The 288,358-nt window shown below is 35.4% G+C and overlaps 1 protein-coding gene and 1 pseudogene across 2 annotated transcripts; both read left to right on the top strand.

The window, feature by feature from the left end:
- The first annotated feature begins 50,086 nt into the window (after window positions 1-50,086).
- On the top strand, window positions 50,087-282,482 carry LOC149221043 (uncharacterized). Of its 2 annotated transcripts, none has more exons than XM_089382898.1 (3): window positions 50,087-50,800; window positions 281,177-281,248; window positions 282,177-282,482. In XM_089382898.1, the coding sequence occupies exons 1-3, from the start codon at window positions 50,114-50,116 to the stop codon at window positions 282,273-282,275; spliced, it is 858 nt and encodes a 285-aa protein (XP_089239024.1). In that variant the 5' UTR covers window positions 50,087-50,113; the 3' UTR covers window positions 282,276-282,482. The 2 variants fall into 2 exon arrangements, with proteins under 2 accessions (XP_089239024.1, XP_089239023.1); XM_089382897.1 differs by lacking the exon at window positions 50,087-50,800 and adding an exon at window positions 280,318-281,072 and having other exon boundaries at window positions 282,177-282,474.
- Window positions 177,011-179,946, top strand: LOC149221044 (vacuolar-sorting receptor 6-like; annotated as a pseudogene).
- Window positions 282,483-288,358: the final 5,876 nt, after the last annotated feature.

The raw sequence follows: 288,358 nt of genomic DNA, 5'->3' as shown, positions 1-288,358 counted from the left end.
GTTCGATGTGGGACACGCTTTTGATGAGGTGGAGAATGTGACGTGTCTCCAACTATTTAAGTTCCCATCGAGACCATTCGACCCGCATAAAGTGGCCCAGGAATTTACAACCAATCTCAAGACAAGGGTATTCTTTGGGAAGAAAGATCTGTTTGATGATCTCTTCCTGAACAAAGGCTCGCTTAAAGAAGTATTGCAAGAAGCTCAGTCAAGATTGTCTCCAGAATACTTTCAGAAATTCACGTTGTTCAGAGAAAGGAGACTGGCTAGTATTCCACTGGAAGGACTGCGGGTAGCTACTAGCGAAACGACTCCGAGCATCAGTCTCAGCGGGAACTCCAGCGCTTCCAGATCTAAGTCCAACGCTGCTAAAGAAATATCTGAACATCCTGAAGAATCTGTGCACAACAAAGAACAAAACGAAGAGACAATTAAAGACACAGCTCAATCAAGCACAATGGCCCAGCCGCAAGTTATCACTTCGCCACCAAGAGAGGTCCCCCCTCCTGTCGTCATAACGCCTCCTGTCACAGTAGAGTTGGATAAAGAATGGGACACCTTCAATGAGTTGATTAACCTTGAATGTCAAACCCCAAAGACACCTGTGAACGATGCCCAGGTGGTGCAAGAGGTCATCTCAGCTATAGTCAGTAGTGCCACAGAAACAGAGCATCTTCCTATCGCTCCATCCTCAGAACTTCTACTCAGCGTAGAAGAAATTCCTCCACTGGACGTATTCTACAGCCCCCAGCACAAAGCAGTTGTAAGGAGGCAAAGAAAGAAGAGAAAACTTGAGAATGTACTATCTCAAGATGCTGAACATCTAGATGTCTTGTGGAAAGACCCGAATAGTAATCCAACCGAGAATCTTACGAAATTGTCCCAGATTGCAGGAGCGTATGCTTCTGCGACCATCGACAAGGCCTCTGAAGTCCAGCAACTTCTGAAAGAGCATGAAAACCAGATACAACTGCTACAACAACAGTTGCAGCAAGCTAATGCGAACACTGAAGCCTCCAGGCAGCTTGAAAAACTACAAGAAGACTTTCGCCAGATGCAGGTGAGCTATCAAAGAAATCTCGAAGAAAAAGAAAGGCAGCTGCAAACGGTGCAAGAAATACATAAAGATGAACCAAAGCTGTCAGAGTTCATTTCAGAGTCCATCAGCTTGAACGACCAACTGTCACAACAACAGGAAGATATGGTGCGTAGAATAGCGCAGTGGAAGCATTTTTGTGAATTAAGCGACAAAATCACCAACCAGGTGGTGGAATTGCGGAACGACTATGACCAGGCCAACAAAAGAGTAACAGAATACCTAACTTGGCAAAATGACGAGGAAGGGAAAAGAGCAGGAGCACCCAAGATTAATGAAAATCATAAGGAGCTGCTCTTTAACAAATGGGACGAACAAATTACACAGGCGGAGCAAGCGGCAGAGGCAGCAGCGACACAAGCGAGTATCCTTATTGACAGTGTAAATGAAAATTTACATAGGGCTAATTTGATTTCAGAGAGCACCCCGGGGTACCTACCGAGCACATCGCAACTGGAGGCAGAATGGAGACAGAGAAAGCAGGCAAACGGCAAAACAATCCAAGCATTGGCTAAACTAAATTGGGAAAGTTACTGGACTTTCTTAGTTAAGCCACACAGCCAATGCATGACGGTTAGATGCATCATGAACGCGGCCGAGAAGGTAGCGCCGACTCTTATGGATGCTGTTTTCGCGGCTCAGCTAAGCACAGAAATCAGCCAACCTGCTCTTCTCAAGCCTATGCTTGACAGCTGCAATTTCAGAGACCAGATTCAGAAGTAATTCCATTTAGAATGTTGTTTTTTCCTTTTTGACTAAATTAGAAAAAGGGCGGTCATTTGAGAACCGTATCCTCAATTTTGTAAACATACTATTATTAAGATTAGGTAGTAGTATTTCAACCCTTCTCATTGCATTGGAGAGGGGTCCAGAAATTTGTCAAGAACTTTTCCTCAGAACATGCACTTCTGCACCTCAGAGGAGGGTTTGATGAATGGAAGGATCGGATTTATATATATTTGCATTTTAATGTCTGCTACTGATGTTGCATTTCTGTACTCTTAGTAGGCGTTTTAAGTAAATAGAAGTAGATCATTATTGCTTGAAGTTATGAGTAGAAATGAATCATAAATGGTACTTTTATCTCTTGACGAGTTTCTGTTGGTTTGCTTAAAGTGATATACAACTGATATTATTTGCATGTTATGATATAGATTTATGGTTACCATTTGGCACTTTTGTACGGTGGAATCATCCGTCTATGTCTGATATATAAATGATTTATCATGTGATATGCAGTCCACAACCGTCCTGTTTAACTTCTTATGCAGAATGGTTTATCTCAAATGGTTTATATTCTTATAGTAGCTGAATAATCTTCATTACCAGTTATTATATGAAATCTTTTTAGATCACATGATGGAAAGGATATATCCCGGGTTAGCGTAGGTTATATATGTTATTTTTATTCTGATTTTAGCAGCTTGTAGTTAAATAATGAGTTAGATTAAAATTAGTTCTCCAAAAGCTTTCTAGAAACAGCATAAATTAAAACTCACACACACGCACACCCCTTACATCGGGAAACTGGTCCCGTTATCCCCAGTCGGACCCGCTACTCCAAACGGGCAAGGAGCCGCCAACCAGGTTCCGGACCGGGTGGGTATCCCCCTTGTTGTCGACCCGATTTCGGGGCCCTCAACATATCTGGCGCTAAAAGGAGGGCCTGAGCACATTGTCTGATTGGAATGTTTTTTAATCATAAATCTTGAAACAGGATGACTACTCACAAAATTCCTATTTGGAGTTGCATCCATGTTCCTGCCTCTTCCAACACTCCACCAGATGTGGTAAGGCTATTGTCTCAGGTAAAATTCAATGGTAAGAATAATTCTTCTGCATTTCATCACGCCCTGCAATTCATTCAAAGAGTTTTGAGTTCTGATATTCAAAAAATTGACGAAGGCGTTTTGTGCAGGATTTTTACTCTTACATTTACAACGGAAGCTAGAAGATGGTGCAGAACCCTCCCAGTTGCATCAGTTCACAGCTGGGACCAATTCGTTAGGATTTTCATCTTGGAATTTGATTGCTATGAATACGACCAGGTATACGATGAAATCGACTATCTGCGAAATGAAGACGAACCCGTAAGGGATTTCAATATGTGATTCCATCTTAAATCTCTACAATATGACCTCGAGAATGAGCTCACAGATGAAGAATCTTCAGATTATGATGAGTATTTCCTACCCCCTGCACCTGATCAAACAGAATTCAGCTTAGGAGTATTGCATGCTCTGACACCAGAAAACAAAGGCGAAAGTACCGAAAGCGAGGATACCTTAGCACCAGAAGATGACTTCGATATCGAGTCAGACAATATCATTTCAAACCAACAAATGATGATGCCAAGGTTAGATCTACCTACTGTTTCTCCCTCGAAAAGTATCGGCACAAAAAGGTATGATCCGAAACCCGATGCTTATAATGAATCTGATGAACGAGATCTAGTTGATTCTATTAGATGCGTTGTTCCAGATTTGCATTTTTCTCTTTACCCCAATGTTTTTTGTGATGACAATAATTCCCCTCATAATATTAAGCATATTTCAACGGAAACATTGGGTCTTCAAAATAAAGAGACCACTTTAACATGGCCTTTGACCCATATTAAACAAGAGCTACCTCACCTCCCTCGTCTGAAAACATATAATGAAAAAGAGGAACCCAGGGGACACAGTAAGGTCTTCTGTGATAGTTGCTTTGCCGATCATGATGATGATGAGTTGTCACAAGTAACTCAGCTAGGGTCAGATGATAAAGAACATCTTAGATCAGGAATTATACCACCTGACCCTCACTACAAAGCAGAAGCTCATTTGAATAATTTTACTATCCAAGACGATACTCCAATCTATGATTCATATCAAGAGGAAGTTTTCATCCCTATTCACAATCATAACTCAGTTCCTGATTCACAAAACTTGGCCAGTTCTTGTGAAAAGCAGAAAATCACAAACAATTCCCAGTTGTGCGATACCACAATCTATGTAGATACCCAATCTTTTCTTTCTCACTCACTTTCATGTTACATAAAATCCAATCTCTCTTTGAATTTTCAAATTTTTGATAGATTAGATTTCAGCGATTTACATATAAGAACTTTCATTTCAAACGAAATCGCTAAAAACTCAATGACACCAAGCAATGGGTTACAAGCCATCGAGACCAAAAAACCCATTTCACAATTTGACTTGTTATCCATCCTATTGAAAGATCACCAAATCACAAAAGAAATCCATCCCGATTTTTATGATCCAATAGGTACTCAGTTAGAAAATATTTCTCATGAGAAAATAAAATCAGACAGATTTCTAATCGAGTTTATAAGTTCTTATTCCCTAGCCAACAAATTCAATCCAAGAGAGATTCAATTCTTTTTACCGATGCTTGGAAAATCCATATGGCTAGGGGTAATAATGAATCATTGGTTCCATTGGAAATATCATTTTACCTAGTTATTTTCTGTATATAATTAGAATAGGAGTAGGAGTAGTTTAGCTAGGTTAGTAGTTTTGCTTTCAATAATTGATGGGCAAAGTAGTTATATTCTCTACATAACCCTAGAGAATGTTCGCCTCTCTCAAATAAAGTTTGTTCTGACTAAACAATATTTGACATTTACTAATGAAGCCTCGTCTCTGTTAAAGATTTTGAAACTTCGGCTCCTATTAACAGCAAGTCTTTTGAGAATTTGATCTTTATTATCAATAGAACTTTAACCCAGAAATGATGATAATTTCAGCTCCAAAAAACTAAAAAAGCTATCTCAGTATGGGAATCGTTTTAGGTCAGCACAATGAGAGGTATCAATATTAAAATAAAGATTCTCTGTGGAAGCAACCACTATCAAAAGCAGCCCTATCATTGTCGTCCAGAACTTTCTTAAGGAAAGAGAATTTGATTTCCTCCCTGCTGAAGAAAAACGCGACATTCAGAAGAACGACCTAAAAAGTTGCTATATCTCAAAGAGTAAGAGGTCTCATCACGAGCCGACTTATCATGATCACAGATATTATAACTTGCTGACTTTGCCAAAACTGTCTATCAAAACAGGGCAATGACTCAAAATTGTTGCAATCAAGAGACAAGGGGTCTCATCACGAGCCAGCTTGTTCAGCACAAGTGTAAATCAAGTGAATGACAATGTCATAATTTGGTCACCAAGCCAAGACATTGTTCTTTAGAGAATAAAAAAGGAAAAAGCATCAAGAAGGGGATTTTTCTGAAATAGTTGCAAATAATCTTAAGCAGGATAAAGGATCATTCATGGATAATAGGTAACCCTGTCGAGGCTATGGACGCCTGCTGGCAGCAGTGGCTCTACCTGCGACAAAGGAGCATTCTTAAAAAAGGGTTGATACACAGAGATCACTTTATTTTTATATTTTGACAAGACCAAGTAATGACTGACCTGAATTTGAGGACAATCTGAGAATGCAAATAATCGAAATACAATGGGGCTGAAACAAAACGTCATTGATGCTTTGAAGTATCATTTGTTTTTTATCTTTCGATAATAAGGTTCAAAATTTCTAAGAATTTTTTTTTTTTAGGAAGTCAGAAGAAGTCAATAGAAAAAAAACAGAGATAACTGGTTCTCCCAAGTGAATCGCCAATTGTTGTGGCCAGCAACAACCCCCCCCTCTTTTTCTAGTATCAGCCACGATACTAGAAATAAATGGGGACCCTTAGTTAAATTTTTGAAAAAAAACAAAGATTTCATACGAACATACAATTAGAAAAAGGTTTCTTGAATGACTTAAGCCTAAACCTATGTTCATGAAAACAAATCTTTAAGGTGACATCACAAAAATGAATGAAAATCACCTTCATTTCCCTTCTAAGAACCAATGTGCGCGCCGCCCCAGTATTAATCGCAACATCGCATCGCAACATGTTTTGCCCATAAAGAAAAGCTCACAAACTCACCAATTTGCGATATTGCGATCGCGCGATCGCATGTCGCGTAAGTAAGGTAGGTGAAGATCAACAAGCAATGAGTTGTTGCGATCTGCGATATGGCGATCTGCGATATTGCGATCAATACCGTTTGCGATCGCGCGACATGCAAGGGTATGTTGGCAGGTCATTAAAGCACCTTAGTACGAATCCCTCGGGCACACCACCCAAAGAAAAGCCACTTACTATGACCTGACTTGGAATTATGCGCTTTTAATGATAGAAATAAATCAGTTGTCAGTTATTAAGTGGAATCAAGACGCGTGCCTTAATGCGGATTTGTTTCACGTAAGGTGGCGTATCTGATTTATCCCTTGCATTTAAAACTCTCCCATCACCTTTCTGATCAATCTTTCCATTTTACTCATAACCTGCAGGAGCAAAGTGTGAAGGAAAAATCAGATAGAAACGCTAAGCGAAATGGGGAAGAAGAACAAAGCTCAAAGCTCAGAAGCAAGGGAGAAGACCAAAGAGATGGCGCCCCTGTACACAGATACTGCATGCAATAAAGATGCAGGTATCTCAACATGGGAAGGCATGTATAGGCTGTTAGAAGAAGAAAACCCTAGAATAGTCAAGGTAACTGCTGCTGTCGCGGGTGCATCACATCCTTCAGAGGCATCCCTGGAAGACCTGGCATGTTCGTTCCTCCATAGAATAGCGGCAAGGCCAAAGATTCTACCGTATACAGACATGATCAAATGGATTCTAGATGATGCAGAGTTACATAATAGACAATTCAAAGTCCGGGGATATGGGCTCGTGGGATCGTTTGCTGCCTCAGACCTGAAGCTCATGTATCATCTTCTCGAACCACAAGCGACCTATAATGCGGAGTTCGTCAGGAAGTTCGTAGTAGAGAATCCGGACCTATCAGACACCACTAAGGAATGGTCAAGAAGAGATGAGCCGTTGAAAAAGGATAAAAATGGTATGTATAGCACTGGTTCCCTTACCTCTCCATATTGTTTTGCTGTTGCCATGCTCTGTAGGCTATTCGGTAAGCCTGATATCAATAAGTTTTCAACTGAATGGCTACCGTTAATTGATTCCGCGACTAGTTCTGAAATAGTGGATTGGGCCAAAATCCTTTCTGACACTCTATACACAGCGATTCTCCACTACCGTTCTAAGAGATCCTTCTCCCAAAGAACCTATCCTCCCTTTTATATGTCTGCCTATATAATGGACTCTGTCTGTCTTGTGTCAAAATTCCCTGCCTTGGGTTGGAAATGGACTACCCAAGACCCATTGCCCATTCATGTCTATCATAAAATCTTGTGGGATTCCCAGTTCCCCCCTCATTTTTACCAGATCTGCCATGGGCTCATATTGCCCATCCATAGAATGATATATAATAAGGACCCCCCAAGGTGCTCTCCCGAAGCCCAGGTCGATATCCTCCCCGTCGCAAGATGGTTTGGGGAAGAATGGTTTACCTATATTCGAGTCTTTGGAAGCAATGCACCTCCAAATGTCTTACCTTTGTATGTTCCTGATAAATTGTTGGCCCGAGAAATAGCTTATCAAACCTGTTCTGAAGGCGGCCTAACCAAGGAACTAAAGGACAAAAAGAAGGCTATTTGGCCTTCATTCCCTGTCACTTGTGGGGCCTTCTCTTTGTTCGATGTGGGACACGCTTTTGATGAGGTGGAGAATGTGACATGTCTCCAACTATTTAAGTTCCCATCGAGACCATTCGACCCGCATAAAGTGGCCCAGGAATTTACAACCAATCTCAAGACAAGGGTATTCTTTGGGAAGAAAGATCTGTTTGATGATCTCTTCCTGAACAAAGGCTCGCTTAAAGAAGTATTGCAAGAATCTCAGTCAAGATTGTCTCCAGAATACTTTCAGAAATTCACGTTGTTCAGAGAAAGGAGACTGGCTAGTATTCCACTGGAGGGACTGCGGGTAGCTACTAGCGAAATGACTCCGAGCATCAGTCTCAGCGGCAACTCCAGCGCTTCCAGATCTAAGTCTAGCGCTGCTAAAGAAATATCTGAACATCCTGAAGAATCTGTGCACAAAAAAGAACAAAACGAAGAGACAATTAAAGACACAGCTCAATCAAGCACAATGGCCCAGCCGCAAGTTATCACTTCGCCACCAAGAGAGGTCCCCCCTCCTGTCGTCATAACGCCTCCTGTCACAGTAGAGTTGGATAAAGAATGGGACACCTTCAATGAGTTGATTAACCTTGAAGGTCAAACCCCAAAGACACCTGTGAACGATGCCCAGGTGGTGCAAGAGGTCGTCTCAGCTATAGTCAGTAGTGCCGCAGAAACGGAGCATCTTCCTATCGCTCCATCCTCAGAACTTCTACTCAGCGTAGAAGAAATTCCTCCACTGGACGTATTCTACAGCCCCCAGCACAAAGCAGTTGTAAGGAGGCAAAGAAAGAAGAGAAAACTTGAGAATGTACTATCTCAAGATGCTGAACATCTAGATGTCTTGTGGAAAGACCCGAATAGTAATCCAACCGAGAATCTTACGAAATTGTCCCAGATTGCAGGAGCGTATGCTTCTGCGACCATCGACAAGGCCTCTGAAGTCAAGCAACTTCTGAAAGAGCATGAAAACTAGATACAACTGCTACAACAACAGTTGCAGCAAGCTAATGCGAACACTGAAGCCTCCAGGCAGCTTGAAAAACTACAAGAAGACTTTCGCCAGATGCAGGTGAGCTATCAAAGAAATCTCGAAGAAAAAGAAAGGCAGCTGCAAACGGTGAAAGAAATACATAAAGATGAACCAAAGCTGTCAGAGTTCATTTCGGAGTCCATTAGCTTGAACGACCAACTGTCACAGCAACAGGAAGATATGGTGCGTAGAATAGCGCAGTGGAAGCATTTTTGTGAATTAAGCGACAAAATCACCAACCAGGTGGTGGAATTGCGGAACGACTATGACCAGGCCAACAAAAGAGTAACAGAATACCTAACTTGGCAAAATGACGAGGAAGGGAAAAGAGCAGGAGCACCCAAGATTAATGAAAATCATAAGGAGCTGCTCTTTAACAAATGGAACGAACAAATTACACAGGCGAAGCAAGCGGCAGAGGCAGCAGCGTCACAAGCGAGTATCCTTATTGACAGTGTAAATGAAAATTTACATAGGGCCAATTTGATTTCAGAGAGCACCCCGGGGTACCTACCGAGCACATCACAACTTGAGGCAGAATGGAGACAGAGAAAGCAGGCAAACGGAAAAACAATCCAATCATTGGCTAAACTAAATTGGGAAAGTTACTGGACTTTCTTAGTTAAGCCACACAGCCAATGCATGACGGTTAGATGCATCATGAACGCGGCCGAGAAGGTAGCGCCAACTCTTATGGATGCTGTTTTCGCGGCTCAGCTAAGCACATAAATCAGCCAACCTGCTCTTCTCAAGCCTATGCTTGACAGCTGCAATTTCAGAGACCAGATTCAGAAGTAATTCCATTTAGAATGTTGTTTTTTCCTTTTTGACTAAATTAGCAAAAGGGTGGTCATTTGAGAACCGTATCCTCAATTTTGTAAACATACTATTATTAAGATTAGGTAGTAGTATTTCAACCCTTCTCATTGCATTGGAGAGGGGTCCAGAAATTTTTCAAGAACTTTTCCTCAGAACATGCACTTCTGCACCTCAGAGGAGGGTTTGATGAATGGAAGGATCGGATTTATATATATTTGCATTTTAATGTCTGCTACTGATGTTGCATTTCTGTACTCTTAGTAGGCGTTTTAAGTAAATAGAAGTAGATCATTATTGCTTGAAGTTATGAGTAGAAATGAATCATAAATGGTACTTTTATCTCTTGACGAGTTTCTGCTGGTTTGCTTAAAGTGATATACAGCTGATATTATTTGCATGTTATGATATAGATTTATGGTTACCATTTGGCACTTTTGTACGGTGGAATCATCCGTCTATGTCTGATATATAAATGATTTATCATGTGATATGCAGTCCACAACCGTCTTGTTTAACTTCTTATGCAGAATGGTTTATCTCAAATGGTTTATATTCCTATAGTAGCTGAATAATCTTCATTACCAGTTATTATATGAAATCTTTCTAGATCACATGATGGAAAGGATATATCCCGGGTTAGCGTAGGTCATATATGTTATTTTTATTCTGATTTTAGCAGCTTGTTGTTAAATAATGAGTTAGATTAAAATTAGTTCTCCAAAAGCTTTCTAGAAATAGCATAAATTAAAACTCACACACACGCACACCCCTTACATCGGGAAACTGGTCCCGTTATCCCCAGTCGGACCCGCTACTCCAACCGGGCAAGGAGCCGCCAACCAGGTTCCGGACCGGGTGGGTATCCCCCTTGTTGTCGACCCAATTTCGGGGCCCACAACAACTGGTCAGACACTTGAGCCTTTAGTCCAATTCCCATACACATTCGTTAGATTCTTGCTTAATTTCCTTCATCTTTGTACAACACTGCGACTGTGATTTCGGCTTTCTAAATTCTGAATTTAAAGTTGTCTTTGTCTCAGCCATCATAACAGTGGGATTCGTTGTGTTATACTTTATGTACCAGGACAATGCTTTATCCTGCAGTGTTGTGATAAGTTGGGCCTTTTTCAAATCATCATCGTTAACCTGTTGTGCTTTCCACACAACTTTTGCGACAAACTAGAATTGTTCAGGGTCTTCTAATCCCATACCCCTGAACACAAGCATTTTCACTGTATTGGCCAAATTAAATTGCAGAGGTGGAGGTGGAGGTGTGGGTGTATGCGATGGAGGTGGAGGTGAAGATAGAGTGTATGGATGGGGAATCCTAGACATACCCTGATTTCCTGACTACGATGCTCCTACAGGTGAAATAGGGTTACTCCTTTCTTCATCACTGTCTAAATCACCTAATAGAGGGCTGTAACCTGTTTCAGATCCGTATATTTTCTCACTTCGTGTAGTCCCAAGCTGGCTTCTATTAAACATAAATTTTCTCACATACACCTTTTTCGCACAATAGAATTTTAATACAGAGCTTTAAATAATTCAAACACTTACCTCGCAAACCTTTGAAGAATATTCTCTCAGCTTCACTATATGATACTGACGTGTTAATTACAATCTCTATGATGAATCCTCCAAGAATGCTATTGATCCAGAAGTCTACAGGTCTTGTGATCTCAATATCAATCTATTTGAGCTTCTTTACTAATTATTGGATCCAAAGCAGATTCTTATCATGTTTCTAGTGAGGCTGACTATCAAATAATTTTGCAAGCCACTGATACAATTCGTCAGGGAAAGAACATAAAAAAAAATCGTGTTGCTCTGTGTAAAGGTACCTCTGTAACCAAGCTTTTGTAGATAAGCGCAAATGACTTTTTTCCTGTACTTCAAACTCGTGCTCCTTTCGCTCAACCCAATTTTGAACTTCCTTCTTAATCGAATGCCACATCCACATCCCTCAAACAGATCCCGGTCCCTACAATGGAACCATTTGTTGGCTTCGAGGGCTTAGACCCAGGTTCAAAGTTAGGTTGCGCTAACCAACAAAACCATATATTACGCGCCCTTTCGGCAACAACCTGCATAGGGCAGATCGTAGTCTCACCCGAGGTAATATGGGGGGGTGCTAGAACCAGGTTTCTGCACCTAGAGGGGTATGAGTGTGGTTGTAGGGTTTCTCCTGATCTAGGGCTCAATCTGACCTTCACGAACCAGTAACTTGTATAAACACAGTCGTAAACAGTTTCCTTACTTAACAAATCTATAAGTTTCACTTAACTACTTCAACATGCCTTATTCAATGTAAGAAACACATTCAGGTCTTCACGATGCAATTACATATAAGATAAGCTATAGCGAAACATAAATATACATAAATACATAAACTGTAAAGTAGATAGAAGAACACAAATATGCTTCAAAACTCTCTTTTATTACTTCAATTCTTCAATAATACAGTCTTTTGACCCTGTGCACTTCGCTGTAGGGGCCTGTGCACACAGTTGTAGACTTACCAAGGTCTCCACACACACAGTAGCATGAGCCTTCCCCTTCACTCAAATGCAGAATATTACAAACTCTAAATACAAGTATCCTTCATAACATTCTCTTCTATTGCATTAGACAAGCTAAAACATTCCTTTATGTATGTTTTCCTAGTACAATACCATGGTCCGCAAACCATGGCTGGAGCTCAAAACAATAAAAAAACTAAGGGCTTTTGACCTTCCTAAACCCCTTGACTCCTAATGATCTGTGTGTTGTGCGCTCTGCTCCTTAAAATGTGAAGGCTTTTAAAAAACTTAGTCAAAATCAGACCTAGGGGACCTCATCCCAACAAGTAGTAGTAGTGTTAATTTTCTTAGGGCTAGAAGCTTTTTTTGTAGATAATTTCATTTTAAAACATTTTCACACTGCATACACCCCATATCATCATAAGAAATTATGTACAGAGAACATTAGTAATAATTGTGAATCAGAACAATTATAGGTTTGTCATGATATCTCTGTCATAGGTACGTCATGATATCTCTATCATAGGGCTCAACATATCTGCTTCATATCTTTGTCATAATATTTTCTCATATCATGGATAAGAAGGCCCAAAGAGGTTGTTTTCATACCCAAAACGTGAGGCTCATTAGGGCGTTATTACACCACAAGAGTGAGGCCCATGATCCAAGAGGATCTCGAGACACCAAGGGGATGGATAAAGGCTCGAAATTCAAAATGGCAGAAAGGATCAGTTGATGGCATCAGTTGAAAGGGCTCGTCTTCCCGATCACGATGGCGCGAATAGTTTGTCAATCTGAGCTCGTATGCAAAATATAGAGCCCCTCAAAGATTGGTATGGCAAAGGAAAAATGGGGACCACAGTTCGCCACATGGCATCCTAGTGAGCACGTGGGACCCACATGGCAGCTTGACACTTGGCATTCCTCCAGTGGCCTTCTAGACCTGCACAAGGAAAAAATCATTTTGGGTTATTAAATAACTAAAAGACAAAAACTTGTTTTATAGTTATTAAAATAACTATATATAAAAATCAAACTCAAAATATATAAAACCATATAATAATATGGTTACACATATATCTAACAAAAATCCAACGTAAAACAAAAACCAACGTGGCAAGGTCAACGTATGAAAAGGTTATGGTTACATATATGGTTATAGTTATATGGTGGGGGAAGTATGGTTACAAAAACCATAACGTATAAACCCAAAAACGTGGAGCCGTTGCATAACGTATAAGTTGGGGCATGAACGTTGACCCGTGATACGGTGGGGCTTGGGTAAGGCGGCCACGTATGTGGTCCCGCCACCCAAAGCCACCACGCGGTACTATAAAAACATCGAACTGCCACCAGATTTAATGCATATCGGTTGGGAAGGGATGGGTGTGGTCCCGTGAGGTACGGGCCCGCCCTCCAACAACAGTAAAAAAATAATATATGTTATATGTTGGGTAAAGTTTAGTTGGGTTGGTAAATGATTTGTAAAATATGGGTTTGATAAAAATAACCCATAACAATATTATGAATTAATCCGCCCTAAAATTTATATAAACTCATTATTTACTATTTTGCGAAGGAGGAGATCAGCGGCACGAATTTCGAAACAAGGTGGTGGAACTTTGAGTGTTCAGAAACACTGGTGGAACCTTTCCTAAGCAGAATTTTTGCAGGAGGGTGATTTTGGTCCAGTCTCAGAATTGGACAAGTTTTATATGGATTTTGCACTTCTCGGTGACGGGAATCCATTGGCAGTGTCAGTTTTTGCAGCAGAGCTCTCCAATTTTCAGGCACTTTTCAGCATGGAGGTATAATGCTCCATTTTGTAAATTGATGAATGTAACTTTTTGATGCCATTTTTTTAATGAATGAAGGCCTCCCCATTGATCGAGCAGGGCCCGAAGACGTAGTCCAAGAGGGACGAACTCCGTTATCAAGCTTCTTGTCTTCTTGTCATGCTTATGTGTTTCTTCTTCTTCTTCTCACATGTGCACATTTAAGTTTCTCTTTGGTTAAGCTACAAATTGTTTATGTAATTCTTTTCATGCATCTATAAACAAAAGATAACCTGGACCAGCCCATTATGGTTTTGTTACACCACAATACAGAGGTAGAATTTCACATACCCATAGGATGGAATGATCATTATATCATTTCCAATTAATTATAGGTCCTAGTGTGCATTTATGTGAGGTACACAAACCCTACCTTTTACCCTATGAAATCCATGCAATTTGGATTATTCTTGAACAACATAAATATATATGTGGAAAATTAAAAATATTTAGTTATATTAATGTTACTTATAAGTAATACTCTCTAAGTTGAATCATTCAATTTGGCCTTGAAATGAAGGTTGTGCGTGAATTTTTGTGAAGCACGCCAAAATTACCTTTCTTCACTAAAATTCATGCCCAGGATTCATTTCTTGGCCAATTTGATTGATTCAAATTGCAGATTGTTTATTTTACTATTTTACACACTTTTACATTGTTATATATTTACTAACAAGTAGAGTAGTAATAATGTTGATTTTCTTAGCGTTGGAAGTCTCTGTTGTAGATAATTGCATTTTAAAACATTTTCAATATTTTCACATTGCATTCACACCATATCATTATAAGCAATTATGTACAAAGAACATTAGAAATAACGATGCAATGGAATGGTCATAGGTCTGTCATGATATCTCTATCATAGGGTTGTCATGATATCTTTGTCATAGTGCTCAGTGTATCTCCTTCATATCTTTGTCATATCTCATATCACAGATAAGAAGGCCCAAAGAAATCGTTGTCATACCCAAGAACTGAGGCCATTAGGGAATTGTTACACCACAATAATGAGGCCCATTAGGGAATTTTTACCCCACAAAACTGAGGTAAAATTTCATAGACCTATAGGATGGAATGATCATTATATCATTGTCGATTAATTACAGGTCCTGGTGTGCATTTATTTGAGCCACACAAAATATGCCATTCACCCTATGAAATCCATGCAATATGGAGTATTATTGAACAACATAAATATATATGTGAAACATTAAAAATATTTAATTGTATTAATGTTACTTATGAGTAAAGAAATACTCTCCAAGGTGAATCATTCAATTTGACTTTGAAATGAAGGTTGGTTGTGCATTTTTGTGAAGCAGGCCAAAATTGTCTTACTACACTAAACTGCATGCTCAGGCTTCATTTCTTGGCTAATTGGTTTGATTCAAATTGTAGATTTTTTATTTTACTAGTTTACACACTTTTACATTGTTATACCCTTACTAACTAGTAGAGTAGTAACAATGTTAATTTTCTTAGCGCTAGACATCTCTGTTGTAGATAATTGCATTTTAAAACACTTTCAACATTTTCACATTGCATTCACCCCATATCATCATAAGCAATCATGTACAAAGAACATTAGAAATAACAATGCAATGGAATGGTCATAGGTCTGTCATGATATCTCTGTCATACGTCTTTCAAGATATCTCTATCATAGGGCTCAACATACCTCCTTCATATCTCTATCATAATATTTTCTCATATCACAGATAAGAAGGCCCAAAGAAGCCACTACCATATTCAAGAACTGAGGCCCATTAGGACATTGTTACACCACAAGACTGAGGCCCATTAGAGCAATGTTACACCACAATAATGAGGTACAATTGCATATACCCATATGATGGAATTAACATTATATCACTTCCAATTAATTACAGGTCCTAATGCACATTTATTTGAGGCACAAAAACCCTGCCTTTTACGCTATGAAATCCACGAAATTTGGAGTATTCTTGAACAGTAAAAATATATATGTGAAAAATTAAAAATATTTAATTGTATTAATGTTACCTATAAGTAAATAAATACTCTCCAAGTTGCATCATTCAATTTGACCTTGAAATGAAGGTTGGTCGTGCATTTTTGTGAAGTAAGCCAAAATTGCGTTGCTTCACTAAAATGCACACCTAGGCTTCATTTCTTGACCAATCTGATTGATTCAAATTGTAGATTATTCATTTTATTATTTCACACTTTTACATTGTTATATCTTTACTAACCAGTAGAGTAGTAATAGTTTTAATTTTCTTAGGGCTAGAAGTCTCTGTTGTAAATAATTTCATTTTAAAACATTTTCGCATTTCCTTCACCCAATATCATCATAAGAAATTATGTAGAGAGAACAATAGAAATAACAATGCAGTGAAACAGTCATAGGTTTGTCATGATATCTCTGTCATAGTTTTATCATGAAATTTATGTCATAGGGCTCAGAATATCTCCTTCATATCTCTATCATAATATTTTCTCATATCATAGATAAGAAGGCCCAAATAAGTTGATGTCAAACCCAAGAACTAAGGCCCATCAGGGAATTGTTACACCACAATACTAAGGCCCATTAGAGTGTTTTTTTTTTTGGAAAATATTCACATATTATGATGGAAACATAGATAGAGTACATGAAAAAAATCTTGGGGGCTCTTCACCCATCACCCATCAAGGTTATTTTCCCTTAGAGAGAGAAAGCAGAGAACCTTTCCAAAATTTGCAAATCAAGTCTTTTGCAATGCATCAATAGAATAGTGTTTTAGCTAAACATTACAAAATTCAGAACCCTTGTTCTAATATGGGACTGAGCCACCGATAGACAGACCTTGAAGAGAAGACAAAACATCAAAAAAAAAATTGTTGTGTTGTTACACCACAACACAAAATGTGGCTCGTCCTTGAGCCACTCATTCCTTCAACTATCCCCATGGATTCAGAACATTTTCCTTACTAAGGTTGTCTTCTTTCTCCTGGTACAACATGCACAAGGGTAAATAAGGGACCTAGTTTCCTTAGAGCTCTTCAAACATACTAGGAGTGGTTAGCCAAATCCCCCCTCCCCACAGTTGTGCTCTCAGAAAGAGAAATATGACCACCACTTTTGCTCCAAGTTTGGGTCCCATGCCAATCTATAACCATTGCTATCTTATCCATACTATACCTACTCCTTCATTTGGAGGGTAGTGGCAAATATTTGGTCTTCCTTCCTTCTTCAAGATGCTCTGAGGGTTACTAAAGTGGGGTCTCTCAAAGTTTTTCAACCAGTCATCTCGTTTCCTCAAAGTGATTATAGCTCCTTCTACCCACCAGAATAGGAATTCAACCTGATTTCAAGTAACATTTAGGGGTAAGGTCCCCCTGTCCTACCATTAAGAAGGTGTCCATAATCCCATCCTATTGCTACAACTCCCAGAGTAGGAACTTTACCGACACCATTTTGCCATATGGACTCGCAAATCCTTCCTTCAAGGGGCATTGGGATAAACTTACTAGTGAAACTGTAGCATGATATGTGAACCATCTCTATGAGAAGAGGGGACCCTCCCTAGTCCTATCCACCCATCACAATTTAACCACTTCCCATGGATGAATTCTCCTTTTTTGTATCTATCACTTCTGACTCTTTTGGCGTTGCTTCTTCTTCCAAAATTGTGTCACCTTACCATGGCCACTCCCTGAGGACCTTTCTCTCATCATTTCCTCCATCTCCTTCAATACTCATTTAGCTCCCTCTATGATCTCCCTCATACTCATTCATTTTGGCGCCACTCTTGCACTCCTTCTCCTGGTTCCAACTTTAAATGCTCTTGTCTCATTTAATCTTCTATTACTCAAAGACTTCCTTTCACAAATTATTTTGTTCCTAAATCTTCCCTTGCGTAATATTTTATAGCATTTAACACTTCCCACTCCTTCATCATCGTTGCTTGTGACCTTGACTCCACCATTATGGTTTTATGATTTAAATCACTCTGAGTCTACACAAACTTGGTTTACAACCTTCCTTCGGATCAACTCAATACAATGATTCACGTGTCCTACCTATCTCACCCCAGCCAGGCTCAACTTATTTTATCTTTTTACCTCGGTATTAGCCTCATTAGTCTTCACCGCCTCAAAATTCCATGGTTTAATTTGACAACTCACATGCTCTCTTTTGCAATAAAAATTTGATTCAGCAATCCACCCAGCCACTTTCTTTCACTTCAATGAAGATTATGATGCAAGGAATGAATACTTTTGTGTAGCTCCCATCATGTGGTCTTGACCTTCACCTATGTTTATGAGCCTTCATGTATTAAAGTACATCGTCACTGGTGCACCTAGTCCAAAAGTGTTAAAATTAGCAACTAGGGACAAACTCCATGTGGGTCATATTATTTATGGTAGCTGATATTTTTATTGGATCCCTCTCATTGAGAGGTGTAGGATTTATCTAAAGATCATCCGATTCCGATAAGTATTTATGAAGTTATGAATTTATTTATGTTATGGACAAATTGTTAAGTCGATCAGCAACTTATGTAGGCTCAAAAGCCCAACAGTCATGTCTATTCAACCTCTATGTTTTAGTATAAATAGAAGAGGACTTCAAGTCACTTCTTCACACACTTGGATCTCTTCCTCTCTCTACTTGTCTTTGGGTTTTAGTAGGAGGAGAGATCCTAAGGAAAAGCCGAAAAATCCAGAAAAGCCGGAATTGTCAAAAAAGCCAGAAAAGCCAGAAAAGCCGGAATTGTTGGAAAAGCAGGAAAAGCTGGAAAAGCTAGAAAAGCCGAAAAAGCCGAAACTACTAGAAAAGCTGGAAAAGCTGGAACTTCTAGAAAAGCTGGAATTGCCGGAAAAGCCAGAAAAGCCGAAACTGCCGGAAAAGTTGGAACTATCGGAAAAGCCAGAACTGCCGGAACTACCGGAAAAACCAGAATTGCCGGAAAAGCCGGAACTGCCGGAAAAGCCGAAAATGCTGGAAAAGACGGAAATATCGGAAAATCCAGAAAAGCCGAAAAATCTGGAAAAGCCAGAAAAGCCAGAAAAGCCGAAAATGTTGGAACTATAGGAACTGTCGGAAAAGCCGGAACTGCCGGAAAAGTCGGAACTACCGGGAACTGCCGAAACAATAGGAGCATCTGTCTCCGAAGGAAGGTAGCATGATGTACGAGATCATGGGCAGCATAATAAGCAGCATGATGATATGAGCAAGGGCAACATAATGATGCATGATGATATGAGTATGGGCAGCATGATGTATGAGATCATGGGCAGCATAATAAGCAGCATGATGATATGAGCATGGGCAGCATAATGATGCATGATGATATGAGCATGGGCAGCATAATGATGAATGAGATCATGAGCATGGGTAGCTTGATGATGAATAAGACCATGGAAGATGCAGCATGAAGATGAGAGTAGCTCAGTCATCAAGGTTCAACACATGTGACAGTACAATAAGGTGTCACACAGTAATGTGCAGCAAATAGACGAGATGCATCACTATGATAGGTGAACGAGTCAGCTTAGAGAATCAGTTGAAGCAATATGTCTTCAACTGATCTCATGCCGATATCAAAAGTCAAAGTGATTGACTTCTATTGTAAATGTACTATCTCTCTCACTTTCTCTACTGAACTTTGAAGAACATAAAAGAAGAATTGATCAAGGGTTTCCCCACATTGTGGGGTTTGTCCTTGGCTAGCGCCACATCTTGTGTCCTCTTGTCTTGGCTTGTCTTCTACGATTTATATTTACGTTCTATCTGTAGTTTACTTTATGCTGATGTGATTGCTAATGTGGAAAAGAAATTGAAATAAATTGCTCTAGCATAGAACATACCTAAAATGAACATGGTATCAGAGCTAAGGTGAAGACAATTCCCAAGCAAGAGTGAAAGAGCAATCACCAAAGACAATAGGGACAAGACAAAAGGATCAATGAGTTCCACATCTCTCTTCTAAGTTCGCTAAGGGTGAAGTGGAAGTAGAGAATATTATGAGAATGGCACAGTGGAAGATCACTTCATTGGGAAGTTCAGATCTAAGGGTGGAAGGAAAGGCAAATGCCTTGGTTGCAATAAGTTCGTCCATCATGCAAAGAGCAAAGACACATCTCTTGATGAAGATAACAATCATTCCAGGGACATCTTCAATGATCAGAGGAATGATAAGTAATGCAGGTCATCAAGGAAATGGTTGACTCTTCAAAGAAAGCAAGGAACCCCATAATCTCTTTTATGTACCTGATCGCAAGAAGAACCTGGTGTCCATCTCGGAAATGGAAGTTTAAGGTTTCAGGGTGGCACTCATCGATGGAAAGGTACATGTTTGAAAATAGATTTTTCAAAGATGTTTTAGAGTTTAGGGTTGTATCAAGTCCACTGGGGACCATGTCCATTGACTCAACATCGGAGGTCTGTGAGTCAAATGGTGACCGGGATGCCTAAATTCAAAAAAGAGCATGAAGGTACATGTCTGAGATGTACCGAAGGAAAATCTTACAAGGGGACCATTCCCCTCATGTAGCAGGTCCACAGGTTTGGAACAACCCGTGGAGTTTGAGATTCATGAACGGGAATCTCATGTATACAGGTGGAAGAAAGCCCTCTATGGCTTGAAGCAAAACACCCCGGGCGTAGTATGAGAGGATTGATAACTGTTTGATGAAGATGAGATTCACTAGGAGTGAAACCGATCCAAACCATTAGAAGAAGGTTATGGATGATAGACCTCTCATAATGGAACCTCATAAGGATGACCTATTTCTGACAGGTGCAAACCCTCTCATTTGCAGAAGTAAGAGGGAGTTGGATTCCGAATGTGGAATGATAAACTACAAGCCTGTGACTACCTCAAGGATATTAACTTTCAGAAGTTATATGGTAGTGATGTCGGAATAGATTTGGGAAATGCCTCTAAGTTTTATAAACTCAATCATGTTGATGTTCTTGGTGAACTCTCGACATATGTTTTGCAGTTAGCATGGTGAGCTCATATTTGGTTGAGCCTCACTGGATTGGTGCCAAGAATCCTCTAAGATATCTTCGAGGCACAATCTCTCATGGATTGAGATACACTGTCGGAAATATGAAAACTGCATGATTATTCGAATGCTGACTGGGCAGGCAGTGTGGAGGATCACTAGAGAAATTCCCAGTGCTAGTTCTCTTTGGATTCTACTTCGATATCATGGATGAGAAGGAAGCAGAAATCGGTTGTTATAAGTACTGCTAAGACCGGATACATAACTACGAGTATGACCTCGTATGAATTTTCCTGGTTGTGGAAACTCTTCAGTGTGTACACATGATGAATACCACTGCGATTCTCTGTGACAACCAGAGGTCGGATTCAATTATTGAGGAATCTCGTATTCAATGATTGCTCCAGTGGATAGACATCAGATACTGCCTTATCTGGGATATGGTAAGTTGATGAGCAAGGAGGCTCCATCGCACTGAGATGATGTACAAGTTGCTACAATTTATCAGAGCCCCGGGGAAAGATAAAATTTGTGATTTTCTCGAACAACTTGGAGTCATCGAGAGACCCTTGTAAAAGGGTCTTGCATGTTGCATACATTGAGCTTTGGGAGCTCTAGGGGCTTGCGGTTCTTACTGGAGTAACATACAACCAGAAGGTGACTCATTGTCCCCTGGTGGTGTGCACTGGGACAGGATGATTCGCTCTCCCGTGGAAAAGATGATTCACTCTCCTGTGGACAAGATGATTTGCTCTCTTGTGGGACAAGATGATTCGCTCTCTTGTGGGACAAGATGATTTGCTCTCTTATGGACTGAATGATTCGCTCTCCTGTGGACAAGATGATTCGCTCTCTTGTGGGACAAGATGATTTGCTCTCTTCTGGGACAAGATGATTCGCTCTCCTATGGAGAGGATGTTTCTCTCTCCTGTGAACAAGATGATTCGCTCTCTTGTGGGACAAGATGATTCACTCTCCTGTGTGACAGGATGATTAGTTCTCCTGTGAGGTCTCGATGATGTGTTCTCCATGATGATTGTGTAGCAGGATGATTAGTTCTCCTGTGAGATCTGGATGATGTGTTCTCCATGACGATTGTGTAGGAGGATGATTAGTTCTCCTGTGAGGTCTGGATGATGTGTTCTCCATGACATTTGTTTAGCAGGATGATTAGTTCTCTTGTGAGGACAGGATTGATTAGTTCTCCTGTCGAGGCATCCTACCCATGCAATGTGGGACTCATGGGAAGCACCTCTCATCTAATCAATGAGCAGGGAAATGAGGATAGGGACCATAGTAGTACTGATGGACGCATCGTTGTATCTACCGTACTCCCTATGCTAGGATGGCCTTCATTGATCTGGGATCAATGATACTGGTCTGGAACCAATGGTAGGAGTTGTACCCACTATGACACTGACTTTGGGTCGGTTAAGACTGGTCTAGGACCAGTGGTACATACTCTGAGACTGACTTCGAGTCAGTAGAGTACTGGTCTGGGACCAGTGGTAGGAGTTGTACCCACTATCACGCTGACTTCGAGTTGGTTGAGATTGGTCTGGCACCAGTGGTACATACTCTGGGACTGACTTTGGCTCAGTGGAGGACTGGTTTGGGACCAGTAGTAGGAGTGGTACGTACTATGACGCTAACTTCAAGTCGGTTGAGACTAGTCTGGGACTAGTGGTACACACTCTGAGACTGATGATATTGTTCTGGGACTAGTAGTAGGAGTGGTACCCACTATGACACTGACTTTGGGTTAGTTGAGACTGGTCTGGGACTAGTGGTACGCACTCTGAGACTAACTTCCGGTGAGTGGAGAATGGCATGACACATTCTTGATCAATTCTTCTTTTTCATGGTTCAGCAGAGCTAAGTTGAGCAAAGCAGAGCCAGCAGTGCTGAGCAGAGCTAAGTTCAGCAGAGCAGAGCCAGTAGAGCTAAGTAGAGCAGAGTAGAGCCAACAGAGCTGAGCAGAGCCAGTAGAGCAGAGCAGAGCAGAGCAGAGCCAGCAGAGCTGAGCAGAGCTAGCAGAGCTAAGTAGAGCAGTGCAGGGCACTGATGGTAGAGATAGTACAGTTGGACATATGGATCAGTGGATGGAGTTCTCCCTAGTTGAGAGGGAGTGTTAAAATTGGCAACTAGGGCCAAACTCCATGTGGGTCATATTATTTATGGTAGCTAATATTTTTATTGGATCCCTCTCATTGAGAGGTGTAGGGTTGATCTAAAGATCATCCAATTCTGATAAGTATTTATGAAGTTATGAATTTACTTATGTTATGGACAAATTGTTAAGTCGGCCAGCAACTTATGTAGGCTCAGAAGCCCAACAGTCATGTCTATTCAACCTCTATGTTTTAGTATAAATAGAAGAGGACTTCAAGTCATTTCTACACACACTTGGATCTCTTCCTCTCTCTACTTGTCTTTGGGTATTAATAGGAGGACATATCCTAAGGAAAAGTTGGAAAAGCCAGAAAAGTCGGAACTGTCGGAAAAGCTGGAAAAGCCGAAACTACCAGAAAAGCCAGAAAAGCTGGAAAAGCTGGAACTGCCGAAAAAGCCGAAAAAGCAGGAAAAACCGAAACTGGCAGAAAATCCAAAACTGCCGGAAAAGTCGGAAAAGCCGGAACTGCCGGAAAAACTGAAACTGCCGGAAAAGCTAGAACTGTCGAAACCGCCAGAAAAGTTGAAACTGCTGGAAAAGCCGGAACTGCCGGAAAAGTCGGAAACGCCGAAAAAGTTGGAAATATCGAAAAAGCCAGAAAAGCTGAAAAATCTGGAAAAGCTGGAAAAACTAGAAAAGCCAGAAATGCCGGAACTGTCGGAACTGCCGGAAAAGCCAGAACTGTTGGAAAAGCCAGAACTACCGGGAACTGCCAAAATAGTCGGAGCATTTGCCTCAGAAGGAAGGCAGCATGATGTATGAGATCATGGGCAGCATAATAAGAAGCATGATGATATGAGCATGCACAGCATAATGATGCATGATGATATGAGTATGGGTAGCATGATGTATGAGATCATGGGCAGCATAATAAGCAACATGATGATATGAGCATGGGAAGCATAATGATGAATGAGATCATGAGCATGGGTAGCTTGATGATGAATAAGACCATGGAAGATGCAACATGATGAGCAGCATGAAGATGAGAGCAGCTCAGTCATCAAGGTTTAACACATGTGATAGTACAACAAGGTGTCACACGGTAATGTGCAGCAAATAGACAAGATGCAACACTATGATAGGTGAACGAGTCACCTTAGAGAATCAGTTGAAGCAATATGTCTTCAACTGATCTCATGCCGATATCAAAAGTCGAAGTGATTGACTTCTATTATAAATGTACTATCTCTCTCACTTTCTTTGCTGAACTTTGAAGAACATAAAAGAAGAATTGATCAAGGGTTTCCCCACATTGTGGGGTTTGTCCCTAGCTAGCGCCACATCTTGTGTCCTATTGTCTTGGCTTGTCTTCTGCGATTTATATTTATGTTCTATCTGCAGTTTACTTTATGCTGATGTGATTGCTAATGTGGAAAAGAAATTGAAATAAAGTGCTCTAGCATAGAACATACCTAAAATTAACAAAAAGATTGTGACTCTTGTCCTTAATTTTGTTGAAGATTTTTCATTCAAATACTTAAGTATATTCTTGGCCTTGAGTGCTTATTTTTTCACTAATTTCTTACATAGTTCAATGCTCATTTCTTATCCTGTCATAATCATTTTTTGTGCAATTATATGAATATATTCCCATATAGAACAAACTTCTTGAAAATTTTCATCCCGAACATTTTACCTAGCCTCAATTAAAGAAATAATACCTTTCAACTTGGTTTGCAACTCTTCAATTTCATCTTGAGTTTCCTTATACTTATTGGTAAGTTTATTTTTATTTTCAGTTGTTATGTTCAGTTTCCTCTCCTTTACATTCAACTGCTCCCTTACTATGACCAAATCATCTTGGGTTTTCTTTAGTTCAACTTCTGAAATTTTGAACTCTGCCATGGCCTTTGTCAATTTATCTGAGGGGTCATGTAATTTAGTTGAAACCATAATGGTGCAAACATGATTTTTTATTGATTGTTGTAGAATTTGCACTTGTTCCTGCAAAATAACAACCTCTTTATCTCTATCAAGTAATTCTCCTATTAATAGCTCTTTTTCTTTTCTAACTTGAGCCAACTCAGTTGTTTGAGCATGCTTAGTCCCAAGCATTTTTAACTTCTTCCTTAATGATAACACCTTAGATTTTGTGTTCTACAACAAGGTCTTGATGTTGTGTTTCCATACTAATTCTCATTTTATAACTCCTTTCTTTAATTTTTTTATAATTCTTCTGCAAATTTTCAAATGAAAGAGACTCTCCTATTGTGAATGTTTCCAAATCAGTGGAGATAGAATAGAAAGTAGTGTGCCCTGGATTTCCCAACTGCATTTGAAAACCAGGCTCATTTGAAGGTCCTTCTGTTAGTTTGATTTGTATGTCTTCTTCATCTTATGTTTGAATTTTAGTCCTCTTCTATGACTGGAAATCCTTCGTCTCAACATCTATTTTTTTTGGGAGCATTCCTTTTCAAAATATTCTCTTTTACCATAGGGGTTTCAATAACCATTATTTGTTGCACCCTGCCAGATGATCGAGTTTCTTGATTTTCCATTTTCTCAATTTTTGGTCTACTTTCGTGAATATAAGGTACAAAACTAATTTCCGCCCTTTTATTAGAAATTATAAAATGAGGATCATATTTCCACTTTTCTCCTTTCTCAAAGCCAAACTCCATCATCACTTCCATCTGTGTAAGGGCTTGTCTGTTGTTAACAATAAATGGCCCTACAGTCCTCTCTAGCTTGAAAATATACCCTTTTCATGTAGGAACATAATGTACTTGTTCAACACTGAGACTTTGCCTTATAAATTCAAGAGAAAATATCCTCATAGGAAAAAATATTGGCCTTGAAAAGAAGGTTGGGCATGGATTTTTGTGAAGTAGACCAAAATTACCTTGCTTCACTAAAATGCATGCCCAAGCTTCATTTATTGGCCAATCTGATTGATTCAAATTGTAGATTGTTTATTTTATTATTTTACACACTTTTTCATTATTATATCTTTATTTTGAACTTAAATATTTATACTTCAGATTTCATACAACATTCTAAGTTTTACTTCGACTTGCCTCATTTGGAAGTTGTTTATAAGTGGGAAACATAGTTATGTAGGATATTTGTTAGACATGATGCAATATTATACCCTAAGGCTAGGAATTATCAAATCATTTCCCATTTCAAATTTCGTTACCAAGAGTGTAATTGGTTTCGCCTGGGAGTGCATATTTGTTTTGACTGTAATCATTGCCAGATATGATAAATTGTTATTCCGATAGACTTGGATTTCAATGTATAGCATTTCCTTTATGAAAATGACTATGATATGTTGCATAAAATGGTTTTATATTTAGGTTGGAATGATCATTATCACACAGTCAATTAAGGATAGGTTCTGGTGTGCATTTATTTTAGGCACACAAACCTTGACTTTAACCTTATGAAATCGATCTAATTTGGCATACTCTTGCACAATAGAAATTTCTATGTGAAAAAATAATTTTAATTATGAGTAAAAAAAGTACTCTCAAAGTTGATTCATTCAATTTGGCATTGAAACGAAGGTTGGGCATGCACTTTTTTCAAATAGGACAAAATTACCTTGCTTCACTAAAATCCACACCCATATTTCATTTATTGGCCAATCTGATTGATTCAAATTTTAGAGTGTTTATTTAATTATTTTACACACTTTTGAATTATTATATGTTTCCTTTGACCCTTAAATAATTTTTCTTTAGATTTCATACAACATTCCAACTTTTGCTTCAAATCGCATTATGTGAAATTTGTGCATATATTTTTCTTTACCTTACTATTGGGCAGAAAAAGATTCCTTTTAATTTAGAGCAATAGTTCCAACCCTTCACATTAATTGTCAATCCGGATAGGTTTTTTTATTGCAAGGCTATTATGCAAAATATATGCAAGGGAAAATGATGACTAGTTCTAATGAATCTCAAACTCAATCATTATAATCACACTCTCAGCAATTCAACACTTTAGATTTTACACTCTCAAACCTTGTTCACACTCTCAAGAAATAAACACACAATGCATAATAAAACCACATTGTCACTCTGATTCATAAAAGAAGAGAACTCCTGGAAACCATTATCACAACAAATGTTGAAACCCACATTCAAATGAAATGAGCATACCATCAAACTGTATCAGGAATTAAATAACTATCACACTAACAAAGGGATCGGTCCAAGACCTATGTTGTTAAACAATATAGAGGTTAGGATTCTACAATCATTAAAGCATCAACAAGACTAATAATAATAGTAGAAGCAATCACACATAAATTATAAGTGATGGGAAATAAATAAAACAACTACAGTACCATCCTAATCAGTGATCCATACTAAGAAGGAGGGTCCTTCCTTCCTAATAGGGGTTATTACCCTACACATCACACAAGCCACTCAATAAAAAGGTATGGTGTCATTCCACAATTTACTAATGTTTATTAGAATTTTTGCACGTTTTGCATCATTGGAATGACATCTTATTTGTAACTTAATTGAAATTTATTATGGTATATATGTGCACTTTGATATGATGTAATATGATTATGATTTTGTTTCATATGTTGTAATATTAGAAATATAATAGAAATATTAAATATTGCATGAAATAAATAATAATTTTCCATTTTGAATGTTTTTTTTTTTTTTGCAGAACACGGGTCTTCTAGAAGATCCAGTTGAATTTGAAATCGATCCAAATTATGTTGGGTTGGGTTCAGACATTTGAGACAATGACCGAGAGGTAGATGGAGGGGAGACTGAAGATGATGAAGATGATGACAGTGATGATTATCATGATATTGATGATCATGATAGACATAATGATGATGATGAGAAAAATTTTGGTAGTAGCCAGTGACATTGATCATATAGACTCCATAATGGATCATTGTTGATAAATCATTATGATGTCCCTTTTCATTTTTATTATCATATGTATCAATTTCACCTGCAGTACCATATTGAGTTGTATTATTTTTACATGTATCATTTTGACTTATATCATTTGCACAAGTATTATATGGGCATGCATTATGTGTAGCCGGTCACGGACCAATGACTTTTTTTATTAATAATATAAAAATATAGGTTATAGTTAAAAAAAAACTTGTTATTTTATTCCAATGTTATGGTGTGGCATGTAACTATAAGAAACCTAAAAGACCTATGCTCTGGAAATCTCTATGAAGTGAATCTGGGCCTACATTATATGTAGCTAGTCATGACCAACAATTTTTTTATTAATAATATACAAATACCAACTATAGTTAAAAACAATAATGTTAGTTTGTATGGTTTTCCATTTCCCTAAAAATTCATTATAAGTGGTATGCTATAAAATATTTCAAATTCAGTATGACTTACTCTATAATCATATAAGTTATTTAAGGGGTATGATATACTTAAGTAATTTAATTGAAATAAAAAAACATTAAATTAGTAAACGGAAGCTACAAAGTAAGCATCATGAGTTGTTAAAATGGAAGCAGAATGTGGCTCTAAAATGGAAGTAAAGTTTGACATGAAATTGGAAGCTATACTTGGAGTTATTATTGGCTCTAAATAGGAAGTTAAATTGGTTTCTTAACAGGAAGTAAAATTGGAGACTAATTCAAAAGCAAATCCCAAGATTAAAAGGAAGAAAATCCTGGACCTAAAAAGGAATCAAACCTAGGCGGTAAACAGGAAGAAAACCTTCTAACTAAAAGGAAGTAAACCATAAGGCTAACAAGGAAGCAATTTTGGAAGCAAAATAGGAAGCAACAATGGAAGCCAAACTAAAAGCTCACCAAAAGCAATATTGGAAGAAAAACATGGCATTAACTTAGAAGCAAAAAAAGAAGCAATTTAGGTAGCAAACCAAGAAGTAATAATGGAATCAATACTAGAAACCAAACTTGGCATTACCTAAGAAGAAAAAACAAGAGAAATTCAGGTAGTGAAAAAAGAAGTAACTATGGAAGAAAAACTTGGCGTTACCTGAGAAACAAAAACATAAGAAATTCAGGTAGCCAACAAAGAAGTAATAATGGAAGAAAAATTAGAAACCAAACCTGGCGTTTCCTAAGAAGAAAATAAAGAAGGCATTTAGGTAGAAAACCAATATGTAATAATGGAAGCAATATTAGAAGCAACAAAAGACACTATAATGGAAGCCATATTAGAAGCTAAAGAAGATGACATAATGGAAGCAAAGCTAGATGCAATAAGAAGCGCCATATTGGAAGTGAAACTTGATGTTATGATGGACGCATAACTTTTTGTTAAGTAGGAAGCCAAAAAAGAAGTTATTTTTGATGCAATACCAGATGAAAAATAGGAAGAACAACTAGTAGCCAACTTGGAGGTACAAATGGACACAATAATGGAAGTAAGAATGGAAGAAACTATTTCTGGCACTATTCTCGTCGTTATTCCCAGTGCTATACCAGACGTTATTCCTGGGTCAAATCAAGGCTCCCATGTGAATGTGCCATTTTCCATCAGATTTTGCAATATCACTTGAAGCCAATTTGTCTACTCATAAACACTAGATTCCAATGCTATTTGTGGTGTGAATGGCCTATTTTGTTGTAGTGTAAATATCCTCCATGGTTGGCATATATAAATAGCTCCATGAGGAATTCCAGAACATGGGTTTATTCCTAGGGAATTTTACAATGATTTGTGTTAGCTAAATCATACCTAGGTCAACTACATTAGGCTTCAACACATGACCTATAGTTGAAAGAGCTCACATTAGGCATAATCGGTGACCAAATTCGGACATTGTTTGTAGACAAACTAAGACGAATCCTGGAAATATGCCAAATGGGTTTTTCTCGTAACATCCTCAATAAGGTCAATTACAAGCATTTTCTCATAAACATTTGTGTATTTGGTGCAACATGTGATTATTTCAAGAACATATTTCTTGTTGTGGTTGTTGACAGACTACATCCCAAATAGAGAAACCAATTATCAACTGAAATAGCTCCATCCAATTCTAAGATGATTCTATGGTATCGTAATCCAATTTAATCTTATCTTTCCTGAACAATGTGGATTAGTTATTTTATGCATTTGGATTATAATTTCACTTTCTTTATAAGCAAGTGTGAGTTCATGGTTTGTAATTGAATGTGTTTCCTTTGCACATGAAATTACATCAAATTAATTACAAAAAATCAATATTATTCTTATCACGTGTGCAAGTTAACTTTAGATGCTAGTGTGATTTACTTTTCCTACAAGAGTGATTTACTTTCTTGCAATTTACTTTGCTGCAACATAGATTAAACAATGTGCTTTACATTCCTACAAATATGGATTGGATTGAAGGTGTGGTTTATATTAATTGGAAACTTGTAAAATAATAATTGTGTATTCAACTATGACAATCATTTACTTACTACAACTTCAAGACACATACATGATTATACTAGCATATATGATTCACAACAGTTCGCAAGTTATCCTATGAACCCTAGGTTGACAATTAAATGAACATTCTTTTAGTTGTATTTCCAAGGAAATGAAAAGGTAATTAAAATCCATTGTTACCGTCCATGATACCAATGTATATATGTATGTATGTATGCATTGGTGAATGTAATGGAAGTAAAATGAAACCAATTGTTGGATTTATATGAGGAGAGAGTGATGCCCTTTAAGGATCATCACCAAATTTTCAAAAGTATGAGAGAAAAGTGGGTCATTTTCTATGAAACATGCATGAATATATGGGAGGAAGAAAAAGAAGAGAATATGAAATTTTTTAGTTGGATAAGCATGTCAATAGGTTGGAAATATAGAAAATACAACTTAGCCTACTAGTAGAATTTGTCATTAGTTGCAAGGACGCTTATACATGTTACAACATGTTTTTTATAGAGAAATTCACAATGTTACATAGAAAATCCATCATGACTAGTAAGCCATTTGAAATCACAAGCCCAACCACATTTCTGGAGGCTTACTATGCTTGTAGTAATGAGGAGAAGAACCTCTTATGTGAGCTCTATCAACATAGTGTCTTGTTATTTCATGATTCTATTTGGAACCCCAATCGCTTTGTGGGGGATGTAAAGTTGAGAGCATTTATGTCTTACATTAATAACCATGTCGATTGGGTAGCAACCCATATAATTACACAAGATAGTTATTCTAGTAATTTTTAGGTTAGGGGGAAATAGTGCATACCTTTACAGGTCATTAACATTCATAAGCATTGGGCTTCCTCTACCTAACATACAGATTTTAAAGCTAAGAATAGACAGGTAACCATAGCACATCATAGGGCACATTTTTAGAGAATCATTGTCTTTCTATATTAATAGTGGAATACAAGATTCAAGGACAACACAAGTACTACTCAATGTAGGATTTTGGTATTAGTTGCAACTCTGCATAAGTGTCACACTTCCTCGTAGGTGTTGCAAATCTCTGTACTTAGGCAAGGTTAAATGGTTGAAACTCCAAGATGTGACCACGGTTGTTACAATTCTCCATTGTTTCTCCAAGTCTTTAAAGTTGTTGCAACTATCCACTATTGTTGCAACTCCTCAATTTTGTTGGAACCCCTTATTGTTGTTGCAACTCTTCACGGTTATGTAACTCCTCATTATTGTTGCCTCATTGTTGTTGCAACCCCTCATTGTTGATGCAACTCTTCACTGTTATGCAACTCCTCATTGTTGTTGCAACTCTAGGGTGCATTTTTCACTATTGTGACTCGTGTTATTCTTAACATCATTTTTGTAACTTGTGCTACCCCTATCATGTGATTGTTGCAACTCTTTGTTTTTCTTGTTGTTGCAGCCTTCGTAATAGTGTTACAAATCTGTGTCTATTATGCTAATGTAATATTAATCTATTGAAAATGTTTTTTATAGATAAATTCACAATGTTACATAGAAAATCCATCATGACTAGTGAGACATTTGAAATCACAAGCCCAACCACATTTTTGGAGGCTTATTATGCTTGTAGCAATGAGGAGAAGAACCTATTATGTGAGCTCTATCAACATAGTGTCTTGTTATTTCACGATTCTATTTGGAACCCCAATCACTTTGTGGTGGATGTAAGGTTGAGAGCATTTATGTGTTACATTAATAACCATGTTAATTGGGTAGCAACCCATATAATTACACAACATAGTTATTCTAGCAATTTTTAGGTTAGCGGGAAATAGCGGATACCTTTACAGGTCATTAACATTCGTAAGAATTGGGCTTGCTCTACCTAACATTCATATTTTAAAGCTAAGAATAGACTAGTAACCATCACACATCGTAGGGCACATTTTTAGAGAATTGTTTTCTTTCTGTATTAATAGCGGCATACAAGATTCAAGGACAACACAAGTACTACTCAACATAGGATTTTGATATTAGTTGCAACTCTGCATAAGTGTCGCATTTCCTCGTAGGTGTTGCAAATCTCTCTACTTAGGCAAGGTTCAATGGTTGAAAGTCCAATATGTAACCACGGTTGTTGGAATTATGCATTGTTTCTCCAAGTCTTTAAAGTTGTTGCAACTATCCACTATTGTTGCAACTCCTCAATGGTGTTGTAACCCCTCATTGTTGTTGCAACTCTTCACTGTTATGCAACTCCTCATTGTTGTTGCCTCACTGTTGTTGCAACCCCTCATTGTTGATGCAACTCTTCATTGTTATACAACTCCTCATTGTTGATGCAACTCTTCACTGTTATGCAACTCCTCATTGTTGTTGCAACTTCTAGGGTGCATTTTTCACTATTATGACTCATTCTATTCTTAACATAGTTTTTGCAACTTGTGCTACCCCTATGGTGTGATTGTTGCAACTCTCTGTTTTTCTCGTTGTTGCGGCCTTGGTAATAGTGTTACAAATCTGTTTCTATTATGCTAATGCGATATTCAACTATTGAACTATTAATTTTGGACCAATCAGATGGGTTAAAAAACATTTTATAATGTAGGAAAATGATAAGAACAAGTGGATGGCCAAGAAAATGATCTAATTCATCCACCACCTATCACACAACTAAATTGAGTTAGCATATGTATGTTTTTACCATTTTCTAAAGAAATAAATGTAATAAGATGAACAACCTAGTTTTAATGGATGTCCATCCACATGTTTGGTTTATTTTAGATTGAATATATTTAGTATAAAAACCCCTATTATCCTTGATTTGTAGAGAACCTGTAAGCTTGAAACTAGCAGCTTGTAATCAGAACTAAGGATTTTGTTTCTACAATTCAATTTATCTAGTTTGAGTAATGGTGTGTTGAGAAATCACATTTTATTTATTTTCTAACCATTCCCTCTTCTTAGGAGGTATGGCCCATCCTTAGTTAGGTACAATCTATATCCATAATGTGGTTGTAGTTCTAATTTCTATTCAATATTAATTTTTTTGTGTACTATATTTTTCATATTGTTGCAAATCTAAATTGTTAATTGTTGCAGCTTTGATAAATTACTATTCTTTTCAACTTTGATAGATTACATTGTTGTAACTCTAAACTATAGGTGTGCTACTACAACTTATCTTGAAGGAATTGTAGCATCGCATGATTTAGTGTTTTTTCTGCAGCTCCCATAGTTGTCAATTTGTTGTAGTGTTAACATTACTATATTTCTAGAATCTTAATAGTTCTATTTTGTTGTTGTAATTTTTTATTTATTGTTAACATTATTTTGATTCCATAATATTAACATTTTGGATTAGTTATTTTATGATGGATTACAATTTCAATTTCTTTATAAGATTTGTGAGTTAATGCACTAGTAGAAAATGAGCAATTAGTGACTAGATGACTAAGAAAGTTAGTCACCACAGCTTCTCCAACTGAAATACTACCAAAAATGAGAAATCTTAAGTGACTGAACTAAAAACGACTAACATAAATCACTAATTTAGTCACGGGTTAAAATATGTGACTAGATAATAAGCAATACAACTAAAAATGACTAACATGAATGACTAATTTAGTCTAACAATAAAAATACAACTACGTAACAAGTACTACAATAATATGAATCAGTTTTTTTATGTTAGTCATCTTAATTGTGTCAAGCAATCTAAACTTACAAGTGAGAGGGGATTGAAAGGTTGTTAAAGATTGGTTGAAAGGTTATCCTTCCTTAAACATTTCTTCATCCTCACATGGTGTATAGGTGAACCAACTTTGCATTATTTATCTCTAATAATTTTTAATTTAAAAAATACATTTTTTAATAAAAAATTTATTTTATGTATTTTTAAAAAATCTATTCATTGAATCTAATTGGATCTAGTTCCAATTTGAAATTAATTTGAAGGGGAATTTTAATTTTTAAGACTATAATATCAAATAAAAACTACTTTAATTTCATATTAACCGACCTAGATCTATCTTAACCGCGGATCTATCAAGTGCAAAGAGGGGTCCAATCTCTCAAGGTGTAAACTTTTTTTTCTAGTGCAAAACTTGAGGAAATGTTTGCACCTCGACAGATTGGATCTCTCTGGGCACTTGATAGTTATAGGGTTAATATGGATTTAGGTTGGTTATATAATAATATAATATCTATATTTGGATTTGTGTCTCTTTGTTATTCCCTCTTTCTATCGCACCCCCCAAACATACACATGCTCTATCTCCCTCTCTTCCCATTCTCTCCCTCTCTATTCCCTCCTGCTCTCCTCTCTCCCTCACTCTCTCTCCATGACTCCCTTTTCATGCCCTCTCTCTCTCCACCTTTCTCCCTTTGTGTTTTTCTTGTTCCCTCCCTCTCCTACCCCCTCCAATTCCATCTCTCTCTCCTCATATCTATCTTCCTTCCTCTCTATCCCTTATCTCCCACATCCCTCTATCTCTCCCCCCAAATCACTCTCTCTCTCTCTCTCTCTCTCTCTCTCTTCCTTCCAAATCTATCACTATCTCCCTCCCTCCATGTCCTTCTCCATGTCTATGTCTCCATCTCTCTCCCTTCCCATTCTCTCCCTATCTATATCCTCTCCTCTTCTTTCTCTTCCCTCCTCTCCTCTCTCCCTCACTCTCTCTCCATCTCTCCCTTCTCACTCCTCACTCTCTCCACCTCTATCTCTCTATCTCTTTTTTCTTTCCTCTCTCTCTCCACAACTCCAACTTCATTTCTCTCTCTCTCTCTCCTCTCTCTTCTTTCCTCTCACTCCCTCTCTCCCACCTCCCTCTCTCTCCCCCATCACTCTCTCTTTCTCTCTCTCTTTGTCCTCCAACTTTTTCACTATCTCCCTCCCTCTCTCCACCCCCTCCCCAACTCTCTCTTAAATTTGATCACATTGTATTGTGTTTAAGAAATTATCTAAATTAAAAAAACTTCATTGGTTGTAAAATATTAAACCTATATTTTGGATCAATCATGTCAAAGAAAATAAAATAATAAAAAACTTTAAAAAGTCATGCACCATATTTAATCTATTATAATTAGTCAATTTGCCCCTAGCTAAGATGGATCTATGCGGGTATATATATATATATATATATATATATATATATATATATATATATATATATAGAACCGACATAGATCCATCTTCGCTTAATTTTATTAAAGCCTTAATTTAATTTCTATAGGAATATTTTTAGTAGTGGTGAGGATAGAGTGTTTAGATATATCTCAAATTGTATCATTTTCCCTTTTAGATTCAATTAAAAAAATGTTGTAAAATTAAATTAAGATGAAATATTTTTACTATGAAATAAATTATGGTTTTTTTGCATGTGGTATTAATAAGCCATGGTATTGGCCCATGGTATTGTAACAAAGCCTATTTACAAATTAATATCCATGGTAAAGTGAGGGTGAATATCGATGGTTAACAATCTTGTCATATTGTTATAAAATATTTTGATTGTGAAATAATTTATGTTTTTTGGGCATGTGGTATTGATAATCCATGGTATTGACCCATGGTATTGTAACAAATGCTATTTTTTCCAAGTTACTAATATATACCATAGTGTGGGGATGAAATAATTTATGTTTTTGGGCATGTGGTATTGATAATCCATGGTATTGATCCATCGTATTGTAACAAATGCTATTTTTTACAAGTTAATTCTAACGTAATGTGGGGGTGAGTATCCATGGTTAAGAATCTTGTCATATTGTTATAAAATATTTTGGTTGTGAAATAAGTTATGGTTTTTGGAGTTATAGTATTCATAAGTCATGGTATTGGCACATAGTATTGTAACAAAGCCTATTCACAAGTTAATAACAAAATCAAAATATAACAAATTGAATTTTTTTATTTTTATTAATTTAGATTTTTATTATTAATTGAGGTCATATTTAAATGTTTACACTCATCCCAATATCATTTTTAACTACTTCTTCTTCTTTTAACTTAGCATCTTACACAAAAATAACAAATTCTTATTAAAAATAAATCATTTAACCCAATTTCAATTTATATATTTTATTTTATATTATAAATATTTCTTTTATTTTTTCCATTATAAATATTTCTTTTCCTTTTCATTTCCAGTTTAGCGTTGGGTTCAAATAAAATATTCACAGATTACAACATCACATTGTAGCACTACATTTTTCTCTGCCTTATCTATATCTCGGCATGGAGATTTTGGTAATTTTTACATGGGTATGAATTTGGATTCTCGAGAGTTCTTCCTTTTTACTAAAGATGAATTTTGTTCTTATGGGTAAACAATTTCGAGTGTTTATATGATCAAAGAAAATTTTTTATCTAGAGTTGAGGGTTTAATGATTATGATAATGCAGATCTTAAAGATTTTGGTAATTTTTACATGGGTATGAATTTGGACTTTGGAGAGTTCTTCCTTTCTACTAAAGATGATTTTTGTTCTTATGGATAAACAATTTCCAGGGTTTATATGATCAAAGCATAATTTTTATCTAGAGTTGAGGTTTAATGATTATGATTTTGGTATTTTTTACATGGGTATGAATTATATGATCAAAGCATAATTTTTATCTAGAGTTGAGGTTTAATGATTATGATTTTGGTATTTTTTACATGGGTATGAATTTGGACTCTGGAGAGTTCTTCCTTTTTACTAAAGATGATTTTTTTTCTTATGGGTAAACAATTTCGAGGGTTTATATGATCAAAACATAAATTTTATCTAGAGTTGATGGTTTAATGATTACGATAATGCAGATCTTGATTGCAGCAAATAATTCATGAAAAGACAATGCACAAGTAAGCATTTTGTATGTCCTTATTGAGATTTTGGTAAGTTTTACATGGGTATGAATTTGGACTATGGAGAGTTCTTCCTTTTACTAAAGATGAATTTTGTTCTTATGGGTAAACAATTTTGAGGGTTTATATGATCAAAGCATAAATTTTATCTAGAGTTGAAGGTTTAATGATTATGATAATGCATATCTTGATTGTGTCCAACAATTCATCAAAAGACAATGTACAAGTAAGCATTTTGCATGTCCTTATTGTACAAAGGGTTTAATGATTATGATAATGTAGATCTTTATTGAGGCCAAAAATTCATCAAAGGACAATGGAAAAGTAATCATTTTTCATCTCCTTATTATACAGATCAGTTCGCTCCTCCCTAACTTTTCTAGGGTCAGAATGCATGAAATTTTATTTTCTCTTTTCACCTTTTTTAGTGTTTGATTGTTTGTGTAATGGAATCTACCATGCCCAAATTCAAAGGGATTAAGTGATGCAAGAAATTTTTCTGGTACGATGCAAATGCTAGACCTTCCAAAAACTTTGTTACATGAAATTAAAATTTCTTATAATCATGAACGTAAAATATTTTATGTTTCATCCTTAGATTCGGATCTCAATGCCTACAATTTTAAACCATGTTACTATATTTTAAGTAGAATATACTTAGATCCATTAAACCTTACAACTCTCCAAAGATTAGGTTAATTTCAGCTAAAAAGAATGAACCTGAATGGCTTTTGCAATTTAGATTCAATGCTTACAGACAATGATTAAAAATGGAAGAACCCAAATGGTATGATAACTTTTACCCACCCATCAATTTCCAAGACCTTTCCTATTATTATGAACCTAAACAGAGAGAGTAGAAGAAGAAGAGGAGCCTGGATGAGGTGGACCCTGACCTGCTTCATACTTTTCAAAATTTGGGCATGCCCTTGACTAGAAGAAGAGATTGACCAATGTTGTTGTAGATGTTGTTTTTGACAGTGTTTTCATTGCTACCATGCATAGGTAGACTCTATAGGCAATTGATGTTATCTTTTGTTCGTTATAAGAGGTAATTCGAGAGTACCTTTATGTAGTTAGGAAGTAGCTTGGCAGGGTTGTTCCTCCTACTGATAACTATTATGCTGCATTGTATTTTTTTTTTTGTGATAGTTCCTTCTATTAAATCCCCAAGCACACTTTGTCACCCATGGAAATATCCACTTATTTCAGGATGAATGAGATGGAGACCAAGTAGTTTGAGAGGACTCTTATTGTTGTAGATGAGAGGAGTTTTGTGAGGTGAGAGGAGTTCTGTGACATATATTGAAGGATGCACTGCACCATTTTATGACACCAATTATCTCCATGCCACAGTAGTGGATCTTTATTGTACCGAGGTAGAAATCATAAAGTATTCCACTGTAAATAATTGGTATGTCGGGGACGAGGAATGAAGATGTGGGATTTATAATTTTATTACGAAAAGAGGTTTGTGTGATGAAGACAAATCCTACAGGTAAATTGTATCATTATATTTCTACGAAATCTCATAATGTGTTCAATACACAAATATGTATGTACTCTTGAATTTATCTATGTTGTAATAAGATCGAGAATAAAGTTGTCATTGCAAATAATTGGGATCTACCATGTAAGTTTACCTTACTACATGGAATTCTTGATTTGTTAGATCAAACCTAGTTATGGTTGAATTTATTTTTGTTGTAATCAGTTTAAGAATAAAGTTGTCATTTTAATCATTGAAATATAACATGTAAAATTTAATGAGTACATGAAATTGTTTATTTTTTAGAGTGCAACTTATTAGCATTATGAAGAGTCCTCTTTCATGACAATATTTATGAATGCTCTATTCTTTCTCAAAGAATTACATATTACATAAAGGTTGAAAATAAATGAGATGGAACTGAATGGATTCTGTTCTAAAATGTGTGGAGGGAGTATAAAATCATTTTCAGTTGTGTTCAAATATTTTGGAGCACCCACTAAAGTGCTTCAATTTCCTCCTAGTTAATTCCATTTCTACTGTCCCAATGCTTCTAGAAGTCCTCCAAAGTGATCTCTTAACTATATTGGAGGGAAATTGATTACTTGATTGGAACCCACGGATTACAATTTGATTAGGAGTAAGGGATGAGAAAGCTTCATATTATTCAATATATTCTGCAAGTTAAAAGCATATCGAATGATTGCCTTTTTGTTTAATTGATACGACAATAACTCAACAATTTGTTAGAATTTTGAGACCTTTTTCAATGATTTTTTTTTTTTTGAAAGTTATGCTATCGAATAAAGAAATTAAAGAAAAGGTGAAAATGATGCAATGAAAGGATTTTCAGTTTTAGTGCCTAAGAATGCCTTGCTAATGTGAAGGGCTTGGTATTTTCTTGACTCAAGATTAGTCGCATTTGACTTCCTAGCATTTCTTTTAATTTCATTTTTGTTGTGTTTATATTGCTATCCTTGAAGTTGGTGATCTACTGTGTGTGTAATAGGAAGTATTAAATACTAAATACTCTTAAAGGTGATATTGATGGATAAAAGACTTTAAATGACCCTACTTGACACTTTAGTATTACATGATCATGCAAATAAATTATTAATCAATATTAAAGGGAAGATGATTAACGTGTAATGTTTCTTGGCTTGTCATATAATTACTACATTTTGGCCCCCAATAATATATTTGAGGCTACGTTTCAGTTGTTACTTGTGGAGCTTCCCTTTGGCTAAAAAAAACATCAAGGATAAATGTCCACTGCATTAGCATTGGACATCATCAAAGAGGAATTCACCAAAATCAGTAGAGGACATGGGAGAAATTGGTACAATGAGTGGATAATGCTAGAGAAACACCGAGGCACCATAATTTTTTGTGTATTTAGATTCACTAGAAATTAACTAGTCACAAAATGTACCTTTTTTTTCCGACTATTTTCATGTATACATAAATACTAAAAACGAAATTTCAGACTAATTATTAAAACTAATAATTATCTGATAGTCATAATTTATAATTAAATAGTATAATATGATTAATATTATTGGACAAAACTATAGGGTCTGATTGTGAGGGGAATTGTGACAATATATGTACACTTCTCATTGTATTAGACAATCATCTCTGAGAGTGTGATATCCATCCAACGAAATGTACTCCCAGAGGCCATTGTGGGATTTTTTTTTTTTTTTTTTTTTTTTTTTTTTTTTTTTTTTTTTTTCAGTGGAAAAGTCGTGATATATTTTCTTAGGCCTTAGCGTTCTACTTCCCTAAGGTTTTGACACTACTCATAGCTAGCACCTTCATTCAACCAAGTGAGGTACTCATCTTGGAAATTTGAACCATTTTGTCTCCACAATCCAATATGATGTTGGATCAATCTCATGATCCTAGAAACATAGGTCATAATAGCGAGGAACTTTTACTGTGGGAAAAGGAATATCCAAATTTAAGGAACATGACTCTTTTAGAACAAGCAATAAGGATATTTTTTACACTAATCTTATTTTTTTTTCATTTGTTTTCACAAGTTATCTATTGCATGATATTTTTAACATGTAACTTAGTTGGTATGATTGTGCCTAAGGTTTTGTTGAAGGTTGAATACTAAGTTCCTAAGGTGTTATTTTCTATGGTGACATTTTATTTGTTTTGTTTATATAGGTCATCTAGCCGCATAGTGGCCACTATCGAATGTTGAGGTATATGTTGTATAAATCTTTTATATTCTACTTTATTTTATATTCAAGTATTCATCGTCTTTCATGTATTATACTTTGCATTGTATCTTCTTTCATTTTCAGGAGAGGAACTCAATATTGATGGTAAGAAGCAGCAATTGAAGAAAGAGGAGAACAATAACATTGGAGCGACAAATGCAAAATGAGAGAGAGAAGAGAATCTGTCTAGTGATACCCTTAGAGCCAATATCTTTCATAAGAAACACTCATAGAGACTGATGGTCAAGCCTTCAGAGTTGGTGAATTCACTTGCAATGCTTCGGCAACGCAGTGATAATGTTTTGAAATGATAAAACAATATTTCATGTGTAAATTGTAATCCAATCGATATTAAGTTGGAAATTGATATTGTAATACTTGATATGTTATATAATAAAATTTATATGGTTGAAATTATTTTTATTTGCGCTTGATATTATTTAGTCTCGTAATTAACATATGTAACTTTGTGTTATCATATTAGATAAACATGCACATTGTATGAACAGGAAGTTGATGGTTGCCTCCCTTTCCTTGATATTCTTATTTCTAAGAATAGTGATGGTTCCCTCTCCCACCAAGTTTTTCGAAAGAAAACGCATACGAAGCAGTATCTTCATGCCAATTCCCACCATTTCCCAGCTCAGAAGATGGGTGTTCTCAATACCCTTGCTACTCGGGCCCTAAGGATCTCGGATAAAAAGAGTTTTGAGAAGGAAAAATCCCATCTCCTTGATGTCTTCGTTGAGAATGGTTATAGTAGATACATGGGTCAGAAGGCTTTCCTAAAAGCTGCCAAGAATTCTCTTGTTAAAAGGGAACCGAAGGAGCGGATTCCAGGTGTCCATCTTCCGTTTGTTCAAGGGACCACTGATAAGATTGCAAGGATTCTCAAGATGCATAGTTTCCCTGTAACCTTTAGGCCCCTTAACACCATTCGTATGTCCCTCAGATCAGCAAAGGATGCTATCGACCCTAAATATATGAAAGGGGTATAATTATCTCTTGTTCCTGTGGGACCCCCTATATTGGTGAGACGGGTCGCTTCATCAATCAAAGGATCAGTGAACACGTAGTTGACCTCAAGCATAGGAGATCAAATTCTTCTGCTTTAGCTGAGCATGCGGAGAAAACCAATCATCATGTTTGTATTGAGGAGGCTAGTGTCATTGCTAGAGTTTCGCAGTTCTATCATCGGAAATTCAGAGAAGCTCTTGAGATTGAAAAGAGACCGAGCAATCTCAATAGAGAGGATGGCTGGAAAATTAGTAGGTGTTGGGTCCCAGCTCTCTCTTCCTAGTTGCTTTCTTCCTGATGTTTTAATTTTTTAGAATATATTCCATTATTATTATTATTTATTTGTTTTTATTTTTTTTTGAAATATTATTTTATTCTTTTATATATATATATATATATATATATATATATATATATATATATATATATATATATATATTTATATTTATATTTTAAGTATCTTCCATTTAATTTTTTATTTTTTTTAAATATTTTCCATTTTAATTAATTATTATTATTATTATTATTTTTTAATTCTTATATTTTTATTCTTATTTTTATTTTTTGTTCTTGTTTTTAAATATCTTCCATTTTAATTAATTATTATTATTATTATTATTTATTTTATCTATATATATATATATATATATATATATATATGAATGAATTAATTAATTAATTAATTTATATATATTTTTATTTATATTTATTTTTTTTTATTTTTTTTCAACTAACTTAACCTCTTTTTTAAAATTTATATACATATTTTTTTTTTTTTGTAAGCTCAGGTAGTACTCATTCTATTACTGAAAATTTTTCAAAAAGATACATCGATCCAACCATAGATGCCCGCCCTCAAGGGGAAACCGGGTCAAAAACCATCTGTAATTTTTCAGTCCAGCCCAGAAGTAATAGGCTCTCCGTCTAACCAAAGTAGCTAACACAGCATAGCATATATACATATTTTTAATTAGTTAGTTATTCCTTTATATATTTTTAGTTATACAATCAATTCTATTATTTACAATTTCCATTTATCTATAAAATAGTCATTATTTTTAACTATTTATTAACTCATGAACCAATTTAATTAAAATTATATATTTAGGTAAAGGCAAGGTCCCTTATTTTAACTTCTGGTTTGTTTGACCCAGGTCCCTAGTCAAATTTATTTAGTTACCCTTGTTAGCCGTTGGAGGCTCTGCTCATACTATTTAACAGGAAAAGATGGATCTGATTTTTCAACTTGTCCTGACGATGAACCACACTCATTGGTTCGAAACACGTCGACAAATGATTTATCTTGTGATTTTCGCCGAAAAAATTCTCTTAAACTTGATATGGATCACAAAAGCCTCAATTCAACAATTTTTTTTTAAATTTAGTCACAAAATCATGCTAATTAATTTATGCTGATTAATAATAAACACATAAAATCAATCTAAAACTACTAAATTAGTAGTTTACATTAATTCATGATGAACGCGAATAAAATGAATATACAATTGAATTAGTCCTTTATAATGATTATGAATGAAATTAAATGAAATGAATAGAAACTACTAAATTGGTCATTTATATAATGAATATGAAAATACCAAAAAAATATAAATGACCACTGCAAATAATAAATTTTTGATTAAAATGATCACTAAATTTTGCATATATACGACTATTAGTAGCTAATTTACAGTGTCTTATAACACAACTAAAATTGATTCATATTTCTTTGGTCATTAATTGGTTTTAAATGATGACTAAAATTTGCATATATATTATTATTAGTAGCTAATTTATAGTATCTTATAACACGACCAACATTTTGGTTATATTTATTTGGTCATTAATTGGTTTTCTTGAGGATCCATATAGTAATATATTTTGTTGTATATTTTGTCATTAATTGCGACAATTAATGACTAAACCAATGAAAAATTTATGACCAAATTTATGACTAAATATACTACTAGATGGTAAAATTGAGGAAACCAATTAATGACTAAGCTAAAAATTACTAAAAGTTGGTCGCGTTATAAGATACTGTAAATTAGCTACTATTGGTCACGAACTGAAAAATGGTCGTTTATATGCAAATTTTAGTTGTTTTTTTAGTAATTAATTGGTCATTTTGTACTAGTGATGGTTTGTAATTGAATGCATTTATGTTGCACATGAAATTACATATTGATTCCAAAAATAAAGATTATTCTCATCACTTGTGCAAGTCGCCTTTAGATGCTAGTGTGATTTACTTTTCCTACAAGAGTGATTTACTTTCTTGCAACATAGATGAGACAGTGTGATTTACATTCCTACAAGTGTGGATTGGATTGAAGGTGTGGCTTAGATTACTTGGTGAATTGTAAGAGCATCAGTATATATTGAACTATGATAATCATTTACTTACTACAACTTCAAGAAACATACATGATTGTACTAGCATATATAATGAACAATGATTCGCAAGTTCCCCTATGAACCCTGGGTTCACAATTAAATGAACGATCTTTTGGTTTTCTCTCCAAACAATCGAAATGTAATTAAAAGCCATTTTTACTGTCCATGATAGCAATGTATGTATGTATTTATGTATGTATGCATGCATGCATTGTTATCATGGAAGGACTAGTGTATTCCAGGTTTATACATTTGTGGATAGTATGGAGAAATACATTCAATAGAAAGGTTCATAACTCATTGAGGATGGCCGTCATGTCCTAGAGCTTAGGAAACTTTGGGGAGAGGAAAAACATTCTAAAACTAAACTCAAATTTCACTCAAGTAAAAGGGAAAAAGGGAAAGTGTTCTAACTTGCTTGTATCACATTCTTAACATGTGTAAATTCACCTGCAGGTCCAATTTCATCCTTGCATGAGAAGGGGAAAGGATAAGAGCCAAAACTTGAGAAGATGCTACATTGGGAAAGAATATATAAGGAGTTTCTTGCCTTACATAAGGGGTTGTATGACTCTTGAAAAAATGTTATGGGAATGTCTCATTGTTATGTGAGAAAGTGTGATTTGAAATTTTATACTCGGTGGAGCATATTATTAGTTATTATAATCTAGTTTTTGTGGAATAAGGGGTAGGAGTGTAGTTGACCAACTATGATTACTTATGCTCATATTATTCCTATCTCCTTGTACCATTCTTTTTGGCCCATTACAAGATGGCATTTTCAAGTGTGGTTCAATCACTAGGGGTTGGGTGTAATAGTAAGAGCCCTACACACTATAACCTCATGGGGTTGGGAGTGATACAAGTTGAGGATCCTATTCACCACACTAAAACTAATTAGCTAATAATCTAATATGTAATATTTCTTGGAAATTGTGTAGGTTGTATTTTTAGGGTGCCACTACTAAGTATGTTACATGACCAACCAAGAGTATGCATCCAATGCTTGAATGGTAGCAAGATCCCTACACCCATAACAAATTAGTATGGGAATAAGCTATTTATAGATATTTATTATATTCCCTTACCTCCCTTACCTCATTAAGCTAAGATCCCTACACAAGGAGTAACAATTGTGAAGGTATCTGCATGGGTTGCAAGGAAATCGACCCTTAGTGTGATCCATGGGGGCTTCACTCAATGATCCTTTGACATATTACATGAGTTCGTGGCATACTAAACAATACCCTTAATTTGAAAACATATTAGAAAATACATCTAAAAATCAATTTATTTAACCCTGTACCAATATGAATCCAATACTCCTTCCCAATTTAAAAAACCATTACTTTCACTAGATATTGTAGGTACCTATTTTTTCATTAACATTTTTTCTACCCCTTAAATTTTTTCAATAATTTTGAGCTTCGTTTTTTATACCTTTAAATATGAAAACCATTTACCCCCTATTATATGCTCAATATATTATGTCATTTTTTCATCATTATATATCCCCCAATATGAATGCACGTGGTATAGTATTGCTTCCCCAGTGAATCCCTTGTGGTGTGATCACTCAACCCCTAACATCCCCCAACCATCGGTAGAAGATTGGTTAGTGGGAATTGGAGCACCATTTTATTAGCTCTTGGAATCTAATTAGCTTAGAGTTACAAGTATTTTTCTTGTATGATTTATTTATGCATTGATGATTATCTTGATTTCATGGTATAATTGTGTATGATTTATGGATTCATGGAATGCTCTCTTATATTGTATTCTTGGTGGATTTATAATATACTATGATGGTTTTATATTTGGTTACATTGTTGTGTGCAATTATAAAAATAAAAAAATGGTTAAGATGGTACCCTAATGAGTTTTCATATATCCATGAAGATGAAGAACCAATAATATCATTGAATCCTTACCAATTTCATAATATGAAAGAAAAAATGATAGTACCACTACCTACCAGCATATAAAAGGTGTTTTCAGGCCATTGAGACCCCCCTCTTTTTTGTAGTTTTAGCTAAATGGATGCAACATATTCCAACAATTGTATCTATAATAGGATAGTCTTACTTTCATATGACCTAACTACTAATTTAAAGGCCTCCACGGGATCATTAACACCTCTATTATTAAAACCCTCTTGGATAAAGGCCACCCTAGTAGTTTTCTTGATGTCAAGCATTTCATCAAACACATTGTATTCAATAATTTCAATAAGCACTAAGTTTTCATCCTTGTAAAAAGTGAAGAGCACTAGGTGTGTATCCTTGTCACAAAGAAGAGATCATATTTGGGTTGTGGACAAGAAGGAATGACCATATTAATCCTCCTCGCTAACTCCTAGGCCTCAATAATATTTGATGTATTCCATTCACTAATTTAGTTCTTACTCCACAAATGGAAAACAGAAATTGGAAGAGGAGAGGGGGAAACCCAATAAAATATATCCCACTTCAGATCTTGCTAATTCATCATTATTTTGTTATAAAAAAAGATAAAATACCTAATAAAGCACTCTAACATACTCAACTTCAAACACCATATGTCCCCTATGCACCCATGAAAGCATCCGATGTAGATAGAAAATCAAATCTCTCAGGGTTCATGTAATGACATGTAAACATAATTACATTACATTACACCAATGAAATGTCAAAATCAGAAAATTTATAATTTTTATCAATCCAAAAACCTTTTATAATATATCCTTGTCCAAATAGATCGTATCAATAATTCTTCCATGAATTTGATTTTAAATTCCTTACAATTCACATTAATAGCTTAAATGGATATAATGATAAGTGTGAGTAATGTGTTGCTATCATAGTTCATCATTCTCAAAACCTTTAAACAATAAAATTGCTTTAGTTATTCATAAATAAAGCACAAATACAAATAAAAAATTGGGATTATATGAATAATAGAATTTTATTTTTTTTTATATTGATTTATTTTATTAATTAATTTTTTAGATTGGAATTAAATTTTGTTAACGTATGATACAATTCTTTAATAGATGTATTTTATTAATCAAAATTCTTTTTTTTTTAATGTATGAAATAGTTCTTTAATAAAAACATTATATTATCAAACTACTCATAATCAATAGAACTTGATTCTTTTTCAGTAGATATACAAAAGTTAATTAATCATTAAAATTTGTATAAAACTATAATTATATAAAATATAGAGACTTCAAACAGAAGTAAATTTTATAATTAAAAATTAAAAAATAAAGTTAGTTTTTTTTATTCATATATAAAATTCAAAATTTATAAAAAAATAAAACTATATATTTTATATTTTATTTTCTTTCTTTTACTAATAATATTTTATAATACCCCTTTTAAATACTTTTCTAAAAATACTTATTATTAAATTAAATAATTCTAAATTTTATATATTTTAAAAATATTTTTGTAATATTAATATTCTTTAATATGGATAAATAATTAATTAAAAGATATCTTTATTACAAAAAAAAATTCAAGTAGATCATAATACTATAAGATAAACTAACAAAAATCATCAACCTGTTTAAAATCTTTATCATTAATCAAACATTTTTTTAATTTAACTAAAACACCAAATAAAATATTCAGGTGTCCATATCTTCTTAATCTCATTGATTAGCATTTAAAATAAAATAAAAAAATTAATCATAAAAAGCAATCTCCAGTACATCATAATAATGTAAGATAAACTGACAAAAATCATCAATCTCTTTAAAATCTCTCTCACTAATAAAACATTTTTTTAATTTAACTAAAACACCATAAATATTCAAGATGTCTATATCTTCTTAACCTTATTCATTAGCATTTAAAATAAAGAAAATATTAAGTGTGATACTTATTCTGATAAGATAAACAACACAAAAAAACAGAATAAACTTTCTAATACATTTTTTATTAAAAATACATTTTTAACTAAAAAATAATATATCAAATACTATTCTCATTTATTATTATTTATTATTATTCATATATATAGAATAGATAATTTATGAAATGCTCATCTCATATATATATATATATATAACTATTCGAGATGATTAAAAAGAAGAAATAAAATATTTTGTGCCTAATTTTAATTCTTACAAATAAAATAATTGAAAAATAAAAATAAAAAAAAATCTTTGTAATATGAAATGTTAATAATTTAATAATATTAACCGTATATATAAATTAAAAAAAAATATCATTTTTAACGTACTTTTAATTCAATTAGAATATTAAAAAAAATATTTATAAAATCTCTCTTTTCAACTTTTTTTTATTAATATCTTAAAAACATAATATATTATAATATTCATGTTAATAAAATTAGCACTTAAAATGGCAGAATATATGGTACCTACCACACATAGATTGCGTGCTCGACAGGCTTTCGTGTATCCCCGAAGCACCGGAAGCACCTTAGGGTGTGGCGTGGAGATTCGGCAGTAGGAATATCGAACAATCAAATGGAAAGAACCAGCTTCGAAACTTAATTCAGAAGTAACAATGGATAAATTCCTATCAGGATTGTCCGCTTGAGATGTCTCTCTGCCCACTTTAATTGTTTTATATTCGAGTGTTTTTTCAAGAGTTATTAATGAAATTTCACTTCTTATTATTTAAATCAAATTTTAAATATATAAATAAAGGTTTATTATAAAAATTTTGAAAAAATTGCATGGAGTATGTTTTAAAACTTTTTTATTTTAATTAAGAGTTTGTGTTTTCTAAATATAAAAAAATATGTTAATGGTCTAAGATTAAGACCATTAGCAAGTTCTTCTTTCTATATGGCATGGTTTTTCTTGAATAACAATGATGAGTAAGCTTGCATTAGTGGATATTAGTTAGTGATCGTTGTCCCCACAAACCAATTGAGTTATGATAAGTTTCCCACTATCTAATAAATGTTGATTTTTTTTGTAAACATTGAAATCATATAATTCAAACATATATCTTAAGGGTCATTTCAGATGGCATGATTTTTCTTAAATGACAGTGATTAGTCATGTTATATTGGCCAAGAACTAGTAATAGTTGTGAATAACTAGTAATACCATTTTGGAAAGTTTTCAGGTTTATTTCCTAGAATGTGGCAAGGATTCATTGAAATCACAAGTTTGACACAATCGAAGTGCCCTGGGGATTTTTGAGGGTGTTGAATCTATATATGCAGTGAAAACCCCAGTTTAAACAACACAAATTAACATTTGGCCATAAAAAATTTAGCCGGATTCTAACTAGAAATCAATTGGAAACACCAAAAAAATCTTACTTAAAGACTACTCATTAATAATTATCTTCACTGACAACTAAATTTGATATAAAATATATTTGAGGGAAAAAAACACTATATGCTTACCAAATAACCTTTATAATTTGGTGTTAAGTCTCACTATTACAATAAGTGACTTATCAGTGACGTAGTGGTTGTGCTGCCTTGCGTTAAAGGAACTACACATGTTAAAAAAAAAAACCAGTCAAAGACTGGGTCCTATCCCCAGCAGTGACTTCAAACAGATTAAACGCTTTTCTATTGTACCCGTTTATCAAATCAAAAGTCTAGTCTGGTAAATCACAAACAACTTGATAAACAAAAATAAATATCAACAAAAATAAAATTCTGGTAACCCTAATAAAATAAACTGATTTGCTGAACCAGATATTCTAGTTTTGGTGGGCGTTTTCTTTAAATTCGTGGCTAATTGCAGTTTTAACATCGTCACAGATATCATTAGACAGAAGCAGAGAATTGCCATGGCAGCTGATCAGTCTGAAACTACGGCCAAGCCTAAGGTTGCTAATTCCATCACCATAAAACTGATGGTCAGTAAGAAAAGTGGCAAGATAATGTACGCAGAAGCAGCGAAGGATTCGGTTGATCTGCTATTCAGTTTTCTCGTACTGCCAACTGGGGCCATTGCCAAGCAGGCGCTGGTGTCCAAGGACACTAAGGAGAAGGATGACACAAAAGTTTGCTGCATCACAAATCTTTATAAGAGCGTGGAGAGTCTGTCTGCGTCGCTCATGAAAGCGGAAAAAGCGGTTTTGTTAGACCCAAAGGTTTTCTCCACAACCCACACCATTGACACATTGAACATTAAATCTTCTACTCCAGCTCCAGCTTCCAAGTATTATGTGTGCCCCCGTACAGGGCACAGCGGTACACACGGTCTCAGCACCCAAAATGGGACTGTAAACTGTTCCTCCTGCGGCCGTGCGATAAACTGTGAAGTGAAGTTGGAGGACAACCCCCTCGCAGCCACCAAAGATTCAGTACGTCCTACGGGATATGTGAAGAAGACTGTCAACTTTTTCATCACAGACGACTTAAGTGTAATTCCATCTGGTTCCACTGCCACAATAGTTCAGTTGTGGAGTAAACTCGATGTGAAGGAGCCGACGGAACTGGAAGAGCAGAATGTCACAGTTGACCCCAACGAGGTATTCAATTTGTTATAGCACCTTTTCATGGCACTCACAGATTGGAAGTGAAAGTTGACGTTATGATGGAAGCTTAACTTCTCGTTAATTAGGAAGAAAAAAAAAAGTTATTTTGATGCAATACTAGATGCAAAATAGGAAGCACAACTAGCGGAAAACTTAGAAGTACAAATGGACACAATAGTGGAAGTAAGAATGGAAGAAACTATTTCGTGCGCTATTCTCGTCGTTATTCCCGATGCCATACCAGGCGTTATTCACGGGTCAAATCAAGGTTTCCATGTGAACGTGCCATTTTCCGGCAGATTTGCAATGTCGCTTGAAGCCAATTCGTCTACTTAGAAACACTAGATTCCAACGTTATTTGCGGCGTGAATGGCCTATTTTGTTGCAGTATATAACTATCTTCCTCCATGGTTGGCATATATATATATATAGCTTTATGAAGAATTCTAGAAAATGGGTTTATGGGTTTATTCTTAGGGATGTTGATATTGATTTGTGTTAACTAAATCATATTTAAGTCAATTTTATTAGGCTTCAACTCATGATCTATATTTCAAAGAGCTCACATTAGGCATAATCAGTAACCAAATTTGGACATGGTTTGTAGACAAATTAAGATGAATCCTGGAAATCTGTAACATGGGTTTTTCTCCTAACATCCTCAATAAAGTCAATTGCAACTAGTTTCTAAAAAATGATTGTGTATTTGGGGCAACTTGTGATTATTTGAAGAACATATTTCTTGTTGTAGTCGTTGACACACTACATCCCAAATAGAGAAACCAGTTATAAACTAAAATAGCTCCATCATATTCTAAGATGATTCTATGGTATCGCAATCCAATTTAATCTAATCTTTAATCTTTATATTTTATGCAACCAAGATTTACCAAAAACAAACCCAAGCAATATTTTGTAATAAGTTCATAGCTGCTATAATCCAGATTTGGGGAATTAGTTCTAATTTCCCCCCTACACTTCTCTTGTATAAATGAATGGAAAAAGAGAAGGTTGGAAATTAATCTAGTATTATAAGTTAGGTTATAAAGAGGAGGCATCATCATTTTCAGAGTGTGCATCTTGTAACTTTATTTCCAAAACTAATGCAATTTCTGCAAGTTCATGGTTTATCTTTGAATGGCTAGTTTCTGAGCTTTGGATCACTATCTCACTGCTAGGGAGGAAGGGTTCTCCTTTTTAGTAGGGTTTGTTGTGTTAGTAGAGGTAGATAGTTGTTTCATATTAATTTATTTGCAGGTTATGCTAATTCAGTTCTAATTATAATTTCAATTATCACTATTACATATTCTTGCTAATACATTGTTGTTATTGTTGGTTAATTTAACTTGCATAATATTAATGTAGATTTCTTTTTTTCAACATATTTACTCTCGGAGTGGTCCTACTAACTAAGTGTTTTTATCATTGTTCAATTATTGTTACTATTAGGGTGGTCTTGATGAATGAGTGTTATTTTATTTTGTGAATGTGATTTCATTTCCAACATTATGTGCATCTTTGAATTGTTAGTTTGTGAGCTTTAAATCACCATCCCACTGCTAGGGAGGAAACGCCCTCCTCTTTAGTAGTTGTTTTGTTAGTAGAAGTAGATAATTGTTTCATATTAATTTATTTGCAGGTTATGTTAATTCAGTTCTTATTATAATTTAAATTATTGCTATTACATATTCTTGCTAATACATTATTTATATTGTTAGTTAATTTAACTTGCATAATATTAATGTAGATTGCTTCTTTTTCAACATATTACTCCCATAGTGATCCTACTAAGTATGATTATTTTATCATTGTTCAATTGTTGTTACTATTAGGGTGGTCTTGATGAATGAGTATTATTTTATTGTGCAAGTGTGATTTCATTTCCAACATTGTGTGCAATATATTTTTTATGAAAATGAGGGTTTGAAAGTGAGATTGATTTGCATTCCTACAAGTGTGAAAAGTGACAACTATTATTTGATTGTGTATTAGTTCTTGTAGAAAAAAGCGTAGCATTAGGAATTAGCTAATGCCAACTAGTAAATGATGTCTCCATATACTTTGCATGATAACCTTGAAATAAGAAGATTTACCCTAGTTTGTAATTTTTGTTTGAGATAATTGACTTGTCTTATTAATAAAATTCATTTTCCCAAAGTCAAACCCTGCAATTTTGAAACTAGTAACTTCTAATCAAAACTAACGATTTTGTTTTTGCAATTCAATTTTGTCTAATTTGACTAATGGTGTGTTGAGAAATCGCATCTTATTTCTTTTCTCACCATTGCCTCTTTTAAGGAGGTAGGGCCCATCCTTAATTAAGTATTGTCTATACACATAATGCAGTTATACTTCTAATTTCTATTTTTATTATTTTTGTATGTACTCTACTTGTAATATTGCTTTAACTTTGAATTATTAATTGTTACAGCTTTGATAAATTACTAATTGTTACAACTTCAATAGATTACATTGTTGTAACTCTAAACTACAAGTGTGCTACTAAAAATTAGATGTTAATGTTGTCTTTATTTACTCACTAATTGATTTCTTGAAAGAATTATAGCATCACGTAACTCAAGGTTGTTGTTGCAACTCCTATTGTTTAACTTTGTTGTACTGTTAACATTACTATATTTCTAGAATCTTAACAATTCTATTTTGTTGTTGTAACTTTGTTGTAGTGTTAGCATTGCTACGTCTCCATAATACTAACATATATGTTTTCCTAAACAATTTAGATTAGTTATTTTATGCATTTGGATTACGATTTTAATTTCTTTACAAGAAAGTGTAATTTAATGGTTTGTAATTGAACGTGTTTCCTTTGTACGTGAAATTACATCAAATTAATTACAAAAAATCAATATTATTCTTATCACATGTGCAAGTTAATTTTACATGCTGGTGTGATTTACTTTTATTACAAGAGTCATTTACTTCAATTTACTTAAACAATGTGCTTTACATTTCTACAAATATGGATTGGATTGAAGGTGTGGTTTATATTACTTGGAAATTTGTAAAAGAATATTTATGTATTGAACTATGACAAGTGTATGAAAATCATTTACTTACTACAATAGACATATACATGATTATACTAGCATATATGATTCACAATAGTTTGCATGTTCTCTTATGAACTCCAGGTTGACAATTAAATGAACATTTTTTTAGTTGTATTTCCAAGGAAATGAAAAGGTAATTAAAATCCACTGTCCATGATACCAATGTATATATGTATGCATTGGTGAAGGTAATGGAAGTAAAATGAAACCAATTGTTGGCTTCATATGAGGAGGGAGTGATGCCCTTTAGGATCATCACCAAATTATCAAAAGTATGAGAGAAAAGTGGGTCATTTTCTATGAAACATGCATGAATATATGGGAGGAAGAAAAAGAAGAGAAGATGAAGCTTTTTTAGTTGGATAAGCATGTCATTAGTTTGGAAATATAGAAAATACAACTTAGCCTACTAGTAGAATTTGTCATTAGTTGCAAGGCCCCTTATACATGTCACAACATGTTTTTTATAGAGAAATTCACAATGTTACATAGGAAATCCATCATGACTAGTAAGCCAATTGAAATCACAAGCTCAACCACATTTCTGGAGGCTTACTATGCTTGTAGAAATGAGGAGAACAGCCTCTTATGTGAGATCTATCAACATAGTGTCTTGTTATTTCATGATTCTATTTGGAACTCCAATCACTTTGTGGGGGATGTAAAGTTGAGAGCATTTATGCCTTACACTAATAACCATGTTGATTAGGTAGCAACCCATATAATTACACAACATAGTTATTCTAGTATTTTTTAGGTTAGAGGGAAATAGTGCATACCTTTACAGGTCATTAACATTCATAAGCATTGGGCTTGCTCTACCTAAAATGAAGATTTTAAAGCTAAGAATAGACAGGTAACCATCACACATCGTAGGGCACATTTTTCGATAATTGTTGTATTTTTATATTAATAGTGGCATACAAGATTCAAGGACAGCACAAGTACTACTCAATGTAGGATTTTGATATTAGTTGCAACTCTGCATAAGTGTTGCATTTCCTCATAGGTGTTGCAAATATCTCTACTTGGGCAAGGTTCAATTGTTGAAACTCCAAGATGTGACCACAGTTGTTGCAATTCTTCATTGTTTCTCCAAGTCTTTAAAGTTGTTGCAACTATCCACTATTGTTGCAACTCCTCAATGTTGTTGCATCCCCTCATTGTTGCAGAAACTCTTCACTGTTATGCAACTCCTCATTGTTGTTGCCTCACTATTGTTGCAACCCCTCATTGTTGATGCAACTCTTCACTATTATGCAACTCCTCATTGTTGTTGCAACACGAGGATGCATTTTTCACTATTGTGACTCATGCTATTCATAACATCGTTTTTGCAACTTGTGCTACCACTATGGTGTGATTGTTGCAACACTTTGTTTTTCTCGTTGTTGTAGCCTTGGTAATAGTGTTACAAATCTATGTCTATTGTGCTAATGTGACAGTCAACTATTGAACTATCAATTTCGGATCAATCAGGTGGGTTAAAAAACATTTTATATTGTAGGAAAATGATAAGAACAAGTGGATGGCCAAGAAAATGATCTAATTCATACACCACCTATCGCAAAGCTAAATTGAGTCAATATATGTATGTTTTTACCATTTTCTAAAGAAACCAATGTAATAAGATGAACAACCTAGTTTTCATGGATGTCCATCCACCTATTTGGTTTATTTAGATAGAAGCTATTTAGTATAAAAACCCCTATTATCCTTGATTTATAGAGAACCTGTAAGCTTGAAACTAGTAGCTTGTAATCAGAACTAAGGATTTTGTTTCTACAATTCAATTTCTCTAGTTTGAGTAATGGTGTGTTGAGAAATCATATTTTATTTATTTTCTAACCATTCCCTCTTCTAAGGAGGTATTTCCCATCCTTAGTTAGGTACAATCTATATCCATAACGTAGTTGTAGTTCTAATTTCTATTCAATATTAATTTTTGTATGTACTTTATTTTTAATATTGTTGCAACTCTAAATTGTTAATTGTTGCAGCTTTGATAAATTACTAATTTTTGCAACTTCGATAGATTACATTGTTGTAACTCTAAACTATAGGTGTGCTACTACAACTTAGCTGTTAATTTTATCTTTATTCAATCACTTATTGATTTCTTGAAGGAATTGTAGCATTGCATGATTTAGGGTTTTTTCTGCAACTCCCATAGTTGTAAATTTGTTGTAGTGTTAACATTACTATATTTATAGAATCTTAACAGTTCTATTATGTTGTTGTAAATTTGTTTTATTGTTAACATTATTTTGATTCCATAATATTAACATTTATGTTTTCTTGAACATTTTTTGGATTAGTTATTTTATGCATTTGGTTTACAATTTTAATTTCTTTATAAGAATTGTGAGTTAATGATTTCTAATTGAATGCATTTATGTTGCACGTGAAATTACATATTAATTGAAAAAATAAAGATTATTCTTATCATTTATGCAAGTCGCCTTTAGATGATAGTGTGATTTACTTTTCCTGCAAGAGTGATTTAATTTCTTGCAACTTACTTTCTTGCAACATAGATCAGACAGTGTGCTCTACATTCCTACAAGTGTGGATTGGATTGAAGGCGTGGCTTATATTACTTGGCGAATTGTAAAAGAATCAATATATATTGAACTATGATAATCATTTACTTACTACAACTTCAAGAAACATACTTGATTGAACTAGCATATATAATGCACAATGATTCACAAGTTCCCCTATGAACCTTGGGTTCACAATTAAATGAACAATCTTTTTGTTTTCTCTCCAAACAATTGAAAAGGTAATTAAAATCCATTGTTACCTTCCATGATACCAATGTATGTATGTATGTATGTATGCATGCATGCATTGTTATCATGGAAGGACTAGTATACTCCAGTTTTATACATTGGTGGATAGTATGGAGAAATACATTCAAGAGAAAGGTTCATAACTCATTGAGGATGGTTGTCATATCATAAAGCTTAGGAAGCTTTGGGAAAAGGAAAAACATTCTAAAAATAAACTCAAATTTCACTCAAGTAAAAAGAAAAAAGGGAAAGTGTTCTAACTTTCTTGTATCACATTCTTGACACGTGTAAATTCACCTATAGGTCCAATTTCACCCTTGCATGAGAAGGGGAAAGGATAAGAGCCAAAACTTGAGAAGATGTTACATTAGGAAAGAATATATAAGGAGTTTATTGCCTTACATAAGGGGTTGTATTACTCTTGACAAAATGTTATGAGAATGTCTCATTGTTATGTGAGAAAGTGTGATTTGAAATTTTGAACTCGGTAGAGCATATTATTGGTTATTATAATCTAGTTTTTGTGAAATAATGGTTGGGAGTATACTTGACCAACTATGATTACTTATGCTAATATTATTCATAGCTCCCCTTACCATTATTTTGGGCCCATTACAAGATGGCATTTTCAAGTGTGGTACAATCACTAGGGATTGGGTGTAATAGTAAGAGCCCTACACACTATAACCTCATGGGGTTGGGAGTGCTAAAAAGTTGAGGATCCTCTTCACCACACTAAAACTAATTAGCTAATAATTTAATATGTAATATTTCTTGGAAATTGTGTAGGTTATTTTTTTAGGGTGCCGCTACTAAGTATGTTACATGACCAACTAAGAGTATGCATCCAATGCTTGAATGGTAGAAATATCCCTACATCCATAACCAATAAGTATGGGATAAGCTATTTATAGAGATTTATTATATGTCCTTACCTCCCTTACCTCATTAAGCTAAGATCCCTACTCAAGGGGTAACAATTGTGAAGGTATTTTCATGGGTTGAAAGGAAATTGACCCTTAGTGTGATCCATGGGGGCTTCACTCAATGGACATCTGACATATCACATGAGTTTGTGGCATACTAAACAATACCCTTAATTTGACTACATGTTGGAAAATACCTCTAAAAATCAAATTATTTGACCCGGTACCAATATGAACCCAATACTCCTTCCCAATTAAAAAAACCCTTACTTTCACTAGATATTGTAGGTACTGTTTTTTTCATTAACATTTTTTATACCCCTTTAAATTTTTTCAATAATTTGAGCTCCGTTTTTTATACCTTTAAATATAAAAACCATTTACCCCCTATTATATGCTCAATATATTATGTCATTTTTCATCATTATATATCCCCCAATATGAATGCACGTGGTATAGTATTGCTCCCCCAGTGAATCCCTTGTGGTGTGATCCCTCAACCCCCAACATCCTCCAACCATCGGTAGAAGATTGGTTACTTGGAGTTGGAGAACTATTGGATTAGCTCTTGGAATCTAATTAACTTAGAGTTACAAGTATTTTCCTTGTATGTTTTATTTATGCATTAATGATTATCTTGATTTCATGGTGTAATTATGTATGATTTATGGATTCATGGCATGCTCCCTTATATTGTATTCTTGGTGAAGTTATTTATATATACTATGATGGTTTTGGATTTAATTACATTGTTGTGTGCAATTATAAAAATTAAAAAATGGTTAAGACGACACCCTAATGAGTTTTCACATATCCATGAAGATGAAGAACCAATACTAACATTGAATCCTTACCAATTTCATAATCTGAAAGAAAAAATGATCATACCACTACCTACCAGCATATAAAAGGTGTTTTCAAGCCATTAAGACCCCCCTATTTTTTGTAGTTCTAGCTCAATGGATGCAACATATTCTAATAATTGTATCTATAATAGGATAATATTACTTTCATATGACCTAAAAACTAATTTAAAGGCCTCCACAGGATCATTAACACCTCTATTATTAAAACCCTCTTGGATAAAGGCCAGCCTAGTAGTTTTCTTGAAGTGAAGCATTTCATCAAACACTTTGTATTCAAGAATTTCAATAAACACTAAGTTTTCATCCTTGTAACAAGTGAAGAGCACTAGGTGTGTATCCTTGTCACAAAGAAGAGATCATATTTGGGTTGTGGAAAAGAAGGAATGACCATATTAAGCCTCCTCCCTAACTCCTAGGCCCCAATAATCTTTGATGTATTCCATTCACTAATCTAGTTCTTACACCACAAATGGGAAAACGAAATTGGAAGAGGAGAGGGGGAACCCAATAAAATATATCCCACTTCGGATCTAGCTAATTCATCATTATTTTGTCTATAAAAAAGATAAAATACCTAATAAAGCACTCTAACATACTCAACTCCAAACACCATATGTCCCCTATGCACCCATCAAAGTATCCATTGTAGATAGAAAAATAAAATCTCTCAAGGTTCATGTAATGATATGTAAACACAGAAAATAAAATTTACAATTTTTATTTCTTACTCCTAATTTACCAAACTATTGAAAAGAGAATCCCAAAACCTTTATTAATATCCCCTTGTCCAAATATATCGTATCAATAATTCTTCCATGAGTTTGATTTTAAATTCCTCACAATTCACATTAATAACTTCAATGGATATAATGATAAGTGTGTGGAATGTGTTGCTATCATAGTTCATCATTCTCAAAACCTTTAATCAATAAAATTGCTTTAGTTATTCTTTTTTTTTTTTATCAGGTAAGAGTAGGACCTTCTATTAATCTAGTTAAAAATACATAATTTACAAGTTGCAGCCTCGTGAGAGTTCAATAGGTAGTTGTGCAGTCAAAATACCGAACCACGCATCCAAAACCATGCGAAGTCCTAACAAAACAACCAGGGAGTTACCTCCGTTTACTCTGGACAATAGGCAATCAGTAGACCATCTGGTCATGCTGTCTAGTACTGAAAGAATTCGAGCCCTCAAAAGAAGTTACAAGTGAGGGTCCACCAGACTTCCAACAAAGAAGATCAACTAGAAACTTCATAGAGCTTGTAGAACCGCGCACCGTCCGAACCGACCTGTCAGTATCCACTAGACACGCACTGAACGCGGGCCCACAACAACCCACACCAAACCATTCTTACAGACCCGACGAAAACTTTATTCCATCCCTCTAAACTTTTTTCGAGTCCAAGACACCAAGCGAACTTGCACGATCAAACATACACCGTTGATCTCCCGCTGATGATCCAACAGTTTACGGAGATATCGGGTGGACAAGTCACATGAGGGATAACCATCCGATGAGAGTGGTATTCTCTCACCTCTCCCTGCTACGTGTCACACGAAGAGTGGAATCAGAACCTTCCTAAACAAAACCCGATACCACTTAGACCCCGCTGGATAAACCTCTTGTGGTTTTAGAAAATAACGCCTCGCGGAATAACTACCGCACTCTTTCGCCAAGCGGTAGCCATTGATCTCATGCATCAGATGGTTCTTGTGCCATCCTCCCAAAATCGTTGTTAAACCCAAAACACCATCAACATTTCCACCTAATGTTTTGTTCCATGGATGACCCAACCTATAGTACTTCCATAGTGGGTCCGAAGGAATACTGAGCTGCGGATTGCGACCCATACCCAAAGAGGGCAGACAATTTAGGGTACCCTATCCTCCCTCCTGTCTTCTGTACCATCTCAGTCCTTCTTGTGAATCCATAGCTCTATATCTTTGTCTACCTGACAGAGACAGTCCTCCAATAGTTTTTCTGGGGGTACTAGATCCCATTCATATCGAGAATCCCTATCCATGTTGGTGACTCCCTCGTTCGCCAAGCGATCCACTAACATGTTAGCTTTCCTCTTCACATGGACAAAGCTGACAGTTTTTAAGGTTTGCAGGTGGGAGTGGATACGGTGAAAGACTTGCAAAAGCCTCCAGTGCTTTGAAACTTTATCTGGAGAAGTACCATTACATATTTTCTTGGCCACTCTAATAATCAATTCTGAATCTGCTTCTATGATGACATTGTGCAAATTAGAAACTAACAAAATTTCCAAGCCTTGTTCTAGTGCCATGAGCTCTGCCATGTTGTTAGTAGCCTTTCCCAAGTGGCCATGGAAGATTTTCTTTATTTGACCCTTTTCATCTCTTATAACCCCTCCAAAGCTGGCTAACCCTGGATTGCCTTTAGAAGCTCCATCTATATTAACCTTTAGAAAGCCATGAGGAGGAGGCTGCCAAATATTAATATTTGCATTAATTTGGCTTACTCCCTTGATTAAGCCCTATGGGTTTATGGATTGGAGACCCAAATGCATAATAATGCTCGCCTCTTGGGGCAGAGGAGGATCCTTAGGAAGATTCCTCAACAGGCTTCTTATTGTGTCTTTGAGCTGCCTCAAAATTTGGGAAATTATGTGTTGGGGCTCTGTTGCTCTGTCTTTGAAGGTCCGATTATTGTGCTCTTTCCAAAAATTCTAGATAACAAAGCCTGGTACTAGAATCCAGGATTTATTAATAATTTCATTCCCTGAGAAATTTACCTGCCAGTTCTTCAAAGTATTGGAAATGCTGAGACTATCCCTATCTGTTTGCCTAAAGATTGAGGCCACCCAGTCCCATACGTTTGATGTGAAAGGATAGAGGTTGAGAAGGTGATCCATCATCTCCTCTTGAGAGCCACAGAGATAGCATCGGGAGGGGCCAATAAAGCTTTTTTTTTTATAGATTCTCCCAGGTTAATATTTTCCTTTGATGCATTAACCAGATGAATAACTTTATTTTCATCCAATGGGGGCTTTGCCATAGTTTCTTCCAGACTAGATCAAGATTCAGATAGTTAAATCATGTTACTTCCTATTTAGCTTCTTTGAGGTTAAAGTTGCCTTCAGTGTTCTTTCCCCATATTAATTGGTCAGGTAAGGAGGATACCAGAATCCTTCTATGCTCTAGCTCCTGGGCAAGGATTCTTGCCAGGACCTTCAAAGGACTGTCATCACTGTGGCCCAGATCCTTCCAATTCCTCCATTTTTCATTATCCCTATCTTGGTCCCAGAAATCTTTAACCATAATCAACCCTTTGTTATTTGTGTCTCTCTTGAGAGCTGCTAATTCATCCTTATATAGGTTGGGTTCCTGTTGCCAGTTGTCCTCCCAAAATCTTGCTAGGTTCCCTGCTCGAATTTCCCAGAAGCTATGTTGCTGAACAATACTTTTATTCTCCCAGGCCAGATTCCAAATATGGGAGCCCCTGATTTGCCCTGACATTCTAATGTGATCCTTTTCCTGCCAATACTTGGCATATTTTTGTTTCCACAGCTTAGCCCAGGGAGCTGCCGATTCCTTAATCCATCTCCACCAAAGTTTGGCTCTCGAAACTCTACTAAGGGTTTCAGGGTCATGAAGCCCCAAGCCACCATGGTTTTTGGGCTTGCAAATCTTGTCCCAGGCTACTAAAGCCCACTTCTTTTTCTCTTCACCTCTACCCCACAGAAAATCCCTTTGTATACTCCTAATTTGTTGCATAATGCCTTTAGGAGAAGGAAGAGCTAAGAACATGAAAATGGGAATAGCCTGCAAGACCGCTTGTGTGAGCACCAGGCATCCTGCCAAATTTAGTGACCTGTGTGTCCATTTCCTAACCTTGTCCTAAAGTTTGTTAATTGTTGGCTCCCACACACTCTTGCTCAAAGGTTTATCAGTAAGAGGTATGCCTAGATACTTGGAAGGTAGTTGTTCCCTTTGAAACCCAAGAATTCTGGTAATATTTCTCTGAATAGCAATATTGGTATTAAAGAAAAAAACTTTGGATTTGTTGAGGCTTACCTCTGTGCCTGTTGCCATAGCAAAGTCATTCAAGATATGTTTGATCTCTCTAGCTTCTCTGACTGTGGGTATACCCCGAAGCAGCGTATCATCCATAAATTGTTGATGAGTATTTGCCGCTCCATCTTCAGTGAGTTTGATACCCTGGATTCGTCCTTCAACATTTGCCACTTTGAATGCTCTACCTAGCCCTTCCATCATGAGAATGAAGAGGAAAGGTGAGAGCAGATCTCCCTGTCTGAGACCTCTGGATGGTGTGAAGCTTCTTTATGGAGCTCCATTGAGTAGTATAAAGAAACTGGTCGTGGTGACAAGTGCCATAACCCATATTATCCAATTTTGGTCGAAGCCATAGGCCCTTAGAATTTCTCTTATATAAGACCAACTTAGCTTGTCATAGGCTTTCGCTAGGTCCAACTGAATGATCATACCAGATTGTTTGTTGCTTTTGAGAGAGTGTACCACCTCATGTGCTTGGATGATGTTGTTGAGGATTTGTCTTCCTTCCACATAGCCCGTTTGCTCCTCCGAGATGAGAGATGGTAGAAGGGGCTTGAGTCTATTAGCTATCACTTTGGAAATGATTTTGTACACCACATTACATAAGGCTATGGGTCTGAAACCATTCGGAGTCATGGAATTTTCCTGTTTTGGGATCAGAGTTATGAAGGAAGCATTAAGAGCCTTCAGAACCTTTTTAGATTTTCTTGAGTCTTCCACAACCTCAAGGATATCCTGTTTTACTATTTCCCAGTAGGATTTCAAAAAGTCCACATTGAACCCATCTGGGCCTGGGGCTTTTCCATTTTGCATTTCATTGATCACTCCGCTGACCTCCTCTTCCGACACTGGCCTATTAAGATTTTGGTTATCTTCTCTGATGACTAGCTGAGGAATGTATTGAGTGAATTGTTCAATGAATCTGGATCTATCCTCCAAGGGTTCCTCTACTATATTGAGGAAATGTTGTACAAGGACTGATTCCATATCGTTGTGAGAGACAAGCTTTATTCCTTGAGAATCTTTGATCTTGGTGATTCTGTTATGTGCCCTATGAGCCATGGTGCATTTATGAAAAAAAAATGTATTCCTTTCTCCCTCCCTAATCCACTGTATCCTTGATTTCTGCCGCCAAAAAAACTCCTCTTGCAAGCATTGGTCTTCCCATTCTTCCTACAAAGAGTCAGTAAGATTTAGCGGCTCCTCGGTAAAACCATCTATGATGTTTATCTGATTAATCTCTTGTAGCTTCTACTCAACTTCTTTTTTGGCTTTAAAGATATCACCAAATTCCTTTTTGTTCCATTCTTTAAGTTTGGATTTGATGTATTTGAGTCTCTGATGGAGCATGAAAATTTTAGTGCCTTGGATATTCATATCTTCTCTCCACCATTTTTCAATATTACTGATGAATTCAGGGTGAGATAGCTAGGCGTTTTCAAACCTGAAAGGTCTGTTTCTGGGTGTGCCCATAAAGGTGGCTTCTAGCTGTATAGGCCAATGATCCGATCCTCCAAAGGGAAGAATAGAAGCTTTCATGGTTGGGACTGCGATAAGGAGGTCCTCTGAAATAACAAATCTGTCAAGTTTGGAAGCAACTTGAGAAGCTCCTCCCCTCTTGTTCCAAGTGAAGGTTCCATTTATTGTTATAGTGTCCACTAGCCCCATGTTCATCATAAAATTATGGAAATCTAAGGAGTCTCTTCCTAGCTATCTAATACCTCCCTTTTTCTCTGAGAGAGATCTTATCATATTGAAATATCCTGCAACAATCTAGGGAAAATTGGGGTATCTTACTTTGAGATCCTCAATGGAGATGAGAAGCTTGAGTTTTTCTTCCTGCTTTTGTGGTCCATAAACATTTGTAATCATGTATACTTCCTTATCACCTATAGGTTGACAAACCATAGAAAGATAGTTCCTGGATGCTTCAGCATCTAGGATCCCAAATTTCTGTGGATCCCACAGTGTGAGAATCCCCCCCGCTGAGTTGTTTGCTTTAACCTCTAGGTACTCATATATGATTAGCCACTTATTATGAATTTCTCTAATCTTTTCCATCGAACATTTTGTCTCCTGAATAAAGATCATATCTGGTTTTTCTTCCTTAATTCTATTACTGAGAGTCCTTTGTTTCCTTTTATTTCCTATGCCTCTGATATTCCAGGTTGTGAGCTTCATTAAGAAAGGTTAGTAAAGGAGTAACTGGTAAGATCTTTCATCTTACCTGAGTTAATGAGTAGTTTCCCACATTTGTTGAGCAACTCATTCTGTCTTTTCCTTCCTCCTTTCATTCCTGAGTTCTTTGACGATTATGCCTGTACATTTTCCATGATTATGACCCCACTGTGCTCTTGACTTTCATGATTTCTTTTGACTCTAGCTCCCTTTGCTTTTTATCTCCATAGAAAGAGTTGTTGTACCCTATCATAGTCCTCTTTTGGTAGGGAGTCCACTCCTATAGTCGTCCCTTGTTCCAGAAATTTTTCTAGATCTAGATTTTCTTTATCTAGAATCTCTTGTAGTTCATAGTCCTCCGTTCCCACTTCACTTGGAGTCATCTCCTGGTCCTTACTTATCTCCATGTAGCTTGGTAGATCATCCTTTTGCTGGTTATCTACCGTGATATCCTCCATGTCATCTTCCTTTTCCTTTTCATTGATTATGTTCTCCATATCCTAGACTGTTTCCTTGTTCCCCTCTTCTTCCTCTAAGATTTTGAACCGATTGTGTCTTGACTGTCTATCCTCATTCATCTTATTTTGTGGACATTTACCACCTTTCCCTTTGCTCCCGACCTTGGTGAAACCCTCATGATTCTTATCCTCAGCAGTTTTCGCATTTCCTTCCATATTATTTGTTGGACAGTCTCTGAATAAATGCCCATGTTCATGCCATTTGTGACACCTAAATGGGATGTGCTCATAGTCCACAGTCTGCACCCATTCTTCATCATACACCTCCAGAATTATTTCTTCCGAAAGAGCTCCAGATAAGTCCATTTCCACACAAATATGGGCAAAGGAGGTGTGTTTTCCTTTCAGAGTCACCTCTAAGATCTTTAGAAAATGCCCCAGCTTATTGCCTATTGTTTTCAGAGATTCTCGTAGCCAATAATCTAGAGGAATGGAGTAAAGTCTAATCCATACCGGTACTGATGTGAAGGTTTCATGCTCCGGGACAACATTCATCATCCATGGCCGCATGTAGAGTCTTGCCGCAACATAGAAATATGAACCTCCTTCGAACACTCTATCGTTATCCCCTAGGATCATGAACACCACTGTGAAGAAGCCCTTAGAACCTAGATGTAGGTGTATCTCCCCCTTTGGCTTCCAATGACTCCTTATCCAAATGTGTAGCGCCCTCTCCATCGGCCATAACCCCATAAATTTGCATATGATCGCATTTTCCGTCATGTGATCCCGATGTGCTTGAAGCGCAGGGTCGCTCAATATGACTCGTGGAATGGTACTCAACTTTGGTTTGCAAACCCCCGTTGTCCTTATGGAAGGATGTTTTCCATAGCTGCCTACATTCTCCTTCTCCTTATTTGTTTCTTGTTTATCCCCTTCTTGTTCCTGAAGTCCGTTTCTTTCCAATGTTCCTTTACATTTTCCTTCTGCTGCCTTTTCCAAAAGTTTCTTAAAGTGTTGCTTTCCTACTTCCTTATTTTTTCCTGTAAGGTGGTGAAGAAAACCAAAAAGAAGAATCAAGTAATGTGTCCGATCACAAGACTCATAAGAAACAGAAGATTGAACTCCAAGGGGAGTTTCAGAAAATCAAGCCTCCTCTCTTTGATGGTGAGCAAGAAGAGGCAGTGAAAGCATGGTTAATTAATATGAACAAGTATTTCCAGCTATACGAGTATGATTACAATTTGAAGGCCCGTTTGGCCATTTTCCATCTTCAAGGGAAAGCCACATTGTGGTGGGAGGAAGTAAAAATAGTCCATGGGGTCAATGAGAAAAACATAACTTGGGAGAAATTCCAGAAATTCTTTAAAGAAAAATATCTAACCAAAAGATTTTATGATGAGAAAGCAAAAGAATTTCATGATCTCCGCCTGGGCCAAATGACCATGGATGAGTTTATAACAAAATTTACATCATTATTACGATACGTTCCTTATATTCGTGAAGAAAAAGCCAAAGTACAGTGGTTTATCAACAGTCTTTCGTTGTTCATGAAGGAATGGCTGGAATTTGACAACCCAAAAACCATGGACGAAGTCATTCAGAAAGCACGGATTTGCTATCAACAAAATAAACCAAAGGGAGATACGAGCAAAAGGTGGGCTGACAAAAAGGGAAGTAAATTTATTCCCAGCCACAAGGGGAATAAGGGCACCAACAACAAAGGATTATATAAAGGTCAAAATGTGAATAAGCCCAGATTTAAAGTACTAGGTGAAACCAGGACAAATGAGCAAGCTGGCAGAAATGAAGCAGAATTAACTAATAGACCACCTCTATAGTGTTGGGGATGCAAAGGCCCGCATTATGTCAAAAATTGTCCTCACCGCAAGGGAGCAAATCAGATCTCACAAATTCAAGAGGCATCTACTGTGGGAGAAGTGGCAAGGAGCATCCCTAAAATTAACGCGACTCTTGAAGATCATCAGGCAGAGTTTCAGCCAACCATGGTTGAATTTGAAGGTACTATTTTTTACCAGATCTGTTCTATTTTAATAGATCCCGGGGCCACTTTAAGTTACATTAGTCCCAGGATAGTGGAAAAATGTAAATTACAAGTTGTTAAATTTAAAAACCCATGGTTAGTACAGCTAGCCATAAGAGCAAAAAGGAGAGTTTTGTCTAAAGTAAGAAACTACCCTTTAAAATTAGCTAGTCAACCTATTATAGCTTATTTGAATGTGTTACCCCTAGGGTCATACGACATTCTTATAGGCATGGACTGGTTGGAGAAACACTGGTCCCTCATAAATTGTAAAACAAAAACTATTAGCTATCGAGATGAGGTAGGGGAGTGTTGTGGGGAAAAGTATCCGATGCGGATGACCCTATCCCTACTCTAAAGGTGACAGTCTTTAGCAACAACTGAAAGTAAAGCTTTGATGTTTTCCTTTATGAAAGTACAGAGAGAAAGAAGAAATGATTAACCAACCTGGTGTCCTTCGCTTAGTCGATCTTGATCCTCTCTCTTTGTCTCTTGTTCCCAGCTCCTTACTCTCTTTGCCGGTCCAGCTACACACAGATCCTGCACAAAACAAGAGAGGAAACTACAAGATACATGTACTCATAACTGATGCATGGATTAGAGTGAATCAAATATACATGTAAATACAATACATCAATGCAATACAAGTATATAGGAGAACATGCAAAACTTTATTGATAGAAGTAACAGGGTTCTGAGAAGGTTACAACCAATGATGGCTCCAATCCAGCAGCACCTCCCCAGCAGCAAGAACTCTCCTCTTCACCTCTAGTAAAACAATCACCCAATAGCTCTAACTGTAATCCAACATCACCTCCTTGCTTTACACAAAATTCCAGCCTCCTTAGACCTCATAGAAGAGCTCTATATATAGGATAGAAGAAGAGAGGATGAGTCAGCTTGAGACTGACATGAAGCTGCCTTGTGTCCTCTCCCTCTTCAGTTAATCTTCAGTTCTTGAGTCCACTTGGAGATCCTTGGTTACACATGGTGATCAAGTACCTCTTACTCATCACAGGGCGAATCTTATGAACCAAGTGTCAGTTTGGAAGCTTCCTGGGCAGTTGACACCTTGCAGGATGACTGTGCCACTTGGCCAATCTCGCCCAGCGCAGGTAGCCTTCATTACTTTTGACTTCCAGCGCAGGTACAGAGTGGGACAGTTGCATTACAGCGCAGAAGCTCAGTTAAGCAGCTAACATGATCCAAAATAAGCCTGTTTTGAAGTGTTTTCAGGTGGAGAACTGATTGGAAGTGCTGTTGTTTGATGACCTTGTTCTTTTAGGGGTAAGAACAACATGTTTAGGGACTGAGGATCCCTGTAATTATTGACATTCCATGCTCCATGATGCGAGGCACAAAAATGTCTATAACAGTTGCCCCCTAAAGTTTGAGGCCGTTTATCGGGTGAAATGCTTTATCTAGAGGATCCGAAGTTCGTTCTAGTGCTGAGGAGAGTGCCCTGTAATACAATACAATACAATACATTATTTTTCATTCATCATTATTATCATGATCTAGCTGAGGCGGGCATTCCCATGCTCAGCTTTTTTATAAATACATTTTGGTACATATGACAGACGATCGTCTGAAGATAGACTGATAATTTTCTGCTGAAATTATCATCCTTTGAGTAGGATGATCATCTGCTGCAATGATGTACATGGCAAATGCTTTTATATTTCCTGAATATATATCGCAGCCCGGATGGATGAAACTAGATCCGGGGTCTTCAAACTCGTTCGATCTTCACTCTAAGTACAAGTCGATCCATGTGAGAATTGCGCTGAAGTCGAACATGGAAAGACATCGCTTGATTACCGGTCAATAATGAAAACCGTTAACAAGCGCGAGAGGAATCACCAATAATGACGATGACCCTCAAGGTACTGCAGTACAATTCACGTGGCGTGAATAAAGGAATTGGCGTCGAACGCCACACAAAATCTTCTGTTCGAAGGTCATTGATGTATACCTGTCGCCGGAAGTGAGAAACTTGCCATTGAGGCATGCAAGCTTCAAAGTACTGATGGGGGTGTTCCTAGATCCACTTCTTGGATAATGAGCTGAAGTCGACAAGAAGCGATCCGTCAAAGGAGGGCCTTAATGAATCCCACATCAATGACACAGAACGGAGCTAATGACTTTAGCGGAGGTGAAAACAAACTGTGACATATGATTCAGGGTGGCGATCATGAATGGATGAAGGATAATGTATGGCAGTGGATGGGACACGGTTGACACTTTCAGAATGACCCCTCTTGAACATATAACGACACTGATGCGATGGATCGGTAGCATTACCCCAAATGTGGATGGTGTGGCGAGGACCATGGTGATGAGACCGGTGAATGAAACAACCCAACCCGATGTGATACGGAAGAAAAGTGTCATGTCCAAGAGTGACTCGCTACCATTAAACTTTGAATGTTCCCCCAATTTTTCCCCAGTCATTTCTGACCAGTACCTCTTTATTTTTATCAAGCTTGAGGAGGATAACATATGCTTGTTCTATAACCTGCCCTTCGGGCAAGCCCATCGCTATGATTTAACGAGCCTAGCGATAGGGAAACTCGTTCTCGTCTAAAGACAAGTTTGTCGCTATTTAATCATTTTAACGAGTCTAACGACAAAGAAAACTCGGTCCTTTTCATTTTTAGAGAGTCTGAAAAGGTACGGAAAGTCAACTCCATAATCCCTTTTTCGTCAGCTAATCCCTTAAGTCCAAAAAAGTATAAAACAATACAGAAGGGATGAATTTTCGGTTGCTTTAATGAGCCGAACAAAACAAGCGCTCGATCTTTTTGTGCAATAATCCCTCAGGTCCAAAAAAGATTAAAATCTAGAGGAGGGATAGCTCTTCCGGTCATTTAACGAGCTGGAAGGCCAAAACTCGGCAAACTTTTCATATTTTACGAGTCAGTGAAAAGAGCTCAAAGAAGACTCGTCTTTTGAGGAACGAGTGATAAACAGGGATAGCAACAGATTCCAGGTACAGGTTGGAATTTTCCAATCACGGCAGTGTCACAAGGATGGCTAGGTGAAATCACTCTTCGCAGCTGTTTCTCAAAAGAGGGTAAACAAACATATGGAGGTGAACGATTGGCCAAATGAATAGATGGAGGTGATGGCATATAAACACGACCAAGGGCTTTTAATATGGCTTTCAAAGGTTGCATTTCTCGAGGTTTTTTACTGGTTCATTTTTCTGGATGAGCTTGAACTGCTAGGGAAAGATTGCTCACAAGCTTATGTTTATTTTTTAACGAGCATGAACTATGATGCTAAAACTGCTCGGATCTTTTGCATGCCCCCAGCATCATAATGACGCATGTCAAAGGAGGGTGCCCCCCAAGCTTTATTGCAATCAACTCAGTGATTGGAATGAAGGTTTACCTTTGAATTTTGAAAAAGGGGATTTGTTTCATTTTTTAATGAGGTTGACACAATAAAAGAACTATCCTCATGACTCCTTGTTTCATTTTTTAACGAGGTTGACACGAGATAAGAACCGTCCTCGGCGCAGACAAAATATCTAGGAATCTTCCGAATCCAACCAGAAGATTGGATTAGATTTCATTTTGTAGGTTTCCACTGTGGCCACTTCCGCCAGATTACTTGGAGGTGGTAGGGCGAAAGTACCCATTAAGGCAGGGTCTTTTAGGAAACCTACTCCGATATTTTGGAAAAAATGATTCCTTGCATGGATCATTGGAATGCTTCCTGTAACTTGTGAACTGTTGGGGAGAAAAGTTTGTTGGTCGACGATTGTAATTCCTTCTTGGGAGGGAAATGCAATCCTCCTGAAATAGGTCGACACAACCACGGCCATGGCATAGATCCAGGGCCTTCCTAATAGGATGTTGTAATCGAGGTTTCCATCAATTACTTCAACATCAATTCCTACTGTTTTTCCCCCCAGTTCAACTTGCAAGTTACTTAAAATCCCGTATGGAGTGTATGATCGTCCATCAAATGCTTTTAACGTCGTTGACGATTTCGACAAGGGTGGTGATCCTAATTCTTTCCAGCAACTCATCGACATAAGACATGTAGATGCCCCCTCATCAATAATTGTTCGATGAACAGTTTTGTTGAGGGCTTTCACTTGAATAAGGAAAGCTAGTTGAGCTGGTAACTGAGGGTCATATCCTTTATGATCAAAGGCCACAAGATTGGAATCCATTGGGCCAATCCCACCTATTGCTGGTAATAAAGCTTGCTCTTGGGAGGGGTAATTTTGTGGTTCCCCAAGTGTCGACATAGTGGACGGCGATTGGGCCAGGTCCTTTACTATATTATAATTCTGTGCTCCTTTGGCACGAGGATTAAATGTCGATTTGTGTACTGCTCCCTTTGGCGACTTTATTATTGGCTCAGGAACGATGGGTGGCACAACTTCGGTCAAAGTTGTTGTTGAACTACTAGGTCGTTCATTAACCTTGTTGTTCGACAGCTTTGGATTCCCGTAATCTTTACTCCTTGTCAAAGCATTATTCTGTTGCTTCGAGGTAGACAACATAAGCACTTGGGATCCGGAAGCATTTTGATTAGCAACCAGATTTTGACTTGGATTAGGAAACGGATCAGTCAGTACTGCTGGGGTTTTTGAACTCTTGAAGAGTTTCTTAACTTCAGCTATATGTGGACAATCTTTCGTCCAATGATCCTCATCGCATATATGACACCCTGTCGGGGGTCTCCCTTTCCTTTTCTTTATCTTCTTACCCCCTGGTTGTTTCAGTTGTTTGCCCTTGTCGGTCGACATGGCATTTACTTCTGAGGTAAGAAGTCGCTCATTTGCATTTTGACTAGAAATTTTGCGTTTGCCAGTCACGCCATTACTGGTGTGAGAGTTAGTATTCGATCCAGGAGGGGGAGGAATTGAAAATTCAGGTCTAGGGGCGTCAGGTATTTTGTCGTAGAGCGTGCCCGACTGAGTATATACTAAGTCTAAATATTGAGCACGAGCAATGACTTGCTCCTCTGTTACGACTCCCCCTTTGGCCACATCTTCCGTTATAGCAGGAAGTAGCGACTTTATAAACCACTCAGCTAATAGCTGATCTGGAACATAAGTTTTCACCATTCTACGACGACGACGCCACTCATGTATATGATCAGATATGTGAGTGGCTGTTGTCTGTTTGAAGTTGGTAAGGAGTTCTGTTCCTGTTTCATACCTTATTGGTAATTGAAAATGGGTTAAGAAAGTCGTGGCTAAGGAGCTGAAATTGTCGAAAGAGGCTCTTGGCAATTCAATGTACCATTTAGCCGCTGGACCTGTCAATGTCCTCTGGAAGAGGCGAAGTCTTATCGAATCATCATTCAGGGTGTTTGATGAACACCATAGATGGAATGTCATCACATGATTCGATGGATCTTCACCAGGATTTCCATTAAATTTAGGAATGTCTGATGGAAGTTTGTGTGGAATCGCTGGCCACCAAGGGGCATAAGCAATTGGATCATTCGTTAGCCGGTTTAGATCTGGTAATTCTAGAGTTGCTACAAAGGGCAACTGTTGGTTCAGGTTAGGCGAAGCATATCCAGGATAAGATGGTATCGCCTGAGCAATGGGTCTTTGCAGACCAGCATTATGCTGACAACTTTGACAAGGTTGATGGGTGTAACCATTATAGTATGGTTGCCCATTACTTACAAAGACTTGTTGCCCAGGTCCTTGATATGATTGCTGGAAAGGCGGTTGTTGAGATTGAAGCAGCTCTGGTTGTTGGACCATTTGCTGTTGACCAATACCGGATGATTGACCAGGATGAGGAGTCACAGTACTTGTTTGGGCCTGAGTTGCTCCAGATAAGGAGGCACTACCCTGAGATTGTGATTGAGTCGCTGAGCCAAGAGGTTGTTGTGTTACAACAGGTAACGCTTGTACTTGCGACACATTCGCCATAGCAGGTGTGGTGGTAATATTCGACACAGGGTGGACTGGTTGCATAGAATATACAACTCCTGGTTGTTGAGGCAGTATTGGTACCCAACTGTTGGATGTAATTCCAGTTTGACCTGAACTTTGTTGTGAACTCACGGATGGGCATCCTCTCGGAGGAGGTAATGAAAAGGCATACTGCCCCCCATATGGTATCAATCCGGAACTCAAGGGGATCGATTGCCCAGGTTGACCTCCAAATGGATCAATTTGGCGAGTTTCAACATAAGAAATACCAGATGATAATCCGGACGAAGAAATAGGAACTAACCATGTCATCGTCCCTGATGGGACTCCGGCTTGTTGTTGACAACTTGCCGGGACAGATGGTATACCAGCGAACATCGTTGGAGTAGCAGTAGAAGCCTCTGCTGCTGCTGTGTCGGACGACACAATCCTAGATGTCGACGGTTGTTCAGACATATCTAGTCTATCCAAAAGATTTCTTAGAGATTCTACAGGAACTTCCACTCGTGGTGGACTAACTTCGAAGATCAACGCGGGAAGGGTGATGATTATTCCGCTTAAAATAAATTTTATTAACGACGCTTTTAGACACAAACTTGCTTTTTCATGTTTTAAGAGTCGAGAAAAAGCTAAAGATGACTCTAGTCGCCTTCGATGTATTAACGAGCCCGAAGTGACAAATGCTCGGTTGGACTTTTTCAGTTATAGAGTTTGAAAAAGACCAAAAGAAACTGCTCTAGAGATCTAGGCAGAGGGTGTGCCAAACCTTTCGCGAAACCACAGAATACGTTTTACGGTACGGGTGGTCGATCTTCGTGAATGCTGTGTTCACTGCATCACGATCAGTAGGGCGGCCGACACGGTTTCCTAAGGATAAAGGATAAATGCCTATAGGGGTCTCCAAATATATACGCGACGGTACGTGGGAGCACAAGTCCGTATTAGTGCCACCGACTCTCAGGAGGAATCACCCACCTTCGTAGAGATCGACAGTCACTACGTTTAACGACGCCGGAACACGTCTCTACCTAGACCTCTAGATGTTTGCGTTATGTTACAAAGCGTTGTTATGTAAATTGAGTTTATTTTAATGTTGATCTTGCTTAACAGTTTGTCTTTCAGGATCACCATGAGATGTATTGGTACAAATTCCTAAATGCAGCTAAAATGATAAGCAAGCTTTACAATCTTTTTAGCTTTGAAAATCCTAGCTACTGAGGGGAGAGAAAAACAATATCTTTCCACACAGAGCATAAAGCACAAACTAATGCACTTTCTCTTAGATCAGACACACAAACTTATCAAAAATGCAAATGCAAGATGCATGTATTTCTTTTCTTTTCCCTTAATGTTGATGTAAGACAGAAAGGAAACTGTTGTATAATTTTGAATCCGATTCGAAGCGTAAACAAACAAGTTTCGTCTAAAATGAAAAGACACCTTACAGGTACTTGTTTCAACACTAAAAATATATGAATTCAAACCATAAAATGAAAAACAAACAAACTCAAACAACCATGAACAGTAATAAAACTAGCTCTTAAGATCACAAAGACACTTTTACAGTTCAGGATCTAAGAGGTCACAGCTATACTGGTTCGCTTTTCACAATGGGAAACTGTAACTGAAACAAGAAATACTGAAAGAACATTCACAGTTTCATCACACAACTGAGGTGGAATAATGTCAAGGAGAAGTGGTTTACAGCAAGTACAATGACCAGCAAGCAATCAGCAAAAATCAGTGAAAACAGGGCCAAGACACAATGGGAAAACTGAGCAAGACAATGGCTAACTGGACCAGCGCAGGCTCTGGTCTGTCAGTTTGACTCTCAGCGCAGTTCCCGAAGGGAGTACCTGCGCTGTAATGCAGACTGCCTGTGGACAGCCTGCTCTGGGACACGAGAGTTACGTCTACAAAGTTTTCCGGGTCATAAAAATCTAAAAAATGCACTGTTTTTGATGAAATAAAAAGCTATAGGTCAAGTACAGGCTAAGGTATGATCAAGAGGATGAAGATCTATCACAAAGAGTAAAGAGTCTTTTGTAGATAAGCTCTTCAAATCTTGAATTTGCTCAGCAAATGAGCAAGAGTAGCAGTCCCTCTACTTCGCTTTTGATATAGTCAAAAGCTTTTCGATTTGGTACTCTTTTCTTCAAGAAATGAATAGCAAAATACTATAAACACCAACAAGATACTAGGCTCCCCAGCGGAGTCGCCAGTTTGTTGTGGGGAAAAGTATCCGATGCGGATGACCCTATCCCTACTCTAAAGGTGACAGTCTTTAGCAACAACTGAAAGTAAAGCTTTGATGTTTTCCTTTATGAAAGTACAGAGAGAAAGAAGAAATGATTAACCAACCTGGTGTCCTTCGCTTAGTCGATCTTGATCCTCTCTCTTTGTCTCTTGTTCCCAGCTCCTTACTCTCTTTGCCGGTCCAGCTACACACAGATCCTGCACAAAACAAGAGAGGAAACTACAAGATACATGTACTCATAACTGATGCATGGATTAGAGTGAATCAAATATACATGTAAATACAATACATCAATGCAATACAAGTATATAGGAGAACATGCAAAACTTTATTGATAGAAGTAACAGGGTTCTGAGAAGGTTACAACCAATGATGGCTCCAATCCAGCAGCACCTCCCCAGCAGCAAGAACTCTCCTCTTCACCTCAAGTAAAACAATCACCCAATAGCTCTAACTGTAATCCAACAGCACCTCCTTGCTTTACACAAAATTCCAGCCTCCTTAGACCTCATAGAAGAGCTCTATATATAGGATAGAAGAAGAGAGGATGAGTCAGCTTGAGACTGACATGAAGCTGCCTTGTGTCCTCTCCCTCTTCAGTTAATCTTCAGTTCTTGAGTCCACTTGGAGATCCTTGGTTACACATGGTGATCAAGTACCTCTTACTCATCACAGGGCGAATCTTATGAACCAAGTGTCAGTTTGGAAGCTTCCTGGGCAGTTGACACCTTGCAGGATGACTGTGCCACTTGGCCAATCTCGTCCAGCGCAGGTAGCCTTCATTACTTTTGACTTCCAGCGCAGGTACAGAGTGGGACAGTTGCATTACAGCGCAGAAGCTCAGTTAAGCAGCTGACATGATCCAAAATAAGCCTGTTTTGAAGTGTTTTCAGGTGGAGAACTGATTGGAAGTGTTGTTGTTTGATGACCTTGTTCTTTTAGGGGTAAGAACAACATGTTTAGGGACTGAGGATCCCTGTAATTATTGACATTCCATGCTCCATGATGCGAGGCACAAAAATGTCTATAACAGGGAGAGACAGGAAATTCAAGGTGTTCAGAAACCTCTGCAATTAACGCCTATAACAACCCCCCAATTAGCCAAATGCATCAAAAAAGGTTGTCAAGTTTATGCAATACAAGTAGGGTATGTTGACCCTAAAGATAAATCCGTATCACTAGAGAATATACCTGTGATACAAAATTTTCCAGATGTATTTCCCAAAGAAATACCGGGCCTACCCCTAAAGAGAGACATAGATTTGAGCATTCAGCTAATTCTGGGAGCTGCCCCAGTTTCTCGAGCACCTTACTGAATGAGCATACCAGAGCTAATAGAATTAAAAATGCAACTCCAAGAGTTGCTTGATAAAAATTATATCTGCCCCAATGTGTCCCCTTGGGGAGCTTCGGTATTATTTGTTAAAAAGAAAGACAGAACCCTGCGGATGTGCATGGATTACCGCCAGCTAAACAAGCTGACCATTAAAAACAAATACCCCCTTCCCGTATAGATGAGCTATTTGACCAGGTGAAAGGTGCAACCGTATTCTCAAAGATCGATCTCCACTCTGGGTATCATCAGATCATAATAAAGGAGGAAGATATTGCAAAAACTGCATTCAGGACACGTTATGGACATTATGAGTTTGTGGTTTTACCATTTGGGCTAACTAATGCCCTAGAAATCTTCATGTGTCTCATGAACGCATATTCCATTAGTTCTTAGATAAATTTGTATTAATATTCATTGATAACATACTGATCTACTCTCAGAACATGGAAGAACATAAGGAGCATCTCTGTATTGTTCTGCAAGTCCTAAGAGAACACCAACTGTATGCCAAGTATAGTAAATGTGATTTCTTTAAGGAGAAAATCCAATACTTGGGACATGTCATCACCAAGGATGGAATTGTCGTAGATCCGGAAAAGATAAGAACAATTATGGAATGGCCAGTACCAAAGGATGTAGCCAACATAAGATCATTTATGGGCCTAGCGGGTTACTATCGGAGATTTGTGGAGGGTTTCTCTAAAGTGGAATATCCTATTACCTCTCTACAAAAGAAAGGAAAAGCTTTCAAATGGACCCCCGACTATCAAAGGAGCTTTGATCGGCTCAAACATCTTCTTACGACAGCACCTATTATGAGCATTGTTGATCCCAACAAAGAATATGTGGTTTGTACGGATGCTAGTAAGGAAGGTGTAGGTGGCATATTAATGCAAGAAGGCAGAGTGGTTGCCTACGAATCTAGAAAGCTTAAAGAGTATGAACAAAAGTATTCAACATATGACTTGGAGCTGACAGCAGTCATTCATGCCTTAAAAATGTGGCGGCATTACCTATTAGGTAAGAAATTTATGTTGATGACTGATCACCATAGTCTGATTAATTACTTCAAACAACCAACTTTAAATGCCAGGCAAGCTCGTTGGGCAGATTTCCTAAGTGAATTCGATTTCAAAATCAAACATTTGAAAGGAAAAGAAAATCGGGTGGCAGATGCTTTAAGTCAGAAGGTAAATTGTTTATATGAAATTTCTTTTAGTGAATCATGAACTACCTTTTTTGGGCAGATTCAAGAATCAGCCATGCAGGATTCAACATATAAACATTTATGGCAGCAAGCAAAAATTCCAAACAGCCATGAAAAGAAATTGGGTTATGAAATAAATGCAAAAATTTTGCTGATTTATAGGAAGAGGATATATGTGCCTAAGAAGCAACATCTTAAAAATTTAATTTTAGATGAATATCATAAGATTCCTTATGCAGGCCATCCCGAATACCAGAAAATGATTTCTGCCCTGCGGAAGGAATTTTTTTGGCCTGGTATGAAGAAAGAGGTGCATGGAGTGCCAGTAAGTGAAAGCTGAGCATCAACATCCAGCAGGATTACTTCACCCTCTCCCTATCCTAGTATGGAAATGGGAAACAATATCTATTGATTTCATTACTGGGCTGCCTAAATCAAGAAAGCAAAATGACTCCATCATGGTGGTGGTGGACAAATTGAGCAAATCTGCTCATTTTATACATGTCCAATCAACTTATAAAGCAGTCCAAATTGCTAACATTTTTATGCAGAACATTTTTAAACTACATGGAATCCCCAAGATGATCATTTTCGACCGAGATGTAAAATTTACATCAGCCTTCTGGAAAGCCCTCTTTGAGGGATTGGGCACACAACTGCACTTCAGTACTGCATACCATCCGCAAACGGATGGGAAGACTGAGTGAGTAAATCAAGTTGTTGAAGACATGCTGCGAACTTATGTAATGCAGCAGCCCACTAAATGGGAAGATTATCTACACCTGGTGGAGTTTGCCTATAACAACGGGTACCATGCATCCTTACAGATGAGTCCCTTTGAGGTATTATATAGGCGCAAGTGCAGGACACCTTTGAGTTGGAGTGGACCAGAGGATAAGTTGTTGCTAGGGCCAGACATGTTAGAAGAGATGGAGGAAATGGTGAAAAAGGTACGAATCAATTTAAAGGATGCTCAAGACCGGCAAAAGAACTTTTCTGATCGGAAGAGGAGCTTTCGGGAATTCCAAGTAGGGGATCATGTCTACATTCGAGTATGAGCCAAGAAAAGCACCTTGCAATGGACCGGGTGTGCTAAATTAGCACCCTAATTTTGTGGACCTTTTCAAATCCTGGCTCGAATCGGACTGGTGGCTTACCAACTTGCCTTACCCAGTCACATTTGTGTACATAATGTCTTTCATGTTTCTCTACTTAAGAAATATGTTTATGACACTAACCATGTAATCAAATGGCAAGACATTCAGGTAATATATATATATATATATATATATATATATATATATATATATATATATATATATTCTCTTTACAGATGTATTAAATAAATTGGTTAATGACTTAACACATTTTGTTGCTATGTTCAGGTCGAACCGGAAGGCGAGTTCTTGGTCGAACCTCTGGTTATACTAGATCGGAGAGAAGTAACGTTATGGAAATGAGTTATCACCCAAGTTAAAGTGTAGTGGCAGTACTATGGGCTGGAAGAGGCCACCTAGGAAGATGAGCAGGTTATGAAAGAAAAATTTCTGGGTCTATTTGCAGGAGAAGAACATCGGGACGATGTTCCATTTTGGGGGGGAGATGTAATATCCCCCATTAATGTAAATATTTATTTTACTGCAACCAAACAAACTGTTACTATTTTTAAAATTATAAACTATTCTTGAATTTAGTTATGGAAAGATGAATTTTGCAGTTATTAGTAAATATTGTTTTTACTGGTTAATTAGTTATGAGAGACAGTTATCTGTCCCAAAACTAAATTCTGGAGTATTTTTACTCAAGAGATCAAGAGGATATGGGTATCTAAGATTAGGAGGAGAAAGAGGAGAGAACTGTGCTGAAAGGTTAGACAGTCTGGTATGGCTATGTCTGGTTAAGACCAGATAGCTGGAAACACTAGGTCTCTGAGGAGAGAGAGAATTCCTGGAATCAGGAATAGCACGGGGGGAGATTTACTGAAACAAGTAATCTCATGGTAGGGAGGAAATTAAAGTGTAGGTCTTTTTGTAGACTCAACTCTGGAACAACGTATTCAGATAAGTGGAGATTCTTCTTGTGATAGGAGTAGAAGTTATTCTCTGAATCTACAGAATAAGTTAACTTTTATAGATTGGCTAGTTTAAAGAGTAGTATCAGTAGATTATTGTTGTATAATTAAGTACATGGTTTTCTTTCCTTAAAGTATTTCATAGGTGCATAAGTAGAATGATTAACAGAAAACGAAGGAAAAACCATCTTTATATTCAAAGAAAGAAACTGCAGTGAAAAGATAGCAAGAACTTAAATACAATAATAGGAGAAACAAAACTAAAAATGGATACGAGTTCAGCAGTAAGTACCGCTAAAATTCCAGACAAAGTTTTTAACATAGTTTAATAATTAAACTAGAAGAACTACGACAATCATCTTTCTACCAGATTTACTTCCAAAAATTTTAGGTAGACAATTACTGCTAGATAAAAGAAGTTTCCATGAAAGAAAGCACAACCAAAACTATATATAGTTAATGGTCATCATATCTAAACTTTTGCAATCATAACCTACACGACTCTGTTTCCATATATGAAATTTTAGTTCTTTAACCCTAGTCGAATAAATGCATGCCGAATACGCATAATAATTATGAAAATTACCACGAATTCATACAAAGATTAATAGGAAAGCTTAAGCTTAAGGGCTAAAACGCAGTACAGGTAACCACGAATTCCGAAGGTTCCAAATAGACTACAACCTTAGCCAAAGTTATCGAGAATTAGATTTCTGAGCCTGATTAGAGAAGTAGACAAGACTTATTCTAGCTAAATATCAAACTGAGAGAAAAATCTAAGCTGCGAAGGCTCGATACTTCCGAATTAACAACACAAACATGTATTAAAATATGTTCTGAGATTCAGTACATTAGACAATCAAAACCCTCATAAGTTCATCACCTCTAGACAGAAACAGTCTAAGTAAAATTACACACTCTTTAGAAATAAGAGTCTGTAGTAGTCAACCAGAGCCTTTACATGTATATAAATGTTTACATAAAGTTCAAACTGTGCCTCTGTTTCAAAACCTCTATTACACAGAGCAATGGCTTAATCATGCCCAAATTTACAAAGTGATGGGCCGAAGCCACATAAGACAACCCTAGATATCATATGCATAAAACTATAGAAATGCTTGACCATAGCTCCAAATGGCGGAAAAAACCCTACAAGAAATTAATCTCTGAGATTTAGAAACCCCGGCTCTCTGGCCGCAAAACCCTTCTTTAAAATGAAAAGCAAAAGGAGTAAGTACCCGGTGCAAGGAAGGTTCGGCCACTGATCGAATCGAAGCCAGATTGAGGGTTTCTCCATAGCGCAGCTGAAACCCCTGAACCTGTAAAGGAAATCTTCCACAGGGGATGGAAATAGTGTTAGAAACCTTGTCTAATCAAAACTATAGTCACATTCAAAATAGAAAAACCAAAAGGATTACAGAAGCACTTACCCTCACAAAGCATGGTGAAAGCCCCATTGCTGAAGAATGGAACTCCGGCAACACTAAGAAGAATCGAATGCATTATGTCAGACCAACCCAAACAAAACCATAATGCCGGAAGACGAAGAGGGTAGGAAAACATATTACGCCCATGATCAAAGGAACCAGAAGGCACTGAGCCCAACCATGAAACCCTGAACAGAGCTACTCTCGCTCTGGAATGACACAAAGACCTGACAGAGACGATACTCCCGGGAAATGAAGAAACGACTTCACCAGCGTCGTCCGATGCAGCAAGCAGCCAAGAGCTGTTGATGAGAAGATGGATCCCGAGGGTAGCGCGGGAAGTGGACAACCCGGAGCACGAAGGACCGCCACCTAGGCCGAAAGGCCAGAACCATTAAATGAATATGAGCCATTGGTCGGTTTTCAAGACTGAAGTTGGGATTTTCATTAAGTATTAAGTCCAGCATGGTACTGGCATATAAATGTAAATTCTTAAAAGAAAATCCAAAGTAAATTTTGAACGCACATATAATCGATTTTTCTATCAATCACAATCCAGTTGTCATGAACATTAAAGTACTGATTGTCGCTTGTGGTAATAGTTAATAATAGACTCGTTATTTTGATTTATAATCATCAATGATATAAGTATGCCAAGAAGTATAAAGAGACAACATTATGGTTGGAATGGTAAACAATTTTTTTTTAATATTTATTTAATGATGTGTTTAATATGTGAAGGTGTGAAAATTTCTTATTTACATCTATTTATTTTATTAATTAATTTTTCAAGTGAATGGATTGGAATTAAATTTTGTTAATGTATGATATAGTTCTGTAATAAATGTATTTTATTAATCAAAATTCATTTTTTCTTAATGTATGAAATAGTTTTTTAATAAAAACATTAAATTGCCAAACTACTCATAATCAATAGAACTTGATTTTTTTTTAGTAAATATACAAAAGCTAATTAATCATTAAAATTTGTATAATACTATAATTATATAAAATATAGAAACTTTAAACAGGAGTAAATTTTATAATTAAAAATTAAAAAATAGAGTTAGTATCTTTTATTCATATATAAAATTCAAAATTTATAAAAAAAAACTATATATTTTATATTTTCTTTTCTTTTTTTACTAATAATATTTTATAATACCCCTTTTAAATACCTTTCTAAAAATAATAATTATTAAATACTTGTTATTAAATTAAATAATTCTAAATTTTATATATTTTAAAAATATTTTTGTAATATTAATATTATTTAATATGAAAAAATAATTAATTAAAAGATGTCATAATCACAAAAAGAAATTTCAAGTAGATCCTAATACTATAAGATAAATTAACAAAAATCATCAACCTCTTTAAAATCTTTATCATTAATCAAACATTTTTTTTAATTTAACTAAAACACCAAATAAAATATTCAGATATCCATATCTTCTTAACCTCAATCATTAGCATTTAAAATAAAATAAAAATTAATCACAAAAAGCAATCTCCAAGACATCATAATACTATAAGATAAACTAACAAAAATCATCAATTTCTTTAAAATCTCTCTTATTAATAAAACATTTTTTTTTAATTTAACTAAAGCACCATAAATATTCTTGATGTCCATATCTTCTTAACCTCATTCATTAACATTTAAAATAAAGAAAATATTCAAATAATGAGATAGATAAACAACACAAATAAACAGAATAGACTTTCTAATATAGTTTTTATTAAAAATACATTTTTAATTAAAAAATAATATATGAAATGCTCATCTCATTTATTATTATTCATATATAGAATAAATAATATATGAAATGTTCATCTCATTTATTATTATTCATATAATTCAGAAGAAAGAATAGAATCTTTTGTGCATAACTTTAATTCTTACCACTAATATAAAATGATTGAGAAAAATGATTAAAATTCTTTGTGACTAACAAAAATTCTCCCAATATTGACGGTATATATAGATTAATATATTCTAATATTTATATTAATAAAATTAATAATAATATTACTTTTTTCCAACTTTATTATTTTATAGATATTATTCTCTTAATTTTTATTCCTAAAATTTAAATATCATCAAAGATGCCAGCCTCTTCCGAACTCATTCATTAGCACTTGAAATGGCAGAATATATGGTACCTGCAACACGTAGATTGCGCGCTCGACAGACTTCTCGTGTATCCCGGAAGCACCTTAGGGTGTGGCGTGGAGATTCGGTAGTAGGAATATCGTACAATCAAAAGGACAGAACCAGGTTAGAAACTTAATTCAGAAGTAATCATGGATAAATTCCTATCAGGATTGTCTGCTTGATGTGTCTCACTGCCCACTTTAATTGTTTTATATTCGAGTGTTTTTTCAAGAGTTATTAATGAAATTTCACTTCTTATTATTTAAATTAAATTTTAAATATATTCAAATTAAATTTTAAATATATAAATAAATGTTTATTATAAAAAAATTTAAAAAGTGGTATGGAGTATGTTTTAAAACTATTTTTTTTTAATTAAGATTTTGTGTTTTTTAAATATAAGGAAATATGTTAATGTTTTAAGATCGGGACCACTAAGTTTGCATTGGTGGATATTAGTAAGTGATTGTTGTCCTCACAAACCAACTGAGTTATGATAGGTTTCCCACTATCTAACAAATGTTGATTTTTTTATGTAAAAATTGAAATATTAAATTGAAATCATATAATTCAAACATATATCTTAAGGGTCATTTCAAGGTGGCATGATTTTTCTTAAATAACATTGATTAGTCACCTTACATTAGTGAATAACTAGTAATAGTTGTGAATAATTAGTAATAACTTTTTGGAAAGTTTTCTAGTTTATTTCCTAGAATGTGGCAATGATTCATTGAAATCACAAGTTTGATAGGTGATCTTTTCACAATAGAAGTGTCCAAGGTTTTTGAGGGTGCTGAATCTATATATGTAGCCAAAACCCCAGTTTAAACAACACAAATTAACATTTGGCCATAAAAAATTTAGCTGAATTCCAGCTAGAAATCAGTTGGAAACTCCAAAAAGTCTTACTTAAAGACTACCCCTTAATAATTGTCTTCACTGCTTTGACAACTAAATTATGGTAGTTTTTCCACTGAAAAAAAAAATATACTTTCAATAAATTCCTATTTTCCTATTTAATTTAAAATAAATATGATATAAAATATATTCGAGGGAAAAAAACGCTATATTCCTACGAAATAACCTTTATAATTTGGTGTCAAGTCTCACTACTACAACTTGGGTGCGATCCTACTTAATGACTTCAACAAATTAAATATATTCCTAGAGTGCATATTAATGTTAATATTATTAATATTAACATTAATATTGTTAAAATGTCATGAACACTCCACTATATATTATAAACCCTAATATTAAACTCAATACTATAAACCCTATATCATAAACCCTAATATTATAAACGCTATATCATAAATCCTATATAATAAACCCGAATATTATAATAGGTATATATTAAACCCTATATGTCAAACACCCTATATTATAAACCCAAATATTATAAACATTAAATGTTATAACCCCAAACGTTAAGAACCCATATGTTATAAGCACTAAATCCAATATAATAAACCTGAATATATATATATATATATATATATATATATATATATATATATATATATATATATATATATATATATATATATATATATATCCCTATATATCAAACACCCTATATTATAAACCCAATTATTATAAACATCAAATGTCATAACCCATATGTTATAAGCCATATCACAATCATATTAGTAAATGTGGTTGATATATGATGTTATAAACCTGAGCACAACCACATTAGTAATTTTGTAATGTAGTATTGCGGCTTTGACTAAATTTTGATCATTATCAACTACTATCATAATAATAATAATAATAATAATAATAATAATAATAATAATAATAATAATCAACCTTAATATTAATATTAATATTAATATGAGTCATCTTTATTAACATTAATATCAAACATAAACATTTTTTAATCTTGATTGTGACCAACTTCTTGAGATGTGTACCTTGGGAGTACTCTCACAACCCCTAGGGTACTAGGTTTGTGAGTAGCTGAACCACGAAAAATGTGTTTTGTGGGAATGTACCCAAGTGGTGGGCTTTATACCCAAAGATGTGGGTGAAAGACACAAGGGAAAATTATTTTTTATTCTATTTTATACATGAGGGGCACCTTTCATGGGCTAAAGGGCACATAAGGCTACAATGGAGAGCACGAAAGAAAATGAGAAGAATTTTATTTCTTAATTTGATGGTATTTCAAAATGTAGGCTAAGGTCAGCTAGGCTTAAAGATGTGACCCTTGGTGAAATGTGACTCCACCAAGAACACTATAGGAAGGAATGAAAGTGAGTTCATTTGGTATCAAGTGAGAATCACATATCAAGTGATATCTGCCAAGAGAAGTGTGAATTACCTCAGAGAGTTGCATACCTTAAGAAAGGAAGAAGTTGGAGCCTTTTGTAGTTATCTTACATCTATTTGATGGTCAAATTTTCCTAGGAGTAATATGAGTTTTTCAGTGTGTATTTCGTCCCTTAATGGAGGTTTTTACTGGCAGGAATTGAGGTCACTTTCTGTGATGATTTATGCCCTAGTTAAGGCTTTTTCTATGCATGTACAAACATCAAAAGTTTTGTTCCAAAGTTAAGTTATTTCGGTCTAGTATCATGTGCATGAAGGGGATGGTTGAGACCCTAAGAAGATGATATTTTTCTTTTTTTTTTCTCTATGACACGGCCGTTAAGCCTTACGAGTATTGTGCGGGATTTTCAGTGGGTAGTCTGATCGTGAAGGAGGTTGAAATCTGCCTCATATTGCATAAAGAAGAGGGAAAAGTTGGGACAGATATAAGGGTTGTCATAAAGTGAAGAAAGAAGGGCTAATATGTTGGAGATTGGGTGTTGAAGTGATGTATTGAAGTCTATTCAATAAGAGGGTTTGAATAGCATGTCTTATAGCCTATGAACAATCACTTTGATGGAGTAAAGGGACTGTAAGAGCGTTGGTGGTTTGTACCCTAAGTACAGTGACTTTGGAGCAACTGAGTTGTTGTGTGAGGGAAAACTTTTAGAGCCTAAGATCAGTGTCTTTGGAGTAGCTTAGATCACTAAACGAAGGAAAAATTGATGAGCTAGTATGTGGAAGAAAATCTAAAGTAGCAGAGGACCTCATGAGCAACTAGGGCCGAGGTATTAGAATAGAATATTCTCTGCAAGTATAAGTGACAAAGGATCTACCAGGTGTTCAAAACAAGTGAGCTAAAAGGGTTGGTGTAATTTCTTCTTCAGCAAGTAAGTCAAGGTTGTTCTTATTCTTTGGAAGATTCATTGTAAAGTGTTGTTGACATCAAGCCCTAGTTTTCCTTTTATCAAGGCTAATTGTAAGGGTCATGATCTCTAGTACGGGAGCCCTATGTTTATTGCATTAAAGTTGTAAAACAAGAAATTTCTGCATTGCAAAAATTCTTGTGTACTTTGTTGATTCACTATTGTACCTTTTATGTTGTGCAAAGTTCTTGGTGTTATGGCATTTTAGTGTGTTTCTGATTGTGTTTTAGAGATATACCTAATTCTAAAGTGCCAAGGGAAAATCAACATGGTACCAGAGCTACTTTAAAGGAACAATTGAATCAGAGTGTGCACGGTGTACAACTCAAGAAGGATTTGGTTGCCTTGTTGTTGAAGGACTAGCATCATGGAAAAGTTGGTCACTAGTTTGAGGTGTGAAGATAGATTGGATGGCTTGTCCAACTATAGCCCTCGGAAGGAAAGGACCAAGCTTGTCCTGTTGGTTAACAAGATATGGGAGTTTGTTGGCAGGAGATACAAAATCAAATGGACCTTAAGGAGTTGGAAGTATATGAAGAGTTGGATTTGAAGGATAATCTCATCATCCTAAATGGCGTTAAATATCCCTTGATACCTCATATAACTAGGAAGAACATTACAAGAGAGAAGTGGAAGGCTCTTCAGGACTTGTTACAAAATAAGAATGAGAATCGGTTATTGGTGTTGAGAGACAACTTAAAGAGCCCGAAGATGTTGGATGGCGAAGGTGTGGCTCTGTATCTAATGATAATTTCTCAAGTTTGTGATGAGCTTGCTAATAATGGCTAGTGATGATTGCTTTGAAAGGCTTCTCTGAGGAATGGAAGACATTTATCAAAGAGATCGTCGCTCAAGATAAGCTGCTAGATTATAACATGTTATGGGAAAATTTTACCTAAGAAGAATTGTGGGATGAGGATATTCACAAGAATAAGAAGTCTGATGAAGATAATGTGGCTCTTGAAAGAAACATGAAGGGAAAAGTGAAGAAGGATTTAAGCAAGTTGAAGTTTTATACATGTGGCAAGTATGGTCATTATGCAAGAAAGTGTCTCGAAAGAAGAAAGGAGATAATGACAAGAGGAAGGAGATAGTTGGCATTGCTACATCTTTAGGTGAGTTGGGTGACTTATCAAGAATCCTGGAGGAGGAATTTTCTCTAGTCTTTCATTTCTCCAAGGGTGTCATCAATGAGAATGTATGGTACGTGGATACTGGAGTGTCGAAGCATATGATAGGATCGAGTGAAGTTTTTGAGACTCTAACTAAATGGGACTCGAAGTTGCACATGGAGGTTGGAAACAAGAGTCAGAAAGTTGTTAGAGGGTTAGGTGTTGTGCCATGCGGGATGGATTCAAGTGGGTTGTTATGATTTCAAGATGTATTATGGGTATCGAAACCTAGGTGTTGCGTGTTGTCTATCTCAGTGATCAAGGTGAAGTGGTTTGAGATGACATTTCAAGATGGGAAAGTGATGCTCAAGCACAGAGGCTCTAACCCTATTGGAGATATCATTGGAGTTACGAAGCACGGTGACAGGAAAGACTATAAGTCAAGGGAAGAAGAAATTTCTTGAGGCTCAAAGGGAGTCAAGTTCGAGCGAGAGTTTGCAGGTTCAAAAGGATAATCTGCGACCCAAGAAGAGTGCATGGTCAATGGGGAGTAAGGGGACTTATATTGTTGGCAAGAAGGAATGATGGAATTAGATAAAGGCCTATCATGGGAAGATGAAGTGAGAGGATTTTGGACGCAAGGACACTACAAAGGATAGTGTTTTTCATTCTATAGGGTATGTTATAGTGGTGGACACCAAAGATTAGGCTAGTGTCGCTAAAAAGTTACTTTCGAGTAGTGGAAGCACCTCCCTCACTAAGAGGGAGCGTTGAGATGTGTATCTTGGGAGGTACTCCCATAACCCCTAGGGTACTGGGTTTGTGAAGAGTTAACCCACAAAAAATGTGTTTTATGGGGAGTGTAACCAAGTGGTGGGATTTATACCCAAAGTTGTGGGTGAAATACCTAAGGGGAAATTATTATTTATTCTATTGGATGCATGAGGCACCTTTGATGGGTTAAAGGGAACCTAAAGCTACAATGGAGAGGGAAAAAGAAAATGAAAATAATTTTATCTCTTAAGTTGATGGTATTTGAGCATGTAGGCTCAGGTCAGCTTGGCTTAAAGATGTGACCCTTGGTGAAAAGTGACTCCACAAAGAATATTATAAGGAGTGAAAGTGAGTTAATTTTGCATCAATTGAGCATCAAGTCTCAATTGATATTTACCCAAAGAAGTGTGAATTACCTCAAATATTCATATACCTTAAGAAAGGAAGAAGTTCGAGCATTTTGTGGTTATCTTATGTCTATTTTATGGTCAAATTTTCCCATGAGTAAGATGAGTTTTCTGTGTGTATTTCATCCCTTAATGGAGGTCTATATTGGTAAGAATTGAGGTTTCTTTCTGTCATGATTTATTCCCTAGTTAGGGCTTCTTCTATGCATGTATAGCCATCCAAATTTCATCCCAAAGTCTAGTTATTTCGATCTAGTATCCCTTGCATGAAGGGGAGGGTTGAGACCCTAAGAAGATTATGTTTTCTCTATTTTTTTTTGGTGATAGGGCTGCCAAGCCTCAGAAGTATTGAGTAGAATTTCCAGTGGGTATTCTGATCCTAAAGGAGGTTGAAACTTGCCTTATATTGCAGAAGGAAGAGTGTGAAGTTGGGACAGAGACAAGGGAAAGAAAATAAAGAAGAGTTGATACACTGGAGATTAGATGTTGAAGTGTTGTTTTGAAGTTTGTTCAACAATAGGGTTTGGACAGTGTGTCTTATAACCTATGAACAATCACTTTGATGGAGTAAAGGGATTGTGAGAGTTTGGTGTTTTGTGCCCTAAGTACAATGACTTTGGAGAAGTTGAGTTATTGTGTGAGGGTAGACTTTTGGAGTCAAAGATCAGTGTCTTTGGAGTAGCTTAGATCACTGAAAGAAGGTAGAATTGATGAGTTGGTATATGCATGCAAATTTGAAGTAGTAGAGGACCTTATGAGAAGTTAGGGCATAGGTATTGGAGAAGCATATTATCTGCAAGAATAGGTGGCAAAGTACCTACCAAGTGTTCAAGACAAGTGGACTAAAAGGGCTTGTGTAGTGTTTCTTCACCAAGTAAGTCAAGTTTGTTCTTGTTATTGGGTAGATTATGTGTCAAGTGTTGTTTACATCAAGCCCTATTTTTCATTTTATCAGGGCTAATTATAAGGGTCATGATCCCTGCTATGGGAGCCCTATGTTTGTTGTATTAAAGTTGTAATACAAGCAAGTTTTGGGTTGAAAAAAATCTTGTGCACTTTGTTGATTCATCGTTGCACATTATCTATTTTACAAAGGATTGGTGTTGTGGTAGTTTAGTGTGTTTGTGATCATGTTTTAGACATAGACCTAATTTTGAACTACCAAGGAAAAATCAACATGACTAAGGTTGACAATGTTTGACTTTGGTCAACCATGGTTGACTATAATTGAATATGTTCATGTTACATTGATGGAGGACAACTATGAGTGACTTTTGACTTTCATTAAATATAGTAAACATATGGTTAACCAAGTTTGATCATGGTCAACTATTTAAACATCGAATATAAAGGTTAACTTTGTTTGACTATGTTTAAATAATGTGGCTGACTATGTTTAAATAATGTGGTTGACTATGTTTGACTATTAATATTAATAAATAATAATAATAGGTGACTATGTTTGACCAAAGTTGAAGAGTGTTGAAGATAAGTATTCAACTAAGTAACTTTCAATTAACATTGAAACCCTAGAGTGCATGTTAATGTTAATATTATTAATATTGTTAAAATTCCATGAGCACTCCACTATATATTATACACCCTATATATCATAAGCCCAATATTAAACTTAATATTATAAAGCCCTATATATTAAACCTTAATTTTATAAATCCTATATTATAAATCCTAATATTATAAACCTTAATATTAAACCCTAATATTATAAGTCCTAATATTAAACCCTAATAGTATAAACCATATATTATAAACCCTAATATTAAACCCATTTTATAAAACCTTCCATTATAAACCTTAATATTATAAATAGTATATATTAAACCCTATATTATAAATCTTATATATTAAACTCTAATAAAAATCCAAATATTATAAACCTTAATATTAAACCTAATATTATAATCCCTAATATTATAAACCTTAATATTAAACCCTAATACTATAAGCCCTAATATTAAACCCCAATATTATAAACCATATATATTAAATATCATATAGTGTATACCTTGATATTAAACCCAATATTATAAACTCAAATATTAAACCCCAAATATTAAAAACCTCAAAAGGGGGTGGTGGGAATGGTAGGGGTGATCATTTTCCCCAAACAAAAAATTGAGATTCAATATGCTTGGGGTCTAGGCATTGCTACCAATAACCAAACTAAATTGCTATCTCTCTAGAAAGGCTTAGAACTAGGGATTGAAAGAAACAAAACCTGAAAATCATGGTTTTTGGAGATTCATTAATTGTAATTTGAAAAGTATGGGAAGAAAAAATATTACATAACAACAGTATCTCTCCTATATTGTAAATGATTTCTATTCAGCTTCAACAATTTGAACAAATCAAATTCTTCCATGTTTTGAGGCACTTGAACCCTACAGTGGGTTCATTGTCTAACAAATGGACAATATTAGACCAAGAGTCCTTAAAATTGAATAATGGACCTTTAATAAACTCCCCATTGCCATCACCCCCTCATATGGAAAAGAAGTAGTAATCAGTGGCGCTAAAATCCATTCAAGTGAATGCGAATATGAAGAAATAGATGTGCAACAAATTTAAGGATTGTGAAGGCCTTAGTTTGTCTTTCGACAAAGGATTTCAAGGAACAACAATAGAAATTTACTCTCTAGTCTCAGATATCACCTCTTTTGTACTCCTATCCAAATCGCACCCACATATAGCATACGATTCCTCCTCAGCATGGGCACAGGTGTTTAGAGACCCTTTCAATCAACATTGGTAAATTTACTTTTAAAGGGCCAAGATCAGTCGCTATAAGACCTCATTCAATTCATCTCAAGTTGGAATTAATCCCTCCTCCTCTTTGTATCAACTTTCGCTCTCGACAAAAAAATTGAAGAAAATTCTAAATGGACAATCCAATCATGTAATTGAATGATACAAGGAGGATGTTCAATGGTTGAGGAGGATATGACAGGTTTGGCACTAGGCTCATTAAATTTTATATAATGTTTAGTAACCAATATTCTTCCATGTGAAGGACAACAAGCAAGGGAGGGTGTCGAGCAAGCATAGTCTTGGTGTTAAGAGCCTACATTCATGTATTGAGAAGAATGCCCCCATTTCATAACCAAGTCTCATCATTGTGAAGTCTCTCCATGGAAAATATTGGCTCTTCATCTCATGAAAATGAGTAGGTTGATACGAATCTTCTTTTGGACAAGATCTTGGAAGCTATCAGTATTATATTGTGCACATACAATCAACAAAATGAGGTAGAGTAGAGGGAACATAAAGAAATTCAGTTGTTTATAAGCACCAAATTGGAGTTGATGAAATGCAAAATTGAGAGGTTTCAAGGTGAAGTCAGGACTAAACGGGCAATGATGAATTGCAAATTTGTCAATATGGAAGAGAATCATGTTACTCAAGTGTAGATAATGTCAACAGAGGTTGAAGCTAGTGAAAGTTTAGCACTGAAAAAATGGAAGAAGGTCCAAGTTTTAGAGCAACGTGTTTGATTGATGAATCCATGCTTGAAAAATGCCCTGAAGTGGCAAGCTAGTTACTTTTTTATTGAACCTCCATTGCTTATATTTCTCTAATGTTATGTAGGTTTTGTTTGTTTCTAAGAGTATTTTACAAAGAGTACAATACACACCTTTTCATAATTGTGGGCAAGAAATGCCATAAGCTTAGGCTCCTTATGTTTTGGACATCTGAAAGTAGAATCATTATGGATTTCGTCGAAATATGTAAGGGTACTCACCTGAAAACCAGTTTTTCTTTTTAATAGATAAATCTTAACCGTTCCTTTGAAAAAAAAAACCCAAAAGTATAACCCGAAATGCTATAACCAAATATCAAACCCAATATTATAAACCCTAATATTAAAAATCCTATATTATAAACCCAATATAATAAACACTAATATTTTAAACCATAGATATTAAACCCTATATTATAAATTCTATATATTAAGCTCTAATATAAATCCTAATATTATAAACCTTATATATTAAACACCCTATATTATAAACCCAAATACTATAACCCCAAATATTATAAACACCAATATTATAAACCTTAAATTTTACAACCTCAAATGTTATAAACCTAATCACAACCACATTAGTAAATATGGTTGACTAATTTTGTAATGTTACATTGCAATGTTGACTAAATCTGATCACTGTCAAGTACCAATACTATATCCAGTCATATAATAATAATGATAATAATATACTCAACCTTAATATTAATATTTTAATATTAATATTAATGTTATTCAACTTTATTAATATTATTATTAAACATTTTTTAATCTTGATTGTGACTGACTAAGGTTGACAATTTTTAACTTTGGTCAACCATGGTTGACTATAATTGAATATTGTCAAGTTGCATTGACAGAGGACAACTATGAGTGAATTTTGACTTTTGTTAAATATGGTAAACATCTGGTTGACCAAGTTTGATCATGGTCAAATATTTATGCATCCACAATAAAGGTTAACTATGTTTGACTATTAATATTAATAGGTGGTTTTATTTACCCAAGTTGAAGACTGTTGGGTGTCAAACATTGTCAAACATATTCAAGCACATTAGTAAATGTGGTTAACTAATTTTGTAATGGAACATTGCAATGTTGGGTAAATTGCAATGTAGTGTAACATTGTAACAATGTTTGTCACAATGCAACAATGTTTGTCACATTACAATGTTGAATAATTTTTTGTCACATGCAACAATGTAACATTACAACAATGTTTATCAGAATGTGACAATGTTCTTCTCCTTGTGACATTTGTCACATGGTTTCATCAAGTTCACCATGGGTGAACATGGTTTGACTAATTTGATCATGGTTGACCATAGTTTTCTATGATATATTATGGTTGTCTATATTGATAATATAAGGCTACAGTTGACCATATTTTATGATGGTGACTAGGTTGACCATATTTTACCATATTAACAATGGTTAGCCATGTTGAGCATGGGTTAACCATGGTTTTAAAGGTTGATTAAGGTTATTATAGCTGACCAAATATGACCATGATTTTCCACGGTTGACTTAGGTTGTCTCCCGCTAAACATAACTAACCTTGTTTGATGAAGGTCAACCATGCTAAATAGAGCCAACTATGGTTAACAATGGTTGACCATTAAAAATATTACTATTATAAACCCTATATATTAAACATGCTATATTGTAAAACCAATATTATAAACCCTAATATAAAACCTATTATTATAAACCCTATATTATAAACTTTATATATTAAACACCCTATTTTATAAACCCAAATATTAAACTAAAATATTAAAAACCCCAATATTATAACCTAAAATGTTATAAATCCAAATATTATAAACCATATCACAACTACATTAGTAAATGTGTTTGATTAATTTTGTAATGTCACATTGCGACATTCACCAAATTTCATCATTATCAACTACTAATATTATAATCAATCATATAATAATCATAATAATAATAATAATATACTCAACCTAAATATTAATATTAATATTAGTCAACTTTATTAATATTAACTTTATTATTAAACAGTTTTGAAACTTGACTATGACTGACCAAGGATGATTTTAATTGACAAGGTTAACAATGTTTGACTTTGGTCAACCATGGTTGACTATAATTGAATATGGTCGAGTTACATTGACAGAGGACAACTATGAGTGCTTTTTTACTTTTATTAAATATGGTAAACATAGAGTTGACCAAGTTTGGTCATGGTTAACTATTTAAACATCCACTATAAAGGTTAACTATGTTTGACTATGTTTGACTAATGTGGTTAACTATGTTTGACTATGAATATTAATCAATAATATTGATAGGTGATTATGTTTAACTGAAGTTGAATAGTGTTGAGTGTCAAAGATAGTCAAACATTGTCAAACATAGTCAACCACATTAGTAATGAGATTAACTAATTTTGTAATGTTATATTGCGACATTGGATAACTTGCAATATAATGTAACATTGCAACAATGTTTGTGACAATGCAACAATGTTTTTCACATTGCAACGTTTAATAAAATTTTGTCACAATGTGACAATGTAACATTGCAACAATGTTTATTACAATGTGACAATGTATGTCACGTTGTGACGTTATCACATGGCTTCACCAAGTTCACCATGGGTGAATATGGTTTGACTAATTTGGCCATGATTGACCATAGTTTTCGATGATAGATTGTGGTTGTTTATACTCATAATGGAAGGCTATGGTTGACCATGTCTTACCATGGTGACCTATGTTGACCATATTGACAATGGTTGGCCATGTTGAGCATGGATTGACCATGGTTTTTAAAGGTTGGTTATGGTGACAATGGTTGCCCATATATGACCATGGTTGACCTAGGTTGTCTGTGGTTGAACATGACTGACCATGGTTGAGGAAGGCCAACCATGCTAAATAGAGTCAACTATGGTTGATAATGGTTGACCATTATAAACCCCAATATTATAAACTCTAATATTAAAAACTCAATATTATAAACCCAATATTAAACCTAATATTATAAACCCTAATATTAAATATGTCAATTATAGGATATCTCATGAGAATTTACTGCCCACTAAATTCTCATCAAGGTTTCCCTCCACTAACATATTGTGGAAGTTATATTGACTTGCCACTTTCGGGCCTTTCAACAATAATATGCTTACTTTTATTGTCTCATTTATTTTACTATTTAGATGTGAAGGAAACATGAGTAAAACATTACTAGAATCATTGGCTAAAAACTCTCCTAACTCCATTGATTTCATTTAAACACTTATTTATTTGTATTTACTCATTTATTTTTATGTTTTCTTTGGTAAAGTGTTTATAATCACAAAGACTAACTTATTATATGATCTTTAAATCATTTATTCGTGTGGTTGACATGTTCAACTATGTTTGACATTTATATATTTATGTTGATATGTTGAACCGTAAACATGCTAAAAATAATAAAAATAATAAAAATAATAAACATTAATACTAATAATATTAATATTAATATTAATACTAATATTATGTACATTAACATTAATAACATTAAACAATAATATAATATTTATGTATATTAAACATTAACATTATCGATATTTATATTAATATACATCAATGATATCGATATTTGTGATAATATGTTGATACTTATGTACATTAATAATATCGATATTGATATTTATGTTGATTTATATTAAAAACATTAAAAATATTATTATTATTACTATTATTAAAAACTTTAAATATAAAAATACAACTTTAAATATAAAAATACACATTATGGTTTAAAAAACATTAATATTTCTAAAATATATATCATTATTATTATTATTAAAAACATATTATTTGATAATATCAATGTTGATATTTATATACATTTATATTAATATATTAAAAATATTATTAATATTATTAAAAACATTATTTTATTAAAATAATAAAAACTTTAAAATTAACGTTAATACCATATCTTTTAACATTAATATTAATAACATTATAAATACTATAATTTAACAATAAAAATATTTCTAATGAAATAAACTAAAATTAATACTAAAACCTAACAAATTAGTACATTTTTCATATTTCCAAACTAATACTTCACACTTTTATTTATATCATTGTGCTGGTATAATAAAAATATTAAAATGGATAATTATAATATTTAAAACTATTTAAATATTATTATCTTATTAAAATTATATTTTTATTTGTATTTTAATGTTTTCTGCATTATACACATAATGCAAGTTTATGTGGATGAATAAGCTTTTCATTAACTTTGTATGTATAGAAATTTGACCAAACACAAGTTGCACAACCACGACTGAGCAGAGTAGAGTATAATTGATCTTTGAACTTCAAAGTGGTCTTTCGACCATTATATTTTATGACGGAAATGGAGGAGGTAGCACACAAAAACTTTATTGACGCTGCGAAATATGATATCATGGATGTTGCAAAGGAAATTTTTACCATGGTTAATGGATATCTACAAACCCATAAAACTAGAACCATGACATCTAATTCACACATATTATTGATTGTCGCGATAAGAGTTAAGTGGAATTGATGAATTTTCGCAAAGTAAAAAACGTCAATTTTATAAATAACTACTATAGATCTATTTTAACCACAGATCTAATATGAGCCAAGAAAGATCAATTTTTATAAATAAATAGTATAGATCTATTTTAAGTAAAGATTTAGCATGAGTCAAGAAAGATCAAATTTTTTCAAGTGCAAACTTCTATAAAGTGTAAAATACAATGTGTATTTTTTCATTATTTAAATTATATTTTTGAATGTTATATAATACTATATATAAGACCAAATAAAATTTTTAACCATAAAACTTATATATATATATATATATATATATATATATATATATATATATATATTTGCCATTAAAATATTTTACATGACATGTACATCAAGACATTTTATAAGCTCAAATTAAAATGGCTTTTTTATTATTAATATATTTTTAAGTATATGTCAGTATTAATTCGTATTGAAATATTAGTGATAACCCACATTGAAAAAAAATTATGTACGACATTAAAATATTTTATTTTAACAATTTTTTTTCTAGATATAGATATATATGAAGTTGATATCGACAATAAATTACTTAACATAGATCTTCAAATAGTTTATTTAAATCTCTTGTTAAAATATTTTTGAAAAGTATAAAGTTTAAACATCTTACTCGCACATCTATTTACTTCTAATTACTTTACAACACATTCATGTTTTTTATTATAGCCAACATTATTTTTCTATTTAAAGAATAATTTATTTGTATTTTAAAGGGGCACATGCCAACTTGATGGAAGAACATGCAAACTTACACATCCCCTCATACTGGGTTGTAGAATGAGCCTCTCAGCTCAATTATTAGAGCAAGAAAGTAAATAACTTTACGATGTAAAACAAGGTAATTGTAAAAAAACAAAACCCTCTTACAAGAAAACCCTAATTTGAATCATAAAGTAAATAACTTTACAATGTACACCAAAGTAAACGAAAGGCACTCAAAACCTTTACTTTACAATGTACACCAAAGTAAACATAAGGCAACCAAAACCCTTGTACCAAAAAACCTAATGGTTGAACATTTCTCCAAGGTTCTAAGGTAGTGAAACCTAGATATGGTAGCGAATAATGAACCACATAAAGTCTATACACAACAAAGAGAAGGTAAGCATTAACATTGGTAGAAGTATGTATGTATTTTGAAAGATATTAATCTTCGGTGTAATAACAGGATGTAGACAATTTGTTGACATCAATTCCCCTTAACATTGGTGCTTGACAGATTCCATCATTTTCTCCTCCCTCTAATCCATCACCACTACCACCACCATCTGTACACGAAAATTATCATCGTTATTATCTTAAACCATCAAAACTAACCACATGGAATCTTAAAACTAAAGATACTTGATATAATTCATTTTCATATGTATAAATGTCATGAAAACAATATAATGAACCTTCTTTGTAACTATGCACATGGAATGTGGCCTAAACATTTATTCTATTTCTTTAATCATGTAATTAATGCATAGTGGCTCATACCTTAAACCATGTCAATGACAAAGTTACTAGATAATTAAGCGGAAATCAATTGGGCACAAATATTTGGTTACAAAATTGACACAAATTAATTGAAAACATCATAAAATTAACAAACATAAAATTAATGCACCACTTGAAACATAGAATGGTGCATATCTGAAACCTTCACAATGAAGATAAGTAGGAAAAGTTTCACAATGAGGATAAGTAGGATCAAATCAACTAATTGAAATACCTAATTGTCCATTGTCAACTACCTAACATTCAAATGCAATGGAGGGAATGAAAGTTAAATAAGAACTCAACAATGGAAGGAATGTGTTGATGGTATTGAACCCGCCAACATGTTAGGGTATCTCCCCAGTAATAAGTCCCAACTAGACCTCAGACCGTTTGGAGTAGGAGTCCCAATAGTGGGTAGTAAAGCTATACCTTGACTAGTGATAATGTGCAAAGGTAAGTGTGATATCTTTGTTGGAAGAAAGTGTGTGACCTTACAAAGAGTCAAGTGATATGCATGGGGGTTCTAACACATGAAGGGGGAAAAGGAAGTGTGTCCCCTAGAAGCTTGTAATAGTACGCAGCTTGAAAGGAACACGTGAGTTGAACAACATCATAACTTGAAAAGTAGAATAGTTGACTATCCAAAGTGATGGGTTAAGCCAAAAACATGGCTTCAACAATATTCATATAATCATATACAAAATAGTTCATACACTAATGCTTAAGTTAAATAACATACATTGCTAAGGTAACCAGAATAGTCGAACTACAATAACAACATATATATGAAGACGTGTTGGATTTGTTATATATATATATATATATATATATATATATATATATATATATATATATATATATATATATATATATAAAGTGAAAGTTCCATCCATACATACACCATTGATAGCCACTATCCCCAATATTGGAACATTACAGTGAACATCGTTGATGAGCCTCGGTATTGCAACAAGAATGCTGCAACTCCCAAGGCTACTGACTTTAATTATCAACCCGAGGTTCGTACAAACTTAAGAGGTATCGACACTATATGTGCAGCATACAATGTGTCCTTCCATTGCTGTCATGATGTAATGAAGTGCATGTACTGAAGTCAAATCCTAAACTAATTGCAGAAAATGAAATGTTCGAAATGGAACCTTAACCTATTGCAAGAAATAAAATACAAGGAAAGAGACTGAAATCAAATGATAAAAACACACCATTTTCTAACTAACTTCTAATAGGCTTTGCTTCAAAAGAATTCTAAGTTAACCTATATGCAATCCTACTATCCTAAGCATGCAGATTCAAACCATCAAACCTTCTACTATTGTGCATGTAAATAAATAAAATAAATCTATTTTTCTTTTTGTCTTTTTTTCATGTGAGAGTGTGAAAGCTAATCTCTTTTGGTGATGTGGCAAGTGGCTTGGAGATGATGGTGAATGGTCAGAAGGCTTGGGAGACAAGTAGGGACCCTTTTCTAGCTTCATAGAGGCTTTTTCCTCAATTTGGCCTCAAAACAAGATTTCCTACAAGATGCTACAGGATTTCCTATGGTATGTCTTGAAAACCTACACGATATAGCCGAGAGCAAAAGGATCGATGTTGAAGGTGATGGAAAGCTTAGGGAAGGTGGTTGGTGGATGGAATGAGGCAACGAAGTGCCTAGGACCACTTCATAAAAAAACCCAAAGTTGGGAGATAGATGGATTTACTCAAAGAGCTTGTAGAAGTTTCCTTGTGAAATGATGAAATTGGTGAGGGTTTAGTGAAAGAAAGTGAGGACCATGGGTGGATGAAGTTGGGATGTGGTTGTTGATCATGAAATCTCTATGTATTGTTGAAACTCTTGCACTGCATCAACCATTGACATTTATCCATAAATCATGTAAACAAGAAGGATTTCAATTAACTAAGGAAAAAAGAATTTCATGAGCTAGTTGTCTATTTCATGCAAGGGAAAAAATTGCAGAATGATATAAAACATTGATGAGATCTAATGTAAGATTGAAGATAAAAGAAATGGAAATCAAATCCTACTCTTGAAAACTAGAAAAATGTTGACCTAAGTGTGGAGCTAGAGGTTTAAAATGGTCTTGATGGCATGGAGGTCAAGTAGAAGCCTAATCCCAACTTCAATGATGATTTTTCTCAATCCAGGCTCAAAATAGGCTTTCCTACTGGATGTACATATTTACTATAATTCATCAAATGACCAAGAAAATCAAATCCAAATTGGATGGTACAAGTTTTGCTATTAACTAGGATGTATTAGGTCCCCATTCCAAGAGGAATCACTCAAAAATACCTCTTTTAACCCATGCTAAAAAATAGAAAAACATTACTAGTCGAAAATCTAGAAATTCGAGAACTAGTGAGCTAGTAAATCTAAAAAATGGCTAACCAAATCAAGTGAAAATGCAATGGGGTAATTTTTGTTATGAAATAGTTTTTTTTTTTTATCTAATTCAAGTAGAACCAAATTTATTGAAGATTGTTAGAATGCTCTAAAAAATAGTAGAAATTTATTGTTCTTTGTTAAAAAGGAGGTCCAGAAATCTAGATTTGGGAATAAGAATACTAATCCAACCAGCTCAATGATTACTATGAACTTCCAAAGATTTTCCAAGGATGAAATAATGCTTGTGATCCTGCAAAAGAAATTTCATTAACCATTCAACTCAATCCTACAACAAGAAATCATTAATACTAAATGCGGAAGTAGAAAGAAATAAAAACTAGAGATGCATGTGAATAAGTAGTGAAAAGAAGGAAAGAAAATGATAAAAAAGGGCTCTAAGGCTCCTGGGGTGGCCAAGCCCAAGGAAAATCAGAGACCTATGGAGGAGAACAAGATTTAGAAGCTGAACATGACAACAGTATTCATCATTTTCATCAATAGAATTACATCCCTGCAAGAAAATACAATGTAGCTGCAAAAATACGAGTTCTCTCCAGAATAACACAAATGAAAATATATCCCTAGAGGAAAATTTGACTTGGTACTTATAAAAAATGATTAGGAACCATTCCCCATGAATGGAGGAAGCTTTCCCCAACAAAATCCCTTGATTAGTGGATATGGTCGCCAATACTAGGAATCTGCATTAAATGGCAAGGAACTCATTCCTAGATTTTCTCAATCATTGGAGTTCCACAATCTGTGTCATGCAAATTCGACTTGGTACTCATACAAAATTATTAGGAATCATTGGCAATGAATGGAGGAATCTTTCCCCACCAAAATCCCTTGATTAGTGGATCTAGTCCCCAATACTAGGAATCTGCATTAAATGGCATGGAACAGATTCCTAGATTTTCTCAATCATTGGAGTTCCACAATCTGTGCCATAATTCCATAATATATTGTTGATTTATTATTTATTATTGATCCTCGTGTAGTAGGGAACAAGTCCCTAAATTATCTCCTCCTCCAAATCTTCATAATATGCCCAATATTCTCATAATATTCTACAAAAATAAATAATATTAGGCACAAATATGCAATTATTCATAAATCTTCCTAATGAATATATTAAAGTTAAAAATACATTATCTAATGTAGAAATAGAGGTTTAATGTGCTGAAGGATGGTCATAGGCCTTAATTTATGTTTTAATTTAAAGGCATGGGCCTTAATTTATGTCTAATTTAGAGGCCCATCAATCGCCTACTCCTCCAAAGAGATGTACTCGCTCTATGTTATGAAGAATTCAAGGCTTATCAAAATACTATCCAATCTTTCTCTCTGCAATGCCTAGCCAAAATCTTGGCTCCCAAAAGCCCTTTCTATGAGTTATGAGGTTCTATACACAGCATAGGGTGGGGTGACCTTTGACATTCCCCTTTGTGATTCTTGGACTACCCTCATTACTCTTCAACTTCATTACATGTAACCCTTTACATTACATATGATTGTTTGCATTCCACTAAAGACACTTGGAATTTCACTTTACATTACATTTTATTACAATAGATATAGCTCATAGTAGTGAGGTTGCCGAGACAACTCATAACACAACTCAACATGACGATGTTGACATGTACTGGCTAACTGTGGTGTTCATGTCAATATGGTGTGTTGTTAAGTGATAAATGTTTCCTTACATGCACTTTGTCTTCACCTCCTCATAGCTTGGTGCTACGAGGTCCTCAATGGTCTTGGTCTTTGCAAGATGGTTCCATGCATGTGTTTATTTTGCTTGATGCTTGATGTGCTTCGTTTGTTTGTCCAGCGACAAGTATGTCTTCTAGAATGTGTGCTCCTTCTTCATCCCGTTCATCATCTCGCCATGATCCATCAATGTACCTGTTCCTGTAATTCACTCATGATGGGATGACATCAAACCCAAAACCTCCTAGTCTAGCATGATGCATTATTCTCATGTTTCGGGTGACAATGAGGGAGGACAACTCACTGAGATAGCACAGAGCGCTGCTCAAGACAGAATGAGGCATTCCTAAAGGACAACCTGAACTACTGAGAAAAACTACGCAATGATCACTCTGAGGTAGAATCGGGCAGTGACAGTCACTTGTGTCGGCCACGACATGAGACCTTGAAAGGGAGAGCTTCTGCGCAGTTTCCAGAGGGAGGACAGAGTAGGGTTGCAAAGGGACTGATTTGAAATAGCAAGGTTGTTGGAAAGTTCTACGCAATTTCTGAAGGGAAGACAAAACAAGCCTGCAAAGGGACTGTTGTCTAGTTCTGCGCAGTTCCTGGGGGGAAGACAAGGTAGAGTACAGGGGAAATGACGCATATTTTTCAAGAGGAAGAGAAGACAGGACATAGGGAGACTAGCTGGGAATTCTGTGCAGTTTCTTGAGGTAGTGCAGAGTAAGCCAGTAGAGGACCTACCAGATAAGACTATGCAATTTTTGGAGACAATGCATAGCAAGGGAGCAGAAGCCTTGTAGATCATTTTTGCATAGTTTTTGAAGGCAGTGCAGGGCAGGTAGTAAGGGGATCAGCTGGGCATGTATACGCATTTTTGGAGATCAGTATAGCCCCAGGTCTTAGTGCAATGCAGGTTTCTGGTAGTTGAGAGGGAGGTTTGATAACTGATCTTGCGAGTAGCACAGTTTCCATCAGGCTTGGAGGAAACCTCTACGCAGTTCTGGGAGGCAGAGAGTTTTCTCACTTCCAAGATTACGCAGCATAGCTGACCTAGAGGACAACCCCAAGCACTACACAGTTCTAGGTAGAAGAACAGGGCCACTGAGGGTTGAGACTGTGCAGTGCAGCTCAGTCGGTGTCTAGTTGAAGGAGGTTGTCCAGTCGAGCAGATTTTCAGGAAAATGGTTGTTTCTCGAAATCAAGTGAGTTTGTGCTGACTGAAAATGTGATAATACACTTAACATATTTTGACGACAAGACAACATAGACCAACAAGACAAAACATGTGCACAGTGAGACTGTCTTTAAGCCAAGAGAGACAAGTGCGAACTTGAGATAGACCTTCGAATGACTGTGACGACATTTGTTGATCCGAATTGGATCCTAAACAACTCTCTAAGTTTTCATAACTCTGTAAAATTCATGCCAAAGTTTCAAAGTCTTACAAAGGTAGAGCTTATCAGAAATATCCTCGAACAGTTGTAATTTGTGAGCAGCACCGAGCAACGAGAAGCCTCGGTCAAGTGCGCAAACCGTTGGCCCATGGTAACACGCGCTGTCACGAAACAGCAAAATGGGAGGTCTTTTTGAGAAACGGGGGAGGTTTCTAATATGCGATTAGTGACAAGTCGCTAATCGCATATTACCGGGAAACCCCCTCAGAGAGGAAAAAGCCCCAAGAGACCCAGACCCGAAAAGTCATAAAACCGTATGGATATCACCGATTCCGTTAGAGACAGGTCCCACACAAAAACCGGCAGGATATCGGAAGGGCTTCGAGCAGTAAGCGATTTCGACCGAGTCCCCCTCGATGCCACACACTGGGTGCCACACGTCCCGTGGAAGAGAGAGAAAATCGCTCACATCGGATGGGTAAACGTCATGCTACTTACCCGCTCGATATGGATAGGGACTGTAGGATCTAGAGGCTCCAGATCGACGATGGAAATGCGATCCGATGGAAGACCGGATTCAACGGGGTAAACAGGCCGAGTTATATAAAGTTTGAAGTCTGGCATGAACGATGAGTTGGCAGAAGAATCATGTTCGCGGGCATTCTGGGAGTTAAACGGAAATAACGACAGTTCAAACATTTCCAAGAGATTTTAAGCTTCTGTGGAAGTTTCTTGTAGCTTCATGATCTGGATTATCCACAGTTTCTAGTTCATTCTGCCAACGTTTCAAACCCCAAAGGGGGTCCATCATCAGGACAAATCAGAAAGAATATGAATGAAAATTTATTGAGAGAAGAGAGCCAGCGACCTGGATATAAATAAACCAAGAACCCTAATTTTATAAAGGCCGACACATGATTCCTAACATTTATTGATAATTATTTTAATTTTATTTATATAAATCTTAATTGATTAATTCTTTTTTATTTAATTAATTTACATTAATTTATTTTAGCCTTCCTTTAATTAATCAATTATTGATTAATCAATTAATTAATTGATTAATTAATTAATTAACTAATTAGTTAACTCATCAAATTAATTTATTTATAAATTTTTTTTCTTTTATTTTTATTTGATTAATAAATTGGTTTGTTAATAAATTTTGTTTTTAATTAATAAAATAAATTTGTTTTTAATAAATTAATAAGTCTCTATTAAATTTCATTAAAATTCAATTAAAATTGTTAAAGAAATTAATTAATAATACTAAAGCTCTAATTCTTATTTCTTTTTAAAAAAATTTATTTCTTTAAAAAAAAAATTATTTTATTTAAAAAATTTTTATTCCAAATGAATTTTTATTTGATTAAAATTATTATTTCTTTTTAAAAAATTTTATACCAATTGAATTTTTATTTAAAATTATTATTTCATTTAAAAAAATTTATTTCAATTGAATTTTTATTTGATTAAAATTTTTTAAATTTTTATTTTTATTATTATTATTATTATTATTATTATTATTATTTATTTTTATTTTTATTTTTATTTTTCTGATTTTTCTCTCTATAATTAATAGATTAAATCAAATTAATTTATTAATTTATATTGTTTAATTGATTTTGATATTTGAATTTAATTAAAATTAATAAATTTTGGATTATTATTAATCATTTGATTGTTTATTTGAGAGGATATGATTAACTTCAAATTTTATTTATTTTATTTAAGAATTAAATCATTAATTTAATTTAATTTAATTAATATAATTAATTAATTAAATTAAATTAAATTAATTAAATTAAATTAAATTAATTAGATTAATTTGATTTAATTGTTTTAATTAATTAATTAAACTTACGGAATGAAAGACCCCCTTATTTCCGATCTTATGCTTCCAAGGGTCCACGGGGGTTTATTTGCTTGATTAGAGGAAGCCAATTTCCACTGATTTCACTCCCATTGTCCCTGTTGAGGTTCTGAGGAAATTTCATAATTTCAATGGCCTCTCTGATTTTTCTTTTATGATAGTTGTCCTCTCTTGCAATTACCCTGGCGTCTTCCAAACACACATGATGTTTGGTCTTGGACGAGTGCTCTGCAAGGGCCGATGTGCAGGATCTTTCATTCTTTATGTCAGCGGCATGCTCTTTAAGTCTTATTTTCAGAGACCGACATGTTTCCCCAATATAACTCTTGCCACATGAGAAATCGATCTTGTACACTCCCTTGAGTTGATGTCGATCAATGTTATCCTTAACCAACCTCATCATTTGCCTTATCGTTCCACATGTTGTAAATTGAGTGTCTATGTCATTCTTCTTTAAAAATTTTGCAATCTTATCTGTAATTCCTTGGATGAATGGAAGGTAAACTTTCCTTTGATATTCTTTCTTGTCTCTGGGGGGATGCTCAGAGAGGGCCCTATCTTGAGCCCTTCTTATAGCTTTCTTGATGCTCCACTCATTGTATCCAATGTTTTTGAAGATAGAGGTTAAATGTTCAATCTCATCCTTTATGTGATCAGGGTCAGAAATCCTGAAAGCCCTCACAGCCAGGGTGTTTAAGACGCCGGATTTTTGGGAGGGATGATGGTAAGAGTCAGCATGAAGATAGCTATTAGTATGAGTTTTCTTCCTGTAGCCCTGGTGTCCCAAAGTACCATCCTCTTTTCTTTGGGCATTGCTCTGCTGCCAGTAAGCCTAAACAGTACCCCTACGGAGTCACGCAGGAGTACAAGCATCGCCCCACTACCAGCAAGCATGGTCAGTACCCCGATAGAGTTACTTGCATCACCTCTCTGTGTAGGAAGCCTTTCTCTTCTTTTGACTTATTTATTTTTCATTTTCATTTTTTCAAAGAACTATGCATAGGCACTTATTTATTTCAAAGGCGGAAGAGGGATCCTGACTTATTGAGAGCAGAAGAGGTTGTTCCTTCAGAGAAGTATGTTATATATACCTCTAACATACTTGTTAAGGTTTCCCCCTCACCTTACTCTACTTGACTGAGATGACAAGGGTTAACCCAAAAAACTGCTTAAAGTAGGTGGTGCTAGTTAAAAGTGAAAGTGTTGTGTTTTCACCAAGACTCACTCTGAACAGAACATATTTTCCATCAGGGTATCATCAACTGAAGACAACAAGATCTTCATAAAGAGATGGAATAGACAGATAACCAAATGTTGATAGATGTACAAGTCCTCTTATATTTTCCCGGCTTGTCTCAAGAGCCAAACATAGTTTCATGTGAAGCTAACCTACGGGTGCAAACAAGAAAACAAACAAGAAAGAAAAGGGCAGAAGTAAAGTGAAATAAAAAAAAGAACACAAAGAAAAACATGCAAGAAAAACAAAGAAAGAAAGAAAACACTACTCCTACTCCTACGCTAAACAGTGCATGGACCTACTCACATGAAATGATATTTCCAATGCAGCAATCGGTGCATTGATTTTCCCATGTTGGTGAAGGCAAGGTAGATAAGAATTTAAACTAGCCAAAAAAAAGGATAAGGCAGTGCAGACCAACGCACTCGAAGTTTAAGAGCATCCACAGAAAAGAAAAGAGTAAATACACAAGACAAACATTTTTTGGACGTACCCTAGTGTTGCAACACAATATGCGTAGAAAATGAGCACGTACACTCTTTGGACCATGAAAAACGAGAAAACATGAAAAATAAAGACAACTTAAGTTTCGCAAGAGTGATCATTGTGTAAGAATCCTCCAGTGCATGGGTGATAGGATTGTGTGATGCTAGTGGAGGGAGTGAAATTTGTGAACTAGATTGATCTTCAATTCAAACAGGAGAGTGGTGAGGAACCTGGGGTGTTTCAACATATTTCTGATCAAGAGTGGAACTAACCTCAGGACAGCGAGGACCTAACATAACCATCAGCGCGGGTTGAAGCGCCTCAACGTCTTGAGGGGTTTCCACTTCATCAGCAGGTAGACCATCAAAGATGAGTGGCTTAGAAATATCAACAACGAGTGAATCAACATCATGATCAATTGAAGGAGTCAAGAGATTATGACAACCATGATCAGAAAATTCAAGATGTTCATCGACATCCTCAAGATCTGATCAACCATATAGGGGGGTTGATGAGAAACAGGAATGTTCACCCTCTGTGTTTTCGGAAATCACAGATGATAGATTGAATAGATTTTCAGAGAAATATGTGTCCTCTCTGCAATGCAATGACAGACTGCCATCTAGTGTGTCCTATGAATGATTGGAAGTGGAAACATTCGGCGATGAGTTTTCATAAGGAAAATCAAGAGTGGAAGAATCACACGAGATGTCAGGATAGATTGGATGAGTCATAGATGGAAGGAATTCATCCTTCACCATGGGTTATTCTTCAGATTCCTGCACACACTCATCATGAATGATAGCGCAGGTTGGTTGTACAACATCAACTTTGTTGACAACTTGATCCTCATGAACACAAGATGTGGAGTCTGGAATGGGAGAACACAACACAGTACAATCCAGAGGATCAATGGAACCAGAAGACGGAGGTTGAGAAGACAAGACAACATGACAACCAATGGGCTTGCAAACCACATCTGCACAGATATCCAGAGTAGGTGGGGTGGGAGGATGTGACAATTCAACAGATGTGCGCGCACCTTCTCCCACCTCACACTGTGGAGCTAGAGCTGCTTGATGAGAAGAGGATGGATGGTCACTTGTGACAGCAACCTTGTCCATCTTATATTTGGAAGCTCTAACATCGAGGTATGTTGGGAGGGGTTTGAATGATTCTAAGATATGTGGATTCTCAGATATGTAAAGAAGATACTGAAATCTTTCATTGAGAAAATTCCAATCAATTTCATCTTTAGGAATTTGAAATGCAATATTACGAAAGCATTTTTGAAATTGCTCAATGGATTCATCAGGTGCTTTCCATAATTTCAGAATTTTTTTATTAAATGCTTTACAATCATAATGATGGAAAGCATGAGCCAACTATCCAACCAACTAATTAAGAGAGTGAATGGATGTTGCAGGAAATGTGACACACCATTTCAATGGATGCCCTCAAAATGTGAATGTGAACAACGAGAAGGAAATGTAATATTCATGGATTTCATGCCTTACACAAAAGGCTCCAAAGGTAGCTCTGTGTCTAAGCCAGGCTGCTCCACCTTCACCATTAGATGTGTTATGTGACAAGTCATTCCAGATATCCTCCAATACTTCAAAATAATTTCCATAAGAAAGACATGTCGGAGGATAAATCGTAGCAAAAGTCATCAAAGATGTGCAGACATTCAAATCAAACTTTGAGGACTCAGCTTGTCATATGGCCCTCCTTCTAGCACAAGAAATGTTGATGGTGCTAGACCCGCCAACATGTCAGGGGATCTCCCCAGTAAGAAGTCCCAACTAGACCTTAGCTCGTTTGGAGTAGGATTCTTAGCAATGGGTAGTAAAGCTATGTCTTAACTACGATAGCGGGCAGAGGTAAGTGTGATATCTTTGTCGGAAGAAACTGTGTGACCTTGCAACGAGTCAAGTGATATGCATGGGTTTCTAACACATGAAGGGGGGAAAGGAAGTGTGTCCCTTAGAAGCTTGTAATAGTACACAGCCTGTAAGGAACACACGAGTTGAATGACATTACAAGTTGGAAAGAAGAATAGTTGACAATCCAAAGTGATGGGTTAAACCAACAACGTGGCTTCAACAAGTTTCATACAATCATATACAAAATAGTTCATACACAAATGCATAAGTTAAACAACATACATTTCTAAAATAACCAGAATAGTCAAAATACAATAACAACATATGCATGAAGACGTGATGGCTCTGTTTTATATATGTATCTATATCTATATATATATATATATATATATATATATATATATATATATATATATATATATATAGATATATATATATATATAAAGTAAAAGTTCCATCCATACATACACCATTGACAACCACTAGCCCCAATATTGGAACATTATAGTCAACACCGCCTACTCCTCCAAAGAGATGTACTCACTCTACATTGTGGAGAAGCCAAGGCTCGTCACAATACTCTCCAAGCCTTCTCTAAGTAATGTCTAGCCAAAATATTGGCTTCCAAAAGCATGTTCTATGAGTTATGAGGTTCTATATATAGCAAAGGGTGGGGTCACCCTCGACATTCCCCTTTGTGACTCTTGGACTACCCTCATGACTCTTCAACTTCACTACATATAACTCTTTACATTACATATCACTGTTTGCATTCCAGTAACGACACTTGGAATTTCACATTACATTACATTTTATTACAATAGATACAGATCATAGTAGTGAGGTGGCTGAGACAACTCATAACACAACTCAACATGACATTATTGACATGTAATGGTTGACTGTGGTGTTCACGTCAAGCTGTTGTATTGTTAAGTGATGGATGTGTCCTTGCATGTACTTTGTCTTCACCTCCTCATAGCTTGGTGCTACGAGGTCTTCAATGGTCTTGGTCTTTGCAAGATGGTTCCATGCATGTGTTTCTTTCTCTTGCTACTTGATATGCTTTGTTTGTTTGTCCAGCTGATCCAGGTGGCTCCAGACACAGGCAAAATTCCTAGAGGATTCAAAAATGGGAAAAATTCAAAGTGGTTGGAACACTCCCAAACTAGCATCAGATCGAATTTCTCATCACCCTGATTCCAACGGTGCAAATGACACTCAAATCCGAGCTCGTATGAAGGAGAACAAGCCAGTCAAAGGTTTGGTCCAAGTTGGGTTGTGGGCTAGGTTTAAGTGTCCTACAATTTGACCGACCCCGGGGCATGAAATCTAGCTCCCGAAAGTGGATGAATTTGTTGGATCGTTAATTTGTCTAATATCCCCTATATTAGAAAAATTCAAAAAAATGTGGGTTGTTAAATAAAAACAATATATATATATATATATATATATATATATATATATATATATATATATATAGTGGCGGGCCATGACCCCTGCCACCTCCCTTCCCAACCGCATTTAAAAACACATTATAAAACCAAAAATTTTTGCGCCGACAAGTCGTGACCCCCGCCGGCCCACCCAACCCACATAACAAATTAATTATAAAAAGGAATCGACGAGCCATGACCCCCACCATTCTAACAAGACCCTCCAACCACATTAAAACATATATTAAGGGTTGTGGGTGGGCCACCTCCGCTGGACCCGGCCCACACCCAACCTCCACATGCCATTTATTGAACCGAGGATAGCGAGGCTCGAACCCGCCCATCTGGTGGCTACCCCGCCTCCCGGGCACCCTCACACGCCACCATTAATGCATCCCAATAGCCCAATCCAAACAACAAAATAGTGTGCCTTATTTTAAATTACACCCAACCAACATGCCAGTGGAGGTTAAGGGGCAGGCCAACCAATGCGGACCCGACCCCCAAAAAAATATATTGTGGTTTCAAAAGAAAACGAAAAGGGTTTTAATATGGAGGGGTCGGGGTTTGACCACCCAACCTCCTCCTTATAATTCAGCGTTTTTACCAATCCGCCTACAACCAACTCATGTGGTAAAGTCCACCCAGGAAAATTGATATAAACCCATTTCTTCAATGCACGGAGGCCAAGGGGCATGGCACAAAAATCAAGAATATATTTTTTTAATTGTTTTGTAGGTGGAACCATGATTTTGGAAAAACATAGGTGGAACCATGATTGAGCCAAATTCTCAAGAGGGAAAAAATTTTCTAGTGTCCAAATTGGACAAATTTTATGTTAATCTTACACCTCTCAGCGACACGAACCTGGTGGCGTAGTCAGAATTTTGATCTGAGCAGCAGATCTTCAGATGACCCAGAGTAGGGAATCTTTGAGGAATCTAGGGGGAATCTAAAAGATTCCTTAAGCCCCATATTTTCACTTTGTCAGAATTCAAAAATTCGACAGTCAATTTTACCCTATTCGATGCCACAAATCTGATGGTGCATTTAGATTTTCCATTTGATCATTTCATTGTTCAGCCACTTTTCAAAGTGGAGTGCAGGTGTCAGCATTCAACGTGCGAGCAGTCATTCCATGAGATTTGATGCCGTGAGATTGATGTATGGCCAACTTCAGCAGTTTGACATCCTTTTCTTCATATGACACTAGGATGTGAGGTATATGCAGTGTGTTCATGTACTTCTTTTTGCTATAAGATGCATTGTGTTGCACAGATCCCTATTCGATGTTTGATGTGGGATCTTGTTTTCTTACTTGTTTCATGGTTCATGCTTGATGTGACACGGAATCATCTGTGAGATGTACTTCTTTTCACGTTTTTATTGAGATCCCTTTGTTGTCATGTTGATGGGATACTCATGTTGTAGTCATGTATGTCTGAATTGAGATCCCTTTGATGCCATGATTGGCAGGATGCTCATTATTGTCATATGTGAAATTATGTCATATTGATAGGAGTCTTTTTTTACTGAGAGTTCCTGTAGCAGAACATCTCATGGAGCCACTCCTACGTGAGGGTATATTCCTTGTATGATAGTGAAAATAGATGCATGTACATCATCACTCTTTCCAGCACTTAATGCAGTGGCCTACACCATATTGACACCGGGGCCTGGAGATATAGTCCCTCCTGGACGAACTTCGTTATCAACGTCTTGGGTTTTAGGTTGCTAACTCTTGTCATGCTCATTCTTCTTTACAACATGCATATATGTTCAATTATGTTATTTTAAATTCAATTCTAATCACATCACAAAAGTAAAAGATCTTGGTTAAATTCGAGAGTTGAGTCAACTCGGATCACCAGCTACAAGTATGTCTTCTAGAATGTGTGATCCTTCTTCATCCCATTCGTCGTCTCACCATGATCCATCAGTGTAGCTATTCCTACAATTCACTCATGAAGGGCCAACATCAAATGAAAAACCTCCTAGTCTAGCATGATGCATTGCTCTCGTGTTCAGGGTGACAGGGAGGACAACTCACTGAGATAGTATAGAGCACAACTCAAGTCGAAATGAAGCATTCCGGGAGGATATCTTGCACTACTAAGAAAAAATTCGCAGTGATCACTGAGAGGCAGAATTGGGCAGTGACAGTCACTAGTGTCGACTGCGAGATGAGACCTTGAAATGGACAGCTTATATGCAATTTCCAGAGGGAGGACAGAGTGGGGATGCATAGGGACTATTGGGAAGTTCTGTGCAGTTTCTAGGGGGGAAGACAAAGCAAGGCTACTGAGCATTTCTGTGTAATTTCTGAAGGGAAGACAGAGCAAGCCTATAGAGAGACTTTTGGTCATTTAGGCACAGTTCTAGGAGGATGACAACGCAAAGTGTAGGGGAATTGCTACACATTTTTCTAGAGGAGGACAAGACAGGCCACAGGGAGACTAGGTGGGAATTTTGAGCAGTTTCCTAAGGTAGTGTAGAGCAATCCAACAAAGGAATTGCCTGACAAGATTGTGATATTTCTGGAAACAGTGCAGAACAAGGAAGCATAGGCCTTGCTAATCATTTCTACATAGATTATGAAGGCAGTGCAGGGCAGGCAGCAAGGGGATCAGCTAGGCATGTCTGCACATTTTTGGAGAGCAGTACAACCTTAGGTCTCAGTGCAGTGCAACTTTTAGGTAGTTGAGAGGGAGGCTTGATAACTGATCTTGTGAGAAGCACAGTTTGGATCAGGCTTGGAGGAAACTTCATCACAGTTATGGGAGGCAAACATGTTGCTCACTTCCAGGATTGCATAATGCAGCTCACCCGGAGGATAGGCTCAAGCACTATGAAATTTTGGGTATTAGAGTAGGGTCACTGAGGGTTGAGACTGTGTAAGGTAGCTAAGTTGGGGTCTGGCTGAAATAGGTTGTCCAGTCGAGCAGATTTTCAGAAAAATGGCTAATTGTCGAAAGAAAGTGATTTTGTACCAACTGAAAATGTGATCATACACTTAGCATATTTTGATGACAAGACAACACAGACCAGCAAGACAAAACATGTGCATAGTGAGACTGTCTTAAAGCCAAGAGCGACAAGTGCGACACGTGAGATAGACCTTTGAACGACCGTGACAAAACTCGCACCACTATGCTTGCAGCTTTGTGTGTGAATGCGACCGATGGTCACAGAGCAAAGACAACTCATGCACACAAGGAAAAACCTTCAAAATCACCAGATCAAGATCGCAAGCATGAGAAAGAAATCAATATGCCAGAAATGATAGTTGCTCCAATCAGATAAAGGTAGCAGGACATGTAGAGGAAACACACAGAATGACTTATAGTGTTTGCAAACATTCATGCCATTGAAGATAGAATGATATGATGATGATCAACAGTACTTTAAGCTACACTAAGAGATGTACTTCAAAAATATGTACTTTACTTACCATACTTACCCTCCAGATGGTTATGCATCCGACGGAGTTTGCATGTGGTAGGATATTTTATCATAACTCAACTCGTTGGTCTTTCTCCTCAACTCCTTGAGAGTCATATAAAATGTCATCTTTCCCTATGGTCACAAAGAGACACATATGTGTAGTTTCATCAAGTAGTGACTACTGTCGGGATGAGGTCCTGGGAGGACACCTCTATGTAGTTTCTGAATGCAAGGCAGATTGGGCAGCTAGGAAAAAACTGAGCAGTTTTGAGATGCAAGACATTGTTGTGGGATGGGTCTCGGGAGGACACATCTGCATAGTTTCAGGTTGCAAGACACACTGGGCAGTTGAAGGACAACACTGTGCAATTTCTAAAGACAGTGGATTCCGGCTAGGGGAGGGACACTAGAGGAAACCACTGCACAGTTTTGGATGCCAAGGGAGGTTGGGGTCTCTGTGCATTGCACAGTTTCAGCAAGCAAGGAAAAAATCTTGAGGGTTGCAAAAGTGAAGTGTGTAGTTCTAGAAATATGGATGAGGCTAGGTTGCTCGGGAAACTGGCTAAGTGTGAGATCAGTGAAACTAGTGTGAACAATGGTAGAACTTGACTATGATCACACACTCGAACACTTAGTGATACAACATAGACCATCCAGAACATATAAAACATACTCTGCTTGATGCAACAACCTTCATGACAAGAGTGCGTGAAGTGAGTGTGAAACATGTCTATGTAATGAGAAAAACTCATACGCAAAAATATTTCCCCTTGAAGCAGAATAAATTTCCCTTTGCATGACAAATGATAATCCCCATGCCCAAAGATGACACCTGCTATATAAAGATGAGAATGTGAACAACTCTTAGGATCAATGAGGGGAGCTTGAGATCATCAGCTTACCAATAAGTGACCAAGGAACAATCGATCACAGGATCCATGGTAGGCTTCGAAATTTTCATGCCCACCAAAATTTTGGAGGGTGGTTGTAGCCACTACAATAGAATTTTAAATAAGGACTTAACAATGAAATAAAAAATAATCAATCGAGAAGATAGAAACTGATTTATTTTAACTTTATATTAAATAGCATACATAAAAAGACAGCAGACATTTCATAATCCCAAGATTATGAGGTCCACATATATTTCACCTTAAGCCACATTTCATAAGCAAGAGCGGAAAACATTTCGTAACTGAGGATCGCAGACATTTTATGCTTTTGATAACCCTCAGCCACGTTACTAGAGGAGAATAATGGGAAGGAACAAGTTTTATAACACTAACCAAGTTTCATAAATAATTTTTAATAAATTAAGGAATTAATACGTGCTTGTGTTATTTGTAAATTTCAAAATTTGCAAAATTAAGACAGGAGCTAAACTAAGAAACTAAAAAATGATTTGTAAAACGTTTATATTATAAAATGAGTTGTAAAACTTTTGAGAATATTTCCATGAGAGTAAATTTGAACCATTCATTTAATAAAAAAACAAAATTTTCCAACCCCAATTTCAATATATACCATGCCTATTAGCGTAATCAACAAATATACAATATTATGATGACCAAAAAAATTATAAGATTATGATGTTTGCGCCGAGAGACACTACCAACAATTATACAAGATTATGATGATTGTGCTGAGAGACGCTATCAACAATTATACAAGATTATGATGATTGTGTCGAGAGACGTTATCAAAAAATATACAATATTATGATGATTGCGCCAAGAGAGGCTCTTGTTGTAATGTAATGTTTAACAGTTTGACTAAGTCAAATTCCATAAAAAATAAAATTAAATAAAAATAAAAATAAAAGCATTAATATAACGTAATGTAAATAAAAATAAAAATAACCCTTTAAAAATAAAATAAAAATGGCCCATGGTATTGAGAACGGGTGGTATTAACCCATGGTATTCATGTGAAATATAGCATATTTAAAAGGGGAAATCAAACTAGCCTACATCCATCTTAATCTAGAATTATTTATTAAGCTGTAAATTTGGAAGTACTAAACGTTACTATAATTCCAATTATGGGTTTCCAAACTATTTTCCCAATTCCCTTCGCCCTTATTCTAGCATTATAAATTCTGGATGTTACAAAAAACACAAATATTTTAATTGCTAGAAACATTAATCAATCATTTCATTTATACAAATGTAATAATTTTAATAATAATCAAAAATTAAAATTCATCAATTTGATAATTATACCATTTTATTTTCCAATTTAATAAATTTAAATTTTACCAACTTTTTACTGGTTTTTCACGAACCATACACTTCTCCATTTTTTTGTCAAAAAAATACTTCTCTCCACTTATCTCAATATTGTTTCTAATATATTTCGTGAAACTAGAATCGACTTTGTAGGCAGTACAGTCATAGGAATCTAAATGGTAGGTTCCAAGGCCTTCCCAATATACATGATAACAAATATGTGTCAATCTGTACTTATTAATGTGTAGGTTTGTATATATCTATTGTTGGATTTATGTAGGTATATTATCTAGTAGTGTATCTATAACTTAATAGATATGCATAGACATAACACGAGGCCACTTTTGCTTGTAGTTGTTATTTCAACCATGCTAATTAGAGATAGAGACAAAACCAGAGTGAGAAGCATAAGCTTCACCACAATAGCTAAATATTGCACCATAACCAGAGCCCTTTCCAGAAATTTCTTTGTATCCAGCACCGGCATCATTCCCGACCACGTTTTGTGAATAGTACTCCCCAACTCTACCTGAGCCATAACGATAGCCACTCCCACTCCCAGCTCTCCATAGCTACCTCCGCTTGCATAACTTTTGGAAATATCATTTTTTCCATTCTATCCTCACCTGTAGGAGAAGATAAGTCCCACTTAAAAATGTCATCTCCTCCAATAATTACAGCATGATCATCAGCTAGTGTTTGGAAGAAGGCTTCTTTGCGAAAATATTTCCATTTGGTTGTGAATTCCTTCTCTTCGACTCTATTAGTGCCTAGATTTACCTCAGGCTGAAAAGGTAGGATCTAGGGCCAACATCAAACCACGCTCAGCCTCGTAGCTATCCCTACGAGGATAGGAGAGGGCTCTCTCCGGGTCAATCTCAGCAAAAGATAATCAATAGGGCTTGAGATGACTGATTTAACAACTAATCTTAGGCTAGGTATGAAGTGCAAGGATTTATTTTGAGTTTTTTGAGGGTTTTGTTGAAAACAAAGGAAGGGCAAATTTGGGTCTGGGGATGAAGGCCAGTTTTTGCAGAGTTTTGGCTCGGGCAAGGTAGGCAGTAGTTTTGATGCTTTAGATTAAATGAATGGATAGAAAAGACTATTGAGGAGATGAAGAGGGCAAGAGGCTGCAAGAATCCTCTCCAAACAGATGAAAACATGTAAAACTAAACAAAGTTTAAGGCAGAGCACAACCAACTCATGAATTCTACCTTTGTTACTCAATTTGCTTAATTTCAGAAGCAAAGAGAAGGGAAATGGCATACATAAAACATCAATGAACTTACAATTACATGAAGAAAAACACCATCAAAACACAGAGCCACAAGGATCCCAACAAGTGCTGCAAAACCCTGGTCTTTCCTTTGCCAAAAATGTGGAAATCAATTGTACAATGAGGTGCCAAGAAATCCCAAGTGTCCAACCCTGAAAATGACTGAGAAAATACATGATATAGACAAGCCTAACTCCTTCCCATGCCTCTAGGGGTCTAGCTCATCATTATAGGAGCTGTTTCAACCATATCTAAACAAGGAACTGAAAAATAGGCAATGAAACAACTTGCCTCTATATGCTAGGAAACTGATTCATTCACTCACATTTCACCTTTTGGAGAATGAATCTACTAAAACAAGTAAAAATATGCCAAAATTACATCATGGTCATGAAATTAAATCAGGGAAGATCAAGAGTAACATCAAATAGTAAAACTGGTCAAAACTGGCCGAAATTCTGAGCTGCTGAGTGAAAAATAGGTCAAAATTCTCTATGCGCCATGTCCAAAACCTGTAAGCGTAGCACAAATTTGGAGCTGATTTTGAGGCACTTCCCGAAGTCCAAATTGAGCACAAGATAGCTCGTTGGAAATCAATGCCTGTCTACTTTCCAACCCAAGTGGAATTTCTAGATTTGGTTGTCATTTGCCCCTCCAAACCTTCAATCTCCCAACACTACTTCCTGTGGGAGCAAAAGGTGGCAGAGAGGTGATTTTTAGGGTGTTTTTGACCCTTTAAGCAACCCAGAATTTGATGAAATCCTTAGGTAATCCATGAGCATGCATAAATTTTGATGAAAAATCAAAACATGTAAATTTTTCCTCCTGCAGAGCTGCCAATTATAAGCGCACGCAAAGTGGCGCTACGCGTTGGGCAAGGAAATCTATTTTAGACCAAAATTTTCAAAATTGACAAAATTTTCTCCAAATTTTCTGAAATTTGGACTGAAGGTCCATCATTGAGCATAATGCTCATTCAAAGAAGCTTCAGCCAAGATTCGAAGCCTATCATGCCTTTTGCGTCGTTTTATTGCTCTCGTTAGTCTTGCCTTCAGGATTTTGATCCTCGCTTTGCAAACATGATTTCGTGCCCAAGAATGATTTTTCATGTGCCTGAGCATGTCCTTGTCTTTGTTTGCCTTTGCCAATAGCTTCTCAAGATGAATATTGGCCTTCTCAAACCAAGTTTCTCAATCAGCCTCTATCTCCTGCTCCAATGAAATGAACTCTATCCTCCTCCTTTGGGCAGCTTGGCGGTTTTGCCAAATGTTTTGTAACTCCAAAACTGTATGTTGATCCTCCAGTTGTTTGTTTCGTCGCTCTAGATAGTTTATGACCCGTTGACCTTTCTGTAAATTGTTGGTCAATGCATCTATCTCGACCTTCTTCTCCTGAATAATCTCCCTCAGCTTTGAGCTAGGAGAGCTCACATCATCATCGATGAGTATGAAATCAGTGTCTTGGCCTCCTGAAGGGCCCTCATCCTACATAGGCTCCTTGCCTTTGTCCTGTACCTGTACCTGTGCTGCTGATGATGGCAACGAGACCCCTTCCACCCCAGGTGGAGATAATACTCGTCGGGCTGCTGCAAACAATCATCTCATGCCCCTCTGATAGGTGACATATGTTGGCACACAAGTAGTCTCTACCTCCTGACCTCCATACTGATGTGAAGGTTCACCCGCATCGTGGATAACCTCCTGATGAGCTGATGAAGCTGTGAAGAACTCACGGGAAATGAAGTCTTCCCATGTGATACCTTGCAAGCCAAGCTGATGTATAACAATGATCTTGATGAGCGCATAATGGTAAATGTTGTTGTACTGCTGTTCAAGAGTCTTCTTCTATACAAGAGTAGTCATCCTCTCGATGTTTCGGCACATGAAATATGGAATGTTCATCATTTTCACTCTCATGAAATGCATAAATAATCTGATATGGTATGCATAGAGGCGTGAGAAGCGGCCCTCACAACTGAAATATCTGATAATGAGTCTCATCAATGGCGCATAGGATTCTTTCAAAAACTAGAATGGGAACACCCTGCTGAGCAGTCTCACATAGCTAGGCCTGATGTATGGTTCATAATGTACTTTGTCTACCTGCTGTCTTTTGTTCCATTCCTCACCTACATTCAATATTCCTATTGCTTGAGAAATGGTCTCTGGTGTCAAGGTGAAATTTACACCAGCAAGAGTTACCTGACCATCATGCAAATGTAAAACAAACAACCGAGCCAACTCCTGATGATACTGAATCTGAGCAATCATTTCACAATACTGAAAGCATGACTGTTGTTGGAAACATGCCATGGCAAGTGGGTAGGCCTATAATTTAGTCAATGAGGTGGGCTCTTCTCTGACATGTCTGCCACCCTTTTGAGGCCTTCTCGATGCATGAAGTTCTGTGGTAGAATCACTGTCTTGCTCATATGATGAATCAATCTCTATCGTGGTGCTGCCAAGGTGTATGTCAAGTATGTGTTTGGTTTGAAAATGTGAAATAGGTGTTTTGTTTTCAATGCCAAATGTGCCAAAGGGAAATGAGGGGCTGTGATGAATAGGTACAGTGGGTATAGTGGATGGTGGAGTTTGTCAAGTGAAACTTGAAATGAGCTAACAATCACTTGACTATGTTTAGGGATGTGGGGTTTGGGAATTTGCAAACGATATGGGAAAGGGAAAATGATAGGGAATGGTAGGATTTAGGATAGGGAAAATGGGGAAACAGGGATATGAGTAGTTTGGGAGGTTAGGGTATAGGGTTTGACTATAATGATGAAAGGGAAGGATCACGGGTGAGAAAGGAGACTTGGCACTAAACTTACAATTTTTAAACACCAATTTCACAACCCAAAGGAGAAGATTTTAATATACACATAGGGTTTGCATTTTCAAACTTTAAACTTTCAAATCTTCCCTCCAAATTACAACAAACACCATTTAAAAGCAATGGTGAAGGCTAACACACTTACTTGGATCATAAAGATTGAGTTGTGTGGAAAAATTTGGGAGCAGTGATGAAATTTCACTTGCCGGTCCTGTGCGTCGCGTGCACAACCCAGTGCACCGCGCGGGCTGTATGCACTGCGATAGTGCAATTTTACACAGAGAATAGTGGCTCTATGCGCCGCGACTTCCCGGTGCACCGTGACCTCCACCCAATGCACTGCGCAATCCTTTCAACACACAGTTAGTCTTCAAAATCACAAATTTCGCTCCTCCACGATTTCTCTTGGGTCTTTCACAATTCCTTGAGTGCAAATGACATTTGGATGATGAAAATGTCTTGTATAGTCATGGATTTGATTTTGTTTTGCAAAAAACCCACTTTCTTATGTTTTGAATTTGGCACTTTTTTCATTTTAATACAACTCTGTTTCTTTTTGTTTCCTCTTTGATTTTTGTCTGAAATGATGAAATTCTTGTCAATTTTTTGCAGGGATGATGGCATTGAGTTTTAGCAACGGATGACCAGGGCTGCATCTGAAATATCCAATAACTAAAATTTTTGAAATTTACATGGCAATTTATTACAAAAGACGAAATGTCGAATTTTATTCAAAACAAAGTTTTGAAGAAAAGTCATAGTCCAGCAATATGACGATGAAATTTTTTGAAATAAAACTTGTTTAGAACCTCCCTTTGGCCTACTGGCATTATTGAACATTTTGAAGACTGAATTCGCTAAACCCTAGACCTAATGGAGACCAAATATCGACTGTCATTGATTGAAAAAAGGTTTTGATGGACCTTGATGAAAAGACCTGAGCCAGCAGGTACAAGACATGAGGGGAATGAGTGACAAGACCCTTCCATCAGATTATGGCATGCCCCTAATGGAATGCAGATGAATGAACTGTATGAGACACCTAAAATGAAATGCAACAAAAGAGGTTTTGATCTCTCATGGAGGGATGAACAGACCGACTCTAACATTGGCTCCAATGGGGATGGTAGCTCCTTGGAGGTGCCAAGAACTACAGATTTCTAGGAGAGTAGGCAGTGCCTTCATCCATTGGGCTATGGAGTCCATTATTTCGAGAATTTCACACAAGACTCTTGATTAAATTTATTAGCTGAAACTTGACTCAAACTGACTCAATTTTGAAATTAACATGACTGAAAGACTGACTCGACACCCTCAAACCAAAACTGAAATCATGCTTCAAAATTATAGCCTTCACTTCGGGTCCCAGATTGAAGACAAGATCACAGTGCACTCTTGCAATGAAACTGAAATAAAATGGTATATACAGTGATAATGTAAACAGCAGAAAACTTCTCAGAAATGGTACCGTTTGAGCAGCCGACCATTGACCGGCCCTCCTGGACAATCTTCTCCATTCATCTCCTTCAGAAGAAAGGCATTCTGACCACGATATGTAGCAATTTTAAAGGGTCCTTTCCAGAGATTTTCGAACTTACCATGCTTACCCTTTTCCTCATTCCTTGCATCCCATTTCAGCACCACTTCTTCCAACTGGAATTTGTCCGCCTTTGCTTTTCTGTCATAAATTTTCTTAATTCTCTCCTGCAGCTTGAATGTGTTTGAAAAACATCTTCTCTCATCTGCTGCAAGTGGATCATTTGATTCAGTCTTCTCTACATATGATCGTCTTCACTACTAGCTTCTTGAAGAATTTTGACTACCGGAGCTGCGAAAGAGGTAGGAAACACTGTATCAACTCCATAGACTAACTCAAAGGGGGACATACCAATGGATTTCTTTTGACTCACTCGATCTGCCCAAAGTGCATTGACCAACTTCTTATGCCAACCTTTCTTGTTTATTTCCAGCAACTTTTTAATGATGTTTACCAAAGATTTGTTGGAAGACTCTGCCAATCCATTGCCTTATGGATGATAAGTGGTTGAGTGTCCCAAAATGATTTTATACTTATTACAAAACTCAACCATCATTTTCGATTTGAAAGCTACTGCATTATCAGTGATTAACTTATTCGGGAAACCAAAACGAGACAAAATGTTATTCTCGAGAAATGAAATTATTACCACATCCATAGCTTGCCTGGTGGGAATTGCTTCGATCCATTTCGTGAAATAATCTGTCGCCATTAGGATCCACCTATGCTGACCTGAAGAAGCAGGATGAATTTCACCAATGAAATCCAGCCCCCACTGCTGAAAAGGGGCACTCACCTCAATGGGCTTAAGCGGCAAAGGCTGTAATTTTTGCCTTCCTTCAAAAATCTGACATTGATGACAACTCTTGACAACCTTATATACATCAGCAAATAATGTCGGCCAATAGTATCCCGCTCTCAGAATTTTATTTCCCATTGTTTTCCAAAAAAGGTGACTGCCACAATCTCCTTTATGGAAATCCTCCATGACCTGCTTCACTTCTTCTTCCACCAAACAATTCAACAAAACACCACCGGGATCTTTCCAATAAAGTGCAGAATTCAAAATACAAAACTTAGCAGCCTTTAATTTGAGAGTTCTACTTTTGTTTCTAGCCATGCCAGGTGGTGGTGACAAATTATGAAGCACATATACGATATATGAATACCACGGAGAAAGAACAAATATTTTAGATACCTGAATTGACGAACTTTCCTCATTTTCATCGGACATAGCAGCGATCATATTTATGTCTAAGGCATGCAAATTGGATTCAGCCATTAACCTTGCCAGCCCCTGTCCTTTGACAAGCTTTGTGGGCTTTATCTCCACATCATACTCCAACAAAGCTGCAATCCACTTGCCTCGTCTTCCTTCCGGATCTGTTTGCACTAAAACATCCTTGACAGCAGCGTTAGGAACATAAGCCAAAATATGAGAATGCAGAATATAGACCCGAAAGTCTTTCAATGCTTTTACAAGTGCAAGGGCTTGCTTTTCAATGATGTTGTACTTCAAGGCTGCATCTCTTATAGTTCGGCTGAAAAAAGCAATTGGTTTTTCATGCTCATCTCTTTTCTGCATTAATACAGCTGCCATAGTATGCTCCGAAGCAAATGAAAACAATATAAAATCCTGAGTGTAATCTGGGCTGATTAGAACCGAAGCTGAAGAAAGAGCCAATTTTACTAAATTGAAAGATTTTACAGCCTCTTTCGTCCACTTCACTTGGTTGTCCTTCTTAAGCATGTTTGTAATCTCTCTTAGGTGTTCAGCAAGATTAGGCACAAAGCAGCGTAAAAAATTCATCTTACCATTAATGGATTGTATCTCCTTCTTGTTCCGGGGAGGGTCAATTTGCTGAATTGCTTCTACACACGCTGGATCTATAAGAATGCCATATTTTGAGATAATGTGCCCAAGTAGTTTTCCCTCATCCATGGCAAACAAGCTTTTCTTCGGATTGAGAGAGATGCCATATTTCCTACACCGCTGAAAAACAGTCTTCAAATGATAGAGGTGCTCTTCATCTGTATTAGAGAAAACTATTAAGTCATCAAGATAAACAACTAGAAAAACATCTTTTTCATTGGCAAAGGCAATATCCATCGCCCATTGAAGGTTTGCACCCGCATTTTTCAGTCCAAAAGGCATCTTTGCATAGTGAAAAGTTCCCCACGAAGTGGTGAACGTTGTTTTGTCTCGGTCATCTTCATGGACCAGAATTTGGTTATAGCCCGAATAACCATCGAGTAGTGACATCCTGGATGCTCCAACTACTCGCTGAAGTATGTGATCCATCTTGGGCAATGGATAATTGTCTTCCAAGGAAACTTTGTTCAAATTTCTAAAATCAATGCATAACCGAATCTCACATGCCTTCTTTCGTACGGGCACCAAATTAGAGATCCAATCAGAAAATCAGATGGGAACGATGATTCCTAATTTGTACAACCTGTTTATCTCCTTCTCAATTGATGGCAACAGTTTTGGATTAAGCCTTCTCAACTTCTGTCGGAAAGGTTTCTGATTAGACTTAATGGGGATAGTGTGTTGAATTATATTGGTATCATATGTCTTCAAGTCAGAATAGTCCCAAGCAAACACATCGCCAAAGGATGACAATAAACTGATATATTAGAGTCGGTCTATTCAGCCCTCCGTCAAAGATCAAAACCTCTTTTGTTGCATTTCATTTTAGGTGTCTCATACAGTTCATTCATCTGCATTCCGCTAGGAGCATGCCATAATCTGACGGAAGGGTCTTGTCACTCATTCCCCTCATGTATTGTATCTACTGGCTCAGGTCTTTTCATCAAGGTCCATCAAAACCTTTTTTCAATCAACGACAATCAATATTTGGTCTCCATTAGGTCTAGGGTTTAGCGAATTCAGTCTTCAAAATGTTCAATAATTCCAGCAGGCCAGAGGGAGGTTCTAAACAAGTTTTATTTCAAAAAGTTTCATCGTCATATTGCTGGACTATGACTTTTCTTCAAAACTTTGTTTTGAAGAAAATTCGACATTTCGTCTTTTGTAATAAATTTCCATGTAAATTTCAAAAGTTTCAGTTCTTGGATATTTCAGATGCAGCCCTGGTCATCCGTTGCTGAAACTTAATGCCATCATCCCTGTAAAAAATTGACAAGAATTTCATCATTTCAGCCAAAAATCAAAGAGGAAACAAAAAGAAACAGAGTTGTATTAAAATGAAAAAAGTGCCAAATTCAAAACATAAGAAAGTGGGTTTTTTGCAAAAAAAAATCAAATCCATGACTATACAAGACATTTTCATCATCCAAATGTCATTTGCACTCAAGGAATTGTCAAAGACCCAAGAGAAATCATGGAGGAGCGAAATTTGTGATTTTGAAGACCGACTGTGTGTTGAAAGGATTGCGCAGCGCATTGGGTGGAGGTCGCGGCGCACCGGGAAGTCACAGCGCATAGAGCCGTTTTTCTCTGTGTAAAATTGCACTATCACAGTGCATACAGCCTACGTGGTGCACTGGGTTGTGCTTGCGGCGCACAGGGCCGGCAAGTGAAATTTCATCATTGCTCCCAAATTTTTCCACACAACTCAGTCTTTGTGATCCAAGTAAGTGTGTTAGCCTTCGCCATTGCTTTTAAACGGTGTTTGTTGTGATTTGGAGGGAAGATTTGAAAGTTTAAAGTTTGAAAATACAAATGCTATGTGTATATTAAAATCTGCTCCTTTGGGTTGTGAAATTGGTGTTTAAAAATTGTAAGTTTAGTGCCAAGTCTCCTTTCTCACCTGTGATCCTTCCCTTTCATCATTATAGTCAAACCCTATACCCTAACCTCCCAAACTACTCATATCCCTGTTTCCCCATTTTCCCTACCCTAAATCCTACCATTCCCTATCATTTTCCCTTTCCCATATCATTTGCAAATTCCCAAACCCCACATCCCTAAACATAGTCAAGTGATTGTTAGCTCATTTCAAGTTTCACTTGAAAAACTCCACCATCCACTATACCCGTTGTCCCTATTCATCATAGCCCCTCATTTCCCTTTGGCACATTTGGCATTGAAAACAAAACACCTATTTCTCATTTTCAAACCAAACACATACTTGACATACACCCTGGCAACACCATGACAGAGACTGATTCATCATATGAGTAAGATAGTGATTCTACCACAGAACTTCATGCATCGAGAAGGCCTCGAAAGGGTGGCAGACATGTCAGAGAAGAGCCCACCTCATTGACTGAATTGTAGGCCTGCCCACTTGCCATGGCATGTTTTCAACAACAATCATGCTTTCAGTATTGTGAAACGATTGCTCAGATTCAGTATCATCAGGAGTTGGCTCGGTTGTTTGTTTTACATTTGCATGATGGTCAGGTAACTCTTGATGGTGTAAATTTCACCTTGACACCAGAGACCATTTCTCAAGCAACAGGAATACCGAATGTAGGTGAGGAATGGAACAAAAGACAACAGGTAGAAAAAGTACATTATGAACCATACATCAGGACTAGCTATGTGAGACTGCTCAGCAGGGTGTTCCCATTCTAGTTTTTGAAAAAATCCTATGCGCCATTGATGAGACTCATTATCAGATATTTCAGTTGTGAGGGCCGCTTCTCACGCCTCTATGCATACCATATCAGATTATTGATGCATTTCACGAGAGTGAAAATGATGAACATTCCATATTGCATGTGCCGAAACATCGAGAGGATGAATACTCTTGTACAGAAGAAGACTCCTGAACAGCAGTACAATAGCATTTACCATTATGTGCTCATCAAGATCATTGTTATACATCAGCTTGGCTTGTAGGGTATCACATGGGAAGACTTCATTTCCCGTGAGTTCTTCACAGCTTTAGCAGCTCATCAGGAGGTCATCCATGATGCGAGTGAACCTTCACATTAGTATGGAGGTCAAGAGGAAGAGATTACTTGTGTGCCAACATATGTCACCTATCAGAGGGGCATGAGACGATTGTTTGCAGTAGCCCGACAAGTATTATCTCCACCTGGGGTGGAAGGGGTCTTGTTGCCGTCATCAACAGCACAGGTACAGGTACAGGACAAAGGCAAGGAGCCTATGCAGGATGAGGGCCCTTTAGGAGGCCAAGACACTGATTTCATACTCATCGATGATGATGTGAGCTCTCCTAGCTCAAAGTTGAGGGAGATTATTCAGGAGCAGAAGGCCGAGATAGATGCATTGACCGACAAGTTGCAGAAAGCTCAATGGGTCATAAACTATTTGGAGCAGCGAAACAAACAACTGGAGGATCAACATACAGTCATGGAGTTACAAAACATTCGGCAAAACCGCCAAGCTGCCCAAAGGAGGAGGATAGAGTTCACTTCATTGGAGCAGGAGATAGAGGCTGATCGAGAAACTTGGTTTGAGAAGGCCAATATTCATCTTGACAAGGTGTTGGCAACGGCAAACAAAGACAAGGACATGCTCAGGCACATGAAAAATCATTATTGGGCACGAAATCATGTTTGCAAAGCGAGGATCAAAATCTTGAAGGCAAGACTAAGGAGAGCAATAAAATGACACAAAAGGCATGATAGGCTCCGAATCTTGGCTAAAGCTTCTTTGGCTGAGCATGATACTCAATGATGGACCTTCAGTCCAAATTTCAGAAAATTTTGTCAATTTTGAAAATTTTGGTCTAAAACAGATTTTCCTGCCCAACGGGTAGCGCCACTTGGCGCGCGCTTATAATTGGCAGCTCTGCAGGAGGAAAACTTTACTTTTTTGGATTTTTCATCAAAATTTATGCATTCTCATGGATTACCTAAGGATTTCATCAAATTCTGGGTTGCTTAAAGTGTCAAAAACACCCTAAAAATCACCTCTCTACCACCTTTTGCACCCACAGGAAGCAGTGTTGGGAGATTGAAGTTTTGGAGGGGCAAATGACAACCAAATGTAGACATTCCACTTGGGTTGGTAAGTAGACAGGTAGGGATTTCCAAAGAGCTATCTTGAGCTCAATTTGGACTTCGGGAAGTGCCTCAAAATCAGCTCCAAAGTTGTGCTACACATACAGGTTTTGGGCACGACACATAGAGAATTTTGGCCTATTTTTCACTCAGCAGCTCAGAATTTCAGCCAGTTTTGACCAGTTTTACTTTTTGATGTTACTATTGATCTTCCGTGATATAATTTCATGACTATGATGTAATTTTGGCACATTTTTACTTGTTTTAGTAGATTCATTCACCAAAATGTGAAATGTGAGTGAATGAATCAGTTTCCTAGCATATAGAGGCAAGTTGTTTCATTGACTATTTTTAAGTTCCTTGTTTAGATATGGTTGAAGCAGCTCCTAGAATGATGAGCTTGACCCCTAGAGGCATGGGAAGGAGTTAGGCTTGTCTATATCATGTATTTTCTCAGTCATTTTTAGGGTTGGACACTTGGGATTGCTTGGCACCTTATTGTACATTTGATTTCTGCATTTTTGGAAAAGGAAAGACTAGGGTTTTGCAGCACTTGTTGGGATCCTTGTGGCTCTATTTTTTGATGTTGTTTTTCTTCATGTAATTGTAAGTTCATTGATGTTTTATGTATGCCATTTCCCTTCTCTTTTCTTCTAAAATTAAGGAAATTGAGTAACAAAGGTAGAATTCATGAGTTGGTTGTGCTCTGCCTTAAACTTTGTTTAGTTTTACATGTTTTCATCTGTTTGGAGAGGATTCTTGCAGCCTCTTGCCCTCTTCATCTCCTCAGCAGTATTTTCTATCCATTCATTTAATCTAAAGCATCAAAACTACTGCCTACCTTGCCCCAGCCGGAACTCTCTAAAAACTGGCCTTCATCCCCGGACCCAAATTTGCCTTTCCTTTTTTTTCAACAAAACCCTAAAAAAACTCAAAATAAATCCTTGCACTTCATACCTAGCCTAATATTAGTTGTTAAATCAGTCCTCTCAAGCCCTATTGATTATCTTTTGCTGAGATTGACCTGGAGAGAGCCCTCTCTTGTCCTCGTAGGGCTAGCTAAGAGGCTGAGCATGGTTTGATGTTGGCCCTGGATCCTACCTTTTCAGCCTGAGGTAAATCTAGGCACTAATAGACTCCTTCCATTATTCCTTTCTCATATTACTAACCTTTTCAATCTCCTTCTCATCCAAGAAGAGCTTCCCTCACCGTGTAAGTGAAATCACTCGCATGTAATATGTTAGTGGACTAATATCTTGAAAAAATTTAGTTTTTGTGTAGAGACGAGATGCTTCACTTTGTAATATATTCTTTGTTTTATATATATAAATGAGTAGTTGTGTTATTAAGTTTATGTTTAGTCATATCAAAATACTTGGGAGATAATTACATGGCTTTTTCATATATCAAAATTTCACATTAGAAGTCTGCTACTACAAAATCTTCAACTACACCACATATAGTTTGCAAAACTAACCTAACAACAAAACATATTTATATGGGAAATAAATAAACCAGAGGGATAGTGTCCATCTTTTAGGGGCCTATTTAATTTGATCAACAAATGTCATGTAGGTTGGTTGGGAGCATTGGTTGCAGAACTTTGATTTTTTCTTGTTTCAAACTGCATTTGAGGATTATTTAATTGCTTGCGCATAGCATGCACTTTATCTTCGTGACGGTTAACTTTGGAGTGGAGAGATTGATTTTTTTTTACGAGGAACATAATTATGTTTGCTTGATGATGAGAATTCCATTGCAGGTGAGGGTAGTCCAATCATTCAAAGAGAAACTTATCGGTCCAAAAGAGAAAAGAAAACCCTAGTAACAAAGGAAGAATATGCCAAATTGACTGAGTGCTCTCCAAAGTGTAGAATATAGGAAAAATACCTGGATGCACAAGATATTGAGTAGGAGAGTGCTTGAGTGCAAGAAGAAAGTAAATGAGACCAAGGGACCTCTCACGGAAGCCTGAGATGAGGCTAAATTCTAGACCAGAGAGTAGGAATTTTAGATCTTTCCATAGGCCCGAAATGACCCATTGCGTATCTCATCGAAAAAATATGAGGAGAAGGGAAAAATTAAAGAAATTAAATGTGACCAAGCAACCTCTCATGGAAGCCTGAGATCAGGTTGAATTCTAGACCAGAGAGTTGGAATTTTAGATATTTCCATAGGCCCCAAACGACCCACTGCGTACCTCACCGAAAAATACGGGGAGAAGGGAAAAATTGAGAGAGACTATGACCTCATGTTCTGACAAAGAGAACCTTGATTCCTCTGAAATGCCTAACAACTTGAACCTCCACCTGTCAACCAAAATTGATATGGCTTTCTCTCCTCATAGTATTAGAGTGAAGAAATACCCCAAGTAGTTCCTAAGTCAAAGTTGATGAAGATTTTCCTATCAGATATTTTTTCCCAACTTAGGCCATTAATCCAACTGTGCCATAACATGTGCAAGTGTCATGGAGTCCATAACGAAGATATCTAATTTATGTCCATCAATTTAACACCACTGTCGAAGCTCCCACATGTTGCAAAAATAATCTTAGCATTAAATTTCACCACAAACCACCACCTCGAAGCCATTAAAGGCTCAAGTGTAGGATCTAAGATTTGGTTATGGCATCGACTATCCAAAACACCATACACATGCAAATTCAAAGAGGGATTGGTCACCACATGGCGTGCTTGCAGCGCGTCCACCACTTCATCTTTGATGATTGGTATATAAAATGGGTCGCGAGATATATGAGAGGGCTTTATGTGAGGGAGAGGGGATATTAAAATGGAATGCTTTGGTCCTTATATAATCTCCATAGGAATGACTATGAGGTTCTAAATTATAATTGGGAGCGATGAGAAGGGATAGATTAAGGGATGTGTCTCCATCCTAATAAGTTGTTGATGTTAGTTTGGCCTAAGTTCAAAAGACAAGCATGGTTTTCCTAGGCATCCACTTCCTTATTTTGAGTTCTTAAGATATGGAAGAAGGACTTGAGTTGGAAGTGGCCAAGGGCTCCCAAAATTCTGTGAAGTAGCAACTTTAATTGATTTTCCTTAGGAGAAGATCCTTTGAGAAGGTATTGGATGGTTAGAAGAGAGTCTCCCAAAATTGGAAGCTTAGAAATATCCATTTATTTTGTTAGATTTGGCCCTATTATAAGATTATATATCTCTGTCTCATTGTTGGCCCTCTTTCCCAATCCCCAGAAGTACCTAAGTGCTAAATTTCCCTCAGGGTTTAAGATAACCCCTCTGCCTCTTTCCACCCATGGATTCTCTTTTGAAGCACCATCAAAGAAAAGAATCCAACTATTCTATGTCTTTTTCCATTCCTCAGATGCCCCATTTGATAGATAGAGATTCTAGGCCCTTTCCTTTGATAATTGAGAATGGAGAGGGAATGGGAATGCTTCTAGTAGATCCAACAGAGACTCCATGCATTGTTGCTCACATTGATCTAAGAGGGGGTCATGATCCCTGATATTTGGCTTGTTAGACTCAATACAAAAGAAGAGGAGGGAATGCTAATATTTTTGAATATGAATTTATTTCGGGATAGCCAATCCTACCTGCAAATATACTTAGGAAGGGATATACAAATCCATCTGAAGCAAGGTTTTCCTAAAAACGAGCCCATATAATGTTTGTTCCAGGATGAAAAAATGGTTGGAAGGTCGAGGGGCCACTTCAAGCGAATGAAAAAGGGGAAAAAATCATCAGAATATATTTGGTAAGTGTAAGGGCATGAGAGGAATAGATGTAGGACCATTTGTTCTTGTTTCTCACATAGAGGAAAATGCGAAGGACCCTGGATTCCCCACTCTTGAGATTGTCAGCACATATAATTTTCTTATTTGAAAGAAGCCAGTAGAAAGTATTAACTTTGGGAATAGCATTATTGTGCCAAATCTTTTTCCAAAGGGAGGAATTCGGTAGCACCTACATAGAGAATAAGTTGTCTTCATATCTAGCCTTAACTGTATAGAATTGTGCCTTCTAGCCCAATTTATCCTTTGTCTATTGGCTCTAGGGGGCACACCCTTTGAGACCTTACAAAAGCTCCCCAAGAGGTCTAAGATTGAGAGGGAAATGATCTAGCTTCCAGCCCTTCCACTGCCTCGAGTCATGCCACAAAGAGAGTTAGGGTAGCATGTTAATTCCTTGACTATTAAAGTATATCTGGAGGGGAAGCAAAGCTTCGGAGTCTTGGAGAGAGGGTTAGTTCATAATGGGTTCAATACAGTATTGAATTTTGTATACATTTCGAAACATCCAAGTAATATTCCAGTTGATTAACTTTGTTGAAGAGGAGATTAGTTTCTAGATAGGCGACCATGATCGTGTAGATTGAATAGGGTCAATCCTCATTTCATGGTGGAAATGGAGGAGGTCGCAGATGAAAGAGTTTATTGACGCTACGAAATATGATAGGATGAATGTTGCAAAGAAAATTTTTATCATGATTAATGGATATCTACAAACCCATCCAAATAGAGCCACGACTTCTAATTCACAAATTTTACTAATTGTCACGATAATAGAGCTAAGTGGAATCGACGAACTCTCACCAAAGGAATGTCAATTTTATAAATAATTATTGGATTCATAAAGTAAATAACTTTACAATGTACAACAAAGTAAATGTAAGGAAACAAAACCCTCTTACAAGAAAACCTTAATTTGAGCCATTAAATAAATAACTTTACAATGTACACCAAAGTAAACGTAAAGTATCCAAAACCCTTGTACAAAAAACCCTAATGGTTTAACATTTCTCTAAGGTTTTATGGTAGCGAAGCCCAGATATGGCAGTGAATAATGAACCACATAAAGTCTATACATAGTGAAGAGAAGGTAAGCATTAACACTGGTATAAGTATGGATGCATTTTGAAGGAGAGTAGTCTTTATCATATTAAGAGGATCCAAACAATTTGTTGACATCAATTCCCCTTGAAATTGGTAGTGGAGGGATTCCATCCTTTTCTCCTCCCCCTGATCTGTCACGCCACTACCACCACCATCTTTCAATGACCGTTATCATTGTTATCATCTGAAACCATTAGAATTAACCACTTGGAATCTTAAAACTAAAGATAAGTCTGATATAAGTCATTTGTACATGTATAAATGCAAGGAAAACAATATAATGAACCTTCTCTATAACCTACATGCACATGGAATGCATCCTAAACATTTATTCTATTTCTTTGATCATGTAATTAATGCACAGTGGCCCATACCTCAAACCCCAACAATGGCGCAAGCATTAACTGAAACCATGACAATGGTGAGATACTAGATAACTAGGAAGAAATCAATTGGGCACAAATACTTGGTCACAAAATTAACGTGGATTAATTGAAAACACCATAAATAAATAAACTAGCACAACCACATTTACCAATGTGGTTGATATACGCTGATAGGCATATATCAAACATATATACAACCACATTTTCCAATGTGGTTGATATACGCCGATAGGCGTATGTCAACCACATTAATAATTATTATGGGTATTCTTTTAAACACCAACTATTTATGATTAATAACTATATAAATATTAACAACTATATTATTATATGATTATTATATTAATATTATAATAATAATAATATAAACTCATAATAATATTAGTAATATTAATTAATAATAAGAATAACTCATAATAATATTAGATTATCATTATATTATTAAAAAAATATAATAATATAATTATTATTATTATTATAATAATATAAAATTATAAAAATAATAATAACAATTATATTGTATTATTATTATAATAAATATATTTATTATTATATTATTATAACAACAACAACAACAACAACAATAATAATAATCATCATCATCGTCATATTAATTAATAATAATAATATCTGATAATAATATTATATTATCATTATATTATTATAATAATATACAAATATAATTATTATTATTATAATAATATAATAGCTATTATATTAATAATAATAATAATTACTATTATATTATTTTATTATTATTATAATAATATATTATCATTATTATTATATTATTATAACAATAATATAAAATAATAATAATAATAATAAAAATTATATTGAATTATTATTATAATAATAATATTAACTCATAATAACAACCATGATCCAATAATAATTAGACTTGGATAAGTGAATTATTATGTGTAATTTTTTAAAGACCAACTATTTATGATAATTAATAACTATATAAATAATAACAACGATATTCTTATATATTTATATATTTATGATTATTATATTAATATTATTATAATAATATAAACTCATAATAATATTAGTAATATTATTATTATTATTATTATTATTCTTAGGCTTTATTAATTCAACCATGTTTATTTTAGTATTTTTAATATTTATCTTAGGGTTTGTATACATTGGGTTTATAATATTAGTCCCTTTTGTTTATTATTACCCAAGGGATTATGAACCCGAGGGAATAATATTAAACAAAAGGGACCAATATTATAAACCAAGGATCTAATAAACCCAACTGTTTAATATTATAAACCCAAGGAATTAGTGAACCCAACGGATAAATATTAAAAACCTAAGGGATCAAGAAGCGCAAGGGATTGATATTACAAACACAAGAGATTAATAAATATGACCATGATTGATATTATAAACCCAAGTTAATAATAAACCCAAAGGATTAATACTAAAACCCCAAGGGATTATGAACCCAAGGAAATAATATTAAACCCAAGGGACTAATATTATAAACCCAACATTGGAAAACCCTAATATAAATATTAGAAAGGCTAAAATAAACATGGTTTATTTTCGTGGTGAGACAAACCTTGTCACATTGTGACCTTCAACCATGGTTGACCATGGTTGTCTATGATTGACAATGGTTGACCATGATCGATATTATAAACCTAAGGGAATAATAAACACAAGGGATTGATATTATAAATCTAATGGAATAATAAAACTAAGTGATTAATACTAAAACCCCAAGGGAATAATATTAAACCCATGTGACTAATATTATAAACCCAACATTGGTAAATCCAAATATAAATACTACAAACACTAAAATAAACATGGTTTATTTTGATGGTGAGACAATCGTTGTCACAATGTGACATTCAAACATGGTATACCATGGTTTGCTATGATTGACAATGGTTGACCATGATTGGTATTATAAACCTAAGGGAATAATAAACCCAAGGGATTGATATTATAAAGCCAAATGAATAATAAAACCAAGGGATTAATACTAAAACCCCAAGGAATTATGAACCCAAGGGAATAATATTAAACCCAAGGGACTAATATTAAAAACCCAACATTTGTAAACCCAAATATAAATATTATAAAGATTAAAATAAACATCATTTATTTTCATGGCGTGACAACATTTGTCAAAATGTAGCATTCAACCATGGGACTAATATGGTAAACCCAAATATAAATATTACAAACACTAAAATAAACATGGTTCATTTTCATGGTGAGACAATATTTGTCAAAATAAGACATTCAACCATGGGGCTAATATTATAAACCCAACATTGGTAAACCCAAATATAAATAATACAAACACTAAAATAAACATGGTTTATTTTGATGGTGAGACAATTCTTGTCACAATGAGACATTCAACCATGGTTGACCATCGTTTTCTATGATTAACAATGGTTTACCATGATTTAATACTACAACCCAAGGGATTATGAACCCAAGGGAATAATATTAAACCCAAGGGACTAATATTATAAACCCAACATTCGTAAACCCAAATATAAATATTACAAAGACTAAAATAAACATGATTTATTTTCATGGTGAGACAATCCTTGTCACAATGTGACATTCAACCACGGTTGACCATGATTGATATTATAAACCTAAGGGAATAATAAACCCAAGGGATTGATATTATAAACCCAAATGAACAATAAACCCAAGGCATTAATACTAAAACTCCAAGGGATTATGAACAAAAGGGAATAATATTAAACCCAAGGGACTAATATTATAGACCCAATATTCGTAAACCCAAATATAAATATTACAAAGACCAAAATAAACATGATTTATTTTCATGGTGAGACAATATTTGTCAAAATGGGACATTCAACCATGGGACTAATATGGTAAACCCAAATATAAATATTACAAACACTAAAATAAACATGGTTTATTTTCATGGTGAGACAATCTTTGTCAAAATGCGACATTCAACCACGGGACTAATATTATAAACCCAAATATAAATACTACAAACACTAAAATAAACATGATTTATTTTGATGGTGAGACAATCCTTGTCACAATGTGACATTCAACCATGGTTGACCATGGTTGGCTATGATTGACAATTGTTGACCATGATTGATATTATAAACCTAAGGGAATAATAAACCCAAGGGACTGATATTATAAACCCAAGGAACAATAAAACTAAGGGATTAATACTAAAACCCCAAGGGATTATGAACCTAAGGGAATAATATTAAAACTATGGGACTAATATTATAAACCCAACATTGGTAAACCGAAATATAAATACTACAAACACTAAAATAAACATGGTTTATTTTTATGGCGAGACAATCCTTGTCACAATGAGACATTCAAACATGGTTGACCATAAATGGATTGATTAATAATAAAACCCCAAGGGAATGGTAATATAAACCCAACATTTGTAAAACCAAATATAAATATTACAAAGACTAAAATAAACATGATTTATTTTCATGGTGACACAATCCTTGTCACAATGTGACATTCAACCATGGTTGACCATGGTTGGCTATGATTGACAATGGTTGACCATGATTGATATTATAAACCTAAGGGAATAATAAACCCAAGTGATTGATATTATAAACCCAAAGGAATAATAAAACTAATGGATTAATACTAAAACCCCAAAGGATTATGAACCCAAGGGAAAAATATTAGTTTTATGTAACTAATATTATAAACCCAACATTGGCAAACCCAAATATAAATACTACAAACACTGAAATAAACATGGTTTTTTTTATGTTGAGACAATCCTTTTCATAATGCGATGTTCAAACATGGTTGACCATGGTTGGCTATGATTAACAATGGTTTACCATGATTGATATAATAAACCTAAGGGAATAATAAACCCAAGGGATTGATATTATAATCCCAAATGAATAATAAACCCAAGGGATTAATACTAAAACCCAAGGGAATAATATTAAACCCAAGGGACTAATATTATAAACCGAACATTTGTAAACCCAAATATAAATATTACAAAGACTAAAATAAACATGGTTTATTTTCATGGTGAGACAATCCTTGTCACAATGTGACATTCAACCATGGTTGACCATGATTGATATTATAAACCTAAGGGAATAATAAACCCATGGGATTGATATTATAAACCCAAATGAATAATAAACCTAGGGATTAATACTAAAACCCCAAGGGATTATGAACCCAAGGGAATAATATTAAACCCAAGGGACTAATATTATAGACCCAACATCTGTAAACCCAAATGTAAATATTACAAAGACTAAAATAAACATGATTTATTTTCCTGGTGAGACAATATTTGTCAAAATGGGACATTCAACCATGGGACTAATATGGTAAACCCAAATATAAATATTACAAACACTAAAATAAACATGGTTTATTTTCATGGTGAGAAAATATTTGTCAAAATGTGACATTCAACCATGGGAATAATATTATAAACCCAACATTGGTAAACCCAAATATAAATACTACAAACACTAAAATAAACATGATTTATTATGATGGTGAGACAATCCTTGTCACAATGCGACATTCAACCATGGTTGGCTATGATTGACAATGGTTTACCATGATTGATATTATAAACCTAAGGGAATAATAAACCCAAGGGATTGATATTATAAACCCAAATGAATAATAAACCCAAGGGATTAATACTAAAATCCCAAGGGATTATGAACCCAACGGAATAATATTAAACCCAAGGGACTAATATTATAAACCCAACATTCGTAAACCAAAATATAAATATTACAAAGACTAAAATAAACATGATTTATTTTCATGGTGAGACAATCCTTGTCACAATGTGACATTCAACCATGGTTGACCATGGTTGGCTATGATTGACAATGGTTAACCATGATTGATATTATAAACCTAAGGGAATAATAAACCCAAGGGATTGATATTATAAACCCAAAGGAATAATAAAACTAAGGGATTAATACTAAAACCCCAAGGGATTATGAACCCAAGGGAATAATATTAAACCCATGGGACTAATATTATAAACCCAACATTGGTAAACCCAAATATAAATACTACAAACACTAAAATAAACATGGTTTATTTTGATGGTGAGACAATCCTTGTCACAATGTGACATTCAAACATGGTTGACCATGGTTGGCTATGATTGACAATGGTTGACCATGATTGATATTATAAACCTAAGGGAATAATAAACCCAAGGGATTGATATTATAAACCCAAATGAATAATAAACCCAAGGGATTAATACTAAAACCCCAATGGACTATGAACCCAAGGGAATAATATTAAACCTAAGGGACTAATATTATAAACCCAAAATTCGTAAACCCAAATATAAATATTACAAAGACTATAATAAACATGATTTATTTTCATTGTGAGACAATCCTTGCCACAATGTGACATTCAACCATGGTTGACAATGATTGATATTATAAACCTGAGGTAATACTAAACCCAAGGGATTGATATTATAAACCCAAATGAATAATAAACCGAAGGGATTGATACTAAAACCCCAATGGAATATGAACCCATGGGAGTAATATTAAACCCAAGGGACTAATATTATAAACCCAACATTCGTAAACCCGAATGTAAATATTAAAAAGACTAAAATAAACATGATTTATTTTCATGGTGAGACAATCCTTGTCACGATGTGACATTCAACCATGGTTGGCTATGATTGACAATGGTTTACCATGATCGATATTATAAACCTAAGGGAATAATAAACCCAAGGGATTAATATGAGAAACCCAAAGGAATAATAAAACGAAGGATTAATACTAAAACCCCAAGGGATTATGAACCCAAGGGAATCATATTAAACCCAAGGGACTAATATCATAAACCCAACGTATATAAACCTTAAGATAATATTATAAACACTAAAATAAACATGATCAGCCATCGTTGATTTTCATATTGAGAAAATCCTTATCACAATTCCATGTTGGACCATGGTCAGCATCATAATAAACCATGTTTGACTCGGGAATAATAAACCCAAACGATTGATATTATAAACCCAAGGGATTAATACTAAAACCCCAAAGGATTATGAACCTAAGGGAATACTATTAAACAAAAGGGACTAATAATATAAACCTAAGGGAATAATAAACCCAAGGGATTGATATTATAAACCCAAAGGAATAATAAACCCAAGGGATTAACACTAAAACCCCAAGGGAATAATATTAAACCCAAGGGACTAATATTATAAACCCAATGTATATAAACCTTAAGACAAATATTATAAACACTAAAATAAACATGACTCACCATCATTGTTTTTCATATTGAGACAATCCTTATCACAATTCCATGTTGGGCCATGGTTGACCATGGTTGACATCATAATAAACCATCGTTGAACAAGGAATAATAAACCCAAGTGATTGATGTTGGACAATGGTTGATCATGGTCAAACATGGTTGTTTATTGTTGACCATTGTTGAATAATATTAAACCCTAGGAATATGAACCCTTAGATCAATAAACCGAAAGGATTGATATTATAAACCCAAGGGAATAATAAACCTAAGGGATAAAAATTATAAACCTAATGCATATAAACTCTAACATGACTATTATAAACCCTAAAATAAACATGGTTGAGCATGGTTGATTTCCATATTAGATAAATCTATTGTGATATTGACATAATCATAAATAGTTGGACAAATATTTAACCCTTAATATTGGGGTTTTATAAAACCAAGAGATTACTAATATTACAAACCCAAGGCATTAATATTATAAAAATAAATTATTAATAAATTCAAGGGATCAATATACCCAAGGAATCAATAAACCCAATGAGCTAATATTAAAAACCCAAACGATTAATAAACCCCAGGAATTAAGTTTTTAAGGTCACAGGATTAATAAAACCAAGGGATTAAATAATAAACCAAAGGAATTATTAATATTAAAAATTTGAAGAATGAAGAAACCAAAGCATTTGATATTATAAACCTAAAGAATTAATAAACCCAAGGGAAAAATATTAGAAACCCAAGGGATAAAAAATGGCAAGGGATCAAAATTAAAAACATAAGGGATTAATAGAAATTAATATTTTAAACCCAACGGATTGATCAACCCATGTGACTATGAATATTATAAACCTAAGGGATCAATAAACCCTAGGGATTGTTAATATTATGAAAGAAACACGTTAATAAATTGAAGCGATAAACATTGTAAACATAAGGGATTAATATTAAAGCCAACGTATATAAACCCTAAGATAAATATTATAAACACTAAAATAAACATGATCGACCATCATTGATTTTCATATTGAGGCAATCATTATCACAATTCCATGTTAGACCATGCTCGACATCATAATAAACCATGTTTGACTCGGGAATAATAAACCCAAGCGGTTGATATTTTTTTTCCAAAATAAAAATTGTAATTTTATTAATTAAAACAAAATTACATGTTGCAAATGTTGTGGCGCATTCCATCAGTAGTTGTTTACTGTTGATCAAAGTTCATGAAAACAATAAAATACTGTACAAGTGGGGAAAGTCATGCTTTTCACCCTTTTTTTTTCTTAACCTTTCGCCACTCCCCTTGAGTCGGTAATGTAGATACAAGTGCTAGTGAAGTGTCAGCCATAGGTTAGGGGTTGTCTTTATCAGAATCTGAGGTGTCTGATATGTGATGTCGTTTGGATCCATTGGTATCCATTGTTTCTGGTATCTTTACCGGCTGTGAGTTTGTCAGATCTTGTCAATTTAAATCCTCTACTTCTGGTTCTTTATTCATCTGATTGTTCTCGTTGGGTATGAAATGTTCGGCATCCTCATCCTCCTCCTCATCTGAGAGTGGTGGGGGAAATTGCCATCCCTTGGCTTGTTTCCCTGATTTCTTCTTCCTACGAATGTCTTTTCTGGCTTCTAGACACGTGTTTTGTAGATGTCCTGTTTGTCGGCAAGTTTTGCATTTGAATGCTATATTTTCATAATCTAATACCTGTGTCTAACACCTCTGTTTATGCTTTAGTTGGATTCGACCTAGCAAACCTCTGCTGAGATCTACTTCCACACAAATTCGTATGAATGTGTAGATTCTTTCCTCTAATCTTTGGGTGTCCATTTTGATATAACACCCGATGATATTACCGAATCCTGCAAGGACTTGTTGATTCCAAAGATGTATTGGGAGGTTGTACAGTTGTACCCAAATTGGCATCCTTGAAACAACCATTGTGTTTGCATCAAATTTTGGAAACCATGGTGTGATGAAGAGACCCGTGGACCCCCAAAACCAAGGTCCTTCCCAAATTATAATATCTCTAGCCTCTACTGAAGGGAAGTTCACTATGAAGAACCCCTTGGAACAGAGTAGTATTTCACATTGTGTAGTCCAGTTTGTGAAAATCCAATGAAATAGCTCAACAGGCTTGGGCCAAAAATAGTTGAATCTACAAATTATAGCTTGATTTTCAAATATAGTACAGTGCTCATTTGTTTCTGGTATATCTATGTTTATTTCTGGGGTATAATTCAGCTGCTCCACAATATATGGCCTTGGATCCATTCCTGCTTGTTTTGGTGTTGTTGTGGATGTATTTTTCCCTTGGAGAATGTTTTTGAAAGATAGTCCTCCATTTTTTTCCCCTGATGTGTTTCTGCGTTTTTTGCTGAGCAACTCCCAATTCCTTCTCCCCTATAAGGATTTTTACTGTTATCTACCACGCCACCTCTTAGTCTCAGATTGAGAATTATGGTTGACACAAGTGTGATTTTGTAGTCCATAAGATGCTTGGAGTCCTGGAGTGCTCTGCCCCCATGTATCAAATTTTGTAAAATGGTGGGATATCCCACTTGTTGGGAGATAAGGTTCTTCAGATGCTTCACACAATCAGATCCATGTACCCAAATCAAATGTTTTTTTTCCGATAGGGGTTTTGACAAAAACTTGGAAACGGAGGGTACTTACCAGGGATCCAGGTTTTTTTGCCATCTGGGGGTAGCTTGTCTGAGCAGCAGCAGATGCGCTTCGCCGCAATGTGGGCTCTGCATTCCCTAACAGGGTTCTGGTGCCCTGTTCCTAATGATCGTTTATCTGCAATAACTCTGCCTTAAGCTGTTCCATCTTCAACCCAATGGACCTTTGTACAGCCCCTCTTTCGGCGTCAGGTAATTTAGCCAGAAGGGCATCGAACATTTCCAGGGTTTGTTTCACAGCGTCTCTGTCGGTCTCAGCTATTTCCGCACCCCAAGTTCGAATCCGACCGCTGTATTTGAGAGTTCCGTTGAAGAGACATTTTTTGGATCCCTTTGAAGTAAGGGTTTCTTGCTATTCAGAAGACAAATTCAGGGTTGACTTGATGGGGGTTTCCAACGGGCTTGCGAATCGGAGTTCAAGGGTTGGATGAGAGGGCTCTTGCTTATAGTTTGTGGGCTTTGTGTAGATCTCTCATAGAAGCTATGCCATCGCTATCGCGGCCTCAAACCCTGCTACTCTTAAAACCCTGGAACCGTGGTCTCTCCTCCGTTGCGTGCTGCCCCATCTGCTGAGAAGTAGAGCGACCACCTCCTTACGACCCTCACAAGCAGACACATGAAGGGCAGTCTGGCAATTGAAATCCGCCGAGTTGACATCTGTTCCTGAGTCAAGCAAATCCTCTATGGCCGCAACGTCCCCTCCATTGGCCAGATAAAGAAGCTGCATGCTCTCTTCCGACATTTCTCTCTCTCCGTCTTTGTCTTATCTTTGGTTCCATGATGGCGCTGCTGCGACCCGAACCACAGAAAAGCTCGCTGAAGTGGACACCATCGAGGGAGTTCCAGAGGACGATTTTTCCTTCTTTTTAGATTTCCTCCCAAGCGATTGATATTATAAACAGAAAGGAAAAATAAACCCAAGGGATTTATACTAAAACCCCAGGGGATTATGAACCTAAGTGAATACTATTAAACAAATGGGACTAATAATATAAACCTAAGCGAATAATAAACCCAAGGGATTGATATTATAAACCCAAAGGGATAATAAACCCAAGGGATTAACACTAAAACCCCAAGGGATTATGAACCCAAGGGAATAATATTAAACCCAAGGGACTAATATTATAAACCCAAGGGACAAATATTATAAACACTAAATAAACATGACTCACCATCATTATTTTTCATATTGAGACAATCCTTTTCACAATTCCATGTTGGGCCATGGTTGACCATGGTTTACATCATAATAAACCATCGTGGAATGGGGAATAATAAACCCAAGCGATTGATATTGGACAATGGTTGATCAGGGTCAAACATGGTTTTTTATTGTTAACCATTGTTGAATAATATTAAACCCCAGGAATATGAACCCTTAGATCAATAAACCGAAAGGATTGATATTATAAACGCAAGGGAATAATAAACCTAAGGGATAAAAATTATAAACCCAGCACATATAAACGCTAACATGACAATTATAAACCCAAAAATATACATCGCTGGCCATGGTTGATTTCCATATTAGATTAATCTATTGTGATATTGACATAATCATAAATAATTGGAAAAATATTTAATCCTTAATATTGGGGTTTTATAAAACCAAGAGATTATTAATATTACAAACCCAAGGCATTAATATTATAAAAACAAATGATTAATAAATGCAAGGGATCAATATACCCAAGGAATCAATAAACCCAACGAGCTAATATTAAAAACCCAAATGATTAATAAACCTAAGGAATTAAGTTTTTAAGGTCACGGGATTAATAAAACAAAGGGATTAAATGATAAACCAAATGAATTATTCATATTAAAAATTTGAAGAACGAAGAAACCCAAGCATTTGATATTATAGACCTAAGGAATTAATAAACCTAAAGGAAAAAAATTAGAAACCCAAGGGATCAAAAATGGCAAGGGATCAATATTAAAAATAGAAGGGATTAATAGGAATTAATATTTTAAACCCAACAGATTGATCAACCCACGTGACTATGAATATTATAAACCTAAGGGATCAATAAACCCTAGGGATTGTTAATATTATGAAAGCAACACATTAATAAATTGAAGGGATAAACATTGTAAACGTAAGGGATTAATATTAAACATTAGGACTATTATTTAAACCTTAATATTGGGGATTAATAAACCAAAGGGAATAAATGATAAACTAAAGGAATTATTAATATTACAAACTTAAAGAACAAATAAACCTAATCATTTAATATTATAAACCCAAGGAAATAGTAAACCGAACCTAAGCCCTAAATCCATGGCATCAATATTATAAACATAAATAATGCTATAACACAAAACAATAATAAAAAACATAAACCAAAACCAATATAAGAACCACATTGCAAACCATAAAGCATTAAAACATGATAAATCATCATCACATTAATAATAACACATTTATATCACTACATTATAAACAATAAATAAATTTTAAGCCATAAATACATTGATATCAATACATGAATGTATTAATAGTATAAATCTCAAGAATATTGATATAAACACCTAGAACATGAAAGCCCAACAATAATATTATAAATGTAAACAATATTTTTATTTATGAAAGACGTGAACAAAGTGAAGGGATCCACACAAAAGACCACAACAATCACAAATGCAAGAGAAAGAAATAAAATAGTAACACTTCCATTCGAGCAAAGGAACATAAATGCAAAAAAAAACATCTAAATTGCACACATTGGATTTAAAGAATAACAACATAATAGGAATTAAGACGAGAGATATACAATTTTGTACATAAAAACAACAATGAGAAAAAAAATTCAATTTAACCAACATTGCAACCACAGAAAGAACATATAAAACATAACACCCCATTTGTATTTATGTTAAAAAACGTAATGTTATAGTGTTACATGAAACAAAAACAATCTAGTGTTACATGAACCAGATGATATAAAAATTTCTACAAATATAAGCCTCATTTCACAATACAATAGAAAAAACCGTCGAAATAGAATAAAACTGTGGCCAATATTCAAAAAATGAATATTGGCCATGGTGATGGCCAATATTCAAAACCTCCATTTTTTCATTTCATGATGTAATATGAATCCACAATATTAATAGCAATATGAACCAGTTATAAAAATGATTTTGAATGATTGGTTCATATAACGCGTTGTTTATGTTTGAATGCTCTGTTGCAAAGAAAAGAACAATAGGCACTTATAAAAAAAAAAGTAAATTGAACAACATGAAAAACGATGTAAAAAACTTTCTCAAATATTACTATCAATATGATGAATTTATTAATATCATAAACATATGAAAATGATTATTATATTAAAAGTAAATCAAGAGGACAACAAAAGCAATTCAAAAAACATACTATAAACAAGGTCATAATGTTATTAGTTGTATGTCATAGAGATATGGACTTCAATCACTCCTCTTCTTTCTTCCTAATTGTAACATATGCACTATCTTTCATCTTGGCATAACGTTGAAAAGAGAAAGGTGGTGCAATGCATAAACCATCTATTGATTTCACTCTTGATATGGCTATGAAGGTAAGGCATTGCTGCTCTTTATTCCCGATATCAACTGATGCTCATTCTAAAGTCAATCCCTATGACTTGTGGATTGTAAGAGCCCATGCCATCTTCAAAGGAATTTGTTTTTGATTTCCTCTTATCATTGGTGTGATAGGGACATTGTTTGGATTGCTTGCATCAAATGGAACACCAACATACTTATCAAAAACAATAGTTGTGAACATTGGAGGTTGAGGTGGATTAGAGGTAGGCGTATAAAATATATCCTTAACATAGCCAAGTGCATCATTCACCAAGCCAAATTCAACCCATAAATTACATGTCAACATAACACATTGACCATGACACAACAAAACTTCACGGTCCAATTGATCATCATCAACACCAATGATTTCTGAACGCCTTGAATGCTCAGAAACACATCATGAAATTGGAGAATTTAATGATTTTAACATATGCCTATTATAAAAGGAGACCAAATTATTTGTTGGAAACATGTGAATTGTTGCATTAAATAAATATCTCTCTCTAGGATGCAACCTCATATCAACCTGTGACATAAGAAACTCCCAATCTTCAAGAACAGGTTCTACATTTCTTATGTTATTGAGGACTCTACGAAAACAAGATTGTTTCTCATTATTCATTGTTGGAAAAATATTGTGTCAAGAGTGACAACAATGTTGAATTTGATCCACAAGACTTTCCCTGGTGTATTACCTGCATACAAAGGATTATCTCTCACAGGAGGCAGTTGGCCAAGGTCACCCACAAGGATGATGGATCTACCACCAAAAGGACAATTCTTTTTCTCTGGAAATGCTTCTCGTAATCGAGCATCTATTTGCATAAACAAACTTGATCTTAGAAAGCTCATTTCATCAATCAATATATATTTAATATGTCGCATTTCTTACTGGAATACCCCTGTAGTGGCTGCATATATTTAATTGGAATTTTTAGAGCTGAGTGTATTGTTTTTCCATGTATATTAAAAGAAGTTATTCTTATTGGGGCAAGAAGAAGAAAATGGCTTCTTCCATTACTTGATGAATTAGAAAGAGCTTCAAAAATAAAATGGATAAGGAAATACTTCCTAGTGCTCGCAGTGCCTTGAATAATCATAAGAAGAGATTCACGAATCTCATATTCAACAAAGTGCCTTAAAACAATTTCAAAAGAAATTCGTTTTTTTTCCAACAAAGGATCTGGAGATGCAAATGTTCTATTTGAAAGGTCAACAATATCACCCCTTGATATTTCATTCCTTATAAAATGAATTGCTTCTTCTGCAACATCATAAAAAATAGTTGTACTTTCCCACTCAAAGGATATATCAAAGTCCCTTCAACCAAGGGTGTGAATATCAAAAACATTCACATCATTTGGTGGAACCAAGAGAGAGAAAAGATGCCATTCTTGAAAATCATCTTCAAGATTCATTTCCTGGTTAGAAAAATCATCATCTTCTTCATCTTCAATATTGTCTATAATTTATGGATTCTGATCAACATGCCATGCTCAATATCGAAAATTCCTCCAATTTTCAATAATAATTTCTTCTAAAAGGACAATTTCTGCAGGAATCTCACAAAATGGCTTATACAAGAGCAATTATGTCTAGCAAAAGGTTTCAAATTCCTCTGAAGCCTCTCCAGGAATAGAATAAAACCGTGGCCAAACCCGAACAATAGCATGAAAATCTCTAGGCTTCCATGGATCTTGTTTATGCTTGCTATCAAATGTCCAAGATCTTGTTGTTTCTACCAAAGATAGATGTTCAAGGGAAAAAGGTATCTTCTAATAATGTTGAACAAAAGTATTCTCAGATGAATATTGCAAGCCATTCCTTTATATTTTCCTAAAAAACATTCTTCCAACATTTAAGGAAACAAATTTTTGACTACAAACAACAAGAGGTAGCTTAAGCAACATATGACACATTTCTTGTGCTCCAATATCATGGTCAACAATCGTTTCTGCAAGAAACCTTCTATATGCACATAAAGCATGATCCTCAGAGCCAACAAAATTTGAAATTCTAGTTAACTTATGATGATAACTTTTAGACCTTTTTTCTTCTTTTGATCCATACTTAGCAATATATTTCAAGACGACATAGTGAGAAAGCACTGGCTGGCAATCAACATTTGCACGCCACATTGTTAGAAGGTCAATGTTATGTACAATAATCCTATCTGTATTTCTTGTTGGCTCATATTTTTTTCTTCCTTGATATCTATGAACAATCTTGATTCATCAAAAAGATCCCTTCGAGCATTGTACCGACACGTCAGAATAGTGCCCTTTTTGTGCAAACAAGAATCTACAGTACACTTTTTTTTCCTTTGGACATGGTTTAACAATTCTTCGTAATCATTATGAGGATTAAAAGAGAAAATTTAACCAGTATTCAATAGGCAAGGGTCATCATTGAGGCATCGTGGAACCATTATGTTGCGACGATGTATGTCACGTGGATTCCATGTAGTTACATATTTGTCGAAGAATATATTTGCAAGTTGTACATCAGAACCATTTGACGAATCAAGTATTTCCATGTCAGAAGCCCCTTCTAACCATAGGAAACCATGGATATGAGTTGAACCTCTATGTTTCCACTCATCTAAAAAAAATGAAGATATAGTTACTACAAACAATATAAATAGAATCATAATAAAAGTTGACAAAGTATAGAAAACAATTCAACAACATAAACCTGTACGAGAAGTCTTTAGCTTTAAGATATTTTTGGATAACTTCCTCTCGAAAAATATTGAATCTATGGTGCATAAATGTCGCAACAATATGAGGGTACTGGATAACATTCTCAATTTTCATATGATGCTCATTTAAAGAATGAGAATGTGAATGTATGGGCATGAGGTTATGCAACTCTGGCCACTTTGTGTCAGCTGCACTCAAAGTAAAAAATAAATATGGACATCCTAACTGAGTAATCATGTCAGTCAATTCAGCTCGACACTTAGTCCAATATGCCCTTGTACCTCTCAGAGAAGAACCAAACTGCATAAGATGCTCATCCAACTTATTATCTGGTAAATCAAATAGTTGGTGCGCAACTCTTCAATTGTTGTAGGTGAGTTATCATGTAAATGTTTCTTTGCAAAAAATGCAATAGTTGCTTGGCTCCGATGCTACATTATCATGTTCAATAGGTAATATCGAAAGTGAGGATGGCTTCTAAATCTCTGATCATAGTACCTAAGAAGATGCAATGCATACTCATGAAGTTCAACACTACAAATACATGGTTGCAACCAATCAGAATCACCAGTGGGGAACAACATTGGGAATGCCATATCTAATAAACCCTATGTATTATATTCATTCACTAGAGAGGTTCCAATACTGGGCTAATCCATGTCTTGAACATGTGAAGAATCAACATTATCAAGAAATTCTCTAATTTCTTCCACTTCTCTTCATTTGTTTGGTAGGTGAGAAACAAAAGAAGAAGTATGAGAGGGAAAATGCTCAGTAGGAAACCCTTCATTAGTAGTTTCATTGATCTTAGATTCTTCAATATCACAATCAACAAATTTAAGCCTGGAGGAGACATCTATTGATCTTTCGGGTAGAGCATTCACTAAATCATAATCAATTACAACATCTCGATAATATTGATCATGTTGGATTTTGAAAAGAAATGCATCCATCACTCGAGATCTTTTGACATAACATTCATAATATTTAGACTGAGCGGCATGTATCCTCATAATTACAAAGTCAATATATTCAACATGTCGGGGAAGACTTTGTACAATTGTAGAAATATCTTGAGGAAAGCTAATTGTATGACCACTATACTTATATTTCCCACCTCGAGCATGTGTCACTTGCAAAATAGGATTCACACGTGCTATTAGCATTTCTTCAACTTGATTAAGAACTCTTAAAATATGAGGTTGCTCACCAAGATCCATGTTATTATATCGACAAAAACGATGGGCTCCTCTTTCACTCTTACATCATCTACAAGCGGGTCCTTCAGAATGTCTCACAACTTGGATTCCGGGATATGATTCTTGGCAAATGTGGCACGTTTGGACAACTGACAAGATATCTATCTTTTCTTGAAATATTTTATGCACTGCAATCATGTTTTCATCAAAATGAATATGATCTCTATTGGCTGAACCATGTTGAAAACCATTTGGAAGAGTAAAATTTCTTTGAACATGTACTTCATCTTCATGAGCATGAGATTCCCTTTGAAAATTTGAAGCATGTGGAATGGATCTATGAGAAGGTCTTTCCAAATTTATGGTTTGCATTTCACGAACCTGAGAAGATGTAAAGGTCTCTTTGTCATAAAAGACTTTAAAATTTAATTTCCAACTAATTATAAATTAAAAAAATGAAAAAGAATCAAATGCATTCAAAATTTACATTTGTGTCATGATGTGGATGAGGGTTATGAAATGGTTGCTCTTGGCTTATAACATCAGTGGATGGAACATTTTGGGATGTAGTTTTTATGCCTCTATTCAAATGAGTTGTTTCTTGTTTCAAAAAAATAAAATATGTTATAAAACTAAATGTCCAACAAAGAAAGATTCAAAAATGGAAAAGAAATCAAATACATTGAACATCTACATTAGTTTTACAATTTGATGTTTTGGATTCCAATTCTCCAACCTAATGAGATGAAATCATGGTTTCTCCATAAAAGGTTACAAAATACAATGTCCAAGCAACTGTAAATGAAAAAATGAGAAAAATATCAAATGCACTCAACATTTACATTTGTTTGGCGATGTGGATGAACACTATGAGATGGTTCCTCTTCACTTCTAACATTAGTAGATGGAACATCTACAAAGTTAATTTGTATGCCTCTATTGAAATGAGTTGTGTCATGTTCGAAGAAAATAAAATACGCCATAAAATTCAATGTCCAACCAACTAGAAATTTAAAAAATGAAAAGCAAATCAAAAACATTGAAAATTTACATTAGTTTGGAAATTTGATCATCAAGGAGAATGCACAGGAAGGTTATGACATGCTTCATCTTCACTTCTCATATTAGTAGATGGAACACTTTGGGAATTAATTTCTAGACCTCTATCAAAATGAGTTGTATCCTATTCCAAGAGAATAAAATAACTTATAAGTTTAGTAAACAAAATTTGTAAATAGAGGAATGTAATAAAACAACCACTATTGCAGCAAAAATCAAAATATTATTGTGTTACCTTCGTTGTTCCACGCAAAATGCTCTCAGGGATGTCTAATTCTCTTGGTGGGACCACACTATTTTGAGAAGCAGGATTGGAAGATCCGATGTTTCTAGCAACTGGCTCCAAATTATCAAACAAATGGCCAATTAAGCTATCATCCAAATGATCACACACAATGTCATCATCACCTCCACCATGGATGTTTTGCAACCTTTGGCCATCAAAACATGCAATTGGACACACGGAAGGGTTAGGGTGGACATTTTCATCCATGTTATCAATATTATGTCCTTCCCAAATTCAAGATGTTTCTCCAATGTTATGAACATTTTGAGGAGAGCATCAAACAACAAGATTATGCTGACTAGGAGCATATTCTGATAATGAACTATCAACAGGAAATGTTATTTCCATTATATCATCTATAGTATGATACTTACGAGGAATTATAAAATCGTTTTCAAGAGTGGCTTCACTCATTCTTCTATGATATGTAGCTCTCCTATTCTCATTTATGGCATCCTTATTTTGTTGATACCATAAACGACGACTTTCATTAGACCTCTCACGTGATTTTGGTGACAAATTTTGTTTTCTTGTATGCTTGCTTGTGCCTTCAGATGACATGTCTACAATGAATAATAAAATATTCATTATGGAATCATAAACATGGAACATAGAAAATATCTAATATAAAGAAACATAGAAGAATGAAAAAGGCACAAGCTTTTTTTTGGAAATCATAAAAAAACATAAAGTGTATATGTTATTTTTTCCAACCATATAACTTATCAAAATGTATAAGGATTTTTCCAAATGGCTAAAAACAAAAATTGAATTTTTCAAAATGGCTAAAAACATAAATGAATTCTTCCAAATGGCTTAAACAAAAAAGTCTAAATTTCCATGTATCATATTAGAATCAAAACGAAACCCATACTATTAGGACACAATACTCTAAGAATGATATGACTTGGAAGTATATCTAAAAATTTGGAACTATATACTATAAAAATATAAATGCAAATATTAAAATGTACATAAAGATATAACATTGTTTGAGAATCAATGACAAAAACCAATACAAATAACATGTATAACATAACTCATAGCAATTATAATTATACAAACAAAGAAAAATGCATAACATCGAAACACAAGTACATGTAATTACGAAAACTTTAGGGGAAACAATATGAAATATTTTACATCATGAATTTACCAATGTGAAATATTTTACATCATAATTTTAAAGTATTACGATAAAGACCCATAGTATGTATAGAGACAAAAATGGAAATATTTTCCACAACCATAGAGAGTATATAAAATGGAAATATTTATAGCAACTCCTAAGAATACTAATATCCTAAGAATCTATATCCATATCCAATGGTGGAATCTCATCAACAGAATCCTTACGGGAAGCAATTGCAAAAACATTTCCATACTCAATCAAATCATTGCTATAAACAAACACAAAAGAATGAAAAAGGCACAAGTTTTTTTTGGAAATCGTAAAAAAACATTAAAAAATGTATATGTTATTTTTTCTAACCATATAAACTTATCAAAATGTATAAGGATTTTTCCAAATGGCTAAAAACAAAAATGAATTTTTCAAAATGGCTAAAAACATAAATGAATTCTTCCAAATGGCTTAAATAATAAAGCCTAAATTTCCATGTATCATATTAGAATCAAAACAAAACCCATACTATTGGGACACAATACTCTAAGAATGATATGACTTGGAAGTATATCTAAAAATTTGGAACTATATACTATCAAAATATAAATGCAAATATTAAAATGTACATAAATATATAACATTGTTTGAGAATCATTGACAAAAACCAATACAAATAACATGTATAACATAACTCATAGCAATTATAATTATAAAAACAAAGAAAAATGCATAACATCGAGACACATTTATATGTAATTAAGAAAACTTTAGGGGAAACAATATGAAAGATTTTACATCATAAATTTACCAATGTGAAATGTTTTACATCATAATTTTAAAGTATTACGATAAAGACCCATAGTATGTATAGAGACAACAATGGAAATATTTTCCACAACCATAGAGAGTATATAAAATTGAAATATTTATAGGAACTCCTAAGAATACTAATAGCCTAAGAATCCATATCCATATCCAATGGTGGAATATCATCAATAGAATCCATACGGGGAGCAATTACAAGAACATTTCCATACTCAATCAAATCATTGCAATCCTACCTTGTTGGGTACCAAAACCAAGACATTTGTTCATTAGTTGAATTATTAATATCTATTGGAAAACAGATGTGAGACATCTTGTCATATAATAGAAAAGGAACTTCACTGCAGTTGCACATAAGAATGAGACCATGGACTGTTCGAAATGGAAGATAACTAGGACATTTGCTATTTATATCTGCAGAAATTTCTTCCAACAAATTCCATATGAAACCCCAATCATCTTCAAAGTAGTCAATTCTTCCTTCAACGCATGGTTGACCAAATTTGAAATGATCTAGTTCTTCAATTGACCATACAGAAGTTGAGCCATCATTGACAAGGCATATCAACTAATCCATGTATATTGCTAACGACATACATCATATGTCAGTGATCGGAACAAAGGAAAAACCCCATTCATTTTTTATTACATCAAACCAGTAGATTGTATACCTGTACCGAGGATAATATTCATACTCCTTGTCGAGATACAACCAAAACAACTTACTTTTATAAAAAATTCCATTCTTAGGGGGTGAAGTGCCACCAAATGGAACATCAACCCTTTGCCATACCCTATCAAGACTACTACAAACATATAATTTAGATTGCATTCTATCATACATATGTTTTAGAACAACCCAGTCATATTTCTACTCCTTACATTTTCCAGTAATGGAACTAATCCCCACTCTCCAATTTGTATTGGCCCTATGTTTTTAAAGGCCTTTGTAAATGGATTTGTTACGAAATAGTTGAGTGTATGGTAGCATTCTGTTGATAAGGATAAAACCACCATTGGTCCAATAGTAGACTCTACTTTGTATCTTGAATCTATGAATTGAAAATGAAATTGAGATATGTGCCCATTCTGATTAAGGTATTCAGGAGCAAAATAATTGTCTTCACTATTGAGGAAAGGAACCATAAATCCAAATTCATTCGTAGAGACATGCTTGGAACGTAACAAGAAAGAAGGGTTTTGCAAAAAATTCTTCCATTTCTTACAAACAGTGCTAAACTTTATCACAACTAATAAAGGGAGTGAGAGGAAGACAAGTTCAAGAATTTCTAATGGAAGACAACTCCAAATAGATGGATCCATGATCAAACAATGAAATCACCTAATAGAAAAGAAAAAAAAAAACACATTTGATATCAACAAAACAATTTAATGTTGAATAAAATTAAAAGTAACATACATACATAATTTACCATTTACACATACAAAAAAACTTCACATATACACATTGTATAAAATCAAATGAGCGATCATAACATTATTACAACACCGAACACAATTCCACAATTTTTTAAACCTAATCTCTATAATCCAAGATTATTAATGTTAGTAAACCTATAATTATGTTTATATTAAGGTCTATGTTTAATATTGATGCTATAATGTTTCTACAAATATATTTATAATATCAAATCAGAACAACTCATTAGGTAGGTTTCCATCAAGGACAACACCTAATTCACAATGCCAACAAAAAATTGCCTAGAAAACACAATTTTATCTTTTTGTTGGACTACACAATTTTCCATTGTGTTAAGGATAAAAAATGTTAAACCTAAACTAAAATTTTTAATAAATATCGAATTAAAATGATATTATTAAATTTCTAAAACAACACATTCATATATATTTATTTTTTCCATATTTAAAATTACTCTAAAATCATTTAACTTATTTATTAATAAAACAATAGATTGTTAATATCATAAGATAATCCTTGTAATGGACAGCATTAATATCACAACTTAATCATTGTAATGGACTACATTAATATCTACATGATTATGATTATGTGGTATATGGAGGTTAAATTAATAAATATTAAGAAATTTAAATAATAAACAATCACATTCATATTTTTAATTATTTATCTTTCAAAACTTAATGATATTTAATATCAATATTATAATAATAAGACACAATGGTTGGCTCTAAACCCAAACTAAATTTTTTAATATAATGAATTCAGAAATATCAAATTAAAATGATATTATTAAATTTCTAAAACAACACATTCCTATATATTAATTGTTTTCATATTTAAAATTACTCTAAAATCATTTTACTTATTTATTAATAAAACAATACATTGTTAATACCATAAGATAATCCTTGTAATGGACTCTATTAATATGACAACTTAATCATTGTAATGCACTACATTAATATCTACATGATTATGATTATGTGGTATATGGAGGTTAAATTAATAAATATTAGAAAATTTAAATAATAAACAATCACATTAGTATTTTTAATTATTTATCTTTCAAAACTTAATGATATTTAATATCAATATTATAATAACAAGTCACATTTGCTCGATCTAAACCTAAGCTAAAAATTTTAATATAATGAATCCAGAAATATCAAATTAAAATGATATTATTAAATTTATAAAACAACACATTCATATATATTAATTTTTTTCATATTTAAAATTACTCTAAAATCATTTTACTTATTTATTAATAAAACAATAGATTGTTAATATCATAAGATAATCCTTGTAATGGGTTGCATTAATATCAGAACTTAATCATTGTAATGCACTACATTAATTATTTGAATTTCTTAATATTTATTAATCCATATTAAACTCACAATATTTAATATTTATTTGAATTTCTTAATATTTCTTAATCCATATTTAAACATTCAAGTAAATTAATTAATTATTTAAGTTCTACACCCATTTCTTTGGGTCTAAAACCTCAATATTGCGTAAATTTCCCAACCAATTATTTTTGATGGGTTTCTTTCTTTTTGAAATACTTTCCTAGTTATCCAAAATTTTAACATCTTTTACATAAATATCTATTATTTTTTATTTGAGTAAATATTTTAGGAAAAAAGTAAATGCACCATTGAATTTGATATCTAATTGTCACATACCAATTACAGATCTCAAATTTTTTTTTTTTACCACAATATATATTCATGCTTATATATCCCATTGATTTTCTTTGCACTACCAACTAATTGTAAACACCATGGTTAACGAGCATTCTACTCAGAGTTTACTTATTACAGATTCATTCGAATATTATAAACATATAAATGTTTCCACCCGCTCATGCAATGGTTATTAATACTTTCATATACATATTACTATACCCACATTTCGGTATCATTCTAACCATGGATAACACTTATTATACTGTGAGTTGTAACATACAATAAACAAATACAAAGGTATATATGCAGATGCATCGAACAATACTTATATTAAATGATCCATTATAGCATTTACGATATTATGTGTTGGTTTACGTTTCCGAGGATGCTGAAGCCGAGGGTCCTGCCCGGCTCCGTCGCTTAACCAGCTGGCTTAATCTGCATCGTTCATCTCGCTTGATGAGCGGCTAGCTATCCATCCTTCACGTGCCTACGCGTGCTGAAAGTTCCAAATGCCATACGGCCTGACATCTCGAGCTTGCCAAAACTTGTTTGTTGTTCCCGCTTCGTTTCCTGCTGATCGGACGATGGTGGCGAGCTCGCCCAGATCCAGGACTGTTAACAAGCCACGCGACGCGGGATCTGCTGGAGTATTTATGAAGGGTTTTATGCATTCGGCTTGTTTCCTATTTTCATTGTTGCACAGCGTTTTGGTGCTCTGTCTTGCTCTGAGCTTTCCACCTTCAACTGAACCGGTGCTCAGCGAAATGTTTTCGGCCGCGGATTCAGTATTACAGGATTTTACTTCTCCCTATTCCTGCCTGAGTTTTGCACAGGTACATGAGCTTCCACAGCTCAGGTATGGTTACGGGTCTTTGGTCTCTACTAACTTTTTTTTTCATTTTAATGTTTTCTAAGCCTTCTATTAAAGTTCTCAGTTATAGTGTGATTATTTCCTCAGGAGAAGGGCTTGATGGCTGACCAGCGACACTGAGGGTCGTCTCCGCTCCGCTGCTATCCCAAACAGGTAAGAGTTGTGTGTTTTCATTCAACCCCTTTAGCTTCCCACAAGTAGTGGCTGAACAACTGTTCGTCTGAACAAGAATGTCAGGGTCTGCTCTAGTTTTTGGAGTCCCTCGGCCATACACAGGGTTCCCTCGCTTGGAAGTTTCTATGATTCATCCACATATTTGATGGTTGTATTGTATTGGGTTTTTCCGGCCATGCTCAGACGGAAACCACCACCAAGGGCGCTGTACACCGAGCTCTAAGATGTATAAATGGTTTTTCCTTATATGACCTAACGCACTCTGTGCGCAGACAGTACTTAAGTTGGATATTGCTTTTGGTTTCGTAATGCTCATTCTTAGTTTAATCTTGAATATGGAATTATTACAATGACACAAGCTATTTTGTATGACTCTGGTCTATATTATAATGGTTTTGGCGTTCTCGCCTTTCTGTAGCTTACTGTGAGCTCGGCTCGAATATCCGTCTCTGTTTGTATCTTTCAGTGTAAGTACTTTTCATGATTAGCTATTCGTTAGGAGTGGATATATATTTTTTTTAATGATTAACTCCTTCTATATGGATGGTTCGGGCTTAAAGGCCTGCGGCTGAGTACATGCATAGGCTCGGTCCCGGCGATTCTTTTGGAATCGGGACAACTTGGTAATATCTGTTTGCATGCATATAGTTAATAGTTCTTCTTTTTTTAAAGAAACACAGTGACAAGGGTGTGTCCGGCTGCATTATGTTTCAACCGCATATATATATATATGTTATGTTATTTAGATTCCATTGAATATTGTTGCTATGATGCGTGAGCCTGGTTCCGCCGACGAGTCGCTCAGCCTGCGGTTCTTTTTGGTAAAAGATTTGGATAGTTTTTATATGTTTCGATTCCGTTCTCGACTTGGGGTTGAACCCTTTACTTCTGTACAATGTTTCATTTCCAAAACTAACCGATTACAGGGAAAGGTTTAGCAATATTCTTTTTGCTTAGCAACTCACAGAGGTTTCTTGTTTAATGTTTCACATAGATTCCAGTTTGTTAAGTTTCCTTTTACTTCGTTCTTTGATTGAAAGGTCCAGCTTCTGTTCTCTGCCGGTTGCGCAGAGACTAGAATTTCTAAAAGAAATGTTTATATTATTTTTCTTTTTCCATTATCTTTTCTGCCTATATAAAACCATAAACAGTTTGCACAGATAAAATGCTTAGCAAGCCATACCTGTTTAGCAGCAAACCTGCTTGAAAAGCTTGTCAACCTCCCATCCGTAGGAAGATCCTCCTCGATCTTCTACCCCCAAGCACTTCTGCAGATCTTCTTGTCTGCAATTCCTCTGGCTATGCCAGGTCTCGCTATCTGATCCTAACCAGACGTAGCCGAATCAAGTAGTCTTCTCCTTCCCATACATGCTATCCGATCACTACCAGACATAGCATCTCCTCAATCCTGCCATTTGATCCTTACCAGACTTGGCATTCCTCCCCCTTTTCCTCTTGGGGACTCAATTGTCTCTTGAAGGTAGTTAGGGTTTTTTTTTATTTAACTACCTCAACAGTTATTCACCACAATTAATCATATACTCAAATTAAACAGTGATGACACAATTAATCACCAAGATAATTTACAATACAAACAACAGAGTTTTTCTTTCTTTACTTAACAAACAGAGTTTTAGCTCACAGTTAAATTTACTATTTACCCAACATTATCACCTCACGAGGGCATTACATCTCCCCCTCCTGAAGTCCAACATCGTCCCGATGTTGCTGTTCGTCCAAAAACAGTCTAGGATAAGCTTCTTTCATACTCTGCTCATCCTCCCAGGTGGCCTCATCAGGCCCAAAGCGCTGCCATTGCACTTTAACCTGATTGATGACCCTTTTCTACAGCTCGACTCTTCTCCGATCTAGTATGTTCACTGGCTCGACCATGAACTCTCCTTCCGGTTCCACTTGAAACACATAATATTCAGATTAGCTGCTTTCTAAAATTCCATTTTGGTTTACTTTTATTTACAGCCTTTTCTTACCTGAATGTCCTGCCAACTTATTATGTGCCTAGGATCATAAACATATTTCTTTAAAACTGATACGTGGAAGACATTATGGACCTGGATATGGCTGGGTAGGGCTAGCTGATAAGCTACCGGCCCCACTCGTGCTAAAATCTGGAAGGGTCCACAGAAGCGAGGTGCCAATTTGGCACAAGCATTCCATTGGAGAGTACTTCTCCTTGCCCGCATTCTGACATATACATGCTCACCCACCTGATATTCTTTAAATGTTCTTTTTCGATCAGCAAAAATCTTTTTGCCTGTCTTGAGCTATTTTTAAATTAGCCCGGACCCTCCTGACCATGGCTTCCATCTCCTCCAACATTTCAGGACCTAACAAGAGTTTATCCTCTGGTCCTCCCCAACTGGATGGTGTATGGCATCTTCGGCCGTAAAGCACTTCGAATGGACTCATCCGCAAGGATGCATGACATCCATTGTTATAAGCAAACTCTACAAGGTGTAGGTACTCCTCCCATCGGGTAGGTTGTTGCATCACATAAGATCTCAACATGTCTTCCACTACTTGATTCACCCGTTCAGTCTGCGGATGATAAGCGGTGCTGAAGTTTAATTGAGTACCCAGACCTTCAAACAAGGTCCTCGAAAAAACTAAAGTGAATTTAACATCGCGATCAAATATTATTGTTTTTGGCATCCCATGGAGTTTAAATATATTCTGCATAAAAACATTTGCGATTTGAGCCGCACGATATGTAGATTGAACCGGTATGAAGTGGGCTGACTTACTGAGTTTATCTACTACAACCATTATAGAGTCATTGTTCTTTTTGGATTTTGGCAATCCCGTAATAAAGTCCATGGTAATGGTCTCCCACTTCCATTCTGGTATGGGTAATGGCTATAGTAAACCCACAGGGTGTTGATGTTCAGCCTTAATCTGTTGACATTCCAAGCATCACGCCAGATATTCTACCACATCTCTTTTCATGACTGGCCAATGGTACTCCTTTCGAAGCGGGGTGATTAATTTTTGGTAGCCCGGGTGTCCTGCATAAGGGCTTTTATGATATTCATCCAGAATCTTTTCTTTAATACCGCTCTGATTGGGTACATAAATTCTTTTCTGGTAACACAAAATTCTGGCTACATTCAAATTGTACCCTTGTTGTATTATATGGGTATTTAAGTTCTGCACCAGCTGCTTCTTTTGTAAATAAATTCGATCTTGTGCAGCAGCCTCTTCAATTTCTTTGACAAGGGTGGACCATCCTTCACTAATGCCAATTTCATAGATGCAATGCACTTTTCGACTCAGTGCATCAGCTACCCTGTTCTCTTTTCCTTTCAAATGCTTAATTTCAAAATCGAAATTTTCCAAAAAGTCCACCCACCTAGCTTGTCTAGCGTTCAAGTTTGGTTGGCTAAAGTAGCTAGTCAAGCTATGGTGATCAGTCATCAACAAAAAATTTCTTCCCACTAAATAATGGCGCCACATTTTCAGCGCATGAACAACTGCGGTTAACTCCAGATCATAGGTAGAATATTTCTACTCATGTTCTTTTAACTTTCTTGATTCGTACGCGATCACTTTACCTTCCTGCATTAACACCCCACCTACGCCCTCCTTACTTGCATCGGTGCAAACTACATAATCCTTTTCCGGATCTGCAACACTCAGCACAGGTGCGGTAGTGAGCAGGTTTTTGAGCTGTTCAAAACTCCGTTGACAGTCTGCTGTCCACTTGAACACCTTGCCCTTCTTTTGCAAAGAGGTGATAGGGTATGCAACCCTGGAGAAACCTTCTACAAACCGCCGGTAATAACCAGCCAGCCCCATGAAAGATCTAATATCTGCCACATCCTTGGGTATTGGCCATTCTATTATAGTTTTGATATTTTCGGGGTCCACAGCTATACCTTCTTTTGTAATGATATGTCCCAAGTATTGGATCTGTTCTTTATAAAAATCACATTTGCTAAATTTACCATATAGCTGATGTTCCCGTAGTGTCTGTAACACTATTCTGAGATGCTCCTCATGCTCTTTAATGTTCCGGGAATATATAAGTATATCATCAATAAAGATTAACACGAATTTGTCTAGGTACTGATGAAATACACTGTTCATCAAACACATAAATGTCGCAGGTGCATTAGTCAACACGAAAGGTAGTACCACAAACTCGTAGTGCCCATAACGAGTACGAAATGCTGTTTTGGCTATGTCCTCATCCTTAATTCTGATTTGATGATAGCCCGACTTCAAGTCGATCTTTGAAAAGATTGTCGCCCCCTTCACCTGATCAAACAGCTCATCAATGCGGGGTAGTGGATATTTGTTTTTAACTGTCAATTTGTTCAGCTGTCTATAATCTATGCACAGTCGAAGAGTTCCATCTTTTTTTCTAACAAACAATACAGGGGCTCCCCAAGGGGATACACTGGGACATATATACTTCTTGTCCAACAACTCTTGCAGCTACATCTTTAACTCAGTTAATTCCGGCACACTCATCCGATAGGGTGCTCGGGATACTGGGGCTGCACCGGGTACCAATTCAATGGTGAAGTCCAAATCCCTTTTGGGCGGTAGCCCTGGTATTTCTTCCGGAAATACATCTGCAAAATCTCGCACTACTGGTATATTTTCCACAGTCACAACTTTATCTTCAGATCCAGCATACCCTACTTGTATTGCATATATTTGACATTTCTTCCAGACACTTTTAGCTAGTTGTGAGGCCATAATTGGCTGGATCTACACTGGTTTTTGGATACCTTGAATCTCCTTTTCCATTCCCAATTCATCTCGGTAAGAGATTGTTTTTGTCTTGCAGTTTATTACAAACCATCGCTTTTCTAACCAGTCCATTCCTATCAGCACATCATATGATCCAAGGGGGAGTACATTCAATTCTGTTATTATTGTCTGACCAGCTAACTTTAATGGACAGTTGCTGACCTTAGTCAGCACTCGTCTTTTGGACCCGGTGGCAAGCTGTACTAACCAAGGATTTTTAAACTTAATAGTTTGCAAACTACAGCTTTCCACGACTTTGGGACTTACATAACTTAAAGTAGCTCCTGGGTCTACTAAAATGGAAACAGTTCGATCAAAGATCTTACCTTCAAACTCTATCATTGTTGGCTGGTAATCAGCTTGTCGATCCTCAAGTGCTGCATTTATTCTGGGCATGGACCGGGCCACATCTCCCACCGTAGAGGCTTCATAGATCTGGGACACCTGATCGCTTTCCTTCCGATGAGGACAATTTTTAATATAATGGGGTCCACCACAACCCCAGCACTGAACCGGTGGCCTAACTGAGCCCTCATTATCCATTTTAACTGGCTGTTCACTATACTTAGATTCAGCAGGTGGCCTAAATCTGATCTGACTTCTTGATGGGTTTCTAGTGCTAGCCCCTTTCGAAAATCCTTTGTGAAAGCTGCTGCGAGTTCCTTTAGCTCCTACAATTATTCTGCTGCTCTTTCTATCTGCCCAGCGCTTCCCAGAATTTTCTCCTTTTTGTTTGCTCTGCTGATAACATAATCTAGCCTTCCGAATTGCTTCGTCCATCGTTTTCGGATTATCAAACTCGATCCTTTCCCGCATCGCCAGGGGTAGGCTGCTAACAAACCGCTGCACCTTAGCCTTCTCCTCTCGAATGTACGGTACATAGCGAAGCAGAGATGTAAATTTAGTTATGAACTCATCTATGGTCAGCTGTCCTAGCCGCAGATCATGAAATTCTCGTGCTTTTTCATCATAGAAGCGTTCTGTCAGGTATTTTTCCTTAAAATATCTTTGAAAAGTCTCCCAAGTCACATCTTGCTCACTCACACCCCACACCATCTTGACTTCTTCCCACCATAAGGTGGCCTTGGCCTGCAGCTGGAAAATAGCCAGTCGTGCCTTAAGATGGTGATCATACTCGTACACTTGGAAGTACTTGTTCATATTGATTAGCCATGCCTCTGCGGCTTCTTCTGATTCCCCATCGAAATGAGGTGGTTTAATCTTCCGAAACTCCCCTTGCAATTCTATTCGCGGTCTTTTTGGAGTTTGATATTCAGAAGCGTTAACAGATTTCTCTCCTCGCGTCTCCGCCCTTTCCTCTGCTTCCTCCTGTTCAGTGTGATAACTTTGTTCATCTGTTACTCGTGTCTGTTCAGGCCTAGGATGAGATCGTTGTTGCTGTTGTTTGTCTGATAAACTTTTTAGAATCCTTTCTTGTTCTATATTTAATATTACATTATCCTCACGCAAACGGGCCATTTCGTCCTTCAGCTCCTGGACTGCCCTCAATATAGTCGAATCAGTGTTGCGGCCCTCGGCTCCCAGTTGTACCCATAGCTCAGGATTCCCCTGAGGGCGAGCAACATCATCTGGTCGATCCAAATTTCCATGAGGAGCGCTACTTGTTCTCCTCATTTTGTTGTTACGTGTACAAGATTAGTTCATTCAACAGTTGTATTTGTATATTCTAATACACTCTTTTCTTGCTTGTTATGATAGTATTTATGCATTGCTGTTTTATTAGAATGAACCCGAGGTCACAGAGTTGTAACCTGGGCTCTGATACCAATTTGTCACATACCAATTACAGATCTCAAAAAAAAAAAAATTTACCACAGTATATATTCATGCTTATATATCCCATTGATTTTCTTTGCACTACCAACTAATTGTAAACACCATGGTTAACGAGCATTCTACTCAGAGTTTACTTATTACAGATTCATTCGAATATTATAAACATATAAATGTTTCCACCCGCTCATGCAATGGTTATTAATACTTTCATATACATATTACTATACCCACATTTCGGTATCGTTCTAACCATGGATAACACTTATTATACCGTGAGTTGTAACATACAATAAACAAATACAAAGGTATATATGCAGATGCATCGAACAGTACTTATATTAAATGATCCTTTATAGCATTTACGGTATTATGTGTTGGTTTACGTTTCCGAGGATGCTGAAGCCGAGGGTCCTGCCTGGCTCCGTCGCTTAACCAGCTGGCTTAATCTGCATTGTTCATCTGGCTTGATGAGCAGCTAGCTATCCATCCTTCACGTGCCTACGCGTGCTGAACGTTCCAAATGCCATACGGCCTGACATCTCGAGCTTGCCAAAACTTGTTTGCTGTTCCCGCTTCGTTTCCTGCTGATCGGACGATGGTGGCGAGCTCACCCAGATCCAAGGCTGTTAACAAGCCACGCGGTAGCGAGATCTGCTGGAGTATTTATGAAGGGTTTTATGCATTCGGCTTGTTTCCTATTTTCATTGTTGCACAACGTTTTGGTGCTCTGTCTTGCTCTGAGCTTTCCACCTTCAACTGAACCGGTGCTCAGCGGAATGTTTTCGGCCGCGGATTCAGGTAATACTATTTTGATTATAGGATTTTACTTCTCCCTATTCCTGCCTGAGTTTTGCACAGGTACATGAGCTTCCACAGCTCGGGTATGGTTACGGGTCTCTGGTCTCTACTAACTCTTTTTTTCATTTTAATGTTTTCTAAGCCTTCTATTAAAGTTCTCAGTTATAGTGTGATTATTTCCTCAGGAGAAGGGCTCGATGGCTGACCAGCGACACTGAGGGTCGTCTCTGCTCCGCTGCTATCCCAAACAGGTAAGAGTTGTGCGTTTTCATTCGACCCCTTTAGCTTCCCACAAGTAGTGGCTGAACAACTGTTCGTCTGAACAGGAATGTCAGGGTCTGCTCTAGTTTTTGGAGTCCCTCGGCAATACACAGGGTTCCCTCGCTTGGAAGTTTCTATGATTCATCCACATATTTGATGGTTGTATTGTATTAGGTTTTTCCGGCCTTGCTCAGACGGAAACCACTGCCAAGGGCGCTGTACGCCGAGCTCTAAGATGTATAAATGGTTTTTCCTTATATGACCTAACGCACTCTGTGCGCAGACAGTACTTAAGTTGGATATTGCTTTTGGTTTCGTAATGCTTATTCTTAGTTTAATCTTGAATATGGAATTATTACAATGACACAAGCTATTTTGTATGACTCTGGTCTATATTATAATGGTTTTGGCGTTCTCGCCTTTCTGTAGCTTACTGTGAGCTCGGCTCGAATATCCGTCTCTGTTTGTATCTTTCAGTGTAAGTACTTTTCATGATTAGCTATTCGTTAGGAGTGGATATATTTTTTTTTTAATGATTAACTCCTTCTATATGGATGGTTCGGGCTTAAAGGCCTGCGGCTGAGTACATGCATAGGCTCGGTCCCGGCGATTCTTTTGGAATCGGGACAACTTGGTAATATCTGTTTGCATGCATATAGTTAATAGTTCTTCTTTTTTTAAAGAAACACAGTGACAAGGGTGTGTCCGGTTGCATTATGTTTCAGCATATATATATATATATATATATATATATATATATATATATATATATATATATATATATATATATATATATATATATATATATATATATATATATATATATATATATATATATATATATATATATATATATGTTCTTTTATTTAGATGCCATTGAATATTGTTGCTATGATGCGTGAGCCTGGTTCCGCCGACGGGTCGCTCAGCCTGCAGTTCTTTTTGGTAAAAGATTTGGATAGTTTTTATATGTTTCGATGCCGTTCTCGACTTGGGATTGAACCCTTTACTTCTGTACAATGTTTCATTTCCAAACCTAACCGATTACAGGGAAAGGTTTAGCAATATTCTTTTTGCTTAGCAACTCACAGAGGTTTCTTGTTTAATGTTTCACAGAGATTCTAGTTCGTTAAGTTTCCTTTTACTTCATTCTTTGATTGAAAGGTCCAGGTTCTGTTCTCTGCTGGTTGCTCAGAGACTAGAATTTCTAAAAGAAATGTTTAGATTATTTTTCTTCTTCCATTATCTTTTCTGCCTATATAAAACCATAAACGGTTTGCACAGATAAAATGCTTAGCAAGCCATACCTGTTTAGCAGCAAACCTGCTTGAAAAGCTTGTCAACCTCCCGTCCATAGGAAGATCCTCCTCGATCTTCCACCCCCAAGCACTTTTGAAGATCTTCTTGTCTGCAATTCCTCTGGCTATGCCAGGTCTCGCTATCTGATCCGAACCAGACATAGCGGAATCAGGAAGTCTTCTCCTTCCCATGCATGCTATCCGGTCACTACCAGACATAGCATCTCCTCAATCCTGCCATTTGATCCTTACCAGACTTGGCATTCCTCCCCCTTTTCCTCTTGGGGACTCAACTGTCTCTTGAAGGTAGTTAGGGTTTTTTTTTATTTAACTACCTCAGCAGTTATTCACCACAATTAATCATATACTCAAATTAAACAGTGATGACACAATTAATCACCAAGATAATTTACAATACAAACAACAGATTTTTTCTTTCTTTACTTAACAAACAAAGTTTTAGCTCACAGTTAAATTTACTATTTACCCAACATTATCACCTCACGAGGGCATTACACTGATGCTTTTTTATTATATATGTAAATAATGTTAGTGTAGAGTTTATTGAATTTCAATTGGATATTGAAGAATATTGAAAAATGAAATGTTTTCTATTAGATTGTAGAGTTGAAAAGTTATTTGTTTAAAATGTTCATGGGATATGCATCTATAAATCTATGTACCAATTCATTATTTATGTACTTGCTCTCTTGTGTTTATTTCTCAAACTGATTATTGATACTCATTCTAGTGTTGTTGTTGTTGTTTAATTAAGTTTGGTAGAGATGTTGTAATGGCATGTTTTAATGTTGTAATATCGTGTTTTATTTTTTATGTTCTATTTTGACTAGATCAATTTACACAAACATAAAAATAAAAATAAAACTAAAATTAAAATAAAATAATTAATTTAATATTAATAATTTTTGGATTCTGGATTATGTCTATCCAAAACTTAGTGGACTGTATTTTTATTTTAAAATATAATATATTATTTTTTATTTTTCAATAAAATTACTAGTCAATAAAAAAATATATTAATATAATGAAAATTAAAAATTAATTTAAATTAATATTGTAAAATCCATAGATATTTCCGGATCAATTAGACCCGGTAATCTCGATGGGTCAAAATAAATATATACATTTCGAAATTAATAAAAAAAATAAATTAATATGATTAAAAATAAAATAAATCTAATATAGTAAAACCGGCCAGAATTTCCGTATCCATTCTACAAACCCTACGAGATTCGCCAGATCATTTTGATTGGATGAAAATAAATATATAAAATTTAAAATTATTAAAAAAATAACCTAGCATTAATATAATTAAAATTAAAGAATAAATAAAAAACAAATTGTAATATATGAGTGCATTTCCAAATCCATTCTACAGGCGCTCTGAGATCAGATGGATCACAAGCCTGTGACGAAGGGAGTCAGAGATCGAGCACAATCTTCCTAAGCAATCTTTCTATGCAGGTTAGATTAGCTGGACTTCTCACTATGGCATCCAATATTTTTTAGGGTTTGTCGTTTTTTGCGGTCAAACCTCATCAAACCTCCAATATTTTTCAGGGTTTGTCATTCCTGCGTTCAGTTTGGTAGTGATTTTAAAGGTTTATTTGTATTGGTAGTGATTTTAAAGGTTTATTTGTACTACAAGCTCAGAAGGAAAAAGAAGCCTGGAATGCAACCATAAGAAGAATTGCCATGCGTTGCAAAAATCGAAAGCAATTTTTCTAGGGGATTGGAAGGTAGGGTGGCATGGTTGTCTTCTTGCAGCATCCAATGTTTTTTAGGTTTGTTTTTTCTTCATTCAATTTGATGGTGATTTTAAAGATTTATTGCTTATTGCAGGCAAAAATGGAGAAAGAAGCCTAGAATGCAGCTTTAAGGAGAAATGGGCAAAATAAAATTAATATCGATAGATCCTTCCAGATCCCTTTTGCAGTCTACTAATAAAGCCCACCACCCCATCACTATTCTATAAGTTTACAAGATTGTCAAATAAGCTATAAGCTCCCGAGTACAGATTAAAAATAAATAAATTTATTAATATATAAACGAAAGAAATTGATTTATTGTTATTATTTAATTTTATCTTTATGATATATATTTTTCAAATTTTATTTGCAAGACTGGAAGAAATGGACAGAAAGAACTATCCGCAGTACCTTTGTTAGTCATGGAATCCACATCGTTATAAACATATTAATACGATAGTAATTCTATTTTTCATGGACCTGTGGCATTAACTCGGCAACGCATCAAGGAATACCAATTCAGTCAATAGGTCCCACTCTAGGAATGTTTGGGAGCTTCTCGCAATTTGAACTCGCCTTCATACTTTTTTTGGTTGAAAGGCTAGCTCTTGAACTATAAGAATGACTTCATGAACTCTAACCATAAAACCCGACCAGTATCCCATGCTACCAGGGCCATCTTAGTGTCTTAAGATGACAAGAATGGTAAGACAACCATTCCTCTAGAATAAATAATACCCCACGAGATACTGCATCATTTTTTAAAGTGGGTTTCTAAATTATCTATATCGAATAACTGGCTCTAATAGTTTTCTGATTTATTGGCACCCAAGAGTTGTATGTGGTTTTCCTTTTATTTGTTGGTGTTACACGATTATCTTCGATGTTTTCTGACCTACTGAATTTACATGGTTGTTTCTTATTGTTTTGCCTATGAGGTTCTCTTTGCATCAATAGCTTCCTACGAAAAAAGTACATGGTTGTTTCTTATTGTTTTGCCTATGAGGTTCTCTTTGCATCAATAGCTTCCTACGAAAAAAGTACAGATTGGGACGCTTAATTGGGGCAATATTTGGAATGTGTAGATGAATTCTAGATCAAATGCAAAGTCGGGCTTTTGAGTTCTTCTCTTTACCCCTTTTACCTGCTCTTACTCTTTTTACAATAATTAACTAATAGCATTAACTAATAGCAACATAAAACCTAATTAAATAATTACTAAAGAAATCAATAATAAAAGTTTGATGATATGAGACACTAACAACAATACATTAAATAATAACAATAGAAAACCTAAACAATTAGAGTGCTATTGGTCTTTTAATGACAAATCTAGGTAACAGTGGCCATTGAAAACAATATTAATATATATAGTAATATTCCAAATCTGGTTAACAGATTGTGCACCTTTATTAGCAAATAGAAGCAGAGAGAAGCCCCTTCAAATCGTTCTAGTAATCCTTCCTTCCAACAATCCTTCAATTATTCCAACAAGGCAATCACTAAGAAATGCATGCATGGGAGCACTACTTTGATTATAATAGATGGAATGGTGATGAATAAAAGTTACAATAAATATTTAATAACAAGTTGAAATGCTCAAGTTGCTTTATTCCTCGAGGTTACAATACTAGATGGAGTGGCTGAGCTATTATTAAGACGTGAAATTTATGGACAAGTTAATGAAACCACTGATACCTGCTTTTTGGAGTTATTATTAGGACCATGAAAGGGTGAAATTGATGGACAAATTAATGAAACTACTGACAAGTTCTATTTGGAAATGGACACATGTTATCAGTGGTTTGAAAAGGATGATCATCTTATTTGGAAATACACATTTCCAATACTATGACAAGTGTATGTGTAAGGTGTGTGTTACATTTTGTAGTCTTCCCATTATGGTTAATCCTTATAGGTGTCAATTAACAAATGGCATGGTAAATTTTTAATGAAGCTTTGTAAAAAAATTAATTTAAACAAGGTTTAATCATGTGATTTAGATATGCAGGGAAGTTAGTGGTGTGAATTCAATTCATTGATATTGTGGCAATAACCAGAATATACTAGAATCTTTAAATTTAAACAATCCGATCAATTTTATTAATTAGTAAAATGATTAAAGTTCCCAATTCCAATAGGATTGACAAGTCTATGGGCGTAATAAATAAATAAATTAACAAGTTCTTTATTTTTAGAGTCTAAGAAGGCATGTCTATCTCTACCAGCAAAGATTTCCAATTGATGGATTTCATTGTGGGTTTTTGGGGGGACAATCAAATGATAAGTTTTAGTAGCCTTCTCGGCATGTTGTTGGGCTCGGTTTTGACCTTGGGGCTGCGGCCTCCCCCTCCACACTGAATTCACATCCTTTAGCCTTGCTTATTAACCAACAAACTTATGCACAGATGTCTACAAACGTATGAACCCTGATAGAGGATTTCATATAGGGGTGAAACAAATCCAGATTCCATGTTAAGAAAGAGGTTTGGGAGCACATGAAGGTTAGGGTCCAACTCAAGAATGAGTACATCAAGTAACAAGTGAAGAGGTGGCATTGGTTTACGCAAGGTATAATATCTAGAGAAGAAAAAATACCATAGCGAAGGGACACCACCCCATTGTTATGGCTGAGAGAAAGATGAAATATTATCTTGAAACATACAAGACTATCTCCAAACCAACACTAGAAGCCAAGAAAAATGCATGCATACAATTTGGAAAAATAACAAGAAGAGTTAGAGTTAACTAGGTCATAGAAGCCACTACCCACCAAGGTTGAATTACTAGAGAGGATACCAACACAACAATTTCTTTAACAGCACCCAAAAATCCACAGTATTTTGTGGAAGAACAACCAAATCCGCTTGCAATCTTCCAGAACCTCGTGTCCCTCAAATCCAGCAATGAGCTTTTACCCAAATAGCTTAATAGCAAAGCCGATCAGATAAAAATCCCCCCAAAGTCACTTTAGAGAATGAAAAAACATAGTTTCCTTAATTCATTGGCAAGCAATTACTCGCAAGCCTCACAATGCTCTCTCTAGGACCAAGTTGTGTTGCATTCATCAGGGACTCGAGCTATTTACACTCAGCTCCGCACTAAGTTGAATGCATCAACCCATTTTAATATTTATATCCTATGAAAGTTTGCTTAGTATCTCCTCGTATTCTTGTGAATACCTAAGGTGGCCATGCGATCAAATATATTAATATTTTTAAATATATATTTTTATATATTTTTAAATATAAAAGACAAGAGAATCTCTTACACCTCTCTAAGGTAGCTCCTAAGAAATTTTGGAGGCAGATCCTGACTAGGAAATCTAAAGATAATAATAAAATTGCTTTACACGATTGGAATTCCTATCTTAAAAAGCTCTATGAATCTCCAAATATCATGAATAACTTTGAAACCCTGCCCACAACGAAAGAAGTCTTCTCTCTAGAAGACATTGATTTTGGGGTTAAGCGCCTGGCTAATGGGAAAGCTAAGGACATTGAAGGTTACCAGGCAGAAATATTAAAAATTGGAAGCCCTGTCCTCATCCCCCACATCCACAAGCTTTTCAATCAAGCAGTCAAGCAAGGGTTCCCTAAGTTATGGACTGAGAGCCTCATTATCCCTATTTTTAAAAATGGGGATACAAATAACCCCTCTAATTATCGGACAATTATGATCAGCCCTCTCTTAGCTAAGTTATATGGTAGTATTTTGGAAAAGAAGTTGAGCATATGGCTTGAAAGTGAAGATAAGCGGGCTAAAGGCCAAGCGGGTTTTAGAAGGCATCACTCAACAACAGACCACCTCGTTACGCTTAGAATCATTGTGGAGGAATGTCGCAATGATAAATCCAATCTCTTTTGTTGCTTTGTGGACTTTAGAAAGGCTTTCGATATGGTTCCTAGAAACAACCTTTGGAATAGATTAGAAGAGCTAAAGGTTCCTTTCGAGTTGAGAGCTGCCACTATTAGATTATACGAGAATGTAATTGCCAAGCTAAAAAGCAATGAGGGGTGGTCGAAAGATATTAAGTGTAATATCAGAGTTAAACAAGGTTTCCCCCTCTCCCCTACCCTATTTGGCATTTACATTGACAAGCTCGAAGGTTATTTAGAGGAAGCAGGATGTGCTGGCATGCTCTTAGCTGGGCTAGTCGTCATCCTTCTTCTCTATGCTGACGATATTGTTCTCCTCGCAAGGTGTCCATCTAATCTTGATAAGCAGCTTAGACTTCTTAAGGATTTCTGCTCTACCATGGGTATGACTGTTAACACTGACAAAACAAAAGTTATGATTATCAAATCCAAGAAGGACGCCTACACTAATTTTATATATGACAATAATAACTTGGAGGAAGTATATTCTTACAAGTACCTAGGAATTGATATTCATCACAAACTCAACTGGAACTATAGCATTGAGAAAAGGATTAATGGGGGGTGGAAAGCTTACTTTGGTCTTGAAAATAATTGTAAAATGACAAACCTCGTAATGTGGGATAAAAAGAAGTTCCTCTTTGAAACTTTAGTCACTCCTGTTATCTTATATGGATGTGAGGTTTGGGGTTGCAGCATCTCTAGAGAATCGTGGAGAAAGATTGAGCAAATCCAGAAGCGCTTTATAACGTATAACCTAAAAATTAAAAGCAATACACCCTACCCTATTCTCCTTAAAGAAGTAGGTCTTTGCCCTATCGAAAGCGTAGCTATGACTAGGCTTCTGTTGTACAAGCACAAGCTCAATAACGTAGGAGATCATAGACTTCCCAAGCTAGCCTTAAATTCCAGCCAAAACCATCTAAGGCTCAAACGGGGGTCGTATAAAGACATGAGGGCCTGGATGAACCATTGCGAGATCAACGAGAACGATGTACTGCAAAACATTAATAACATTAAAAATATTGTTACTTGTAAGTTCAAAGAAAAAATGTGGTGTGAGAAAGATTTAGTGGCTAAAAGAAAATTGAGTTATTATAAGAAGGTCATCAACCCCACCCTAGAAGGTCAAAAGTATCTCTCTGTTTTAGCTAGCTCAAAGAAGAAAATTAATTTAGCAAAGTTTAGAACGAACTCTCATGAGCTCCATAGTGAAACAGGTCGTTGGAGAGTTCCTAAAACACCATGGATGGAAAGAATCTGCCATCTCTATGATAATAGGAACATTGAGGGTGAAAACCACTTCCTCTTAGAGTGCCCCACATACAACCACATTAGATCTTAGTTTCACAATCTTTGTCGCAATACTGACCTTCCTAGCCTTTTACAATGTCAAAATTACAGTGAGCTTGGGAGGCTTCTCTCCAAGCTTTTTGAGCATAGAAATAAAACCTTAAATCAAACTAAATAATTTGTTTCTCTAGGTCCGATAGACCAAAGTTTGGTCTCAGTGGACGTTAACCATCATCATCACCATCAATAAATTAAAAAAATTAAATATCCAAAAAGTATTGTATAGTTCATTCAAATATTTTAATAGTTTCACATTGAAATATATTCTTAATACAATTTTAATTACTGTTATGCAAAAAAAATATTAATCCAATTTTATATTAAAACAAAATTGTATAGTTTTAATATAAGCTCCACTCCTCCACATTCTTTTTTATGTTTAAATATTTTTTATGGTATATTTTGATATTTATTTTCATATAATATTATGTAATTTAAAATGGAATTCAAACACATAAACATAATCTAAAAATATTATATATTTCAAAATGTAATTCAAATACATAAATATAAAATAGTTCAAACTGTATAATAGAGTTCGAAATAGATATTGTATTAATATTTTTAATATAATGTTTTAATATAGTTTAAAAATAAACATCATACATAAATTAATATCATTTTACATTTAAATATATTTTTTCATATTAACATAGTTTCATTTTTTCATAAAATGCTTTCATATAATTTTAAAATAAATATATATATATTTTTATATCATTTTAAGTTTCTTTGAAGTATCTTTGAAGTAGATCACTTTGAAATCAAATATTTTTTATATAATTTTAATTTTTTTTATATAAAATAATTTAATATTAATGTAGTTATATATATATATATATATATATATATATATATATATATATTTGCATTGAAAAGCATTTTATAGTTTAGTATGGAAAGATATTGTAGTGATGTAAATATTTATTTATAAACATTTGCATATAAGCTTAATTAAAAATAATAAAAAATTTAAAAATAATATAAAAATATAAAAAATTAAAAATAATATAGAATATAGCATAAGGGAGATGTAATGTCCATAAATTAGTGTAAACATTTAAATATTGATTATTAATAGTAAAAAAGATAAAAATAATACAAATAATAAAATTGATTAAAAAAATAAAAATAATATTATATTGTACTTTCATTTTATTAATAAAATTATAAAAAAACAATAATAGAAAAATAAATGAAAGAAAATCATAATATGATGATGATTAATGTCCACTAATACACATATCACATTAAAATATATAACATGTAAATAGTGGCTACAAATTTTAGATTAAGATCCATTTTACGATATAAATTAAAATATTGATTTTCCCAATATATTTAAATTTAATTAATAAGCACATAAAAACTCAATACTTACAATATAATAAGATTTTTAACCATGAATATTCAAGTCCACTTTACCATGGATATTATTAGCTTGTAAATAATATTTCATACAATATAATGACTTATTAATACCACATGCCTAAAAACCATAACTTATTTCACAATAAAAATATTTTATAAATATTTTAATTTTATAACATTTTTTAATTAAATATCAAAGAAAAAATATTATAATTACTTTTGAGTTATATCTAAATTCTATATCCTCAATGTTACTAAAAATATTTGATGGATATTCTATAAAAATTAAATCAAGGTTTTAATAAAATTAAAAATGAGAATTGTTTTACATATAGAGAAGTGAAATTTATATAATAAATAATATTGTTAAGAACTAGCATAGGTTCATCTTAATTAAATATCTAGAAAAAAATGAAAGTAATAAAATTTCTGGAAGCTTAAACATTTCCTCAGATTTGACACTCAATAAGAAATTAAAAATTTTGATTTCTCTAGCAGTTCTAAAATTAAAATAAATCTATGTTGATTTTAATATAAATTCTATATTATAACCATTACATTAATATAACTTAACATTCAAATATATATTTTTTAACATTAATATAATTTCAATTTTTCCTATAATATTTTAATATTATTTTAAAATAGGCATTCGTATTAATAATTTTACATATAAAATTAAATATCCGAAAACACCATATAATTCAAAAAATAGTTCAATTATATTAATAGTTTATTATTAACATATTTTTTTAATAGGGTTTGAAATTACATTTATATAGAAAAATTAACGTTAATTCAATTTTATATTAAGAAAAATTATATAGTTTTAATAGAAGCTTCACTTTATTTCATTTTTTTAGTTTTAATGTAAGCAAATATTTTTGGTTATATACTTTAATATCAAATATACTCATAGTTTCACATTTAATATATCATTTTATAGGGTTTCAAATTAGTTTTACATATAAATATAAAATAGGGATAACCCGTATAAACTATATATCTAAAAGAAATTTATGTAATACAAAATCTAATTCAAATACATAAACATAAAATAGTTTAATCTATACTTTAAAATAGACCTTATATTAATCTAGTTTTACATTTAAATATTTTTTTTTCACATTAACATATTAATATAGTTTCACTCTAACATTTTAATATATATTTTAATAGAGTTTAATTATTTTTTTGTTTTCAATATATAATGTTCAATGTTTATTTTGGTTTCAAAAATTCTTTTTTTTCATGGATGAAACTATTTGGAAGTTTTTCTCATTTGAGATTATTGAGTTAATATTTCATTAAGTTTCATTGTGAGTGTTGACAAGATTTCAAGTAGTTTGTAAACATTCGCATGTTGTTTTCAAAAACCTTATTTTTTGTCTCATTGTAATCGATGTTCTATCAAAGAATTTGGATTTCTCATTCCATCAACCCATACTGAAGAGAGTTGGTTTATTGGATCTTACCTCAATGATGAAGGCCACATATATTCTTTTATTTTCCTTTTAATTGATTCAAGACACACAATTGAGTGTATAATTAATTTGTCTAGCCCTACAAACTTCTCTGATTCAAAGATTTAAGTGGGTAAATGGGTCTTCATTTCTTTATTAGAGAAAGTTAGTTAATGAAAATTTGATTGGATTCTCTGAAGACATATTTACAAATACATGCAATCACATTTTTACACTTGCAACATCATTGATATTGTCTTGAGGAAGACAGATGTTCCTTATGGTGTCACAACTCCCCCAAAAGAGGTTGTCTTCCATAAAGCAAAAGTGTACTGGTTGTATTTAAACAAAGATTATGATAATCATTACCCTACATATGGGTAGATTATATATTGTTTATGTATTTTTAAAAATCTATGGGTTTTTTCATGTATCCTTGTCTCTTGCATAGGTTGCATGTCATTGACATTTTACTAGTGTGGGGATGAATTCATCTTATGTTAGTTTGGGTAGTGTGCAAGTAATCTTTAATATGAAATTCATCTATTTTTATTTCCTAATAGTCCATTTTATTTGTTACACAAAACATGGACATTGATGTTGTTCTTGTTGCATATGATCGTAACGAACCTCTCATAACAATGGATTCTCTTGAAGGAGACAAGACAACAACTATTTACCTTGACAAGATATCAATTCCATCTGCATTAATTGAGAAATATTTTAGGAATGAATTGAAAAAGACTTTGGAAAAGGATGAATTCATAACCATTAAACTTGATTAAATTAAAATCATGCCTCACCCAAATGACTGCATTGAATATTAGTTTTCGACAAACATCAACAATTTGTGTGGACCTACATGTGATGATCAGATGGATTTTGTGAGAGAGTTCAAGGGTCGTGATCAAATACTAGAAAAGCATGGATACACTTTATTTACTCCCCATTATATAATGCAATACTATGTTGAAGGTTTTAGTTTGACTAGACCATGCAAATATAATGCATAATTAATCATGGAAGGTACAATGCTCCACACTTAAACTGTGATTTGAGTGAAGGCTATGATGGAAAGGATCTTGTAAAGGACAATCTCATGAAACTTTGTGTCCATAGGGTTTCTATGAAAGCAGAAGACCATGGATTTGGTAGGACAATGGTACAAACTTCCACAATAGATTATCTATGAAGGATAAGAAATATAATAAAGAGTTTCATAAGGAATTCATCAAATCATTAAATGAGTTTAAATTTTATTACGGATTAAAAATTAGGAATTTTTCCAAGTTTGTTTGGTTTGCGTAACAATTCCAATCTTATTTGTCTACATTTGGATAGGTTTGTGTGTTGATGAGATTAGAAAATGCATGGTTGATCCAGAAGCGGATGTAGACAAACATGTACCTAAAGCGCAAAAGGAAGCTTAGGTTAGTCATATTTTTATGTTTAGATGATAGATTTGAATAATTTTTTCTTCTCATGCATCATAACATGACTGAAACAGGTTTGTGTGTTGATGAGATTAGAAAATGCATGGTTGATCCAGAAGCGGATGTAGACAAACATGTACCTAAAGCGCAAAAGGAAGCTTAGGTTAGTCATATTTTTATGTTTAGATGATAGATCTGAATAATTTTTTCTTCTCATGCATCATAACATGACTGAAACGTAGACTTATAAAGGTATATTTTTGTATTATAGGTTAGAGACGACACTCATGGAGATATAACTATCCTACTAACTCTAGGAATTAATAATGTGTAATATCAAGGTCTCTTTTATTTCATCCCTTTGATTATTTCAATTATGTTTTCTATGACATGGGAATTATTGCATAAACGAATAATCATATGCATTTCTATTTTATATATTTTATATCAACTCCTATCTCTTTTAATATTGATGGATTTCATAGTAATATGAATTATCTTTATCTCTATCATGGAAGCTAGATTGAACTGTTGTATTAAATGCTTTATATGCAAGATTTAAAGAAACTGCAAAACCACTAGTTTGTTTTAATGGATGTAGACCCTACAATTTTGATGTTAGTTTATTGAGATTCAGAAATCTTTTTGGCTTTCAAATCTATTTATATTTTAAACTTTCTATGCAAATATTGAGACAAATAAATGCCTAACAAATAATGGTGGTTGATAGAAGAAAACTAATGTAAGTGCTTGTGAGTGTACGGTACATTTATAATTTATTTGAGTTAATATATAATACTTCAAACATCAAATATATAAGAGAAATGCAACGTAATATCCCTACAATAAAATGTACAAATAATAACACTCCTGAAACGTGTTTGTTTAAAAACTTGTGCACGTTTACAGAAGTGATGTACTATATTTTGTGTAGTTGCTATTCTTTTCAGTATTAAATATATTGTGTCCAATGCTAGAAAAGCAAGAATTTTTTTCCTTTAAAGTGGTAAATGGGAATATTATGGATATTCATGAAATAACCAATAGCATTGACCCTTCAATCCATCATAAAAATTCCTATCAATTTCTTGGTCAAGGTCATTTCTAAAAAATAGAAATAATAAAATGTAAATATTATTGATATTCAATTAACCAATAACATTGATAATTCAACCCAGAATATTGATTTTTACATGATAATATTGATGTTCTAGATTGCAATATAACTCGCTTGCATGAAAGAAAGAAAAAAAAGATAAATTACTTCCCAATTAAACCGATGAAATCGGTAAAACTATAACTCACTTGCATGAAATAAAATGACTTTCCAATTAAACTAATGAAATTGGTAAAACTAGGAATGAAATCTTTTTACTTATCTCGGTTTAAATTTTACAAGTTCTATATTAGTCTAGTGTGATCTAAATGATAAAATCCCTTTGGGATAGAGGTCCACGTTTCTATCTCACAAGGTCTCAGTTCCTGTTAGGTCATAGTTTATTGGTATATTTTGTTGGAAATATTGTTGGCATTGATGTCGAAGATAGGATAGGACTATGAATGTCCAAGATAAATATTTCTAGAAGAAGATTCTTGGTGACATTGTTTAGATGCTCAATTTTTTTATGCATAGTTTGGATACCCTATATCTGAAGGAATTTTTACTCTAAATACCGATATCAAATGGGAACATAGGATATATTGTTGAAAATTGTATTCTAAGACCTTTATAATGGTATATGGAACTCCCTTTAACTCCATAGGAATCAAGGGATATGAAAGGTTCTATTAGGTCAGCCGGATCAGAAAGCATAGGTCAGCCTATCTAGTTTTACAAGCTGGCCCCATAAGTGAACACAAAAATACTATAAATAAATAATAGATGAGTTCATTTCAAGACCATTCAAACAAAAATAGACCTAAGGTGTTCAAGAGAATTTAGGGAATCGTCTTGGAGGTTTTAAAAATGGAGGAAAAATGTTATTTGTGGAGTGAGAAAGTCATCTTGACATTTTAGTTATAACTTTTTGATGCAGCCCAGGCCGCTCCCAAGCCACTCCTACCAGGATCCTCGACAACTGTGCACATAAAACATGCACCTCAACACACTCCAGGGTGTACATTTAAAGAAAATTTATAAAAACCATGACCCAATTCATAACTCAACAAAAGATGCGCCATACCATCATTTCAATCCACAAAAAAAACCTTCCATACCAACATTCGAGTCTTGAACTCTTCGGACATTTCCATAAACAATCTCATATGTATTTGCTGGATTGCGCCCTTACCTTTAATCTTTATCTGCTTATATCAACCAGTGGCGATTTTGCCGAAGTCTTAACAGCGATATTCAGTTGGCCGCCAAACACACAATATATCTATATATCCAGCGGAATTATACAGCACAATATTGGAATTATGCGTGGAGGGTTTACACAGCATGGTACATATATATATAAACGCTATATCATACCTCGTAGCCACATGTAATTGATATATATAATGATTTCACGCCTCCTCCCTGCGCAACCGAAGCTAAATATATGTGACAGTCACGATTTATGAATGGAGCATACGCTCAACAGAAGTATAGAACCTGGTTACGCCATTAAAGCTTCCGCCGCAAGCAAACATACTCTTCAAATGGATTATGATACGCAGACAATCTATATATATTCACTTACGCACTCAATATGCTCATGGACTGACTGCACCCATGTCCACTTTCTGCGCTGGCCGGTTGATCCATATATACGCCTGTTATAGCACTGCTTGCATGTGCTTCAACCGTCAATTTTAATCCAAAGGTTAAACATCGTAAAGCCCAGCTCCGAATGAACGCAAAACCATGTTCCTTCTATCCACAAACTCATCGTAATACCGCTTTGTAAAATCCCTCACAACCAATTCCAAAGTCTCTGGCGCCGGTATATGGACAAACAGTGATAATAATCTTGCAGGTATATCATTCAATTATAAACCAGAGGTGGGAGATATGAGAGCTCTTGGAAACTAGAGGCATATGCGCAACCATAAATTAAAGCTGTATATCATCACCAAAGAAAACTAATTCAATTATTAACGCATCATGATGGCGCATGAGAAAACAAATAAGAACCATATACAACATCGATTCACAACAGTTATATTCATGGCCAGATATGCAAATCCATGGCCCTTTTACAAACTGCCCGAAGGCTCCCAAGGAGAATCCTTGCTCACTTCTCACACTCACTCCTCACACACCCCTCCTTGCTTTCCATGCCTTTGAGGCTCCCTAATTTATTAAACTTAGCATGATAAAAAAAATCCTAAAATCACTCCACTAAAGCTCATCCAATGCATACATATGGCAAAAGTATCTTTTCCCTGTTCTAAAATAGAAAAGCTTTCCTTATCACTTAATGGTCCACATCCATTCCTTTTATGCCTAAAAGCTCTCCTAGTTTTATTTATTTATTTTGAGAATATCTAATTAAAAGCCTAAATATTAAAGTGACTTGGAATTTAGGAAACTAATGCATGACCCCTATGTCTATTATTTACAATAATTCCCTTTGAGTTGGATGCTCCCGCATCATACTCCCAAGGTAGAAAAATTTCATGATCTCCTGATCATGTGTTCAGATCTATGTTTGCCTGGATCCCATATCTTGTACTGTAACTTTGCATTTTCCGCTGCTTCTGTCTGTTGTTCTTCTCCAGGTCTCCACACTTTATGTTGCTTTGCTCCACTAGCTGTACTCTTGCAATCTTCTGCTGTCTTCGTCTTGCTACTTCTCTTTTGTTTCACTACTGCTGGTCTCTTCCGGAATTTCCTCATCATCATCCGCCTCATCATTTCAATTTCTTTGTCTAGCAGATTTTCTCCAGCTTCTTCAGTAAGACCTGTACTCACAAAACAATTGTTAGAATAAAAAATATAAGGCATCAGTGCCTCTTTTGCTGCTAGTGTTGTCTCAGCTGCCATCATAAATGTCACCCCACATGTTGCTCTAGCTGTCACTATGAATGTTGCTGCCTCCCAAACTTCCTGTCCCTCTGCAACATTCGTTTGCTTGTCACCTGCAATTTCATCTGCAACTTTTTCCTCAGCTTTTGCTGGCAACACTTCAATATGCTGCTCTGAGTTTCTTCCCAGCTTCTCTGTCAGCACATCAGTATGCTGATTCGTATTCACCATGAGACTGTCAGCTAGTCTCGCCTTCTTATCATCTATCTCCAGGATGTCTTTCTGCTCTCGTTCACTGTACTGAACTCTTTCATCTGCTGCAATCTCCTTGTCATACTTTGGATTCTCCAACCAATATTCCAACAATGCAATTTCTCTGTAGCATTGCTGAAGCATATCATCATCAACTACATTCATACATAAACTTCCAGTTTTAACAGACTCAACTGTTGCTTCGCTTATCCGTGCTACAGACTGATCCACTTCTTCTGCATCAACATCCTGATTAGACTCCTTCTTCTCCATCTGCTTCTGAGATCTTTCTAACTCATTATCGATCTGAACAGCCTTCAGGTTCAATTCTTCTTGCACAAACTCTAAAGCTTGTTTATCTTCTTGTTCTATACCTGCAAACATGTGCAACTCATTAGTTTTTAAATCATGAGACTTTTCAATCTTGACTGCTTCCTTCAACATTTTTCTTTTAATATATCTACATGTGGGAATTTCAAACTCCAACTCTGGCGCAAGAACTCTAAGTCCCTTTTTCAACAAGGCAATCACAATTTGCCTCAACCTCCTCTGCAACTGTCGCCAAATCACTCTCTTTCCCTTCAGTGGAAAGATCCATTTTCTATTTTGATTTTTCTGCTCTTGTAGCCATTCTTCCAGTACCTGCAATTGTACCTTCATTACTGCAATCTCTCTTTCTCGAACTCCTGCAGTCATCCCATTTCTGTGCCATTTCTCTAGACCTCTTCTCTGATTCTCCATGATCACCTTCTCCAGTTGTATATAAGGCCCATCTACCTTCTGCTTTTCCAGAACAGAATTTTGATTCTGCTGGTCTTTTTCCTTCTTCACGACAATATCAGCCAATTGTCTTTCACCTGCAAACATCCACAAATTGTCAGATTTAAAACCATATGACCCTTTGGTCTTACTTGAAGTTTCAGTCTTCAAGCTTTCATCTTCACTATCTCCCAGAAATTCTCCTTGTTCTGGTTCACAGATGTATTCTTCCATTTCAACTTCCTCTGGACTCATCTTCTTGCCATTTACCTTGGCATCCTCTTTCTTATGTCCTCTACCGTGGATTTTTCCTGAACCTCTGCTATGACTATCAGTAGTCATCTTCTCCTTCGCCATGAGTTCCTCACCTATGAGTTGCATGAAGCCTCTACCACAGAAACCTCTCTTGCTGCCACTTACCTCACCAATCCTTCCCTCTGGATCTGGTCTTTTGGTAGTCATTGGTCCTCTGCTGGAACCTTTCGAGCATCCTCTACTGCTCCTGTAGGCTTCTCTCATCTGCAACTTTCTTCAACCCCTGTTGATTCTCCTTTGCAACAAGCCTCTGCAACAGCTAGTCCTCCTGGCTGCAATCTTACCTCACTAAGCTCTCCTTACTTATTCTTTTGGTAAGCACGGTCCTTTGTCTAGAACCTTCTCCTGAGCAACACCTTTGCTCCCTCTAGGCTTCTGCAATCTCCTTCTCTCTCCTGAGAACACTTCAGTTGTCCTCTTTATCCAATTTCTTATTGGATTCTTCAGGTTCACTGCCACTTTTCTGCAACCATAAACTTCAATTCATAAATTTCAAACCAGAAAATAATCTCACCTCTTAAGACCTTGCATGATCTTGTCTTCTTTTCTCTTCTGCAATCCTGTTCACTTGTGTAGTCTGCATATCAAATTTAAAAATCATTCATCACACTTCAATTCTAAAAAAAAAACATCTTTAGTTGAGCATTCTAGCTCTGATACCACCTGATGCAGCCCAGGCCGCTCCCAGGCCACTCCTACCAGGATCCTCGACAACCGTGCACATAAAACATGCACCTCAACACACTCCAGGGTGTACATTTAAAGAAAATTTATAAAAACCATGACCCAATTCATAATTCAACAAAAGATGCGCCATACCATCATTTCAATCCACAAAAAAAACCTTCCATACCAACATTCGAATCTTGAACTCTTCGGACATTTCCATAAACAATCTCATATATATTTGCTGGATTGCGCCCTTACCTTTAATCTTTATCTGCTTATATCAACCAGTGGCGATTTTGCCGAAGTCTTAACAGCGATATTCAATTGGCCGCCATACACACAATATATTTATATATCCAGTGGAATTATACAGCACAATATTGGAATTATGCGTGGAGGGTTTACACAGCATGGTACATATATATATAAACGCTATATCATACCTCGTAGCCACATGTAATTGATATATATAACGATTTCACGCCTCCTCCCTGCGCAACCGAAGCTAAATATATGTGACAGTCACGATTTATGAATGGAGCATACGCTCAACAGAAGTATAGAACCTGGTTACGCCATTAAAGCTTCCGCCGCAAGCAAACATACTCTTCAAATGGATTATGATACGCGGAAAATCTATATATATTCACTTACGCACTCAATATGCTCATGGACTGACTGCACCCATGTCCACTTTCTACGCTTGCCAGTTGATCCATATATACGCCTGTTATAGCACTGCTTGCATGTGCTTCAACCGTCAATTTTAATCCAAAGGTTAAACATCGTAAAGCCCAGCTCCGAATGAACGCAAAACCATGTTCCTTCTATCCACAAACTCATCGTAATACTGCTTTGTAAAATCCCTCACAACCAATTCCAAAGTCTCTGGCGCCGGTATATGGACAAACAGTGATAATAATATTGCAGGTATATCATTCAATTATAAACCAGAGGTGGGAGATATGAGAGCTCTTGGAAACTAGAGGCATGTGCGCAACCATAATTTAAAGCTGTATATCATCACCAAAGAAAACTAATTCAATTATTAACGCATCATGATGGCGCATGAGAAAACAAATAAGAACCATATACAACATCGATTCACAACAGTTATATTCATGGCCAGATATGCAAATCCATGGCCCTTTTACAAACTGCCCGAAGGTTCCCAAGGAGAATCCTTGCTCACTTCTCACACTCACTCCTCACACACTCCTTGCTTTCCATGCCTTTGAGGCTCCCTAATTTATTAAACTTAGCATGACAAAAAAAATCCTAAAATCACTCCACTAAAGCTCATGCAATGCATACATATGGCAAAAGCATCTTTTCATCTTTTCCTTGTTCTAAAATAGAAAAGCTTTCCTTATCACTTAATGATCCACATCCATTCCTTTTATGCCTAAAAGCTCTCCTAGTTTTATTTGAGAATATCGAATTAAAAGCCTAAATATTAAAGTGACTTGGAATTTAGGAAACTAATGCATGACCCCTATGTCTATTATTTAAAATAATTCCCTTTGAGTTGGATGCTCCCGCATCACTTTTCTTTTGGGATGTTTCGGACTATGAAACTTCAAGGAGATAGAGGATATATTTTCATGTACATGTGGTAAAAATTTCAAACTTTATTTTACTACACTTTCAAACATAAGCGTTGAGGAAGTTAGGGTTCCTAAATGCTCATAAAATCTGCTTCAAACATGTTGGTTTGACATTTTCACTATAACTTATTTTATAATATGTTTCAGAGTATGAAATATTAAGGACATATAAGTTGATAAAAATTTTGGACTTTGGTTCAGTACAATTCTTTTGATGTTCCATGTGGAAGTTAGGGCTTTATAATAGTCCTTAAATCAACCTCAAACAGGTCAATTTGGCATTTTTTCTATAGATTATTTTATGGGATGTTTTAGGTAATGAAATTTCAACGACCTATGGAGGCATATAGCGATAGTGCAAGTAAAATTTTCAAAATTCGGTTCATTGTACTTTCAAATATGTGTCGTGTGAAATTTAGGGTTTTAGAATAGTCCTTAAATCAACTTCAAACATGTCAAATTAGCATTTTAGCTATAAAGTATTTTATGGGATGTTTTAGACAATGAAATTTTCAAAGACTTCTAAAGGCATATAGCTGGTAGTGCAAGTAAAAATTTCAAACTTTTGTTCGATATGCTTTCAAAGATATGTAATGTACAAGTTAGGGTTTTTGAATGATCCTAAAATCAATTTCAAACAAGTTTACTTGGAATTTTTTATGTAACTTATTTTCTAGGATTTTCAAGATTGAGAAATTTTCATAGATCAAAGGAGACATATAGAAATGCCTCAAGTAAAACTTTCATAATCATAATTGAAAAATGGATATGTGTCATAGCGTACAAGTTCATTCTTTGGAAGTACCCAAAAACAAGAAGTTTTGGGAGAAGTAAACCTAGTGAAGAAAGAAGTAGAAAGCAAGCAAGGTGAAGGAAGAAGCAACAAGAAGACTTAGTGAAGTAGGTGGGTAACTATGAATATTTACAACAATGAGGGTTGGTGTCTCCAATAGGTTGGTGTCTATGAATATTTACAATAGTGTGGATTAGTGACTCTAGTAGGTTGGTGCCTATGAATATTTGCAATAGTGAGTATTGGCATTTCCAGTAGGTTAGTGCCTACAAATATTTATAACAATAGGTTGTTTCCTACAAATAATTATAAAATGAAGTTTTATATATCTCATATGTCATTGTTTTATTATGGTTCATGAATGTTGATGACAATGCATCCACTTTCCACATATACATGGTGGCCCAAACTAAATTTGATCAAACCTCCTTGATTGTGCTTCAATCTCATGTTTGTGGGATCATTTAAAAATCCCTTTAATCAAGAATATGATTAGGGTTTAAAATTTAACTAGAACCATCAACACTTTTTAAACTCCCCCAATATAATCACAATTAGCCTTGCAAACAATTTCACAATCCCCAATTTCTAACCCCTGAACACCAAGGTCTTAATATATACTATCCACAAAACTTATTTTATGATTGGGCACTATTCCAGAAGGTGTTAAGGCCAACCTCTCTCACAATTAGGAATTTTGATGGTTTTTGTATTCAAGCTTCTGTGATCCATAATGAATTAAGAAAAATCTTTTGGTAGAAATCACATAAGAGAATTTTTTGGCCTACGTGTTTCAAACCAACAAGTGTCATTCATCATGAGAACCAGATGAAGAGGCAGACCATGGAAAAGACTTAAATAGAGAGCAATGTAGAGACATAATTTCCAAGTTACGGCTATATTTGAACAATAATATTTAAATTATGATATTAATTTATTAATATATTAAAAAAATATTATTAAGTAACGGCTATATTAATTAGCCAGTTTTTGAAAAATAATATTTAAATAATGATATTGTTTTATTAATTTATTAAAAATATTAATAGGTAACAACTATATTAAATGGTTAGCTTTTGAAAAATAATATTTAAATTAATTTATTAAAAACAAATATTACTAATTTTTAAAAAATAATATTTAAATTAATTTATTAAAACCAAATATTACTAGTTTTTGAAAAATAATATTTAAATTATGATATTAGTTTATTAATTTATTAAAAACAAATATTAATAAGTAACCACTATATTAAACATGCGGTTTTTGAGAAATAATATTTAAATTAATTTATTAAAAAAAAAATAAGTCAAACTCTAAAGAAGGAGGCAAGTCAATCTTAACTCATTTTTATAACTTTTGACTTCCCTCCTTCTTTAGAGTTTGACTTTTATTTTATTTTTATTTTATTTACTTGTTTATTTATTTTTTTAATAGATTAATTTAAATATTATTTCTCAAAAACTAGTTGTTTAATATACCAGTTACTTATTAATATTTTTTTTTAATAAATTAATAAACTAATATCATAATTTAAATATTATTTTTTTAAACTAATAATATTTGGTTTTAATCAATTAATTTAAATATTATTTTTCAAAAACTAGCCGTTTAATATAGCAGTTACTTATTAATATTTTTAAGAAACTAATATTATTATTTAAATATTATTTTTCAAAAACTAGTAATATTTGTTTTTAATAAATTAATTTAAATATTATTTTTTTAAAACTAGTCGTTTAATATAGTCATTACCTATCCCCTGATAGGGGTGTGTGCCTGAGTACACCTGCCAGGGATGGTAGTGAGGCCACATAAGGGACGGGTACTACCCACTGCATCCCACACGCTCATGGCGATGGGTGTGGTGGCCTCCCGCATGACAACTGACAGAAGGCAAGGGAGAAGTGGCAGTCAGTGCCAGGGTAGTGAAGGAGGTGGGAAGGATAAGCCAGGAGGGGTGATGGGACAAAGAAAGGAGGACGAGGATTATGAAAGTAGGTAGGTTGGTGGGAAGAGCATAGTTGATACGAGAGGAAGGAGAAACGACGCTGCAAGCCAGGGAAGCGACCAGCAAAGTCCTCAATGCATCATCTCCAGGTATGTTAACTGGCCTTACATGCCCATTTCAATGCTTTCTGTGTTATTCCATGGTTGGGGGGTGAGGGAACAAACCAGGGAGGGGAATTGGGGTAAAGGTTGGGGAGACCACCACATGATGGGAGGGATGGGAAATGGGTCCGAGCCAGAGACTGGAATCGGGAGAGATAAGCGAGGTTGGGTCCTTGAGAAACCACCTGCAATTAAGCATGATAGCTGGATTACCAGGGAGGGAGGGTAGAATGTAGATAAGCATGAGCGAGGGAAGGCAATTCGGCTTGGTAGAGAGGAGCAAAAGCAGGATAGGATAGAGGGGTGAGGGAAGGATATGCGAGAGGGAGTGATGGTAACCTGGCTCGATGGGCTAACGGTGAGCGTCGTAAGCATAATTCGAGTCGGGCACCAGGATATTACCCTCGAGAGCAGGGGAGAGATATGCCAAAACCAGAAAGATGGAGAGGCTACTGCATGGCAGGGGAGGGGCGCTGATAATTCAGGCAGAGGAGAGGCTCCGCATCCTTGGGTAGAGGGGCACTAAGGAAGAGGCAATTGTGGCTTGAAATGTGAGGGGAGGGGAATCAATAGCAACCTGGAAAGGCATGAACCTATGCTCCGTGAACTAACGTGAATTGTGTGTGAACAGGCTCGCACAAAAGAAGTGATGGCTAGACCAGCACGTGGCAGAGGACGAGGCAGAAGGGGGAGGGAGCTGCCTAGAGTAGCAGACCCGAGCACCTCGGAACCTAGGTGTGGGAGGAAGCCAGTAGAACGGCTCATCAGTGAAGCAGAAACAATGTACAGGGTCAGAACGGATGTAGGCATCCACAAGATTTTAGAAGATTGGGAGGAACATATAAAGGAGGAGGAGGAATCTGAAGAGGAAATGGAGACATGGTGAGAGGTAATCCCGGATCCTGGGAATACTAGGGGCAGACTCACGTAGTTTAAGCAGACACTATACTTGTACTGGCTCATGAAGAGCCTTCTGGGGAAGGCCATGGAGAAACTATCAATGGGGATGGCCATGACCCTCCAGGACATGCCCAACTACAAGAAAGACCTGCAGACCATTCAATTCCAGCTATGCAAGTAGGACATTCACCTAGATCATATTCAAAGGCACATCCCTTGTATTATCGAGCTGGTGGACATGCCTGGAGACTCAGCCAAAGACTCGGCTCCAGTGGACTCAGCCTCAGAAGATCAGAAGGAATAGTCAGGTTCCAGGATGCTTTTTTGGTTTCTTGCGGATATCATTTACTTTTACTGATGTATGCTTATGATAGATAGACACTTAGACTCTTATCATGATATAGATACATATATAGCTTGGGTAGATCGCCTGAAACTATATTATTTTTGGATGGCTTATAACGAGGATAGGTGGCCAACAGACTTGGTTTCCCACTGGGCAAGTTGAGGCCACCTATCTCACATATGTGGTGTAAACTTGTCTTTTATAAATAGAAAACAGAAGGTCCTACCAAGCTTTACAAAAAAAAAATATAGTCATTACCTATTAATATTTTCAATAAATTAATAAAATAATATCATTATTTAAATATTATTTTTCAAAAACTAGTCGTTTAATATAGTCGTTACTTAATAATATTTGTTTTTAATATATTAATAAATTAATATCATAATTTAAATATTATTGTTCAAATATAGTCGTTACTTGGAAATTATGTCTCTACATTGCACTCTATTTAAGTCTTTGCCATGGTCTGCCTCTTCATCTGGTCCTGATGATGAACCACACTTGTTGGTTCGAAATGAATCAGCCAAAAATATCTCTTATGTGATTTCTACCGAAAGACTTTGCTTAATTTGGATGGTTCTTAAACTTGATATCACTATTTACTCTAATACCTTTTCAACTCGAATAACATTGCACTAATGCCTCAATCTGAGGATCCGAATGATCCCTATACTCGCCTGCTTTAGGAATATGGATATATTTATCAATATGAATACTCTTTTCATTCGAATAATTATTTAGATCTGGATATATCTTTGCGCATAATAGAGCTAGATACCTTTGTTTCAATTTGGATAACATTTTTGTGAATTCCAAAATCTGGAATCTTAACTACCACCTGTGATGGGGTCAACATCGAATACTTTCGCACCCAGATACCTTGACTATTGAACTACCAAACTACCAAACTATTGGAATACCTAATTTGTGGCAAATAAATTCCCATTTCTATCAACCGATGCATGCTTTGGAACCTTTATGAGGAACCTTTACAAAGAGATTTGTTAATAGGTAGATTGGCTCAACATAAACCCCAAAATTAATACCTTTCATGGAACATCAATTGATTCAAATCAACCTAACATTTCTTTTGGTATGTGTGGAAAGTATTTTGTCTCATTTTATCACTCAGCAACAATTAATTCATCCCGCAACAATGAATAATTTGGCAGTCGCATTGTCTAATATACTCCTCATTCAACTAAATCAACACATACGTTCCAAATCCAATTCAAACCTTATATGATTTACATAAAAATAAGAAAGCTACTCATATATGAAAATTTGTCATAGAATTTATTTATTAAACCTCACTCTATACATGAATTCCTCTTATCAACTATATCAACCCTAATGCAGATAGATTTGACATTAAAGGCCCATTATAGCCTTTTGGCTCTACTCAACTGACCTAGCTTACTCAATTCAATCTACCTCTCTCTCTTCTCGTGTTCAAAAAGATTAATTATATACAACAAGGATAGTTTGTTTAGATCCACTAAAGATGGATCAAACCATCTATTCATGGAAAATATCTAATCTAAAGTTAAAATCTCTAACTCCTACAACAAATTACTTCAAATAGTGCTTTACATGTTGATGAGGAAATAATCCCTCTTTTTTCCGAGCAATCCCTATTTCATTTGGAAAATCAAATCCCTAACTCTAATTGAATTGAATCAAATTAAGGAAACCAGTTCCCTTTAGTAAATGTGGTAAGGCTTTATAGATATTGTTGACTTGAAGAGATGGGCCTACATCTGAATCCCATGGTAAAATAATTCATGCACTCATGTTCATGAGTCTTCAAACATTTTTGTGATATTTTAACTAGCTATAGCTCCCATTCTGGTGTCTGACATTTCTCAATCATAGGTGCATCTACTACATTTTCTCCTCCTGTTGGATCCAAACTCTATTTTTCTGTTGTTCACTAGCTTTGCTACCATAAGCATTTTCAAACATGAAAATTGTTTCCTAATGTTGAATTTTCTCATTAACTATGTCCTCTCCACTTCTACTTCTTGTTGATTTGTTGTTGTTTTCCTCCACTTTCCATTTCTGTACTTTATTTTGATCTGCTCCACTTTCTCTGTTGATTCAAACTTTTGCATTCAAATTTATTTTGTTGTTGACTGTTCTCTGTACTTCACTATACCTCTTCTTAACCCATTTCTTCATCAACATCAATAACTCACCTATTTTAATGTCTATCTTACCCCTCTATTAATACATTTTGGCATTATTTATCTACAGTTGTACTTCAGAATTTAAAACCTTTATGACCTTCACCATTCCCATAGCTTCCATTCTTCATCACTAGACATCCTTCCAAAGATGTTTAAGGTACTTGACAGCTTTCTCCATAACTACTTTATGAAATATTGATTTTCATCTCCAAAAAATTTGGTTCTACTTGTATCTACACACAAAATAAATAAATTACCTTGAATACTTTTTTTATTGGACTCTTGAGAGCCATCATCAATCAAAAATGTGACTTCTAGTTTATCTTCATTGTTGTTTACTCCAAATGTGTAGTTTATTGTCCCTTCATGTGCATTCATCTTTTTTTGAAATTTTGGTTTATATTTTGTCGCTTGATGGCTACATTTATTGCTTTCCTTATTCCTATTTTCTCGTAAGACAATCTCTTGCTGTGCACCACTTTATTTTGTATATTCTTCAAGTTTTCCCTCATTCTTTAGCAAACATATGGATGTCCCATCATCTCGTTCATTGGATTCATCTGTTGTTGGATTATTCTCAAATGAATATCCTGCTATTATTTTCCATTACTAAAATTAATTTCATTAAATGTTTCATGCATCTCTTCCTCTTCATACTTCATGTTTGCAATCATTCTGCAGTCCTCTTTAATCCTTGGATTGACTAGCCATTTTTATAACATCTTCAATTCTCCATCAAGATCTATATTTTCTTATATAAGATTTTCATACCTCATTCCACGTGCCAAAATATTCTTGTTCATGTCATCGTCCTCTTGCTCAGAATGAAATAAATTTTCATTCTCGTGAGACATTTTTGTCACTTCTTCCCTTGTCTATACTCTCTATATTTATACACACATAATAAACTTGAAAATACTCCTAAATTTAGATGCTTTAAACATTTATTCTTTGATAAGTATTCCTAAATATTGTTCAGAATAGGTTGTAATTTCCTAATTTTATACTCAAATTCCTTTAGTAACTTGTCCAACAACTTGATCTCCTTCTTTAAATATATCGACATCATATTTGAATGTTGTTTTTTATCTTCTTTTTCCTCCTTTTGGTTGTATTTACAAGCCAATTTTACCATATTTACTTGTCCTTCAATAATTGCAGCCTTTGACTATGTATAGCTATCCCTTTGGTTTCTTTCATGAGGCAATGCTACCACTTCCGCTTCCATTCCTATGACATATTATGATTTTGTTCTTCTTCAGTGCCTCCAAAAATCATTATTTTATATTCCTCTCTCCTTATGATAGTTTCTAATCATTTTCCTCCATCTACAAAACTTTCATTCATACACAAATTATCAATTTTAAATCATAAGGCTCTTTAGCCTCGTTTGATGTCTCTATAATCATATTCTTATGTTGATCTGAACTTTCCAAACAATCCATGGGACTCTTGTCAAGTCTCTCATCAACATTTTCCTTATCATTTTCTCCAAGGAATTATCTATACTCTACTTCACAATAGTAAATTCTGAGTTCATACTCAATTCTTTAAGTTCTTCTTTCTTCAACTAATCTCTCAACATGTTCCTTAGCTTCTTACTAAACTTTCTTGTAAATAATTTCTTAGCATGCCATGTAACTTGATTTTTCATTCTCCATCCACATCTCTGGTCTTCATTCTCACTCTCTTTTAGAAACTTCATGATTACACTAACCATTCCTTTAACTCAATAATTTCTTTGTCAATTTCCTCCTAAATCATTCTACTTCTTTCTTCCACCAATTACTATGGCATCTTCTTTCATCATGTTGTGGCTTTTCTCTGGAATTTTTTCTTGATTGTCCTTATTCATCTCCATCTCTTTCTCTATGAGCTCTTCCATGTTCAACTATGATCTAGAAACAAACCTCTACAATAACAAGTATTTTTCACTTTTCTACAAAATACCTCAACAAAATTCTCGCCTTTGAACTTGGTCTTTTGGTACTTCTAGTTCTCTCTTTGGAACCTCTCGATCTTCCTATTCTCCTCTTAGTCTTATGCACTCTATTCACTATTCTAACAATTCTACCCAGAATATCATCTTGTGGAATTGTCTCAACAACTTCTACACAGCCTTATCTAGAAGTTGTTACATTTTATTTTGTTGCAATAGCCTTTGCCACATTTATTTCTTCTATTTTTTATACTACCTGCAATCAACACTTTCTCTATCAAATTAATTTGAAAATATAAATATGATGTTACATTTAGATCTCATCAAATATGCAATTCCAAGAAATTTTGAATTCTTTTCTTCAAACTCATACAAGATTTGTATTGCAACCAATCTCCTCAAGTTTTCATCAAAACTATCATCAACAAATCTACCCAGCTCTCCTCCTTTGTTTGAATTGTTTTGAATTTACAATATTTTTACTGTATCCTAGCTTTCCTTTGCACAATATCCTTTATTCTCTATTTCCTTATCCAACCATGCATTCATGTAGATACAACTCCTTTCTCATCTCCTATCAATCATATAATCAAATTAATTATAAAATAGAATAAGTTTGTTACCTTAGTATGTGTAGTCTCTCTTCCTTACATGTCTCATTTCAATATCTTCTTGAAAATTTACTGGTGTCTTCTTTTAAACTCTAGAAAAATATCCAAATTCAGAAGAATTCTTACTGTAATCTCCTACCTTGAATTCTTCTTCAGTATTCCTATGTTAATCCACCACTAGTTTTTCCACTATCTTTACTCTTATTGTTGCAATGATTTCAAATTCTCCAATTATTCGCATGAGCGTACTTATCCTACTCTGATACCAAAAATTATGCCAATGCATCCACTTTCCACACATACATGGTGACCCAAACTGAATTATATCAAACCCCCTTAATCATGCTTTGATATCAAGTGTTTGGGATTGTTTTAAAATCCCTTAAATCAAGACTATGGATTGTGGTTTAAAACTTTAACCAACACCATCAACGCTCTTCAAACTCCCCCAATATAATCATAGTTAGCATTGAAAAAAAAAATTGTAACCCCTAACTTCTAAGTCCTGAGAACTTGGGGCTTAATATATACCATCCATGAAAATCGATGCTATGATAGGGAGATTTTCCAAAAGGTACTAAAACCAACCTCTCATGTAATCTAAAATTTTTATGATTCTTAAACTCACTATCACTATTTACATGAATACCTTTTCAACCTAAATAACTTTCCACTAGCACCTTGATCAGAGGATCTAGATGATCCTTATACTTTCCCTCTCTAGGAATCTATATATCTTTATTAATATGCATCCGCTTTTGATCGGAATAATTCTTTAGATCTAGATATATATTTTTCTCGTGATAGAGCTGGATATCTATGTTTCAATCTATATCATTTTTGGCATGAATTCCAAAATATGGAATCTTATATGCCACCTTTGGTGGGTTTAACACCAGATACTTTCACACCCAAATTACTTGACTACCGAACTACTATACTACTAGACTACAATACTACCTAATGTGTAGCAAATAAATTCTCATTCCCTTCAACTGATGCACACTTTGGAACCTTTATGAGGAACCTTTAGAAATAGCTCTATTAATAGGAAGATTGAGTTTGGATAAACTCCAAAATTAAAACCTTACATGGAACCACAACTGATTCAAATCACTATAATTTTTATTCTATTATGTGTGAAAAGGATTTGGTCTCATTTGATCGCTCTACAACAATTAATTATTTATACAACAATGAAGAACTCGAAAGTTGCGTTGACCGATATATTCATCATTCAAATGAATCATCACATTCATTCCAAATCCAATTCAAACCTTCTATGATTTACACAAGGATCAGATGCTAATTATATATGAAAATTGTTCATAGAATCTCTCTATTGAACCTCACTGTATAGATGAATTCTTCCCAAAATTCTTCTTGTCGACCATATCAACCCTGATTTAGCTAGACTTGACATTAAAGGGCCATTATAGCCTTTTGACTCTACTCAACCTTCTTGGTTTACTCAATTCGATGTATGTCTTTCACTTCTCATATTCACAAATATTAATTATATACAACAATGATGGTTTTTTGAGATCAACTGAAGATGTATTAAATCATCCATTCATGGAAATATTTAATCTAATCCTAAAATATTTAACTCCTCCAAAAAATTAATTCAAATAGTGCATTATATGTTAATTAGGAAATAATCCTTCATTTCTTCAAACAATCCCTATTTCATTTGGAAAATCAAATCCCTAATTTTAATTAAAATGAATTAAATTAAGGGATCCAACTGCTTGTAGAAATGCTCGTAAATCACATGTTTGAATAAATAAATGAGTGTATTGCACTAATCCACCCATACCCCTTAATGTAAGTGTATGCTCAACATATTTAGCTTCCAAATTTTTATATATACTAAGTAAATTTCCTAACCTAAATCATTTTAAAAGATTATATATTTATAATTATAATTTCTTACTATTAAATTTCTACATTTACATTTTAATTCATAACATCATAATTGAAGTCCAGCTTATATTATCACTCTAAACAACGTACTTGACTCTTGAACTCTTTCATCATTCATATATAAACTTTTACAAATTTTGGTCTAAATTTAGTTTGCATACATTTATCATAAAAAAAATAGGAAAATGTTTCAAATTTTAACAATCTTATTCTCTCATTTTTCGACCTGATTTTAAGGAAAATGTATATATATATATATATATATATATATATATATATATATATATATATATATATATATATATATATATATATATATATGGATATAATTTGCGTTAAATTTTGACTATATGAGTGAACGATAGAACATGCGTTATTATGAATTGGTAAAAGTATAACAAGGGTAATAGCTATGATGCAACATAGTCCCTGCCTCTACCGCTATTTAATTATTATTTTTGGCATAGTGTTTTCTTAGTAATGATGTATTTTATCTTGTCCTGATGATGAACCGCACTAGATGGTTCGATACACGTCGACAAAAAGTTTACCACATGATTTTCACTAAAAGATAGATCAACAATTATAATGACGTATTCATTTTACAATAAAATAAATAGCTCTGAATAATGAGCTAAGTTCCACACAATGTGCTATAAGCTCTGCACAATGAACTAAGTTCCACACAATATGCTATAAGCTCCGCACAATGAGCTAAGTTCTACACAATAGACTAAGTTTCTTGCACAAAAGTTATTAGTTGTTTTCTCTGAATGATGTATTTGTTTTCCAATAATAAAGGTAATGATGTATTCATTTTCCAATAATAAAATAAAATGAATAGCTCCACATAATGAGCTCAGTTTTGAACAATAGGCGCTAAGCTCTGCACAATGAACCAATTTCTGCACAATACTTTATAAGCTCTGCATAATGAGCTAAGTTACACACAATAGGCTATAAGCTCTGCACAATGAGCTAAGTTCTGCACAATAGGCTAAATTTCTCGCTTCCACACAATAGGCTAAGTTTCTCACACAAAAGTTATTAGTTGTTTTCTTAGTAATGATGTATTCGTTTTCCAATAATAAAGGTAATGATGTATTTGTTTTCCAATAATAAAATAAAATAAATAGCTCTGCACAATGAGCTAGATTCCACACAATAGGCAAAGTTTCTCGCACAAAAGTTATTAGTTATTTTCTCAGTAATGATGTATTTGTTTTCAAATAATAAAATAAAATAAAATAAATTGGTTTCTTTTTCATAATGTTTTCTCGGTAATGACGTATTCATTTTCCAATAATAAAATAATATAAATATCTCCACACAATTATTGATAATATTTAAATTGTAAATAATTAGGCATATGTGTTGAACTGCGGATGAGTATTATTATGTAGAGGAAGCTTTCAATTTTTTTATGGATATCTTTCTCAGCACAGGTAGTCATATCATTATTCGAGAGTGTTTTTCACACTTGCATTTTCTCGTTATTGTCACCTTTGCATAGCTTCTTTCGCATAACTAGTAATTGTTTTTGTATTTGTATGGAGAGGACCGTATTTTATCCACATTGCTTATTCTATACTGCTTGCTCCGCACAACGACGACTACAAAGATTCTTCCATACATGCTATATTTGGACATGTAACTATATTGTGTGGATAGGTCCGCATTTCTTCCACTAAAGGATTGTATTGCTAATAGTTTAGTAAGTAATTGAGGTATACGATATTATTGGTGATATTCATATTTTCGAATATCTTTCTGTATTTGTGCGGAGAGGTTTGTATTTCATCCACATTGCTTGTTCTGCACTGCTTACTCCCCACGACTATGACTACATATCTTCTTCTATACATGTTATATCTGGACACGTAACTCTATTGTGCGAAGAGGTCCACATTTTCCACACTGCTTGGTCCACACAACTTTTTCCATACATGCTATATGTGGAGACCCCACCAAAGCGAATAGCTATTTTAGTAAATGTTTAACATATACGAAGTTATTGCTAATATTTTGTATATTTCGAACATCTGCTTGTGTGGAAGTTCTCTTTGTACGGATGTACACACTTTGCACTAAGTGCTAATATTATTGCTAATATTTTAGTTATAAATAATGCATATTAGCAGTCAATTAAGTAAAATTTCTATAGATAATTACATTATTTATTTTCATGTTATTGATAGTATTTTTATTGCAAATAATGTTTCGAATATCTGTTTGTTTATGCTCTTGTGCGAAAATGTTTTTGTGTGGATGTACAAACTTTGAACTGAACACTTTTATTGCTAATATTATTACTAATACTTTAGTTATAGATCATGCATATCAGTAGTCAAGTGAGTAAAAGTAGTGCAGAGTGCACACAAAGTTGTGTACAAAACTGCATTTCATTGATAAAAAGCTTTGTTTGTAGCAGAAGAAGCTTTCAAGTTTGTGTTGTGCGTAAGATATCATTGTTTTTGCAATATTATTGATAATATTTTAATTCTAAATAATGTATACTACTACTATTTAATTAAATTTCAATTGTAAATGTTTCAAATTAGCATATGTGTGGAAGTGAGGAAAGTCCATTATGTGGATGAAGCATTCAATGTGTGAATCGCTGCACTTGGTACTTTAGTATTAAATAATTTCAATACCACCACAGAAAGCGGTGGAATTATATGATTGTTTCTTATAATTTACTCGTAAATTATGTGTATCTACTTGTCTCTTTAGCTAATTAAATGGGATCTGCATTTCTCCCACGCTTTTGTCTTATCTCATGCTTGCTTTGCACAACGACATTTTCAGAACTTCCTCCACATGCATTGTGAGCTAGATTCCACAAGCATGAGTAGCTATGATACATCCTATCCTTTTATTCGAATAGGATAAAAGGTTAGTGCTCTTACTGTAAGTGTTGAGACTATTTTACGGTGGCCCCGATTATTCTTACAAATTCATTCGATTCATTGCTTCTACCAAATGCATAGTCTATTATTACTATAACAAAAGAATATAGTTAATGTGTATTAATGGTTAATCATTACAAGAATTAGGGCTATACATCCATTTATGCTTTTCCTTGTAATTACATAATAGCATTATAAAAATTAATCATTGTACAGAAGATTGATGTGCAGAGGTTGACACAACGAGTTGTATACAATGAACTTCCGCACAATGGCAATGTGAATACAGAGGACTATGTTGTGTAGGTACCACTAATTGGAAGTGAGCTTGGCAATATATTGAGTTAAATTCAAGTTCCTAAAATAATGTTATTGGTATTGAAAAATGCATATTTTTTTTTCACAATATTTTAGTTATAAATTATGTAAATTTTTGTATTTCTAAATATCATTGCTCAATTGAGCAAAGGTTGGATCATTCTAGAATGCAAAGAACTTGTAATGGAATCAATGATTAGAACTTTGAGCAGGAAGATTTGTTTATGGTTATTTATAGTGAGAAAGCTTTCATGTTTTCATTGTGTTGATATGTGTATCACTAATTCATATTGAAGGAATTTATATTTATTGTTTGCAATAATATCGAGACAGGCGATGGACCAATACATTATTATTGTGAATATTTTAATTATAAATAATGTTTTTTATTGCTAATATTTTAGTATTAAATATTATGTATTTTATTTTGTAATATTTTAATGATAAGTAATGTCTATCTCCATAATGTCAAATATCAAGAGTCTAATATCATTAAACACAAGCTTTGTGTTTGGTTATGTGGTAGTCTATTGCACGCAGGAAGCGTTCAAGCTTTGATTATGTGAACACTCACATTTTTCATTAAAGGCTTTTGTAAAAATAAATTGAGGAACTGATACGTAAGTGCTAATTTTGGTTGCAAAAAATTTCAAATCTAACGTGCAGTATCAATTTTCATTTATCAACTTTGATATCGCATATTATAATCTTTATCTATGTAGTATAACATTAGTGTTTATAACACGTTTTATTACGTGATTACTGTAGATTTTGTCTAGGTAGTTAGAAGTGGCAATGAGACATAAATGATACACATTACTTATTTCAGTGAACAAAATTCATTTAATATCTGCATAATGCGAGAAAGGAAAAAATGCATTCAAGTGGCGAATTAACATCTAGGTTCTAAAATTACTTTTGCAAAGTAAAAGTTGGCCAGTAGCATGGCACGTCTACATAGTAAATATGTTAGATAGGCATTAGTTCGGTGAATAATTACAGAAAAGACTTTTATTTATTAACAAAAAAGCTTTAGTTAATGAAAATAGAATGTGATTTATGATTTTAATAAAATAGTATGTCGACACCTATTTCTATAGCGTGTAAAGTAAATTAATCATGAAATGTAATCATGTCAATTGCACTATGTCAAATTGGAATTTAAGTAAATTGTATATGATTTAAAGTAACATACTTTACAACAGTCTTTTCTGATTAAAGATGAGGCAAACCAATACTATCCACATTGATAACAATTACTAGATAATGGTTATCATTGAAGGTTACAGTAGTTAAATGTTGTTTCAGAAATTAAATGTCAATTTGTGATTTAGATCACTTATTACCTCTTACACATTATATATATGCTTGTTTCATGTAAAAGCAATTTGTCAATGTTCATTTTTCTCTAAAATTGTTAAGTGTTTTACGGTATAGCTTAATAATTTGTTTATTGTTTTTTTATTTGGCACTAACACTGAAGAAATGGCTCAAAGAATTTTTGGCAATGGCACAAAGGAAGATGTACAAGCAAGAAGCGAAGATATTTTAATTCTTAGCCAAGATATCTTAATGCTTAGAAAAGATATTTTAATGTTAATGCATAAAATACTAGAACTTCAGCAAATGCTTGGGTGTCTCGAAGATGAACTAGATACCATAAGAATGTTATCAGAAGATTTATTGCAAATCATGAATAGATGAATCAATTCTTGATTCTGATAGTATAATCAGTACAATCGTTAATTCCCAGAAACAATGGTTAAATAATAGAGAAAGTGTTAGATCTAAGACTTTTGTGATCCATGTTGTAGATAAATGTCTTTCAGAAAAATCACATCTTTAGGATTTGGTCGACGATTTTTTCTATTTGTTAAATATATTTTGAAATTCGGTATATGCTAAAGGCTATGTATTGTAATATTGTCGATAGAGTTATACACAAAGAAACATATCAGACTATTCTGGATTATAGATCTATGTATAAGTGCAATATGTTTTATAAGTTATATCGATTTAAAAAAACGTTTGAGCTTTTTATGACGAGTTATTTGGATCTTTATTTAAATATTGTATGGAATAGCTATTTAAAAAGGAAAAAAAATGTTGAATTTGTAAACAAAGAAGACCGTTATTGTAAAGTAATGCCACAAAGTCAGAGTAGTTATAGAACTTACAAATTTGATAAATCAAGAAAGAAATGCAAAAAATAATAATGAGGGCCAAAAAAAATGACATAGCATAATAAAAAACATAGAGCCGAAACAAAAACAAAAAAAAAATTCATTAGATTACGTTTATGTACAATGTCATAGAACATTTGCGTTGGTAGAAAAAATCGCCTTGTTGCTGTGATGAGTAGATTACTAATAGTGTTTGCATGGGTATACTATATTGATTGATGATGTGAGATCATATTGCAAATGTACATTAAAATGAAAGAGTTATTAGGATGTTTGGAAATGCAACGAGTGAACACTATGTCGTTGTTGAATTTCTTAGCAATGTAAAATAAGAAACCTACCAGTGTATACGTACAACTATTTTTTGATAGTATATCATAAATGTCACATGTATTGCGAAGTTGCTCAAAATTTCAATAGCATCTGTTATGTCAACACAGTATTGGTCGTAGGAAATTTTTCGTAGTGTAGGTAATACTTTTCCAGTTTGATGCCCCTCAGAATACACTATTTTTTAGTCTTGTCAACTGCATGTATGATGCAATTTAGATGATGGAAATAAAGAAATCGAGAGTGTTTTTTGCACGCATTGCAATAAAGCATAGTATTGTTTATATTTCTAGAAATTGTGATTGGAGTATTGCATTTTGTGCATACATTTTCGAATGGCATTGTATATATGCTAGCTGCTTTCAGATATCCTTGAAAATGTTGTAAATTTAACATAGAAGACAAATACTTAGTAACATGAAATCAAATTTTTATTTTTATTTTTTTTGTTCTTTATCGATGTTTATTTAAATAATATGACGTATATTACTGTGCATATTCCTCTTGGCAAGGAAAGCAGATTTCTTAGACTGTTATCTTTTTTTCATGTGTTCACTATATAAATGAACATTGACTGTGATGTACGGAAATTTTTTTCTTGTTTTTTAACTATATTTTTTAGCAATATCAACGAAAAAATGTTTTGTTGCAAATCTCTTTGAATTGTAACATGTAGAAATTCCTTGTAGATTCAAACTACTTATGTAATTTAATAAAATAAAATACTTGAATCTACTCTACTCATTAGTGAAAATAATTAAACAACCGAGAAATCACAACATAAACATGAGACAAGATTCAATCACATATGCTAAGAGATTTATCTAAGGGGAAAGGAACTTCTCAAAACCCATTCCTATTTGTATTGCATTAATAAGAAAATAGAGAATAAATACAATGCTTGCTCAAGCCTGAGCAACCTCTGCACTAGTATAATTTATCTCACTGCTTCACAGACTGGCCCTGGCCAATACTTAGCCAATTTTTTTCCTTCCCAAGCTCCTATTATCTTTCACTATTCAATAAGGGATTATCCCCCTATTAATTAGAGAAATTTCTCATTGATAATTACGCAATTCCTTTAGGCCTTTCTCAGATTAGATGCACCACCTATAAAACCCGAAAAATTATACAATTGATAGTACACTACCCTTGAACTCCAATCTCAACTGGGTAGCTAGAGTTATCTATATGCATCAATTATTCAGGGTTGGTTGATGAAAGGTCAACTGAAGTTACACCCTAATACTGGACCCTCCACTAGTTCTTAGTTAGTTAGAACTAGTTAAACTCATAATAACTCAAATTAACTGAACTTGATTGCTACAGATTAGCAATCAATCATAAATAAACACAACTCAAGTGTCTCCAAATTGAATTACTGAGTTAACTAAGTGACAAGTCCATGTCACCTCAGTTAACTACTTCCAAGTATTTTTATGAAATTAGAATTCGAATTTCTCCTAATTAATTTTGGTGAAAATTAAATCAGGAATTTCTTGCTGCATTTGAAACACTCCCTCTCATTAAGAAAGGGATTATCTGATACCTTAATCCTACCTCTATGAAACTCAAATTTTCCTCTTGAAAAATCCTTTATTAAGATATGTGCATCTTGTTCCTCTATAGGAATGTACGCCAACAACATGATCCACCTTTGCACACAATCTTGTAGATGGTCATACTAGATGTTGATATGATTTTATCAATCATTAAAAACTAGATTCTTATAAAGTTTAATACAACTCTGGTTGTCACAATAAATCATATCAGGATCCATCTTTTGACCAAATAATGCAATAAGAATTATTCTCATCCAGATATCCTCACATGTTGCTTAACTTGCAGCCATGTACTTTGCTTCTACTAAGCTGAGTGCAATAGCTATTTGCATCCTGTTGTACCAAGAAACCGCTACTGACCCAACACTGAAAATGCCTCCTGAAGTGATATTCATGTCTTATGGACTCCCTATCCAATCTGCATCTATGAAGCCTTACAGCTTAACTCCCTCTATCTATTTGTACCTAAGACCAAACTAAGTGGTGCCTTTGAGGTACCTCAACACATGATCTATTTCCTTCCAAGATAGTTTGGTTGCCTTAACCATTATTTGACTAAGTTGGTTAACCGCATAACACATGTCTGGCCATGTGTTCCCTAAATGCATAAGTGAACCCACAAACTGCCTATATATGGTAGCCTCCACTACTTCACCTGAAGTAGCATCTTCCTTCCTCAAATTCCCTGCTAACTTCTTCAGTATATCGTTGGCATACTTACCCTAAGAGACAAATTGTTCCTCATCTCCTTTCCATACTTCCAAACTAAGGAAGTAATGCATGAGCCCCATGTCCTTCATCTCGAATTCTCTTGCAAAATCCTCTTTACAAGAAATGAGCATCTTCTCATCTTCGATCAAAATTAAATCATCGACATATAATAATATAATCAATAATTTACCTTGAACAACAATATGGTAAAGGATTTCATTTGCTTCACTTTTGGTGAATCCTAACCCATTGATATAACTATCGATCCTGGTGTACCAAGCACGGGGTGCTTTTTTCAATCTATATTGCGCTCACTTGAGTCTGCACACATGTGACTCTCTGTCGAATGTCTCAAATCCTTTTGAATACTAAATGTACATGTCTTCCTCAATCACTCCATTGAGGAATTTTTTATTCATATCCATCTGGTGGATCTTCCACCCCATTTGCACTGACAGTGCTATAATTGATCAGATGGATGAGTACCTTGATACTGGAGAAAAGGTCTCCTTATAGTCAATTCCTTCCACTTGAGAGAATCCCTTGGCCACAAATTTAGCCTTGTGTTTCTCGAAGCTACCATTTTTTGCATGCTTTACCTTGCAAATCCATCTAGAACTCACCACTGACTTATCTGTTGGTCTTGGGACCACTTACCAAACATTGTTTCTAATGATGGAATCATATTCCTCTAGCATAGAATCAACCCATACAGGTTTCTGCACTACTTCCTCGAATGAGGATGGCTCAAGCTCTACAAGCTCACTCGTGAGAGCCATGTAACCAGTGTACCGATCTGGTGACCTCCTCTGCTTGTGCTGAGATGTGGGTGCTCCCACATTCTCTCTTACATCATGTAACAATTTTTTAGCTTCCCTGGTTCTCTTCCTTCCTTCTCTAGATGTCTTTGCTTGAGTGGTTATCTCCACTCTCTACTCCTCTGCTTCTGACTACTCCAAAACTTCTTGAGGTTCTTCCTTTGGAGCTAAAAACTCTCGATTAGGCTCCAACTGAAGCTCCCTCTCAAGAGAACACCTCACTACTTTCTCCTCATCAAATTTTACATCTCTTATGACCATTTTCATCCTGAGAGATGGAAGGTACACACAATAGTTGTGAGGTGTATCAGTGTACCCCAAAAACATCCACAACTATGTTGTAGGCTCTATATTTTTGCTTGAATCCTTGGAAACATGACAATAAACTAATGGTCAAAAGATCCTGAAGTGTGGCATATCTAGTTTATCTCCTAAAAAATCTTCCTCTGGTGTACTCATGCCAAGAATCCTGTGAGGACTCATTTTCTACAAATAAATAGTTGTGTTTTATGCTTTAGCCCACAAGTGTAGTGGTAGGCTCTTGTCATGCAACATCGCCCATGCATCTCCCACAATATTTTTGTTCTTCCTCTCAGCCACCCCATTTTGTTGTGGGTTATGAGGTGTTGTCAACTCCTATCGAATGCCTTCTTTTACATAGAAGTTATTAAACTCATTTGACACATATTCACCATCATTATCACTCCTGGGAGCCTTGACTTTCCTACCAGTCTCTTTCTCAACAAGTGGTTTAAACTCAACAAATTTGGAGAATGTCTGGTGTTTCTTCTAAATGAAGACGACATAACACTTCTGTGAGAAATCATCTACAAATATCACATAATACTGGTGCTTTGCCCTAGAGGCTTTCGAGAAAGTTCCACACACATCCGAGTGAATCCTTTCAAGGACTGCTTTTGCCTTATTGTCCTGATCATTGAAGGTGGATTTCATGTACCTCCCCAATGTACACCCTTTGCATGTATCCCAATTCTCTAGTGCACCTTTGGGAAGGCTTGTATAAATCATGGTGCAAATGGCCCAATCTTCGATGCCATAATTCACTGATGTCTTAGCTCTTCACCTTCTCTGATTTTGTGCTCAATGTTGCACAATATCCAATATCTAATTTGTAGAGGTTCTTCACTTGAACCCCAATCTTATTCACTTGTCCCATGGTGATGTGTCACAAGAAAGCCTTCCCTTTACTGAATATCACATCGTAGCCACAGTCTTCCAATACAACTATGGAAACCATATTCTTCTTCAAACCCGGTACATACATCATATCTTTGAGCCTGAGAGTGTAGACAGACCCCCACTGGAACGTAATTGTACCAATATTTTTCACATTATACCTTCCATTATATCCCATCTCGATGTGCATCTAGAGATCCTTATCCTCCAAGTCACTAAAAAATGTTGAAAATGCAACAAGATGATGGAGCTTAGTGGAAAGGAGTCGCCTTCACTAAGTGAGCCCGCAGGTGAATTTTGGCGCAAAGTCTATTTTTAGACTATGTCTATTTTTAGACATATGGATCATGGTCTATGAGTTGCAGGATGCTATTTGTGGATGATTGGTCATGTTGGTAAAAATAGATGGACTTCTATTTTTAGACATATGGGCAGAGTCTATTTTTAGACTGCCAGGCTAAAAATAGAAACAATCGAATATTATTGTCTCATAATAATATTTGGACTATAAACATTATCTTATCCTCTTGGAGCACTTCAGTTCGAGCTACGGATGTGGCACATGCAACTGCCAGAAGGAAATACGCTTTTCTTATGAATCAATTGAGCTATTGCATGCAGCACTTCAGTTAGAACTCATGTGGTTGAGTTTAGTGGAGTTGATTGAGGAGTTGATGGAGTTGTGTTCAGTTGAACTAGTTGTATTTAGTCTAACTGCAGAATACACTAGTGATGAGTTGTGTGAATTAATTCACTAATTATTAACTCATAAAGAAACTAAAGAATACATCAGTTAACTCAGTGCATGGACAGTTCAGTGGAGACAGGTGTTAGAGGTTGAGATTGCTATCAGTTGTGACTATAGTTGTGCATGAGATCTTACACAATCAGTGGGATTGAGTAATGCCAATGATGATTGCGTGGTTCAGCCAAGGAAATATGAGTTTTCTTCAGCCATTCATCATTATTCTCATCCAGGATTACGCAGTGGAGGCAGGCAAAGCAGCGGAGGAGATTTGAACCTGTGACTTGTTCAAATCTGAGCTAGTTTGTGTGTAATAGGTGGAGATAGTACTGAGTACTTGCGAGGAGTATTGTACTATGTATTGTTACATGTTCTCAATCATTATAATATACAAATAGTGTGGAGCTTTCAGCTATATGCTTTCCCCGGGTTACATACTGTGTTAATGTGTGCATGCGATTGATGTTTCATTGTTTTTTACTGCTGCTAAATTGATGATCAACGTAGATGAGGTTATGTATTATGCATGTATTCCGCAATAGTGTATAATCAAGATAATCTCTGTGAATAAGTGTCATATTATTCAAAATTTCTATTTTTAGACTACCTAGTTGTACCTGTCTCCATGAGTGAATCCTTACTTATACCTGTCTACATGGTATCAGAGCAAAGGTGATCAAAGGAGAGAACAATATATATTGAGACGAGATTTCAACGTTTTGAGTTTTGGGCCGAGTGTTTGCAAAGCAGATATGAAAATTTTTGTACAAAATTTTCAGAAACAAATAGCATATTTGGATTTCTTGTGGAAGGATACCCAAAATCAAAAAAAAAATTGACTGAATCAAAGTTTGGATGAGGGATATATCGCTGATTTAAAATCAGCTCTTTTTCTAGAAAATTTCGTGACGGTGGGAAATATGAAATAGATTGGTGTGCTAGCCAAGAACCTGTATGCACTTGAGGTACAAGATGCATGAAAAGCCTTGAGGAGCAAGGCAAAGGTAAGATACTTGGTGGTTGAGAGGGAGAGTAAATTACCTCTCAACATGCAGCGCCAGAAGAAGTCTCAGACGATTGTGGAGGAGCCACGATTGGTGCAGCAGCTTCAGGAGGTTGTGGAGTAGCCACAATAGGGGAAGCTAAGTGGAGATCAAGTAGAGACATCTACTCATGCAGAGACCTCCAATAGGGGGAGACTTTGAGCCAGGTGGGCAGAGGGATCACATGCAGCAATACCTCCAGGTAGGAGGTGGGCAATGTAGAGTGATCGTCCCAAGGAGGAGGGGCAGGATCCTTGAGGTACCCAACCTCTTGGATGAGACCTTGCTACGGGAGCCTCGATGTGGAGTAGTAGGAACTGACTAATTGGGTAGAGACAGATGCAAATGGAGTAGCAGAGAGAGCTATAGTACAGGGAATCCCAAGACAGCACATAGCATGCAGGCCGCAGCAATGCGAGAGGCATAAGTGTGTTGCACAGTGCAGGGTAGCATAGAGAAGGGTGCAACGGTGCGAGATGCATAGAGATGTTGCAGTAGTGTAGAGGTCAGAGAGAGAGCACTTGTCAGCAGCAGGTATAGTTTCGGCATCAAAGTATGTTTCTAGCCCAACAGAGAGGTCAGTTGGGAGTTTTTTTTGTTCCGAGAGTTGCTGGAGCAACCACACTTGGTAGATGTGTTGCATGCAGAACATTCCAGAGGTACAGGATCAGGTTCAAGAGGAAGCCTTTCTTGTTGAGAGGGAGTGTTTAAAATTGGCAACAAGAAATTGCTAAAAATAGAAGTGCTAAAAATAGCAGTTTGGGCATCAGTGCTGGATTGGGCAACAGGGAATGAAAAATGGAACTGCTAAAAATAGAAGTTTTATTGTAGCAGTTCAAGTTGGATTTCTATTTTTAGATAGTCCCTGGTCTAAAATAGGAAGTAAAACTCGAATTTGATATTGATAGCAGTTTGTAAATTAATTAATTAATTCAGTTTGAGTTAATTAGTTAAGAAATTATGAATTTGAAGTCGATGTGAGGACATGCAACAATTTCTCCTTTGATTGAGGGATTTATCCATCAGTTAAAGGATGAGGATGAGTTGTAATTATGAGTTGTAATTAGTTGTCTCGGTTAACTGAGTCAAGTCCAGTTAGATTAATTTAACAATTTGTTAAATTAATGAGATTTAGTTTGTTAATGCTTGCATGCATGTATTAAACAACTAGTATTTTCAGATAACTATATATTATAGCTTAAATAACCCATGCATGTCAGTTCAGACAGAGACCCAGTTGAGATCAGAGAAGGGACAGTGTACTATCAGTTGGATGAATATTTTTCCTATAAAGGAAGCTCATCCATGATGAGGATTTATCTCCTTCAGGTTTGTGCAGTTAGATTAGAGGTTAGTGAGTGTGTGAAGAGGCCAATTCACACAGGTGGCAGCACTGGACCCCAAGGAAATTGCACAAGGAAATAGGAGGCTTGGAGGGCAGAGGAGAAGGTTTGTGAGAAGCCTTTGACTGTCTATGAGCAGCAGAGGGATTGTACTGACTGTCTATGAGGTGCTTTCCCGGGTAAATTCTTCTGTGTTATGTGTGATTGATTCCTTCTTATCAGTTATATGTGTTCTTATTTATGTTGCTTATGGTTGATTGTTAGAGGTTGAGATTGTTGTCAGTTGTGACTATAGTTGTGCATGAGATCTTGCACAATCAATGGGATTGAGTTATGCCAATGAGGACTGCGCAGTGTGGGCCAATATCAAGGCAATTGTAGCTTGTGCTCACGTGATTTTCACTTTGCATTGTGCAGTGGATGTAGGCAAAGCAGCGGAGGAGATTTGAACCTGTGACTTGTTCGGATCTGAGCTAGTTTTGTGTGTAACAGGTGGAGATAGTACTGAGTAATGATTGTTACATGTTCTCAATCATTATAATATACAGATAGTGTGGGGTTTTCAGCTGTATGCTTTCCCTGGGTTACATACTGTGTTAATGTGCACATGCGATTGATGTTTCATTGTTTTTAATGCTGCTAAATTGATGATCAACGTAGAGGAGGTTATGTATTATGCATGTATTCCGCAATAGTGTATAATTAGGATAATCTTTGTGAATAAGTGTCATATTATTCAAAATTTCTACATGGTATCAGAGCAGAGTTTATCATCAGATCTATTATTCAGAAAGTGTTTACATTTTATTTCTTGAGGCAGAGTCTGTAATCGGGCCAGGTAGCTTCTGGATTCATCCTTCTTTTGGAAGGTGAGATATCCGGTGAATGCCCATACAGTCGATCTCTGTACAAGAAATACTTTGTTCTCACGAATTTTAGATCAGAAGCGGTTGAGTTTTGAGATGGTGGAATGGCGCTCAAGGATAAACTCAGAAACATCAAAGCTGAGAATGGAGATGCCACAGATTGTCTGCAAGGGAAGAAAAATAAGCAAGCTGTTGGATCTGCAGCGAGAGAGGCCTTAGCCTCGCAGTTTGAGCTGGATTTTTCGCTGATCGCATGCTTGGTATCAAGTGTGATGGGATCGTTATGGTTCTTGGACAGTGGTGCGTCTTCTCACATGACAGGAGATCAAGATTTGTTTTCTAATCTGGATGAGAAAGATCTTGGAGTGCACATCGAGACGAACGATGATGGTAGATACAGTGCGACCGGTATCGGTACCATTTCCTTTGAGAGAGAATCTGGTAAACCCTTTAGATTGAAGGAAGTGATGCATGTTCTAGGATTGAAGAAGAATCTTATCTCTGTGGAGATGTTAGAAGACAAGGGATATGATGTTGTCTTCAGCGAGGGAAAGGCTTTCCTGCGCAGCAAGACAACTAGAGAAACCCGGAAGATAGGGGTTCGAGTTAGGAACCTTTATCAGTTTCATGTAGATGCATGCAAAGCCTTGAGAAACAAGGCAACTGATGGAGACTTGGTGGTTGAGAGGGAGGGTATATTACCTCTCAACATGCAGAGCCAAAAGAAGTCTCAGACAATTGTGGAGGAGCCACGATTGGTGCAGCAGCTTCAGGAGGTTGTGGAGCAACCACAATAGGGGGAGCTGAGTGGAGATTGAGTAGAGACATCTACTCATCCAGAGACCTCAAATAGGGGGAAACTTCGAGCCAGGTGGGCTGAGGGATCACATGCAGCCATACATCCAGGTAGGAGGTGGGGTGATGTGGATTGATCGTCCCAAGGAGGAGGGGCAGGATCCTTGAGGTACCCAACCTCTTGGATGAGACCTTGCTACGGGAGCCCCGATGTGGAGTAGCAGGAACTGACTGATTGGGTAGAGACAGATGCGGATGGAGCGGTAGAGAGAGCGACAGTGCAGGGAATCCCAGGACAGCGCATAGCTAGCAGGCTGCAACAATGCAAGAGGCACAAGTGTTTTGCACAGTGCTAGGTGGCACAGAGAGGTGTACAATGGTGCGCGATGCATGTAGATGTTGCAGTGGCGCAAATGTCAGAGAGGGAGCACTTGTCAGCAGCAGGTAGAGCTTCAAAATTAGAGTATGTTCCTAGCCCAACAGAGTGGTCAGTTGGGAGTGTTTTTGTTCCAAGTGTTGTTGGAGCAAGTGGACCGGGCAAATGTGTTGCATGCAAAACATTCCAGAGTTGTAGGATAGGGGTTGCAGATAATCCATATCTTGTTGAGAGGGAGTGTTGAAAATGCAACAAGATGATGGAGCTTAGTGGAAAGGAGTCGCCTTCACTAAGTGAGCCCGCAGGCAAATTTTGGCGCAAAGTCTATTTTTAGACATTTGGATCATGTTCTATGAGTTGCAGGATGCTATTTGTGGATGATTGGTCATGTTGGTAAAAATAGATGGACTTCTATTTTTAGACATATGGGCAGAGACTATTTTTAGACTGCCAGGCTAAAAATAGAAACGGTCGAATATTATTGTCTCATAATAATATTTGGACTATAAACATTATCTTATCCTCTTGGAGCACTTCAGTTCGAGCTACGGATGTGACACATGCAACTTCCAGAAGGAAATACACTTTTCTTATGAGTCAGTTGAGCTATTGCATGCAGGACTTCAGTTAGAACTCATGTGGTTGAGTTTAGTAGAGTTGATTGAGGAGTTGACGGAGTTGTGTTCAGTTGAACTAGTTGTATTTAGTCTAACTATAGAATACACTAGCGATGAGTTGTGTGAATTAATTATTAATTAATTCACTAATTATTAACTCATAAATAAACTAAAGAATACATGAGTTAACTTAGTGCATGGACAGTTCAGTGGAGACAGGTGTTAGAGGTTGAGATTGCTATCAGTTGTGACTATAGTTGTGCATGAGATCTTGCACAATCAATGGGATTGAGTTATTCCAATGAGGATTGCACAGTGTGGGCCAATATCAAGGAAATTGTAACTTGTGCTCACGTGATTTTCACTTTGCATTGTGCAGTGGAGGCAGGCAAAGCAGCGGAGGAGATTTGAACCTGTGACTTGTTCGGATCTGAGCTAGTTTTGTGTGTAACAGGTGGAGATAGTACTGAGTACTTGCGAGGAGTATTGTACTATGTGTTCTTACATGTTCTCAATCATTATAATATACAGATAGTGTGGGGTTTTCAACTGTATGCTTTCCCTGGGTTACATACTGTGTTAATGTGCGCATACGATTGATGTTTCATTATTTTTAATGCTGCTAAATTGATGATCAACGTAGAGGAGGTTATGTATTATGCATGTATTCCGCAATAGTGTATAATTAGGATAATCTCTGTGAATAAGTGTCATATTATTCAAAATTTCTACAAAAAATTCTTTGTTGCCCGTCATATGGAATGAAGCATCACTATCTAGATACCACACACTACCCATCACTATGATCATCATGCAATCATTAGAGGAAATTTGAGGTCTAAAATGGGCCTCCTATGGAAATTATAAATTAATAGTGGAAATAATAAAATAATATTAGATTACATCATTAAATTTTAAAGGGAAAAAAGAAAAAACTACTTTTGCAACTCATATTTTCAACTTATATCCCTATGGGTTTACTTGAATTTCAAGAGATAGCACTCGTTGGATGCATAATTTGATTCCTCATCCAAGGAGTACCCATGTTACATACTTTCAATTGACCTTGACACACGAAAAATGAGAAATACATGGAAAATGTGATTGCAATCACATGTTTTCATGTATTTCTCATTTTTCGTGTAGCAGTGTCCATTGAAAGTATGCAATATGGGTACTCCTTGGATGAGGAATTAAATTTTGCATCCAATGATTACTCCCGCTCGAAATTTGAGAAAAACTTAGGGAGATAAGTTGAAAATATGAGTTGAAAAAGTAGTTTTATTATTTTTTAATCTCTTTACCTTTTTACTCCAAAAATGGTGAATCATCCCCCATGGTTGACATCATCATCTTGAATCCTATTGGTTCTTATAAAGTTTTTTTTGGTTGTACATTTTTCTTAGGAGACCCATTTTAGACCTCAAAATTTCTCTAATGCAGGGAGGAGTCCGATTCGAATTGGGAAACCAAAGCCTCATCTGTCACTCCTCCTGAGGGCTTGTTTCCATCCTTCTTGTGTGGACACTTCATGGCATAGCGTACCAACTCATGACATTGAAAGCACTTGATTTTCAACAACTCTTTCTTCTTTTTGCCTTGACTAGAATCCCCATTAGATTGGGATTGCTTCCCTTTCCCTTTCTTTGTCTTTCCATCTAATGCACAATTCTCCTCATCATCATGCTTGGATGAGGTTCCATCTCCAGTGCTCTGCCTTATCTCTTCTTGTACCAAATTTGACCATAGTCATTCCCAGTTTTGTAGCTTCTCCCTCCCATTTACTAAATCATGGTATTTGTGCTAGCTCATGGGAAGGCCTAGAAGTGCTAGGCTTACCATGTCATCTTCTATGATTGTAATAGCAACACTCCCAAGTTCATCCCGACATTTGATGAACCTGCTCAGGTATTGTGTTATTGTGTCGACCTTTTCCATCTTGATCTTCTTAGGCTTGTCCTTCAGTGCGAGCTTCCTGTGGTCACTGTTGTTCTAAAACAAGTTTGTCAAGCCTTTCCATATTACATATGGAGTCTCTTTCCCATGGAGATTCGTAACAATATGATCTCGAACTCCCTAAAATATGATCCTCCTCACCTTTTCTACACATTTCTTCCATTCTACTAGATCTTCCACATCAAATGTTGGAGGCTTCAGAATATCATTATCTATGAATTCCTTCAGCTACTTATCTTCCAATACTGCCTCCATCATGTCCTGCCAAACAATATAATTTCATCTACCCTCAAGGGCATACTCGAGTCTCAATCCATAGAAAGACATCATGCTAGCTATGAAAAATGATCTTGCAAATTTGATTCATCTACAAAGACAACTTCGAATTCTATTCTCTATAGTGATTCCTGCTCTGATACCATTTAGAAATTCCTTGTAGATTCAAACTGCTTATGTAATTTTCTCAAACAAAAGACTTGAATCTACTCTACTCATCAACAAAAACAATTAAATAATCGATAAATCACAACATGAGCATGATACAAGATCCAATCACATATGCTCAAATAATTAGCTAAGGGGAAAGAAAATGTTCAAAACCCCTTCCTATGTGTATTACATTAATCAGAAAATAGAGAAGAAATACAATGCTTGCTCAAGCCTGAGCAACCTCTTCACTAGTATAATCTATCTCATTTCTTAACAGACTGACCATGGCCAATACTTAGCCAATTTTCTGCCTGCCCAGGATCCTCTTTCCTTGCATTGTTCAATAAGGAATTATCCCCCTATTAATCAGGGAAATTGTTCATTGAGAATTGTGAAATTCCTTTACGCCTTTCTCTAACTGCATGCACCACTTGTACAACCCAAAAAATTATACAATTGATAGTACACTACCTTTGAAATCAAATCTCATCTGGGTAACTCGAGTTATCTGTATGCATCAATTATTCTGGGTTGATTGATGAGTTAACTGAAAGGTTAGCTAAAATTACATCCCACTACTAGACTCTCCACTAGTTCTTAATTAGTTAGAACTAGTTAAACTCATAATAACTCAAATTAATTGAACCTGATTGCTAGAGATTAGCAATAAATAATAACTAAACATAACTCAAGTGTCTCTAACTCAAATTAACTGACTTAACTGAGTGACAAGGCCATGTCACCTCATTTAACTACCTCCAAGTATTTTTATGAAATTAGAATTCGAATTTCTCCTAATTAATTTTGGGAAAAATCAATTTAGGAATTTCTTGTTGCACTTTCAACATAACACATGCCAAAACAAGTTTATCATGTACTTGAACCTGTTACATATGCAACATTTGTAAAACAATACATGAAAATCGTACAAAAATGATGAATGTTTTTTCCCCGAACATTGAAATATACATACCTACGTATACATAACTTGTTTTTTATTTCAATGAAATTTGTAACAATAAAAATTTTAAATAAAACAAAGCTTATTGTAGCTCTTTCCTATTCTCCATTGTCCTTTTTTATTTCTAGGACATATTGTGCTTTTTCTTTCATGGTCTAAATTGTCATATATACGATTGTGCCTACTAAAAAGGCATTGTCATTACGTGACAGATTTGCAATTATCATTTTAGAAAAACTTGGTGCTTTGTACAAATAGGGAAAATGTTTTTTACGCTGCTAAAACTATTTATACATATAGTTTTCTCACAATCACCATAATCATATTTATGCTTTGGAATAATTTTGAAATTTTTAATAGAAACACCAACCTTTGCAGTTTTGACTCATGTTTTTCGATTAACAATGTTGGCAAAAGCAATGTTATTATCATTTATGCTTTCTTATCTGTTAAGTTTGTATGAATTACTTCTTTTGACTTATTTTTTTGTACAAAAATGTTAGATATGTGACCAAGACAACACCATGAAAAAAAATTCCAATTATATTGTTACTGATATCTTTGATCAACAATAGCATGGACTCAACATCCTTTTGCCTAATTATAACCATTGAATCAAAATATTTTTTTTTAAAGAAAATAAAGCAAAGAATAGAAAAACAAAGACAAGTAAAAAAAAAGATGAAAAAAGGAAAATTTTGATACATAGTTAATTGATTTTGTGCAGGATTTTGTTTTGTTTATTCCAATATATGTTTCTGTTAGGTCCCTATACTACTAGTGTAACCCCTTATTATTATTAGTGCAACCCCCTTATTATATTGTTGTTCCCATGTAGTCCCCATATTGTTATTATTGTGCCCCATAGAAGCCCACTATTGTTATTATTGTGCCCTTACATTATTATTGTTATGTCGGCTCTGATTATATTATGACCCCTTAGACTCCTATATATAGAAAGGAGGTCTTGTCATTTGTATCATCCAAGAATTGTTCATTTTTGTAATGTAAAGCAGATTGCCTCCTTGAAGAGGCTTATTTCTAAGTCGTTGATCTATCTTTTCTATGTTTTTGTGAGTTGGTTTCTTAACATTTGGTATTGGAGCTTTGGATTCTAGGGTTTCGCTGCCCATACAACTCTTCGTGGCATTTTCGCTATAATTTTTTTCTGCGACATTTCAGACCATAAAAAAAAACCATTTGAGAAGAAATCGTTCTGAACCTCGGGTCCTAATTTTAGATCTTGTCTCGCTATATTGTCAGAGATATGATATAAGGAAGTTAGGGTTCTTTACAAGCTCTAGAATTCCATCTCAAATAGGGCATCGTGGAATTTTCACTATAATTTGTTTTCTACGAAGTTTTATATTCTAAAATTAAAACCCATTTGAGCTGAAAACGTAGTGACGCTCAGTCTTGAATTTCAGATCCTATTTTGCTATATTTTCAGAGATATAGTCCAAGACATTTAGGGTTTCTTCATGCTCCCAAATTACATCGCAAATAGGTGACATTGGGAAAATCGTCATAACTTTCTCTCTGAGCATCATATTGAAAGTAAAACATGAAAGAAAGAAGACAGATGGTAGTTTTTGGGTATCATTTTCAGAACGTAACAATGACATGTGGCACTTCGTATAATTTCTATCTACTGAACCATTCTATAATTAGTTCATCGCGGGAGATTGGGCATAACACTTGCTTCGAGAATCCAATTGTGATTAGACTTGCGGGGTTAGAAAGAGGACTCGGAAGGCTATAACAAACTGAAATTTAAGAACTTAAAGATCCGAAATTACAGAGTTACAGTCATTTCAAGATTGAGCTCCTAAAATCAAGAAAAAGCGATATGAGGAAGTTTGACGGCAAGCATCCGGTAAATTGGATACTACAGATGGGGCAATATTTTGATCTACATGAGGTGCAACTATTACAAAAGGTACATATTGCATCTTTATATTTAGAACCGAATCAATTTTTATGGTATAAAGGCCTTTGTTCTCGTAAAGCACTTGTCACTTAGTCAATTTTCATGAAAGAAATGAGAGCACATTATGAGGATACAAAGAGTAACACCTTCTTTAGCTAATTAATAACTCTCAAACAAAAGGGTTCAATGGCAGAGCACATTGAGGACTTTTAAAAATTGAATATAAGGGTAAATGATATTTCAGAGAAGCAAAGGATTGATGTCTTCATAGGGAATTTAAAGGATAACATTCAACATGAGGTTCGTCTTTGGGAACCTGAATTATTGGAGAAGGCATTCAGGTTGGCAAGAAAAATTGAAAGTGAAATTATCAAAATAAGAAATCCCACCACTCACGCCTATAATTATGGAAGTGTTTTCTCTCCTAGCCTTCCACAACCTACAAGGTTTACACCATAACAATTGGGAGAAAAAATAGAAAAAGGGCTTTGTTACAATTGTGATAGAAAATACACTAAAGGTCATAAGTATGCTGAGAGGAAACTATTTTACATAGATTATGAAGAGGAGGAAGAAAAGGATCAAGAAACATCAAAAGAAGAGGATGTACACCAGGAACCATCCCCAGAGAAAGAAGAAATGAATCCAACCATATCTTGTAAAGCATTGGCAAGAATCACTACTCCTCAAACTCTCAATATAGAAGGACATATCAAGAAGAAAAAGGTTCAAGAAGTGAAAGATCACATTGAGGAAGAAGAAATGAATCCGACCATATCTTGTAATGCATTGGTCAGAATTACCACTCCTCAAACTATCAAGATAGAAGGACATATCAAGAAGAAAAATGTTCAAGAAGTGAAAGATCACATCGAGCATCAAGAAATGAATCCGACCATATCTTGTCATGCATTGGAAGAAATTACCACTCCTCAAACTCTCAAGATAGAAGGACATTTCAAGAAAAAAAATATTCAAGCAGTGAAAGATCACATCGAGCATCAACAACAAGTTCTCCAACTTTTAAAGGATAACACCACTTTGGTGCAGAATCGGATGAAACAATAGGCGGATCAACATCATAGTGAAAGAAGTTTTGATGTAGGCAATTGGGTATTTTTATGGCTACATCTCAAGCAAGCTATTTATGAGAAGGAAATTTTGGCAATACTACATGCACTTACCTAATGGGAAGACACTTCAAGGTAAAAATGAATCATGATAGTCTTAAATACTTTTTAGAACAAAGATTATCTTTAGAAGAATAGAAAAAATGGGTCACAAATATGCTGGGTTATGACTTTGAAATCATCTACAAAAAAGGGAAACAAAATGTTGTTGTAGATGGACTCTCAAGAAAGGATGAGGATGTGGATGCACCTTACCTAATGGGAAGACACTTCAAGGTAAAAATGGATCATGATAGTCTTAAATACTTTTTAGAACAAATATTATCTTTAGAAGAATAGAAAAAATGGGTCACAAATATGTTGGGTTATGACTTTGAAATCATCTACAAAAAAGGGAAGCAAAATGTTGTTGTAGATGCACTCTCAAGAAAGGATGAGGATGTGGAAGCATTGTTTTGTGCTATTTCTATTATCCAACCATATTGGATAAATGAAGCAAGGGATGAATGGAAGAAGGATGAAGAAGTGTGGCCACTCATTCAAAAGTTGCAGAAGATCCCAATTCAAACAATATTTCCAGAACTTGACGAGGAAGGAAAAATCATATTGGAACCTAGAGCAGTCACAGAAACAAGAACCCAATGGCTACGAAATCATTTCAGAGTATCTCATCAAATGGAAGAACTTACGCGCTAAATATTGCACATGGGAGGACAATAATTTTATACATAAGGATCGAGAACTACTCAAGCATTGAGGACAACACTTTTTGAAGGAGAGGTGCATGTTCGGTCCCTATACTACTAGTGTAACCCATTATTATATTTTTGTTCCCATGTAGTCCCCATATTGTTATTATTGTGCCCCATAGAAGCCCACTATTGTTATTATTGTGCCCTTACATTATTATTGTTACATCGGCTCTGATTATATTATGACCCCTTAGACTCCTATATATAGAAAGGAGGTCTTGTAATTTTTATCATCCAAGAATTGTTCATTTGTGTAATGTAAAGGAGATTTCCCCCTTGAAGAGACTTATTTCTAAGGTGTTGATCTATCTTTTCTATCTTTTTGTGAGTTGGTTTCATAACAGTTTATGTGGTACTTCTCATTGTTATGTCCACTAAAACCCCTTCTTAAAAGAACACCATAATTGAAACTAAGTAATAAATCTCTAATGAAAACTAAATAAGATAAAGCAAATTCATTAGTAATGTACAAAAATACTAGATGGATTTTAGTTTTAGAAAATACAAAAGTCGTATAGAAATGTTAAAAGCATTTTTTTCCTTGTAACTGTTGTCCTGAATCTGAATCTCTAAGTATCATATGTTTCCTGAAAATATATATATATATATATATATATATATATATATATATATATATATATAATAAACTTTTAGTTATAGTATGTTAAAAAATATGGCCCAAAAGTAATGCGAGCACAGACAACAAAAAAGAACAACAACAACAACAACAGTTGTGTTTTGTAATGCAAATATAATCAAAGTACAATAAATGAAATGGAATCATGCCTCTTAGAAGAGTTATGATTTTCTTTAACGGTATCTATTATGTGTGTATTCGTTTTTGTTGCTATAACAATATGAGTAAGATCAAATATACATAAATAAGAAAAATAAGAGTTTCTAATCCCATAGCACGGAAGTACTTCAAAAATAAGAACTATATGGGAGTAACATATTTTTTTAAAATGTTTTTTAGTATTATGGCATCATATAGTATTTAAACTTTGTACATCAATACTAGAGGATTGTCACTAATGCTACAGGTTTTGCAGTTTCATTCTAAATGATAATCGCTCACGGTCTCCAATTTCGAGAATAATATGGTACAACCCAGAATAGAATTCTATTTGTAACTACCTTTTCTTACTTGTGTTTGTAATGTGTATCCTAAAACTATTGCATGATGAACACCTGGTGAATGCTTCTACGGATAGCACAATGAAAATTAGTAAGTGGTATTTTGACATTAGCATATGAATATTAAACATATGTATTAGGCACTTAAAATAGTTGGTCTGGTAGATAGTAGAAAGTGTAATAATAGTAATAATAATAGGAAAAAAAATGTTGGACTACAAATATTTAAGCTTAATGCCTTTCCTTTAAAAAATAAAAAAATAAAATGAATCAACGCCACGTGTTCCTAAATGAATTAACATAGTTGTTTTTCTTTTTTTTTTGTTAAGAAAGTATAACAGTTTAGAATAGCTTCTATAGGCCAATTGAGAAGAGTATCAATTATTTTTCAAACTTTTGAACATCAAATATTTATATCTAAAAGTAAATCATTAGTGATTTTCCTTTGCGATTAACGCAAGCATATATTCAACAAATCAACATACACGTGAGGCATGTGTTTGCCTAAATGTGATGATTATTCACAAAATCAAACTTGTAATTAATGTTTCAGTCTCATAATCCCTCAACCAAAGAAAATCACCTATAGAGCTCTAACCACTATAGATCTAGTTTCTCGATATCTAGAAGTTGCAGATAAAGATACAAATTCAACACCTTGCTCAACTTCTAAGTTAGGCCCATTACGATTTTATTCAAATTGGATAGAAAACGAAGATGATGCCGAAGATGGACCCATCAATAGAACTATGGAGGAATTGCTTCACCTTATAATTGAAGGGCTTGCACCACATAGAGGCCACCGGTGAGTTCGACTCCCGTGTTAGATGCTTGTTGATTTCCAATATGTAGGCATTTTTCACCAGGCATGTAGATGTGTAGTTTTATATGACCAGTTGTTATTGTGACAAGAAATTATATTATTGGAAATATTTTAAGTGTAAATAATTCTTATCTTCGTATTTCTGAATATGTTTCAAACTAGGCATATGTGCACAAGTGCGGAATAACTCTATTGTATGGAGGAAGATTTTAGTGTGCATATCACCCTACTTAGTATAAAATGTTTATATTGCTAATAGTTATATATTAGATAATGCATATTTTCTCAATAATTTTGTTTATGCTTAGATTATTGATAATATTTTACTTGAAAATAATGCATACTACTGTTATTCAATTCGTTATATATTTTATATTAAAAATGCATAATTTATGCTTATATTATTAATAATGGTTTAGTTGTAAATAATGTATATGTTTGTATTTTTGAATATGTTTCAAATTAGGCATTTGTGTGGAAGTGCGGAAGAATTCCATTGTATGGAGAAATCTTGCAATGTGTGGTTTGCCACACTTGGCACTAAAGGATTTTATTGCTAATGATTTAGTATTAAACAATGCATATTTATTGTTTGCAATAGCGCCAAAGCAAATGCTGGAATTATACGATATTTTTTCTAATATTTTAGTAAAGGATTTTATTGCTAAAATTTTAGTATTAAACAATGCATATTTGTTGTTCGTAATAGCACCAAAGTAAATGTTGGACTAATATGATATTTTTCTAATATTTTAGTGGAATTCATATTTCATCCACTTTTCTTCTGCAGACGCTATATCTAGACACACTTGCTCAACTACTTTCCTGGACATAGTTCGTACTTTTCACAGTAAAATATCTACACAATGAAACGTAATCATATTCGTCATTCTCCTACACATTCTTTGTTCATTGTAAACATTTATATGATATGTGATCTGAGAATTGAAAAATTATCTTTGCACAACGAAATATTAAGCGAAGATTTGTTCGGAAAATCGACAAACATATCCCATGTTCTGTATAGTCAAAGCTCTACACAATAAAACATAGTAATAATACCATATTAACATTAATAGTTTAACATTAACTTCCATATACACATGTTAAAATCTATGTTTACATATATGATATTATTGGTGATATTTGTATTTCCAAATATATTTTTGTATTTGTACAGAGAGGTCTATATTTCATCCACACTGCATGTTCTACACTACTTTCCACACAATGATGATTGAACATCTTCTTCCCTACGTGCTATATCTGGACACATAACTCTATTTTGTGGAGAGGTCTGCATTTCATCTAGTAAAGGATTTTATTGCTGATATTTTAGTAAGAAATTGACGTATATGATATTATTGGTGATCTTTGTATTTCTGAATATCTTTTTGTATTTGTGCAGAGAGGTTCATATTTCATCCACGTTGCTTGCTCTGCACTACTTTCTCCATATAACAACCACTGCACATCTTCTTCCGTACACACTATATTTTGACACATAACTCTATTGTTCAGAGAGGTCTGCATTTTTTCCACTAAAGGCTTTTATTTCTAATATTTTAGTAAGCAATTTATGTATACGATATTATTAGTGATATTCGTATTTCTAAATATCTTTTTGTATTTGTGTGGAGAGGTACGTATTTCAACTACATTTGTGTCTCAACCCATGCTTATTTCAGACAACGAATATTGCCCAATTTCTTCCATACATGCTATATCTGGATACATAACTCTATTGTGTGGATAGGTCCACATTTTGTTCACATTTTTGTCTTATCTATTTTGTCTACTAAAGGCTTTTATTGCTAATATTTTACTAAGAAATCAACATATACAATATTAATGGTGATATTCATATTTCTGAATAACTTTTGTATTTGTGCGGAGAGGTTTATATTTCCTCCACATTTCTTGTTTCGCACTACTTTCTCCGCACAATGACAATTGCACTGCTTCTCCCATATGTGTTATATTTGGACATCTAACTCTATTGTGCAATGAGGCCCGCATTTCATTCACTAATACACAACTTCTCTCATACAAATACTACATACTTTGCACAATAAAAACTCCGCCCAATGAAAGATAATAATATTCTTCGTTCTCCCACACATATCTGGTTCTCCGTAAACATTCATGCAATATATGATATACGATCTAAAAAATTATAAAAGTATTTCTGCATTTGTTCTATGCATAGGTTGTGCACACACAAAACCACCTCATCACAGTTACTTATGTACTAAATAATGCCATTGGATCAGTAATTGACATTTGAAATTGTTATTGAATGAATTAATAGACATGTCCTAACTACACACTTTCTTTATTGATTTCTTAGTAGGAAGGTACATATTGCTATGTTTCTACTTCCATACATCCATCCTTGTCACATGTTCTGCACATTATCTATTCACACAAGAAATGCTCTGTAAACTGCTTTTTTCTCTTCAGCAAACTTGATAATTATGATAAAGGTACTTAACTTTATTTTTTTATTATGAATTGATCAATGGCATTCACACTGTCAAAAAGGCTTCATTGAAAATTCAATTCAGTATATATGAATTATCACTTCACAATGCTATCCGACTTTGCATTATTTCAAAGCATTAAAATATTAAGCATAAAATTGTGATTTTGAAAGCATTAAAATATCAAAATTAATGTGTATTCTCAAAATTAATGCAAAATATAAATATTTGAATATTTGGTTATGATCTTGAAATCATTAAGATGTTAATATTAACATATAAATTGTTACTAGTTGTGTTAACTGACAAAACGAGAAGGTATATTCAAATTCAAAACTGCAACACATCTAATTTTCATTCTTTTTAATAGTCTAATGTTCACATTTGTTTTCAAATAGTCTAATGTCAATACAATTCTTGTGGATTTTAATAGGTGAATATTATATAGTGGTGATTGTTTGGAGGAAGCATGTGGTCTTTTGAAGGTTGTTGTGTGAAGGATGCATGTATGGAAGAACCGTGTGCGAAGGAATCTATGCAGAGATTGGCATTAATCAATTAATTCAATATTGTATATGCCTTTTATGAAAAAGTGAAGAGTCTTTAATTATGCAATAGAACAACCTTTGAGCATAAGCATAAATGTCACTGAACACCTTTTGCAGACCAACTACGATTTCCGCACTTCAACAAAATCAATTTCTTTTGTACAAAAAAAATGTTGCTAATAAACTTATTAAAGGTTGTTCTCTTTTCATAGTCGAAGCCTTGTTTATAGTTATATTTGCATAGATAGGCATGTAGGCGAAACTTCAAATTAAGTGCACTGTGCGGAGGAAGCTTTAAAGCTTTCATCATTAGAATCTTTGTAATCCACACAAAAAAATATTTGCGAAAAGCTTCGCCCCTACTCTGTACAAATTTAAAAATATGATGATAGTGAACATTATTTATGTTTCATAGAAAATTTAACTATTCTCATGTTTCATGTTATTAGCATATATGTATCAATAGCATAATACAAATTCTCAAAACATAAGTTAGTAACATTAAGTAATACAATCACAGTAACAATAACAGTATCGAGTTTCAAAATTCAATCATCATAGCTATAGTTGAAAGAAATAAATAGAATACAAATGTATAGAATATCAAATGCTAAGCATTAAGAACTCTGATTCTCAACTTAAATTTCTTGTATCAGTAATTAAAATGCTCAATGGCTCAGTTCATTAGCTCATTCACTCCGCTATTGTGGAATGTTCTCTTTAAGTACTTGCTTCTGCATCTGCCAAAAATAAATAAGTGAACTGCAATATGAGAAAGGAGATCTACAAAAAAAATCAAGCAACTGCATTCAGCAAATATACTCTGTGACATTAATAAAATTAACAAATCATGATGATTAAATACTATTAAACAGAAAATAAATATGCAAAGATTTAAGGATACTTACAATTTGTGAAATCATATAGGCTAATTGTTTGAGTATCAGTTGCCTCCTGAATGCATGGCCTCTTAAACCAATGTCTTCAACTTAGCCTGAACAAATTCTTTCATTAGTCCTATTGTAATCTCTAGCCTCGCATGTTGATCGAATAGTTGTTTTTCAATTTCCATTGCCTCCTCTTGTAGTTGAGTGGTTAACATAGATTTCTTGTCATTAATACTGACAAAGTCAACTACCCATTTGTCAATTTATTCTAGATTAAAATCAGTTATAAAATCAATCTACTCTTCCATTGATTTTTTTCTCTTGCCCAGTTCAAATTTTAGCATATATTTTGTAATCAATTCATAATTCTGTATAATGCATGGACCGTCTAGATCTTTAATAATTTGCATGGCCTTTAGAAATACATCACTTCTTTTATTCTTTATTCTCTTACATTCAGAAATAATGTTTTCTAGTGTATTGATTCTTTTGGGCCATCTAGATTTGATTTCCCTCATTTGATTAGCATTTGGAATTTCTTTGTTTTTCTTGTCCAAATCAGATAGAATTCAAGCTTTTGACCAAAAGCAAGCAAGTCATTGTTAATGAAATGCTTGTCATTGTTATTGATTATATGATATTTGACTGCATTAACCAGTTATTGTGCTCCAATAGATCCATGAGATCTGCTAGTAGTGGGAACTGGGGAGTATTGAGTCTGTATTATAATTGGAGTCATTAACAAAGGACCTAGATTTAAAGAATTTTCCAACATCTCTATTGTTGCTTTTAGTACCAGGTTCTTTGTGTTTTGTTCCTCAATAGATACTGCAATCGCATTGACGGTAGCTTCATGCAATGTCAAAACATATGTGACTGCAATTTCAGACATATGAAGATTTGTTTCTACTGTATCAATAACTCTTTTACTATGCATCCTTACTTTTTCAATTTTTAATATTTTACTCTCTTTATTATAGTTTGTATCTTGAAAAGTGACAAACTCGTCATCGAAAATAGAAAATTCTTTGGCAATTTGCTTCGTTATTTTCTGATTTTCATTCAAAGCACTATTGACCCAATCAAGTAGTGGAGTTTCAATCTCCTCATTGATAGCTTCTTGACTGCTTCTTTTTTGTAGAGGATTTTTTCATTTTACCAATTGAGGCTTTTTTTATTCTCTGACAATTGATAGTTGACTATGAATCAGTTATGCAGCTTCGATATCTTTTTTTTTCTTTCACTTGAAGACGAAGATAAAGTAGTTTTGAGTATGCAAATAGGATATTGCACAACTTTTCTTATTCATTGTTTACGCCTTGTTTCACTACTAATACTTGCTTCTTCAGCAATTTATCTAATATTCATTGCTCCTTCTTCATTATTGCTTGTAGTACAGTGACTCTTTTAGCTTTCACATGCATTTTTTGTCAACAAGCTCTTGCATTTGATTGTACCTAGATGTCTAACAAATAGACCTTTTGGACCAACGTATCATGAGCCTTCAGCTTCTTTTAAATTAAAACAATGCAAATACCTCACAAACTTTTCAAGCTAACTTCAATTCTTCACGATTACTCAAATAAATGGAAAAGAAATAAATTGTTTCTTATTTTTCTGTTCAAATTTAACCTTCCAATTGTAATATTGTCTATAGACTTTGGCAACAAAATACTTGTCCATAACAATTTTTGGAAGCAATAGAGGTTTACCTCAAAACCCATAGACTCAAATAAATGTAGGATAGCATAACTGCATCAGTTCTTTTTCAACACTAAAATTAGGATTATGTGGCAACTCATCAAAAGTGTGACTCAAAATGTTATCAAATACACCATCATGAAAAAACTATTTCTCTTCTAGAGATCTACTAACTGTAAACACAGTTCATTTGAAATAATAGCAACCTAGTCAAATACACAATTTTTTTATATGAGTAATAGAGCACATAGAGAATGGAATTTTTCACAATGGCAGTAGTTTCTAGGCCCATTAAATGTGCATATAGCTAACAAAACTCTCTGAATGGTTCTCTAAATAAAGTGATACGTAGAGAGAAAATATCAGAAGGAACCTCAGAATCTAGCAAGAAAACTCATGTAATATTTTCAATCCATTTTCCTGTGATACTAGAAAAATATTTGCATTTGACAAACCTAGCCATATATTCAGAACCAATAGCTTCAATACCCACCTAAATGTCTCTAAACTCAAAGAAATACAAGTATCTTTGGCTGATAGTATAACTATTTTTGTTTCATTAGGGGAATTTTGAGGTCTAAAATGGGCCTCCTAAGAAAAATGTACGACCAAAATAAACTTTATAAGAACCAATAGGATTCAAGATGATGATGACAACCATGGGGAACAATTCACCATTTTTGGAGTAGAAAAGTAAAAATTTTAAAAAATAATAAAATAATAAAACTATCTTTTCAACTCGTATTTTCAACTTATCCCCCTCAGTTTTTACTCAAATTTTGAGCGGGAGTACTCGTTGGATGAAAAAATTAATTTCTCATGAAACGAGTACCCATGTTGCATACTTTTGATTGACCTTGTTACACGAAAAATGAGAAATACATGAAAAAACATGATTGCAATCACGTTTTTCATGTATTTCTCATTTTTCTTGTAGCAAGGTCCATCGAAATTAGGCAACATGTGTACTCTTTGGATGAGGAATCAAATTCTTCATCCAATGAGTATTGCCACTTGAAATTTAAGTAAACCCATAGGGAGATGTGTTGAAAATATGAGTTGAAAAAAAATAGTTTTTTCTTTTTTTCCCTCTAAAATTTGATGATGTAATCTAATCTTATTTTATTTTTTCCACTATTATTTTATAATTTCCTTAGGAGGCCCATTGATGGGACCAGCCCTTTATATCTACGAGCTAATAATTTAACAGTTGATTGATTTGTATTAATTATGGGGTTAGTTGACCTTTATGGTATTGTACTACAGTTTGATGGTGATGAGGACATGTGTCCTGGCCTAGGGGCTCGTTCCTTCCCGCTCTTACTATTCTCCGAAACCCGAAACTGGTTCATTCCATTGTTATTTCACTATTCTACTTGCGAGGTCTGCGGCTTCGCGAAAGGGTTTGCTTTGTTCACTTTGCTGGGGTTTCGTTTCATTGTGCCTGGGAAACTCTGCGAGAGTTTCCACCTGCATATGTTGTCAATGCCTCCTATCCCGTGCTTAGTTTCGAGGCTCTGGTTCTGGAACCCTTGGTATCGATTGTTTAAAATTTTCAAAAGAAAATGGTTATGCGTTTGTTTCCATACCTATAGCTTTGTTTTCTTGGGTATTCCTTTGACACTAGCTTTCTCATTTCTCTCGTAAGCTCGCTCTATTTATGCTTATGGAAAAGAAAATGAATTGAATGGTATTTTGTAGAAAAGATGCTAAAGCTGTAATATGAATGGATCCAGATATGTTTGTTCTTCAGAATGCTTCTGTGCATTTTCTTCATTCAGTTCTATAATGGTCAAAATATTACAACAATCGTTTCCTTTTTTTGTTTTGTAGAGAACACTGGACAGTTATCAAACTGCCAGTAGTTACATTAAGTTGTTTCTGAATAACTATCTTTTCTTGATTTGTAAACTAAAAGCAAATTTTAAATAAAACTAAAAAGTAAAAAGAACACGTAAGAAAACACTAACAGTGGCTGAGACAGCCATTCCTAGAAATGTAAATGAAAATGAAAACTAACGAAACTCAAACTGTTAGAAGAGACAAACTCCCAGCCATGACCTCCCTAAGCTGGATGCTCCTGCATCAGGCTCCCAGGGTAGGTGAAAATTCATGGCTCTGGTCCATGAGCTCCTCGATAGAATACCCTGCACATTGTATCTGTCCTGCATCAAGCCACGAACTGTCCTCAATAGGGTGGTTCTTCCACTTGATGAGGTATTGTAGGTACTCCTTTCTCCGAGTTTGCCTGGCCACTTGTGTATCGAGGATTCCTTCAATTTCAAGTGGCTGAGCTGAAGGCATTTGTCTCATCCATGAACTACTCCTTTCCTGGGTGTCCCGCTTTGGCTGCGCCGAACTGTCCTCTTCCAGACTGGCAGTGTATGGGAATAAATCCGCCACATTAAAGATGGGCGATATTCCTATACCTGGAGGCAATTGCAACTCATAGGCATTTGCAGAAAACTTACGCAGAATTTTACAAGGTCTAATTTTTTTGAATTTCAGTTTACTGTATTCACCCTTAGGGAATCTTTCTTTGCGAAGATGTGCTAGAACATGATCCCCTACATTAAATTGTACCTTCCGTCATTTCAGATCTTCTCTCTGTTTGTACCTTTGATTGTTGTCCTGTAATTTTGTCTTCACCTGCTCATGTAGGTCATTAATTGCTCTTGCAAAGTCTTCCCCATCAGCACCTCTTCTTTCTAACTGTCCCAAATATCGTAGCTCATGCACTCCTTAGGGATGCGTTCCATACAAGATCTGAAAAGGAATACTTCATGTGCTTCGATTTGGTGAATCATTGTAAGAAAATTCCACTTGAGCAAGTACACGATCCCACATTAATGAATTTTCTCCAACTAGACTCTGCAACTGGTTTCCTAAGCTTCTATTTACTACCTCCCTCTGCCCATCAGTCTGTGGGTGATAAGCGAAGCTAAAATTTAACTTCGTGTCCAACTTTTTCCACAAGGTACAGCAGAAATGCCTTATGAATTTCACGTCCCTATCAGAAATAATGGACTTGGGTAAGCCATGTAGTCTAACAACTTCAGTGAAAAACAGGTGTGCTACATGGGTGGCGTCACTGGTTTTTCTGCAAGGGATGAAGTGTGACATCTTTGAGAATCGGTCCACCACCACCATGATGGAATCAAAACCCCGCTTTGTTTTGGGCAGACCCAGGACAAATTCCAGACTGACTGAATCCCATGGTCTATTTGGAATAGGCAATGGTGTATACAACCCCGTGTTCTGACTGTGCCCTTTCGCCAACTGACATATCTTACACCTGGTCACATATCGTTGCACGTCTCTTCGCATCTTCGGCCAGTAATAGAAATTACTGAGCGAATCCAATGTCTTATCAATGCCGAAATGTCCAGCTAGACCTCCACTATGCTTTTCCCAGATGATGTTCTCCCTCATCGAACCTTCTGGAACACACAGCTATCCTCCATTGAATAATAGCTCCTCCTACAAGTTATAGTCCAGCCATGGACTATTTTTCATCAACAAAGGATTATGGTAGGCTTCATAAGCCTCCTTGAAATCTGCATCTGTTTGATACAAGTCCTTCAGGTGTTCAAATCCAAACACTTGTATCGTGCTCTCCTGCAACAGTAGAACTCTTCTTCTTAGTGCATCTGCTACCTTGTTCGCTTGACCACTGATATGCTTCAATACGAATGTAAAACTCTATAAGTATTCCACCCATTTTGCATGTTTATGATTCAGCTTATGTTGCTGCATAACATACTGTAATGTAGAATTATTAGAAAACAAGACAAACTCATTACCCAATAGATAATTCCTCCAATGCTTCAATGCTTGGACGACGGCATAAAACTCCTTGTCATAAGACGTATACTTTTGCCTACTTTCATTTAATTTTTCACTGAAATAAGCTACTGGTTTGTCTTCCTGGCTAAGTACGGCTCCAATGGCTATACCACTGGCATCACAACGAACTTGGAAAAGTTTGTTGAAATCAGGCAACCTCAAAATTGGCCTCTAAGTGATCTTATTCTTCAATATTTGGAAGCTCTTCTCTACAGCTTCAGTCCAACGAAAAGGTTGACGTGCCTTTTTGATTGTATCCAACTTAGGTGCATATATTCCACTAAAATTATTTATAAGCTTGCGATAGAAACTTGCCAACCCATGAAAACTCTGAACTTCGAATAGACTCTTAGGGGATGGCCAGCTAAGTATAGCTGCAACTTTTGGGTCCATTTTCAACTCATTTTCTGTAATCACGAAACCCGAATAGACTAACTCCTTCTGAAAGAAAGTACATTTTTTCAGATTTATCAACAACTTGTTTTGCTGCAACTTCTCTAGGACATATTGAACATGTCGAAAATGTTCTTCCCTAGTCTTGCTAAAAATCAGTATATCGTTAAGATACACAATCAAAAATTTCCCAATAAACTCCTTCAACATCTCATTCATCAGGCGCATGAAATTACTAGGGGCATTACTCAACCCAAATGGCATCACCAGCCATTCATACAGCCCTTCATTTGTTTTGAAAACTTTTTTCCATTCATCCCCTTCTCTAATTCTAATTTGGTGGTATCCACTCTTCAGATTTATCTTCGAAAAATATGTTTCCCCGCTCAAGCAGTCTATCATGTCATCCATTTGTGGCAATGGAAACCTGTATCTGATAATAATTTTATTTATTTCTCGTGAATCTGTACACATCCGCCACTCGCCTCCTTTCTTGGGAGCTAAAATTGTCGGAACGACACAGGGACTTAAACTTTCTTGTATCAAGCCTTTTTCCAACAATTCCTGTACCTACTTCCTAATCTCTTCATTGTCCTTGGGACTTATCCGGTAAGCAGCTTTATTCGGTACACTAGCTCCAAGGATGAAATCTATGTGATGACTGATACTCCGCTTTGGTGGTAATTTATCCAGTAAATCATCCACCACAATGTCGCTGAATTCCTGCAACATTTCCTGGATTTCTTCAAGTAAGTCAGAAATTTCAGTGTGCAACAGCATTGCTCTTGGTCTCCTTACAACAACATACTTTACCTTGTCATCTTCAATCTATTTTAGAAATTATTTTTCACCCACCAGCAATACTTTTGTCCCACTAGTCTCTGTTGTTTCTTCTTCCTTGATGGGTACTAGCGTATGCTTAATCCCATCCTTGACAAACTTGTAACAGTTTGTTTTCCCATCATGAACAACTTTTCGGTCATACTACCATGGTCTACCTAGCAGAATATGACACACGTCCATGGGCATGATGTCACAAATCACTTTGTCCCTATACTTGCCAATATGGAACTCCACCTCACACTGCTCATCAACTAGTAGTTGGTGACCCTTCTGTAACCAAGACACCTTATAGGGAGTTGGGTGCTTCAACCTTTTCAAACCCAATTTCTCCACCATCTCTGTTGCAACCAGATTATCAGTGCTTCCACTGTCTATAATCAGTTTCCAGCATTTGCCATGTGACTTGCATACAGTCTGGAACAATGCCTTTCTTTGGGTTTGTTCAGCTGTTTCCTTTGCCGGTTTCAGCAGTACCTTGTTCAAGACTAAGGCCTCTCCTATCTCCAGTACATTCTCTACCTCTTGAGGCAGTGCCTCTGCTTCCTCTATCTAAGCAACATATGCTCCTCTTTGACCAACCTGTTCTCCTTCAGGACACTCAAAGGACCTGTGCCCCCACTTGTGGCACTTGTAACACTGGTAGGCAGCTCCTCTGCCCCTGCCATTTCCCCTTCCTCTCTGGTATGGCCTTCCTCCCCTAGTGCTACCTTCCTTTTCTGCTATCCCTGAGGTCTTTGAACTACTGCCCTCTTCACTGTTGTTGGCAGTTCTTCCTCTGCCAGTTCCTCATCCTCTCCTGGAATTCTGCTTTCTTGCGATCTTTTCTTCTGCCTTTAAGGCACTCTGGTATGCTTCCTCTATGGTTTTTGGAGAAAGAATACTTATCTCGTCCAATATCTCCAGCCTTAGGCCATTCAAAAACCTTGCTTTCTTTTCTGAGGTGTCTTTAGTATAACCAGCTCTCAAATTCACCTGATAGAATTCTTCAGTATATTCTTTCACCATCATTCCTCTCTACTTCAAATTCTGCACCTGCCGATACAAAGCAATCTGGTAATCTTTGGGCAAAAACTTACCCTTCATCTTGGCGACCATTCTGGTCCACTTTTTAATGGGTAACTTATTCAATATTCTCCTCTCTGCTTGGACACTGTCCCACCATAAGGCCACGTGTCCTTTCAGCTTGGTGGCAGCGAATTTAACTCTCCTATCTTCGCTGACCTCCTCACATTCAAAATATTTGTCTAACTCACTAATCCAGTCCAACAGCACTTCTGTGGACAAACTGCCATCATAGTTCAGAATTTCAGGCTTTGGCTTACTACTAGCCAACAAGATTGACCTTAACAATTTGATTTCAGGTCCTTCTTCATCTGATCCATCTGTTGTAACTACAACTTCTTCTTCACTGTCGTCCCCTACTTCCAGATCCCTTCTCCTTCCTACTTCTACTGCCGCCAAACAGGCATTCAGGATCCTAATCTCTTCCCTCAATCCTTCATCTACTACTCTTCGAATAGCTCTGCCACGACCTCTTCTTCCAACTTCCATTTTATAAAGAAAAACAGTTAACTAAACCTACTCTGATACCAAAATTTGATGGGACCAGCCCTTTATATCTGCAAGCTAATAATTTAATTGTTGATTGATTTGTATTAATTATGCGGTTGGTTGACCTTTATGGTATTATACTATGGTTTTATGGTGATGAGGACATGTGTCCTGGCCTTGGGGCTCATTCCTTCCCACTCTTACTATTCTCCAAAACCCAAAACTGGTTCATTGCATTGTTATTTCACTATTCTTCTTGCAAGGTCTACAATTTCGTGAAATGAGGGTTTGCTCTGTTCACTTTGCTGGGGTTTCATTTCACTGTGCTTAGGCAACTCTGCGAGGGTTTCCACCTGTATATGCTGTCAATGCCTCCTATCCCATGCTTAGTTTTGAGGCTCTGGGTCTGGAACCCTTGGTATCGGTCTCTGTTGTCAGTTTCACTTGGTTCTAGTTATGTTTCCAGTTGCAGCTTTGGTTATACACTACTGTCCTCAATGCACTTGCTTCATAGTTTGATTGTTTATTTGGTTCTTTTTTTGACATAGGTTGCAGTTGTGGAGTGGCTCGGCTTTTTCTCTCACTCAGCAGTCATCCGAAAGGTAAGTCCTCACTCCATGCTAGTCTTTTCTACTTTGTTTTCCTCCATTGCTGACAGTCTATGCTCTTTGTGGGTAGCAAGCACCTCTGTGGCCATAACCTTAATCTGGGGCTTCTCTTCTGGTTCTCATGGGCTCGACTCTCCCTCGGTGAGTCTCTTATTAACCCTTTCCTCTGCTTTTTGTTTTGTTCCTGTAACTGTGGTTTTATTCTTCGGTTCTAATGGCCTGCTTGTTGGCCAATGCAGGTGAGCAACAGGGCTTCATCCGTCATCCTCACGCCATGTCTCCTACACCTAAACTGGGTAGGGTCATTCCTTAGTGTTTTCCTGTTTGACTTCTGGAGGGTTTTTGTTGTTCATAGGGTTTTATGAATCTGTCGTTGTAGTTTGGGTTCGGCTCTGCTGTTTCTTGGCCTCACTGTGCCTGTGGCTCCACTGTATATTTATGGTTCTGCTGTTATAATTATGTATGTAGAGATGCGGTCCTGTGGTGACCTCGCGGTGTTTTTGTTTTGTACTGTCAACTCTGTTTAATTTGCTGGTCTCTAAACAGTGAACTGTGGATTCTCAGCTTTGACATCTATATATATATATATATATATATATATATATATATATATATATATATATATATATATATATATATGTATACAGTAGTTTCGATTGTTTAAAATTTGCAAAAGAAAATGGTTATGTGTTTGTTTCTGTACCTGTAGCTTTGTTTTCTTGGGTATTCCTTCGACACTAGCTTTCTCGTTTCTCTCGTAAGCTCGCTCTGTTTATGCTGCTGGCTTGTTTGGGGGCTCTCCTCGCTTCGGTGCTTACTGTTAACTATTTGTCATCATTATGCTTATGGAAAAGAAAATGAATTTAATGGTATTTTGTAGAAAAGATGCTAAAGCTGTAATATGAATGGATCCAGATATGTTTGTTCTTCAGAATGCTTCTATGCATTTTCTTCATTCAGTTCTATGATGGTCAAAAGATTACAACAGTCGTTTCCTTTTTTTGTTTTGTAGAGAACACTGGACAGTTATCAAACTGCCAGTAGTTACATTAAGTTGTCTTTGAATAACTGTATTTTCTTGATTTGTAAACTAAAAGCAAATTTTAAAGGAAACTAAAAATTAAAAAGAAGACGTAAACAAACACTAACAGTGGCTGAGACAGCCATTCCTAGAAATGTAAATGAAAATGAAAACTAACAAAACTCAAACTGTTAGAAGAGACAAACTCCTAGCCATGACCTCCCTGAGCTGGATGATCCTGCATCGCCCATTTTAGAGCTCACAATTCCCCTAATGCCAAATCAAACTTATCTGTGCATAAATAAACTATTTCATTGAAATCAAATACCTCTGGAATGCATGCAACATTCGTTATTCTGGTGGACCAAATGTTATCATTGTTCTTCTCCTGCACAGACAGTTTCACATATTTCTCATATGTAATCGACCATTAAAAGCTCTGATCAATAAATGCATGTGAATTATTAGTATTAATGTAGATAGCTTCTTCCCTTCCCCTGGAAGCCATTTTTGCAGCAAACTTTGAAATTTTTTTGTCAACCAGCAATGCTTTCAATGCATTATAGGTATAGATCAACGATATGCTAAACAAGCACCACTCGTTACTACTATGTCTGTGAAATCCCTTCTATAGGAGATTTCCAATATATAACAACTCAGTATAGCAAAATTTACATTTACAACAAATAGCAGAAATAAATATCTTAATCTAAACCTGCCACAATTTTGGCCAGAAAACAATAGAAATTCTAACACAATTTTTAGAAAATCGGGCATATTGTTTTTTGGAAATTGGATTACATTTGTCAAACTGAAATATTTCCGCTACCGGAGTAATTATTTATAGTGCTAAATTCTCTGTTTCCTACATGTGAAATGTGTTTTATGAAATAAATAGCAATTAAAAAACAACAAATCAGACATTGCCAAGAAATAGCACAAATAGTTTAAAAAACAAATCTTGAAATTTGGAAATTAGTTACTCCATGTACGAAACAAATTAAATGTGAATATTTTCTAATAATGACAGCTAGCTTGCAGGTTGTCAACAATCACATCCACTACTATATCAATGTCGGTGTAGAGGTAATAGAATTTACGTTTCCAATTACATGTCGATTTGTTTATTTCGACAAATGGGTATCGAAACATTAATGTGATTATACCGCCTACGAAAATGGTGAAGCTGCACTTTGCATAATGAAAGTGTTTTTTTTTTTTTTTGTTTCTTTTGCTTCTCCTTTCTTTCACTTCTACATAATGCAATTTTGTAATTCTACCTCTTTTCTATATGCAGTATATGCCTCCTGCATTGATTACAATTACCATCAAAACTTTAGCTATAACATTACTATTGTTTATTGTTTTTTTGCAATTGGTAAAATTTATTATAAAATAATGTCATTTAATTAATAAATCCCATACTGAAACAAGTTTATATATATAGCATGAGTTATATAAATACTTAATTCCACAAATGCATTTGTTCCTTGCAAAGCCTCCGCATGTGCATAACCACTTTCGCACAACTAGTTATGTATCTAGTACATTTAATAAATACTCATTTACAATTAACTATTGTAACTTTTATGACTTGAAACATAAGCTTTCATATGGGCTTCACACAACAAAAAGATTCCCACAATAAAACATGTTTCTATGTTCAATAGGTCTTATTTAAAAACTTATTTTCTTTAAGCAAACAAATTGTATATGTCTATGAGAATATCACTTACAAAAACAAGTTTACAATTGACCATTGCAAAATGAAGATATGCAACCTTTTCATAATGCTTCGAAAAAATAGATCTCATAGTTCAATGTATCATTGTTATGATTTATTATTATGATCATATGTTGTTGTGCACAGCTTTCACACTAAGCAATTTCCCTTGCATCATGGAAACTATTATCCTAATTTCGATAGAATGAAAACTATGTACAATAAAACATTGATGTGTGTGATTTTATCTTTTATACATGCGTTCATAAATAAAGACGACTGCAATAGAATAGTAACACTTTCTAGCCCAACAACCCTCAATATTTATCAATATAGTGAATTGTATTCAAATTCAAATGCTAATGACAACAGATGCAATAGATACAACTTCACATGTAAAACATAATCTAAAAATTATTGAAATAACTAGTAATAATTTTTCAGTATTAGAATAGAGTAAACAGAAATGAATTTTAATTATTATTCATTACAAAACACTAGATAATATATAAAAACACAAATCAAATATTGGTAAAAATTTGTTCAATTATTGTTTTCTGTATAAAGTTCGAGGACTCAGGTCCATACAACATCCCATGCTAGACATTATCTCACAATTGTTTAGATAATTAGCAAACATAGAAAAAACAGTAAGTGGAATTCAAATAAGTTATGATCACAAATCCATGGTCTAGGTAATAGGCTCTGTTGCATAAAGAACTTATGAAAATGTCATTATTTCAATCACAAAGGTGTCCCAATGACAGCTGTGACTGCAATCCTGTCAACTGCAATCTCCAAAAGTCATCTGCAACAAATAACAAGGAACTACATTAAGGAATTATAATTTTCCACCATAACACATACATAAGATCTAAACAATAAAATTCTTTTACAGCAAAAACAAATGTTCCAATGCATTAAAACACTTACAATATGCAAAATTAGAGTTTGCTATTCTTTAACTCTCAACTATCTCTCGCAATCAGGCTTCCTGCAATGAATTTCTTCACTTTAGCTTCGATGAATTCTTTCATTGGAGCAATGGTAATGTCCTGCTTAACACATTCATTGAATATCTCCTCCTCAATTTATTTTGCTTCTTGTTACAATTGCAAAACTAAGGCAGAGTACTCTCTGTTAACAACAACAAAAGTAATTAGCCATTTTCTAATTTCCTCTGCACTAAAATTAGTTATACCATCATCTTTGTTTACTACGATTGTTTCAATTTCTCCAAATCAACCGTCAGCTTCTCCTTTACAATTAATCCAGATTCATATGTCATAAAGTGACCATGTAAATTATAAATAATCACTACCTCCTTGACATACACATATTCTCTTCAATTTTCTATGTTTCCACACTCAAAAATAATCTCTTCCAATGTTCTGATTTTCCCATACCATGCAGCCTTGATCTACCTCATCTAATCAACATCAAGCAGTCCTTGTTTATCTCTTTCTAGTTCAAATAGTGAATCAAGCTTCTGACCAAAATTTAATAGGTCACTATCCATGAATTCCTTGTCTCCCTCCAACTCACTTTTGACCAATTCAACAAAAGACCTTGTTCTCTTATTTAAATGTCGAATATCAAAAGAAACTTGCCATGCAGATTCAATGATCCATAATCTTTCAGATATATTATTAATGATATATGATTTCACTGCACTCAGAAGATTGACAAGTTTCTCAAACCTATTAGATCTTCCAGGTATCACCAATGGAGTCTTTACTAAAGGACCAACGCTCAGAGCATTTTCTACCTCTTTTATTTTTTCCTTCAGCTTTTGATTTTCTTCTTGTCATTGACCAACAAAATCTGCAAGCACTTCACCACCATCTTCATGCAATTTCATCAACCCAGGCATTGCAACCGAAGATAGATCAACATTAAATTTTGTCTTATTGATAAACTTTATGTCTAAAAGTTGTATTCTTTCAATCTCTTACCACCCCTGTCATAATTTTGATCCTGCAACGTGACAAAACACTCATCGAAACAAATGTCCTCTTTAGCAATTTCCTCCATTATTCTTTGATTTTCTTGCAAAGAAGCACTAACCCAATCAGGTAGTACAACATTATCAACTTCCATGACCATTGTTTCTTCAATACTCTCTGCTTCAAGCACACTATTGGATCTAAATGATTCAACATTATTCACTCTTTATGGAGTTACTCTACAAGGATGCCCTTCATCAGCCTCACCACCTGATAGCCTATTGATAACTAGTTTTTCACTTCTAGTACTTACTTTTCGTTTTTTTCTAGTAGATGAAGTTGCACTAGTACTACATGTGAAATATTGAGATTTCCCCACATGGTTTGTGCCTCTTTGCTTAGGTATTTTTCCCATCACGATGATCTCTTTTTCAGCAACTTGTCCAACATCTACTATAATTTTTTTATCAAGATTGTGACTTTGCTCACCCTTCTCTCTACTTCTCAAAAACAAGTTCTTGTATCTCATATAATCACGGTGGTCCATGAAAATTCTTCCTCTCTCAAAGCATTTAATAGCTTCAGCTTCACTTATGTTGAAAGCATCCAAAGACTTTGCAACAACGACAGCATGAGACATATTATTCATAGTCATTTTTTCAACAATAAATGGAAAAGAAATCAATTGTCTCTTCTTTTTATGTTCAAATATAGGTAGCCAATGATGATATTGCCTACATACTTCAACAACAAAATACCTACTAAAACAAATATTGGCAAAAGTAATGGCCTTTCTTCCAAACCATAAATTCATATAACTATATTACTTTCTCTTTCCTCAAATTCCCCCTTGTGAAGTAAGAAATCCTCAGCCTCTGCGGTTATTCAAGGAGGCTCTTCTATAGTTACCATGTTATACACTTGTCTCACAAACACATCCTAAATTAATCAAAAATTTAAATAATCTTCATGCTTCCACAATATAGGATACCAGAACTGCATTGGTTCCTCAGGAAACTTGAATATAGGATTAAAGGTCAACTCGTCAAACACATGCCTTGACACAAGAAGGGTTATCAGATATGACATTATAAAGAACCCATTCTTCTTGGATAATCTATGTAAGTGAAAATCTAATTCATTTGAAATGGCACAAGCAAAACTGAACATACAATTATTTGTGTATGTCTTGTAAAGCACATAGAAAATGCATTTTGGAACATGTGATGTACTTTTTAGCCCTACTGAACTAGAAAACATCCAATATAAATCCCTAAATGGTTTCCTAAACAAAGAAATATCTACAAGAGAAATATTAGAAGGAACCTCATAACTTGTAGAAATGAATTCTTGTACAATGTTAATTTTGCGCCCTTCTGCCTCCATGAAACTATCTATAGCGGACAATTCTAAATGCTTGTTCGGTTCTAGTAACTTGAATAAAAATATGAATAAATTGGGATTCAGAGAAACCTTTATCACTCCCATCTTAATTTCCCTCTTTCTGAAATCAAAATTATATGCACAGAGATAAACAATTTCTTTGAAATTAAAGACCTTTGGAACACACCCAACATTTTCCAATCCGATGCTCCAAATATTTTCATCTATTTTTACTTTCATTGATAGATTCACATATCGCTCATAATTCCTTGACCATTCAAATATATCTTCTATCGTAGCAAGTGAGTTAACTGTATAATTGCAAATATCCTCTTTCCCTCATCTGCTACCCATTATTCCTTTGCAACGGAGGAAAAAAAATAACTATGTCAATGAATGATGTATTCAAATCTCATTCCACTATACAATTCCCAATTTTCTCCACAAACATTGACTGTTATTATTAATCATGTGCAAAACCATTATAGATGGCACTATAAGTAAATAGAAATTAAATATAGAAAAACCAAGTTTCACTGATAGTAATAGGATAAAAAATCAAAATTCCAAAAGAATCTTCTGCATTTACTATGCACTTTGCTCTTGCTTCAAGATCATTGACATACACACCCTAAGCAACAGAAACTTTGTGATAAATGGTAACTTCTTATACGCATCCAAAACCTATTGTTTAACCTGATCATTTTTTGTAATAGTGGAAATGGATTCAGCACCATCAAAGACCCCATTGCCAAATTTCCAAGAGCACCAAAAATCATTACAAATCATTTTTTTTTTTTTAATGGTTTTTTTTCATTGTGTTTTTTTTGTTAACATTTGTCATTGACACCCAAGATGATGAAAATTGACAATTGTAACCTCGAATTACAAAAAGTCACTACCATATTTTTTCAGCAACAAGCCTGAACTTCCTTTGTTTTTCCAATCAATTTTGAATACTTGAAAAGCTATCAACAATGTCGCATTCTAACCAAAAACTTTTTTAAAGATTCTCGTAACAGCTGACAAGATTCATAATTTTTTTTTAAATTATTTAAATACTTTCAACATTCGATTTATTCAAATTTTTCCCATCGAATCCCAGGGATAATTTTGTTATCTACGTGGAATATTATCCTCCATAGAGAATGCCATCAATAAAAAATACAAATAGAAAGTGCGAAAGACATATATAGTAATCTAAAGAGACCAAAAATTCACCCAAAAAATAGTGGAAATTATGCCATGATTTTTGCTAAAATCCCACATAAATTTTGGGAAATCTGGGTTACAGCTATTAGGCTTCAATATTTTGGGTGTCCACGGAGTTTTTGATGGTTCTAAATCAAATTGCCAGATTCTGGCAAAAAATAACTCTCCGGGAAATTTTGTAACCTTATTCAGCTACTCTCTACAACAAATGAACTTGACAACTAGTACCACTACTTTGTAAAATAGAACCATTTTTATTTATGAATAACCTGACACATATTTCTCACAAAATATGACATTAATTGACGATGCAATGCAGACCTTATTCCACATAGATGCATTTAATTTTAAACTCTTTGTTTTTTTAAATAGTGAAAATAATATAATTACTGAAGTTAAAACTCATAAAACTATCAATAATACCATTAAATAGAAATATTACCTTATACAACGAATCGACTTCACAACTACTCCCCACTACTTTGTAAAATCGAACCAAATTTGATTTATGAATAACTTGACACACTCATTTCTCGCAGTGTCGTAAAGTAAACCAATGTTTATATAATATTGCAGAGTATTATAGAGAAAATCTTAACGATCCAAAATCTCACACCATTTCCAAAAGCAAGCAAGAAAATAGTTATAGAAGCTTGTAATATTGTACAGCTTTTGTATCCTTGCACTATAGTTATCGTCCAAGCTCAAATTTACAAATAATAGTTTATATAAGGCTTCAGAAGCTCAGACTATACTCCAAGATCTTAAATGCAATTTGCAAAGATAAAATGCTACATGCACCATTGTTTTGTATATCACTACAAATAGTGTTTTTCCTCTTACTATACTAGCTATTTCAAATATTTTCAGTCTCGTTTCCCTAGAAATCACCACCTGCCACTATTTTGTGTTTGAAACATGCTACAAAGATAAAACTGTCATCCAAATTTTTCATCGTCTCGATGTTTGTCCTATAATTAATAGAAAACAAAGTTGCAGATAATTACAAGCCACCTCAACATTTAATTCACCGAGTACACATCTTCTCACACATTCAGAAAACTACATAAGCACGAAAACATCAAATCTAGAAACATGATTTTTGTACACTTTGAACATAACACAAATGCATATATGTGAAACCGCAAAGATACCTATGAATAGAAAAGTCCATTGTGTGAAAAAATATTTGAAGCTTTCATGTATGCTTATTCGCATCCAAAAAAATCTATTAATAATAAAACTAATATCAAAATTCATTACAACTAAATCACCCCTCTGCGCTTCCCTCATTCCACACAGATTCTGCACATGCATTTGTTCTCTGCATAACCTCTGCACATGCACAACCATCTTGTAGCAGCCTGGGGTTAAAAGTTCATGTAATAAAGTTAATAAAGGAAAAATAAGACCAAGGTCATGGGACACTTATTCCAAGCTAAATTTTGGGTGAAGTATCCTAGTGGGCATCACTTGTTGTGTATTATGGCTAAGGGGAAATTGGAAAAGGCTTTGAAAAGGCAAAAGGAATTATTGGTATTTTAATTATGAAAATAAATGAAAATGGGAGAAAATGAAGGTGAAAGGTCACAAGTGCATGTGAGGAGGAAATTGAAGGAAAATAGAGGGAAAATGAAGAAATTAGAGGCATCAATAATAAAAGACATTATAGCATGGGGCCTTTTGTCAGTTCAGTTTCAGAATTGGTTTCAAAGAGGAGAAGGAAAACAAGCAACCAAAGGAAGGACAAGGAAATAAAAGGAAGGATAAGGAAAGCCAAGGAAAGTAAGGCTAAAGAAAGGAAAGGTTGGATCAAGTAGCTTCACCGGGAATACTTGCAGGTAGCAGGGCATATATATGATTTCCTAGCTTGTTTTGGCATGCATGGTATGTGAATGTGTATTTGGATCATTTGTTATCATTGGCATGGGGTTTTTTGGGTTTCAAAAGTAGTTTTAGCCTTGTCTTACCATTTCCAAATAGTCATGGTGTGATGGGATTCTTTCTTGGTTGAGCTTTGGATTGCCAAAAGGTTTTGGATCCGGGTAAGGTCATGTTGACGGTGCTGGACCTGCCAACATGTCAATGGGATCTCCCCCATAAGAAGTTCCAACTAGACCTCAGGTCATTTGGTGTAGGAGTCCCAACAGTGGATTGTAAGGTAATGCCTTGATTGTGATGTCACACAGAAGCAAGTAAGATAACTCTATCAATAACAAGGGTGTGACTGATGTGGAGAGTCACGAAATGTGTACGAGAGTTTCCAACACTTTGAAGGGAGAGGAAGGTGAAGGTGAGTTCCAAGTTGAAAGGGATTAGTCCCAAATCATCTAGGAACATACCACACAAAGGACATGCACAGCTTCCCGCACATAAGTCCACTCGGATGCGGCAGTCACAACATACAAGGTAAGATAACATGAACAACACTCACGAATCAGTCTCAGATGAGAGTGACGGTTGAGATAGAAAGTTTCATGAGAAAAGTTTGTCTGATGTCTGGTAGAGCAGTCGACACAGACGGTGACAACATTAACAACATATGCAACGCATTAACAACAAGATTCATATAATTTCATACAAATCAATTCATATACAAGTACGTAAGTTAAACGACATATATCATTAAGGCAACCAGAACAATCCATCTACAATAACAACATATGCATGAAAAAGTGTTGGCTCTTATTATTAAAGAAGTGTAAGTCACTATCATACAATACACCATGTAAACCTTCTAGTCCCAATAGTGGAACATTACAGCCACATCCGCCTACTCCTCTAAAGAGATGTACTAGCTCCGTGTAGTGGAGAAGCCAAGGCACGTTACAACACTGTCCAAGCCTTCTTCAAGATAGTCTTAGTAGAAGCTTGGCTGACCAAAAGCCTATACAATGAGTTATGAGGGACTATTTATAACAAAGGGTGGGGTGACCCTTTACATTCCCCTTTGTGACAATTCAACTACCCTCATCACTCTTCACCTACTCTATGACTATTACATCCAACTGTTGACACTTGACATACACTTGACATGACTCAACATTACAATGCACATGTACTCATGTGAGACAACATGGCTTGAGCAAGCCTTGCAATACATCATTGACACTCGGTCCGCTATGGTGAGACCAACTTTTTGACATGCTTGCGATGGTGAAGCTGGTGAGCTGATGCCAAGCTTGGTCATCCATGATGGTGTGCATGCACCTCATGGTGACATCTTACTGAAGCGAACTCTTGCTTCCATTGCAACCGGTGCATTGGTTTGGCCCCTTCATCCAACTCATCTTCTAACATGCACATGGTATTCTTGGGTGCGGTTGAACCGGAAGCACACTGATGCACAGTGTCCATGTTGATCTTCAAGTGTGTGTTCATGGTCATGCGCATCAACTTGCCGAAGTACCCATTCGGCTCTAGATGGACTTGCTTCTTATCTACGCCTTGGTGAGTGTGTTGAATGGGTTGGATTACATGTGTGCGCATAATGACATGCATGGTCCTGAATCCCTTGCATGCAATCAACCACACTGCTCACCATGTCTACTCTGTGTTAGCTGTTGGGATGGATCTTTAACTTGTCCAGGTGCAGTTTCATCTGTGAGTGCACATTGCGCCCACTGTTGTTCCTGATCCTGCTATAACTCATTCGTCTATGTGTGCAACTCCGTGTTCTTGTTGAGTTGCTACTTCAGCACATGCAACTCCTTCTTTGTTACATCTTTTGCCTTAGCGCGATCTTCACGTCGTGCCGTCACTCCATAGCTAGAGTCATGAAAGTTTCTTTCATCATCAATGGACCTACTTGAGCTTGCAACCTTGTTCTGCCTCTGTGTTGTCAACAACCTTCCTCTTGAATTCGTTGCGTTCATTGTGTCCGCTACATTCCTTGCATTCGCTGCATTCGGTATGTTGCCTTCAGCTATTTTTCATGATGTTGCTCGCTATGGCTGCTTCTTGATGTCCTTGTTCATGAATAACTTGATGTCTTTGTGAGTAGGTAAGCCCATGGACACTTGATCGACTGCATCCCCAAGCATGCTCTGAAGGGTGTCTTCATCTCTGCTCTCTTGGAAACCATTGTACCTATACTGCTGAAAGGCGGATGAAAACCTGTGATACCTGGAAACATGGCAACACTCATAGCAAGCAATATGTCAATCAAAAACCAAAATGAACATGAGAACTGACTTGCAACATACCTGGGTGAATGATCATGAAGGTTGCGCAATTTCGACTGGGAGGTCGGGAGACCAACTGCCAAGACTGCACAAGGCATAGTCCGGGCTGTTGGGAGGCTGATTGACTGTTGAAATTGTGCAATGCATAGTCCAGTCTAGCTGCTGACAGTTGGGATTGCGCAATGCAAAATTCCACCTAGGAAGGATTGTTGTCCCAAGGACAAATTTGCGTAATTTCTTTGGCCAAGTAGCCAACAAAACAATCTTGGAGTCCAGTGTTGGGCAAGAAGGAACAAATCTAGGGAGGAAGGTGAGTAGGCAAGCCCATGGAAACTTGAGCAACTGCATCCCCAAGAATGCTCTAAATGGTGATTTCGTCTCCTCTCTTGGAAACCATTGTACATGTACTACTGAGAGGTAGATGAACACCTATGATACCTAGAGACATGGAAACACTCAAAGCAAGCAATTTGTCGGTCAAAAACAAAAATGAACATGAGAACTGACTTGCAACATACCTGGGTGAATGATCATGAAGGTTGCACAATTTCGGCTAGGAGGTTGGGAGACCCACTACCAAGACTGCACAAGGCACAGTCTGGGTTTTTGGGAGACTGACTGACTACTGGAACTGTACAATGCACAGTCTGGTCTGGCTGCTGATTGCTGGGATTGTGCAATGCACAATTCCAGCTGGGAGGGACTGCTGGCCCAGGGACAAATTTGCGCAATTTCTTGGGCTAGGTAGCTACTATCCCCCAGAAACGTGCAAAACAGTCCTGGAGTCCAGTGTTGGGTAGGAATGTGCAAATCTGGAGAGGAAGGTGAGTCTTCCTTTCCCAAATTGCGTAATGCAGCGTTGGTGAAGGCAGAACCTGGGCCAAGGTTGGCCTGACTCATTGATGGGAAACTAAAAGCAAGTAAGTCAATGAATGCATGGCAACACTAAATGATAGTAAAAGTTCTTAACAGTGCATGCAAAACGTGAATGAAATATTCAGAAAATAGATCAACATGCATGTGGGTGAGGCAGTTCGTCGGTTGGGCAAACGTCTGTGCAAAACAGTTTCATGCATGTGACAACAGTGAGATAGAAACGAAAACTGAAACAGAGCTAGAACAAGCTAGTATACATGTAAATGAAAGCAAGTGTTCAAATAAATCAAGCAAAAGGTACTCATACAAGCGAAAAGCCAAAAAGTGAAAAAAATGCAACACAAGGCATGGGAAGTGGGCTTATCCCAAAACAGCTAAGATGAATGTGCCGACTGCTCCTACTGATGTGGGATGTCAGAGTTGTAATGTTTATGTGAGGAATGACCTCTACAGTTTCTAGCTGATGGGTTTTTATAACATCGAGGTTGTGACGCGCATGCCACAAATATAGGGGAAACGACACTTGGTGGGAGGTTTCTGAATTGCTCCTCGCATGTAACCTCCAACTGCTAAACATAGATCCCTGAGATAATGGATGCCTTTGCATGTTCCCTTGGGAGAAGCAACCTATGCATGCAAGTCTATTTTTCTCTGTCCCGGAGGGGACCAGTCAACTCAACTGCACATGCAAGCGACTGCTCAACTGCTGGAGAAAAATGGGCATTTCTAGATGGGAGCAGGGCTGGCTTCCGAGGAGATTTGCACAATTTATGGGCAGAACAATTGATGGCTACCTAGATTTGTGCAAATCCTAGGCTGAACATCTTGTTGCTGGGAAAATATACGCAAATCCTGCTGAGAGGGTTGGCTGGCAGGATTTCACAATCCTTGAGCCCAGCAAGCTATCAGAGACGATTGCGCAATTCTTGGAGGGAAGGTTGGTTTCCCTCTAGAAATGTGCAATTTTCAAGGGGAAACTACACAGCCTACAACTGGACCAGGTCCGGGTGAGCAACCTGTGAAGGGAAGAGATCAAACTGTGATCGACGGGCTGCCTTTGAGCAAGAAATACATTGAAGCTTGAGGACTTGATGAAGCAAGGCAAGTTGTTGTGAAGGTTGGTAGGGAGGCTCCAAAACAGGTTAAGGAAAAATTTTGGAGGGTGGTTGTAGCTGCTACAACACTTGGCGACACACTGGTAGAACTCCATCTCTCTGAATGGACCTTGTTCGTGAAAAGCAAGTCTAACACCTCTGGAAGTATTGTTCAACTCTCAGCTCATCTTGGCTTTGCACTAGCTTGATTGTAAGATGTAGCATCTGCCAGACTCTTGGTCGATTGACACACATTCCAAGCCAAGGCAACACAGTTGTTTCGATTGGGGTTAAGGGGTATATAGGTGCACAAGCAGTATAGTCGTCAGAGTCTTAGTTTCACCTATGGTGTTGTTCCACTTCTAGCAGGCCTGGACAACACCCCAGTGGAGTCACATAGGAACACAAGCATGGCTCTGCTGCCAGTGAGCTTAGTCAGTACCCTGGCAGAGTTACCTGCATCACCTCCCTGTGCAGGAAGCCTTTCTCTTCTTTCACCTTATTCATTTTTCATTTTGAATTTTTGACTTTTCATTTTTATTTTTTTTTATTTTCACTGTGCATAGCACTTATTCATTTCAGAGGTGGAAGAGGGATCCCAACTTATTGAGAGAAAAAGAGGTTGTCCCAATAGAGAAGTAGTTTATTGTATCTCTAATGTGCTTGTTAAGGTTTTCCCCCTTACCTTACTCTACTTGACTGAACTAACAAAGGTTAACCCAAAAAAAATCAACTAGAGAAGGTGACACTAGTTAGCATGCAAGCATTGTGTTTACACCAAGGTTCACTTTGAACAATACGTATTTCCCTTCAATGTATCATGGACTAAAAGTAACAAGCTCATCATACAGAGGCAAGATGACAAATAACCAAGTAGTGATAGTTGTACAAGCCCTCTTGTACTTTAAAAAGCTTGCTTCAAGAGTCATACATGGTTTCATGCAAGACTAACCTATGAATGAAACAAACGAACTAAAAAACATCAAAGCAAAGCAAAAGCAGAAGCGAAAGTGAAAGAAAAGAAAGTAAGCAAACAAGGAAGTAAACAAACAAGAAAACAAAGCATGTAAGCAAACAAGTGTGAAAGCAAACAACTAAAAGCAAACACTACTCCTATCCTACACTAGCAGTACATGGGCCCAATCATGTGAAGTGATACTTCTAATGCAACCACCGGCGCATTGTTAGACTCATGTTGGTGAAGGCTTGGTTCGCGAGCAACCCAGTTGTGAAAACCAGCAAGCAAGAAAGATATAACAATGAAGACAACAACACTTCGTGATTCAAAGTGCCCATGGGAGATAAGTGAGTGCATGTGCATGATGGGCAGTGCGCGGACTTATGATGGTGTTGTGTGACACTACGTGAAACTTTGAAGCATAAGCACATTCTTGATTGTGGCATGCAAGCAAATGAAAGAAACAAAGATAACTCCCGTCGTGCATGAGTTCTTGCAATGTAAGACTCCTCCAATGCATGAGCAATGGGATCGTGTAGTTTGAGTGGAGGAAGTAAAATCTAAGTGTTAGATTGGTCTTGAGTGTATACATATGAGTGATGAGGAGCCTTGAGTGTTTGAACAATTTTCTGATCGAAAGCGAAACCAACCTCAGGACAGTGAGGGCTTGACATAACCATCAACTCAGGCTAAAGTGCCTCGACGGCCTGTGGGGTTTTGACTTCGTTGATAGATGGATCTTCGTATACCAGTGGTTCAAATGGATTAACAATGATTGAATCAACATCGTGATCGGATGATTAGGTGAAGACATCACAACAACCAAGATCATAAAATTCAAGAAGTTGGCCGGCATCCTCATGATTTGATGAATCACATGGAGGGGTAGATGATAAGGAAATATGTTCACCCTTTGCATTTCTGGAAAGAGAAGATGAAGGATCAAATGGGTTTTCAATGAATGATTGGTCCTCTTCGTTGTTGGATGATTGGCCAACATAAGGTGTGTCCTACGAAAGATCAACAATGGGTGCATACGTGGATGAAGACACACATGCAAAATCATAGATGGCAAGTTCACTAATGATGTTAGGAAAGAACAGAGGGGGATCAGATGGAAGGGATTCATCCTTCGCCGAGTGTTGATACTCAAGCTCCCACTCATACTCTTCATGAATGACAGCGCATCTTGGTTGTCCAAGACCAACTCCATTAGTGGATTGTTCCTTATTCACAACAAGTGAAGAGTCCGAAATGGACAAACACAAGAAAGCATCATTCAGAGAAACAACCAGGTGTGAAGACGAAGGTCGAAGAAAAGAATGCATATGAGAACTCGAAGGACTCACAACCAAATCTGTGCGAAAATTGAGTGGAGTGATGTTGGGAGAGTGTGAAGGATGAATAGGTGTACAAGCATGACCCTCAGCATCACTGGGAAATGGTGGAGTTGTTGAATGAGAGGGAGGCAGACAGTCAGCTAAGACAGTGCCTAATCCCACTTGAGATTGCGCAGCTCCATCAATGAAGAAGGTTGAGCGAGGCTTGATCTCAAACATTCTCTTGGGATGGGAAAATTTCTTAAGGCAATACTCAAACTGGTCCCAGAGATAAGCAAATTTCATCTAGCTCCTCGGAGCTTGAAACTGCAAGTCACGGAAGCGCTGCCAAAAATAAACAAAGGATTCATTCAAAGCCCTCTGTTGCTGTAACAGTTTCCAATCAAGATGGTCTAGATCAAAATGATAGAATGTGTCTTCAGTAAGATCACAGAAGTGCTCACATGAGTGCATGGTGTCAGCTGGTAGGCTGAGCACCCAACGAAATGGAGATTCGCGAAGTGTGTATGCAAGCAGCAAACTGACATGTTCGTCAGTAAAATCATCTTCTTCATAAATCATGGAAAGAAAGTTATGTAAGTGCTCAGGCCATGCCACTTCACCTTCACCATCATACATGTGAGTGGACAAGAGATTGAAAAGCTTCCTCAAGATGGAGACATCTTCACAATTTGAAAAACACCTCAGGGGAAGAAGACTACAAGACTCCATGAAATATATGCGAAGGTTCAAAACTGGATGAGAGGAGACAGCTTGTCATCAGGCCCTCCTTCCAGCGCCAGAAATGTTGATGATGCTGGACCCGCCAACAGGTCAATGGGATCTCCCTGGTAAGAAGTCCCAACTAGACCTCAGACCGTTTGGTGTAGGAGTCCCAACAGTGGGTCATAAGGTAATGCCTTGACCGCGATGTCACATAGAGGCAAGTAAGATAACTCTGTTAGTAGCAAGGGTGTGACTGATGCAGAGAGTCAAGGAATGTGTACGAGAGGTTCCAACACTTCGAAGGGAGAAGAAGGTGAAGGTGAGTTCTAGGTTGAAAGGGATCAGTCCCAACTCGGCTAGGAACACACCACACAAAGGACATGCATAGCTTCTGGCGGAGCAGTCCACTCGGATGCGACAGTCACAACATACAAGGTAAGATAACACGAACAGCACTCACGGATCAGTCTGAGACAAGTGTGATGGTTGATATAGCAAGGTTCATGAGAAAATTTTGTCTGATGTTCGGCAGATCAGTCGACATGGATGGTGATAGCATTAACAACATATGCAACACATTAACAAAAATATTCATATAATTCCATACAAATCAGTTCATATACAAGTATGTAAGTTAAACAACATATATCATTAAGGCAACCAGAACAATCCAACTACAATAACAACATATGCATGAAAATGTGTTCGCTCTTATTATTAAAGAAGTGTATGTCACTATCATACAATACACCATGTAAACCTACTAGCCCCAACAGTGGAACGTTACAGCCACATCCACCTACTCCTCCAAAGATATGTGCTAGCTTTGTGCAGTGGAGAAGCCAAGGTGCATTACAATACTATCCAAGCCTTCTCCAAGATAGTCTTAGTAGAAGCTTAGCTAACCAAAGCCCTATACAATGAGTTATGAGGGACTATTTATAGAAAAGGGTGGGGTGACCCTTGATATTTCCCTTTGTGATAGTTCAACTACCTTCATGACTCTTCACCTGCTCTATGACTGTTACATCCAATTGTTGACACTTGACTTACACTTGACATGACTCAACATTAAAATGCACATGTACTCATGTGAGACAACCTGGCTTGAGAAATCCTTGCAAGACATCACTGACACTCGGTCCGCTGTGGTGAGACCAACTTTTGACATGCTTAAGATGGTGAAGCTACTGAGCTGATGCCAAGCTTGGTCATTTCTGATGGTGTGCATGCATCTCATGGTGACATATTGTTAAGCGAACTCTTGCTTTCGTTGCATCCAGTGCATTCGTTTGGCCCCTTCATCCAACTCATATGCTAAGATGCAGATGGTCTTCTTGGGTGTGGCTAAACCGGCAGCACACTAATGCATAGTGTCTGTGCTTATCTTCAAGTGTGTGCTGGTGGTCATGCTCATCAACTTTCCAAAGTACCTGTTCATCTCTAGTTGGACTTGCTTCTTGTCTTCGCCTTGGTGAGTGTGTTGAATGGGTTGGATTGTATGCATGCACACAATGACATGCATGCTGCTAAATCCCTTTCATGTGATCAACCACACTACTCACCATGTCTGCTCTGTGTTAGCTACTGGGATGGATCTCTAACTTGTCTAGGCACATTTTCATCCATGAGTGCACATTGCACCTACTGTTGTTCTTGATCTTGTTGCAACTCATTCATCTGTCTGCACAGCTTCATGTTCTTCCTGAGTTGCTGCCTCAACACGTGCAACTCCTTATTTGTTACATCTTCTGCCTTCATGTGATCTTCATGTCGCATTGTCACTCCATAGCCAGAGTCTCCAAAGTTTCTTTCATCATCAATGGAACTGCTTGAGCTTGCAACTTTTTTCCACCTCTGTGTTGTCAACAACCTTCCTCTTGTATTCACTGCATTCGGTATGCTGCCTTCAGCTGTTGTCCATGATGTTGCTCGATGTGATGTTGCTGCTTGATGTCCTTGTCCATGAACAACTTTATGTCTTCATGAGTAGGTAATCCCATGGACACTTGATCAACTGCATCCCCAAGCGTGCTCTAAAAGGTGTCTTCGTCTCTGCTCTCTTGGAAACCATTGTACCTATACTGTTGAGAGGTAGATGAACACCTATGATACCTGGAGACATGGCAACACTCATAGCAAGTAATCTGTCAGTAAAAAAACCAAAATGAATATGAGAACTAACTTACAACATACCTGGGTGAATGATCATGAAGGTTGCGCAATTTTAGCTGGGAGGTCGGGAGACCGACTGCCAAGGCTACACAAGGCACAGTTCAGGCTGCTGGGAGACTAACTGACTGCTGGAACTGCGCAATGCACAATGAGATGCATGCTGTTGAATCCCTTACATGCGATCAAGCACACTACTCACCATGTCTGCTCTGTGTTAGCTGTTGGGATGGATCTTTAACTTGTCCGGGCACAGTTTCATCCATGAGTGCACGTTGCACCCAGTATTGTTCCTGATCATGTTGCAACTCATTCGTCTGCCTACACAGCTTCATGCTCTTCCTGAGTTGCTACTTCAGCACATGCAACTCCTTCTTTGTTACATATTCTACCTTCATGCATTCTTCACATCACATTGTCACTCCATAGTGAGAGTCTCCAAAGTTTCTTTCATCATCAATCGACCTGCTTGAGCTTGCAACCTTTTTCAACCTTTGTGTTGTCAACAACCTTCCTCTTGTATTTGTTGCATTCACTGTGTTCGTTGCATTCGGTATGCTGCCTTCAGCTGTTGTTCATGATGTTTCTCGTTGTGATGCTAATGCTTGATGTCTTTGTCCACGAACAACTTGATGTCTTCGTGAGTAGGTAAGCCCATGGACACTTGATCAAATGCATCCCCAAGTGTGCTCTAAATGGTGTCTTCGTCTCTGCTCTCTTAGAAACCATTGTACATGTACTGCTGAGAGGTAGATGAAGACTTGTGATACCTGGATACATGGCAACACTAATAGAAAGCAATCTGTCAGTCAAAAACCAAAATGAACATGAGAACTGACTTGCAACATATCTGGGTGAATGATCATGAAGGTTGCATAATTTCAGCCGGGAGGTCAGGAGACCGACTGCCAAGACTGCACAAGGCACAGTTTAGGCTGTTGGGAGACTGACTGACTGCTAGAACTATGAAATGCATAGTCCGGTCTGGCTGCTGAATGATAGGATTGTGAAATGTGCAATTCTAGCTGGGAGGGACTGCTGGCCCAAGGACAGATTTGTGCAATTTCTTGGGCAAAGTAGCCACTATCCCCCAGAAATGTGTAAAAAGATCCTCAAGTCTAGTGTTGGGTAGGAATGTGCAAATATGGAGAGGAAGGTGAGTCTTCCTTTCCCAGATTGCGCAATGTAGCCTTGGTGAAGGCAGAGCTCGGGCCAAGGCTGGCCTGACTCGCCGACGAGCAACTGAAAGCAAGTAAGTTAATGAATGCATGGTGACACTAAGTGAAAGAAGAATTTATTAACAGTTCATGCAAAACATGAATGAAAGATTCGGCAAATAGATCAACATGCATGTGGGTGAGGCAGTTCGTCGTTTGGGCGAACGTCCGTGCAAAACAGTTTCATGCATGCAACAATAGTGAGATAGCAACGAAAAATGAAACAAAGCTAGAACAAGCTAGTATACATGTAAATGATAACACGCATTCAAAGAAATCAAGAAAATAGTAATCATACGAGCGAAAACCCAAAAAATGACAGAAATGCAACACAAGGCATGGGAAGCGGGCTTACCCCAAAAAAGTTGAGATGAATGCGTCAACTACTCCTAGATGTGATGTGGGATTTTAGAGCTGCAAGGTTGATGTGAGGAATGAGCTTTGCAGCATCTGGTTGATTAGTTTTGATAACATCAAGGTTGTGACGCGCATGCCAAAAATCTAGGGGAAGTGACACTTGGTGGGAGGTTTCTAAATTGCTCCTTGCATGTAACCTCCAACTTCTAAACATAGATCCCTAAGACAAGGGATGCCTTTTCATGTTGCCTTGGGAGAAGTAGCCTATGCATGCAAGTATGTTTTGCTCGGTCCCAGAGGGAACCGGTCAACTCAACTGCACATGTAAGCGACTGCTAGACTACTGGAGAAAAATGGCCATTTCTGGCTAGAGTTGGGCTGGTTGTCCAGGAGATTTGTGCAATTTCTGGGCAAAGCAGCTGACTGCTGCCCAAATTTTCACAAATTCTAGGCTAAATAGCCTGCTATTGGGAAAATTTGTGCAAATCCTGTTGGGAGGGTAGGCTGGCAGGATTGTGTAATGTTGGAGCCCAGCAGGCTGTTAGAGATGATTGCGCAATTCCTGGAGGGAAGGATGGTTTCCCTCCATAAATGTGCAATTTTCAAGGGGAAGTTTCTCAGCTTGTAGCTGGACCAACTCTGGGTGAGAAACCTGTGAAGGGAAGAGATCAAACTATGATTAATAGGTTGCTTTTGAGCAAGAAAGACACTGAATCTTGAGGACTTGACAAAGCAAGGCAAGCTATTGTAAAGGTTGGTAAGGAGGCTCCAAAACAGGCTAAGGAAAAATTTTGGCGGGTGGTTGTAGCCACTAGAACAGGTCATTTATGGAAAATGCCAAGGGTTGGGGGTGGAGATGGTTTTCTCTAGGAAGTCCTCAACAGGTGGGTGGAGATAGGAAAATTCCTTAAGGGATGGTGAAGGAATTCTAAGGCATCCAAGCTCAGTTTGGTTTTGTGAATTCGGGGTCGGTTTAGGTGAGATCACGGTATGGTGAGGGTGGAGGTGGTTTAACCTTTGGATTACCTCGATTTTTTATGGATTGGTTTATCCCATGAGATCCCACATTCATGCTAGGAATATGGCATGGGGGTGGTTGGATAAAACAAAAGGTTTGGTTTAGTCAATATATGGTTGGGTGGTACGTGGAAGTCCTTGACTTGGTTGGATTTTGCATATGGTTAATACAAGCTAATTTTCTCTTTTCTTTGAGGAGTAATTATATTTTTTATTGTGGCTTTAATGGTTTTTCTATCATTGTTATCTATATAGTTATATGTTGGTTATAAGATGAAATATCTAAGTATGGCTCTTATCACATTTTAATTAATGAATGTCTGGTTAATGAATGCATGACCTAATTAGTGTTATGATAGCTATTGTGAGAAGGCGTTGGTCCTTCTTGTTTATCCTCAGATAAGTTTCAGATCCCTATTCTCATATATTCATTCATGACCTATAGGATCAATTAAGGGACAGTTGAGGATCAATCAAGAGAAGGAAGAGAAAACTAATGGAGCCTATGGTAGCAAGTCTCGATCCGGATACAGGTTGGGTAAAGGGGATACAGTCAGAGGAGGAAAATCACTGGATACACCTGATAGGAGAAATGGTATGTATGGGCATCATTCTAGTTCCTCATCCAGGATACATTATCACCATCATCGTTTTCATAATCCTTATAGGAGGAGAGATTACTTTCTTGAGGAGTTCAAAAAATTCAAGCTTCCTACATTCGAAGGATAGACGAAGAAGTAAGAAGACACATAGGCATGGTTACTTGGGATGAAGAAATTATTTGAATTGCATAACTATTCAGAGAACATGAAATCTAAAATAGCTACCTTCAGTATTAAAGGGAAAACAAACATTTGGTGGGAAGATGTGAAGAATTTCAAGGGAATTGGGGAATAAGAGTTGATTTGGGATGATTTCGAGAGACTCTTCAAGAAGAAGTACCGATCGAAGAGGTACTATGATGACAGAGCTAAGGAAATTTATGAGTTGCAGATGGGTTCTATGATAGATGATGAGTATACTAGTAGATTCCTAGAGATATTGAGGTATGTGCCTTACCTCAAGGATGAGAATTCTAAGATTTGGAGATTCATAAGTGGGTTTCCAGCAACATATAGAGAATCAATAGATTTTGATGAGCCTAGATCGTTGGAGGAGGTCATCCAGAAGTTGAAGCATTGTTATGAGCAGTCAAAGCACAAAGTTGAGCCTAAGTGTGATTTGAAGGGGAATGAGAAAATTAAAGGGAAGTGGCCACTAAAGTGGGGAAGACCTCAGGATGCAGGTGAGAAAGAAAATGTTGCTCCTTACAAGAAGTCCAATGCAGTTGAGAATGGACATGGGTCACAGCCTCGAGACCATCAAAACAGAGGTGATGGTAGGGTACCATTATAGTGTTGGATATGTGGAAAAGATCATTGTAAGAAGTATTGTCCATTGTACTAGGGTGGTACGCCTTAGATATATATCACTTAGGAGTCGCATACAGTTTGGGAATGATCCAAAATCTTTTGCTTATAGATGTGTTAAATAATTACATACATAAATTATAGATTAACATAGAAAACTTAATTTGCACATGAGAGAAGAGGAGAAACACATAAAGCATGAAAGAAGACAACAAGACTTGATAACAGAGTTTGTCCGACTTGGACTACGTCTCCGGGCCCTGCTCAATCAATGGGGAGGCCTTCATTCATTAAGTGGCATGAGAAAGAAGAGTACAAGCATCAGTTACAAAAAGGAGTTTTATACCTCCATACTGAAAAATGGCCAAAAAATGTAGAACTCTGATGGAGAAATGGATAGTGCCATTGTGTTTATGGTGTTGAGAAGTGCTGAAACCATATAAAATTTGTCAAATTCTAACAAAGTGAAAATTTGGCCCTCCTGCAAAATTATGCCTCGAACTGCGTGCACTGCCTCCTCTACTTGGGCGCACTGATGAATTGAGTTTAAATAAAAATTGGGTGATGGATTTCCCAATAAATTTGTTAGCGGAGTTGGTTTGAGATCTGTTTAATAGGGAGGAGGTCGGGAGGTCAAACCCCACCTCCTTTTTTTATACATGAAATCTCTTTATATTTAACGAACCCTATTTTTTTATATATTATGGTTGGGTTGGGCCTGCCTTGGGTGGCCCGCCCACCGTACCCACTTCCACATGAAGTTAAGTGGCTGCTGAGTTTCAGGATCAGGTCTATGCCCCAAGGGCCGGCCCTACCCAAACCTTGTCGTTCTTGTTTCATGTTGAGCCATGGGTTGTATTGAATGGGTTGGGTCTACGCCCCAAGGACCAGCCCACTCATTCCGCTCCCATTTAATCTTTGTTCCAATAGTCCATGGGAGGGGCCGGGGGTCATGGCTCACCCCTCCACTAATATTAATATGTCATGTGGATAGAGTTGGGGTGGCGGGGTTGGTGGCCCGCCACCCCTTTTTTTTATTTTTTTTATTATATATAAAACAAACTATGCATTTTTGGAAATTTGGTTTTGGACCGAAGGGGTCATTTTAATGAGGCCACAATTTTGCCTAGAATCTAGCCGGAGTTGGCCAGATTCCATCCACCAGAAAATGCCAAATTGCGCCTTCATTAATCCTGCCCAGTCATCAAAAGTCAACCCAACTTTGACTACCTCTATCTCCTTCATCCGGACTCGGATTGGAGTGTCATTCACATCGTTGGAATCAGGGCGATGAGCACTTTGATCTGATGTCAAGTTCATCGTCTTTCCACCACTTTGAATTTTGAGATTTTTCCATGCCACTGTGTCTGAAGATCCACCTGGATCATTCCTCCCCAATGAGGAGCTTTTGGACTGCCAAAAGCTTTATCAGTCAATTAGCAAGTGAGGGAATTGTTCCCTCACTATTTCTTTTTCTAGCCATTTTTCCTTGCTAGCGTGTATCCCCTTAAAACCAACTCGAAGGTATTCCACATCTCCTCGTCGTGACGTCCTGGTTCTTTTGTCAAGGATGATGTCTTCAGGTAACTCATCGAGATACTCTGGTGCAAATTCATCAACTGTAGGAATTCTACCCACCTACTCGATGTCTATAATCAATGGTGGCTCATACAAATAGTCGTGACTTCTTCTAGAAAAAGGCAAACCTCCTACAAAATCCATTGACACACTTTCCCATGGAAGAATCGGAATAGGGAGTGGTGTGTAGAGCCCGAGTTTTCTATTAGAGGGCTTTGAAATAGAACACACCACACAACCCTTTACAAAGCGAGTCACAATGTTCTTCATATGAGGCCAAAAACAAAATCTTTGTACATGACACATAGTTTTTTCAATACCAAAATGACCAAACATAAGGGAGGTGTGGGCCTCCTGGATTACATGTACCCTTTCTCCTGTGGTATGCACAATTTTCCAAGGTGATACAACAGTTTCCCCTGCAAGTGATAGTTGTCCACCTGTGAACCATGCGTTAGTTTTTCATAAATCTCCTTAAAGTCATCATCGTTAGCATATTGTTCAGCATAACTTTCAAAAGATAACGAAGCATTTTGAAAAATAACAGAAGCAGAAATAGGAGGGCGAGATAGCATATCGGCCACTTTGTTGCTAGTGCCCTTCTTATACTTTATTACCAGATGAAACTGCTGCAGAAAACCCATCCACCTGAAATGACAAGATTGCTGCAACTTGGTTTGTGACTGAAGATACTGCAAGGGCTAATGATCCGTGTGGATGATGGTCTCCTTGTCGATCAGGTAGTGTTTCCACTTTTTCACACTCTAGACAAAGGCATATAATTACTTGTCATAAGTGGGATAGTTTATCACAACGTGAGAGAACTTCTTTGAATGGTAACATATTGGCTTATTTTGCTGCATCAGTACAGCTCCCATGGCATATCCGTTGGCGTCTATCTCGATCTTGAATGGCTATTGGAGATCTGGTAAGGCCAAGACCAGTGCAATGCTGATATTTTCTTTCAATGTTTCGAAGGACTTCTGTTGCTTTCCTCCCCATTGAAGGACTTGCTTTACACTTATCATTGTCTGTAAATGTGTTGCAATAATAGAAAAATTGGCAATAAATCTCCTCCAATACTGTACTGCACCCAAAAAGCTACGAACCTCAGTTACACTAGTAGGTTTAGGCCAATTTACGATTGCTTCAACTTTATAAGGATCAATTTTTAGCTGACCATGACCAACAATATGACCTAGGTAAACCAAAGAGGTTTTCCCAAACTCACACTTTGACAATTTTACATAGAGTTTTTCGTTTTTCAATACATCAAGCACTTTCTTCACATGACATACATGTTCATTTCAACTTTTACTAAAGACAGGGATATTATCTAGATATATAAGAACAAATTCATCAATGAAAGGCCAAAAGAGATCATTCATGACCCTCATGAAAGTGGCTGGAGCGTTGCAAAGTCCCAATGGCATCACCATCCATTCGAACAACCCCTGTTTGTTCTTGAAGGCAGTTTTCCACACATCCTACTCTGCAATTCGAACCTGGTGATAACCACTACGCAAATCCAATTTGGTGAAATAGATAGCATTCTTTAACTGATCTAATAAGTCATCAATGCGGGGAAGAGGGTAACTATTTTTCACCATGATTTTGTTTAGTGCTCAATAATCCACGCACATCCTCCATGTGCCATCTTTCTCCGGCACTAAGAAAATCGGTGAGCCACATGGAGAAGTGATTCGTCTGATGACTCCTTGGTTCAATAGTTCCTACACCTGCTTTTTGATCTCCTCCATCTCAATGGTCGACATCCTGTACATGCCAATATTCGATAAAGGAGCGTCATGCTGCAAATGGATCTCATGTTGGATTTCCCTCTTCAGAGGTAATCCCCTTGGTTCCTGAAACATCTCATCATAGTTAGAAATTAATTCACATAATTCCTTTTTATGCACATGATCACAACCCTGGAAAGCATTGGATAATTCTGCATCTTTTCCCCTTACAATCATAAGCATGCAACCCTTACTGGAATTCACCAACCTCTTCATTTGTCTTGCACTTACAAGGTTGGTGTTGATTTTAGTTTGATGATCCCTTACAATATATTCTACCCCATATTTTGTGATTTGGTATTTTTTTTCATGACGGAAGAAGATTACCTTTATATCATATAGATATGGAATCTCTAACACCATGCCACAGATATCCAATGGTATCACATCAAGTTTTACCTCATCCACTAACTTAGAAGCAATCACAAATTTAACCTTACATTGCTTAGTTACATTTAGTTTTTCTTTATCATGTATCCATCCAAGTGGGTAAGGTTTTGGATGTGGTTTGGTTTCCAAGCCTAGCTTCTTTACCAAGGACTCTGAAATTAAGTTTTCTTGGGATCCGGTATCAAATAGAGTTTCCACTTTTGTATTATATATGATAACTCTAATATGAAATAGCTCAATTCTCTTTCGTTCATTAAGAAGAGACTCATCTATTGAATTAGTACCTTCATGTGATTCAGAATTAACATGAGGTGTAAGAGTACCTTTTGTTCTTGTTGTTGTGATGAATGCTTCATCTCCGAAATCAGATCCAAGGTCTTGATGCACAGTTGCCACTGTCTTCTGCTTGCCCTTTCCTCCATACTTCTTTGGTCTCTTTTCTAGGTACTGTTTCCAACAATGATCATCATCATTACCTTCATTTTTGTAGTGATTGCAATAAGGTCTTTCTTCTTCATCTTTCTTGGTTGATGTCTTCCTCTTCTCCTTTCCTTTTCCTTTTACTTTGGTTTTCCCATTTGGAAGTTTTAAAGGTGGTTTCTTGAAATGATCATCTCTTTCATTTTTGCCCCTGTTCTCAAGATGGATTGCCTTCACACTGGTGGAGTCAATAGTAGTTGGTTCAAACAATAATGAATGTCTAAGGTAACTATGTAATGATCCAATATACTCAGTTACTACTTCAAGTGAGTCAAGTGCAATGCCCAAATTAAGTGCTTGTTTTCTATATTCCTCTGTAAAGATTTGAACATCCTGACCTCTACCTTGCCTTAAGTATTTCCAATCCATTAACGCTTCTTGTTTGTAACCCAAGGGATAGAATTGTTCCTTTAATGCAGAAATGAAATTAGGCCATGAGGAAAGAATATTACCCACACTCTTATTGCTTCACAATTTGCTTTCCCATAAAACGAGATCGGTGCTACTCAGCCGAAGATAGGCTAGCTAAATCTTTGCCTCTTCCTCTTTGATCTACTGAATCCTACAGTAGATTCCAATCTTCCTAATCCAGTTATCAAGCTTTTTTGCATTACTTTCATCGTTAAACATGGGAAGATCAAATTTGACATCAAATTTGAGAGAAAGCAAAGAACCTTTCCAAAATTTTCAAATCAAGTCTTTTGCAATGCATCATCAGAATAGTGCTTTAGCTCAAAATTACAAAATTCAGAACCCTTGTTCTAATATGGTACTGAGCCACTGATAGATAGACCTTAAAGAGAAGACAAAACATCAAAAAAAACTTGTTTTGTTGTTACACCACACCACAAAATGTGGCTCGTCCTTGAGCCACTCAGTCCTTCAACTATCCCCATGGATTTGGAACATTTTTCCTTATTAAGGTTGTCTTCTTTCTCCTAGTACAACATGCACAAGGGTAAATAGGGAACATGGTTTCTGTAGATCTCTTCGAACATACTAGGAGGGGTTAGCCAAATCCCCCCTCCCCATAGTTGTGCTCTCAGAAAGAGAAATATGACCACCACTTTTGCTCCAAGTTTGGGTCTCATGCCTATCTATAACCATTGCTCTCTTATCCATATTTTACCTACTCCTTCCTCTGGAGGGTAGTGGAAAATATTTTGTCTTCCTTCCTTCTTCAATATGCTCTGAGGGTTACTAAAGTGGGGTCGCTCAAAGTTTTTCAACTAGCCATCTCGTTTCCTAAAAGTGATTATAGCTCCTTCTACCCACCAGAACAGGAATTCAGCCTAATTTCAAGTAACATTTAGGGGTAAGGTCCCCCTGTCCTACCATTAAGCAAGGGTCCATAATCCTATCCTATTGCTACAGCTCCTAGAGTAGGAATTTTCCCAACACCATTCTCCCATATGGACTCGCAAATCCTTCCTTCAAGGGGTGTTGGGATAAACTTACTAGTGAAACTGTACCACGATGTGTGAACCATCTCTATGAGAATAGGGGCCCCTCCCTAATCCTGTCCACCCATCACAATTTAACCACTTCCCATGGATGAAATCTCCTTTTCTGTATCTATCACTTCTGACTCTTTTGACGTAGCTTCTTCTTCCATAATCGTGTCACCTTACCATGGCCACTCCGTAAAGCCCCTTCGCTCATCATTTCCGCCATCTCCTTCAATACTCATTTACCTCCCTCTATGAGCTCCCTCACACTCATTCATTTTGGCGCCACTCTTGCACTCATTCTCCTAGTTCCAACTTTAAATGCCCTTGTCTCCTTTAATCCTCTATTACTCAAAGACTTCTTTTCACAAATTATTTTGTTCCTAAGTCTTCCCTTGGGTAATATTTTGTAGCATTTAACACTTCCCACTCCTTCATCATCGTTGTTGGTGACCTTGACTCCACCATTATGGTTTTATGATCTAAATCACACTGAGTCTACACAAACCTGGTTTATAATATTCCTTCGGATCAACTCAATATGATGATTCATGTGTCCTACATGTCTCACCCCAGCCAGTCTCAACTTATTTTATCTTTTCACCTCGGTATTAGCCTCATTAGTGTTCACCACCTCAAAATTCCATGGTTTAATTTGACAACTTACATTCTCTCTTCTGCAATAAAAATTTGATTCAACAATCAAACCAGCCACTTTCTTTTGCTTCAATGAAGATTATGATGTAGGGAATGAATAATTTTGTGTAGCTCCCATCATGTGGTCTTGACCTTCACCTAAGTTTATGAGCCTTCATGTGTTAAAGTATGTTGTCACTGGTGCGCCTAGTCCAAAATATTGTGAATCCTGCCCTTAATTTTGTTGAATAATTTTCATTCAAATACTTAAGTATATTCTTGGCCTTGAGTGCTTCTTTTTGTACTTGTATTTTACATAGTTCAATGCTCATTTCTAATCCTCTTGTCATAATCTTTTGTTATGCAATTATATGAATATATTCCCATATAGAACAAACTTCTTGAAAAATGTCATCCCAAACATTTTATCCAGCCTGAGTTAAAGAAATAACGCCTTTCAACCTGGTTTGCAACTCTTCAATTTTAGCTTCAGTTGCCTTATACTTACTCGTAACTTTATTGTTATTTTCAGTTGTTATGTTTAGTTGCCTCTCCTTTACATTCAACTGCTCCCTTACTATGGCCAAATCATCTTGGGTTTTCTTTAGTTCAACTTCTGAAATTTTGAACTCTGCCATGACCTTTGTCAATTTCTCTGAGGGGTCACCTAATTTAGTTGAGACCACAATGGTGCAAACATGATTTTTAATTGATTGTTGTAGGCTCTACACTTGTTCCTGCAAAATAACAATCTCTTTATTTCTGTCAACTAATTCTCCTATTAATAGCTCTTTTTCTTTTTCAACTTGAGCCAACTCAGTTGTTTGAGCATGCTCAGTCCCAGGAATTTTTAACTTCTTCCTTAATGATAACACCTCATATTTTGTGTTCTGCAACAGGGTCTTGATGTTGTGTTTCCATACTAATTCTAATTTTATAACTCCTTTCTTTAATTTGTTTATAATTCTTCTGCAAATTTTCAAATGAAAGAGAATCTTCTATTGTGAATGTTTCCAAATCAATGAAGATAGAAGAGAAAAGCCCTGGATTTCCCAACTACATTTGAAATCCAGGCTCATTTGAAGGTCCTTCTGTTAGTTTGATTTTTATGTCTTCTTCATCTTATGTTTGAATTTTAGTCCTCTTATGTGACTGGAAATCCTTCGTCTCAACATCTATTTGTTCGGGAGCATTCCTCTTCAAACTCTTCTCTTTTACCATAGGGGTTTTAGCAGCCATTCTTTGTTGCACCCTGCCAGATGATCGAGTTTCTTAATTTTCCATTTTTCTCAATTTATGGTCTACTTTCGTGCATATAAGGTACAAAACTAATTTACACCCTTTTATTAGAAATTATAAAATGATGATCATATTGCCACTTTTCTCCTTTCTCAAAACCAAACTCCATCTTCACTTCCATCTGTGTAAGGGCTTGTCTGTTGTTAACAATAAATGGCCCTACAGTCATCTCTAGCTTGAAAATATACCCTTTTCGTGTAGGAACAAAATGTACTTGTTCAACACTGAGACTTTGCTTTATAAATTCAAGAGAAAATATCCTCATAGGAAAAAATATTAGCCTTGAAAAGAAGGTTGGGCGTGCATTTTTGTGAAGTAAACTAAAATTACCTTGCTTCACTACAATGTGCAATCAAGATTCATTTATTGGCCAATCTGATTGATTCAAATTCTAGATTGTTTATTTTATTATTTTACACACTTTTTCGTTGTTATATATTTACTGTGAACTTAAATATTTATACTTCATATTTCATACAACATTCTAAGTTTTGCTTTGACTTGCCTTATTTGGAAGTTGTTTATAAGTGGGAAACATAGTTATGTAGGATATTTGTTACACATGATGCAAGGTTATATCCTAAGGCTAGGAATTATCCAATCATTTCCCATTTCAAATCTCATTACCAAGAGTGTAATTGGCTTGGCCTGGGAGTGCATATTTTTTCTGACTATAATCATTGCCAAATATGATCAATTTTTATTCCGACAAACTTGGATTTCAGTGTATATCATTTCCTTTATGAAAATGACTATGATATGTTGCATAAAATGGTTTTATATTTCGGTTGGAATGATCATTATCACACAGTCAATTAAGTATAGGTTTTGGTGTACATTTATTTTAAGCACACAAACCTTGACTTTAACCTTATGAAATCAATCCAATTTGGCATATTCTTGCACACTAGAAATTTCTATGTGAAAAAATAATTTTAATTTTGAGTAAAAAAACTACTCTCAAAGTTGAGTCATTCAATTTGGCCTTGAAATGAAGGTCGGGCATGCAATTTTTTCAAATAGGCCAAAATTACCTTGCTTCACTAAAATGCACACCCATATTTCATTTATTGGCCAATCTAATGTATTCAAATTGTAAAGTGTTTATTTAATTATTTTACACACTTTTGAATTATTATATGTTTCCTTTCACCCTTAAATAATTTTTCTTCAGATTTCATACAGCATTCCAAGTTTTGCTTCAACTTGCATTAGGTGAAATTTGTGCATAGGTTTTTCTTTAGCTTACTATTGGGCATAAAAAATTTCCTTTTAATTTAAAGCATTAGTTCCAAACCTTCACATTAATTGTCAATCCGGATAGGTATTTTATTGCAAGGTTATTACGCAAAATATATGCAAGGGAAAATGATGACTAGTTCTAATGAATATCAAACTCAATCATTGTAATCACACTCTCAGAAATTCAACACTTCAGATTTTACACTCTCAAACCTTGTTCACACTCTCAATAAATAAACACACAATGGAGAATAAAACCACATTGTCACTCTTATTCATAAAAGAATAGCACTCCTGGAAACCATTATCACAACAAATGTTGAAACACAAATTCAAATGAAATGAGCACACCATCAAACTGTAACAGGAATTAAATAACTATCACACTAACAAAGGGATCAGTCCAAGACCTATGTTGTTAAACAATATAGAGGTTAGGATTCTACAATCATTAAAGCATCAACAAGACTAATAATAATAGTAGTAGCAATCACACATAAATTATAAGTGATGGGAAATAAATAAAACAGCTACAGTACCATCCTAATTAGTGATCCCTACTAAGAAGGAGGGTCCTTCCTTCCTAATAGGGGCTAATACACTACACATCACACAATCCATTCAATAAAAAGGTATGGTGTCATTCCACGATTTACTAACGTTTATTAGAATTGTTGCATGTTTTACATCATTGGAATGACATCTTAGTTGTAACATAATTGAAATTTATTATGGTATATATGTTCACTTTGATATGATGTAATATGATTATGCTTTTTTTTCATATGTTGTAATATTGGAAATATAATAGAAATATTAAATATTGCATGAAATAAATAATAACATTCCATTTTGAATGTTTTTTTTGTAGAACACGAGTCTTCCAGAAGATCCAGTTGAATCTGAAATCGATCCAAATTATGTTGGGTTTGGTTCAGACATTCGAGACAATGACCAAGAGGTATATGGAGAGGAGACTAAAGATAATGATGATGATGACAGTGATGATTATCATGATATTGATTATCATTATAGACATGATGATGCTGATAGAAAACTTTCGGTAGTAGCTAGTCACACTGATCATATAGACTCCATAATGGATCATTGTCGATAAATCATTATGATGCCCCTTTTCATGTTTATTATCATATGTATCATTTTCACCTGCAGTACCATATTTAGTTGTATCATTTTTACATGTATCATTTTGACTTATATCATTTGCACATGTATTATATGGGCATGCATTATGTGTAGCCGGTCACGGACCAATGACTTTTTTTTATTAATAATATAAAAATATAGGTTATAGTTAAAAAAAATATCTTGTTATTTTATTCCAATGTTGTGGTGTGGCATGTAACTATAAGAAACCTAAAAGAACTATGCTCTGGAAATCTTTATGAAGTGAATCTGGGCCTACATTATATGTAGCTAGTCATGACCAATTTTTTTTTATTAATAATATACAAATACCAACTATAGTTAAAAAAAAATTAATGTTAGTTTGTATGGATGTCCATTTCCCTAAAAATTCTTTATAAGTGGTATGCTATAAAATATTTGAAATTCAATATGACTTACTCTATAATAATATAAGTTATTTAAGGGGTATGATATACTTAAATAATTTAATTGAAATAAAAAACATTAAATTAGTAAATGGAAGCTACAAATGAAGCATCATGAGTTGTTAAAATGGACGCAAAATGTGGCTTTAAAATGGAAGTAAAATTTGACATGAAATTGGAAGCCATATTTGGAGTTATTATTGGCTCTAAACAGGAAGTTAAATTGGTTGCTTAATAGGAAGTAAAATTGGAGGCTAACTCGAAAGCAAATCCCAAGACTGAAAGGAAGAAAACCATGGACCTAAAAAAGAATCAAACCCAGGCGCTAAACAGGAAGAAAACCTTCTAACTAAAAGGAAGTAAACCATAAGGCTAACAAGGAAGCAATTTTGGAAGCAAAATAGGAAGCAAAACTTGGCATTACCTTAGAAGCAAAAAAGGAAGAAATTTAGGTAGCAAACCAAGAAGTAATAATGGAATCAATACTAGCAACCAAACTTGGCATTACCTAAGAAGAAAAAACAAAAGAAATTCAAGTACTGAAAAAAGGAGTAATTATGGAAGAAAAACTTAGCGTTACCTGAGAAACAAAAACATAAGCAATTCAGGTAGCCAACAAAGAAGTAATAATGGAAGAAATATTAGAAACCAAACTTGGTGTTTCCTAGGAAGAAAATAAAGAAGGCATTTAGGTAGAAAACCAATATGCAATAATGGAAGAAATATTAGAAGCAACGAAAGACACTATAATGGAAGCCATATTAGAAGCTAAAGAAGATGCCATAATGGAAGCAAAGCTAGATGCAATAAGAAGCGTCATATTGTAAGTGAAACTTGATGTTATGATGGAAGCGTAACTTGTTGTTAATTAGGAAGCCAAAAAAGAAGTTATTTTTGATGCAATACCAGATGCAAAATAGGAAGCACAAATAGTAGAAAACTTAGAAGTACAAATGGACACAATAGTGGAAGTAAGAATGGAAGAAACTATTTCTGGTGCTATTCTTTTCATTATTCCCGGTGCTATACCAGGCATTATTCCCGGGTCAAATCAAGGTTCCCATGTGAACATTCCATTCTCCGTCAGATTTTGCAATATCGCTTGAAGCCAATTCGTCTTCTCATAAACACTAGATTCCAACTCTATTTGTAGCATGAATGGCCTATTTTGTTGTACTGTAACTATCCTCCATGGTTGGCATATATACAGAGCTCCATGAGAAATTCCAGAACATGGGTTTATTCCTAGGGATGTTGACATTGATTTGTGTTAACTAAATCATACCCAGGTCAACTACATTAGGCTTCAACTCATGACCTATAGTTCAAAGAGCTCACATTAGGCATAATCAGTGACCAAATTCGGACATTGTTTTTAGACAAACTAAGATGAATCCTGAAAATTTGCAACATGGGTTTCTTTCATAACATCCTCAATAAGGTCAATTACAAGCGTTTTCTTAAAAAAAAATGTGTATTTGGCGCAACGTGTGATTATTTCAAGAAGATATTTCTTGTTGTGGTCGTTGACAGACTACATCCCAAATAGAGCAACCATTTATCAACTAAAATAGCTCCATCCAATTCTAAGATGATTCTATGGTATAGTAATCCAATTTAATTTGATCTTTATTTTTTATGCAACCAAGATCTACCAAAAACAAACACAACCATATTTTGTAATATGTCCATAGCTACTATAATCCAGATTTGGTGGAATTAGTTCTAATTTGCCCCCTACACTTCTCTTGTACAAATATATGTAAAAGGAGAAGTTTGGAAATTAATCTAGTGTTATAAGTTAGGTTATAAAGAGGAGGCATCATCATTCTCAAACTATGTATCTTGTAACTTCATTTCCAAAACTAATGCAAAATCTGCAAGTTCATGACTTATCTTTGAATTGCTAGTTTGAGAGCTTTGAATCACCATCCCACTGCTAGGGAGGAAGGGCCCTCCTCTTTAGTAGGGTTTGTTGTGTTATTAGAGGTAGATAGTTGTTTCATATTAATTTATTTGCAAGTTATGCTAATTCAATTTTTATTATAATTTCAATTATCACTATTACATATACTTGCTAATACATTGTTGTTATTGTTGGTTAATTTAACTTGCATAATATTAATGTAGATTGCTTTTTTTCCAACATATTTTCTCCCAATGTGATCCTACTAACTAAGTGTTTTTATCATTATTCAATTGTTGTTACTGTTAGGGTGGTCTTGATGAATGAGTGTTATTTTATTCTCCAAGTGTTATTTTAGTTCCAACATTATGTGCATCTTTGAATTTTTATTTTGTGAACCTTGAATCACCATCCCACTGCTAGGGAGGAAGGACCCTCCTCTTTAGTAGGGGTTGTTTTCTGATTATAGGTAGATAGTTGTTTCATCTTAATTTATTTGCAGGTTATAATAATTCAATTCTTATTATAATTTAAATTATCACTATTAAATATTCTTGCTAATACATTATTTCTATTGTTGGTTAATTTAACTTGCAGAATATTAATGTAGATTGCTTCTTTTTCAACATATTTACTCCCCTAGTGATCCTACTAACTATATGTTTTTATCATTGTTCAATTGTTGTTACTATTAGGATGGTCTTGATGAATGAGAGTTATTTTATTTTGCAAGTGTGATTTCATTTCCAACATTGTATGCAAAATATTTTTTATGAAAATGAGGGTTTGATAGTGAGATTGATTTGCATTCCTAAAAGTGTGAAGAGTGAATTTGATTGTGTGTTAGTTCTTATAGAAGAAAGTGTAGCATTAGGAATTAGCTAATTCCAACTAGTAAATGATGTGTGGATATACTTTGCATGATAACCTTGAAATAAGAAGATTTACCCTAGTTTATAATTTTTGTTTTAGATAATTTACTTGTTTTATTAATAAAATTCATTTTCCCAATGTCAGAACATGCAATCTTAAAACTAGTAGCTTCTAATCAAAACTAACGATTTTGTTTTTACAATTCAATTTCTCTAATTTGAGTAATGGTGTGTTGAGAAATCACATCTTATTTCTTTTCTAACCATTGCCTCTTTTAAGGAGGTAGGGCCCCATCCTTAGTTAAGTAGTGTCTATACCCATAATGTAGTTGTACTTATAATTTCCATTTCTATTCATTTTTGTATGTACTCTACTTTTGATATTGCTACAACTTTGAATTATTAATTGTTGCAGCTTTGATAAATTACTAATTGTTGCAACTTCAATAGATTACATTGTTGTAACTCTAAACTATAGGTGTGCTACTAAAACTTAGATGTTAATGTTGTCTTTATTCACTCACTAATTGATATCTTGAAGGAATTATAGCATCACATAAGTCAGGGTTGTTGTTGCAACTCATGTTGTTTAACTTTGTTGTATTGTTAACATTACTATATTTCTAGAATCTTAACAATTCTATTTTGTTGTTGTAACTTGGCTGTAGTGTTAGCATTGCTATGTTTCCATAATACTAACGTATATGTTTTCCTAAACAATTTGGATTAGTTATTTTATGTATTTGGATTACAATTTCACTTTCTTTATAAGCAAGTGTGAGTTAATGGTTTGTAATTGAACATGTTTCCTTTGCACATGAAATTACATCAAATAAATTACAAAAAAACAATATTATTCTTATCACGTGTGCAAGTTAACTTTAGATGTTGGTGTGATTTACTTTTCCTACAAGAGTGATTTACTTTCTTGCAATTCACTTTCCTGCAACGTACATTAAATAGCATGCTTTACATTCCTACAAATATGGATTGGATTGAAGGTGTGGGTTATATTACTTGGAAACTTATAAAAGAATAATTATGTATTTAAATATGACAATCATTTACTTACTACAACTTCAAGACACATACATGATTATACTAGCATATATGATTCACAACAATTCGCAAGTTCTCCTACGAACCCCAGGTTGACAATTAAATGAACATTCTTTTAGTTGTATTTCCAAGGAAATGAAAAGGTAATTAAAATCCATTGTTAATGTCCATGATACCAATGTATATATGTATGTATGTATGCATTAGTGAATGCAATGGAAGTAAAATTAAACCAATTGTTGGCTTCATATGACAAGGGAGTGATGCCCTTTAAGGATCATCACCAAATTGTCAAAAGTATGAGAGAAGAGTGCGTCATTTTCTATGAAACACACATGAATATATGGGAGGAAGAAAAAGAAGATAATATGAAGTTTTTTTAGTTGGATAAGCATGTCAATAGTTTGGAAATAGAGAAAATACAACTTAGCCTAAGTAGAATTTGTCATTAGTTGCAAGGCCCCTTGTCCATGTTACAACATGTTTTTTATAGAGAAATTCACAATGGTACATAGAAAATCCATCATGACTAGTAAGCCATTTGAAATCACAAGCCCAACCACATTTTTGGAGGCTTACTATGGTTGTAGCAATGAGGAGAAGAACCTCTTATGTGAGCTCTATCAACATAGTGTCTTGTTATTTCATGGTTCTATTTGGAACCCCAATCAATTTGTGGGGGATGTAAAGTTGAGAGCATTTATGTCTTACATTAATAACCATGTTGATTGGGTAGCAACCCATATAATTACACAACATAGTTATTCTAGTAATTTTTAGGTTAGGGAGAAATAGCACATACCTTTACAGGTCATTAACATTCATAAGCATTGGGCTTTCTCTACCTAACATGCAGATTTTAAAGCTAAGAATAAACAGGTAACCATCACATGTCGTAGGGCACATTTTTAGATAATTGTTTTCTTTCTATATTAATAGTGGCATACAATATTCAAGGACAACACAAGTACTACTCAACGTAGGATTTTGATATTAGTTGCAACTCTGTGTAAGTGTCGCATTTCCTCGTAGGTGTTGCAAATATCTCTAATTAGGCAAGGTTCAATGGTTGAAACTCCAAGATGTCATCATGGTTGTTGAAATTATCCATTTTTTCTCCAAGTCTTTAAAGTTGTTGCAACTATCCACTATTGATGCAACTCCTTAATGTTGTTGCAACCCCTCATTGTTGTTGCTACTCTTCATTGTTATGCAACTCTTCATTGTTGTTGCCTCACTGTTGTTGTAACCCCTCATTGTTGATGCAACTCTTCACTGTTATGCAACTCCTCATTGTTGTTGCAACTCTAGGGTGCATTTTTCACTATTGCGACTCGTTATTCTTAACATCATTTTTGAAACTTGTGCTACCCCTATGTTGTGATTGTTGCAACTCTTTGCTTTTCTCGTTGTTGCAGCCTTGGTAATAGTGTTACAAATCTGTGTCTATTATGCTAATGTGATATTCAACTATTGAACATGTTTTTTATAGAGAAATTCATAATGTTACATAGAAAATCCATCATGACTAGTAAGCCATTTGAAATCACAAGCCCACCCACATTTCTGGAGGCTTACTATGCTTGTAGTAATGAGGAGAAGAACCTATTATGTGAGCTCTATCAACCTAGTGTCTTGTTATTTCATGATTCTATTTGGAACCCCAATCGATTTGTGGGGGATGTAAAGTTTAGAGCATTTATGTCTTACATTAATAACCATGTTGATTGGGTAGAAACCCATATAATTACACAACATAGTTATTCTAGTAATTTTTAGGTTAGGGCGAAATAGTGCATACCTTTACAGGTCATTAACATTCATAAGCATTGGGCTTGCTCTACCTAACATGCAGATTTTAAAGCTAAGAATAGACAGGTAACCATCACACATCGTAGGGCACATTTTTAGAGAATTGTTGTCTTTCTATATTAATAGTGGCATACAAGATTCAAGGACAACACAAGCACTACTCAACGTAGGATTTTGATATTAGTTACAACTCCGCATAAGGGTCACATTTCCTCGTAGGTGTTGTAAATCTCTCTATTGAGGCAAGGTTAAATGGTTGAAACTCCAAGATGTGACCACGGTTGTTGCAATTCTCCATTGTTTCTCCAAGTCTTTAAAGTTGTTGCAACTATCCACTATTGTTGCAACTCCGCAATGTTGTTGCAATCCCTCATTGTTGTTGCAACTCTTCACTTTTATGCAACTCCTCATTGTTGTTGCCCCACTGTTGTTGCAACTCCTCATTCTTCATGCAACTATTCACTGTTATGCAACTCCTCATTGTTGTTTCAACTCTAGGGTGCATTTTTCACTATTGTGACTCATGTTATTCTTAACATTGTTTTTGCAACTTGTGCTACTCCTATGGTGTGATTGTTGCAACTCTTTGTTTTTCTCATTGTTGCAGCCTTGGTAATAGTGTTACAAATCTATGTCTATTATGCTAATGTGATATTCAACTATTGAACTATTAATTTTGGACCATTCAGATGGGTTAAAAAACATTTTATAATGTAGGAAAATGATAAAAACAAGTGGATGGCCAAGAAAATGATCTAATTTATCCACCACCTATCGTACAACTAAGTTGAGTCAGTATATGTATGTTTTTACCATTTTCTAAAGAAATAAATGTAATAAGATGAACAATCTAGTTTTCATGGATGTCCATCCACGTGTTTGGTTTATTTTAGATAGAAGTTATTTAGTATAAAAACCCCTATTATCCTTGATTTGTAGAGAACCTGTAAGCTTGAAACTAGTAGCTTGTAATCAGAACTAAGGATTTTGTTTCTACATTTCAATTTCTCTAGTTTGAGTAATGGTGTGTTGAGAAATCGCATTTTATTTATTTTCTAACCATTCCCTCTTCTAAGGATGTATGGCCCATCCTTAGTTAGGCACGATCTATATCCATAACGTGGTTGTAGATCTAATTTCTATTCAAAATTAATTTTTGTATGTACTTTATTTTTCATATTGTTGCAAATCTAATTGTTAGTTGTTGTAGCTTTGATAAATTACTATTTTTTGCAACTTCGATAGATTATATTGTTGTAACTCTAAACTATAGGTGTGCTACTATAACTTAGGCGTTAATGTTATATTTATTCACTCACTAATTGATTTCTTGAAGGAATTGTAGCATCGCATGATTTAGGGTTTTTTCTGCAGCTCCCATAGTTGTAACTTTGTTGTAGTGTTAACGTTACTATATTTCTAAAATCTTAACAATTCTATTTTTCTATTGTAAATTTTTTTTTTTTAACATTATTTTGATTCCATAATATTAACATTTATGTTTTCTTTTTGGATTAGTTATTTTATGAATTTGGATTACAATTTCAATTTCTTTATAAGAATTGTGAGTTAATGGTTTGTAATTGAATGCATTTATGTTGCACATGAAATTACATATTAATTGCAAAAATAAAGATTATTCTCATCACTTGTACAAGTCTACTTTAGATGCTAGTGTGATATACTTTTCCTGCAAGAGTGATTTACTTTCTTGCAACATAGATGAGACAGTGTGCTTTACATTCCTACAAGTGTGGATTGGATTGAAAGTGTGGCTTAGATTACTTGGCGAATTGTAAAAGCATAAGTATATATTGAACTATGATAATCATTTACTTACTACAACTTCAAGAAACATACATGATTGTACTAGCATATACAATGCACAATGATTCACAAGTTCCCTTATGAACCCTAGGTTCACAATTAAATGAACAATCTTTTGGTTTTCTCTCCAATCAATTGAAAAGGTAATTAAAATCCATTGTTACCTTCCACAATACCAATGTATGTATGTGTGTATGCATGTATGCATTGTTATCATGGAAGGACTAGTCTATTCCAGGTTTATACATTGGTGGATATTATGGAGAAATACATTCAAGAGAAAGGTTCATAACTCATTGAGGATGGTTGTCATGTCCTAGAGCTTAGGAAACATTGGCAAAAGGAAAAACATTCTAAAACTAAACTCAAATTTCACTCAAGTAAAAAGGAAAAAGTGAAAGTGTTCTAACTTTCTTATATCACATTCTTGACTTGTGTAAATTCACTTGTAGGTCCAATTTCACCCTTGCATGAGAAGGGGAAAGGATAAGAGCCAAAACTTGAGAAGATGTTACATTGGGAAAGAATATATAAGGAGTTTCTTGCCTTACATAAGGGGTTGTATGACTCTTGACAAAATGTTATGGGAATGTCTCATTGTTGTGTGAGAAAGTGTGATTTGAAATTTTATACTCGGTAGAGCATATTATTAGTTATTATAATCTAGTTTTTGTGGAATAAGGGTTAGGAGTATACTTAACCAACTATGATTACTTATGCTCATATTATTCCTATCTCCTTGTACCATTCTTTTGGGCCCATTACAAGATGGCATTTTAAAGTGTAGTTCAATCACTAGGGGTTGGGTGTAATAGTAATATCCCTACACACTATAACCTCATGGGGTTGGGAGTGCTACAAGTTGAGGATCCTCTTCACCACACTAAAACTAATTAGCTAATAATCTAATATGTAATATTTCTTGGAAATTGTGTAGGTTATTTTTTTAGGGTGCCACTACTGAGTATGTTACATAACCAACCACGAGTATGCATGCAATGCTTGAATGGTAGCAAGATCCCTACACCCATAACAAATTATTATGGGAATTAGTTATTTATAGATATTTATTATATGCCCTTACCTCGCTTACCTCATTAAGCTAAGATCCCTACTCAAGGGGTAACAATTGTGAAGCTATTTGCATGGGTTGCAAGGAAATCGACCCTTAATGTGATCCATGGGGGATTCACTCAATGAACCTCTGATATATCACATGAGTTTGTGGCATACTAAACAATACCCCTAATTTGACTACATATTAGAAAATACCTCTAAAAATCAAATTATTTAACCCCATGCCAATATGAACCCAATACTCCTTCCCAATTTAAAAAACCCTTATTTTCACTAGATATTGTAGGTACCTATTTTTTCATTAACATTTTTTATACCCCTTTAAATTTTTTCAATATTTTGAGCTTCGTTTTCTATACCTTTCAATATAAAAACCATTTACTCCCTATTATATGCTCAATATATTATTTCATTTTTTCATCATTATATATCCCCCAATATGAATGCACATGGTATAGTATTGTTGCGCCAGTGAATCCCTTGTGGTGTGATCCCTCAACCCCCAACTTCCCCCAACCATTGGTAGAAGATTGGTTAGTGGGAGTTGGAGCACCATTGGATTAGCTCTTGGAATCTAATTAGCTTAGAGTTACAAGTATCTTTCTTGTATGATTTATTTATGCATTGCTGATTATCATGATTTCATGGTGTAATTGTGTATGATTTATGGATTCATGGCATGCTCTCTTATATTGTATTCTTGGTGGATTTATATATATATACTATGTTGATTTTAGATTTGGTTGCATTGTTGTGTGCAATTATAAAAATAAAAAATGGTTAAGATGGTACCCTAATGAGTTTTCATATATCCATGAAGATGAAGAACCAATAATAACATCGAATCCTTACCAATTTCATAATGTGAAAGAAAAATTGATCGTACCACTACCTACCAGCATATAAAAGGTGTTTTTAGGCCATTGATACCCCCCTCCTTTTTGTAGTTTTAGCTGAATGGATGCAACATATTCTAAAAATTGTATCTATAATAGGATAGTCTTACTTTCATATGACTTAACAACTAATTTAAAGGCCTCCACTGGATCATTAACACCTCTATTATTAAAACCCTCTTGGATAAAGGCCACCCTAGTAGTTTTCTCGATGTCAAGCATTTCATCAAACACTTTGTATTCAAGAATTTCAATAAGCACTAAGTTTTCATCCTTGTAACAAGTGAAGAGCACCAGGTGTGTATCCTCCTCACAAAGAAGAGATCATATTTAGGTTGTGTACAAGAAGCAATGACCATATTAAGCCTCATCGCTAACTCCTAGGCCTCAATAATATTTGATGTATTACATTCACTAATCTAGTTCTTACTCCACAAATGGGAAACGGAAATTGGAAGAGGAGAGGGGGAAACCCAATAAAATATATCCCACTTGAGATCTAGCTAATTCATCATTATTTTGTCTATCAAAAAGATAAAATAACTAATAAAGCACTCTAACATACTCAACTCCAAACACCATATGTCCCCTATGCACCCATCAAAGTATCCAATGTAGTTATAAAAATCAAATCTCTCAAGGTTCATGTAATGATGTGTAAGCACAATTACATTACATTACACCGATGAAATGTCAAAATCAGGAAATTTACAATTTTAATTTCTTACTCTTAATTTACCAAACTATTGAAAAGAGAATCCAAAAACATTTAATAATATCCCCTTGTCCAAATAGTATCAATAATTCTTCCATGTGTTTGATTTTAAATTCCTCACAATTCACATTAATAGCTTCAATGGATATAATGATAAGTGTGAGGAATGTGCACGAATGTGTTGCTATCATAGTTCATCATTCTCAAAACCTTTAAATCTTTAAGCAATTAAATTGCTCTAGTTATTCATAAACAAAACACAAATACAAATAAAAAAATTGAGATTATATGAATAATATAATTTTATTTCTTTTTTTATATCGACTTATTTTATTAATTAATTTTTCAAGTGAATGGATTGGAATTAAATTTTGTTAATGTATGATACAATTCTCTAATAGATGTATTTTATTAATCAAAATTCATTCTTTTTAATGTATGAAATAATTCTTTAATAAAAACATTAAATGATCAAACTACTCATAATTAATAGAACTTGATTCTTTTTTAGTAGATATACAAAAGTTAATTAATCATTAAAATTTGTATAAAACTATAATTATATAAAATATAGAAATTTTAAACAAAAGTAAATTTTATAATTATAAATTATAAAATAGAGTTAGTCTCTTTTATTTATATATAAAATTCAAAATTTATAAAAAACTATATATTTTATATTTTGTTTTCTTTCTTTTACTAATAATATTTTATAATATCTCTTTTAAATACTTTTCTAAAAATACTCATTATTAAATACTTGTTATTAACTTAAATAATTCCAAATTTTATATATTTCAAAAATATTTTTTAATATGGAAAAATAATTAATTAAAAGATGTCTTAATCACAAAAAAGAAATTTCAAGTAGATTATAGTATTTAATATAGAAAATTAATTAATTAAAAGATGTCTTAATCACAAAAAGAAATTTCAAGTAAATCATAATACTATAAGATAAACTAACAACAATCATCAACCTCTTTAAAATCTTTATCATCAATCAAACATTTTTTTTAATTTAACTAAAACACCAAATAAAATATTATTCAGATGTCCATATCTTCTTAACCTCATTCATTAGCATTAAAAAAAAAAAAAAAAAACCCACAGAAAGCAATCTCCAGTACATCATAATACTATAAGATAAACTAACAAAAATCATCAATCTCTTTAAAATCTCTCTCAATAATAAAACATTTTTTTTTAATTTAACTAAAACACCATATTTGGGATGTCCGTATCTTCTTAACCTCTTTCATTAGCATTTAAAATATAGAAAATATTCAAAAAGTGTGATACTTATTCTAATAAGATAAACAACACAAAAAAGCGGAATAAACTTTCTAACACAGTTTTTAATAAAAATACATTTTTAATTAAAAAATAATATATGAAATGCTCTTCTCATTTATTATTATTCATATATATAGAATCGATAATATATGAAATATTCATCTCATTTATTATTATTCTTTTATATATATATATATATATATATATATAGTTATTCTATATGATTATTATTATTCTGTTTTATATATAGCTATTCTGTATGATTAAGAAGAAGGAATAGAATCCTTTGTACCTAACTTTAAATTTTACAAATAATATAAAATTATTGAAAAACTTTAATTCTCACAAATAACATGAAATGTTAATAATTTAATAATATTAATGATTGAGAAAACTTTAATTCTCACGGATAGTATGAAATGTTAATAATTTAATATTAATAATATTAACAATATATATAGATTAACCAAAAAAATCATTTTTTTAACCTAATTTTAATTCGATCAAAATATTAAATAAAATATTGATAAAATCTCTCTTTTCAACTTAATTCAGAAGTAACAATGGATAAATTCCTGTCAGGATTGTCCGCTTTAAATGTCTCTCTGTCCACTTTAATTGTTTTATATTCGAGTATTTTGTCGAGAGTTATTAATGAAATTTCACTTCTTATTGTTTAAATTAAATTTTAAATATATAAATAAATGTTTATTATAAAAATTTTGAAAAAATGGTATGGAGCATGTTTTAACACTATTTTTTTTAATTAAGAGTTTGTGTTTTCTAAATATAAAGAAATATGTTAATGGTCTAAGATCAGGGCCATTAGCAGGTTATTTCGTTGTGCCCACAAACCAACTAAGTTATGATAGGTTTCTCACTATCTAACAAATGCTGATTTTTTTTTAAACATTGAAATCATATCATTCAAACATATATCTTAAGGGTCATTTCAGGTGGCATGATTTTTCTTAAATAAGAGTGATTAGTCACGTTATATTTGCCAATAACTAGTAATAGTTGTGAATAACTAGTAATAACTTTTTGGAAAGTTTTCCCCTTTATTTCCTACAATGCAGCAAGGATTTATTGAAATCATAAATTTAACGGGATTCTAGTTAGAAATCAGTTGGAAACTCCAAAAAATCTCACTTAAAGACTACTCCTTAATAGTTGTCTTCACTGCTTTGACAACTAAATTATGGTAGTTTTTCCACTGGAAAAAATATATATATATGCTTTCAATAAATTCTTATTTTCTAATTTAATTTCAAGTAAATTTGATATAAAATCCATAAATTCCTATTTTCCTATTTAATTTCAAGTAAATTTGATATTAAATATATTCCAGGGAAAAAAACACTATATACCTACCAAATAACTTTTATAATTTGGTGTAAGTCTTACTATTACAATCTTGTGGTGGTTGTGCTGGCTAAGAGGACAAGTCATGTTAAAATATCCAGTCAAGATGAGATCTCAGATAATGACTTCAACAAATTAAATGTCCCTCCTCAAACTACAAGTCAAATTTGGTAGATCACAGACAACTTGGTAACCTACTAAACTGATTTGCTGCTCAGAAACAATATTCTTGTCACGGCGGGTCGTAAGGCTGCTAAGTCGATGCGATATAAATTTCCGTGAAGGCACGTTCGATTGTTCGATTTATATGCCGATCATTATGGGTAACGAATAACTGTAATAATTTGACGTGCCGATTGAAAACTTTATTCTGCTTTTGGTGGGTTTCTTCTTTAAATTCATGGCTAATTGCAGTTTTAACATCGTCACAGATATCATCAGACACAAGCATAGAAGCAGCAGAGAATTGCCATGGCAGCTGACCAGTCTGCAACTACGGCCAAGCCTAAGGCTGCTAATTCCATCACCATAAAACTGATGGTCAGTAAGAGAAGTGGCAAGATAATGTACGCAGAAGCAGGGAAGGATTTTGTTGATCTGCTATTCAGTTTTCTCGTACTGCCAAGTGGGGCCATTGCCAAGCAGGCGCTGGTGTCCAAGGATAATAAGGAGAAGGATGACACAAAAGTTTGCTGCATCACAAATCTTTATAAGAGCGTGGAGAGTCTCTCTCCGTCGTTCATGAAAGGTGACAAAGCGGTTTTATTAGACCCAAAGGTTTTCTCCGCAACCTACACCAGTGACACATTGAACATTAAATCTTCGACTCCAGCTCCAGCTGCCAAGTATTATGTGTGCCCCTATATAGGGAGTTACGGCGGTACACACGGTCTCAGCACCCAAAGTGGGACTGTAAACTGTTCCTCCTGCGGCAATAGGATAAGCCGTGAAGTGAAGTTGGAGGACAACCCACTCGCAGCCACCAAAGATTCAGTACGTCCTACGGGATATGTGAAGAAGACTGTCCAGTTTTTCATCACAGACGACTTAAGTGTAATTCCATCTGGTTCCACTGCCACAATAGTTCAGTTGTGGAATAAACTCGATGTGAAGGAGCCCACGGAACTGGAAGAGCAGAATGTAACAGTTGGCCCCAACGAGGTATTCAATTTTGTTATAGCACCTTTTCTCACTCATGGCACTCACAGATTTGCATTAGGTACCTTAAAACAAATAACCATTTTTGTGTTAATATTTGGGTACAGGTGACAGGCCTGCTAAAAGCTGCCATGGTTCACAACACAGCTCTAAATGCAGTCTTCAAAGCAGAGCGTAAAGTAAGTTTATATCCCGTTAAATATTAAAAGCATCATGTAATAAATTAATTAATTTATTTTTATTTTATAATTAATTATTAGTTATGTAGGGTCATGTAAATCTAATAATTAATTCACTAATTTTCCATTTTATTTACTAACATAGATTTATTTTAACTTTAGACCTATCAAGTTTTAAGAGGGATCAAGTCTCTTTTCATAATAACTGAGATTTGAGATATTTTCATAATAACTGAGATTTGTATCTCAAGTAAAAGAGATTTGTATTTCAAGATATTTGATCCCTCTTGATAGATCCTAGTTAAGATGGATATAAGCTTGCATTAATATTAATTTTTTAATATTAATATTAGATGTTTTTTACATAGCATGATAACAAAATTATAGACATAATCTTGTATTGATATTAATCTTCTAATGTTAATATTAGATTTTTCTTACATAGCTTCATAACAAAATTAATATTTTCAAATATTACAACTTTGACGTGGAAATACTTATGTTGTTAAATATTTTTATACATCTATATTATATGGTTTTTCCTTTTAAAGATTTATTTTATAAATATTTAATTAAAAGAAATATTAAAAGATTTTGGAGTAAGATTTTAAAATTTTTGTATTGAATTTTATTATAGTTTTTTTATTTATATGGTTATTTTCATTTTTGTTTTAGAGAGACATTAAATTTTATTATTTTTAATATTATTTTATTAAAAATACAACATAATTACATATCACCTACCTACAATAGAAAACTGTAAAATAAACTTCTAAACACAATTATCTATTAAAAATGACTTTAACCGATTATTAATTTACTACATCATGTTTGTTATTACTAAGTCTTGTGATTTAAATTGAAAAATCATCGCCAATTTATTTTTCTGCACTGTAACTGACTTTGGTGGCCTTTCCTTTGTATGAAGTCTTCGACTACCATGGACATGGGGACAACTGGAATATCGCGGCAGGAACTTGTAAAATTGCTGAATGAAGCCCAGAAGAATCGTAGCAGCGACAAGTGACCGATCAAAATATATATATATATATATAAAAGCTTTGAAGAATGTTCGGTCAGTACCGATAGGAAGAAGTAGAATATATGTTGGCGACCAGTTTCTCTGGTGTTGTTTGCCATACGCTAGTATGAATTAAATAAATGAATCGATACTCTCTTGTCTACGATTCATAACCACTTTATATATCTCAGTATCACTGTAGTCTTCTGAAAATTTAGGTGCATGTGATGCTCATATTACCTCGTAACACTGATACCATTGAAAACGCATTCATTTAGTAATGGCTTCTTAATTACATAGTTATTAAATTCGAATTTGATATAAAAAGTTTTGTAAATATTATTTTGGATAATATAGGGTAAATATTTTTTTTTCTATTTTTGTTTTATTTTTTCTGAATAATAAAAAAACTCTATAAAATTCTCAAAAAAATCTCTTAAAAATTTATGTTTTTTTTTTTAAATTTAAATCTAAAATAATTTTAAAATTTATTTATGTAAAATCTTTCCCTAATACATAAATACACATATAGGAAATTGATATTTTATAGGAAAAAAAATCGACAACTTTTATAAAAAATAGAGTCATTTTCACATATTCTCTTCTTTCTTTCTTTTCTGTTGTTTTTTCAGACATTTTGACAAGAGTAGAATTGAAAAAGAAAAATATATTCCAATTTCAAAATTATTTCAATTTCCTTTTCTTCTGTATGCACCCAAGATTATGCTTCACCCATTTGGGTTATCCAAAAAAAATACATGAGAAAGATAATAAGATTTAGTATTAGTATCAATGTTAATAACTCTGCCTTATGACTTGCTTTCAAAATTGAGATCAATCATAACATGGGTCATCCAAACATTCAAAAAAGAATAGATAAGAAGATTAAGATTTAATAGGAGCATCAATACTAGTAACTCTACTTTATGACTTGCTTTTAAAATTGAGATGAATCATAACATGCATTTCCTCTAGGGAACATAAAAATTGTTATTATTCATATATCCACAAGTCTAATTTATATAATTTAAATAACCCATAAATCCAGTAAAGATGAATTTTCTCCCTTTTTTTTTTGTTTGTCTGTTGCAGGCACGCCATCCCTCACCTATCTATTTGTGTTTGGGCAGGTATTTCCTTTAGCTATGCTAGCAAATGAACAATCCATGTTTCTAAACTTTGAATGTGCCTAAATTATATGAATTATGGATTATCTTTCATCTGATGTACTATGTTAATCACCTATATTGAGAACTGGAATTATTTTGGTCGAATTATTTGGTATTTGAAACATATAAATTGTTTGGGTGAATTTTGATCAATTTTTTTTAGATTAGGATAAATTTAGTAATTATGTTTAATTATATTATTTAGATATAGAAATGTTTCAAATTTCTTTATTTTTTTAGTCATGTTTATGTTTACGGTAGATTTCAAAATATTTAAAATATCGGTAGATTTCAAAATATTTAAAATAATTGGAGATAGTTAAGTTTTTAATTTTGCTAATTATTTTTATGTTGATTGTAAATTTGAAAAATATAGCCTAGCTAACAGATAAAATAGTATTTTCTTTTAAAAATAAAGTGATATTATTTTGAGTAAGATTATAATTTCTTATTATTTAAATATGAACAAAATTAACCAAAAAAAATACTAAAAAAAATCAATTTATTTATTAATTAAATTATAATTTCAAAATTTTATTAAACATAATAACTTTAAACCGCCCCAAGAAAATCGATAAGACCATTTTACAAAGCTAGTGCCATTTCAAATTTTTAACTTATTCAACTTATTTATCCTAAGATATATAAAAACTTTAAATTTCAAATCAAAATAAAACATGTAACCAGCTATAATATTGATCATCGAGATGGATGATAAAATCAACGACCCTTGTAGTAAAATAACTTAAACATTTAATTTAACTGGTGCAATAACTTACGGATTTAATTTTAACCGGTGAAATTGTGAAATAAAAAGCGAAAATAATTTGATAAAATTCCTTATATTAACATTTTTAATTATAATTATAAAAATACCACAGTTGAAACAATATTTACATGTTTCATGACGAGAAAGGGTGACGTCTTTGGTTAATATTTTTGGAATCATATTTCGGATTGTTGAAAAGGCACGGTATTCCCGCATTTGACATGTCAGGGCATGTTATTACTGAAACTATTGCAATTTTAATTGAAAAGCATAACCAAACATCCCATAACCCAATTTATTCACTTGCACCGGTAAGATTGTCATTCCTTTATAAGAATTAATCCACTAGAGTGGACATGGAGCCACCTCACACGCCTCAGCTTCTGCATACCGCCTCAGCTTCTCCATCGTTCCTAGAGGGGTTTTATTACCTCAAGACATCCAGAAAGAACGGAATGGATTGCTCATCTTGAAACTATGGCTTTCTTTCTTGCTTGCTGGCTGGTACCGGGGCTTGCTTTTTATCGCTTGCTGACTAGATGGATGTTTTCTTACATATATAATGAATGAATGCACCACAAGAGCATCGGAATTAGGGGAACATTTCAGCTTCATAGCCCTGGTGTAGCCTCCTGCTAAATAAGCCTGCTTAATTTCGCACCACCAATTCTTTCTCCGGAATAATCGATTTATCAATCTTAATCCCTAAACATACATACCTAATCTAAAAAGAAATCCTATCCTAATGGTATGGTGTTTTTATATTTGCTGCCTTTTTATATTTGCTGCCTATAGATGTATTCTATGTCTTGAGATGTAATAATTGGTAGCTAGAAGATGTCATTATGGATTGAGTTGATGCTATTATATGATAATACTCAGGGGTATTATTGTTGTTCTTTATAGTGAATGAACTACTTGCTATTCTTTCACTTTTTAGTATAGGAAGTCTCTTTAGGAGAATGCTAAGTATAATAAGAGCAAATTAGATATTTAAGGGTGCAGCATATGCCTGCCTATAGAAAGCAATTAAAGAGCACTGTCGAAGAGTGAAAGAACATGACCTAAGGATGAAACAACGAGTCATGCAGGTGAAGAAAATGACTACAATGATTGAGTTTAGGGTGACCTATCTTCATAGGAAGGTGCAGCATCCTTACCTTAGCTTATGAAAGAGGGTAGGTCTACTGCCGCTATCAATATATGACCTGCAGGTGTAGATCGGGTTCCTCCTTCCACTCAGTGGTTAGCTCCGCAGGACACCTCTTAATGACCAAGAAGGATACCTTATCAAGATTATGCATCTTCGCCCTTCTCTTTCATGAACCCATATCTCTAACCCTGGCTCTATAGATGGTCCCGGGCTTGGCAGGCCACCTCATGGTCAGGGTTTTCCCTTCTCTTTCATGACCAAGAAGTCTGAGTCACCGCTCCTTCTTTATTGAAACGGGATTCCTATTCCGTAGTTGCGCCCTACTCTCCAAAGACGTCAGCTCGTACTCGAGCCCATACGAGGTATGCTTGTCTTACTCAAGCGAGTCACTTATCCGTATTCTTTCTCTCATCCAAGTTGCCAGATCAGTCTTCCATCCTTCATCTAATAACCTTATTCTTATATCGTATGAGGGTAACTTCTTGCAGCTAGCAAGGACTCTTATGAGCAAATGCAGAAGGAGGAATAAGGCATACTACTATCAGACTGAAAGCTAAGCACTTATAGTTGTCAGTAGTCCGTACTGAAAGAAATAACTGATAGCGAGTAGTGAAGTAGGCAAGAAAGCAAGCACGGAATTATGAGTGGTTCTGATCCGGGATGAAAGAAGCCATAGAGTAAGGTAGGCAAGAAAGCACCAAGCAAGCCAAGCGAGGAAGCTTATAGCGTCTTCATGATAGTAGTTGCTAATGAATGTGTCTAGTCTTGTGGTCTGGTAGGCCGCCTTGAAGTGCAGCCTCGCGGAACGAGCCTCCACAGGGGTTTAGAAGTAGGCAAGGGCTCGGTAGCAGTTTTTCGAGAACTTGATCATATGAACGAGACACCTATTAGTAGGCGAGATAAGATGTTCCGGTTATCATGAACTTTCATAGTGGATCGAGCCGAAATCGTGAGCAAGTCGATGACCGAGCACTTTCATATGAGCGAGACCCAGCAACTAATTGATCGAGCGGATATGATCGAGAGCCGACCTTTCATATGAGCGAGCTGCCAACTCATTTCATAATGGATAGATGGATGGATGGACGACAGGACGTTATAGGGGCTACGCACCTTTGATTGTATGGTAGGTGTAGCACTCTTTCATGATGCATCTGTGTGTTTCCGTGGGGTGTAGTGGTTGCCTATTAGCTAATGGTGTAATTTGTTTTTTGCATCAATGTATTAAAGTATAAATAGATGGCAGTAGGTTTTACTCCATGCATTCATCCACTTCTTCCCGGTCGTTGGTAACTAGCCCCTCCAGTTCTTTTTTTGGTTTTGAACACCTGATCTGGCTGCGCTAGTTTATTTTGGATGCACCGGTTTGACTCTACTTGGAATCGATGCTTTACTTGTGATTGTGATTTCTTTTCCAAATGGCCCCTATACAAGCTATAATTTGTTAAACCCATCAGCGAAGGCAGAGACATTGAATGATCCAGTTGGCATTGAAGCAGCTATGATAGACGCACTTGACTTTGGTTAGGCAGAAAAGCTCGGGGAGCATAGGCATAATGACGGTACTATAAGTGGATATGGGCCTGAAACCACATGAAGGGAAGCTACGGGATATGGCCCTGGAATGGGTTCTCTACCAGGATCTAGGTTGAGTTGCTCTAGGAACTTACTTTTCTTTGTCAATCCTAGACTTCACTAGCTTGGCAATAGATAAAGACAAGGGTTCAGGCATCTCGATTGATGAAGGTTGGGATTGGCTCCATTATATTCTTATAGTAACAGCGCGCCCATAGACACCTTTGGTAGCCCACCTGTAATCCTACTATAGTCCACTCTACACGAGGACCTTTGCTGGCTGGAATACAGCTAAGTGCCCCTCTGGCTTAAATGTAGCAGAATCAATTGCTATTTGCTTTTCTGCTTCATCAAATTAGTGATGTGAGCTACTTGGTCAATTACGTGAATTTACTTTCCATCCGAATTGACCTACATTACTTACTTATAGCTCACTGTTCTAAGCGGAAGTTTGGTTTTAGAATTCATAGACTCTGTAGTGTAATTGTTGGCTTGTTTCTTGACCCTAGAGCTGGTAGAATACATATGAATATTTCGTATTCTCCTTTTCCTACCGAGTGATGGTAGTTTCCCCGTCGCCAGGGTGATACCGAAAAAGGGATAGACAAAAGGGACAAGTCGTTCGTTCCCTTCTCATTCAAATGAAATCAGAACCGTTCCTCTCCCTCTCCTCTCCTCTCCCTAATGGTCGAGCACCTAAAGGTTCAATTTACTTATTGGGTGGGGGGGCTATGGTCGAGCCTGCTTACGCATCCTTAACAGTCGAGCATGCTTACGCATCCTACGAGATTGGCCATTTTACCTTGGCGGAGGTTAGGGAAGTTTGACTTCTCATTCAGAGAAGTACGGTGATTGGATTCGAGAAAGCGTAATTACATATATAATATATGCATTCACGCTCTATCGATCGAATATCGTATACAAATAGATATATATCATTATATATGTCATTATGCATTCATTCGTTGCTCAATATTCCAATAGGAAGTCAAGGCCCGGTAGGGTGAGCTTGCCGAACTCTCGACAAAGGCCGCCATCGACTCACTATTCATATGGTGAGGAACGAAGTCGCTCATCCATCATATGGGTGAGGGTGTTAATGCTCACTGGGTGAGGGAGAGAAAGAAAGGCTCACCTTACTTAGCTTAGGAAGGTCCTGCCTTAGGAAGGTTAGGAAGGAATGGCTTAGCAATTAGCAAGCTTAGCCATTAGCAATGACCTTATTTCCGTCTGTCTATGCTCGGCTATGCTTGGCTGTAAGGGTGGGGCTATGCCGGGTGACTATGTGGGGGCCCGTTCCTTATCTGTGTACCGAACCGATACCGTACCTTCTTCCCGCCCGCCCTGTGCTATCCTGTGCCGCCCCGTACCGTCCCGTGTGTGGTGACATTTGACAGAGACGTTGCCTGTTTTTACAGTGGGG

The sequence above is a fragment of the Pinus tabuliformis genome, chromosome Q (genome assembly GCF_031772625.1).
Source record: "Pinus tabuliformis cultivar Carrire ecotype Pingquan chromosome Q, CPIR1, whole genome shotgun sequence".
Classification (NCBI taxonomy): Eukaryota; Viridiplantae; Streptophyta; class Pinopsida; order Pinales; family Pinaceae; genus Pinus; species Pinus tabuliformis.
The sequence above is the reverse complement of the archived record's forward strand: the minus strand, read 5'-3'. Positions and strand labels throughout refer to the sequence as shown.

Coding starts and splice junctions, on each gene's coding strand:
- LOC149221043 (XM_089382897.1), top strand. CDS start 280,383: ATGGCAGCTGACCAGTCTGCAACTACGGCCAAGCCTAAGGCTGCTAAT. Junction 281,073..281,176: donor TAACAGTTGGCCCCAACGAG/GTATTCAATTTT, acceptor ATTTGGGTACAG/GTGACAGGCCTGCTAAAAGC. Junction 281,249..282,176: donor TCTTCAAAGCAGAGCGTAAA/GTAAGTTTATAT, acceptor CTTTGTATGAAG/TCTTCGACTACCATGGACAT.